This window comes from Argopecten irradians, chromosome 6 (assembly GCF_041381155.1).
Source record: "Argopecten irradians isolate NY chromosome 6, Ai_NY, whole genome shotgun sequence".
NCBI lineage: Eukaryota > Metazoa > Mollusca > Bivalvia > Pectinida > Pectinidae > Argopecten > Argopecten irradians.
Genome location: NC_091139.1, coordinates 6,590,453 through 6,817,909, shown reverse-complemented (window position 1 = coordinate 6,817,909; position 227,457 = coordinate 6,590,453). Strand labels below are relative to the sequence as shown.

Below are 227,457 nucleotides of genomic sequence, written 5' to 3'. Positions count from 1 at the left end.
TTGGTTGTCTCTGTGGTCCATCATATTCTACTTTAATTGCCACTCTGGTCCATCATATTCTACTTTGGTTGTCTCTCTGGTCCATCACATTCTACTTTGGTTGTCTCTGTGGTCCATCATATTCTACTTTAATTGCCACTCTGGTCCATCATATTCTACTTTGGTTGTCTCTCTGGTCCATCACATTCTACTTTGGTTGTCTCTGTGGTCCATCATATTCTACTTTGGTTGTCTCTGTGGTCCATCACATTCTACTTTGGTTGTCTCTGTGGTCCATCACATTCTACTTTGGTTGTCTCTGTGGTCCATCACATTCTACTTTGGTTGTCTCTGTGGTCCATCATATTCTACTTTAATTGCCACTCTGGTCCATCATATTCTACTTTGGTTGTCTCTCTGGTCCATCACATTCTACTTTGGTTGTCTCTCTGGTCCATCACATTCTACTTTGGTTGTCTCTGTGGTCCATCATATTCTACTTTGGTTGTCTCTGTGGTCCATCACATTCTACTTTGGTTGTCTCTGTGGTCCATCATATTCTACTTTGGTTGTCTCTCTGGTCCATCATATTCTACTTTGGTTGTCTCTCTGGTCCATCACATTCTACTTTGGTTGTCTCTGTGGTCCATCATATTCTACTTTGGTTGTCTCTGTGGTCCATCATATTCTACTTTGGTTGTCTCTTTGGTCCATCATATTCTACTTTGGTTGTCTCTGTGGTCTATCACATTGTACTTTGGTTGTCTCTGGTCCATCATATTGTACTTGGTTGCCTCTCTGGTCCATCACATTCTATTTGTTTAAATTTCCAGCTCGTCATTATGATAGTATGTCCAAACGTATACATGTATAACACACAAATACACTAAGCTTTCATTTGCAACGCATACTATTTTTGTTTTAGTTGGAAAAGTACCAACTTTAATTTATCTATAGTGAAAAAAAAGAGCTTAGAGCCAGAATAATATAGAGTTTAGTTTGTATCACTTATGTTATATCAGTTCTTTCTGAATCTTTTGATTTAATAAAATATTTTGAAATGAAATGAAAGTACTTTCCTTCATTTATTTAACATTACTCTCATATATCATATACATTTACAAACTTAAATTAGACAAAACATCATAGACATATACATACATACACAAATATTTCTAATTTACACTCATTTTCATGCAACCTTACACACAGGAAAGGTGACAAAAACAAAGAAAGAAGAAGTTGCAGTAGGGGTGGGAGGAAAAAGAAAGGAAAACTGTCGAAGGTGGAGTTGGGGAAAAAAGAGATGAGAACGAGAAAAGCGAAGTGGAAAGGGAGGTGTGCTAGAAGCGGTAGGGGGCTTGGTTAGTAAGAAATATTTTAAAAATTATTAATTCATCAATATTATCAATTAGTTTGGAATTAATTTGTATTGATCACCGATTCTTCCAAAATTGCTATTGTCTATACTTGTAAATACAATGTCTATCTCATTAATCATTTCTGTGTTAACTGTGTGAAATTATTTATCCACGAAATAATTCAAATTATAATCGCGAATTCTTGAATTTTAAGTCTCAAATAGCATATGTGAAGTATAGTCCGAATGACCTTGCCATTCAAACGTAGATTTATCTTTTCGGTCTTTGTGCGATAAGCAGACAGATGCCTCTATATATGTGTGGCCCTGGTCAATACTAGCTGTAATATATTTCCCGGCTAGGGAGAATTTCTCTTTAGCTCGGTCGGTTGAGCGTAAGACTATTTATTCAGAGGTCCCGAGTTCTATCCATTTCGGATATAAAATCCGGCATTCTGTTACATTTGTGCCCATGTTAGAACTTGGGAATGATACTCAACGGTACCCGCGAAGGGATCATTGTGACCTCTTGAAACTCGGGGTCAAATTCTTTCCTGGAGGGGGGAGTATGTAACCCAGGCAATTGCTTGTAGCATTATACTTTTCGGCAACAAAGAATTTCTTTTTAGCTCGATCGATTGAGTGTTCGACTAGTAATCCAGAGGCCCCGAGTTCGAACCCATGGCAGAGGCAGAGATAAAAATAAAAAATCCTACACTCTGTTACATACATGGTTCGAAAGACTATAGAACGACAGAATAACTCGGCATAAAGTGTAGAATAGAATGCGTACACATAATAAACCTTTAATGTTGTACAAGTTGATTATAACTTCCAAGTAAATAGGACTCAACCGGAAGTCGTGATGGATACGTAACACACGGGCTCTTTCCCCTAAATTACATCCGGCGCTTCATGTGTCTTTTCGGATAATTCGGATATCACCGATACAGGATTAAGTACAGAGTCTGTGTACACAAGTGTCTACTGGTTTATATTTAGTAACGTTCATCACAAACATAATAGCTTTCCGACAAAATTACGCTTACAATGTAAGTTGTGGATTCAACCAGACACTACTAAATCAAAATTTCATTTAGATATTTTGGTCTAAACTACGCATTTAGGAAGTCGAATTTAAAATAATTTATTTACGAGTAGGGATGTCGTAAGATCGCGTTTGTCCGAGAATTCTAATATAATATTTTCTGTATAAGCAAACCAGATAATACCAATCATGGATTTAATTTACTTTCATGTATTGCAAGTGGCTTTCAAACTACATGTATTTAGGTTGATTTTGTTGTTATTTTGCTTAGCCACTAAGGAAGATAATGGGTTTTTTTTAGGAGAAAGTTAGTTCGTACGATCTATTCATTGTTTTTGAGATTGCAATAATCCAAACAGATATTAAAAACATTAATATTTTCTAATACTGTAAACCACTATACATTTGAAAGTTTTAAACCTAACGATCAAGTGTTCTTACTGATAATCGTCATCATCATCATCATCATCATTAAACTTTATTTCCCCCAGGTGGAGATACAATATAAATGGACATAAAAAGAGAACAAAGAGAGAAGTTCAATTAGTATAAATCAGAGAGTAATAGACAAGCTATTACTCTTGTCCGCGAATTTTTATCAAAGTCACTTTCGCGGATGGAATAAACGCGAAGCGTTCACGATGAACCGAGTCGATTTCATCAGGTATGTCTTTCTAGCAGCATCATCCTTGAAAGGGATTTCGCCTAAAAGGATTCCAGCAAATGAAATGTAATTTTTGCTTGTGATAGTGTTGAAGACACAGGGCCCAAATTCAGACATGATTTCCTGCAGAAACCTGCCATGGAGAGCTCTGGAATGATCACAGCTAGCGCAGAAATGAACTATGGCGTCGTGAAAGGGCTGAAGGCACAAAACACACACTGTAGTATCATGGGTGACTGATAATGTCAACGTGGAACACAAGGAGTAAATGACCTGAACATCCAATAATGATGTTGCTGTTTGCAACATGACGTACGGTTTGTAGGATGAATGACACAGCCGAAACATCTCAAAATCTGATTCATTTGTCATCCGGACTTTCAAGGCCGCGTTTTCACTAGATGTTATTGCGGTATTCACTATTGACTTCCATTTACATTTAGAGGGGAATGTATATGTCCTGAGGTACGTGTCAAGATATGAGAGTAGCTCGTATCTTTGAAGGACTCCAATGATATCTGGAAAGTATCCTTTGCCACAAGAAAATCCTGGTTTTACTACTTGTACATTCAATTAGGAATAAAATCGTGCGGTGAAGATTCGCTCGACTAAAAACGACTCTTCTAAGGATATTAGTTTCTGAAGGAAACGCAACTTTCTTCTGTCAATTTCGGCAGATATACGAAATAACCCAAGCATGGGCTCGATCATGTGCGATCTTGATCGCCGGTGTACACAAAGAATAAGTTTTGCCGCGTTGTGTTGGAAACGAGCTAGTTGTGAAAGATCGCTCACACTCAACTGCACCCAATGTTCGCATCCATAGAGAACAGATGGCAAAACCACTTTTTTTGTACAAATTGGTCTTGGCGAGCGGATTAATAAATTGGATAGGCCAATGTCAATGATCGAATGGATGTACGTATTATACAGTATGTAATTTGTACGTATTGTACGGTATGTAATTTAATCTGTACGTATTATATTTACATTTTCACTTCGCTCCGCCTCAATGAAACTAGTAAACTCCGATCACTTCATTTCCCAATGAAGATGCTTGGTCACGCGCTGACCTCTGACCGGCGTGAGAATACATTTTGACATTGTTTACATTTTAACCTAGTTTTACGCCGCTTCAGTTTTGAATGAACTTTCTGGGATGTGGCCTATCGCTGTACATTTAGAAACACAGACAGAAATGTTTGATAAAGTGATATTAGAAATTGTTGGTAATATGATATTACAGATATTTTACACGTATTTTGAAGAAACGATGACTTAAGTTCAAGCCCCGGAAAATGCTGAACATAGGCTACTGAGCGCAGCGATGTTCATCACTCATCGAAGTAGGCATAATCGAACGCAAATAGTTAGGATAATATGTACAATATATAGATCTATATGTGAAACGGTGACATACATGTAAGATTAGAAACGATAGATTCCATAAAAATACGCTCAAATACCAAACAGGCTGATTTCAGTGACATAAGCCTAACGAAACACGATTCTGCGAGTGTCAAAACCCACGGCATTCGAGGGTCGTTGGAAACCACCAACATTTCAAATAAATGTTTCTCTACTTACTTTATACAGAATTTTAATCCTAAAACTCCAGTTGACAGAGAAGTTATCACATTTCAAGAATAACACACAAGTCTTCCAGTGATCTGCGACTAAATCCCACATTTTAACACGTTTTATTGAGCCCCTGAAGCATGGTTCTTGGACCGCATCGCATACCATAGACACAGGGGTTGGATTTCACAACAGGTTTAGTTAATAAACATTTAACTGCCAGCTACAAACAATTACCAGACGGAAATACAACATTCAGGTACATTCCATAACAATCGCAATTGATTTTTAAAAGATTTGATTATGTTTAGATACCAACTATTCAGCATTTTCACCACAATCGTCATTTTCTTCAAAACCGGACCCCTGCTAAATCGAGCAACCGGATTACACGTTGACTGCACTGCTAGTACTGCGCAGTATTTTTTTATTTGAAGCTACATGATTATGTTTTTATGATACATAAATTTAAGCCATTAATTCCTGTACATAAAAACAATATTTCAAAATCGCCGTTTTTAATTGTAACAACGCGCAAAGAATGAAGTTATTTTCGGAACTACATTTTATGTTGCCTTGGTGACGAAAAGAACTGACTGGCGGCTGTTCCGTAGCTGTACATACATGTACGATAAACTGATTACAAATGTTGCAAATTGTATAATAATCTTATACCGAATACATATAATTTGACTTTTTTCAAAAGCGGGATATTTAAATTGGTTAACGTAAATATAAGGATTGATTATCAATTTTGTTGCTTGCATTGACTGATGAAGAAAGTTAATCTCGTGCAAATGTTACATGAACTGCTTCGCAGTTCACTTCATTTGCACGAGATTAACTTTCTTCATCAGTCAATGCAAGCAACAAAATTGACAATCAATCCTTAAATAAAATCAGTTTTTTACGTGTTATTCAGTATGTAATCCGTACGTAATGTACAGTGTGTATAGTATTAACTCCATCGAAGTATCAAACTGCTCTCAAGACAACACACAGCCACATAATCGTACAGTTCCTCAGGAAGTCACAAAACCGTTTAATTATAAGCGTGCATGACATAATCCTTACAAGAGACTGGCATTGTAGTGTTTCCATTGAAATACTTCATGACTCAGACTTTGAGAACTCCTTGGAAATACAACAACTAGTATTAATCGACATTACCTTTTGACATCTTAAAGATAATCATGACCAATTGATTATATCCTAAAGCACTATTCCCTATCGAAGATAATATCTATTTCAGTATAAAATGTCTGGGTACGCTGATCCTCGACGCATCCAGTACATGCTATCCTTAACAAAACTCTTTTAAGTAAACCACCAAATGTTGTTTGGGATATTTCCCTGTACCAACGTGATATTCGAGAAACTTCATCTACCTCGATGAGCAGAGTCCGCAACGGTAGCCGAAATGGATATTATCACAGACGCAGCTAATTGGGAGGTAAAGAATAAACCAAATATAATAATAAGTTTTTCCCCCATATATATGAAATTTTAAACAAAAGGTATGAATTATGTTGTTATGTACTATGTACGGTATTTAAAGCCCATTACGTTTTGGGGGGAAATTATCGTCAAAAAGTACCAAGATTTGCTGAATGTACGGAGGTGGACAACAAATATCCTGAATCACATTCCTATATAAATTGATCGTGTCACAAGGATAGGCGCAAGTATCTTGAAACCGGTTTTCTAACACTTATATTCAAACGCAATGGAGTCACTTGGGAACCACAAACTAGTAAGGAATTACATGGATTTTTATCCCATTGGAAAGAGTTGCTTCCCCTAAAACAGAACGAGCAAGTTTCATGATCATTGGACACCAAATGATAGAGAGAAGTCACTCATTGAAATAAGTCCACCTTCCTCCAAATGGATTATGCATGTTTGGCATTTATTGTCCGAGTTGCTTCACTTTAAACATTTTTACAGGATTGGCTATGGATTGAAAGCGAAGAAAAAAGTAGGTAAATGTTTATAGTAATCGTCTGTTTGACGATATCACTAATATAATTTCTTGGATGGAAATTTTGTGTTTTGATAGTGATCAAATCTAGTTTAATATATATAATTGTAACTTTCAGAAAAGGAATCCAAACACAAATGATTTCTTTTTACGACAGACAAAATTAAGGAGGATTCACCTGTAGAAAATAATTATCATTTGACCACTTGAAAAAATAAAAACAGACACACAAGCAATAGTATACCTTATTTATTATTTTTTTTTATATCATCTCTCTCTAGAATCAGTCTTTAACAACTTAACAAGTCCTCATGAATATCGATCATCCGAAAAGGCTTTCATCAACCGTGATACTGTTACATCAATTCTTTGTCATTTGTTACTTAAATTGACACAGTATACAGTCTATTATTGCTTGAGTCCCAGAGATGAAAATGAAACATCTTAACAAATGCTGAAATTTACTATTTTGTTGAAATTAGGCCTATATATGGAATATCTTATACCCGGTAGTTATTTTTTTAATGTCAAAAATGCTGAAATCAGCCAATCAATTTTTCATCTCTGGTTGACACTTGGTCCGCTAAACCTGCCACTATATTAGTAGGATTTTTTTTTGAGGGGAGGGGGGGTCCTAACATGAATTTTTATGCTTTAACTTACTCCTAATAAATATTTATGCTTTAACTTACTCCTAATAAATATAGGCTGGTTTATTGGACTAATTGGCACTGTCTTCCTTTTACTAACAGTATACAGTGCTGCAAAATCGCGAATTTCCACAACCCAACAGTCAGCATGTCTATAGAACAAGCTCAAGACAGAAAGTATCCTTTTTAAGATGGATGTATCAAATCCAATCTAGATACAATATGCTGCCTTCTAGATATGATTCCAAGACATCAAGACATCACAGGTTAATGCTAACACTAACATTTGATATTAAAATCCTAAGTTCCTTCAATTTCATTTTGTCGTATGAATTCAGGGAAATCCCCTGAAAAGAAGAAGAATCACCTACCTAATTTGTGTAGGTAGATACGACTTGAAGCAATGTTGATTGGCTGAATATGACGGACACTATGTTATAGTAATACCATATGTAGGTAATGATGATATGATGAAGCAAACAAAACGACTGCTTCCACTAACTTTGTACGTTAAAAGAATCCAGTACCCATCACGATGTTGCAGGGTGTGTATGATAAATATGATAAAACATACCTTATAATATCCGTGTGTTCATGTACCAAATTCAAAGCTTTGGACACACTGGCAACATATATTTTAAAATATTTACTGAATCAGATAAATTTTGTACGTTATATCACATCCTTTCATGTCACTTTCTTTCCCATCCAGTACTTTGGTTTGTCTTTAAACCCTTTACTTATCTCCCCAGCTGTACGTCGTAGTTTTTTCCTTTCCTCGTAATGCTCTTTATTGGCCTTCTGTCGTCTGCTCTCGCGTTCACTCTGTAGTGATGATAAAATATAATGATTAAAATGCAACAAATTTTACAATCTATATACAAAAGATCGAAAATGAAGGGACAATTATTTCATGATATGAAACTTTGGATGTGATTATGCCCATTTGTCATCAGGAAAAATAATTCAAACATTAAATGCTCACTACCTTTCCTAAACGGCTTTTATTTTTTTGAAATGGAAATAAAAAACGAGATTGATAATTTTTCATTTGCAAAAGTCTCACATTTACCACTACCTTCTAAACTATTAAATTAAAAGAAATATTACTTTTTATAACACAAGTCTCCTTATGTTTCCAGCTGTTGTCCTAAATACTGTGTGTTATATTTATTTATTTGAATATCACTGCGCAAGAGGGCAAAAAATGCAAAATGAATCCTCACTGTTAACATAGATTGCACACAGAATCTTGCATTTGATTGCAGTTGTAACCTCATCAAAGACCATTGATATAAATTTTAGTGTTATAATAATAATGTTTCCAAGAAACTTTCAATGTTTGTTTCGGAAATATAGTGGGCATTTAATATAGACGCAGTAAATATTATTTCAGATATTGATCTTAATTTTTACACTTTTGTCAATCAAATAGATTTTTTCTTAAAATTAATTGATATTATCATTTAACTGTTAATCTGGTAACGCTAGATAAAAAAAAACACCTTAACAAAAGTTGCTAAAACCTTTCTTTTTTCTTAAGCAAAAAAGAAATGTTTATAGCTAAGCAGAACACACCTAGTGCCCAACAAAGTCACTTTTTACAATACGTCACGATATCTACAAAAGCACATAGGGCAAAATTTTCAATGCTTTTAATTGCTAAAAGTAAAGTAAGAAAATAGTAAAAGAACATGATATTTTCATACTCTTCCACATATCGCTCCTTATTCCTCAAGGCCATAACCAGGCCATTTTTTTCAGTGTAACACTTAAAATGACAAATGATTAGGAACTTGAATTCCATTTTGAATCATATGGATTTGATAGCTCATGTATTTAGAAAGAAAAAAAATGAAATTAAAAATTTATTTTCTTTTTTTTTCTCCAGCCAAAAAATAGCTTAGCAAAAAATGCTAAAATGATTATTTTTATTTTATCGATTAGTGTCTTCCAACAGCAAAATGCCCAAAATGCTATCCATAGAGTGAGCAAAGTATTATGTATATGTGTTATCCAAACATAAACACAAAATCACAAAATAGGCACATGAACATACAGTGTACTAACAATGAGTGGACGGGGTATAAAACAGATTTCGAGCAGAGCAATCTTTAAAACTTTAATTCTGAAATATTGAAATTTCAATCAGACATAATACCTTTTTCCATCTAAATGTCATTTCCTTGTTGCCTCTGGTCCCCGACTCTTTGATGACGGATTTGTCGTGTGAACTTTCAAGTCTTTCAGCAAGGCTTTTCCTACAGTAACAATTTAAAGGAACATGACGATCAAAATACTCCACAGAAGAATTCAACCATTATCAAGACAAGTAAGTCATATGAGGTGGATAAAACATAAATAAAAAGAATAAATATCACAATACTGATGTATAATTAATACCAGGGGACAGTACCATGCAGGTGGTTAGGTCAAAAAGTAGGATGAGTATGTCGAGTCAGTTATGGATAAAAGTGTATGATCTGCAAAAATTGACGGATCGCCAGCTGTCAATCAAGTCGCACATGACTTTGCATTTTGTATTGTTTGTGCTACGATGTTTGCTCCGACATTGAATAGAAACACGTGCGTTTGCGAGCACGAGGTGTGGCTATATTACACCTGGCGATCGGTCAATTGGTGCAATTGTTCTTGATCAGTCACCACCAATACCAATAGACCTGAAGGTAGAATTGTGATTTATATATGAGTTTAAGACATATTATAAAGATTTTTTAAAAGTAGAATCTAAGCTAAATTGTAGGTCTTGGGTACCTTGCAATTTCTTGTGAAAAGACCGATGATAATCTAATCAAATTAATAGTCAAATGAAAGAGAATATTGAAGCTTTAAGTCTTATTTAGAGAACAAAAAATGAAAAAGAAAAAAAACAAATGATGCCCACAAATGGGGTGACATAATGATTTGTCCAACATCAAGTCGTCATATGACAGGTGACAAAACGACGACTCCCAGATGGTAAAATTGCCATGTCTCCCAATTTGAGTGTTGTATTATCGTACAATGCCATGTTATACCAATGCATAATAGTATGATACTAACCTTAGTTCTTTTCTCTTGTGCTTGTCCTGTCTTTTGTTAGCGTCTTGCCCCTCTTTAAGTTGGTAAAACTTTGGCTGGTTGAATTCCTTCTCCTCCAATCTGTCCTGCCGATCTTGCTCATACTGTAGACGCTTGGCTTGGTGGTAGTCACGCTTATGGTCATCTGTCCACACATGTTCGTCATCAGAACTACTGTCATCCTCACTAGCACGGCCCTCCACCTCATCTTCCTATAACGTAAAACACAGTCCTAAAGGCCAGGCAAAACTATGTTGAATGCTCTGATTCTATTTGACAAACAATCAACCACGTCTTAATTTCTCAATCATGAAAAAAATTGTTGAAAATACATATGTATTATCTAAAACTAAAACTATTATCAAATTTCATAATTTCTTGAGATGTGTCGGAAAAATACAATTCGAAATGTGTAACCATGTTAATGTGCTAGAGAAAATAAACGTATGCTACTTGGCTACAGATCATCTTTTTGTATGTGTAATCTGTGTAAAATACTAGCTGCAATATACAATGTATCACATTATGTATAAACATTGACAGAATATTGCTAATATCAGCTTGAAATTACAAATTAAATTCCAAGTTCCGCAAATATCGTACTGAAATTTGAATAAGCGATTACTGTTTTCTTAGTCTTACTTGGTAAAGCACCTTACGATGTGTGATTATGACTAAATTAAAGTTTGCTTTCGTAGATTACCCCAAGCGCACGGCAGCCATTACGTACGTACAGTACTGCCGAGATCTCGAATTTCGTCCTTTTTCAGAGTCACAAAATTACGTATTCTGGCTAATTTTTTTCGTCAGAAATTTTGCAATTTAGTTTATGACATACAAATGAGCCAGTTTATTGTTACTTTTTATCATATTTTTAAACAAAACTTTTAGTATTTTATGATTTTCGAAGTCGTGCGCAATGTGTCCTATTCGGCATTTACAGTATTACGATATGTATTCATAAATCTAAATGTAGTCTATCTAACACGTATTCGAATTATTTGAAAGTAATATCACTTTAATTTGAGACTTCACTTATTCACTTAGCAGCCCATAAAATAAAAACGACTGAAATTAAAAAATAAACTCTACAGCATTAAAACTGAACGATTTCACCATTTTATTTTTCGAGATATCGGCAGCCATACGTTTACGTAAACATGTACATTGCGTAGATCTGCATAGAAGTATAACACAGTGGTTTATAGCATTCCTTTAAAACAACATACTATACATGGTAAAGAACGAAATACATATCTTTTGCAAGTACTTATTGAGATATGTGTTGGTAATTACGTATTTATATTATTAAATTCCTAACTATGGGGTGTGGCCTGAGGTGATCTGCCAGCAAAGCCATGCACGAGCGGCCGTGGTCTGGCAATGTGGTTCATATTTCGTTATATTTAATAGTGTTGTGAACAGCTTTTTCATGTATAACAAAAACATTACACAATACAATCAATTATCTATTCATAACTTTTTCACAACATGGATTTCTACCTGTGAAGAAAAAACGGGTACTGTGACGGCTCGACACCGCTTCGCAAGCTGGCTTCAACACTCTATCTACACAAATATATTCAGCAATAAACAATTGTAAATATAAAAATATAAATGTCTGTAACCTCTGAAACAATAAGAAACAATTTCAAAATCGGAATTTGCAAGTATGAATGTGTATATATTTGTCATATTTGTCAAAGTATCGATTGTGTAGCAGGGATGTACGTATCTGTTATTGTTTTTATTAGTCGCCATACTGTGTTTGTACCTTTGAGGACCCGGATGTAAACTTTCTGTGACGTCACGCCATCTTTTCTGAAATCTCCTATAGAGAGGTATTCTCTTTATATATTTAATCAATGTAGAGGAGGTATTCTCTTTATATATATGTAATCAATGGAGAGAGGTATTCTCTTTATATATTTAATCAATGTAGAGAGGTATTCTCTTTATATATTAAATCAATGTAGAGAGGTATTCTCTTTATATATGTAATCAATGTAGAGGGGGTATTCTCTTTATATGTGTAATCAATGTAGAGAGGTATTCTCTTTATATATGTAATCAATGTAGAGAGGTATTCTCTTTATATATGTAATCAATGTAGAGGGGGTATTCTCTTTATATATGTAATCAATGTAGAGAGGTATTCTCTTTATATATGTAATCAATGTAGAGAGGTATTCTCTTTATATATGTAATCAATGTAGAGAGGTTTTCTCTTTATATATGTAATCAATGTAGAGAGGTATTCTCTTTATATATGTAATCAATGTAGAGAGGTTTTCTCTTTATATATGTAATCAATGTAGAGAGGTATTCTCTTTATATATGTAATCAATGTAGAGAGGTATTCTCTTTATATATGTAATCAATGTAGAGAGGTATTCTCTTTATATATGTAATCAATGTAGAGAGGTATTCTCTTTATATATGTAATCAATGTAGAGAGGTATTCTCTTTATATATGTAATCAATGTAGAGAGGTATTCTCTTTATATATGTAATCAATGTAGAGAGGTATTCTCTTTAAATGTGTCATTCATTTAATATGCTAGCTGTAACATCATGCCTTGCTATACAGAGATTTCTAGATGCCTTGCTATACAGAGATCTTTTTAGATGTGTGATCCATGTAATATGCTGACTTGCTATACAGAGATCTCTTTAGATGTGTGTGCCATGTAAAATATTAGCTGTAATGACATGCCTTGCTACACAGAGATCTCTTTAGATGTGTGATCCATGTAATATGCTGACCTGCTATACAGAGATCTCTTTAGATGTGTGATCCATGTAATATGCTGACCTGCTATACAGAGATCTCTTTAGATTTGTGTTCCATGTAAAATATTAGCTGTAATGACATGCCTTGCTATACAGAGATCTCTTTAGATGTATGATCCATGTACAATCCTAGTTGTAATATCCAGCCTTGCTATACAGAGATCCCTTTAGATGTGTGTTCCATGTTAAATATTAGCTGTAATGACATGCCTTGCTATACAGAGATCTCTTTAGATGTATGATCCATGTACAATCCTAATTGTAATATCCAGCCTTGCTATGAAGAGATCTCTTTAGATGTGTGTTCCATGTAAAATATTAGCTGTAATGACATGCCTTGCTATACAGAGATCTCTTTAGATGTGTGATCCATGTAATATACTGACCTGCTATACAGAGATCTCTTTAGATGTGTGATCAATGTAAACTACTCACCTCCACTTCCTCATACTGAATGGACAGCTGATTCTGCTGTTTCCGCTTCACTGCCTTATCAAGTTTGGAGATGACTGGGTTCAGGAGTCGGTACTCTTCAGTAGAAGTATCAATTTGGAAGTCGGACTTTGTAAACATTTCACTGAAGCGGTTATCCTCTAAAAGACTCACGGCTTCCTGAAAATGTGAACAACAAGGACTTTTTATGTTACTCTGTTTATGAAAAGATATTCATGTGACCTGAATTAAAATGCCATATGAACAGTATACAGGACTTGTGACAAATTTTATATGAAGGAAACATCTTTAAAGCTAAAAAACTTAAAACATGTAAAGTTGCTGCATTTAATTTAATTTAAAGTAAAAATTTGATCAAGTTTGATCATTTCTGTCACATGAAAAATATGTTACAACTATATTTCACACATTTACTTATAAAAGTGGAGAATACTAAAAGTGGAGAATGTTGAAAAATAAGCTAAGGTCACTAATTTAAAATAAGTATTTACAATGTTAAACAGCTTGAAAGCCCTTCATTTTAGCGTGTTTCTGGACCAAACAATGATTTTTGCAATAACAATAGGTCAATTAAGATGATTTTGTGTCTCAAAATGACCTGGTTTTTACTAACTTTCGCCCGTCTTTTCTTTGCTGAAGTGGTCGCCATCCCTTCTTTAGCTGTCAAGAGTTTTTCTGCCAGATCTCTATTGACTTTAGGGAGTTTCTGTGATGTATCAAAAATTATAGTTATAGATCTATGAAACAGATTTTTGTATACAGTGTATACATATACATATGAAATATTCATTTGATAATTTCACTTTTTCACATACATGTAATTATCTAATCAAATTATAAGTTCCCTAAGCATATACTATAAACAGTGACTTAATTTTGCATTTTCATGCCATACTACTTTTTTTTCAGCAATTTAATTCGTGATTTTGAGTTTTTAGGTTCTACTATTCCTATGCCTGGCGCTTTTTTGTGGCAATTCATTTACAAGATATTTCTACTTGGTCATGAAAAACCTGAAATTTAAACTCCATGCCAAAAGTAGTTGATTTACAATATCCATTGTTACCTGGTATCACTTATGTTTTTTGTATTTATGCATAAGATACATCCATAAGTTATTTTTAATGATCAAGATACATTTATAAATTATTTCTTTGATGACCAAAATTAATACATCCACAAGTTATTTTTTTAAAAATGCAATTTAAAATCAAATACAAACCTTCGAGCGTACTCTATTAGCTCGATCCTCTTCCAATTTTTCACGAATCTTTTTCTTTCGATACTCCTCATATGCAAATGGTTCTGCCATGGATTTTGCCTATTTTCAAATAACAAAAAAGTGAGATTATTGAATCTGCTCCTGTGTGAGGACATTAGTTTAAATATCTTTTTTAATTTATTGAAAATAGAAAAAAAAATTAATTTCATTTTCATAAACAAAATGTAATTATGAAATAACCATTCTCATATTTATATTATTCGTTTCCAATCTTAGACTTTTATTTCAACTGTATAATGAAAACAGGACTAGTTTTTTTTCTGTAATGAAGAATTTCTTCTGTTTTCTCACTCTATGATATAGTCTGATGTCGATGAAGAATCCATGCATGTAAGCTCTCAACATGGTTGACCCGATTAGGTGGACTAGACCCAAATCCTCAAGCTCCTTCCTTGTGATAAACTTGTAGTCATCATACACTGGTAAAAAGAAAAAAGTCTTAAATTAGCATTCTGTATTTCTTTGGCTGAACAACAAGTTAGAGACTACTGTCTACTCTTTAAAAGAGCCAAGGAATAAAAGTTTGATGCTCCACACCATACAATCAAATTTCATTTACAATAATAGGATGTCAGTTCATGTATTTAAATTTTTTCCTTGCTTCGGAGTATAGTGGAAAATAATTGTCCTTATTAGCACATGCAAAAGCACTCGTAGACACAGGAGATGTTTTTATTTCTAACGCTGAGCGTCTTAGCCTGCGGACTACCAAAATGGACATAGCAATTAAATCATAATAGTCAATAAATAAATTCAAGATAGCATAGTAGCTTCTTAGCACAATATTTTAGGGCAGCTAGAATCTCTGGCCTCATTTTAAAAAAAGAGATAGGTGAATCCTAGAGAAAGCTTCTCTATTGTCCATATTGGCTTAATTAGAACCTACCTGGTAGTCTTCATATATAAATTGATATGGAGGGATTTTTCCTAAAAACTTTGGGTACTGTTATTTGTGATAAACTGATATCTATTAAAGATAACAATACTAAGTATGTGTTATCGTATTCGACAGTACAGTTGGAAATTGTAGCGATATGCCAATATATTACCCATATCTGCGGTGTTCTCTTCCAACTCTTCCGTCATGTTGTCTAGAAATGAACACCACTTTGGCGCTGTCCCTAAAGACTGATAAATAAAGCATAACAATTGTATTTATATTACTGTAAATTTTCAAATAATGGTCCTTCATGTCGATGTAACTGAGTATGGACATGAGGCCGAGAACTGCAAAAGAAATTTGTCAATTGTTAAAGATGCTCCACCGCCGACAAAGCATAAATGATATTCATCAATTGAACAATAATTGGTGTTTGATCATGTATATATGTCTAATTAACACAAAAAATAATATGAAATAATTTATTTCGCCTTTGGTGCATGCGCAATCAATACTTCATTCCATATAGGATATAATGCCAAGGAATTTTTTCGGGATGCAAATAATTATTTTTCCTATTTTTAACTTGAAGTGAAATTAGAAGCACAAACTTTTCAATGGTGGTAATGGTGTAAAGTATGTAACTTTTGTAACTGAATAAAAATACTAAATCATCAGCTCATGTTTTTGATAGTGAAAAAATACTATTTGTCAGCGGTGGAGCATCTTTAAAAAAATGAAATTGTCCACATCGTCCTGACATTGCAATTTATTTTACAGTTTATCAAGGCCTCGGAATGTATGTTAGCTTTTAAGTGGGTAGGACTGTGTTTAACACAAAAGTGAATTCTTTCACCCCTATGTAACTTTAGTAGACTTTACCATGCATTGATGTGGACGAGTCCATTATGGCCTACAGTGGTATAAGACTTACTGGTATATAGTAACTCAGAACCTTAGGAGCCTCGTTTGCCATGAAGATCATCCCAGACTTTGGTAACAAACACAGATCATTCAAGTTGGTACCTGGTTCAATAGACGTGAAAGCTTTCCCCTACAAGCACAATTTATCACAATCTGTTAAATACATGTTATATTGTCAACACAGTATAATTAATATGAGAAAATTCATTTGTTCTCCTCTGGTACCATTTAAAGATTGAAGATGATCTTACATGATGTTAATAATGCCAAAACATTGTTAGATTTCGGTTTTCGTCCACGGATAAGTCGCACCGGTGTATAAGTTGTACTCCTGATTTTCAGGGAAAAAGTCGTGACTTTTACTCATAAAAATATGGTATATGTTACTATTGACTTTATGATCTACTGATCTGTGCATTGTATATTGTTTATTTGTTATCCATTCTGTAAATGGACCCTACCGTCTGTTGAATTGGAAATAAATCAATAAATACATGTTGTGATTAGAGGATCTAAGCTCGTAGTTGTGTTATATGAAATTTATTAAACAAATTTATTAGCCAAACAGGACATTGAGATTATTTTTTTTTAATATCAAGCAATATTTTTTTTTTAATATCTAATATTAAATGAAATCATTTCATACCGCGACCATTTAATACAAGGTATAAATGGATACAAAATGTTTATTTCAACACTTGAAGATAAACATTTTCACAACGAAATCTTACCGTATCTCGATTCCATATTTTCAGGATCTTTGTATCCATGGACAGCATCATGTCATTGGTATCATGGAACTCAATGGACTTGATTGGTAACTCATAATGGTGGTCTTTAACAAGCAGTGGTTTGTCAGACCTCAAATCGTAGAGTAATACCTGTAACCAATAATGGTGGTCCAACACTTGTTATCACATAACTGGCCCGTCCAGCCAGTCATACTGTTATGTCATAAATATCATAAGACACATGGGTAATAACACTATATTATGAAGTCACAGGTAATTTTGACATCATAATCTATATGTGACGTCGCATGATTGTCTCAGTAGACGGAAACGTCACATCCGAGCCAGATTTCTACTGTTTTATATAGAGACGAAATCTTAAGTTTTACTTATATTTCTAGTAATAAAAGTTATGTGATAAATAGAATCTTACACTTGTGACTATGTAATATGAAATTTATCAAACTCGTTAATTAATCTGATATGAAATTCGCCTAAAGGATCGTGACATGTCAAATTATTGAACTCGTTTGATAAATTTCATATCACAGAGCCACTCATGTAAGATCCTCTTTATAACCGTACAATCATTTAAGTCTTAAATTACCAGAGATTGCGTATCATTCCTGAATACAGTACTTGATATGAACATTTGTATGACCATATCCTGCACCTAATACAACACTAACTTATAGGTAAATGATCCAATAACATTGGACGGTCGATATTGAGAAACTTCTGATAGGCAATAACACGACTGAATGATGAAAAGTTCCTCGTCGGGTTATAACTCGAACTAGTAATAGGTAACAGGACTTGTATTTTTTTCTGTCATCTCATACAAGCTGTTAATCAACACTCAGTTATTCTATATCTAATACAAACATTTACATGACCTTTATTCATTCCTGCCCCAGAACCAGTCTGCAACTTAAAGCACTAGTCCGGTGACCATGACTAGTAATTTTTACGGCCGGACTAGTTCCATCTCATACAAGCTGTTAATCAACACTCAGTTATTCAAATTGGATTAGTGGCTCCCCACTCAATTAAATGAGTAAATACTATATTTACAAGAGCGGCGGTCAATTGCATTTTTCAACACAATTCGAATGCATTCTGTATGTAATTATTTCTCTCTGGATGCAAAAACGGCTGTATTTTAATCTGGACTAGCTAGTGATTAAATAGACGGACTAGTCAAATTTTGGGGTTTACTAGTCCAAATGATTAGCAGCAAAATAAATTAATGTCACAGACTGAGAACGAATCAAACATTTACATGACTAATTCTCATCCCTGTATCAGTACAATTGAAACATTTTCACGACCATGGCCCAGTTTCATTAACAGTCCTTAACTTTAAGAAATTCTTTAACTTAAAATTTACATTCCCATAAGTTTAGGAAAGTTCCTGAACTTAAGATTTTTGTAATGCTTTCCCATGGATAATTTTAGATAAGTTTCCTAAAGTTAAGGAATGTTTGTGGAACTGGCCCCATTTTTTATTTCTGTACCAGAATTATTCAAACACTTACATGACCAGTACTTGTTCCAACAGCCATATTCAGACCATCACGAAATTTCATGGCTGTCACTGCAGGGATATCTAAGGTCCTGCACATAAAAATTGTTTTAACACAAACCTTTTTTTTAACAGCAATCAACTTTTAAGCATTCAAAGATAATATTTTGCTAATTATGTCTTCAAATAAAGTGTCATTTTTGTCATCAGAAAATAGTTAGCCAATAAACCCTTCATGGCTCACAAAACTCATTCTTATTTAAAAGAAAGATGAAACATTATGTACAAAATTAAAATCTATACTTACTCAAAGTCATCAACGTGTTTACTGAGGGCTACATCAAGCACACCGACTCGGGTTCTGACTCGTGGGTCAAAACATTCCACAGTACCCTAACAAAGATCAAAAGTATCAAAGTTTTTTAAAGACATCTCTAAACAAGAGGTCCAGAGGGCCTGTATCACTCACATGGTATTGGTTTTTTTTACTAGTCATCACAAAAACTCTAACAATCAGAACTAGCAAAATTGACCCCATAATTATTTAAATTTTGAATCCCAACCATATAATGATGCTATCAATATCATATGTCTATGAGTGTTAGTTAATTGTAAGTTTCACAATTTGTATAAGAAGATATAAGATAAGACAGACACCCTGAATCCATTTTGATATAAGAAAGACAATCCCCCCTACTTCATTGTGAGGGGTAGAACTATGCTCATTGTTTAGCAAGAGATATAAGAAAGAAGAACTAGCTGTAGAAGATATAAGAAAGACAGACAACCTGAATCCAGTATACCCCTAACTTCATTGTGAGGGATAGAACTAGCTGTAAGAAGATATAAGAAAGACAGACACCCTGAATCCAGTATACCCCCTAACTTCATTGTGAGGGATAGAACTAGCTGTAAGAAGATATAAGAAAGACAGACACCCTGAATCCAGTATACCCCTAACTTCATTGTGAGGGGTAGAACTAGCTGTAAGAAGATATAAGAAAGACAGACACCCTGAATCCAGTATACCCTAACTTCATTGTGAGGGGTAGAACTAGCTGTAAGAAGATATAAGAAAGACAGACACCCTGAATCCAGTATACCCCTAACTTCATTGTGAGGGATAGAACTAGCTGTAAGAAGATATAAGAAAGACAGACACCCTGAATCCAGTATACCTCCTAACTTCATTGTGAGGGGTAGAACTAGCTGTAAGAAGATATAAGAAAGACAGACACCCTGAATCCAGTATACCTCCTAACTTCATTGTGAGGGATAGAACTAGCTGTAAGAAGATATAAGAAAGACAGACACCCTGAATCCAGTATACCACTAACTTCATTGTGAGGGATAGAACTAGCTGTAAGATGATATAAGAAAGACAGACACCCTGAATCCAGTATACCCCAAACTTCATTGTGAGGGATAGAACTAGCTGTAAGAGGATATATGAAAGACAGACACCCTGAATCCAGTATACCCCTAACTTCATTGTGAGGGGTAGAACTAGATGTAAGAAGATATAAGAAAGACAGACACCCTGAATCCAGTATACCCCTAACTTCATTGTGAGGGGTAGAACTAGCTGTAAGAAGATATAAGAAAGACAGACAACTGAATCATATCACCGCAAATAAGACCCCTCCCGCAAATAAGACCCCTACCTAAGAAAGCTTACCATGTTTGTTCCACATGCCAGAAGGTAGTTTGAGGCATTGAAGTGACAGCAGTTGACCTCCCTGTAATAGAAATTTGATGTTACATTAAAAATATCTAAACAACCAATCACATTAATTTCATTTCCATGGCAGGGCATAGCAAAAGGACATTTATCGCTCACATGGCACATTAAAGGCCCACTACCTTTCAAAATCACAAAATAAAGGTTTCTTAAACACAAAAATAACATTAAAAATGCATATTAATTTATTGATGGCCTAATTAGATGAGGTTACAACCTCAAACAAATTCAAGATTTCCTAAGTAATCTATGTAAACAGTGTAGATTCATTTCGCTGTTTTACCGTCTGATATAATGATAGCCAACTAACGCATGGTGATTGGGGCGACGGCGGGAAATATAAGACGACCAGCATTATGAAAATTAACACTTAACTTATCTTAAATAAATTGTTAAGATGGTGATGGTTTGTGTAGCATTAACAGTAAGTTAATAACTTTAGTGAATCTACAAAATTATTAATCTCGTTTGACGTTTAAGTGTTGCAGACCAAATATAATATCAAAATACTTTCATTCCTTTAGCAGGAGAAGAATTTAAGGTAATTTGCAAAATATTTCCCTATTTAACCCACTACTTTGGCTCCTGGGGTCAAGACCTTTGGTTTATATAATGTTTGTTTTTTAACTTGCTTTCAGTCAAGGATGCTGCAGACCAAATGTAGATAATAAATTGAGATATAAAATAATAATAAAAATTATAAAACTTACTCTGCATCGACTACAAGTGGATTCAGAAATCTGCCTTGCTCTAGATTGAGTCTGTAAATTTCAGAACTGTAAAAAAATGTCAAATTTTTAATTATCAATTGATATATTAATTTTTATATTGTAACTTAAATGTAATACCAAAATGTAAATATTGATAAAACAATAACTGTCATAGTCTTTTCATGATAATAGTTAGTCTGAGAAAACCCCATTTCATGTACAGTGAAATCTGTCTCAGCGATATCAACTCCGCATAAAGACCTGAGAAAAGTGGTTTCTATAGCTAGGTAGTCTTTATACAAAGGTCAAAATCATGTTATAAATGACCATTTGCGACCCCAAAAAAGTGGTCTTGATAAGCAGGTGGTCATTATACACAGGTGGTCACTAAGACAGGTTTCATTGTAACTTGTACTTACAAAAATATTTGTCATTAAATTTCATATTCAGTCTCTAAACAAAAAGCAATTTTAATGAATCATGTCATAAAACAGCAAAATCATTAAAATATATGTCCTAAGGGCTTAAATGGTCACTAACTTTTCACTGCACACATTTTACCTCTGTAACACATTCATAGCAAGCTGAAAACATTAAGAAATCAAATTTCAATGTTTTACAAAGTTTTAAGTAGCAACCAGCAAGATCGTTTAAGACAACCTTATAGTGAACCTCTAGGATAAAATGGAGAAGTTTGAAATATATTTCAAATGGTGGCCATCTTGAATTTCAGATAGAAAGCACTTGTCAGGACATTTACAGAATTATTTTAGAGTTTTAATTAAATCTGAGTCTGATTATTAGACACCCCATTGGTCGAATTAGAACAGAAGGTTGAAACATGAAAATTTATGGATGGTGAACATCACATAGTTTATGGCAGATAGAGCATAGTCACTAAAGGCCATCCTGGATTTTGGGTCACACAACTTAACAAATATAAGTCAAAATGTACTGTATCTCTTTCTGTGTTACATGTTTACATGTTTAGGCAAAGTCAGGACTATTCCAGTAAAACAGAAACCAAACATGACACCTCTAGGTATATCACAGGCAGAACATATGAAAACTCTTCATTATAAAAGTGAAATATTCATTACCTCCAATCAAATGGAACGTTCAAGACCTTCTTACCTAACACCTCCTATATACATGTCACAGCTAGCGTGATGGTAGGCGAGGTCACGGCCGTACTTTGGTATTCGTAGTCTGTAGTACCGGCCCTCCTGGGCATGGAATTCTATATATCGATCGCATTGCAGGAAGACAACCTGGAAAAATAATGCCAAAATAATTTCTTTCCAATCTGAACATTGAGCATGCCAGTACACAACTACATGTATCCGGCTTAGTACTGCTAATGACCAGATTTCTACAGCATTTGTCTTTCTACATGTACAATGTACATGAGATCATTAATCCGAGGCTACAGACAAGTGTATTAGAAACTGAAAACTAACAGCAATACATACGCAATGCATTGTCTTAGATATTGCCTCACTTTCCACTATTCTCATTGGTCAATACACTGCCATTATACTGCCATGTGGATAACACCATCTTGACCTCATCAAAGCTCCGTGATTGATAATAATTAATAGATTCTGTTTTAATTTATCAAAGATCAGCACTTTGTACTTTCTATAAACTTACTTTTGAGTAATCGTTATCCAATAATAGAAACTTAACAACATCAGAGTCTAGTCCTCGTTCAAACTTGAGTGACATCTGCGAAACATCGTAACATCTAAATCGTGGCTTGTATGTCCCTGCAATGTCAAATCAACAGGTGAAATATAAACAAAGCATATGTACCGGGTACATGTAAAACTGAATTATTGTTATTACAGTCATTATCAATTCAATTGTTTCTCTAGAAGACACTCCATCCAGTGACTATTACTTTTTTTTTAGTTTTATTAGTTTACTGTCCTTTAAACAGCCAAGGTCATGTAGGCGGAGGAAAGCCAGAGTACCAATAAAAAAACCACCGACCAGCGGTCAGTACCTGGCAACTGCCCCACATAGGATTCAAACCCGCATCCCAGAGATGAAGGGCTTATGGTAATGTCGGGACATCTTAACCACTCGGCCACCATCTATTACCCCTGTCTAGCTCCAACCTAAAACAATATTCGGTGATCTTGTATTTTTGAGGTTGAGGTGGTCGAGTAGTTAAGATTTCCCAACATATACCACAAGCCTTCCATCTCTAGAGTAGGAGTTTGAATCCCATATGGGGCAGTTGCCAGGTATTGACTGTTGGGTGGTGGTTTTTCTTCGGATACTCCTGCAGTTCTCCACCAACAAATCAGGCAGGTCTTAAACGACTTTGGTTGTTAATAGGATAAACCAAACTTTGAATGAAAGAACCCCCCAATTACTATGATTTACCTACCTTTGGTCAAAATGAATTAACAAAATATGTCGATCTGATATCTAATCCTGGAGTGTAATAAAGGATGTTGACTCCGAAGGTTAAAGATGCTCCACCGCCGACAGAACATAAATGATATTCATCATTTGAACAATAATTGGTGTTTGATTTTGTATATTTATGTCTAATTAACACAAAAAACAACATAAAATAATTTATTTTGCCATTGGTGCATGTGCAATCAGTACTTCATTTCATAAAGGATATAGTGGCACATGTTTTATCGAGATGCAATTAATTCTTTTTCATATTTTTAACTTTATGTCAAATTAGAAGCTCAAACTTTTCAATGGTGATACTGGTGTAAAGTAAGGAACTTTTTTGTAACTGAAGAAAAATACTTAATTGTCTGCTCCTGTTTTTGATAGTGAAAAAATAACATTTGTCAGCGGCTGAGCATCTTTAAGGTGTTCTAACATATGACCACTTCACCTTTGGGTTTTCAGGTTGAAAATTATGTAGAGTAGTTACGCGGTAATAAATGTATGGTTAAGAGTTTGCTTTGGGTACTCTGGCCTCCTCTTATCTCCGAAACATGCCACATCTTTAAAACGACACAGCTATTAAAGATTGTAAAAACAGAATAACCTATATAATGCAAGAACAGAACACAAGACAATTTGGAGGCTACTTTTCTGTGAGTTTCCATCATCATAGAAACTTTAGAATGATGCATGTAACACAGTACCTGTTGTACATATATATTGTCCATCTGGGGTGACTTGTACGCCATGACTAACAGTGGGCATTTCAAAATCCTGTAGGAGCTCGATCCTACGTCGTATGTCTGCAATTACAATTTATTAATTATGTAAATTTATTAATATTTACAGGAAATTTTCAGCTAATGAAAATCCTTATCCTATTATAACGAATTAAAAATCCAAAATTAAATTAATTCATAAGGGTTTATAAGGAGAATTACCGATAACCGAGTATTCATTAAGTCAATTTTTATTTTGTGCAATTTAATTTGTATCATACCCAAAAAGGGTATTTCAGTACATTTAGATTCAATAAACTGGGTTAACTAGCCAACATTTATAGCATTATTACATTTTTTCCAGATTTAGAGAACTTGATCTATACCTATATATTTCAAGGGTACATATCTGCAAATATTACAGAGTTATCTGTTCTTGAGGGTTGGTGCTAATATTCGTGTCATTTGTCAGTGTACAAAAAGTTACAGTGTTTTTCTCTGAATCTAAAAATGGTGTGGTGTTCTGTACCTTCAAGGGGAGATAACGTTTAACTGTAATTATGAAAATAAAGAATATTTTCTTCACTTAATTATCAGCCTTACCGACATCCTGCTTTAGTAATGCTCGCCTCTTCCTATCAGACAGCCACTGTAAATACACAAGGTGCATACAAAAATCATGTAATATTGAATACCATGGGTAACAGCCACATCATTTCATTTGCATGGATGTTGAATCTCCTAGCTACTACAGTAGAATTTATCAATTGTCAATTTCATTATAATGAAATGGCATTATATCACTTATTGTAAGTTTCATTATGAAAATAAGACCATCTGGTCAGATTTCTCAAAACAAAGCATACAGACTTGAGTAAAACTTAAGTCTTTCATTACGTACATTTGTATACTGTTAAAACTGATGTACATGTATATAATCAGTGATCAACTCCTTATATATTAATACAGGCCACTTTCTTAGGGTTCCAAATGGTCATTTATTAACAATAATAAAATAACTAAAACAGTTATATTCAAAGCAATGTTTTAGGTACAATTTAGTAACATATTTTTTGATATATTTATAAATAACAAATTTAATGTTCAAGGCCTCAAGCTAAGATTTTCAACTCTCTGTACTTTAATTCAGACTTCATTTTATCTAATTATATATAAGTCTATCGATTTTTAGCTATGTTTCACTTCTGACTTATTTTTCCAAGTGAAATATCTTTTCCAGAACAACCCAACAGTAGCTAGACTACCGATTTTTTTAATGACAAACACTCATCATGAATATGTTACTGATTCTCTCGATAAAGCTACAATCAGCTGACAATACATGTAGGTCTAGATGTTACATAGAAGTTTCATTAAACATATTATCAATTGCTTCCTCATTTAATCAGAATTAATTAAACATACATTATGTATACATATTCTTGATTTAATATCAAGACATGAGATTCCAAATCCAAACGAGCATTGCTCACTGCTGCCAAATTTGCAACTGGACATGTAAACTCATCACCTGTGTGAGCTGGTTCAACTCAATCGAATCTTACCTCGGGAAGCGATTTTCCAGCGCTTAGATTGTAGATGTTAACGTTATTAGGATTTGAAACCTGCATCTTTGTCGATCCTATGTCATAATGCTAATGAGAAAAGGGGAAAATAAATCCTAAAATTACAACCAATATTCCACACACGTGGGTTTGTTTTCGTGAAGAGCTTCAAACAAAGGGAGTTAACCATAAGATGACACAAAAGTACTATTTACCCTATTTACAGGATCGAAAGGAAAATGATAGGATCGAACAGGATTGTAATATATTGTGTAGCATTGACGTATTGGAAATAGTAAAACAGGCTTACTTTGTGTTATAATTCTACAGATTTGATATTTTTTTTTTAAATCATGATAGATATATCAATGAATATCTATTGCTAAATGAAGTTAAACAGAAACGCATTTTGATATAATTAGTAATCATGAAAAAGAAAGAAAACATAGACTCTATAGTGCTTGTGTCTATTCAGAAACATATGCCATGTATGTATTTATGTTTCTGGTCTATTTTCAGACGATAATTTGGATTGAAGTTTTGATGAAATTAGATCTACATATAAAACGACTTGTAGATCTTATAAATGGATTTTGGATATCTAGAATTCGAATTTTGGATATCCAAAAAGCGGAGTAAATAGTACAACGGCGCACCATAGTATGATACTCCGGATCCCGGATTTGATTATTTTAACGCCCTGTTAACAGCCAGGGTCATGTAAGGACGGCCTCCCATGTATGCAGTGTACGTGTAGCGTGCATCAACTTACGATTGGATTAAGATGGCATAAGGAATAAAAAAAGAAAATTATCCGATAAGTCATGCACTGTAATAATTAAGAACTTGAAACTGGGCACATGCCTGTACGTATACATGTGTGGATAACAATGGTAAAACAATAAAAATGAAAACTTTCTCCAATTATTTTATGAATTACAACAGAAGATTTCTTTTCCGTTGTACAGTATTTAGCTTTTCAGAAATCGCGGCCGTCGGTGCTTGGTAGTAACATATATTGTACTTGACCAAAGACGTACTTATAAATCCTTGACTTGACGTATCTATCTGTAGTCTAACACAAATTCTAGTCGTAGATTTTGTGGTGAAACATGATTTTAAAAAATCATACAAAATGCCATTTATTTTAGAAACATGTCTAAAAGAAATTCTAAATACCTGGGTCACAGGTCGGTTCAGGAACCACCTGTAATTATATATTGACTGACACGTGTGGTTATAGAGCTCGCCAGCCAATGATATTTCAGGGGAGGAGCCATACACTTCGCGTGCCTGTCAATTATACCTGACTGACTGATTGGTCAAAGGGACTACCACGGGAAGCACGCCAGTAGACAACTGTTTTTTTTTTATCGTTGCATCGAAAAACGAAATATTTATGTTGAATTTATTTAACGTCGTGATCATCCTGTTTGATAATAATTTTTAAGTTTTTAAGAGGAAATTAGCTTTAAAAATGATTGCATGTGGAACATTTGCCGTGCAAAGTCGTAAACGGGCCCGGAAGATGTTTTAGAATTATATAGAATTTTTACACATAATGTAAATATGATATACGTAATGTACATGTAACATTACTGACTAATAATATGAAATAAATGGTTTATACCAAAAAAATATGTCTGTTTAGGGTTACCCGACCGACCCTAATTTTTACCCCGACCCTAATTTTCTTTCCACTTTTCTACGATTTTTTTTTAAAGTCGGGATTTCAATCCCAGACTCCGGTTCTGGCCATCATTTTAGAGTGAAAGACACTAAAAAAAATCCTCCCGACCGACCGATCCTATAATTAACTTCCAAAAAAATCACATTTATATGTACATGTCTATAAACTGTTCGAAAAGATCCAATGTGCATAGTGCAGTATATAAAAGGAGTGTCTCAAACCCAAAACATATTTTATTATTGAAAGAACGTCATGCAAGAACTGCATAGCAATGTCTTGACCCAAAAACAAACCGAAAGCGAAAGTACGATTTAAGCCTCAATACGACGAAGATTGAATGTTGATAAGCGCTGGAAAGATGTGGATGAGTGCGGTGTCACGGTAAGAACATGTCTAAAAGACAAATAAAAAGTTTAACTATGTAATTATTCTAATGTTGTAGAATACAGTAACGTCTATCATTTATAATATAAAACAATTTTTAGAAATAATCTATCTCATTTCTATAAATATTGTAGTTGATGATGTTCGATGAAGTTATTTTGGACCGGAACAATTTCACGTTGGTGTGGTTTTTTTCAGGATCACGAAAACGTGGTGAGGGTCTGTCACGAAGTTTTGCAATACAACATCAGGCCATCTTATAATACACACGATACTTATCACAATGCCCAAGGAACGTGTATCAAAGAAATCTAGGGTACATCAAGAAATTCAGAAACAAGGTAAATATGTTTAGCTTTAATAAAGAAACTCCCAACGACTAGGGCTGTGGATTGTCTAACATGTGGCGATCCGATCCGATCCACGATTCAGGGTTGACGATTCACAGATCGGACCACGAATCACCAGTTTTAAGCAAAATATTCAATTGAAGTAAAACTGTTAGTAAAACTGTTTTTATTGATAAATCAATAATGGTCATATATATTGATAAATGTTTGATTGATAATAAAACCAATTTTAGCAGTTTTACATTCCTTATCATTAAGCAATAGAGTTACAGGTGAAGTACAGCAGGATTCAGTCACTGTAACTGTAAAAAAATCAAATCATTTGAATTTTGAAATAACGTCATCTCAAAAATACTACTGCACATCAATTACGACATGAATCAAAGTCAAACCATCTGTGAACAGGAACATATATTAGAACGGATATACGTACCCGGCCTACTATACCTTTCGGTCGGGTACGAATTGGGCCCTATGTGTCGTAGTGAAGCACTGCCTCCGAAAATCACTCGGGCATAGTTTTCTATACTTTTTTGTAGGTTTCCAATTATTTTATACGTATACATGCATTTACATAATATTTTTGTCCAAAACAAACACAACCACCATTCTTAATATCTACTGTACCGCTCACAAGACGCCAAATTCACAATTTGTGGACTTGCCGTATAAATTCCCTTCATAAAGACCTTTATATGTATTATGTAAAAAGATAATGCCTCAATGAGAATTTGATATTTTATCTGGTTCAGTTTTATTGCCTAGTAGGTAGGCGATATAAAACAAGTACGATAGAAATGCAAACAGACGTTTTATAATGGTTGGCATACTCATTTATTTGCTCCATTAGCAGTAATAGGCACCAATTGTAGCTCTAAAGACGACACCATTTTCTGTCAAAGAGTCTTTTGAGCTACAATATTGCAGCTAGTACATATATATACTTTATATAAGTTATCATGGTAAGGCATAAATCACCATATCAAAACATTTCATTGTTACTTTTATTTTGGTCAAATACAGAAAAACATTGAAATTAAGAAAAAAATATTTAAAATCTATAAGAGTAGTTACAATTTACTTTGGTTCTAGGCCTATAGTTTTTATTTTTAATCAGGTGATTTATGATTTTGACTCATAATTAGCCTACCTTTCGTTTTTGACATGGGGTTCACATCTACAGTACTCAGTTGCCTAATATAATATATTCATATTTTTACATATTTCCGACCCGTAATAAAATAGGAAATCGATAATAATCTTTTACATCTCTAGAAGTCAATAATTATGTTTTATCATTATTATTTGATGAAGAATTCACAACATTGCATCGAAGCGTGGGTACGAAAATAACATGTTGCTAGCTTTACTTCACGCAGCTCTTGTGTACTTCCGGTCTACTTCAAAGTGAAAACATCGATGATGTTCAGACTTAAGTGTACATTCCTTCACATTTTTGAGCTATGACAGCATTAAAGAAGGTATTATTTTTTGCCTTTGAAAGATAGTGATCCACAAATATCAGGAGTAACGAATATTCGTATCCGATCTTTCTCAATAATTCGTGAATACTCGAGTACTCGGATATTCGTTACAGCCCTACCAACGACTCGAATAGTCTACATTTTACTACTGACATACGTACATTTGTGTATGGTCCAGTCACAGGGCCTCGTTACTAATGATAATATATAATATGAATTTAAGGCAAAGCCTCAGAAGAGCGCAGCTACATATAAAAAATGTGAATATAGTTAGGATTATAACCTCAGATTGATCATTGATTTTTAGTAAATGCTATTCTTCAATACTTATGTCTAGCTGTCGTCATATACAGGTTAGAAAGAAATATTCAACTAGATTATTTCAATTTTTTTCGACCTTGTTTCTTTCCAATGCGGAAAACTTTGCAACATGCCATGTATCAAAAATGCGCAGGAATATGTAGCATCTTTAGCACCAAGCCTCCTGACGTCACGGCTGACAATGCTGTGCGCTTGACAACACACAGACAGTATATTATTTTGACCAGTACATTTATTGTGTCATTCTTATCCTTGTGTAATTATTTAAAACTACTTAAAGTAATTTCAAAGTGTATCCTGGTGATACATTTTGCCTACAAAAAAAAATAAAATCTCGTCGTGCTGATAACGAGACTTAAAACATGGCTGCCTGCATGGAGGCGCGAGACTTTTCCCGCGGGACACGTTTTCAAAGTCCAAGGGGTACTGGAATGTATTGGATTCTATATGCTCACACACGTGTTATGGTTAGTAGAGCTTCGCTCTACGCGGCCTTTGGCCGCTCTTATAAGATAGGCCACGTCTATTTACATACATTACACGTATGTAAATAGACGTGACCTATCTTATATATATCATCATTAGTAACGAGGCCCTGTGGTCCAGTACAGTGCAGTATACAAAAATGTAACCAGTTTGGTCCCATGGCTCAATATAACAATTTATAGCTAATGTAACAGTTCTTAAACAAAGACAAAGACTCTTAAAATCAGTTGTGAAGCAATTTAAAAATTATGACATTGTTTTTAAAACATATATGTTGTCATTTCACTGAAACCTGCATTTGGGTTTTAATTATTACTCAAATCGGTAACTGTTACTTAAATGCAGGACTGTGACTCATATACGGGGTTGTGCTCAACCTGTTAACTAATTTTAACTGTAACGTCACCGTACCCCATTTGGTACACGACCCCTTTTGGTACAAAATTAGGGTTTTCCCCTCTAAAATCCTAGTTACTGTGTTTTGTTATTTATACTATTGTGATATGAAAATACAAGTATAAAATGACAATTTAAGCTCAAATTTGACTTCGATCGTCTAGATTATATTCCTATACGCCTACATCGAAATGGGCGAAATGGCCGTAAATGTTAGCAGTGGGTGCCGTTGAGCCATTCGACGGCTATTTTATGCTACATTGTTATCCGTTTTCATCTAAAGTAAACGCATTAAATAAATCTCTATATCACTAAAATTCTTCGGATATCATTTTCATAACGATACCTCTTTTATTAGCGCAGATACGCCACTTTTCTAAGTGTAACACCGCAATTCAAAAATCCCGCTTCGCCATTTTTGTTTTTACTACCAATGCGCATGCCTCAACGTTGCTGACTAAAACGATCTACCAGGCCAGGTGCTCAGTTGGGGGTTTAATGAGATCCGGATTTATAGCAAGGATATGTATTATGTGTTGGTGTCAATTATTACTTTCTGTCTATTAATCATTAAGATTGTAAGATAACCTACATGTACACCATATGAATTTTTGTCTTAAATAAAATGAGATAATCAAACAACAGACCATTGACATTTCCCCAAGACAATGACATACAAATGTACTCAGTACAGATACATGTAACTTAATGTAAGCAGTATCTCAGTAGATTTTTTTAAAGTGGTTCCTCAAAATTATAAAATGACTTAATCCAGATTTGCAGGCAAATACTATTTCATTGTTAATAGAGTTCATTACACAAAAACAGCAATAAACTGGATCAGTGTTGAGAATCACCATGGGGATTTAATGTCACATGCAGTCATGGAAAAAATATAACATTGAACTTACATGTACATCCTAGATCTTTCATTATATAGAAGACATTGCTCACAAATATTTCATTTATTCTCTCTCTCCATCTTTTCTATTTACATTAAAAAGGTAGTTGTATTCTTGATTTAAAGTTGCAATGTTATAAAATATAATATATAGATATAAAAATTCTTAAACAGGTATGACAAATTCTGCATTTCTGAAAACTGTGTTTAGGAATCAATATTGATATACCAACCAAAATATGGTCAGTGCATAGCATCAAAACTAATATCAATGTGAGGCCATGTATACACATACATGTATAGATAATTCATATTCCAATTGCAAGTGATCCTGAATTGAACAAACGTGGATCATTTATTTTCATCTGTAACTTGTAAGAAGATATTGTAAGAATTGTAATTGTGAAACTGTACTATTGTAAGAATTGTAATTGTGAAACTGTACTACCTCCTTAGGCCCTATTGCATCCATTTTTATCCACTAATGAACTTAATATGCAATTATACAGTGTACCTGCATGTATTACCTAGTACCTACAAGTATAAATGTACATGTACCAGGTATATATTGCCTGTACCTATACTATTACCATGCATACTCTATATTGTGATTCCCAGTATTATAACTTTAAAGAAAGAACAAATTGATATATTAATGAGTGCTGTAATGTATTTACTGAAAATTAACAAGCATAATTAGGGCAATTCCAGTTATAAACTAGATCTTTTTTCTTAAAAATCATACTTAATTTCACAGTAAAACCATTTTCTGAGACATTCACGTCTTCATATAGGTTTGCATATGGCAATATGTTCCAAAATTATTGTGCTAAATGCTGAATGCTGCAGTTTTCCAATGAACAAAAGAAATTTTGTAACAGATGATAAACTCAGGAAATAAAAAAAAATATTATGGTTTCCATGCATTTAATACTGTCTGGTTTTTACATATAGAAAAGGTATGTGTAGCCTCAAGAAATTCTTCTTATATTATGGGGGTTTCCATACCTGCAACATAAACAAAATAGAAAATTAGACATGAAAAATTATACCAGGTACAGAGCTATTGCTTATAGGGTATCTTTGTTCTATAGGGAACAAAATGCACCATGTACAGGTAAAAATACAATATTATTGCATTGACATGACCATTATGAGGACTTTTCTTAACCTCTTATTTGTGGTCTTCCAGTAAAAATGGACAGGATATATTTATATATATATCATTCCCTGTATAATTTTACCATTTTACAGATAAACTCCCAGGTAAAAAATGATTTACATGTAGATAATTAATTACATATAATAAGTTAACAGAAGGAAGGATATCTAGTCATTGGTGATTTATATACCCAGTAATTGAATAGAATGGTATTTGTTTTACCATAAAAATATCTATATATGCTATAAAATAATTATACATGAATCACATGTATTTGAATCCTCTTAATAAATTAATATGGGAAAATTTAAATATGTAATGTTTTGTAATGCAAACCTTTTAAAATAAAAAATGGAAGATTATAACAAAATTGAGTTGTAAAAAATTAAAACAGAAGAGTGTAAAAATTCATTTTGTATTGTAATTTATAAAATTATTTCTAAATATCATACATACATAATACATAAAAACATTTTTAATTACCCAATATACCTACATGTATCTATCTATGATTTTTGTTTTAATTTTTCATATAAATAACATTTATTAACAAGTTCTCAACCTCATGATACAGTTGCATAACAAGATTTTCAGCAAGTATGTACTATTATGCATTAGCTGTGTATTGAGGGCTAAATGAAGTCTTATCAAATTAAATACATGCACATTATAAGGTTATATACATTTTACATACAAACAGTTCAAACAAGCTCTTTTTTCACAATATGTAATGTACACTACATGGTACAATTAATAAAATCTTATAAAACCAGATACCATATCTTATAATTATGTTCTATTTGCTTTATTTCTAATGCTTCATTTGGAGAATGGATACTGGATAGATCTATAGTATAGGCCTAGTTATAATATGGACTGTTTAGGCATGTTATTTCAAATTTTATATGCAAATGAGCAGGTGCTTGTTTCGTTTTGATAACATATTTTAAAAAGTTTTGAAAATTGGTATTTACCGGGATTATAGATTGCAGAATATTCTGAAACAGGTATGTTCTATTTTAAATCAGTTTATATGAAGAAGTGTAGTGGATATTCTCATATTTCAATTGTAACACCAAACCGTCTTTCAATTTCACTGAAAAATACGGGAAATGACTCGCCAGATTAGGTAGTGTTTTGAATGGCGGTACTTTTTAAATAATCGTCGGTAAATATCAAAGACAGTCACACAGAATGATGAATGAATACCATACCTTTCCATCAAAGTGCATAAATTAAAATTTCAGCATATAAATCGAGAATCTCAAAGCAAAACGTCCCGTGTACCAAAAGAGGTCCGCTCGCTGTATCAAAACCGGAAGTGACGTAGTGAGGAATAAAAACCGGTCTATTTTTAGCTTGCAGTTACGACGATAATTTTTTTTATTGTGGACGTACACCCCAGAGGCAGTCCTTGTCAGAAACTGACAAACATTGAATCACAAGGAATGCATATTAAAAATATCGCAAAAAATATGTCAAATTTGTACCAAATGTGGTACGGTGACGTTAGTTCTTAGTTCATGTCATCACGCTCAGCTCATGAATGATTGACGGGCATTACCGTGAATAACCCCGGGGGATGCGTTCTATATCAAAATATTGCGTCATATACTTTATCGTTCTAATATATTTCCGGAAACCGATATTTCGGTTTTCTCTCTACCTATCCTCATTATAAATATCTGTAACGCTGGCTCTGATTGGTCTTCGAAAACACACTGACCAATCAACACTGTCCTTTCTTCTTTGATGGGCTTGTTGACAATTCAATGCGCACATGTCCGGAGAGAATCGCTTCATGAACATCCCTCTGGACATTGGTCACAATATGGTGAAAATGATCAAACCGATTTCAAATTTACCTAGCTATACACAGAGCATTGCAAAACTTTCAAACAATGATGCATCCACTGGACTGAATTGTGGTAAGTTGTGTGACCGACAAAGGTCATTGTTGCCGACATCAGATGAAAACATCGTCGATTCGTTGAAGTAACGTTACAGTACTGATTACGGATTGACCTTCATCATCTCTTTTTTTCTTGATGGGCGCCGAATATCAATCCAGTTCCAGTACATTTAGATAATAGTGACCACATAAAATATAATTTACAACTGGAATGATTACATACAACGCACAGATGTCATATTTTCTTCTTTTCAACTGTTCTAATCACCTGTCATCGGTGTGTGTGTGTCGTGCCGGTAATAAGTCCAGTAAATACGTTTTTCGGGTCTTTTTACCCTCGTATTTTCGCAATACATGCACTAGCTCGTATGAGGTATTGATATTTGTCATTGCCTGATGTGTGACTCCAAGAATGAAGTTTTCTTTTTTTTGGACCAAATTCCAATCTGTAAATAGGCCTATCATTCATTAAATCATCTTGGATTTTAAGCTTCTTGTCGCTATTTTTCAGAAACCACTAGGAATGTTTTTAGGAGCGTTTTTGATGCTGTGAAACAGCATTCTTAGGTACACTCGGCGAGCCTGTGTACATCAAAACAATGAAACTACTCTGCTACGAAAATCAAAAGTTGTTTTGTTCATTTCCCCTAATATTTGATGGTATGAAAAAATAAAACCCCAATATTCAAAATCACAGACATTGAATTTGTTCATACATATACACTATGGATGCAGTGTTTTAAATGTTCAGTTGGGACTCTATGATATTTGTATTACTGTGAGAACACTGGTCTCCCGAAAATCACAAACAACGCCTTCTTCGCTGTCTTCCTCTGCGGCAGACTTTCAGTGGATTTTGAATTGTGTATGTTTATTTAAATCTTACATAATTCATGCTACTGATCGATTATTGTAATCAAATGTTAGAAAGGTAACTGCAAAAGAAAGTTCTTAACGCTTATAAAGTTTTTTGTGTTGGTTGCATTGACGAACTATATCTGAGGATATTATTGCACCCTCAACCACCTTAATATTATTTATTTTCAACCATATATTAAAAACCTTAGTGAGAACCTTGATGTATGTTTATCAAACACTTTACAGAATTTGAATCACAGATCAGAATTCAAAATGAATATACACATCATGACCATGACATGGACATGGGTGACAGGTGTTTGTAGTGTGTGACAGTGTGCAATCAACCATGGCCAGGTATCCGTTGATGATAGAGCTAAGCAATAGAAACACAGCAAAAGATGTAATTTTTCATCTTTTACTGTATTTAGTATAATGTTTGTTATAGGTACTTTTCGCACTGTTCTGCTGCAAAACTGTCCTTTTTATTATGAAATATTAGAATGAAAACAAATAAGTAGACTGTGGTTTTCTCATTCATCACCTTTGTGATAAGTGTGCATACATGTTTTCCAATATTTCTTTTCCGATATATAAAATCTTTTTGTGGTGTCTCATTGTTGTGAAAAAGAAATCTAAAACTTTTGTGTCCAAAATGTGTAGGGTTGCCATGCATGGTTCTAGGAGGGTGTCCCTGCCACAGATTTTCTGCCGATATGCTGTGTACTTGTAACATTGATAACTAGGCATTGTGGAGTGATTTTACCTGGTATTGTTGTTATGTGTGCATTTTCTATGAGGTCAATGCAGAAAAATATGTACACGGAAACCCATCCAAATAGGTAATAACCTATTAGGGTTAACATTTGTTTGCTTATGTCAAGCCATCCTTTAGATATTCTGTTTTTGAGATGGACCAACCTACCAAACTAAATCATATGGGGGTACCAGATTTGATAAATGGTGTATGATATCGATAAATAATTAAGGTCCATAAACCTCTCTATAGTGAGCAGCTAAATTTTGAAATGAAAACATTTTTGTCTGCGTACCGCTGTTTACATGTAATTCCTGTTATCTTTGTGTGTTCGGTGTTCGCTGATGCAATCATTACAATATGCTGATGTATTGATACAACATGCTGTTAATTGCCCCCTTCTTGTTCTGTAACATTTTGTATATATGTTTAAAAGAATGAATTTAAAGATAAATACATAATCTATTTAGTCATACTATTTAAAGATAAATACCCCCTCCCCCAATATGAATAAAAATGTTAGAAAGATAGATACAAAATCCATTTAATTGATTTAACGATATCTCTTCCCCCCCCTCCCATCTCCCCCCTCCGCACCCCCCCCCCCCCTACACACCTCCCACCATCACCACCACCACCAAAAAGAAAAATTAAAAATTGGTTGATGTTCTTCTTAGCTCTTTTATTAGAAACGACCCAAGATTTAGACATCTGTTCTTAGTTTGAAATGTAAATTTAGTTTTAGATATTAAATATGCACACATATGTACATGTACATGTATTAGTGTTTATGTACATAAACATTATAAATAGGTTCTGATATATTTGAATAATTAAGCAGTCTGAATTGTTAAAAGAGACAAAAGAAAGTATAGTATGAATTATTACTTTTGTCAATTTGTGTGAAATAGCTTGAGTATCTGGTGACCTAGTTCATTTAGCATAGTGTGATGTAGTCAATATTTACGGTACTAGTACAGGTATATTATTGATGCCCAGTCAATGTACTCCCTGAGGCCAACTGGTGGTAAGTGACACCTCGGGTGTAGACTTGACAGAAACAGGAAGTATAAACTGACATACTGGATAGGACCATAGCTAAGTGTGGAAAACATGAAGAGGGTAGAGGCTTTATATTTGGACACCAGGTTTTCTACATGAGGTGAGAGTGGAGATGGGTGAAAATAGGAATGATTGAATGTAGTACTTAGTTCAGTATGTTATAGTGGTCAATTTTTACCACAAACCTTATAAGACCCCAGCTTTCGTTATGTGAGATGAAAGTGTGTGTGGGTAGAAAGAGGAATGGTTAAATACAGTTAATCTAATTTGAATATTTTAGTGGGTGGATTTCACCTCATTATCCTTAGGTCTAGTATTACATATAACCAAGCTATCACATACCATGGAAATGTAAACTTAACCTACTAAACTGGAAATGGACGCTATAAGATGTAATTCAGTTCTGTAATACATACAACCATATGGTTTAGCATGATCGGTGGTAAATGTAAACTTGTGATTGTTTTCTGAAAGTATTATGTATCTACTTAAGGTAATTTCAGGCGAAAAAAAGACATTTATTTCATGATTAATACATTTGTATGACCTAGCTATTAAAATCCCATACAGATCCAGATATGCTCTATCTGGTCTGGTGTTAATGCAATAAAACAACTTGACTACTGATTGAACACTAAAACATTTAGGTGTGGTATCATACAGTAATTTGCATTCAAATAAGATGAAACTAAGGTTATTAAAAGTGGGAATAGTTTTGACCTAATTCAAATATGTAGATATAAATACTATGTATATGCATTTGTTTCCATATGTATGCTATTATGATTCATCTCCGAGATCCATTTTATATATTCATACTTAAATGTAAACTAAGATATCTTTGCATGAAAATAATGATAAATATTAATATTGTTTGTATAGATATAAAGTAAACCCATACAACTCTTAATGGGAAAAACTCGCATACCACATGATACCCGATAACAGTTTTTGCGGAATTATTGTTTCTATTGGTGATGGTATGACATTAATTAAGCATTAAAGTTTTTTTTAAACTATCTTCCTATGGCATCTATGGTTTATATAGATGCCAGAGCTATGCAGACAAAGATTACAAAGGACATTCCATCGCCACTGGAGATACTAGTACCGCACAAATGGTATCAGGTATCACTTGGTATGTGAATTAGTTCCATTGCAGTGAAAAATATGAAATTCAGATGCTGCAGAAAGTTTGTTTACATTTTACAGTATGAAGACAAGTGCAAGAGATAGTTCATTAAATCCCCCCAGCAGTGGATGTAGTTAATGAGGGGTAGACTGGAATTGGGTTGTCCGTCTGTCTGTCTGTCTGTCTGTAGACACAACTTTGTCTGGCAAACTCCTCCTAAACTACTTGACAGAGTTTTGATAAAATTTGGTACACAGAAAACTCAAATAAAGGGGAGTTCAGTAAACTACATAGGTCACATAAAGGGGAGTTCAGTGGTTCTACATGGGTTCTGCAATGTCACCTATAAAGTGCAGTGCGTGTATTAGTCGTCCACTCTGGTGAAAGTTCTAGCTGTATAATAAAGTCGAATAAAATAATAAAATAAAATTTATTTACATGAGTCCATCATACATATGAAACAGATGAACATGAAACAAAATAATGCTAGGTGTAGGTTTTCATGTATTTAAATGTAATAGCAATCAATAAAGAAAACAATGTTTTTATCTGAGCCTCCTATATGGCCTCACACCCTGCACTGTTTTGCTGTGCCAAAGATATAAAAAGCTTAAATTTGAATATGTGAAGGCTGATGTATTCATCTTAGTGTTGGTCTACAGTATTGGGCAGTTACAGGAAACTGTTTCTATTGGTAAGAACAGTAAATTACTCCACATCCATGTTAAGTTCAAATACCAATGTTCATATTGATTACTATTCTAACTTTTATATTTTCAGATAAGCATCAGATATCACCATGTTGAAAACCAACACTTCTGTCACACCTGATTTGGATTTAGTGTACAAGAAATGGGAAAAGCAGGGTCCACCTACTGGGAGTCTGCCGAAAACAAGGGAGGTAACTGGCCAGTTGACAAATCGTATACTGAATGAAGGCAGACAGCGTTGGAGAGAGAAGTTTGGTGACAGTGTAAAACCAGTGCATCACAGAAAATCCAGGGATCGAAGGAAAGCTCCACCAGTTTCCTCTGATTCAGTAAGTTGTCTTGTTTTCTCTGTTGAATATGTATTTTAGATGTACAGACAAACTTTGAGTCTTAATTTCACTCATGATCACATTCAATAGGATCATGATGACACTTTAAATCATCAGAGTACTATTTCAGTTCCAGTCAAGTTTACTAATAGGTTAGTAGGGATCAATAAAATAGTTTGAATTGAGAAGTCTTGGTGTAAGGCAAGTGCCAGGTATTGAAGTTTGACTAGGATTATATACTGGTATTATAGGATTCAGTTATTGAAGTTTGACGAGGATTTTATACTGGTATTAGAGGATTCAGTTATTGAAGTTTGACTAGGATTATATACTGGTATTAGAGGATTCAGTTATTGAAGTTTGACTAGGATTACATACTGGTATTAGAGGATTCTGTTATTGAAGTTTGACTAGGATTATATACTGGTATTAGAGGATTCAGTTATTGAAGTTTGACTAGGATTATATACTGGTATTAGAGGATTCAGTTATTGAAGTTTGACTAGGATTATATACTGGTATTAGAGGATTCAGTTATTGAAGTTTGACTAGGATTATATACTAGTATTAGAGGATTCAGTTATTGAAGTTTGACTAGGATTATATACTGGTATTAGAGGATTACTTGCTTTGTTTCTGTTAAGATCAGGACTACTGAACGCCACTTTATTTTAATGAGATACCGGTACAAATGTTCGTGTAATTTTCATGAGAGAGCTTCAACATGTTTTCAAAAGTTTCTCTAATAATTGTATGAACTTTTATACATTTGTATTTGAAAAGTTGTCAGTAAGAGCATTTGATTGTGACTTTACTACGTTTTTGCCAATTTGTAGAAATATTGAAAACTTGTAATACTTCAGGCTTAAACATAAATTGATTTACAGTAATTTTTGCCATACTTAATTGGTGTGAAGTATTTTATATCTGGCAGCTGAAAACTATTCGAAGACTATTCGATTGTTATGTAGTGATAGGTGATATCTCGATAAAGAATCAGTTAAGAGTTTATATTGAGGGTATTTTGTGTATGATCATGGGGAAGTTGCAAAAATCAACCAGATAAAACTTTCAAACAGTGATACAATAGAAACAAAAGTAATCAAATCTAAAAAGGGAAATTTAATTGACTTTAAAAGTTGTTAAATTGGGAAATGTGTAATTAGGTCATCAAAAAAATAACTTGGCTTACAATACCATGCTTTTTGTTTCTATCAATCGAAAGGATAACAAAAGAAGTATCAATATGCTTCATAACGGAGAATAAGTTATTTGATGTTGGGTTCTGTTTTCTACAGATTGCCTCCAGACTGATCGCTCAGTTTAAATCTTCACCGATTGTGACAGCAGATACACTAAGAGTTGTCCGCCCTTTCATGGGTCAGTGTTGTGCCTGTCTTCCTGATAGCAAGGTATGTATCTATCATAATAGTAATGGCATTAATCACATTTCTCACCCAATATCCCGTGACTTTGGTAATATTCTTGCTTATTTCACTAGTGATTCAAAGATGTTGTGACAAAATGACCTCCATTTAAAAGGCATTCAAATAGCATAAATACATACTGTATTCATTTTTTCTAATATGTGAATACAAGTCTCTGTTTTTCCTTGATTGTAGATTGACCTGATATCCAGCACGACATCAGGCCTAGGAATCCGGGACATCCTCAATGTGAAGACAGAACTGAGGTAAATATGATATTGGCACTCTTTTATAGTGTCAAACTGTTATGACTTTATGTTTATTATCTATAAAAAGACAGCTGTCTAATTTAGATAGGTTATTAAAGTAAGGAAGAGGTAAATACAGTTAGAAAGTGGTCTGTCTAGATTTGAGGAGTTAAAAAATCTCATTATCTTGTTTCGATTAAAAATAAAAAAAAAGATGTGGACTCAATTTATTGCAATAACTTCATAATTCAGTTTAGATATCAGAGAAAAAATGTTGCAAGAAAATGATATTGTGGTAGGGTTTACATTGAGAAGGTAATGATGGAGACTATCATTAAAGATACTCCACCGCCGACAGAGTATAAATGATATTCATCATTTGAACAATAATTGGTGTTTAATCGTGTATGTATATGTGTTATTAACACAAAAAATAATAAAAAAAAATATAATTTATTTTGCCTTTGGTGTATGCGCAATCAGTGCTTCATTCCATATGGGATATAGTGCCACAATTTTTTTTTCGGGATGCAATTAATTATTTTTTTACATTTTTAACTCAAAATAAAATTAAAAGCTCAAACTTTTCAGTGGTGGTAATGGTGTAAAGCAAGTAACTTTTATAACTGAAGAAAAATACTAAATCGTCTGCTCCTGTTTTTGATAGTGAAATAATACCAGTTGTTAGTGTTTGAGCATCTTTAACATTCAGAATGGAGTGATACCTATTATATTATTGATATGGTATTATTTACTATGTACATCGTTGTAGATCTGGCGGCCTTTTGGAGATGACGTTTGATCAGTTAGTGTACAGCCTGAGAAGGAAGACCATACACAAATATCCTGATGTATCACTAGCTGTTCTCACCTGTAACAGGTAGGTGTCAAGTCCCTTAATTAAAGAAAAGTCTGGTATATTAATGTCTAATTTTAAAGACAAATTAGTCAGTTGATAGGCTTACAATGTATATTAATAGCCACAGTCCTGAAGGTAATGCTGATAGGCTTACAATGTATATTAATAGCCACAGTCCTGAAGGTAATGCTGATAGGCTTACAATGTATATTAATAGCCACAGTCCTGAAGGTAATGCTGATAGGCTTACAATGTATATTAATAGCCACAGTCCTGAAGGTAATGCTGATAGGCTTACAATGTATATTAATAGCCACAGTCCTGAAGGTAATGCTGATAGGCTTACAATGTATATTAATAGCCACAGTCCTGAAGGTAATGCTGATAGGCTTACAATGTATATTAATAGCCACAGTCCTGAAGGTAATGCTGATAGGCTTACAATGTATATTAATAGCCACAGTCCTGAAGGTAATGCTGAAAGCACTGGATTACTGTAAACATGGAAATTTACAATAGGAGAAAATTTATGCTAATTAATATACACAAAAGAAGTTTTATTACGAAAATTTATTTTCTCTGTGCATCATGTTTGATCATCAGAATGTTTGCATCTTTCAGAGTAAAAGAAGCAGTACAGCAGCAGTCTGATGAAGGTATGTATCACCTCCAATGCTGGTTCTCAAACCTTGGATATGTTCTGGTGATTTTGTTTTCTTGTTGTACCATTTAATTTCAGTATTAATTGCCATTGTTTCACTCATATGTATCGAGTATAAAAAACAAATCATTATTTCTACACATGCACAAATTCAATACACTACATAACCTTATAATCTAAATACTGTACATGTATTTTCAAGTACAGGATAAGAAATACTCTAATGTATTATTTATTGATTTTTCGAAATTTTACATTGAATTGATATTATATTCAATTTATCCCTATAATTGATTTTTCAAATTCTAAAATTATGGGTCTTTTGCTCATTAAAAAAGGTTCTCTTTCCATTTGTTTGGCCTATTTCATGTTTTGGTAGTATGATAAAAGTCCCTTCTAATTCTCCATATTGTTTTGGTTAAGTGATCCAAAAATTTCTAGTTTGGTGCATGGTCTAAGATTTATTTGTTTAACCATTTTGGCACTGAATGTACTTTTAACAAAGTGACGTTTTGTTACTAGGGGTTTCTACAGGCAGGACAAAACCAGGAGATGTCGTTGCCAAGGACTTACTCCGTGAAATGCAGGCCAAGATTTCCAACAGGCTTCTACGGTAAGCGTCATATAATGTACCTAGATATTAAATCAAGCTTTAGTTTGAAATTTCACTGAAAAGGACAGATAGCAGCTTGTGAAGAAACAAACAATTTCTAGATTTTAATATAATGATTAATCTCGTAAAAGATAGAGGATCATAAATGAGTATTCATTGCATATGTGATTTTATGAAACGAATGTAAGAAGTGTTTATTTTTGCGAGCATTTGCAAGCAGAAATTAAAACATTGAGACAAAATTCACTGGATATCAGGCAGATTATGTGATAAATATGTTACAGTAAAACATGTTTATAACAACATGCTTACAACGAATTCATGGTTATAACACAGTAATTGTCATTCCCTGTCAAGTTTATTTTGGATGTCTTGCTTAATGTATAACAAACTACTCTTATAACAAAGTGATATCATTGGCCCCCAGAAATTTGTTATAACAAAGTGATATCATTGGTCCCCAGAAATTTGTTATAAGGAAGTGATTTCATTGGTTCCCAGAAATTTGTAATTGTCATTTCCTGTCAAGGTTATTTTGGATGTCTTGCTTAATGTATAACAAACTACTCTTATAACAAAGTGATAGCATTGGTCCCCAGAAAATTTGTTATAACGAAGTGATTTCATTGGTTCCCAGAAATTTGTTATAACCAAATGATTTCATTGGTCCCAAGAGGTTCGTTATAACGAAGTGATTTCATTGGTTCCCAGTGGTTCGTTATAACGAAGTGATTTCATTGGTCCCCAGAAATTTGTTATAATGAAGTGATTTCATTGGTCCCAAGAGGTTCGTTTTAACAAAGTGATATCATTGGTCCCCAGAGGTTCGTTTTAACAAAGTGATTTCTGGTCCCCATGGTTTGTTATAACAAAGTGATTTCATTGGTCCCAAGAGGTTCGTTATAACGAAGTGATTTCATTGGTCCTTAGTGGTTCGTTTTAACAAAGTGATTTCATTGGTCCCGTTATAACAAAGTGATATCATGGTCCCCAAGGTTTGTTATAACAAAGTGATTTATTGGTCCCCAGAGGTGATTTCATTGGTCCCCAGATGTTTGTTATAACAAAATGATTTAATTGGTCCCCAGATGTTTGTTATAACGAAGTGTTTAATTGGTCCCCATATGTTTGTTATAACGAAGTGATTTCATTGGTCCCTAAAGGTTTGTTATAATGAAGTGATTTCATTGGTCCCCAGAAGTTTGTTATTACCATGTTTTACTGTGTTATTCTATATATACTCTCAGATAAATTGATTGTTATAATGTTCTAATTGATCTAATTGATTACTGTCCTTGCTTATTGGTAATTATTTTATGTTCCTCTAATAAAATGGGTTCTTTGTTTCTGTATGTCGATGAAAACTGGATACCAAGTTTCTTTGGCCTACTACAAACAATCATAATGATATTATAAAAACGGTATAAAGCTAGTATATTGATAATCTGAAATAAAAGGCCAAAATAAATTCAAAGTAAAATCGTAAATGATTTCTATGGAATATATATTCAGCCACAATAGGGCCTACTTCAGTCCAAAAAACACCAACACCATACTACAAACAAAATGGCTGACAAGTGTTCCTAGAGTTGGTCTGTGTTAGCTTTCCGAGGAATACTGATCTAAGTGTTTGTATTTGTCTACAGACTGGCGGGCTGGTTCCTACTCAAGTTCTTGTCCTACTTCCTGCACAGCGTCCAAATACACAAGGGACAGCTAGAGATGGTCGAGAAAGCTGTTGAGGTACAATACATTTTTCTTCTTTATGAAAATTCTAAATTGAAAAAAATATCATGTACTTGATAAAGGAGTTCTAAATATTGTGAATCTGTTGATATAAATTATAATAAAATATGTTTTTACTGCTTTACAAAACTTTTAAAATAAAAAAATCATGTACTGAGTGAAGGAATGTCATGAATCAGTCTGTTGATGTAAATTATGATAAAGCAGTGGTAACCTTTAATACTATGGTACATGTGGTCAGTGATGTCATTGAATCTTTGTAATTAACAAGGACCTTTGTAATAATAAAAAAATATAAAATTGTTCATCTGGGATCCAACTGTACATAATGAAGCATATATGGTAATGTTACTCTGTGCTAACTGTTGAGGGACGTAAGCAACAACGTTACTGTAAGATTGTTTTGCTGACTAACTGTTAAACGAAAGAAATGTTGGTAATGGCATAGATTTTTTTCCAACTAGACCTTTAACTACACTGTTTTAAAATGCATTTTCCGTATACCATTTTTATCTTATATTTTTCGAAACTTTTTAGTGTTAGGTTTTTTATCCCATTTTTCGAAACTAGATATGAACTAATATGAACTTCTATATTTATTTATAAATGGCAACACAGGGTATTACTGTATTTTGAAATTCACACAGTGTTTACTATGTTTCCTATATGTTCTCGCTATTTCATATTGACACTACACCATGCAGTACCCTACTTTCCATATTGGTGTTTTGTGCTTATTATGGGATGGCACTAAAAATGTTGTATAAAGCTGGTTTTTATAAAAATTTTCAGTGACAACCTTTCAAGTCCTCCTATCGTAACAAATTGAGGTATTGCCATATTCACATTTAAGTATTTTTTCTCCGGAAAGCATAAACAAAGTCTCGTTCTTTTTAAAGGAACTATACGACTTGTCAATGGCGGAACGAAGTTTGAGGGTCGTGTAGAAATCTTCCATGACGGTCAGTGGGGAACGGTTTGTGATGATGACTGGGACAACAGAGATGCTACGGTTGTTTGTAGACAACTCGGATATAAGTAAGGAATTTAAATATTTCAAACAAAGATGTTTTTAAAGAAAGTGTAGTGCTCAAAGAGGCGCCTATCTAGGTGGTCACTGCGCTTTATATTCAACATTGGCTGCAAACCATTTTTCCCTTTTTAATAACTTTAAACATTTTCATCAAACGTTGAAAGAACCATCATAGACTGTTAAGTGTGTGTTAATTTTCAATATGTTGGAAAGAGGTAGTATCAATTTGTATTAAAAAGAAAGCGTGTTTATAGTTAAAAGAAATCAAAAGCAGTTTATTATAGCAACTAGATATTCCAATCAGTTCATAACCTCGATGATTCATAAGTCAAAAAGGCTACCATTTGTGTTACTGCCTTGCCTTCGCCGATCAGAAGTACGAAAACCCTTTTTGATGGTATTAAATTTTTTCTACAATTTGGAGATATTTAAAGGTAAAATCTAGTGTTTTTGCCCAATTGAAAAGCGAAACGAAGTTTTCTTTCGGGCAATGGCTTTCTCGATGACTTGTAATTTTGACTAAATTCTTGGTCATTGATAAACAAGATGATCTTCAGGTCGAATTCTTTACCTTAATTTAGGTCAATTTCAGGTCATGTTTACCTTACATTGACGTGAAAAAAATTTGCATATGAAATTCAGGTCAATTTCAGGTCAAGGTTGTGACCGGAATTAACGTATTTGCTCTTTTCAGGTTAATTTGACCTAAAACATTTTACCTGAAATTGTCCTGAATTTAACTGAAGCCATTATGCATGTCTCGTGAATTGAATTGTAGGCTTGTGTACAGTGACACAGTGACTGTTGAATAGGGGTATAACATGAGGCTGTATAGAGGTAGGCTAGACGGAAAAAAACGCGGTAGATAAATACAAGTACACTTTTATATAATAATATATGGTTTTGAATGAACTATACATTACCAACAATACATTACCCAACTGAATCTATTTGCAATATGCATATTTATATTGAAGAGTTATCTACCCTTGCTGGTAGGTTTTGGTTGACACTTTATCGGTTTATGAGTGTAACGTCACTTTTTTCGCAATCAGTACCGTGGTTTTCTCCGAAATTATGACGTTAGGCTCGCAAACACATGACTTCACATTTAATACCGACCTGCAAGGACAGATAACTCTGTAATATGCAGAATCGCATCGTTTAAACATCATGTTTAAAAAAAAACAGTGGCGGCAGTAGCACACGGGAATCATCCTTCGGTGCCGGATCCGATCCAACATGGATGGACAATGTAGAATGTTCCGGAGTTGAGGTAACACTGTCAGATTGTACCTTTCCAGGATGGGGGAATGAGAACTGTGGTCACAGCGAGGACGCTGGCGTAGTGTGTATAGCACCAACAGAAGGTAAAAATCAAACAATATGTTTGTTGGTGATACTTTGGTAAAAAAAAACATGCATTTCTTATTACGGTAACCCAACTCTCTTACGTGTGGGAATTATTTTCGCGAATTTCGCGATCATGGTAAGTGTTTTTCCGAAAATTCATGCACATTTAGTTTAAAAGATATCTCTATTCAATTTTGATTCCGTGAAATTTAATCTCCTCGAAAATATTTTAAAGCAGAATTTGGTAGCCGGGAAGGAAAGTTGTTATACAATAAATATTCAAACATTTTACAAGCTTATCAGAAGTAGTTATTATTATATCCTACATGCCACACGTGATGTAAATATCTGAATGGTTACTCTTCATATTTTCGATGAATGTTTGTACATAAATACTGCAAAATATAACACACAAAATGTGCGCAATGCTACCACATGCAGGAATAAATATTCTCACTGTTTTGTTGTTAAATGTCGTTCACAATTTTCTCTTTGAAACTTATTTGCGAGAGAAGTGTTCACGCAGAATCTATGTTCAACATTAAAAAGCTGGACAGGAGATCTTTGATGTCACTCTTTCCGTTTTGTTCGTGGGTATTTAAATTCAAGGACAAATAAATTGACCGCGACTATGCCAAAAATAAATTCCACCTGAACAAAAGAAATAATTAAATATTTTTGATCATCAGATGTTCTAATGTAACATATCTGCTATATCATGTTTTCAACGGCTAATCTTATATATATTTTGATAACTGCTTTATCAGTTCTATGTTGTTTTATTATAACGCTTTTAGGCAAAATACGACTAGCAGATGGCGCAACTCAATACGAGGGTCGTGTAGAAATCTACCACGACGGTCTGTGGGGAACAGTTTGTGATGATGACTGGGATGAGTTAGACGCCAAAATTGTTTGTAAACAGCTCGGATTAGTGTAAGTAATTTGTAAATCTCAAATCGAATGCGATGATAGATATAGTCGTTACACAATGAGTGGTTGATGGATATGATATATTTATTTCACACGAGTGAGTTATTTTTTTTTAAGTTAAATAACACATGAGCTTTACTGGAATATAAAATATAGATATTCAATGGAAATATTAAAAATACAATAAAATTTAACATATACATTATATGATGACGAGGACACAACTACTAGTGTACTTTTCAATATAATTAAAATTTGAATATTATTTTATCATTATCTACTCCATCAACTCTGTACAAACATATTGCGCCCCCCCCCCCCCCCCAAAAAAAAAAAAAAAAAAAAAAAAAAACATTAAAAAAACAAAAAAACACACACACAAAGAAAAAACGAAAAATCCGTCCTAACGAAAAAACAAACTTCTGGAAATGCGAAAAATACTTTAAACGAAAAAAAAGTAAATAAATAAATAATAAATAAAAATCAGAAATGAAACGAAGAAAACGATGGAATGGATTTTCGCATTTTTTTTTTTTTTTTTTTTTTTTTTTTTTTGCTTTTTTGTATTTTCACTTTGCATTTTGTCGCTTTTTCCCGTTGTAAAACGTGCAAAAAAGTTAAAAAGTAACGTTGGATTTTCGCGGTTTTTCTAACGCATAATAGCTGAAATGGCTCAAATTAGCCATTGTAGAACAACGAATTTCAATTCCAATTTTGTACTTATACACAGTTCTAGATGATAATTAATGATGTTGTTTTTCTTTATCGAAAAAAAATATTTCGTTTTATCGAAATGTCTATCATGTAAATCAATGATAAAACTAATTACTATTTATTTAAGACAAATTATATATTTTCGTTAAAACAAAATAAAATTTCGTTAAAACGAAATAGTTTTTCGATTAAGCGAAAATAAATTTTCGATAAAACGAAATTTAATTTATTTCGTTAAAACGAATTACTATGTCGATAACACCAAATAGTAATACAAATGATATTTCAGTTTTTAACATTTTATCAATAATAAGAAAAAATGTATAATTTCGTTGTAATGTATTTTCAAAAGTACATTTTTTTAAAGATTTTTTTCGATAGTAAGATTAAAATTGTCAGAATTATGTTCTGCCAATGACTCCGAAGTAGCTTTTAAATTGTTGAAGAGGAAACCATTATCAGAAATTGCTTTTGAGTTAAGCATTAAATTGCCTTCTGAGGGGATTTATGGTCCTATAATTCTTCCAGGATTGCAGGCAAATTGAATAACGCGTATTTTTAGGCCATCCTGTAATGTACACTGTAATCGCTATTACCAAATCAAATTCTCCACTGCCCTCGTCAGTGGAGCATCTTCTTGTGACGTCATAAGTACCTCCAACGTCATAATAACTCCCGACGTCATTCGCGGTAAAAAAATAAGTCCATGGAAATAAACTTAAAACATGAGTTCACTTCCAACATTTTGATCAATAAGTTTCATCTTTAGGATATTCATCATTTTAAAATCATAATTACAGATATTGTTGCGAAAAACATAGAACAATTCGGATTTTCATTACGGTAGCACGCAAGTACGCACAAAAATGCGCATTGCATCATTATGTCATGACGTCATTCAGAACGACGTCGCAATACATGTTGAACATATCACTACACCGACGGGATTTATACGAGAATTAGGATCTCATAAATTCCCTTTTTGGTTGGTAAGATTATATAGAGTCAGTCCCGAGCAAATAGAAATATGAAGTTTTAAGACATATAAACAAAGGATATATATATTTATATGGGATAAAATACATAATACTGTATTTAAATGATTTATCTTCACAATGTTTAAATATCAAATGTAATATTACTATTGTTTCGGTCGTAAAAACTTATATCACGTTTAACAAACAGTGGCAGCAGTACCACACTGGAATCATCCGATAAAAATATATATATCTTTGTTGTATAAACAGTGGAGGGGTGTCCACACGGGAAGCCTCTTTTGGTGAGGGATCGGAGCCAACATGGATGGACAATGTGGCATGTGCCGGAATTGAATCTACACTGGCAGATTGTACCTTTTCAGGATGGGGGACTGAGAACTGTGGTCACAGCGAGGACGCTGGCGTAGTGTGTATAGCACCAACAGAAGGTACATCTACATGGAAAAATATCGGAATTATAAATTATTACAGGACAGTATTATATGGTTTGGATAATTAGTTTAGTTACCATTCAGTGTCATTTAAGAATATGCCACGTTAATAGGTCGAAGAAATCCGGAGAAAAGCATTCGATTAGCCGTCAGTGTCTGGAAACTGCCTCGCATTCAAACTCGTGCACCTTGTCTGGACATGTTTACCTCTAAGTAACCCCGACCCGTATTATTATTTAAGCATTGATATCACTATTTTTTATTTTCATCCGGGTATGAAAGAAATTTTGTTGGTTCTCAGAAAAGTTTGCAAAAAAATTCATTTCATAAACCCGTTGTAATGAATAATTGTACCATCAATGCTCATACTTAATTTCTCAGACTACTTGATAATATAAGATATGATTCCATTATTATTCCACTGAATTATTTTTCTAAATCAATACGCAACGTCGACGTCTCTATTGTGACGTCACGATAACTTTACGTTTTCGAGCCATTCTTGGATTTTATCTGCATAGTTTATAAAGAAAATAATCTGCAAATCAGAAAGTCGGATTTAGTATGAAAACAAATAAAAATTATACATTGTATTATATTATTTTCAGTAGTACGAAAGCCTGGGGGATTTACGATTTTCATAAGTATAATGCATAAATGTTTTTCTGGTACGTTTACAGTAGCAGTATTAACTAAATGTTATTTATCACATAATCCGCCTGATATCCAGTGATATCGGCCGTGTAATAATTTTGCATATGTCACTTTTGTAATATGGTCTGGAGCTATTTTCATCTGCTGAGAATTCATTGTGACGTCAGACAGAAACAATAAACTGACGTCAAGAAAATTGACGTGACGTCAGGACTACAAGGACGGCAGGACAAAATGGCGGTCCCTGACGTCACCTCATTTTTTCCTGACGTCATCTTATTGTTTTTGTGTCACGTCACAATAAAATTCCAGCCATTGAAAATCGTTGCAGGTCATATAACACTAGTGACATACGCAAAAATGTTACACGGACGAAATCACAGGATATCAGGGGAATCATGTGATGAAATGAAATATATTTACGGTGATAATTTCTAAATACATACGGATAAATAAAAAAAATGAGCTGAGTAATGTTATTTTGATGAAGATAAACTCAAGAACGCCCATACAAAAATGTATCAGATTTGCTTTATTATTCTAATTTGTAGGATTAATTCGACTAGTAGATGGCGGGATACCGTTTGAGGGTCGTGTAGAAATCTACCATGACGGCCAGTGGGGAACGGTGTGTGATGATGACTGGGGCGACTCGGATGCCAGGGTTGTCTGTAGACAGCTAGGATATCGGTAAGTGTTTATTATTTTTGACGTAGAATGGATTGCGTGCCGTAGTCTTTAACTCACCTGGTCCGAAGGGCCGGAGAGCTTATGTAATGGCGCGGCAACCGTCGTCCATCCGTCCTTCCGTTCGTCCGTCCGTCAATATTTCCTTTAAATCACTACTAGTCATAGTGTTCTACATGGATTGTAACCAAACTTGGCAAGAAGAGTTTGTATAAATTTTGGCTCTGACCCTCCGGGTGAAGGAGGGCGGGGCCAAGTAGGGGAAATAGAGGTAAATCTTATAAACCGCTACATGTCATAGAGTTCTGCATAGAATGTAACCACATTTGGTCATAAACATCTTTGGGGAAGGAATATGTTTAAATATTGGCTCTGACCCCCAGGGGCAGGAGGGTCGGGGCTGATAGGAATTTGAATATTTACCTCTATTTCCCCTTAGAACAGAAACAATGAACCTGTATTCAGAACATAACTTGGCATTACAAACCAGATGTAGTAATTATCAGCAAGGAAGCCTAGTGGAGAGAATTGGTACAATGGCAGGTAATCCGGTCTACTTCTTAGGTCATCTGACTAAAAAATTGTCATCTGGCTCGTCCGTCGTCGTGCGCTTTGCGTAATTTTTTCTCATTCTCAACTTATATCGGTACCATTTAGTTGAAAATTAGTTGAAATGATCCTGATATGGTCCCGACAAAGTGTTTTTATTTTTTTAAGTTGATCTGAATTCCAAGATGGCCGCCACAACCGCTATCAAACACATTTTGAATTTCTTCTTAAGTTCTACTGGTGCGATTTTGCTTAACCTTGCCTAAAATGGTCCCGACAAAGTATTGTTACATCTTTGGTTGATCCTCAATCGAAGATGGCTACTGTGACACCATGTCTAATTAATTTTCGACACAACTATTGCCAAGGTAGTCAGATGACCGTTAAGGCCATTAGGCCTCTTGTTGACGTAACCCATTATGCTTTGGGGTTACAAATAATGAACTTTTAACCAAAGAATGTATATGCTGCTGACCTATAATATGCATACTCCATAACATGTATTATTTGTGGGTACTTTCTTTCGTATTTTTAAGTCCGGCATTTCGTGAATAGGAATATGCATGATTACCCGAGGCAACAAAGATAATATTTTTAGGGTTTGTGTTTTATTAGTTTAAGATCCTATTAACAGCTGGGATCATGCAAAGACGTGCGCCAGATTTGTTGGCAGAGGAAAGCCGGAGTGCCCGGAGAAAAACCACTGTATAAATCATTAGTTGTTTTTAGATTGGTAATTCCTTACTAACCGCGAAAACGATGAACGAAAATTTCTATGCTATATTGGTATGATCGATTTTGTGTTATATCGCCATAACATAAAAAAATATTCAAGTTAATCCTAAACTTTCTACAGGATCTCAAATGAATGTTCATTTCATATGAGATTTTATGAAACAAGTCTAAGAAGTTTTTATTTTTGCGAGCCTTAGCGAGATAGAAATAAAATATGAAATGAAAAACATTTGAAGATACTTTTTATCACAAATCTACAACTACCTACATTTCCAAGAATCGCACGTCAAAATGTATTGCGAAAATGCAGCGGAAAACGCCATTTTGTCCCGCCGTCCTCGAAATCCTGACGTCATTTTGTTGTTTCTGTCTTGACATCGCAATGAATTTCCAGCCAATGAAAATCGTTCCAGGTCATATTACATTAGTGACATATGCAAAAATATAACACGGAAATCTCTGGATATCGGGTGGATTATGTAATAAAATAATATACACCCTTTTGTAAACAGTGGAGGGGTGTCCACACGGGAAGCCTCCTTTGGTGAGGGATCAGAGCCAACATGGATGGATAATGTGGAATGTTCCGGAAATGAACCCAGACTGGCAGATTGTACCTTTCCAGGATGGGGAACTGAGAACTGTGGTCGCAGCGAGGACGCTGGCGTGATCTGTATACCACTGGGAGATGCCGGTAAGTGGTAATACGCTGTTGATGGGTTTTCTGATAATAAAATAGTTTTTATAATTATAAACCCACACATAACAATAACATCAACAACAACACAATTGATTGCAAATAAATAATTGAAATTAATTTAATGTTTTGTGTTAAAACTAATCTGACGCACAAGCTGATGAAGGGAAACCGATTTTGTGATTGACATACCAAAGCGTTGATGGAATCACTTAAAAGGCCCACTACCTTTCCGAAACGTCTTTTGATCTTTAAAATAAGAATGTAAAACGATTGTTTATTTCGAAAAGCCGAAAAAGTTTTCAGTTAATACTACACTTATCATCTCCTCTGAATAATTAAAATTAAAAGGAATTAATTGTTATCTTATCACGGCGACAGACGGACAAATAGTTGATCTTCCCCAGTAGCCTAAATAACGAAGGAAATCTGGCATTTTTTTGGTGTTATACTATCATCTTATCAAAATAATGATATATTTCCTGATGATGTTATTGTTTTTACGAGACTTTTACTTTTACTTTTTGTTTCAAATTTGAGTAAACATCGTAAAATTTTGGTTACTCACAAAAACAGAGAAATTAAATATTGTTATCATTTCAAACATAAAATAACATTATCAGTTTCTTACTGAGATCGCTGGAGCCGAACTTATCTGGTCCGCAGAGTTTGAAGTGCGAACTTAACTTGTATGTAAATCGGTTATAGTACTAGAAACAACTTATTTTTGCATAATTCAAAAATGGTTTTTGGTGTTCATTTGTATCAGTTATGATAGTGGAAATGTTTTAGATTGATGCGGATAGTACTTAGTGGTGTATTTTTCTTGAATACCATATAACTGGTTATCTTTCGCGTGGATGATATTTTCGGGGACATTACTAGGATCGCGAAAATTGATCTGCAAAATATTGAGAAATGGTTCAATGACATCTACTCTTAAATCCATATCGCAAAAAATTAAAATCACTAACAATTGATTTTCTCGTTTTTGCACCGTCCGTCTTTTCATTCAAAATCTTCTCTATAACCGAAAGGCCCAGGGTACTCATAATTGGGCCTACAGCATGCTAGCATAAAGGGCTACCAAATTTGTTCAAATGAATAACCTTGACCTTCATTCAAGGTCACATGGGTAAAATTGGCTAAAATCCCTAAACGACTTCTTCACAAGAACCAAAAGGTCCAGGGTACTCATATGCGGCCTGCGGAATGCTGGGATGAAGGGTTACAAAGTTTGTTCAAATAAATGATCTTGAGCTTCATACAAGGTCACAGTCGTCAAATAGGCTTAAATCTGTTAGCGATTTCTTGTGAAAAACTAAGAGGCCTAGAGACCTGATATTGGGCCTGTGGCATGCTGGGATGAAGGGCTATCAAGTTCGTTTAAGTGGAGGCCTAGAGACTGGATATTGGACTAATTCATCAAATATATCAGAACCTGAACTTCTTCTATTAAAAGAGTTCTTTTGCATTGCCTTAATTGTTTGCCACTACTATATTCTTTGAGGTGTTGTATTGTGCCTATAGTCAGATGACCGTTTAGGCCCATGGGCATTTGTTGTTTTAAAAGAAAAATATCATAATTTTTTCTTGATACATATAGTTCACTTGTTACGAACATTTTCATTGGATCGGTTATTAAAAATTCATAAACGTAAAATTTTGCAACACTGCCTTTGATTGGCTGATATAAATGAACGATTCCATGGGAATATATTTTATATCAATTCAATTCAATTATTTTATTGACTTTGGGTCAATTACCAATCAGTACGAATGATTCCATTTGTATACTCCTACTCCAATTCCGTCTTTTATATTAAAGTGTTGCCTCCCTTTGGGATAGGTATCGATTGATAATTATTTCGTAAGCGAAATTCACGTCGTTTCCTCTGAAACATATAACGTAACACTCGAAAACAGATGACGTCAAAAGCAATACCCATCCACAATGGTAGATAACACAGATTATCAGAAACCGCTTTGCAGTTTTTAAGAAATGTTAATTTATATACAGAATATCAGAAACCGCTTCGCAGCTTTGAAGAAAAGTCAATTCATACGTTACGGCTCCATAACATTAAGATTCTATTCAAGCTAGTTCAACCTTTTTACTGTCTACATTAAATGATAATTCCAGGGTCTTTACGTCTTGTCAATGGCGGGACACAATTTGAGGGTCGTGTAGAAATCTACCATGCTGGTCAGTGGGGAACAGTTTGTGATGATGGCTGGGACAACAAAGATGCTAGTGTTGTTTGTAGACAACTCGGATACATGTAAGTGGTTAAATTGAACTTATACAGCGAATCCTCTTTCAATCCTTAATTCAATAACATATTGTAACGTTTCTTTTATCATTTATTATCAAGTTTCTCGATAGTGGTGTAGAAAAGTCTGTCCAGCCTAGACTTCGCCGACAAAGGGTGTCCAGATGTCTTGCTGAAGGGTAGCGCATGAGACCCGTTACATAAATAATGTGGGCCTGTGAGGTGAATAGTTGCTGATAGAATGAAAACACAACACGCTGATATAAAGTTCAACCTGTATTAATCCAACGGCATATATCAGTACAATAGTTACAGATCGAATGGTTACACACACTCTAGCACATTTACTGTTTCTCTGTTTCGACTGGCTCCCTGAGTAGACTAAGGCGCCCTATTTATACTAACACGGGGGCTCCCTAAACTTGCCGGGTCTGTGTCCAGGCTCCCTGTACCTAGGAGGATCTGTACTCTGGGCTCCCTGTACTACCAGGGTCTGTACTCTGGGCTCCCTGTACTACCAGGGTCTGTACCCGGGGCTACCTGTACTATCAGGGCGTATACTCGGGGCTCCCTGTACTATCAGGGTGTATACCCGGGGCTCCCTGTACTATCAGGGTGTATACCCGGGGCTCCATGTACTATCGGGGCGTATACCCGGGGCTCCCTGTACTATCAGGGTGTATACCCGGGGCTCCCTGTACTATCAGGGTGTATACCCGGGGCTCCCTGTACTACCAGGGTCTGTACCCAGGGCTCCCTGTACTATCATGGTGTATACCCGGGGCTCCCTGTACTATCAGGGTGTATACCCGGGGCTCCCTGTACTATCAGGGTGTATACCCGGGGCTCCCTGTACTATCAGGGTGTATACCCGGGGCTCCCTGCACTATCAGGGTGTATACCCGGGGCTCCCTGTACTACCAGGGTGTATACCCGGGGCTCCCTGTACTACCAGGGTGTATACCCGGGGCTCCCTGTTCTATCAGGGTGTATACCCGGGGCTCCCTGTAGAGGAGACATGCCCTTAAGGGATATCTGATAATTACTAGACCACTACGTAACCACAATATACTTAACTGTATAATAAAATCACCGATATGAAACATTTTGCATAACAACCTAATTATTAACATGAAATGAAAATAAAAGATATAGTGATGATAAAATAATTGTTACACTGCCCCCCCCCCCTCTCTTTTGAAATATGAACCTTCACTGTTCATTAACACTTTCATATCTCTTTTTTTTTTATAATTCTTTTATTTTTAAATCATATTGGTATTACAATTAATCATCTATATTTAATATAATTTAATTCAATATGTTTTTTTATGCGATCACTTTTTCACACATACCTTTGTATATCTACACATACACGATCATACATATACATATACCCTTACATACACACACAGATACACATACATATACATACACACACACCTACATATATACACACATGTATACATACAAACATACATAAACACACAATCAATCACACCCTTACATACATTATATATACCCAAACATATATGTACAAGGTAAATGCATAATTTACATTTTAATATAGTTTTACATACATTTATAAGAGGCATCACTCCATAGGCACATACACACACACATACACACACAAACACCCTCACACATAAAACTTTTAGAGTAAATACTTGTGTTTCCATGCATAAACATACTCATACACACAGCCTAGCACACTTACAGTTATAATAATTCTCTTGACAAAACAATGAAAATAAATTTTTAATTCTAGAAAATTTAGAAAAAGAAGAAGAAGGAAAAAGAAAAAAAAAAGAAAATAAGAAAGTAAAAGGATGAGGAAAATGAGAGGTAGAGAAAATAGAGGAAAGGTGCAGAGGAAAGTGGTTAGAAATGTATTTGTTTGAGATGTGGCTAGTAACATCACAGTTGCTTCGGATATAAAATTATAAAGGAACTGTCAGATAGCTTTGACAATCATATGTCAAGGTGGATAAGATTTATCCACTTACTCCAGGTATTGGCGAATTTTGTTTTTAAAGTGTCATTCTGTCCATTTGATATATATTTTAGTATGTTGTAATACTCTTTTATATTGTTTACCAATGCATGAACATTTAAAGATTTATTAAAACATCTGGTCCTATAAATATATTGTTTAATAATAAGAATTATAACATTATCAACAGTAGCATTTATACCATTGTTCGTAAGTCCAAAGATAAAAGACGGCTTATTTACTGTAAACGGAATGTAAAGTACATCTAAAAGAGTCTCAAATTTTTGTAACATATTTTGCACCTCTTGGCACTCCCACATTAAATGTATTATTGTTTCTCTTTCGGAGTTACAAAGTGTGCACATAGGACTGGGCACAGCACCATATTTAAATAAACTAGAGTTTGTAGTAAGAATATAGTGGGATAGACGATATTGGAGCCATTGAAGTTTCGTATTTTTAGTTATTTTGTACGGAATATTGAAAATTTTGCTCCATTCTCCGTCAGGAAATTCAAATTGTTCTTGCCATTTGAGTTTACCTGTGGCTACAGTGGTTGTTTTATTAAAAACATTATAAAAGAGTTTAGAGTCCTTAAAACTTTGGAGTACAGGTACTATGTTTGGAGGTAAAAATGGACGAACAACTGATGGAGTATTAAGGGGCAATGGATTTGGCAAACATTTCCGAACTGCTGATATTAATCCTTGAACTTGGAGGAAGTTTGTACGGAGTGAATATAGTTGTGAAAGCTCTTCTAATGTATAAAAGGAAAATATATCAGAATTCTTTACAAGATCTGCGACAGAATGAATTCCTGATTTATACCAAGTTTTGTAAAAAATGGGCTTACCTGCTATAGTTATATCCTTATTATGCCAAATGCATTTAGTTAAAAATGAATTTTTCTGCAACTCTAGCATTTCCTTAGCATTATTAAATTTATACCAGGTATTCAAAACATCTTTCCAAAAACTGTTCTTGCATAAATTACTACACTGCAATATATATTCACCACCAATATTTAGTAATATATCAATATCAATATTTTCTTTCAAAATCAATTTCCATTTCCCTTCCTTCTTGTACAGTCTTCTAATCCATCCTAATTTTAAAGAATTTATGAAAGCATGTAAATTAATCATTTTTAACCCCCCGTTACAATAATCTTGGACAACAATATTTCTTTTTACTTTGTCAGTTTTACTATCCCATAGAAATTCAAATAGAAGTGTGTTTATTTCCTTTATCACCTTTTCACTTGGATTTGGAAGAGATATAAACAAATGGTTAAATTGAGATAACATTAATGATTTGATAATGTGAACCTTACCAAAAGGTGTTAGTTTCCTTTTCTTCCATATATTAATTAAACTTTTTAATTTCACAATTTTCTTATCAAAATTCATCTTAGGCATGTTATCTAGATTTACATCAAAGTCAATCCCAAGTAATGTGAATTTAGTGTTTCCCCAATTGAGATGGAACTCTGGGAGCATAGTCTCGTTACTGTACTTCATACTTCCTATCCATATTATTTCAGTTTTATCTACATTAATTTTTAAACCTGATATATGTTTGAAGGAAATTAATTCTGTTAAACTCTCACTAAGTGACTTTTCTGATCCGTCTAATGTAAGAAATGTATCATCTGCATATTGGGATGTAAGAATATCAGTGTCATTTGTTTTAATTCCTTTTATATTAATGTTTTTCCTTAAACGAATTGCCAAAACTTCGGCACATAGTATAAAAATGTATGGGGCTATTGGATCGCCTTGACGACAAGATCTTTTGACTTCAAAAAAAGAAGATAAATTCCCACCTTGATTAATTGTAGATGTGACATTATTGTGTAAAGTATTAAACCATCTTAGAATGTCATTGCCAAATCCAAAAAAATTCAAGACTTTTCTAATATAATTCCAAGATACAGAGTCAAAGGCTTTTTCGAAGTCTACCATCAGGATCATCCCAGGAATATCATTATCTTCTGTAAATTTCATAGTATCATAAAGTAAACGTGTGTTCTCGCCAATATACCTCCCTGATAAAAAACCTGTCTGATCATGATTTATAAGTTTATTTAAAACACTTTTCATTCTGTATGATATTACACCAGAAGCAATTTTATAAGTTATGTTCAGTAATGAGATTGGACGCCAATTCTTCAAAAAATGTCGAGGCTTATCACCTTTTGGTATACAAGTAATTACACCCTGACGCTGGGTAACTGATAATTCTTCTTTTGAGAAACCAAAATTCAAAGAACGTACTACAAATTTACCAATATTCATCCAGAAAAATTTAAAAAACTCAACCGTAAAGCCATCAGACCCTGGGCTTTTGTTATTTTTCATACTTTTTAGGAAGCTACTAGCTTCTTTATAAGTAATTTCACCTTCTAGAGACTGAGACTCTGTAACAGTAAGTTTGGGTATATCGTTAAAATTCAAGTATGTATTAAGATCGATGTCATGTAAATGTATGTTCTCTTTATACAAGTCTTCATAAAAATGTCTGATGTTTTCCAAAATATCTTCTTGTTTCTCTATTATGGTTCCATCGTCTCTTTGAATTTTGGGAATAATTTTGGAGGTAAAGTTTCGATTCTCTAGACCAAAAAAATAACTGGTAGGTTTTTCTCCATCTTTTTCCCATTGCGCTCTAGACCTTATTATACTTCCTCGTAATTTATGTAATCGAATGGCTTCTAATTCTTTTTTTTCCCTCTCAATTTCTGTAATATTAATAATTTCACTGTTTTCCAAATTGTGTATGGACTTAATCAATTCATTTTCCTTCAAGTTTCTTTGTTTTTTCTTATAAGAGGCATAAGATATTGTTTTACCTCTAATGTTCATTAACAGAGTTTCAAGGAATAACTGATCATCAATGTTAAACTGTAAAACCATCTCGTCAATGTTATCAATATTGTTAAGATTATATATAGGTAGACAGTATTCTTTTTTTGTGTCTGTAATGACATCTTTAATTAATTTAGCATATTCTGTATCATAAAGAAGAGAATTATTGAATTTCCATAGACCCCTTCCTTTTTTAAAAGTATTAAATTTTAAAACTAGTGTAGTGATAGAGTGATCTGACCTATAGCTCGGTTCAATATTGGAAGAGCTAACATTAGGTAATAAACAATCACTTATTAGAAAAAAATCTAACCTAGATTGCTTAAGAGGATTTATTTTTCTCCACGAGTATCTTTTAAGATTTGGATGGTATTCTCTAAAAATGTCTATCAGATTATACTCATCTATCATGTTAAGCACCTTCTCCCTGGCATGTGGATTATTTATGTGTTTGTAAGACCTATCATAATCAATTTGTGGGTTAAGAACCAGGTTAAAATCACCACAAATAATAGACTTTTCATTTCCAAATTCCTCTATTGTTTTAGATATAATATTGAAGAAATCAGGCTCATCTTTATTGGGACCATATATTGTTATTAAATTCAAATTTACAGACTCAATTTCAATCTCTAAAGCTAAAAAATTGCCTGAATTATCTTTCTTAATCTTCTTAAATTTAAACTCAAAATTGTTATTGAACAAGATTGCTACTCCTCTAGCATTTGATTTGTACGAGTTGAAAAAGCATTCAAAGCCCCATTCTGTCCTTATTTGATTTTCTAATTCTACAGTAAAATGTGTGTCTTGCAAACAATATATGTTGTGTTTCTTATTCTTTAAATATGAAAATACATCTTTTCTTTTACTAAAATCCCCTAAGCCCTGACAGTTGACAGAAAAATAGTGATGTCACTATCCATTATCGAGGATAAATGAAAAGGTCTTACACATCTCACATATACAAAGCAGAAACAGGAAAGATAAGGTAGAAATGGGGCGAAAATAGTCTAGTAAATAACGACTGTACTGATTCACAGCTGAAAAGGAGAAAAGGGAGAAAGACAGATAAAAGAAGAAACATAACGTAAAACAAAACATGGGTGGTTACAAAAAACTTTCATATCATTTTTAGCAACCTGACATCATAAGCAAAATTATATGACATATAGTCCTTATACTAATGCTTCAGCCTCATATTTACATTACTTGTTATGGCATTGAAGTATAGAGATCTACAGTTTAGATTGTCTACTAGCCATATAAGGCAATCAAATCTCATCATAGTAAACAAATAAGGAAGTACCTTATGCTTGGAAAAATAATGAACAATCAATGTTTCATCATCATAACAAAACACTATTTACTAGCTTCAAAAATGAAACTCAAAATTTAGTATATATACAAATCTCTCTTCCGCGTGAACACCAAAACCCATATTTAACTGTGGATTTTGATGTCTGCTGATAAAATAATACAGTTTACGCATATATGCCTACAGTGATTTTCCGCTTTATCACCAAAACCATTATTTACTGAGGAATTTTGGTATCTGCTGATCAACACAGTAGACTATGTATATATTACAGTATGTTTCTCCGCATAATTACCAAAACCCTTATTTATTTAGGATTTTTGAGATCTGCTGATGAAACAACAAAATGTGAATGTTAACCTACATGCACATGTATATATATACACTAAAATTAAACATAAATACATTGTTGACTACTATAGGAGTCTATCAAGTTATTCAACATCAACAAACAGTAATTATAAACAACCGGCGTAAAAGAACTTAACACATATAATTATAATAACATGCAAACAGATCAACACAGTTCTGTCATTGTATAATCAATAACTCTCACTCCGTGTCTTCTGGATACACTGTCCTCTCATGTTGAGACACAGCATGTTCACGGATCTTTTTGCACAAATGTAAAATAGTTCGCCCAGTCTATTTCTCTTGGATCATGTGGCTGTGAAGTCGAAAACACCTGTTCTCTCCTTTCGTGAACCACTCCATTTACCACAGACCTGGTGGTAACCAGGGAAATAGAAATTATGTCTACTTCGATATATGAGGAAACATCCGGCAATGGTTCCTTCGGACCCAACTCCTCCCCACTTGCACATGCCGGATCACCAGGTGAGCCCTCAGAGTCCTTTAAAGTGTTGTAGTGTATTGTCTCTTGTTCTCCTGTTCTCCGTCCGAAATGTCTTCGTATTTAAAGAGTTGCACATCTTCCGTATCATTATCCATCAGGAAATGTAATAACTCATACGGATCATAATTCATTTCCAGATAGGAACCAGTACATACGTCTAATGATAAAAAATCCACATCGACAGGATGTACATGTACGTCACAAATGTCATCAATATTGTCCTGGTTGGTAGGCCTAATAAGCGTGTCACTCGTGATTTCGGTAGGCCTAGACGAAGAAGTGTCACTAACAGTACTAGTGCTTTTCATGCTCATTTCTCCACTTGGCTTGCGTTGGCGTGCGGCCCTTCTCATCTCTAGCAATTCTGATCTTTCCATAGTTTGAAACCCCGTTTCACCAGCAATTTTTCTTGATTCATCCATAGAGACGTTGTGAATTCTGTTTAAATGAACTTTTAGATATTCTGTTCTGAAATACGTGCTCTGGCAGCCCTTCATTGGACAAACTTTGTTTTGGCTGTGTGCTTTTTATTCTCATGGGGTTCAAATTCCTCCTACTGGAATAACAAACATCATAGAGTTTGCGCGAGAATTTGTCGTCCTGTCCTTTTTGCATGTTACATAAGTTGATAATGTAATCTTTTAATTTGACAAGCTTGTTAACTGTTCTAACTCCACGTGTTGTTGTTTGTTGACGTTTTGGTTTGGCGCGATCGGTGTAAACATCCGGGTCAAGGGCCCGCCTACAAACAGAGCCGGTACCCGGGTCCCGATCCGGATCCCTATTATTGTCTCCCTGACAACACTCCCGGGCCCGGGCCCGCCTGTGCTCCTTGAGTCTCCCTGCCACTCTTGTCACTCGAATAATTTTTTATGGTCACTTCTCTCTTGATCAGTTTTGAAATCGGTGTTTTCCGGAAATTTGATGTTTTCTGACAGTTTTACATGCTGTGTTTTCGGTTGAAACCATTTGATGGTTTTAGATACACGGTACGTCTTCACATTGTCCCCGTGAACTGTTACAGGCTTAGATTTTTGTGAGTGTTGAACAGAGAATATAACATCGCTGAATTTATCCACTATTACCCACGGTCCTGTTCAGTGTCTTGTAATTTTCGATTTTCTACCGGGAACATTCTGTCGTTGGTACCGCCAAACCAGCTGTCCGATGTTGTACACATTTTCATGAACGCCGTTGTCATAGTAATGTTTTTGACGTTTAGCTTCACATAACAAGTGTTTTCTAACAAAATCATGAGCACTTTCAATATTTTGTCTTAACTTTTGTACATAGTCAGCTTCTAATTCAGGTTCTGGCTCCTGATCTCTGGGAAACTCTGTCATTAAGTCTAATGGCATTCTCATTTCTTCGCCAAACACCATTCGATGTGGTGATATAACCGTAATCATATGCGGCGTATTGTTGTAGGTTGTTTTTCTCCTCGCAAAGTTCACATGATCTTACGTAATCATTCACAGACTGATACATATTCTTCCAATAGTTAGGCATTGTTTGGCGTTCTCCCATGTCTTCCCTACTCCGATGTGACCTGCAGTCCGAGCATCATATAAATACCATAGTACACAGGGTATGACTGACTCCGGTGCACATATTCTGTACCTCGTATCAACACTTGATTCCTTCCACAAAATGCATAACACTCCATTTTGTATTTCCAGTAGCTCCTATCGTGATAACCAATATTTGACATGAGGACTCTTTTCTGAGTATGGTTTCTTTATACCAGACTCCTTCATCTTGTAGATTTCTCCTATGACAGGGTCTGTTTTCTGTTTCTCGGCGATAGTTTCCAGTGTAAGATCAATGTCAGGTACATGTTTCCTTTTTTTGCGGGTGGTGGTTTGTTTGCCTTCCTCCCCCTTTTTATTTTAATTCCTCCCGGAATATGTTGATGATTATGGTTTGTCGTTTCGGGACGATCCTCACCATTTGTTCCCTCGTTGTCATCACTGATATCATCCAAATTGCCTATTGACGCAAGATTTCCCTTTCCATTCGATTGTCCTAGATGTGCCGTAAATAATTTGTGTATTATACCGACTGTTTCCAGATTGGTATCGACAAAATGCACCTCTTGCAAGCTTGAAGCTTTTGATTTCGATGTACTGTATGCTGTCAATGCCTTGGTATACTCTATTGCACACAGGTCCTTCGGTTCTCCAAAAAGACCTGAACTAATGGCTGGAATAACGAGGGAAGATAGGTTGTGATTATCTGCCTCTCGCAAACAGTTATACACCGCCTTGTTAAAATATCAAGACACTGTTGTTTGCTTTTTTGATTGTAATCACACCATCTGGATCCTACTGCATGAATAACTCCCTTAAAGTTTAATTTCCCAGCTGTGGTAAAACATACTTCTCCGGCAGACAATGGACCATTCTTGCTGATAAAAGATTGACATTCATCGTCAAATCTACTTCCAGCCGCTTTAGCTATAGCTTTAGCTTTTCCTCCTCCATTTTTAAGTGTCCATTTGCAGCATTTACTATACCATCAACTTTAGCCTGCAAGATGTGTTCCTTGTAAACTTTTACTAAGAGTTTTCCACCGTGAGAAAGTTATTTTCTATGATTCTCTCCAATGATGCTGTTCTCTCCTTTTCTACGATTTCCTCACAATTATTCCTAACTTCTGTTTCCAAGGGGCCTTCATAGGCATATCCCCATGGCATTTCACACTGCTTACATATACTGCCGGATGGTCTATCGATTCTAGATAACGCATCAGCATTCCCATGTTTATTTCCAGGCCGATGGATAATGTTCATGTGGAACTGACTAAGTTGTTGTATCCACCTGTGGACTTGCCCATCTGCTTTCCGAAATTTTTGTGGCCAGGTCAGGGATCGGTGGTCAGTTCTGAGGATAAACTTCCTACCTAATGCTTGAAGTACTTTATAAAGTATATCACCGCCAGCATTTCTCTCCTTGTTACACAATATTTGTGTTCTGCCTTGGTTAAACTCCCATAAGCGATTACTCTTTCGTTTCCATTCTGAACCTGAACTCCTCCCATTGCAAAGGCACTTGCATCGGTATCCAGTATGAATTCGTGTCCATCCACCTCAGGATTAGCTAGAATGGGTGAACTGGTTAGGCGTTTCGTTCAATTCTTGAAATGAGTCTTCGCAAGCAATAGACCACTTGAACCTTACATTCTTCTTGGTCAGATCAAAAAGCGGATACTGGAATATCCCTTAATAAATCGTCGATAATAAGAAGTATGGCCTAGAAAACTTCTCACTCCGGTTACGGTTGTTCGCCTGGGCATACTCTCCACTGCAGTTATCTTCTCTGGGTCAGTACGGACCCCCTCCTTTGAGACAATGTGTCCCAAAAATTTCGTCTCTCTTTGGAAAAATGTGCACTTTTCCGGCTTTAATTTCAGCCCTGCTTCTCTCAGCCTCTCCATAATCTGTTCCAGGTTCTCCAGATGTGTTCAAAAGTCTTGCCAAATACAACGATGTCATCCAAATAAAGTACAGCAATATGCCATTGTAATCCTGACAGTGCCCACTCCTTTAGTCTTTGGAAAATCCCGGGCGCATTACATAATCCAAAAGGCATTGTTACAAACTGATACAGTCCGCCCCTTGGAGTTGAAAATACGGTCTTTTCCTTGTCTTCTGCTGCCATTGGGACCTGGTGGTAAGCCATGTCTAAGTCGAGGGAGGTAAACCAGTCAGCTTGCGTCCAAGTTTTCATCTATCCTGGTAATTGGATTAATTGGATATGCATCCTTAATAGTCTTTTCATTTAGTTTGCGATAGTCTATGCACATACGCCAACTTCCATCTTTCTTCTGCACCATTACCACTTGCGATGACCATGGGCTGATTGATTTCTCTATGAGTCCCTTCTCCAGGCTTTTGATCTCATCTTCCAGAGGCTTCCGTTTGTAAATCGGAATACGCCGTGGAGTTTCTCTCACTGGTGTCTCCTCTTTCAATTTAATCCTGTGAGTACTGAGATCTGTTCTCCCAACCTCTCCCGATTTGGCAAAGCTTGCTTGATGTTTACAGATGAATTTTCTAAACTTCTGATTTTGGTCTTCATTTAATCCTTCACAACTTCTCTGGTAAGTGGCTTCCAAATAGTTAGGAATATCCATACTACAGGTCGTAATTGTGTCCAGTGAATATGGTCTTGGATTTTGAAGATCAAAACTTCCACCAATCCTGCTCACCGGAGTAAACAGAGCCATATAAGTATGTCGATACACCCAGACATCAGGGTCACCGGGATTAAAAACTCGGGTATACACTACTGCTCCTGAGTGTTCTTAAGAGCTATGGCTAAAAGGTACTTTTCAATGAACTGACGCTCTGGTGTCAATATTCCAAGCGTTCGTTCTTTTCCTGTATTTGTACTGTTATTTATGAAAGCAGCCTTAATAATTACCTCGTTTCCTGCTGGTACTAATATAGTCTCTCAGGCAATAACTCTCCTTGCTCGACATTGCTGATCGCCCTCTAGGGGTAATCTGGATCCTTTTATAATGAAGCTTCCCTCGTCATGATTCCACTCATATCTACATCAAATGCCTCCCCTAAACATTTGATCAGGTGTCCATCAGCCGCTGCAAAATTTACAGTGACAGGTTTCAGCACAGGTTTATCTGGAATAATGCTAAATGTTTACTCCGAAATGACCGTTCTCCTCGCTCCAGTGTCAATTTTCCAGGTTACAGGACTCGCTTCAACATGCCCTTATATCATCATTCGTTGAAACCCTGGTACCTGTACCGCTCCAGGTTGTTTATGTTCCGGATTTTCCTGCTTATTCCGACAACATGCTTCTTCAATGTCTGTTGATTCTGATGTATTCAAAGCTCGGTTATCCTTACCGAACTCAGAATTCTCTCCTGATCTATGGATGTCTCCCTCTCCATTGTTCAATTCCCCTTTTAATCGCCGTCTTTTCCTACTGTGTGACCTCCTACTGCCTTTTTCACGTTTCGTTTTAGCAGGCCCAAAATCTAATCCGGTCGGAACGTGGCCCCTAGTTCCAACCTTTCCTAGTTTAAAGACTTCCGTTGGTGCTGTCCTGTACTAGTCTTACCGGAATTCTGCCTACACAAGTTTCGTTCATTCCTTCCTCTTTCCTGGTAATGAGGGCCTCTTTGGAATTTCCCACTACAACTGCCTTTGGCAGGGTTACGAAAGGTCCGAGGTTTAGTACAGTCTTTCTTCTTCTTCTGAACATCCATCCCCGCTGAAACATTTGGCAGTATATCAACCTCAAACTCATGGTCCATGTCCATAACTGGCCTAACGGCGGTCTTATGATCCCGTCGAAGATGCCTCTCTCCAATTCGCAGACAATCTTCCTGCATGGCATTGATTATGGCTTCTTGCAGGGTTCGAGGTTTGGTACGCTTTACAGCGAGTCCAAATTCTTCAGATTCCCCACACTTATCCAAAAACGCCTGGATAGCATGTTCTTCGACTAGACCCGGCTTATCCGCATAGGCCCTTCTATAGAGGTTCTCCATAGCTTGACCAAAGTCCCGTAAAGATTCGTTTGGCTGCTTTCGTCGTGACTTGGCATCAACGACGTATCTCTCCTTTAAATCAGAATAACCGAACCTCTCCTCCATTTTCGATTTGATAAGGTTATAATTCCTTTGAAACAAAAGAGGGATTCCATAAGCATAAGACTCAGTCTGATTTCTCAATGTACTCAGCAATATCCTTCTAGATTTTTCTTTACTCCAGGAGTTTAACTCGGAGATATTTTCGAAATATCTAAGAAATTCTGGCCATACCTCTGTGTTATTTACGCTGAACGTCCTTCTAACCGGGTACTCATTTTGGCGAGCAGGTCCCGAGGTCATATCAGCCAAGGGGAACTCTTCCTCCGGTCTATACGGTTCTTGAGAAATACATTCGGCATCCATCGACACTGGTGATGGAATCTGTTCAGTGTTTTTCAGGCTTAGTGGACTGTGATTCCCATCCATCCTGTTTGGTGTTATACATGTCTCACAGCTTGGAGTAATATCCGTATATCCATTATTCCCATTTAGAATGCATGGTCTAGTAACTGGATTTTGTATTCTGGATCTTTCTCAGGGCATACTGCGCATACTTGATAACATCCACATCATTACCTTAATGGTTAACACGAGAATAAGAAATCCAGGAATACTCCATATTGCGACAGTTTTTGTAGAATTCGTAAACACTGTCAGGTTCGGAAGTTCTGGTAAATACATCAATATTGATGCGACTAGACCGACGACTAATAACACAAGTAGAATAGATAAACACCATAACTTTTTCTTGTTGTGTGTCGGGCCTTGGAAGACATGGTACTGAGACTCATTATCCGAATACCTCATTTTATCTCCATATAGGTCTGGATGTGAGTACTTTCCAGCTACCACATTGGTGCTTAAAACTTTTGGCATACTCGTCAAAAATTAAGGTTCCTCGATTAATGAGGGCGAGTCAATACCAGAGTCTCCCTGCAGTAGGCGAACCCGTCTTAATTAAGAATCAGCTCTAGATCTGCGTGGTGTAATAATTTTCCCCATTGGTGTATCCATGTTAGAAGTAGTTCACTCACAGAATATTCCTTGATACTCACAGCATCCCACCGCTGCCACCAATTGTAACGTTTCTTTTATCATTTATTATCAAGTTTCTCGATAGTGGTGTAGAAAAGTCTGTCCAGCCTAGACATCGCCGTCAAAGGGTGTCCAGATGCCTCACTGAAGGGTAGCGCATGAGACCTGTCACATAAATAAATGTGGGCCTGTGAGGTGGATAGTTCCTGATTGAATGAAAAACACAACACGCTGATATAAAGCATATATCAGTACAATAGTTACAAATCAAATGGTTACACACACTCTAGCACATTTACTGTTTCTCTGCTTCGACTAGCTCCCTGATTAGACTAAGGCCACCTCTTTATACTAACACAGGGGCTCCCTCAACTTGCCGGGTCTGTGTCCAGGCTTCCTGTACCTAGGAGGATCTGTACTCGGGGCTCCCTGTACTACCAGGGTCTGTAAATGGGACTCCCTGTACTATCATGGTGTATGTACCCGGGGCTCCCTGTACTATCAGGGTGTAACCCGGGGCTCCCTGTACTATCAGGGTGTATACCCAGGGCTCCCTATACTATCAGGGTGTATATCCGGGGCTCCCTGTACTACCAGGGTCTGTACCCGGGGCTCCCTGTACTATCAGGGTGTATACCAGGGGCTTACTGTACTATCAGGGTGTATACCCGGGGCTCCCTGTACTATTAGGGTGTATACCCGGGGCTCCCTGCACTACCAGGGTCTGTACCCAGGGCTCCCTGTACTATCATGGTGTATACCCGGGGCTCCCTGTTCTATCAGGGTGTATACCCGGGGCTCCCTGTACTATCAGGGTGTATACCCGGGGCTCCCTGTACTATCAGGGTGTATACCCGGGGCTCCCTGTACTATCAGGGTGTATACCCGGGGCTCCCTGTACTACCAGGGTCTGTACCCAGGGCTCCCTGTACTATCATGGTGTATACCCGGGGCTCCCTGTACTATCAGGGTGTATACCCGGGGCTCCCTGTACTATCAGAGTGTATACCCGGGGCTCCCTGCACTATCAGGGTGTATACCCGGGGCTCCCTGTACTACCAGGGTCTGTACCCAGGGCTCCCTGTACTATCATGGTGTATACCCGGGGCTCCCTGTACTATCAGGATGTATACCCGGGGCTCCCTGTACTATCAGGGTGTATACCCGGGGCTCCCTGCACTATCAGGGTGTATACCCGGGGCTTCCTGTACTACCAGGGTCTGTACCCAGGGCTCCCTGTACTATCATGGTGTATACCCAGGGCTCCCTGTACTATCATGGTGTATACCCGGGGCTCCCTGTACTATCAGGGTGTATACCCGTGGCTCCCTGCACTTTCAGGGTGTATACCCGGGGCTCCCTGTACTATCAGGGTGTATACCCAGGGCTCCCTGTACTATCATGGTGTATACCCGGGGCTCCCTGTTCTATCAGGGTGTATACACGGTGCTCCCTGTAGAGGAGACATGCCCTTAAGGGATATCTGATAATTACTAGACCACTACGTTACCACAATATACTTAACTGTATAATAAAACCACCGATATGAAACATTTTGCATAACAACCTAATTATTAATATGAAATGAGAATAAAAGATATATTGATGACAAAATAATTGTTACACTATATATAATCATCAATATTAATGACATGAACTATTCTGTACTTTAACAATAATTTTAATAATAAAAGTTGCTCGAGAGGGCAAATTACATTTACAATTCGTGAAGTTTTACCGTCTTTGCATAAAGCAAAAACAGAGTTATCCACCTTTCGGGCAAGGATCGATTGTGAGGTAACATTACGTCATTTTATTTGAAATATTTAATGTTACACTCATGAAAACAACGTATCAATCGGTACCTACTCACAAGGGCAGATTACTCTGTAGTATACAAATACAATGTACAGAAAAATATCGGACTAATCTTTCTCAACGTTATATCCAGTGGAGGGGTAGCCACACAGGAAGCCTCCTTCGGTCCGGGATCAGAACCAACATGGATGGACAATGTAGAATGTTCCGGGGACGAGGTTAGACTGGCAAATTGTAGTTTTTCTGGTTGGAAGATAGAAAACTGTGGTCATGGTGAAGATGCTGGAGTAGTGTGTGAAGCACTTACAGAAGGTAATATACTCCACATTATATTGTATATTCCACTGCTGGTAACATGGTTTATTCGTTAATTCTTAATTTTGTAATCTACCTGTGTAAACATTTCGCGGTATTGTTACTTTCGCGATAAACACACCTGTTCATGTTTTGGTTGTATATATACCAAATATTACGCGAGATTAGTAATCAAACTCTGAATTGGCTTACTTATTAAACTGGAACAGATTTTGACAGCTTCCTATCCTAACCTACTTTGATAATCATAAAGAGAGCCATGCCACCCAATTCCAATTCACGATTATGCATTATCAAAAGTGGTTAAAATATAGGGCCCGGCTGATCAAAAGTAAAAAATGATTAGCTTAAGGATCTACTGCGGCGTGCTTTTAGTCTCGTTGAAGTCTCGTTTTAACATTAAAAATATTTTTTTGTGTTTTCATGAGATTTTGAAAAGGTGCTTTTTTTACACTTTGCAGAGAGGTGAAATTTCACATTTTTTTAACATCTATATTTTCAATGAGCTAATGAAAGCATTTTCAGCTACATCAAGTTAATTTTTGCTGGTGAGCATTCAAGTTTGGAATCGTAACCTATTGGTTTAAATTTTTTACATTTTAGTGAAGATTAAGTGATTTGAATGTTAAGCAAAAACGGCTAAAACAAGCTTACAGTAAGTGTTGCAAGTAACACACGTTCCCTGTCGTCAATTACATCTTTTGAAATCTATGGCCAGTTATTATTGCTATCATTGTATGAAGTGCGCACAAATTCTGTTTCAAGTTATCTTCCGGAAACGAAAATTTGTGGAACAAACTATTTTTAGTAACCCCAAATTCAATCCCAAGCTATGTTTTCTTCTATGTTACCTTTGTATGAAGTTTGAACAAATTCCGTTGATGTGTTCTCAAGTTATCATTCGGAAACTAAAATTTTTGAAACAATCAATTTTATGTAACAGTTACTTTTAGCAGTTGACCTTTTGACCCCAATTCAATCCCAAGCTGTAATTTCTCATATGCTACAATTGTGTGAAATTCGTTGAAAATCCGTTGATGTTTTCTCAGGTTATCGTCTGGAAACGGTAATTTTTCAAACAATCTATTTTCATTGACAGTGAGCTTTGTAGTTGACCTTTTGACCCCAAATTCAATCTTCAGCTGTATTTTCTCATATGCTTCCATTGTGTGAATTGATGTTTTCTCAAGTTAGCGTCTGGAAACTTATATTTTGTTTAACAATACTATTTGTAGTAACAGTGACCTTTGTAGTTGACCTTTTGACATCAAATTCAATCCCAAATGTATTTTCTCATATGCTACCATATGAAGCTTGTGTGAAGCTTGAATAAAATCCGTAAATATTTTCTCAAAATATCGTCTGGAGACGAAAATAAGATTGTTTAAACAATCTATTTTTAGTAACAGTGACCATTGTAGTTGACCTTTGGATCCTAAATTCAATACCAAGCTGTGCTTTCCCATATTTTGCCATTGTGTAAAGTTTGAGAATAATGCATTGATTTATTTTCAAGTTATCATATGGAAACTTATATTTTGTGAAACAATCTATTTTTAGTATATGTAGCAGTGACGTATATAGTTGACTTTTTGACCCAAATCCAATCCCAAGCTATGTTATCCAAATTGACCCCAAATCCAATCCATAACTGTATTTTCTCATATGCTACCATTGTGTTTGATCAAAATAAGTTGACTTTGTTTTTAGAAGTTATGGTCTGAAAACTTATATTTTGTGAACAAATCTATTTTTTCTAAGCTATGTTTTCCTGTATGTTACCATTGTATGAAGTTTGAACAAATACCGTTGATGTATTCTCAATTTATAACCGGAAACTAAAATTTGTGAAACAATATATTTGTAGTAACAGTGACCTTTGTAGGTGACCTCTTGACCCAAAATTTAATCCCACACTGTATTTTGTCATATGCTACCATGTGAAATTTGATCAAAATCCTTTGATCTTTTTCAAGTTATTGTCTGGAAACTTATAATTTGTGAAAAAATATATTTTTGCTAAATGACCTTTATAGTTGACCTCTTGACCCAAAATTCAACCCGAAGCTGTGTTTTCTCATCACCATTGTGTGGAGTTTCATCAAAATCCGTTAATTTTTTCTGAAGTTATCGTCTGGAAACAAAATTTATTAGCAATTTATATATAGTAATAGTTTCTAGTTGACCTTTTGACCCGACATTCTTTACAAAGCTGTACTATTTCATATGCTACCTATAGTGTGAAGTTTGATTGAAATACGTTGATGTTTTCTCAGGTTATTATCTTGAAACTAATATTTTGTGAAAAAATCTATTTTGAGTATACAGAGATCTTTGTAGTTGACCATTTGACCCCAAATTCGATCTCAAGCTTTATTTTCCTATATATGCTACAATTGCTTGAAACTTCTTTGAATTATAAGCGGCTTTTTATTAGGTGTTTCCAAAAAATTAAGAACCACCCTATTGTTTTATTTATAATTTTTTGATTTTTCAAAATTTAAGCAAACGAAGTATTTTTTAGCAGAACACCAATGCTGTTAATCTTTTTTCGTGTCAGTACTAAAGGCATGAATATAATCTTAACTCGATTTTATCAATTTAAGGACATGTACGACTTGTAAATGGCGAGACACCGTTTGAGGGTCGTGTAGAAATATACCATGACGGCCAGTGGGGAACGGTGTGTGACGATCAATGGGGCGACTTGGATGCAAGAGTTGTGTGCAGACAACTCGGATATCTGTAAGTGCCATTCTTCAGAATGGACAAGTATGTAGTAGGGACACTGATCCATTGGTTTCCGTTCAGTAAAGATACTCCATTTTATCTGGCACTGTAGGCAAACGACCAATCGGAAACCTTCGGCATTTTCCGTAAACGCGAAGGTATCTTCTCGTAAGTAATTTATCGTTTACAGAAAGTGCTGAAGGCAAACAACTTCTACTGAAAAAAGTTTCCTTTTAAACTTTAAATCACGATAATTTAAGAATAGGAAGACAGTTTGAAAAATGCAATAATACTGTCCTCATATAACATAATTAATATATTCATTTCACAGAACTATATACCATTCTGTCGATATACAGATGCATTGTCTAGTCCTACGAGCGGCCCAATAGACGAAACCAGAATGGTAATTATTAGATGAAATTTACTCCCTACTTATTTAGAGTACGAAGTTTCGTTATGAAGACAACTGAAATAAACCAAGGCACCAATATACGTGTAAAAAACGTTTTACATTTAAGCGGGGGCACTTTCACACTTGAAGCGTCTTTCGGTGCTGGTTCCGGACCAACATGGATGGACGATGTGGAATGTTCTGGGGACGAGGCTACACTGGCGGAATGTTCCTTTCCAGGATGGGGAACAGAAAACTGTGGTCATAATGAGGATGCTGGCGTAGTGTGTGTAGCACCAAGTACAACAACTACTTCTACGTCATCCATTCTCCAAGGTAGGCAAGTTCACATGTTCAGTTAGTACTTCCTTCAATATTGGATCACCGATCAAGATATTTTTTTCGGGTTACAGTTAATGATTTTCATTTCTTTGATTTTGAAGATACATTTTTACATGGGGAACTTCTTTTGCAAAAATATAGTAAAATTACCTAATCTCTGAGTAAGAAAGAAAATGGGAAATGTGGGCTAGTCAGAGCTGAATATCATTACTAAATTAACAACCGTAGTGCCATCTAGTGCCTGAGTGTTCTCCAGGGTGATTTCAGAGGTCAAAGATCAAAGGGAAACATTCACATTTTCATTGTTTAAGTCCTTGTCAATTAACTATAAGAATAGAAATAATATTTTTAATATAACATTCACCAGCAAACGTTACCAACATTATGAGACTTGCAATACATTTGTACTTACAATGCATTGGTTTTATTTTTAAAAGTGCAAATGAGAGCTCAAAATGAGTTTTGGCAATACTGCCAAAATATTTATACTTACGTATACTGTGCAGTAAAAGAAATACATACAGTTTTACCATGAAGCCAAATTTTGGTCTACAGTTTCATTTCACATGTTGTCAGTAACCGTTAAGTGCTTTCTGTTGACATAATTCCATCTAAACATACATAAGAAAAGAAATAACGTAGAATAAAAAAAAAAGACTGAAAATTACGTTTTTGTTTGTGCTTTTGTTGTTGAGCTTATGACAATTGAAGGCTATATAGAAAATTCTAATTATTAAAAAAGAAATCTCAAAAAAAAAAATAGTATCTAGAAGTAATCAAAGTTTGACATTTCTGTGGAGTTTTTTGGATTTTCGTTTTTGAACGACATGTACCGGTATCCTGTTTTTCTCATTCTCCATAAAAGAGTACTCACATTTTAACAACAGTAAATTGTATAATTATTATTGCCTTCAAACCCCCCAAAAATGTACCAGAATATTGAACTCATATTTTAACACATTAAATGATATATTAGTATCGCCTTTAAAACCCATGTTGTGCTGTTATTACAGGATCAGTACGGCTCGTCAGTGGTGGGACCGAGTACCAGGGTCGTGTAGAAATTTATCATGCCGGTCAGTGGGGAACGGTTTGTGACGATAGCTGGGACAACAGAGATGCTAGTGTTGTTTGTAGACAACTTGGATACCTGTAAGTAACATGAGTATAATTTTCTTATTAATCATAATGAATGGTCGTCATGTGATATTGGCACGTGTGAATTCCAGATTCTGGTTTATATCAATTCGGGACTATATAAAGGGTCCATTCTGTCTAAGAAAACACTAACATTTGTACATATATCGGAAACAAACCAGTTGTAATGCAAATTAAATTAGTTGGTTTGAGTGTGATATACTAGAAAGGCTCATGGTGGTGAAATGTGTGTGAAACACTTACATACTGTGGTCGGACGTTTTGTATGCCAAACCCTGACCCTAGCTGTTGGAGTAATGCAACTTTTGTCTAGAACTACTCAAATCACTCTTACAGTAGTATGCTCATCTTATTAGGTAAATTGCATTGCCTAAAAATAATTTCATCAACTCCTCAGTGGTTATATTTTTCATTTCTTTAACGTACGTGACATTGACTCGGTTATAGGCACAACCTACATATTTTATTTTCTTAATCGTATTGCTATACCATTTGGTAATTCAACGGTACCAATTAAAAAAAATAATTATCATGTGACATATGTCAATAGTTTGAGTTATATGTTTCATATGGAATGTAGAACAATGCATTTATGTCATATTTTGCTTCGTGGTTATGTAAGGAATTAGACTGAATTTTCCCCTAAAATTCACCTTACTATATTGAATCGTTCTTTTAACTGAAAAAAATGATGCAGTCTTGATAACCTATTTTTATAATAGTTATATGTATATTCGTTTAAAAAATGTTGTTTTTTATTTTGTGTGAATCAATTTATTTAGGAGGGGATCAGGTATTTTCAAATATTAAGCATTCTGTTTTATAACTCAGTATATACGTATTTTTCACGATAATGTAGTATAGTCATCTTTCGTGTATATGTTACCCCTATGTGTATCTATGATTCGTAGTGGAGGAAATTTCACGCGCGAAGCATCCTTTGGTGCAGGATCAGAGCCAACATGGATGGACGAAGTACAATGTTCTGGGAACGAGGCCAGACTTGCAGATTGTGACTTTGGAGGATGGCAGAATGAAAATTGTAACCATAACGAGGACGCGGGCGTTGAGTGTGTTCCACCAGTAGAAGGTACAGGGATATAAATTCAATTTTGATTATGGTAAAAGGTTAAATTAGGGGTAACAACAACATTATTAAAACCTGGAAGGTCTAATTTAACATTCCATGGCGATTTAATTTCGCGGTTTCAAGTCAAAAGATTCTGCTTTACCTATGCCTAGCACTATACCGCGGGAATTTATTATCGCGATTTTTGCTTATTTGCGAAATACACGGCATTAAATAGGACACAAAATGTAGTTGGCTTGCATTATCAGTCATATTTACTATGGTTTTCAGGATCAATTAGGCTCGTCAATGGTGGGACCGAGTACCAGGGACGTGTAGAAATCTACCACGACGGTCGGTGGGGAACGGTTTGTGACGATATCTGGGGCAACAGACATGCTAATGTTGTTTGTAGACAACTCGGCTACAGGTATACCACTTTGTTTTTTCACCTGGCCCTAAGGGCTGGTCAGCTTATGTCATGGTGCAGTGTTCGCCGTCCAGCGTCCGTCGCCCGTTATCCGGCAACTTATATAGCAAATATTTCAAAAACCTTCTTCTTCGGTAGGAATGGAGGGATTTAGATCTGCTTTGGTCTGAAGCTTCCTTAGGTGATGCGGAACCAATTTTGTATGAACAGTGGGTCTAGTCACCTAGGGTCTCAGGGGCGATATCCAGTAGGAAAAATATATTATTTTTTAAATCCTTCTACTTCTGGTTAGAATGAAGGGACATTATTTTATTAGAGCTGAAGCTTCCTTGGATGAAGGGGAACACATTTTGAATAAACCGTTGGTCAGGTTACAGGGGCCTGGGGGACTGGACCAATTATGGGAAACGTTTCTAATTCTTTAAAATCCTTCTATAGAAATAAATAGATTTAGTTAAAATATAAAGCCTTCTAGTTTGTAGCTTGTGTTATTGGCCTGGAACAGGTGAGCGATAAAGGCCCATTGGATTTCTCATTAAGTTGTTTTTATAACACAACCTGGGGTCTTTATTCTAAAGATATATCTTTATAAACCATATGGTAATCGATAATATAATTTCAATATCCATATCATCAAATTTTGAATTACATCTTTTTAGTCTGATTCGAACCAAATCTCTAAAAGTGTAAGCGTATTAAAGATCTGGTTTTAATTAGATTGCGTACTTTTGCAGAGATAAAAAAAATATATTTTTTGATAAATTATGCTCCTAGACAAATGCATTTTATCTTTATTTTAATGAAATGTCGAAAACCTATCGATATAATTTAAGTCTAAATGCATGTGTTTTAACTTTATCAGTGGAGGAAGTTTCACCCGGGAAGCTTCATTTGGTGCTGGATCAGACCCGACCTGGATGGACGATGTGGAATGTTCTGGGGACGAATCCAGACTGGCAGATTGTTCCTTTCCAGGATGGGGGACTGAAAATTGTGGTCACAGCGAGGACGCTGGCGTAGTGTGCACACCAATGTCTACAACTACAACGCGAACGTCAACCGAGATGTCATCTTCAATTTCTTCCCCATCGACATCTTTATCAACTACCACGACACCGACAACTACCACGACACCTACAACTACCACGACACCTACGACACCTACAACTACCACGACACCTACAACTACCACGACACCTACAGCATCCACTAGGACTATTGCTAGGCACACAACCTCGACATTGCGACCACAAGGTACTAAGCTTTTAAGATTTAAAACAACCGTTTAAACTTATGATATTTTAGATGTCTTTATATCCCTTCTTAGGTGTACTTGAACATAACTAGATTAATGAAAAGTGCGTATGTATCGGGTCTAACCTTAAGTGTTACTGTTGACTCGTAGATTGTTGTGTTCTTTGTTGTGCGTTTCATACACATTGCATCCTTTTTGACATTGTCATTCAAATTGCGGTTTTATACCAATACTCATATTCAATGCTAAATTCATCTGAACAGAGTTGCATGTTTTGCTCCAAATACAGCGATTGAACATCTTTTCTCAAAACTAGTATTCGTTTGATATTCACTGTTCCTAAACGTATATGATATGAGTATTTGAATTATTGAAATGCCTTCCTGTATGTCATATCTGCATGATATAATTTACACAAACCATTGGCATGACAAGGAAAAAAGAACTTCTGTAAAGTCGAATCCGCACAAACAGGCGCACCTTGCACATCCTATGGACTACAGTAAACATAGTTTTTGTGTACAGGATCAGTACGGCTTGTCAATGGTGGGACCGAGTACCAGGGTCGTGTAGAAATCTACCACGACGGTCAGTGGGGAACGGTTTGTGACGATAGCTGGGACAACAGAGATGCTAGTGTTGTTTGTAGACAACTCGGATATCGGTGAGCATAGTAATAATGTGAAAATGAATATAAGTTCTACGTATTCTCCTCAGACAACAATTTAACAGAGAATTCGGCATACTAAATAACGTACTTTATCAGAATGCAGGAAAACATTTGCTGTCCACGTTTCACTATTCTCCTCGACAGGATCTATTGTGTTGTTCAAGAAATGGTCCCTGATTTATTTCAACCTAGTATTATAGCGTCAGTGGCAATTTTAGGTCCCTATCGGCCTGCCCATTTGTGGTTGATCTCCAGTCATTTACTTCCGTTTATGTTGATGTAAAGAGCAATTGTCATCGTATATATGTAGATCCCTTTGTTAGAAGTGCATGCATATTTACAATTGGGTTTCTGGTTCAACTTAATTTTTTGATGTTATAGTTCTGATAAATTTGGAATTATATATATTTTATATCATAGTTATACAACATGTATATGGCATCACAAGCCAATGTTTGGCTGTTTATACATATGTATTCATGTTAAACATCTAGTGGTGGCAATAGTACCCGCGAAGCGTCTTTCGGTGCTGGATCAGGACCCACTTGGATGGACGATGTGGAATGTTCTGGAGATGAAATTCTGCTGAAAAATTGTCAGTTTCCAGGATGGGGAACAGAAAACTGTGACCATAGTGAGGATGCGGGTGTACAGTGCTTATCACCAGAAGAAGGTTAAGGCTAAATCCCCTAATTTTCGATTCTTATTTTTTCATCATCATCATCATCATCGTCATCATCATAGTCTTCTTCTGTTCCTATTTATCTTCTTCTTCTTCTTGGTTCTTCTTCTTCTTCTTGGTTCATCTTCTTCTTCTCGGTTCTTCTTCTTTGGTTCATCTTCTTCTTCTTCTCGGTTCTTCTTCTTCTTCTTTTTCTCGGTTCTTCTTCTTCTCTGTTCTTCTTCTTTGGTTCATCTTCTTCTTCTCGGTTCTTCTTCTTCTTTGGGTCATCTTCTTCTAATTCTCGTTTCTTCTTCTTCTTTAGTTCCTCTTTTTCTTCTTGTTTTTTCTCTTTTCTTCTCTGGTTCATCTTTTTCTTCTTCTTTTTCTTTTGTACCTCTTTTTCTTCTTCTTCGTCTTCTTTTTTTTCTCAAACTACTCCATGAATTTTCACTTGAATATTCGGTAGGGCTTGTAGATGCGCTTATCGTTCGATCTGGATTTTTTCTCTTATATATTACTACTAGTTATCAAACGTCATGAAACGTTTTTGGTCGAATTATTCGAAGTAAATGAGACAGCCCCTGTATTGCTATGGTAACAGAGGAGAAACTTTCATTTTGTTTAATTAGCCCACCATCATCAGATGATGGGCTATTCAAATCGTTTTTTGTCCGTGGTCCGTCCTTCTGTCCGTCCGTCCGTCCGTTAACAATTCTTGTTATCACTATTTCTCAGAAAGTACTGAAGGGATCTGTCTCATATTTCATATGTAGGTTTCCCTAGGGCATTTGTTGTGCATATTGCATTTCGGGACCAATCGGTCAATAAGATGGCCGCCAGGCAACCATCTTGAATTTTGATAGTTAAAGTTTGTTATCGCTTTTTCTCAGAAAGTACTGAAGGGATCTTTCTCAAATTTAATATGTAGGTTTCCCTAGGGCCCTAGTTGTGCATATAGCATTTTGGGACCAATCGGTCAATAAAATGGCCGCCATGCAGCCATCTTGGATTTTGATAGTTAAAGTTTGTTATCGCTATTTCTCAGAAAGCACTGAATGGATCTTACTCAAATTTCAAATGTAGGTTTCCCTAGGGCCCTAGTTTTGCATATTGCGTTTTGGAACCAATCGGTCAACAAGATGGCCGCCAGGCAGCCTGAAGGGATCTTTCTCATATTTCATATGTAGATTGCCCGTAGAGCTCTAGTTGTGCATATAGAGTTTTTTGACCGATCGGTCAACAAAATGGCCGCCAGGCAGAATCTTGGATTTTGATAGTTAAAGTTTGTTATCGTTATTTCTCACTAAGTACTAATGGGATATGTCTCAAATTTCATGTGTAGGTTCCCATAGGGCTCTAGTTGTGCGTAATGCATTTTGGGATCGATAGGTCAACAAGATGGCCGCCAGGCAGCAATCTTGAATTTTGATAGTTGAAGTTTGTTACTGCTATTTCTCAGAAAGTAATGAAGCGATCTGTCTCAAAATTTATATGTAGTATGTTTGAAAAAGTTTGAAAAGAGAGAAAAGATCCCTCTTTCCATTGTCAGACATAGATCATTCTTTGGTGGGCGCCAAGATCCCTCTGGGATCTCTTGTATTTTTTAATAATCCCCGATTTCGATTAAAGGTTCGATACATGGGACTTTCGTTATGGTTCATCATTACAATTTTCACCTTTCCTTTTTATCGCAAAAAGGTTTTAACGATAATATTAGGTATATACATGTACATTATATGCATTTCAACACATTCAATTCAGTTAACACATTAATATGTATTATATTTCATATAGATGTTAGTTGCCTATAATTGATGTTTTTACCCATTCAAGGAAGTATACGACTATCAGATGGCGGAACACAGTTTGAGGGTCGTGTAGAAATCTACCATGACGGTCGGTGGGGAACAATATGTGACGACGACTGGGACGACTCGGATGCGGGAGTTGTTTGTAGACAACTCGGATACCTGTGAGTGGTTAAAGATATCTTAATTTAAGCGAGTGGCATCAGTCATTCTCCTTCGATAGTTATGAATGTTTATATTCTCTCATCGCACATTATGCAAATACAGAATAATCACACGTATAATAAATTATGTAATGTTGATTTGATGTAAAGTGGAGGCACATACAAACGATCGTCACAATATGGGGCTGGGTCAGAACCAACATGGATGGACAATGTAAGATGTTCCGGGGACGAGGCTAGACTGACAGCTTGTACCTTTCCAGGATGGGGAATAGAAAACTGTGATCACAGCAAAGATGCTGGAGTGGTGTGTATGCCACCGATGTCGACTTTGTCAAATGCTATCACTACGTCTGTTCCTTTAAATGGTTTAAATGGTAATATATTAAACTTCTTTGAGTTTTAATTCGTTCAAATGACTTCGTCACACGCTCGAATTCAACACCTTGATTTTAAGTTATTTCAACTTATTCCTTATCATCACTTTCGATAAAATCTTGTGTATTAAGCACGGATTTTATTAGCTTAAACAGATTTTTATGTTATGGAGATATAACACAAAAATCTGAGTGTACTTTAAATAAACCGCGTTTATGATAAGAGTACACTAAGACTTTTTTGTTTTATATCTCCATAACATAAAATATATTCAAATTAGTTTTTATAATTAAATTTAGATAATCTCTTCAATATTCAAAATTCATGTTGAGACTATTTTGTCTATGAAATCATTACGCCGTCATCTTAGCCAATCAGAAGCGACGCCATGTTTTCTTTTATGGGCTGATTAAGTCAAAATTTAAGCCAATAAAAATGCTCGTAACAAGCACAATTGAATGATTGAACAATAAAGAAATCGATATTACATACCTGTTTGTAGTATTTATACACATACCTCACTTGTTTGTTGTAAGGTATGCATTGTAGTATGTAGCGTCTTCATGCAATTGCTGGTTGAAATACCAAAACGAAATTAATTTCATATTTAATTTCGTTTTGTATATACCTTTATTGTGGATTGTTTTGATCCATAACAAAGTTTTGGAAAATATCTAAACGTTGTATATAAAAATTTAAAATGAAGTTCGTTTTTTATCTCATTACATAATCGAACAAATATTTGGGTGCCAAATATAAATGTTGCATATGAAGAAAGATGCTACAACGACACCAGGACTCAAACTAAGAACCCATACAATTTTTGCTTCAAGTTCACCAGCAGTTGTTACCTTATTTAATTCTATTCCGCTATTCCATTTATGCATATAACACAGTTACTTTTTTGAGGGAAGGTATGCATTGTGACGTCATTTTTCCTGAAAAGTATGACGTTACGCTCGCAAACAAATGGCGCCTTAATCCATACCTATAACTGTGTCATATGCAAAAAAATAGATTTTGTACAATAATGATAGCATCATAACAATGACAATCGACAGTGATATTAAACTTATTCCTACAGGGTGTCCGCATGGATATTCCGGACGAGACTGTCAAGAAGAATGTCCAGAAAAATGTAGAAATAGCACATGTGAGAGGAGAACTGGAGAATGTTTTGGTACTTATATGATTGGTTCATTATCGGTTTTTTCTTCAACTCAAAGTAGTAGACTTATATTTTTACTAACAATCAGTGGCGGATCCAAAAGGATCTTAGGGCTTCAAGAAACCCCTCCTCAGATTTCATCTAGAAAATTTAAACATGGCTCATTAATCATAGTTAGTATTAAATAATTCATAAATAATTCACACAAAATTGTTTGTAATATGGTCGAGATATCATGTTTATTAACCAGTACATGAGAAGATAAATATTTATTTTAAAATGTGTAATACAGAAAACGCTTGATTTGTAATGCCTGTTCAATATTTATAAAACTTGATTTCTATGTATTCTTGTGTTAACAGAATGTGTACCTGGTTTCTATGGACCAAAATGCCAAACCCGATGTCCGAGTGGCTGTGGGGACAACGCCTGTGTGAAGGCAACTGGCAGATGTTTTCGTATGTATTAGATGTTATGGTTAGGGGGTCAAACTTGACCTGCGTATTGCCCTAATATCTACACGTACATATATCCTTTTACAGACATGACGAAAAATACATTTTGTGAATATTTCTTGTCATTTGTCATAAACGAATTGATTAAATTGTCCTCCATGTTATTGTGAAGCTTTAAAGTAAGTTCCTAAGTGGATAACTGCTACATCTTTCTATTGCCATTTAAAACGTGTTCTTTGCGAAGATTGACTTTCACGGGTTTCAAAATTGCGTGAATACTCATATCAATATTAGTGAGTTAAAGAGTAAATCGTGGAGACAAACTTTCATGAATAAACTTTGATGTTGAAATTCGCGAAAAAAAATCGCACGCGAAATGCAATTGGTTTACAAGTATATAACATTTAATATCGAAATATATTATGACTGACTCAATAGCAATATGTCCTTGTCAAGTGATATTGTTTGTTTGCAAAATAAACGTGTTTATACACGAAGAAATATGGAAATACATCACTGAGTTTCAATACCCCTTATGAAATCCGAACATACACTCATTAGCCGATGACAACCATACATTACGTACGTAACTATGGCGATTATATTTTTTCTCAGAATCTACCACAACTCAGGCCAGTACCGCCACACCGTACGCTTTGATAGTTCCAATCGTCTCAGTTGTAGGAGGTATCATGTTAGTATTATTACTGCTGGCTGTACTTTACATCGTCAAGTAAGTATTACATCTATGCATATTACAGAGTTAACTCCCTTACGGGTAGGAATCTATTGTGAAGTCATTGCTTTGTGAGCGCAATTCACATTGTTTTCTTCCAAAAGTATCACGTTACGTTTGCAAACACATAACGTCACAATCCTACACACAAGGACAGATACCTCTTAATATGCAAATACAGAAAAATCCCATTTACTATGTGCATTCTATTTCTTATAATTTTGCTTTTCTGTTTTATCATTATTTGTAAAGAATTCAGTATTTACAATTGGATATGTATATATTGCAACGTCGTGGGTTTGCAAGCGCAACGTCATACTTAGAAAATTACGTGAGTTTCGTTCACAAAACAATGACAACACATTACTTACCAAAAAGGTAACGAACAAAGGATTCCAGTGAATTTTATGTGAATACTTTTACAAGAATTTTCTTTAAAATTAATATTTCATATGAAAGAAAACACAATGCATTCAATATGTCGATGTTCACCATGTGTGTTCGTACTATGACCCACAAACAAATCAAACAAATTGTCTTGTAAAGAAATACAAAGCTCCGTATTTGAAAAGAAGTTCCCCTACCAAAAATATGATTTCACCTGATTGATTGAAATGGAAATTAAGAAGATTTGTTATCGATGTTTGTTTATTAAGAGTGGAAACATATTATAAGACTCTTTTATATGTAGAAATGAAGAATAGGGATACTCGGGTAGAATATCCCTATCTACCCGAGGATAGAATATCCCTATCCTTCATATTGACGTATAGATATCTCATATCTTGACGTTTCGTTGCAATTTTACTACTATAATTTCCGCCATTTTGAAAGAAATTAAAAAAAACACGACTGCAAGTCAATGCTCTATACATGAAAATATGCGTGATATTTTCATCGCAAATACCGTTGTTTGTATCTTTTAAAGTAAATACAGCCTACTTTATGGGAAAAAAATGTTAAAATTGCTCCAAGAAAATAGTAATTTTGTTGACGCTGTGACGTCACAAGGCTTTATTGCATGGGTAGCCATGCGATATACTTCAGGCGACATGATTGTATTGCCCTGGACCAGAAGGTATTTCACGTGTAGGTATGAGAGAAATATGAATATAATATTCCTTTCAAATTAACAAAATACACTGCTCTAGTATCGCATTTCCCATGACTTCATACCACCAACTCCAACGCATGGTATAGTAGTTTGCTTTGTGTGCACTTTCTGTAAGAAATAAAAACACGAATTTATTTCAAAAATATGAAAGTCTTGAGATGCTTTTTACATTCCCTTTAAAATAAACAAACCTTTTATCACATACTCTGCCTGATATCCAGTGAGTTCGCCCGGGTAATATTTTTGTCACTAATTAGTGTTATATGACCTGGAGCGATTTTCATTGGCTGGAAATTCATTTAGACGTCAGACAGTAACAATAAAATGACGTCAGGAAAAAAGGACGGCGGGACAAAACGGCGACCTCTGCTGGATTTTCAAAATATATTTTGACATGAAATTCTTTGTTATATACGTATTTGTAGTTCTGTGATAAAAAGTATCTTAAAATTTGTGTTCATTTCATATGAGATTTTATGAAACGAGTCTAAGAAGTTTTTACTTTTGCGAAGATAATGCGTTTCATAACTCGTTTCATAAAATCTCATATGAAATGAACACTCATGTAAGATCCTATATTTCTTGGTCTAACAAATAACAATATCAACGCATCAAGTGATAATGTTATCATTTAATCATTAAACTGTATATCTATAAAGCAATATGTTTTCTTAAAACATCAAATATCAACGTATTGGCAAAAATATATAAGAATAAATATACATAGATAAAAATCAAACTGTCAAATTCCGTTAAAAGTTATACTTATGAGTATTAAGTTAAATGGGCCAAGTGTGATAAATTATGAAACAAAAATCATCTCAATAACCTCAATGACCTGCTTATGTATTATTAGGATGACTACTACATGGTATGTGGCAGGGGGCAATGCTAACAGCCTAAGTTTCCACGAAATACTCGTATATCTGAATGGGCGCAAATTAAAGTGACACATGTCATTTATTATTATACCTCACCGATGAATCTCAGTCGCTAATTGGTCGAGAGACGTCACGTGTGAGGGCGACAAGACATCGTGTTTCCCTCGGAACGTAATGTTAAAAAGCCATGTTTTCCCAATGCGGAGCTCCTCAGAGTTCATTTAAAATATTTAACATACTGTTTTATACCGGAATATTTGAGTGCAAATATAATATACATTCTTGGAAATTGTTCAACACAATTTGACGAAATCTATTGTAATTCAATTTGTCTGATTCATTTTAAAAAATAATTTGTATTTCGTTGTTGAACCACATTTCAAATATTTTGCACAAAGAACAAGTAAAAACCGGATTTAATATTTTTTTAGTGAAAGTACATAGAACTAAAGTTAAAGTTAACTTGTACATCTGTATAGAGTTTATACATATGTAACTGCTTAGAAACGGGGTGAGGGGACCATGTAATTCAGATCAATTCATAATGATAATGCGTGCGTTTTTGTTATGTATAGGTTGAGAAGGAAACCTACTGTAATCCGCTCAGAAGAAGCAGACAATGACCAAGGTAAGGAGAAGTAGAACTAGTTAGTTATATTAGGATCAAAGAATTGGTATTGCCGGCATACCTAATATGTTCTGGGTAACACGCATCCTCGATACTCCAGGGGTTCCTATCATTTACGATCTCTACACCCCTGGACTATCTCATAGTGAAATTGAAGGCAGCTCAGCGGAAAACATTTGACCAATCGAGGGCCAGCAAAGATTCCCTTTGAAGACTACAGAGAGGGCGACGCATAATATCAAAGCCATATAGTCAACAACAATGTACCGTTATACGGCTCTTTTGATGAACATCAAACGACTAACTTACCTGTTCTATTCTGTTGACTTCAGTTTTACTATGAGATAGTCCAGGGGTGTAGAGATCGTAAGTGATAGGAACCCCTGGAATATCGAGGATGGGTAACACGGAGCCTTTACAAACGTGCAGTGTATATTTGTAGGATACGAATACTATATAACTAACCACTTATGAAAACAAACCTACATGTAGCTTGAGCTTTGGCAGATGCTAATGCTTATCGCAGAACAGCTTATAATTTGAACTAAACGGGTTAATGTTATTTTCTTTGTCTAATTAACAATCCATTTTTACATATTTCTATTTAGTATAGATTAGATTCTCTGAACGATATGTTTGATTAGTGTAACAGATTTATTTGAAATATCTTAGGATTTTAATTCACATAATAATATTATTGTTCCCCAGAGGATGGGTATGCCGACCTAAACACTTTGGAGTTACACACTGTGCGGCAATCTAACATATACGAAGAGCTGGCACTGGAAACTTTGGATGCAGAAACATCCGACTCGAGTGATTGCCATAATACCAAAAAGCTGATGTGATTTTTTCTTTCAGTTCAAAATGTAATATACTGCAAACCAACATTTTTTCGTGACTATTAAATTTCGCGGATTCAATTTCGAATCAAGTTCGTGGACATTAATTTTCGCGCATTCAATAGTATTAAAAAGAGCGAAAGTGAATCACACTCGAATAATTGTTGGTTTACAGAGTGTGTACTGGCCATCATAGTGCTAAAAAGCGTACCGTATTCGACCCAATTAGCGCCCATGTCCCTATAAACGCCCCTCCCACTTTTTGAGGCCTCGATTTCAATTGCCCACGCATAAATAAAGACCAAAACTACACAAAACTGTCTAGTTTGCAATAATTATGTCTTATTAGCACCTTTTCAATTTTTTAAACGCCCTGGGCGCTTTCTGGGTCGAATACGGTATATAGTTTAGAGTACATATACTACAGCTATATAATTATATGTAGGCTGTAGAAATGTGTTCATAATGTTGTTATGACTAACGATATTGCAAAATATCAAGGAGTTGATATAGTTCAAGTTCTGACTAGCTAGAGTTGAACTGATTTATTACTATTTTTTCTGATTTGTTTGTTTCTTTTTATTAGTATTATTTGTTTATTGTTGTGGTGTTATGGTGTACAGTTATTGTTGAGAAGAGGTATATGACTGTAATCTACTTCATATAAACAACTTATTAACCATTTGCTTTCTTTATAACTGTGTTACATGTAATATGTATTGATGCTCCATCGCCGACAGAACATGAACATATGATTTGGACAATAATTAGTGTTTAATGGTGTATATACAAGTGTCTAATTAATACAAAATTACATATTAAAATAATCTGTTTTGCCTTTATTGCCAGCACAATTAGTATTTCATTCCATATAGGGCATAGTGCCATAGAATTTTGTCCAGGATCCAATTAATGATTTTAAATATTTTATTCTAAAGTAAAATACGATGCTCATACTTAATAATAATGGTTTTAGCGTTAAGTAAATTGTAGATAACTTTTGTTACTGAAAAAATGCTAATCCGTCTGCTCCTGATTTTAATAGATAAAAAATTCCATTCGTCGGCGGTGTTGTACTTTTGGTATCATGTTGGGGGACAGAATACCCTGTTTGTAAACTGTATGAATGCGTTTATCATAGATATGAATATGGGATTAATCTATTTTCACAAACAGTGAAATTAGGAAAAGTATATCGTTACACCCAGATTGGATGGAAATTCTCATAGAATTAAGTCTAGAATCCGAAGTGTCACTTATCATAAAAAACGAAAATGTTTTGATGTTAAATCAGCTTTACATAACCTTTGTTTATGAGTAGAAATTTCCTGGGTGAGGGGCGAGCTGATACTTTGTCTCGACGTCCAGATAAGTTCGATTTGGAGTCAGTAAGGGTCATGTGCGGAAGTTTCCTGGGTGAGGGGCGAGTTGACACTTTGTCTCGTCGTCTAGAAAAGTTCGATTTGGAGTCAGTAAGGGTCATGAGTAGAAGTTTCCTTGGTGAGGGGCGAGCTGACACTTTGTCTCGTCGTTCAGAGAAGTTCGATTTGGAGTCAGTAAAGGTCATGTGTGGAAATTTCCTGTTGAGGGACGAGCTGACAATTTTTCTCGTCGTTCAGAGAATTTCGTTTGGAGTCAGTAAGCGTCATGAGTGGACGTTTCCTGGGTGAAGGGCGAGCTGTCACTTTGTCCACAGGGCCTCGTTACTATTGATGATAAATATGTCACTTTGTCTATAAAGATAAAGATTCGTCAGCTGGTTTTATTTATGGTATAACGTACTCTATGATACATGCATGAACAAGACCGTATTGTATCCTTTCACTAGTCAAGGAAAGATTTATGTGGCCTGGAATTACCAGGGATGTGGAGGACAATACTAAGAAAACTTCATATCAACCTTAAGGACTGCTCAACCTTTTGAATTAGTGCTGATTTTCTTACTCTGGAAATACCAAAAGGAGGTTATCAACATCTACTGATTCTGACTCATCATTTTATGTGTTATGCCCAACCAGGCCCATGTAACTAGGAGCGTGACAGCCATTCACAACAACTGAACTTAAGAACTGTTCAACAACTTCTTCCTGCATTATGGATTTCCTGTCAAGCTCCATTCAGACCAGGAACCAAACTTTGATGGGAAGATGATCCATGTGCTGATTGCAAATTGGTTGGTATAACCGGTTGAACAGAACTGTCCAATTGGAAACAGCATGTAGAAGTGTTGGTACAAGCCAACAATCGCATCATGAACATACTGGCTATTTTTTTTTTTTTTTTTTTTTTTGGGGGGGGGGGGGGGGGGGGGGGGGGGGCAGGGGCCCCAATTACCGGTTGATCTAGTTCGAACTATCAGTGATGAACGTCGGTCAGCTTTTAAGGATGCCAAAAAGAGTGCGGACAAAGCTAAGTTCAATTGACGAGTTAGCGGCTCTAGCGTGTTGCGTCACTTGTTCGTGAGCGTAACGCCATACTTATTAGATTTTTCAAAGCTGTTTGATGCCCTCAAATGACAAGGACCAAATTTTATCAACATTCATTAAGTTATGGAATTCCATAAAAATATTCCATAGAAAAGTATGATTTAGATTTCAAGGAAAATTCTTTAAGATTTTTTATTTGACTTCTGTAATGCTTTCTAAGGAGAATAATTTGCGACGAGTTTGATATTTTAGAAGTATGCTATAAAAAAACCATTTGACTGCATATTCCTATCATTTACGCATGTATCATTTCACATAGGGAAATATTCACATTTTCACTGCAGTCCTACAATGTAACCTTACCAAGCGCGCTTCATGGAATTTACCTCTGTCAACTTGACATTCGTGTTGGCTATGGATGCCAACTGAAAGACGTTCAATGCTTTAAAACATTACTTTGTACATTTCTGTACAGTAGGTAGTAATGTTCATGTACTCGATTTTATGAATGAGACAAACAACTAAATTACCTTAAAGTATGCAAACAAGATTTATATATGGATATGAAAAAGAAACTTTGTTTGATTTTTACATGCATGTCGCTTGAATGATGACACCAATACGTTGGTTGGACCCCTCATCAGGCGAAGAACAACATAATTTGTACATATTTGGTGTGAAATAACATTATTGTTACCAGGTATACAATATACATTGTACATCTGTAGTTAGTAATGTAGACTTACATGTACGTGATTGTATGAATGGGAAATGGCAAAAATGTATACATTTTTGTAATGGAAATGGCTTGGTCAGTAATGTACATGACTATGAAAAGTATGGTATACATTTCTGTATGAATTTCTGTACAACAAAGCAAATAATGTACATTTGTATGAACAGGAAACAAAATAAATATACATTTATGTACAGGAAAACGTATGGATTGAAAACAACACACTTTTTACATGTGTTAATCGAAACAACAATAGTATATATAGTAATTATGTATGTATATACATGTTTATTTGAGTTAATGTAACTTTAAAGACAACTGACAATGGCACTGTGGGAATATCTGGCATGCAAATTAAGATAAATAAGTATTGTTACATTCAGTTATGAAAATGGCTATAAAATGACAGCTGTCTTTGGCTTATATGTATTTTTATCATTCTTTCTCATATAATTGATTTTTGTTTGTTTTCATACTAAATACGACTTTCTGATTGGCAGATCCTTTTTCTTCATTTAAGCATTGATTTAATGCCAATGATTAATTCTTCAGACTATTTGATAACATAAGATACGTTTAAACGTTCGATTCCATTGATTTTCCAATGGAAACGTCGATGTCTCTAATGTGACGTCATGATAACGTCGAGTTTTCGCGCCGTTCTCGCACTTTTTCTTCATAGTATATGAAGAAAAATAATCTGCCAATTAGAAAGTCGGACATAGTATGAAAACAAATAAAAATTAATTGTACTGCTATGAAGAAAAAATCAGAGAATGGCGCTAAAACCCGACGTTATCATGACGTCACAATAAAGAGATGTCGTCACAATATAGAGATGTCGACGTTGCTATTGATGTGCAACAAAAATTGTCCATTGGAACATATTTTCAGTTTGTAAATTGGAACATATTTTCAGTTTGTAAACAAAAATTCTTTCAAAACTTGATGAAGAATAAAATTAGTGACATCAATATTTAAGTAAAAACATCTTACATTTTAAGACTATACACGAGTGTACAGGAAACACTATATATGCGTAATTGACCTAATATACAATATTTCAACATTTTAAAAGAGAAATTTTGTTGTTATGGGTGAATACTCTATCGATTTTATGGGTGAAAACAGTACTCTACCTACCAAATATCAAGTACCACAAAAGGTTTTGCCATGGCTGAATATTATATTTACCTAGTACCACATAAAGTGTTGTTATAGGGTATTTATTCTACCTATCTAGTACCACATAAGGTGTTGCTATGGGTGAATATTCTATCTACCTAGTACCACAAAAGGTGTTGCCATGGGTGAATATTCTATCTACCTAGTACCACATAAGGTGTTGCTATGGGTGAATATTCTATCTATCTAGTACCACATAAGGTGTTGCTATGGGTGAATATTCTATCTACCTAGTACCACATAAGGTGTTGCTATGGGTGAATATTCTATCTACCTAGTACCACATAAGGTGTTGTTATGGGTGAATATTCTATCTATCTAGTACCACATAAGGTGTTGCTATGGGTGAATATTCTATCTACCTAGTACCAAAAAGGTGTTGTTATGGGTGAATATTCTATCTACCTAGTACCACATAAGGTGTTGTTATGGGTGAATATTCTATCTACTATATAAGTAGTACTTCATATAGTACAAAAGTTTGCTTATGGGTGAATATTCTATCTATCTACCTATCTTGTACAATATAGTGTTGTTTGTATGAGTGAATATTCTATCTACCTAGTACCACATAAGGTGTTGTTATGGGTGAATATTCTATCTACCTAGTACCACATAAGGTGTTGTTATGGGTGAATATTCATACTAGTACATATAAGGTGTTGTATGGGTGAATATTCTATCTATCTTGTACAATATAAGGTGTTGTAATGAGTGAATATTCTATCTACCTAGTACCAAATAAGGTGTTGTTATAGGGTGAATATTCTACCTATCTTGTACAATATAACGTGTTGTAATGAGTGAATATTCTATCTACCTAGTACCACATAAGGTGTTGTTATGGGTGAATATTCTATCTACCTAGTACCACATAAGGTGTTGCCATGGGTTAATATTCTATTTAAATAGTACTTCATAAGTTGTTCTTATAGGGTGAATATTCTACCTATCTTGTACAATATAAGGTGTTGTAATGAGTGGATATTCTATCTATCTAGTACCACAAAAAGTGTTGCTATTGGGTGAATATTCTATCTACCTAGTACCACATAATGTGTTGCTATGGGTGAATATAACCGTATTGTCTAGCCGATTATTTTCCAGGCCAAAAATTTCGCGATTTATTAAAAAAAAACAAGTAAATCATTTGCTAGCAATTCTACAATTTTGCTATATGGATTTCAGGGTAAATTAATCATTCAACCATATTCAATATCCCGGGAAACCGCGAAAATAAGCGGCTAAAAGGTAACTCTTTAGACCGATTACAAACCTCAGTCTTGTTACAGTATAAAAAGCAGCCAAGAGGCATAAGTAGCCTCGATAAAGATATTAATGGTCCCGAGGTTATTATCACTGAAGATATTATACATCTATCATAATCTTAATTACAACAAAATGAAAGGAATGTTATCCATATCTTATAAGAAACTATATATAAATGTCAGTTTATTCATCCAAAAAACAGTAAAGTTATTATAACACACTTTTATCACCCATGATTGTGATTCATTATATTTATAACTACAATAATGAAATGTTAAAATGCATGTTTTTTCCATATTTTCTCTGCAAATGATGTTATATTTTGCCTGTCATGCATCCATTCTGTTAAAAATGTCTGACATCTTGTTATACAATATTTTGTGTGTTTGAGTGAACAAATAAAGTCTTGAAATCTAAATCTATCCTAGATTATTTCAGTTAAACTGAGGACATTTCAAATCTTACCAAAAGAGGCCTACAGGAAGCAATGAACAATTTCAAAACCATATAGTGTACCGTTAATCAATTCTTTTGATGTACATTAAATTACCAAACTATCTGTCTCATCTCTTGTCACACATAGAGCCTTCAGTTTTGCTATGAAATAATCAAGGGGTGGATACTACAACATTGAGAGTAACCATTAAAGCATCAAGATCTTGTGGTATTGAAAACAATACAACTTTTTTTTCAATGCAACAAGCATTGGTTAGAATCGTAATAGGCAAATTTGAATTAAATCTACTAGTTAGCAACCATCGTTGATTGTAGACCTACTTAAAACAATAAAACAATCTGATTGATTTCTGTCATCATTATTCCTAAGCCTAATTGCACAATTTTTTGTGGAAATGAAAAAAAGGTTAAAATGAAATTTGCAAGATGTTCTCATTGACAGCAACCTTGGAATTTTGATTAACCTAGAAATACAATATGAACATCTTAGTCAAGACCCTCTCAGGAGAATTTAAGGAAAGTATTTGTTGAACCTGACAAACTTAAAATCATTGAAAAGTGAAGATCCTTTAAAGATGCTCCACCGCCGACAGAGTATAAACAGTACTCATCATTTCAAAAATAATTGGTGTTTAATCTTTTATATACATGTCTAACAAACACAAAAATATAATATGAAATAATTTGTTGTGCTTTTGGTGCATGCTAAATCAGTACTTCATTGCAATTAGTATAAATTGCCACAGAATTTTTTTCAGGATACAATTAATTCTTTTTTTTTAATATTTTTATCTTGAAGTAAAATTAGAAGCTCAAACTTTTCAATGGTGGTAATGGTGTAAGTAAATTTTGTAACTCAAGAAAAAGACTAATTCGTCTGTTTTTTATTGAGAAAAAATACTATTTGTCAGCGGTGGAGCATCCTTAATAATTGATAAACATAACGAATATTGAAGCACAATGAAAGATCTTTGTGTGATGTGACCTGAGATGGAATTTAATTACACGTATGAGACACTAACTTCAACCAAAAAAGTGGAACGAAAATGCACTGCAAACCAACTTTTTTTCTTGTTATTTCATAAGCGTTTAAAAATCGCGAAATTGAAAAACGCAAAATTATTTGAAAACATTGAAGTTGATTTACAGGAACTGTTGCAATCTAAAACTCATCACCTACATATGAAATTAACCATAATAAATGATACACTGTATTTTTATACATGAGTACCGTATACCCCGTAATATAAGCGCCCCTCCCTTCTCCTGGAGGTCAGGAGGAGTTAAGGTTATATAAAAGGTCCGTATCCTATGGAATATTGGTGTTTTACAATCGTGTGATACTTATAACAGCATTATATCCTATATTAGATTAACAAGTATTTAATATGTGAATCATGACTTACTAATGTGCCTAAAGGGAAAAAAGGCATATGAATATTTTCTTTGAGTGATTAATGTGCTAGGAGTACTGAAAGAGTTAAAAACTGGCTGACTTTTTAGAGGTTTTTCGTCCACAACTTACATTTTGGTGCCTCCCCACCCCCAACTCTATATCCCATCCCACCCCACATCTGCCCCCTTCCCCTTTCGATTGTTTTTGCATTTGCATCACTCAGCAGCCTTTCTTCAAATAAAGCTTTTTAGTAAGCATTGATGTAAAGCATGGCATCTGTTTGACACCAATAGTGGTCCCTTCTCCTTTTCCTGTGGAGAAATTGAAGGCCATATTTCTGTTGACTTTTGTAAGAACTTCTAGGAAGTCATCATTTTCCTCCATATCGGACATAGCTTCAGACAAACGCTGTATGAATGGTGATCCTGTCTGTGTGTTTCGAATCGAGGTCCTTCCTGTAAAAAATATTTGCCGTTTTGTTGAGATGAAAAGGTGGCATTTCATACAGAAATTATACTAGTTAAGTGTACATTTGATGTTGAAACATGCATCGCTATACACATTTTTATATATAGTCTGAATTAGGCAACAGAACTAAAATGAAAGCCAAAGAATGTGCTAACAAAATAAAAGCAAGCCTGTCCATAATGACCTCTTTTCTGTCTCCCCTTCAGTGGTCGTTATAGACAGGTTTGATTTTACATTTTAATAGCCAGGGGCATGTAAGGATGTGCCATGTTTGTTGGTGGAGGAAAGCCTGGGTACCATCAACAAGCGGTCAGTACCTGGCAACTACCCCGCATGGTATTCTAGCTCACGTTCCAGAGGTGGAGGGCTTGTGGTAATATGTCGGGAAATCTTAACCACTTGCACACATTTTCATAGAAAAACTACTGGATATACAATTGATCACTACCAACAACAGCAAATAAAAGACAAAATACTGACCATGTATGTATAAGTGTCCGTAACACCAGTAGGTGGACATGCTAAATGACCATCCCTGTGTGTATAAGTGTCCGTAACACCAGTAGGTGGACATGCTAAATGACCATCCCTGTGTGTATAAGTGTCCGTAACACCAGTAGGTGGACATGCTAAATGACCATCCCTGTATGTATAAGTGTCCGTAACACCAGTAGGTGGACATGCTAAATGACCATCCCTGTATGTATAAGTGTCCGTAACACCAGTAGGTGGACATGCTAAATGACCATCCCTGTATGTATAAGTGTCCATAACACCAGTAGGTGGACATGCTAAATGACCATCCCTGTTTGTACAAGTTTTCATAACACCAGTAAGTGGACATGCTAAACGACCATCCCTGTATGTATAAGTGTCCGTAACACCCGTAGCTGGACATGCTAAATGACCATCCCTGATTGTAGCATTTTTGACATCAGTAGGTAGGTAAGTTACAATGTCAGTGATTACAATGGTCATCCTTATTCAGCAGGTATTGATAGAAAACATCTACTTTAGGTTAAGTTTTGTGCAACCTTTTTAAATAAAAAAGTTGGAGTGTAATGATTTACCAAAATACCATATAAACCATGAATACTGTAGCTATAATGCCATATTTAACCCTATAAGCACTTTTATCTCTTATGTCAAAACCCTCACAGTACAAATAAGTTTAATTTTAGGCATGTGCATGGTATGATTACACACCTTTACACAATTTATAATGTGGCAGGTATATTCAAACCGCCTGCATCAATTAAGATATATGACGAACAGAGTTCTTCAACTTTATGATCATTTGAGTTCTACATTGATCAATTCACATTTAAATTTAAGTTGAGTAGCCTTAAATTTAGTTGAAATAAACAGGGTTTAAACTATCAATTCACCACTGACTGTAAATAATTGATTTCATTTGCAAATAGATTTAAAACAATTTTCAATTACTTTGTGAACGGCTAGTCCAAATTTCGTCCTATAAAACGCCCCCTCCAAAAAGTCATCAATTTAGCACCCTGTGTGTTTATTGGGTAAAATAAGGTAAATCTTGATTACTGGTGGTCTGTCGTTGTCAGTTATCTATGTTAATCAGCCTTCGCAGCATAGTGGAGTTTAGACACTGGGTTTCCGATGGTGGTGGTCTGCCTATATTACCTGGACTGGTCGCTTGAACAAGAAGAAAATCCACGTCGCTGGGAAGGCGGATAGTCTGAAAGGTTTTCTCTTGCTGTGCTAAGTGAGCCTTGTATTCTTCCGAATCTCCTGAAGCGTCAGACTTCACCCTGTCGGCGATCCCAACGACAACTCCTTGATCAGATTGATGACCACGACAAGCCTGTAGATACAGTCAGCCTTAATCAATCACATATCATAAACCAATTTATTCTCATGTTCGATTAAATTTCGTGTATTTCATAAGAAATAATAAGAAATTACGAAAATAATCTTCGTGAAAATGTTTATAGCACAGGTAAAGTAGAACCATATAACTCTAAATCGCAAATGAAGTAATCTATGAAAACATTCTTAGACATGAAAACACAAAATTTAATCGGCATGAAAATTAGTTAGTTAATACTATCTGAATGAACATGGTTGGTCAAAGAAGTAGCATCAACAGTTATTGCAGATAACGCTGGTTCCTTACAAACATTTGCAGGATACAGATGACTTGAAATGAAAAAAATACGAGGCAAAAAGAAGTATCAGTTATTCCTATCATGTGGAGAAAAAGATAACTTCACAGTGTTGTTTATTCCTTCCTATACCAAATATCAGTGATATCTTGACTCTATTATGCGTAAAAGGAGATTGTAATTTCATCTTAATAAATCATACTAATGGTTAATTCCCTTAAAGCTAACTGCAGAATGTGAGCAGGTTTGTAATAGAGGTTTCTTTTCTGGCTTTAAGTTGATTGCCCAGAGATATGTAAGGTAGCAGGATTCCTAATATAGGTGGTTTTGTTATATTCAAGACAGAATAACAGATTTGCAAAATTTAATACTAAAACACTTTTTAACTGGCATGAAATATGTTTTGCTCTTTGAATTTATCATTTTTTTTTATATGAAAATGATCTCATCAATATCACTTCACAATTCACATTCATCTCATGTAATAAAATCATTATATCCCTGAAAAAACAATTATCATATTACTAATTAGTCTTTATTCTTTGCTTTCGATGTAACTTGGTCTGATGTAATTTTTGAGTTTTTTCAGATTCCACATTTTATTCATCTGGAATAAAAAGTCTCCCAATATACTTTTACTGAAGTGTACCAAGGATAGGCGTCAGACGCTGATAGTTATAAAAGCCTATAAGAACATTAACCAGATGAGATGTACAACTGTTTGTGTGGAGACTCAAATGAAGTATAAGAATCCAATATGAAGGCTGTAAAATCCACTCGTGCTATCAAAGAGAGATTTGAAAACAACATCTTTGACAGTGTTTTGTCCTAGGAAACCACGTGTTTTGGTGAGATCATTCTTGCTGATAAGTAATTAACCATCGGTGGGTTACCAATTTCTTTCTTTGGGCAAAACAAAGAAGTTTTGATTACAAATACGATTCAAATTATCAGATTTATTTGCTGGCAAACATGTGATATTCTGGCTTTGGGGTCAATAAATACCGGCTACCATTTTGGACCCTTAGCATTAAAGAATAAAGTGTGATAGGTACAAGTAATGTAATCAAGGGCAACATGTTGCTGTTTTCACTAAATTCTCCAAATGAATTCACAGATATCTTAATACACTATTCCCTATTGAAGAGGAATTGTACTGGATAAAGTGTTCCTATGAATAATATAAATTTGTTGCTTGCATTGACTGATGATGAAAGTTAATCTCGTGCAAATGAAGTGAACATAACAGCATAAGGTAGTTGGAATGGTGGTGTTATAACACTCAAAGAAGAAGCAAAAATCAGAATTGTCTAAGGTCTTATAACGTAGATGTTAATAAAAAAAATATTATATACGAGTACATAGTATATAGTACCATGTAGGGTATGATTTTTATCGTTTTTTAATCTAGACCTCTAAAACGTCTAAAAATATGGTCTTAGGGCACTCTGGTGGGTCCATGATGATATAATCTGTAACTAACTCTCAGATCCCTGTGATTTACAAGGACACACTGATGATGCATAATCTCTAGTGTTCTTTCCGATATCAAAATGTAAAACAAAAAAAGTTACTTTTTTTTTATAAAAATTGCTATCTGTTTCAGAAATATTTTCTCTGTGTGTTTTTTTTCAATCAACTGTAAAATTGAAAATAGAAGGTTTGTCTTTCTCCGCCAAGTTGTGTTTGTCAGTGTTCTGTTTCTTTCTTCTAGATTTTCACCAAACTTGACATTTTCCCAGAGTATTTAACCAACCTGGACAGGTTCGAAGATTCAGGTTTTCATGTCATGGTTAGATAGGTTTATCCAACAATGTTAGAGATTAACATAATACACGGTGAGACACGTTTGAACATTACGTTGTGTTGCTATCTAACCCCGTGCAATCTGGGTGGAATAAGGCATTATACTGTTGTGTGATTGAGAGGTTGGTAAATACTGTATTGGGGAAACTCGCTGCATTTTCGTCTAATAAACGATAACACGTCTTTCTTGTTCCAAGTCTATCTTTATTCTCTCAACACGTAGAGATTCAGCAAAGGGGAATAACCCATATACAGTAAGGGTTATGATTATCTCCCATAGACCGTACAGAGTGTAATCTAGTTACACCCATATTACCATATTCACAACATCCCCGCCCACAAAATAAAATTGGGCTTACACAATTTTACCATGTGTGTAGTAGATTACAATAGAAAATGAAGTGGTATTTAGAAATACTGAACTTAACATTTTACACTGTCATAAAACTTATAATAGAGAATTTGTTAGTTTTTGTTGTAGTACAAAATCATTTTCATACAATGCAATTCTATATATCAAACACTCACGCTTACACTTTCCATTGAGCTCAAGATGGATCATACATACACCACACAGATAAAATAGCAAGGATGGAAGAGATTTAAGAAACACAGAAGATATAGTCAACCAAAATATCTAGTTAAACCAGAGAGACGTTTTATCGAGCTCAGAATTTTAAAGACATCAATAGCAAAGGTAGTACATATTTATTATTAAATGGCATCCATTTCGTTTGTTCTGGCAATACTCAACTAACTGTTTTTATAACAGTATCAACATGTTGGTCATATGACCATGTGATTGTAAAGTTATAGAGTAAATGACCATAATAAAACTTACAATATATCAACAACACACAATATTATTAACCTGCCAGCTTTATATCTATACCTATCAGCCTGACCGTAGCTTTATATACGCACTGAAAAATATCTCAGCATGGCCTTATGGTTCCTCAAAATCATACAATTCCTTAATATATCACAAAGTCACAAATTACAATAATGAAATCACATTACAATCCGTGTTAACAATTATTGAATACTACAACCCCATCCATTCATCAACTCGAAAAGTTGGTATGATGAATTATATGCTTATCTCTGGAAATGTTTACCAAATATGACATGTTATTCACAGTAATATCAGCAGAGATTTCGCTCTTAATTAACATAGTATATTTCTGATATATTTATCTGAGATAACAGACATTTGCATTCAGAAAACATTTATGCTGTGCAATATAATCAATTAATGGCAGAAGGGCAATTATATACATATGAAAAAAAATCATGAGCTAGATAAAAGGTGCAAATTTATGAATATTCAATAACTTTCAATACAATAAAGTTCAGATATATCTATTATTCAAATGTCGAAATCAAGAGTTCGTTTTCTTTTCATTTCGGCGACAGTTCAAATTTCTGTAGATCTAGAGTAGTGGGCGGATTTTAAAATGTTAGACTGGACCGTTCAACTTAAAAAAAAATCAACAACGAACAAAACTTCAAAGTTCTCCCTGAACACAGCGGACGACGACATCGTTGTCTACGACCTGGGCCGGGTTCATACATTGGCAACTCCTCCATTTTTACGATCGGCAGATGTACCGCTGTATCACTGGTAGTCCGCTAAACCTGCCTATATTATTAGGCTTTTTTAAATTTTTTTTTTTTTTTTTTTTTGCCTAATATATAGTCTATATATTAGGCCAAAAAAAAATTAAAAAAGCCTAATAATATAGGCAGGTTTAGCGGACTATATATATATGTGTGCTTAGGGTTTTAGATAAACTCTTAAAGTTACTAAATCATTAGATTTACATAGATTTCTTAGAGTTTTTGACTTCCTACAAACGTTCTTATACCTGAAATTAGAAAGTTTTCAAAATTACAACATTTAATTTGAACTATTGGCAATGTTTATCAACGTTAAAATATCGCCAAACACAACAAGAAATTGTATCTGTCGGCATTGAATGTTTACAACGGAAAGAACCGAGTGCATCTTTGAGTTCGGAATCGAGGTCGCTGAAAATCTCATCCGGCTAATGGATATAGATGTAATAACACCACTAAGAGGCAACTTATATTTTATCGGTTACATTGGCCTGATTAAGCGTAATAGCCGATACAAAGAAACGTAATGGGGGGGGGGGGGGGGGGGGGCAAAGGTCCTCAATATTTGGACCCCCCTCCTCGCCCCGCACCCACAGGAGGAGATTGATTCTTTAATTCAACACACAACCATGTATACTTTATAAACTTTTTTCATATATCGTCGAGTAGAATCCTTGTACACATTTATAGACAGTGGCGTCGATAAACGGAAACTAATGAATACGCAAATTGCCATGCTAGCGCCAAAGGTGCGATATTTTGGTGTTTGGGGGGGGGGGGGGGTGTTCGACAATCTCCTACGAGAAAAAAATATTACGATTTAGAATGGCTACGATGAGTTTAACGATGCATTTTGATGAATTTGCGAGCGCCGAAACCGCGAGAATTTGGTGTTTGAGGGGTCCAGGGGGTCTCCCCCGGGAAATACATTACGATTTAGAATTTTACGATGCATTTTGATGAATGTGGGAGCGCCTGAAGGCGCGAGATTTGGGTGTTTGAGGAGGTCCGAGGGTCTCCCCCCCCCCCCCCCCGTAAAAATATTAGATTTAGAATGGTTGTGATGAGTTTTACAATATATCTTAAAGATTTTAAAGCATTCTTAACATAATACTTTTTGTTTTATTTAAAGTTACCTGCATTAATAATTGGTAATTGTGAATGCCGTCATATCTATGCAACTCGATCTGAACATACTGGCTTCACACCATCGGTACATTGTTGTTACTTTAACACAAAATAATAATGAATTAATTGTTTTGCTAAGTCATATAAACAGATGAATCTTTTAAGAGACATTTTTTAAAATAGTACGTAGAACCCTCTGATTGACATTTTAAGTCTAGTTCACGAAAATGTGCAGGAGGACCATTTTTTCTTTCAAATGTGCAATTTTAGAACATTTCAGTCGGCGAAAACAAGAAATATTTGCCCTCGTCCTGGGAAACGGGGAGGCGATTGCCCCCCCCCCCCCCCCCGACCCCCTCCAACCCCGCCCCCACCTCCCACAACCGCTTCCTACGCCCCTGTATCTACATTGTCAAGTAAAACAGCATAGTTCTATGAAGCTTTAGAGTATTTGATGGAAATATGACAAGAAGTGAGAGGTATTTTCACCCGTTAATTATGTATATATTATACATGAATACAGGTGTACATGTACATTATTAAGCAAACATATATGTACATAGGTCTACAATGTATATGTAAGGTATATTTTTGCTTTGAATACATAAAAGTACACATAAAATTTAGATATATAGTTAGGCTGATTTTTTTTAAAGTAAATCAGATGTAAAAAAGTTATATAACTAGTGACATATAGTGGAATGTCCATTAGACGGATAGAGACTATAACTAGGTATATATAGGGAATGTCCATTAGACGGATATACACTATAACTAAGGATATGTAGGGAATTTCCATTAGAAGGATATATATTATAGCTAGGGCTATATAAGGAAAGTCCATTAGACGGACAAAGACTATAACTAGAGATATATAGGGAATGCCCATTAGACGGATAGACATTATAACTAAGGATATACAATGTATACGGAATATCAAATATTGATATAATGATAAAAGAAATACACGTACTTACTTAGTCCGCTAAACATGCCTATATTATTAGTTTTTCGTCATTTTTTCCTTATTATAAAGTCTATATATTAGGCCATTTTTTTAAAAGCCTAATAATATTGGTAGGTTTAGCGGAATAGTACATAATATCATGACAAATGAAAATAAAATAATGGCAGAAGCAAGTATAAAACCATATAATATAATGAAAACCCTTCTTTATGGCTACAAAAACCTGTACAGTATAGGATTATTTACACTTAGAAACTCTTCACAAAACTTTTGCATACGTTTCAACGTTTATTAGATTAACACAGTAATCAGGAACCTGTAGTCGATAAATTTGTGTTTTCAGTCGATAGTAGATATGTCCATTAGACAGATGAGATTTCCTTCGATCAGATGTTTGGAATGTTCACGCGTCGCGCATGCACATAGGGGTTGTTTACACTCGCCGAAAGATAATAATATGAAATAGTGACTAGGTCGGTCCTATTTATTTTCAGTTTTTCTCCATTTTGAACAAAATTGTTATACAAACTTTTAAATATTGTTATTACCACAAAGTACACAACTTTTACAATTAATTTTAGTCCTATAATTCTTTTTATCTTTTATTACATGATTTTTTAGCGATTTAGTCCCTTTAAATAGTTAAATATAGCAGAATAACTTTGATATGTTGTAAATGTTCAGTAATTTTCAGATGGTTTGAGTACGATTTTAGATAGAAAAAATACTATTTTAACTTATTTATTAATAAAACAAAACACACTTCCGGTTTTGAATGCCCGATTTTCGAAAAACCAGGTAAAATTGCTTATTTTCATGCTTTCAAAAATCATATTAAATATCATCAATCGGGAAAACTGATCACATCAAACCATGATATAATGTTTAAACTTTGTGTTGATGCTAAAATAACATGTTTAAAAGAATACACTTAAAAGTAATTAGCCAAGGCAAAATGCATATAAAACTGGAGGTCCCTACCATTGTTTCGCCCGAAAAGACGAGAATTAAGAACCTTAATTTCGTCTTTTCGTCTCGTTTTCGCCCGAAAAGACGAAATTAAAACTTAATTTCGTCTTTTCGCTCCCGAAAAGACGAAATTTAACAACTTTAAAATTTCGTCTTTTCGCCGCGAAAAGACGAAAAGACGAAAAGTCAAACACGAAAAGACGAAAGTGATACACGCTAATTAGCGACTTTGATTCTCGTCTTTTCGCCTTCAAAATTCTCGTCTTTTCGTCTTTTTCGTCTTTTCGCCCCGAAAAGACGAAATTTAACAAACTTTAATTTTCGTCTTTTCGTCTTTTTTCGCCTTCCGGTCTGGTGTGGAAGTCATTTTGAAATCTTTTTATCTTAATATTGACTTAATTGTTCAATATAGAAGCATCAAAGTAGTTTATGATAACAATCGATTTATTAAATTGATAGTATTACAAGTATCTTCATCAATAACTAAGATTAGTCTAAGTTTTAAGACAGAAGTCAACATGTTTGTTTACAGCAGTTACGTAGATTTCTCACACGTGGCATATGCCACGTGCCACTAACAGATTCATCATTCCGCAAATCCTTTAGCGTGATTGATACATTTTTTAAAAATTCATTAATATCTTATTTTTTGTGTTCTAATCGCCCTCTTTAGCAATTACGCTTATCAAAACATTGCCGTGTATATGTAAGGACCATAATGAACTTAAGATGCTAAACATAGCACTTACAGGAGTTGCCTCCCCTACACAACTTGAAAAAAAAAGTTGTCGGCGGGTATTATTTGAAAGCGTTTGAACCACGGATAAACTTGTTAACAAAATAATTTATGAAAGACAACTCGTGAAGACTTTGACTTTAAAGGAAGGACTTGTACCAAGAAATTGCTCAAATACAGTTAATTATAACAGTCAATCAGTAGGTACAATGTACTGTGTATTATTTGAAAAGACATTTTGACTACATACTGTACATGACATGGTCTTCATCATAATTGTACATTAGAAATTACATTATAATCTCCGTCGTATATGATAGATGACTAAGTATATCTGTAATTTGTATTTTTTCGGGGCGAAAAGGCGAAAAGACGAAAAGACGAAAAAATTAAGGTTTGTTAATTTTCGTCTTTTCGCCCCGAAAAGACGAAATTTTAGGTTGGTTAATTTTCGTCTTTTCGGGGCGAAAAGACGAAAAGACGAAATTTAAGGTTTGTTAATTTTCGTCTTTTCGGGGCGAAAAGACGAAAAGACGAAATTTAAGGTTTGTAATTTTCGTCTTTTCGCAAAAGACGAGATTTTTGAAGGCGAAAAGACGAAAATTAAAGGCACTAATTAGCGTGCTTCACTTTCGTCTTTTCGTGTTTGACTTTTCGTCTTTTCGCCGCGAAAAGACGAAATTTAAATTTGTTAATTTTCGTCTTTTCGGGGCGAAAAGACGAAAAGACGAGAATTAGGATATTTAATTTTCGTCTTTTCGGGGCGAAAAGACGAAAAGACGAAATGGCATAAATCAGCCACCGTAGGTCCCTCTGCCTGTCAACAAAGACAAAGTATATGTTTCTGATACAAAGTAGCAATTATTCCTGCATGGGATGGGCTGATAGTATCCGGGCCGGGCTCGCTGGCTAGACAGTTAAAAGATCGGACAATAACAGATTTATGAACAAACACGAAGATGGAATTCCTTTCCTTGGAAAACTAAGTCATCACAAGCTGATCATCGGTGACGTCATCGACGAGGAAAAATCCACACATCAGAGTAGAATCAGAAACATATATAGGGATTGGCAACTTCGCCATTTTTACGATAGGCAGATGTACCTCTGTATGTCCCTAGGGGCTTTTAGATAAACTCTTAAATAGTTAAATACAGAAGAATGACTTTGATGTGTTATAAGAGTTAAGTAATTTTCAGATGGTTTGAGTACGATTTTGGAAAGTAAAAATAATATTTTAACTTACATAGGATTAATAAAACAAAATGCACTTCCGGTTTTGAATACCTGATTTACGAAAAAAACGGTAAAATTGCTCATTTTCATACTTTCAAAAATCATTGGGAAAACTGATCACATCAAACCATGATATAATGTTTAAACTTTGTGTTGATGCAAAAATATCATGTTTAAAAGAATACACTTAAAAGTAGTTAGCCAAGGGAAAATGCATATAAACTGGAGGGTCCCTCTGCCTGTCAACATAGACCAAGAAGGAGTTTCCAATCTCTATGTATATATGTTTTATATATGTGTATATAAGGTTACATACTGTTGTTTGTAGTCACTCCGAATTAGGATTCTCCACCATGTTGGGTGATTGAGAGGTTGGTGAATACTGTATTGGGGAAACTCGCTACATTTTCTTCAAATAAACGATAACACGTCTTTCTTGTTCCAAGTCGATTCAGCAAAGGGGAATAACCCATATACAGTAAGGGTTATGATTATCTCCCATAGAACATACAGTGTAATCTAGTTACACCCATATTACCATATACACAACAATACACCACGGTCCCTGTGTCATACACGTGTAGCCACCGGGGCCTGGCACGAAATTTTTTAACCAATAGTATATATTATAGTATCAAGGGTATGAACTCGGCGTTCGAGAAAAACGGACCTATTTTTTTTTTAAACCGTGATTATTTTAATAAATAGATTCTTTACAACATTGACGGATATCTTACCTTAAAGAGAAATAATTTATCTTTCCATTGGGTGCTTGATGAACAAAATTGGCCAAGTATTGACGAAGTTATGGCTTGATGAATCGGGAAATTTACGAAAAATATGCTAGGTAGACATTTCCCTGTCCGGTCGAAATGTCGTCTCGGCTCTAATGGGCACCTCAAAAGCCAAGCCAAAATCACAAAATCTACGCTTGTGGTGGTAAATAGTACCCATAACTGAGTTCATCCACAATCTCCTTTGGAGGTGTCATGACCCGTACTTTGTAGAAACTCCATTTAAACATCGTGTTGCTCACTTACTTTAACCGTCACCGCCATGTTCATTTGTTCTTCGGAACGCTTCTAGCTATAGGAGTTGCATGGTTAATGTCACTGTTAATTATATTTTTGGGGAAAAAGGTCACTGTTACTTTAATAAAATCAAAGTCATCCCTCTTTATGTCTTAATTTCTTTATGGATTTCGTAATATATATTGAATCAAAATATCTAACCACTAAGCTTCTTCCGTCTTTGCATATTAGAGTTAGCTCCCTTGCTGTTAGGTATCCATTGTGACGTCATTATTTTGTGAGCGCAATTCACGTCATTTCTCCAAAAGTTATGACGTTATGATACCTACCTGCAAGTGCAGATAACTCTGTAATATGCAAATGCAGAATTAACTGACGTGCATATAACGTCAGTAATTGTAACCTCTGGAATATCTAGAATGTAATTAACCCCTGGAATATTGAGGATGATTTTTATCAACATTAAAAAATAATAAACTTAAACAAAAGCTTTTAAGTTGCCAGGTATACACGTAGGTCTCTTTTATTTATAAAAAGAACTTGCTTGCTTCCCTTAAAAATGTATCATACAGATGATATCAATGAATGCCTTGGTGCATGGACACATACATGAAAAAAAATATACCCAGCTAAACACCAGGAATTTTAATAAACTATATGTAAAACTTAATGGCAATGAAATGACCATAGTGAGTATATACCATCCATATCTGACTGTGTATATGATACAGAAATTAACATACTACACCAAATCTACTTCTATTGGATATGATTTTAATATCAACATTATTGTAATTGTAAAACTGCAATTTGACTACTCTTCCCTGCATAAATAGTAACATAACTTCAGTGTATTTTTCACTTGATAGAAGTAGTAATTTGAAGTGGCAAGTATCAAGTCTTTTGTTTACATTTAAAATATCTCAAAATACTTTTAATTTTTGCTTTAAGGTTGTCAATCTATATATACACTAAGTCAAAGAATGTAAAGTTAACAACAAGGTATTCTGCTTTTGGTATATTGTATCCATGTTCCTTCTTTATCTTGGTGATCTTTCAGTTTGTTTTAAAATAAATTAAAAAAAAAAAAGTAAAAAAGAAAACAGTTGTGAAAATTATCTTTTTCTATTTGCTGCAAGCACACAGATGTCGCCGAAGTAATTGTCATGCTCCTGTACGGGAATATCTCCTTCCTCAAACTCTTCAAGCTGCCCACCACAGCAGAAACACTCACACAGATCTCCTACCCCTATAACAAACAACGGAATAAAGAATTACAAACAACAGAATAACAATTACAAACGATGAAATAATAATTACAAACAACGGAATAAGAATTACTAACAACGGAATATGAATTACAAAGAACGTAATAGGAATTACAAAAAAAAAGACTAAAGAATTACAAGGAACAGAATAGAGAATTACAAACAACAGAATAAAGAATTACAAAAAACATAATAAGAATAAGAAAACAATTAACAGGATAAGAATTAATTAATGGAATATATATATCACTTTTAAAGTATCAGAGGATTTCTAAAGGGGAATATAGAGCTATAGTAAAATAATATTTTAGTCCAAATGGAGTGCAGAAATATAAGAAAAAAACAATAACAACGAAATTCTGATCATTATTGATAAGCCATCATAACATGGCAAAATGCTCTCGAAAGAATGTTGTTGTTATTATTTTAGTTAACTTTAAAATCATGGCGTAGTTTTTACTTTCACGTTTGATTATGTACCGGTATATAATGCCATGGCAGTCACCATATATATATAAGGTACTGTTAAAGACACATATTACTCTTTAAAACAATTTGGTTGCATGAATAATTTATAATTGAATATTAACACTACCTGCATAAAAAAGTCCAGCTTTTGCTAATTCTTCTATTTTCATCGGATGATTTGCTGGCCAATTGGGGTTATCAAACGTCCGGAGTCTGTCTTTGTACAAAGCGTAGTATTTATGTCTTGGACATTTCTCATTTTGAGACAAGTCCAAGTTTTGTATCTTTTTCAGTAACTCTGAATCAATTTCTCCATCAACTGATGCCGCTGGACCATCAGTCTGTGTCTCACTCATACATGTCCTAACATGTCCAAATAAAGCAGCCTCTGTTTTATTGTCGGTGTCATCAAATGTTTGACAGGTTGGGAAGTGTTTGTAATGTATGATATGTACGTTGTCATTTTCATCAAAGCTGTGAAGCACACCACCACAATAAGCACACTGAACTCGGTCTTTTTCTCCTAGGTAAAAAAACCCATCATAAATTAATTCTTTTTTCAATTTCTCCGACTTTGGCCAGCCTTTATAAGATCTCGTCCTTGTGTCTTCGTCACGGAGGTGTCTGTACCGTTCTATTGGAGGTGGTGGTGCAATATCCCTTCCTGGAGCTTCAAGCATGCCTGATGAAACCTGATGAAACAATAATGTTAAGTTTATACATGTATGGTTTGGGTTATTATATGTACCACAAGTATACATTATTCAAATGGATTTGTCCAAACAAATATATAATTCTGAAAAAACAAACAAAATTACAAAATCAGCAAGAATGACTCATACTGAAAGGATGCAGCCTTTTTATTTTATGCAAGTTTAATTAATTATATAAGCAAACACAGGGTTCTCGCCAGCGGTCGCCAATGTCGCATTTTGCGAATAAAATATTTCATTGGCAATAAAATTATGACTTTGGCGATTTCTTTGGCGACAGAAAAATCGCCCATTCAAAAATTGAAGCCATGTGTTCATCCATAATATCATATAAGTTGTACAGGAAGAAATTGATCTTATCCAGGTAAATCACAGTTGTTTATTAATTAGTGTCATGACTTGGTAGGCTTAGCACAACACTGTTACTCTACCGGTGATCGTCTACTGAATAAAAACTTGAAAAAAACTTGAAAACTTGATCGTCTAGTCGTTAATTCTTCAAGCTTGTTACAGCTTGGTAAGTCCTGTTGTTTAACAGTTTATAAATAATCTTTGCTGACCCTGTAGTTTGTTTGATTGAATATAGCCTTACCTATACTACAAATTTTGACCAAAATGTATTTAATAAATTGTTGAAACAGAAACATATATTGACTTGAAACGAGTTCAGATCCTGGATTCTACATAATGAGTATAATTTCCTTTTTTTCTTATTGTCATGATGAGTGTAAGAAACCAGAGATTTAGATACAGTGCATCTAAACATCTGAAGTATCAATATTATAACAAACATCTTATGAAAGTTACATTTATATGGAAACCATTAAAGACTCCAAAATATGCTAAATGTTTTTTTTTGATAATATCATAATCTAAATTTTGGAAACCACACTCACAATGATAAGTTAATGGCATGATCAGTAGACCTTACATGTACATGTATATAATATATTATAGTGTGCAGATCCATGTAATTTACATATACAATGTAGTCTATTGAAATTCCAAATAATGAAAACAGAAAATTTTAATTAGTGTCTAAAATCACTACACATTAAACATTTCATATTTTTTTCAAGATAAATAAAATTAATTAGGATACCTCGTCACTAATGGCTAATGCATTTAGTGGCCATTCGCTCAAAAAGAAAGAAGATAGTTAATTAATGAAAGAAACTAAGGAATTTCTGGGAATCTCTTCATCTATTTTTAACTAAGTGAAATTTGCAGGGAATTCCCCTTTATATCCCATGATACATCGCGACTGGACGAGTATGGGGAATCCCCTCTAACGTCTCGATGACATTTAAAAATGGATTTATGATAAAATTCACAATTGAAATGAAAATAAGAAATGGTGAAAGACCCATAATTAAGTTTCTAAAACACTTAACCATAAATATGCTACCCCTAACTCAACGAATATTCGCCTGAACTTGTCCTGATGATCACCATGCAAACGGATTCAGGTACACTAATCAATCGTCAAAACAAAACCTTCATTTCCCATTCAAACCAAAATAGAAACTATTTCCAACGATTCACAACACTCAACATATACTTACAGTTTATGAAAAAGAAAGATATGTGGGGTGATCTCAGTATGTTAAAACCACCACTCCCTTATTGTATGATTGTGTCATGAACTATGATGAAGTCAAAGTGGGCGAAGTTATATAGACTAAGGGAGACAACCTGCAATATAGCGGAAATTTAACTTCATCGAATTAAAAACAATTAGAAAATTAAAGTTAGTACCGGTTCTACGAAAAAATGTGACTGTGTGAACTAGGTAACTCATTACCACGGCAGCTGACAGGTGCTTGAATTTCTGTGTTTTAGTACTGTTCAAAATTTCTGATTTTACTGACCTCGTTTAGGATTTAGTTTCACCAGAAACATATATACATATACATATGTATATATGTTTCTGGTTTCACTATATCTACATACCTTATTACAAGAAACACAAAGTCCGTTAGAACCACACATGATACACTTGTACACGTACAGGACACTACACACACCGTACACTCCCGGTACACGTTCTTGTACACACTCAAACAGTCAAAATCCTTACTCTGGTTTTCACACAGAGGCTATTTATAGAAATTACGTATAGCCCTATATAATGATCTCGAATATGCCGGAAATTTCGTCAGGATGCGCGCATGCGAGGTCGAGGATCTTCCTCTTGAAAGTAATTTGTAGAGATCGAATCTTCCTGTTTCCGTGTTTCGATGACGTAGTGAGAGGAAGCAATCGCCATGTAGACCTACTTAAAAGATATGACTGTTCTGTAGCTAGACTGGCTACCAGTCTCTAGAATATTAAACAAATCACTAAAAAATGGCTTGATTATTTCTGTCTCTACTACATGCCTGATTCTAGAGTTAACCCTAACCCTAACCCTAAGTTTTAAACTAGAGGGAGATAATCTAGTAAAGAACTCTGCTGAGAAAGTCTTATCAGCAACTTAGGGTCTGGTGGCCAGTCTATTCTGTAGCATGTGGTTTCCATTTTCCGTCATATATATATACTGTATGTCGAGACATCTTACCACTCCGCAACGCGGGTCCTTTAAATCAACGAAAAATAAATGGCTTGAAAACCCACAATAGTACCCTACGTACAAGAAATAAATCCCGAGTTGCAAAGATAGGAATACCAAGTCCATTATATAATCAAGTAGACGATAACGCACAGCTTGTGTTTCGATACCATTGAAACATACCCCATCCAGCATAATACTACCTGTACATTTACTACCCATACTCGAAATCCCAGGGGTTGCTATCACTGTCGTCATATCCACCCCTCGAGGTCATAGCACAACTGGAGGCTCTGTGGTTTACAACAAATGAGCAGGTAGTTTGGTCCTTGATGTGCAAACGAATAAAATACTGATACACTGTGGTTGACTGTGTTGCTTTGAAGGCGTCTGTCTCCCTGCAATCTTCAAAGGAAATCTCTGTCGGGCAGGTGATTGGTCAGTTTTTTTCTCTTGAACTGCCTTCAGTTTATAACGATAGTGAATGTAACCCCTGATGTATCGGGGATGCATTGTTACTTGACAGGGACAATCTCGTCTGATCTCTACAAATATTTTTTAAATTGTGATTATGGGTGGTCATTATGGTGACAAAATGGATTGTATGCACTGTACCCATTTCTGTCTCCGTTTTTTTTTTTTTTTTTTTTTTTTATAAGATAGTTAATGCTCCAAAATATCCCGAAGTCGACTTTATTATGCTACAATACACAGGGACCTGGCACGAATTTTTTTAACAAAAACTATACATATATATGATATTATAATATATGTATGTATACTGTTGGTTAAAAATTTTCGTGCCAGGTCCCTGTGCTACAATACTGTGGTCTTGCTAATGTATAAGTTACCAGGTATAGCTACGTATACACCAGTTGTCAATAAGATTGTTAATTTTTACTCACCTTTTCGAAATAGTTCTTGCTATGCTGTCAGTAAATCCAATCTTACTATATGTGAACATGCATACGTACATATGCTGATATTGTGCTCCACATTTATACTACAAAATAGGAAATACTTTGATATCAAAATAGTCAGAACAGATTATCCAGTAGATGTGGGAAATCTTCCTGTTTCTATGACGCAACAAGTTCCTCCGACACTGTAGTTTAAATTTAGCCTGTATGTATATCGAGGGATTTCCCCGCAATGCATACACGTACTGAGGGCCGTTTTCGATTATACGGTTTAGCTGGTTGGACCTAGTTGTTCGTTTATTAATTAAAGACGGACCTGTTGATTTTACATTGTTTTCAGACGAGCCTTGGCAAAGCCCTCACAGGCCTGTATCAAAAACTGCAGGGCCGTCAGGATTTATACTTGAAATAATTACTTTAACCAACGGTCGAACCGGTTGTTCCGAATAAACGAAAACGGCCCAACTTAGATATTATTGGCTGAAAAATTGCAGTTTCCTTTTTAAAACGGGTTTATACTAAATAGACCGCCTTCTAATTGAAGCAGTCTAGTTTAGCTAAATAAATTGACAGTACTGCGTTTGGACAAAAAAGTATTACATACGTGTACGTATGGGTCAATGAAGTAATATCAACAGTTATTTTGCATATAACACTGGATTCTTATAGACATATGTCTAAAGTAGTAAATATAGGCCAAAGAAGTAATTCTAACAGTGTGGACAAAAGATTGTAGAATTTTCGAGGCGATCTGACCCTTTGTCAAGACAAAAGAACAAATAAAATTACATGTTAAGGACGGTCACGGACGTATGTATACATGTACATATGCTCATAAAAGGCCAACTTTTTTTTCTATAAAAAAATCTTTGATTGACAATAACTCGCAAGTTTTCTTTTATTTTACACTATTAGTATGGTGGTAATTGATGTAAAACACAAGTTGGGTTCTTTACTAACTTGAGTCTTCTTCCATGTACTCATCAGTTGGACAGAAATGCAAAAGATGCTCCACCGCTGACAAATGGTATTTTTTCACTATAAAAACGGGAGCAGACAATTTAGTCTATTTTTCTTCAGTTACAAGGGGCCGCGGTGGCCGAGTGGTTAAGATGTACCGACATATTACCACACCTAGGGGTCGCGAGTTCGAATCCCATGTGGGGCAGTTGCCAGGTACTGACCGCTGGTTTTTCTCCGGGTACTCCTGCTTTCCTCCACCAACAAACCCGGCACGTCCTTAAATGACCCTGGCTGTTAATAGGACGTTAAACTAATCAATCAAACTTCAGTTACAAAAGTTACTTCCTTACAACATTGAGCTACTAATTTTACTTCATGCTAAAAATATGAAAAATAATTAATTGCATCCCGAAAAAATTTCGTAGCACTATATCCTATATGGAATGAAGTAATGATTGCGCATGCACCAAAGGCAAAATAGATTGTTTCGTTTTATTTTTTGTGTTAATTAGGCATATATGTTCAAATGATGAATATCATTTATGCTCTGTCGGCGGTGGAGCATCTTTAACGTAATAAAATACTTTAATTATAAATTGAATGGTAAACGTTGAATAGTGTTCAGGTACATTATGTGACTTCCTCATACCAGAGATTTAAATCTCTGCTCATACCAAGGACGTACAATGTATATCTCATTTATAAATGCTTGCTCATTTTTAAAATCAGTATAAGTTTCGATGTTATTTCATTAAAGATTATTATTATTATCGAGTGATTTTAATAGAACACAGCAGAAACACATATATATACATAGTATGTTTCTGAGTACAGTAGGCCGATACAAAAAATATATTTTAACGAAATTCTCGAGTGTGTCAGTCTGGTGTCATATCAAGGGTAAAACTATGAAAATGACCAGAGACAATGCTGTGTAAATAATTTACAGATGGTGTTTTTTGTGACGTGAAATAATTCATCGGCGTCTTTAAGAATAAGATGACATTTAAACACTGTTATCACTAGATTCATCACTCATAGATTAGAAAATATTATATATTAATCTTGTACGCAAAGCTAACTATACTTGCTTTTAAGATAGTCGTCCCAGAAGTTTGAGGATGCGGATATTAAATAGATTGATTCGTGAATGGTTAAAGTTTCATTTGTTACACAAGGCCAACATAGATATTTAAAGAAAATACATATTTGTTTTATTGATGCTAAAATATGCATTTTGGTCGAATGCTTGTCGAATTTCTGGCTGCCTGACTGCAAGAAATCCCCTAAATTGTAATCACGTTTCTTGAACGTGATGTCGCGAGACTTGGAAACAGCTATGGCGGACCCACACAGGGAGGGCCTTGTGTCCGTCTCGCCAGTTGAAGATTACAACCCATTGCAGGATGATTTGTAAGTAAATCTTCGTCTACATATACATCAAACAATAGTCTTTACAATGTACTTGGAACGATTGTGCATTCGGCATGCATTTTTAAGTATGCATACGATTATCGTCGGTACCCGTCTGCAAAATTTGCTAGGCCTGTCCTTGGGCAGTTGCAGAGGAGTAGGCCTAGCTAGGCCCAGAGCGTATAGGCATTCGATCGTCTGCAGGAAGTGTGCACTGCTTCTTCGCTTCAGTTAGCGTGACTTGCTCATGTTTCTCATTTGTTATCTTGGAATGTATTGTGGGAAATGAACTTTGAAAGCGCTTTCTTTTATACGAGATTTTCTTTATCGCTTTTTATTGACAAAACTTCCACAGTGCGCTTTACATAGGCCTAACTCTATATGTTTCTATTGCTCCTTAGTTATTTATCTTAATTGTATTTGCTTCGTTGCTCAACTGCTTATATAGAATGATTAGAAATTTTTCTAGTCAAGTGGTGATTAGATTGCATAAATAAAAGTTTTGTGATTAGTAATTAGACGTAATAAAATACACCAAAACTACACTCTGCTAAACCATACAACGTGTACAGTCCAGCAAATACTTAGGCATAACTCTACAACACGGCCTTTGCTGGGACAAACACATAAATCACTAGGCTTCCTCAAATGCAATTTAAAAGTAAACTCACCACACATCAAAGAACAGTCGCATACATGTGTACAACTACAAGGCACTTACACAACCCAAACTGGAATACTGCTCTTCCGTATGGAACCCCTACCATGCCAACCAGATCACACAAATCGGGAAAAAGATACAGCGCAGAGCAGCATGATACATCCAAAATATTAAGATACCACAGCACAAGCTCAGTTACAGACATGATACACAAACTCAAACTACCATCACTATTCACTACAAACATGCAGACTACAGGCAAGACAAACACTTTTCTTGAAAATCATACACAAACAAGTCATAGTCAACACACCATTCCTTATAAAAACAGACTGTAGAATTAGTCATGTACACCCACACACATACCATTACATATCTGCTACCAATTCAATGACACATACAAATACTCCTTTTTTCCACATACAATCACACAACGGAACCTCTCACCGGTAGTAGTAGTACAAAGCACAACACTTGAAGACTTCAAGGCATACATTTCATACACAGTCCTTGAAGCCTTCTTCAGCTTTTGAACAAACATTTGTAGGTTCAGTAGAAAAGGGTTTGAAACAAGCGAAGAAATGAAAGCTATGCGGTGATATTTTTCAATACATACTTTTTTGTCACACTATTGGATTTCAAAGGCCGCATACCGTTAAAACCAATTTTTAAAATATTTGACGATTGTATACATTGTTTACATTCATAGCCTGATATTGTCCATTTGATTTAACATAAAAGTATAAGAATGGAAATATACATTATTGTATTGTATTGTATTCTGTTGAGTGCCACATCCAGGAATCGAACCCAGATCTGCCGGTGTGAAAAACTACGGCTCTACCGACTGAGCCAAAGAAGCATGCTTGGTCAGCTGAGTGACAGAGACCGTAATTCACACTATGTATAAATCACACCGTTCCCGGTCCTTTTACAATAAATTACCTGTATGTAGTGTACGATATGTTTATGATTGTATAAAACTTTATTTCCATCAAGAATTAAAGTTGTCAATATTCCAGTGAATCTCAATATCATTCGAATTCCGGAACTGTAAATACATGTAACAGTGATAATCACCTTTCTTTTCTTGCTTTGGGATTTTGATATTAAGATTTGACCCAATAATTACCCAGGGTGATTAAAACTAAAAAGTGAGAAAATTGAGATAATGATTTTGGATCTCTCCAAATTCATTGCTCAAAGTAAGCTGCTGATCAGCTGTAGCTATAGAATAGCAAAAGAAATAAGAAAAATAGACTATACAGTGATCAATCTTTATAAGTTTAGTCTGCATTTTGATTAGGGTTAATAAACTTAAAGTCTAAAAAAGATGGAGGGGGCACTTGAGGAATGAGTTCTTATTCAAAATATTGGATTGAAGACACTGTGTACATTTTATCAACCAATGCCAATGCAACTATTTCTTTATCTTATTTACAAGTCCTGTAATGTTTTGAAGGCATAAATGAATGTTCTACAAACTAAACATAATGTTTCCTTATGAATTTTTCTTACATATTTTTGATGAAATCTAAACAGTTTTGACAAAAATGCATATTTGAAATATATATATTTATAAGTTCCCTCAACGGAGTGGGGAACTTATTGTGTTTGCTTCATTTCTTCTTCTTTTGGTTCTTCTTTTTCCGCTGCGACTTTGTCCATCATTTTCTTGAAAACTATCAGTCGGATCACCATGAAATTTTGATATTATTTCTGGTGACCAGCAGATGTGTCGACTGGTTTCATTTTTTATGGAGGTGTGTATACACCTTCCATTATAAAATCACTCAGGTTTCTCAATATAACCGGAACACTATACCTTGGTAATCCTATCGGCAATCTCCGTAACTACGGGAGATAACTTTTACACTGTGTATTGTAACGTTGTGTATTGCACAGAGGTCAAGAACTGTCAGGGATTGCCTGTTCTCGCATGCTTCACATTTGCTACACATACTTTTTTGATTTGGTTTATCTAGTTTTATGTATCAACAGGATCATCAATTTATTTTCCCCCAATATTCATGTTACCCACGTTTGAGTACATACATTTGTATGATCGATCTCTGATGAAGTACGTATACGGTAATGATTATCGATTGATTAGACTAACTAAAACTGTCTGTAAATTTAATAGAAATAAATAACAAATAACACTCACAATGATGTGAATATCTTGAGTAAAAATGGATTTGATCATGTTGCTGTTTGTTGTTTACTCTGCCATTACGTAAGCCTACTTGTGTGTAAACAAACATGGCGGCCGTACGAATCCACGCTTACTCTCGTTCGTATGTCAGTAAGCCGGTTAAAATACAGTCTTCATTATGAATAGGATTGTATTGTATCACTATTTTGATATAGTTTGTGTATCAAACATATGGTTGTGTAATAGTTTAATGTATTATCAAGATTAGCATCGTAACCTAAATTTGACTTCGTTTAGAGTGAAGGCGTAGGCCTATCGCATTATGCATTACCGTAGCCTTATTTTTGCAAACTTCGGGATATGACCTCGTGGTGTTTGTCACTGCAGAGGTCGATTAAATGATTTTTATACGACTGTGTGATGTCTATATTGTCGATATTATATTTAATATTACACGTTATTTCCGTTTATAAAGTTGATTGGAGTATTTCATTAAAATCACGGGGACAGAATTCTGGGAAAGACACATGTGTCATACATTTGCAAGTTCGAATTCATGCTTACTCTCGCTAACATTTCAATACGCCGGTTTAAGATACTGTCTTCAGTTCGCATAGAAGTGTATTATATCTTTATTTTGATATATCATGTGTATAAAATATGTCTTTGTGTAAAGAGTTACTGTATTATCGACTTTGTTTAGAGTGTAAGCTGATCCATAATGCAATACCCAAGCTTTTATTTTTGTAAACTTCCGGATATGACCTCGTGGGGTTTGACTGCAGAGATCGATTAAAAGATGTTTTTTACGACAGTGGGATGCTTATAAAATTGATATTATGTTCTATATTACATGTTATTTACATGTATAACTTGATTGCTGATTATTTCATTGATATCACAACGACAGGATTCCGGGAAATACACCTGTTGACATATAACTGTGTAAGACGTGTGCAAGTTAGCAGTCATTCAGAAGACCATTTTCTTGGTTTCTGCGAACATTTCTTGTCCAAACATAATATTTAAATAATATATTAAACCTTTAATTTGATATTTGATCATTTTTGATGTTTAAATATTATTATCTCGATAACAAACCCACAGAAAATCGATAGTGAGTTCAGTCCGCCATTGTGTTGTGATAGTAAACAACCACGCTTCAGTTGGCCGATTTTCCGTGAATTAAACAATTGTACGATTGAACATGCATTTGGTACGTAATTATTGTCATCTTTATTATATTTTCATTACATATTATATCTTTTAAACAACTTTTACGGCGATTTTTTTATGATGTATAACTTTACTAAAGCGCCGAGTAAAACTTACGATTTTCACGTGTGGATCATCAGAAAATAATTCAAAAAACATCGTCAGATTTTGGTTTTCGTCACAGATAAGTCTCACTGGTGTATAGGTAGCGATCCCGAATTTAAGGGGGAAAGTCGCAACCCTTATTCAACGGGAAATACGGTATTATATAAATATTTGACTTCTGACTTATAACAGTGAACGGCCAGTGTAAGTACAAGCGTAGTGCTAGACTACAGTTATGTTTGTAACAGTTATAGTCAAAGTTTACATCACGTAGCTTAACATTACGGTAACTGTTATATCAGGTTGATTTTTATATTTCAGCTATCGATATGAAGTTGATTTTAATATAACTTATGATGCAGTAAATTGCGATTACAAAGTAAACATTTATATGATAGTAATGTGCACGTATAGTCATAGCTTATTGTTAATGTTCGATTTAGCTTCATAAAGAAGTACAATATGATTTTATTGAATGAGTAACTAATACATAACATGGGTTGATAGCTTAATCAGTAAATTTTTTTTTACATATGATGTTTTTGATTGTAAAGATGTTATAAAACTTTATTTGAGGGAGTGATCATTGCAGGCCTTTGTAAATTTTTGATTTGTAGATGTGACCTAGTCAAATGGCCAATGAAAAAATATTTTGAAATCTTCATCGGTTTGTTTGAAATAACAATTTATGGCCGTTTAACATGTGGTAAACGCAGTCAGTTGTGCCAATCAATTAAATGTTTTATGTACGCTGATTAAATGTTATTTTTAGGCTAAATGTTATAGATGATACGATCGAAATATGAATTGATATCAACCAATGCTTGGCTTCATGAAAGTTTGACTGTCAATATTTATCCCTCAATTCCACCATATGATTAATTATATTTGTACTTCACGTTAGTGAGTGACTAAACCTTCTAGATTCCACCAGCTTATCTGATTGCGTAAAATGAAACATAGTTTACATTTATTAGGCCATGTTTACATCAGATATTTAAGGGATGGGTTTAATGGACACGATTCTTTTACATGTGTCCCGAGGTCAAATTTCAATATATTACATCCCAAAAATACGTTTGTCAAGCAGAACATGACAATTGCAAATAAGCCATGAATTTAAATCACTGTTCAAATTATTCAATTACGCTTAGTATAAAAAATATTTCTTATCATGAAAAAGATGTTACGATCATATATTTGACTTTGTGTTGATTTTGATATTAAACATAATGATATCAACGTTACCAAAGCAATTTAGCCAATCATAATTGAAATTGACTGTCAAGTTGTATATGTATTTTATCTATGGGGACATAAAAACTTTTAAAATAAATTTTTAAACGCTTTAAAAAAATTTTAAAATGAAAATAAAATATTTTACGGGTTGAAAAATATTTTTTGTAATCAATTCTTCCATGTATGTCAATATTATAGCTTTGATGGGAATTAAAATTTGAAATGAACCTAAAATAAAGTTTAAAAAAGATAACATGGTTTTAGGATGTTTTTGAATATTTTTTGACGGAAAATGAACAGGAAAATCATGGGATACAATGGTAGTTAAAATGATAAAAATTAGAACAATTCTATTTTTGGACACAATAACGAAATTGGTCGCAGAAATTTTGAACAATATTAAACGATACGAATATTAAGATTGATATATTAAGTCATTGTTAATATTTTTCAAATATGATGGAGTAATTAATGCAATATTAGTATTTAACTAACATTTGTATTTAGCGTAAATCTTGATTTATTTGATATTTAACAATAATTAATTGAATAAACTTTACTAAATAACAAGTTGTTCTGTCATGAATCAACATAATAAACCAAATACTTTTCAACTGACGACTCTTGTCATTAGTGCAGATTGATCTTATACATTAATAGAACTGGCAAAATTTAATACAAATAATGGGGGCTTTAAAGTATGTCCGTCCGAAATTGAAATCAATTGCAATTTGACCTTATTTCAAAGTCACGGGGTTCCAAATAAGCTATTTGTAACAACTTCCTGTCAATATTTATAGCTAAGAGGACTGATATTAAAACCTGTTTATGTGTGTATTTCAAAGTGAATCCAAATTTGTCCTTATATGTGACCTTGTATGAATTTTAGAAGAAAAAAAAAACTAGTACATGTATTTTTTTTATATTTATGACCTTTTATACAGTATATTGACATTGTCCTTTGGATATTATACTTAGATGATAGCATTAATAGATCGAAAATACCAGGTAGCAAGTGACCAATGCGTTCTATTGAACCATTGTATTTTCTTTCAATCACAATGAATCTTTGTAATGTATATATAAAAATAACAAAGGTATAGAAACATCCAAGGAGTTTAACGAAAGACTTAAAGGGCATGGTTATAAGGACAGATGGCAGAAAAGGTCAGTCTATATGTCTGGTGAAGTATTTCAAGTATAAAACAAACCGACGGGAAAGCATTTAGTGCAGTATTATAAATTAAAAAGGCAACTGTTTGCTGATGGTTATTATTTTGTTAATGAAATTTATTTCACAATTCACATTATTTTTTTTAATATGAAAATGATCTCATTTATATAAATTCACATGAATTTTTTAATACGACTTAAATTTTTTTTGTATGAGCCATATATATATTACCTGAATTATAAAGATTTTTGGTTTTCCAATAAGACTTTTACAATTCCTTGAGTTCATCGTAGCCATTAGATCTTCTGTTTTCAGAACTGGTGACTCGTCTGTGGCCCATATCCCATCTTGATCTCCATGTGATAAAATGACACATGCAAAACAGCTGAACAAGCTGTGGTCTTCACATGCCGCTGAAAACAAGAAAGCTGCGACCTGTAGTATTCCGTCTTTGCATATTACTGAGTTATCTCCCTTGTGGGTAGGTATTGATTGTTTATGAAGCTTTCTCTTAAAAAAAAAATTGCATAAAAATGACTGCCTTACATCAAGGGTAGATAACTCTGTGATATGCAAATAAAGAATAACAATTCAAATTCAGGAAAAACTACTGGTATACAACATACAGAGCACTTTATATCGAAAATTATGTCTTGCATATATAGACCTGATGTTTCAGATGAATTCATGAAAATTACTCTTAACCAATTTTCCTCTGTAGATTTTATTATCCAAATAAATTTACAAAAGTTTAAATATCCTACAAATTAATATTTAGTACATTAGTTATGTTTGAATCTAAATAGCATTTTCCATTCAGTTTCTAAATACAAGAATATTAATCGTCGTGAACTTGTTTTCATATTGAACTTTAATAGCTGCGAAAGGAAGTTGGACCACAGTATACATAAACAATATGTCAAACAAGGGCAGACAAGTCTATGACATCATATTTCTGGTAATTATGAAAGGATTACTATACTGTACCATTCTTCAGCTTTTCCATCATGTCATCATGTGTACAGTCGTTAAACAATTGAGGTTCAAATCCCAAATCTGAGAATCTCTGGTACATTGTTGAAGCATCCTGATCACTTCCGATGCGATCAGACATTCCATTTTTGAAGTTGATATTGTTGAAGATGAGAACTTTGCCCTTCTGTGGAAATCGTGGTGAGTCTATTTCATATGCATCCCGCGTCATATCAGATAATGGCATCCGTACACTGTCTCCTTCAACAGGCCCAGACTGATCACTGTGGTAAGTGTAGAGGGGATATATTTTAAAATAGAACATACAATTCAGTAGATACAGTTCTTAGTGTATTTCTATATATACCCATCTACATATATTTCACATTATATGTAGACATCTACAAATAATTCACATTTATGATTATGCTATATTTTAAACATGTACAATTTAAAGGACTTGAGTAGTTATTTATAAACCTATTTTGATATGTACAGTGCCATATTTGAAAGTTTTATCTGTAAAGTAATGTGTACATCATTTCATAAAAATGATGATATTGAGTTTAAAGGCACACTTCCTTTCTGTAACGGCTTTTAATTTTTAAAAAGGGAATGTAAAAAAAAAGATCGATAATTTTGTAGTCGCAAAAATTGTTAACTTACTGTTAATACTTGATTAAAATAAATAAAATGTTTATTTTCATAACGCAGGTCGTATTATGTTTCCCGTCATCGTCCTAAATACCACGCGGTAGTTGACTATCACTGCGCCAGACGGCAAAACAGCGAATTGACTCTCCACTGTTTTCATATATTACGCAGGAAATCTTGCGTATGTTTGGTGTTTTTACCTTATTTTAGGTCATCCGTATGCATTTTCTGATGTTATTAATGTTTTTTAAGAAACCTTTATATTTTGCTCCGGAAAGGTAATGGGCCTTTAAATTTGGTTTCATTTGATTAGCTCTTAACAGCCAGAGTCACTAAAGGACATATATCAAGTTTAAACAGTGGAGTACCAGAACAAGAGGCCCATGGACCTTAACGGTCATCTGACTATTTTCACAAAACAACACTGTCATAGTATGTTATACAATAGTGACTAACAATTCAGGTAATACAAGGAACTCTTTAGTGGAAGCTGTAAAATTCCAAAATATTTGATAAATTTGACCTTAAAAGATTTGGACAATTTGACTCCTGTGACCTTGAATATCGATTAAGGTCATTCATTAGAACAAACTTGGTAACCCTTCATTCAAGTATGCTACAGGCTACAGTTATTGAGATGAAGTCGTTTGAATGAAACGTTTAGGCACCGAGTGAAATTTTATGACATCGATAGATTGACCTGAAAGGCAACTAAATTTGGGATCTCATCTTATTCTTTTCTATTTTTCCTAACTGACTTTCTTTTTCCTAACGTTTCCCTTGACATTGCCTAACTGTTTACCATCTGTTGCACTGCTGTCCCTGTGAGGTAGGTTTGGGCTCTGTCCCCTGGCTGGGACATACCACAGTCTATAACAATGGCAGTTTCTGATCCTGCATATAACGATCAGCACAAAGGAAGTGGACTAACTGGTTAGATGGTGGGCTATTCAAATTGCATTTTGTCCGTTCGGACAACAAGATGGCCGACAGGCCGCCATCTTGGATTTTGATAGATGAGGTTTGTTACCGCTATTTATCAGAACATACTGGAGGGATCTGTCTGAAATTTCATATGGAGGTTTCCCCTAGGGCTCTAGTGGTGCATATTATACTTTGGGAAAGATAGTTTCAACAAAATAGCCATTCGGCCGCCATCTTTGACTTTAGTAATAGTTAAAGAATGTTCCCGCTCTTTCTTTAATGTATTTCATTTGTAGGTTCCCCTAGGGCCCGAGTTGTGGATATTGCATTTTGGGACCGATTGTGTCAACAAGATAGCCAACAGGCCACCATCTTGGATTTTAAAAGCAGAGAAAAGATCTCTTTCATTTGTCAGACATGGATCATTCTTTGGTGGGTGTCAAGATCCCTCTAGGATCTCTTGTTAATATCCTCGAATGCCTGAACTGGAAAAGGACAAATTCAACATTAAGCGCTAGCATGCTTCATATTGAATTTGCAATTGTTCAATTGACATTCATCTTCACCTAATTTGCCAACTGAAAACACTTCAATGCTTAAATAAGCCATGTAAATCTATATAAAAATACCCATAGAAGCAGTGCTTTATTTACCCTTGACCAATCCCTGATGAGGCAGGCTGGTTTGGCATCGTCCCTCGGGCATCAGTCTGGTTTGAACAAGTCGTTTTTTGTTCTGTGATAAAAATAGAATATGTCAATATATCATTCACTCCGAGGCAAAAATAATGGTGATCAATATATATGTTATTGACGAAGATGCATTGTACATGTAATAAATTGCACAATAAATGCTGGGAATTTATTTGTTTAATCAATGCAACACTGTGAATCCTACTTAAACTACTGCGCAGGCTGGAATCTTGATTTGTACAAACCAACTCTTGTTAAAATTAAGTTAGAGACTTGCATATATGTAACATTCTGCTCCAATACAAGTATTGGAGCACAGGGCCATGTATAGTCTATATATGAAAAAATAGCCAGAAAAACATATAAATATTTATATGTATTTCTGGCTATTTTTTCATATAGAGACTATATCTACATGGCCCTGTGATTGGAGCCTATATTGGAGCATATCGGAGTGCATTATAGTGGAGCGAAGATACAAGTCTAAATATAGTTGAGTCTACTAGGTTCTCTTGAAAAGCCTCTGTAGATTCAGGAGTCCCTCAGCGAACAGTACTCGGACCGCTATTGTTTCTCTGTCAGTGTCATATCAATGATCTACCTGATTGTGTTAGTTCAAAAGTACAACTCTTTGCAGATGACTGTCTCCTATACTGAGAAATCAACAAATACCAAGACCATCAATTATTACAGGATGATCTACAAAATTTGGAACAATGGGCAAACAATTGGGGAATGAAATTTAATGCAAAAAAGTGCTACATCATGAACATAAAAGGAAAAGGTCACAAATTCTACACCTCAAACGGACATATCCTGAAGCAAGTAAAAAACAATCCATATCTTGGTCTTACAGTTTCGGACGATTTGAAATGGGACACCCATATAACAAAAATAGCAAAAAAAGCTAGCTCCACATTAGGCTTTCTAAAACGGAACCTGAAACACTGCCCAACTACGTGCAAAAAAATAGCATTATTTCACTGGTGCGCTCCATCCTTGAGTATGGTGCAATATATCAAAAAAGACATTGACAAACTTGAAAGAATACAAAGACTAGCAGCCAGATTCATTTCCAACGACTACAAGACCAGGGAGGAAGGATATGTTACAAGAATGCTAGAGGATCTGAAACTACCATCACTTCAGATCAGACGTGAACAACAGAGACTGACCTTCCTATATAAAGTGGTGGAGGGGATGCTACCATCAATACCCCCAGATGAGTACTTAACAAAACAACGACCCAAAAGAAACATCAAAGCTAAGTATTACGAAAATCACATCACCACAAATATTGTTGAAAAAAACGTCACCAGAAATTCAAAACCGCTCATGGTACCGACACACAACTGTGAGCAATACAGGAATTCCTTCTTTGTGCGTACAGTTATTGACTGGAACCACTTAGAGGATAAGGTAGTATACATGTGCCCAAACACTGGAGGCTTTTAAACATGCCCTGTAAGATCCTTTCTCTACCTTTGTGTTAAAACCGGAAACGGGTTCTACAAAGTATCATATATAGATAGATACTAGGATCTAATTGTGAAAGTGTTTTTCTTAGTTCTGTATTACAACGGTTTTTATACATTTTGTGACCTCGTGTTCTGCCATTATTGTGACACTCTCATCAAAAAGGATGATTAAAGTGAATTATGCTTGGAAATACCTGATACAATCTATTATGTTTTCCAACTTACCTCGAGCTCTTTGCTTATTAGACATTTTAAAGGCAAAAACGACGCCAGATCATCCAACGATCAAAACGAAAGTAGAATACACAACAACTGGGGAATCCCCTTGAAAACCCCAGTCTGTGACGTATGTGCTAGGCAGTCAGTGTACCGTAAACGTTTAGCTGTCGTCGGGAAGTGAATAAGATATCGGCAGAGTACGTAGTCCCCCTTGCTTGAGTAGGGGTTGTCATATATCTCTATATGATTTAAAAAGGACAGAACCAAAGGAAAAACGCAAACATGCAATGTAAGTTACGGTACGCTTATAACCCATATCGCTTTCATATCAGTGATCGTTGACTTCATGTCATCTTTGTCGGGAGACATGACAGTTATTTGTAAAATGAAAACGAAAGTAGAAAATGAGTTTTTCGTTAAAAATAATAATTTTGATAGAAGAAATGTAAATTATGTAGTTTTAAAGTTGATGTACATACTTTGTCTATTTCACAATCCACCTTGCTCCATTAATTTTAATATAACTCGCTCCACTTCAACCCAAGTTTAATTTAAAAGGATTAAGTGTGGGCTATTCAAAAATAACAATAATGAAATAATATTTTTTGGATGTTCAACGACAGCAAGTTCTGTTTACTGATCAGAGAAATAGTACAAATAATCATACCCTGTGTCCTTCGCTCCGACAAATACACATACTAGCAGGCAACCAGCTTTCGCCGAATACCAATTCTCGCAATTGCATGTGTGCTTAAATGTTCACAGACAAATTCAGGCAATTTTTTTTTGGAAATTAGCATGGTAGTATGTAGATGGCTTTATTGGCGTAAAGATGTGATGGCGAGAATTGGTACTCGATGAGAACAGCGTGGTCGTCTGCCAGTATGTATACACAGTTATCAGAAAACATGATGTAAACATATTTGATGGAATAATTACTGTATTTGTAGAAATTTTTGTGGGTGGTTAATTTCGGGATTTCCTTCAGTAAACTATACATGTGGGGGTTATTTTCGCGATGGATCAAATGACAATCGTAATAAAAATCTGTTAGTTGCCTCCCATGATTCATGTTTGACCTTAGATTCTTACAGTCGGTGTACTGTATGAATGTAAAAGCTGGATACATTTATATACATACATACAATTCAGGTCACCATTTATTAATGTCAATACGCCGATTCCGGGATACAACATTCAGTCAGTTTAGTCATGTGACTTTCATCACCACGTGACTTAATTTAGGGCACATTTGAAACAAAATGGCGGCATATGTCATAATTGTACACGGGTGGAAAATTACATATGAGGAGAAAACATTTAACATTAATTATCAGAACAAATTGTATTAAATTAAATCTAAATATGCACGAAAATTGAATTTGGACACTTGATAAGGAAATGACATGTAAATTACAGCATCAAATGGAGCTATTGCCTAGCAGTTGGAAATCAACGGTAGCTGACGTCTCACTCACATATATTTTATAACTTACCTTGGTGCATTTTTCCAAAAATCAATAACAAATAAGAAACACAAAACATAACAGTTTATCTTAGTTCCGTTATCGAGCAAGTGTTACCGACTATGACCTTTACCCGGACATTGATATTCTCTACCTATAAGTGTCACCGCCATGACGGAAAAATGTGCCCTAAATTTTTCGCGGTCACATGACCAAATCAACGTTTTTTACCTCCTACAAAGAAGAGTTCCTTGTATCCATTGAATCGGCGTATTGGCCCTATAGTCTGTCACGTATATTTCCACGTTAACAGTGTATCTAAATTATTGGCTGATCTTTTGGATATTTTGCAACACATTTTATAACTGGGTGTTTTTTATGAGTAAAGGTCAGTAAATGTGTGACCTTTAATTTACTCATTAAAGAGTAATGATGATGTCGCCACCTTAATTAACACAAACAATAATAATACTGACCAAATGTCTAGAGTCTCTAGAATTACTTATACTCCATAAGAATTATATCCTATTTGACGAGGCTGCGTAATGATTTCGACATAATTGACCCCTTTAACCTTGAATACCTTTACTGCTTTGACCCTGTGACCTTTACTGCTGTGACCTTTACTGCTTTCTGTGACCTTTACTGCTGTGACCTTTACTGCTGCGACCTTTACTGGGTAGAAGCTAGGTACAAGTGAGTTATACAGATCGATTCTGATCTATCAGAGTTATTTCCCTTTGTTAGATAGATCGGAGTATGCAGATCCTCGAGGCCAATGTATAGATTTTGTTTAATTCAATACTTTCAGGTATCTGAACATTTTCGTAGAATAATAGTGATATAACCTTGTACACCGTTTTTCAAGGTAATGGGAGATTCATTGTTAGCCTAGCCTTATTCTTTGTATTTATAAAGGTACGGATGCTGACCCTTTTGGGCCAAATGAAGGTCCTCCTCTGCCAGATAATGGGCCAAATCAAGATCCCCCTGTGCCAAATAATGGGTGAGTAATAATTCCCCAGCCTTAATTGATGCATCCTGGATATTCCAGTGATTACTATCACTGTCATCATATCCACCATGAACTACATCATCGGTAATACCCACGTAATCATGGACTTTTAATATAAATCAAAGGACCAATATTTAGTTCTTTTAATATAAATCAAAGGACCAATATTTAGTTCTTTTAATATAAATCAAAGGACCAATATTTAGTTCTTTTAATATAAATCAAAGGACCAATATTTAGTTCTTTTAATATAAATCAAAGGACCAATATTTAGTTCTTTTAATATAAATCAAAGGACCAATATTTAGTTCTTTTAATATAAATCAAAGGACCAATATTTAGTTCTTTTAATATAAATCAAAGGACCAATATTTAGTTCTTTTAATATAAATCAAAGGACCAATATTTAGTTCTTTTAATATAAATCAAAGGACCAATATTTAGTTCTTTTAATATAAATCAAAGGACCAATATTTAATATAAAGAAAAGGACCAATATTTAGTTGTTTTAGTATAAAGAAAAGGACCAATATTTAGTTCTTTTAGTATAAAGAAAAGGACCAATATTTGGTTCTTTTAGTATAAAGAAAAGGACCAATATTTAGTATAAAGAAAAGGACCAATATTTAGTTCTTTAGTTAAAGAAAAGACCAATATTTAGTTCTTTATATAAAGAAAAGGACCAATATTTAGTTGTTTTAGTATAAAGAAAAGGACCAATATTTAGTTCTTTTAGTATAAAGAAAAGGACCAATATTTGGTTCTTTTAGTATAAAGAAAAGGACCAATATTTAGTTCTTTTAATGTACATAAAAGGACCAATATTTAGTTCTTTTAATATGAATCAAAGGACCAATATTTAGTTCTTTGAATATAAATCAAAGGACCAATATTTAGTTCTTTTAATATAAATCAAAGGACCAATATTTAGTTCTTTTAATATAAATCAAAGGACCAATATTTAGTTCTTTTAATATAAATCAAAGGACCAATATTTAGTTCTTTTAATATAAATCAAAGGACCAATATTTAGTTCTTTTAATATAAATCAAAGGATCAATATTTAGTTCTTTTAATATAAATCAAAGGACCCAATATTTAGTATAAAGAAAAGGACCAATATTTAGTTCTTTTAGTATAAAGAAAAGGACCAATATTTAGTTCTTTTAGTATAAAGAAAAGGACCAATATTTAGTATAAAGAAAAGGACCAATATTTAGTTAAAAAGGACTTTTAGTATAAAGAAAAGGACCAATATTTAGTTCTTTTAATGTGCATCAACGGACCAATATTTAGTTCTTTTAATATAAATCAAAGGACCAATATTTAGTTCTTTTAATATAAATCAAAGGACCAATATTTAGTTCTTTTAATATAAATCAAAGGATCAATATTTAGTTCTTTTAATATATATCAAAGGACCAATATTTAGTATAAAGAAAAGGACCAAAGAAAAGGACCAATATTTAGTTCTTTTAGTATAAAGAAAAGGACCAATATTTAGTTCTTTTAATGTATGCCACAGAACCAAACTAGTACTTGTCTCATCTTTATTGTCGCACACAGAGCTTTCACTTTTGCTATGGCAGAGACCAGGGGTGTATAATTCTAAGGACAGTGATAGTAATCCCTGGTGTATGGAGGATGCATGTGGTGGATAATACTGCATCCTCGATACTCCACTTACGATCTCTACACCCCTGGACTATCTCATTAATGTAGTGAAATTGAAGGCAGCTCAGCGGAAAACATTTGACCAATCACAGGCTAGCAAAGATTTCCTTTGAAGACTACAGAGAGAGCGACGCCTAATATCAAAGCCACACAGTCAACCACAGTGTACCGTTATACGGCTCTTTTGATGTACATCAAATGACTAAATTACCTGTTCTATTCTGTTGCGACCAGTTTTATTATGAGATAGTCCAGGGGTGTAGAGATCATAAGTGATCGGAACCCATGGAATATCGAGGATGATGATACTGTAAACCAACTTGTTTTCGCGTTCAGAAAAAAGACAGGCCGCTTAACACTCGTATAACTGAAAAATCACCTATTAGGCAAAAAAAAATGTCTGTTTAGTGTTACATTGGCAAAAACATAGGGTCGGTAGGTCGTGATTTTTGGGTTTTTTTTTAGTGTCTTTCACTCCAAAGTTATCGCTGGAACCAGAGTCTGAGATAAATACAAACTTTTGATTATTATTTTCGTAGAAAAGTGGGGGGAAAAATTGGGATCGTGGGTAAAAAGTTAGGGTCAGTCGGGTAACCCTAAATAGACATATTTATTTGGCCTTCCATTTAATTGTCTTATATTGTTATACCAGTGCAATATTTACCACTGTATAGTATACCTATATGTATGCTAATTTCCAATATTAGCATTGGCAATTAGGCTCTAGCATACTAAAAATTTCATTAGATTTCAAGAGGTCACTAAAAGACTGGGTTTATGTGCTATCGAGCACCATTGGATATACTAGAACATATCCAATGTATGTTACATATCAATGCAAGGCAAAAATATGACAACCAATGTTTAGTTAGCTGAAACAATTCTAACAAAGTCCTTGATATGTCACTTGCTTATCGCTACTACATAATATTGTACTTGTGTAATTATGCAGAAAACAGCATTGCAGTCGTTATGTCATCAATATATGAGTACATTTACATACACGGTATAGTCTGAATCATATAAGTATTATAGTCTGTTTCATAATAATGCCTTACATTACAGTCTGAATCATATAAGTATTATAGTTTGTTTCATTTAATACAAAATTTAAGGTGGCTGCCATGTTCTTTAACGCTCTTCCAAAACCACTGTCAGCTGTTTATCTAAAATTCAAGATGAGTGCCAAAGCCACCATCTTGAAAAAATATATTTAATTCTTTTCCTATTCAATTGATTAGGTTTCTGATGACCGTTTCGGACCTTGAGCCTCTTATTTTCTAATACAATTTAGTTTGTATACACTTACTGACTTTTCTGGAGTTGTATTGTACCAATAGTCAGATGAATGGGATATGAGCCTGATTGTGTGAGAATACTCTTTTCTATTCATGTTTTATTTCTTCATGGTTTGTTATCAAACTTCACATGTCAATAAAGATTCAAAATACATATTGGACAAGTTTGGGTTCAAAGTTATCAGATCAAGGCCAAGGTCAAGGTCAAGGCCAATTTCTTGAAAACAGCTGTCAGCATTTCTTAGTAAAAGAGACAATATGAATATACGATATGTGTATTCATGTATGTATTATGCAATCCAGGAATTCAAATAATCCTAATTTACAATTTCTCCAGTGATCATGTCAGCATATTGAACCGACTATCACTTTGTCATTGAAATGTCCTTTTTTGGGGACGTGGATGTGGCAAAGTCCAGGTAACAGACGCAGGTATGTTTGGCAAGGCGATTTGGTGTCGTAGATTGTGAGTTCGAGGCCCGGATAGGGCACGAGTAATTATCAATAAATTGCCATCCTTTATTAAATTGTGTTTCTTTGATATGTTTATATAGATTTTAGTTCTTTTGAATTCAGGTGACCATTTAGACCCATGAGCCTCTTGTTTGAATATATTTCAGAAATCAAAACAATCAGCAACAAGATCCAGAGCTTCAATCTACAGATCTCTACTCTTCAGAATACAAGTCATATCCTGAGTCTGGTTATGCTATAGTAATCAACAACAAAACATTCCTAGACCGTGATTTGGAAGATCGAGTTGGAACTGACAGAGATGCGTCTAATTTGTTGAATAGATTTTCAGAGTTTGGCTATCATACAGAACATATTTTAGAAAAGGACAAACGTGATCTACTGGAAGAATTGCAACGGAGTAAGTATGAAAAAATTGTTTTAGGTGAATATGTTAGCCAATCCTTTTGCAGTTTTGTAGATGAACTTGAATCGGTCATTTACTGGACCATATAGGTCTTACAATACACTGTATATATATATGTGGTTTTTTTTTTAATATTGCTGGTGTAAAATTTCTCGACTATCTGTTTGGAGCTTATTTGCAGTTTCACATATTATGTGTAGCCTTTTAGATAGACAATTGAAATACAAGATCTCTTAAAATTACTACCGCTAATTTTAAAACCCAAGATATATTTACAGGATAAATTTACTTACTAAATAAGATTAACATTTTGTGTCTCTGGTATATATATATATATATTTTTTTATAAATATCTAGTTGCAAGTATGGACCATTCGCAACACACTGCTCTCTTTTGTGCTATTTTGACGCACGGCAACCAAAACGGTTTATGGGCAAAGGATAGAATAATGCGTTTAAGTGAATTGACAGAAATCTTTGATGCAGAAAACTGTCCAACCCTTATAAATAAGCCAAAGGTCTTTATTATACAGGTAAGCATTTTTTTTACATGAACTCTTATAATATATCTAAGCAGTAGATCCTAATTCCACCTCTTCAGAAACCTTGCGCAAAGAAATCAAGAAATCTTCATCAATAGTCCTCAGTAAAATGTAGCACGATATTGCACTTTGGTCATGAGGACAAGTTCACAAGAGATGTATATATTCTGTGTACAGTGTATCTATATAGATGTATGTATAAATTTTATCACGGCCTCTGCTAGATGTCAAATCTAGGGACTAATTGTTTTCTAGTTTAACGCTAAACTAATCAAGCTAAAGAGAAGTTTAATGCAGCTACAAGAGGTGTAATGCAGCTAATGATAATAGATGTATACAGGGATTTAATCTGAATCTGCATTATAGATGTGATAATTTGTGTACTTAACATAGGCCTGTAGAGGAGATGAGGAGGGCAGACCCACTGTGATACGTGTAGTTGCATCTGACAGACCAGAAGCCGATGCTTCAACTGACCAAGAGGATATGGAGATACCAGGGGAGGAAGCTGGAGCGGGAGCCGGACAGGAAGCTAGGTCAATTGACATCCTTACCATACCGGCTATCATGGACTTCCTCATAGTCCATGCGACAGTGGAAGGTATAAATCCTCTCTTAAAGGACACCCTCATGGGTTAATGTGGTGTGACATGTAAATGATTCTAGTACCAAGAAAGCCCTGTACCCCATACTCTCTAGCTGTGTACCCCATACCCTCTAGCCCTGTACCCCATACCCTCTAGCTGTGTACCCCATACCCTCTAGCTGTGAACTCCATATCCTCTCGCCCTGTACCCCATACCCTCTAGCCGTGTACCCTGTACCGTCTAGCTCTGCACCCTGTACCCAATACCCTCTAGCTGTGTACCCCATACTCTCTAGCTATGTACTCCATATCCTCTAGTCCTGTACTGCATACCCTCTAGCCCTGTACCGCATACCCTCTAGCCCTGTACCCTGTACAATCTAGCTCTGCACCCTGGACCCCGTACCCTCTAGCTGTGTACCCCATACCCTCTAGCTGTGTACTCCATATCCTCTAGCCCTGTACCGCATACCCTCTAGCCCTGTACCCCATACCCTCTAGCCCTGTACCCTGTACAATCTAGCTCTGCACCCTGGACCCCGTACCCTCTAGCTGTGTACCCCATACCCTCTAGCTGTGTACTCCATATCCTCTAGCCCTGTACCGCATACCCTCTAGCCCTGTACCCCATACCCTCTAGCCCTGTACCCTGTACAATCTAGCTCTGCACCCTGGACCCCGTACCCTCTAGCTGTGTACACCATACCCTCTAGCTGTGTACTCCATATCCTCTAACCCTGTACCCCATACCCTCTAGCCGTGTACCCTCTACCATCTAGCCCTGTACCCCATACCATCTAGCCCTGTACCCAATACACTCTAGCTGTGTACTCCATATCCTCTAGCCCTGTTCCCCATACCCTCTAGCCATGTACCCTGTTCTGTCTAGCCCTGTACCCTTTACCCCATACCCTCTAGCCGTGTACCCCATACTCTCTAGCCCTGTACTTCAAACCCTCTAGCTGTGTACCCTGTACCGTTTAGCCCTGTACCCAATACCCTCTAGCAATGTAACCTGTACCATATAGCCCTGTACCCCATAGCCCTCACTCTGTACCCTAAACCTTCTAGCCATTTACTCTTCAGCCATACACTCTCTAGCCCTCACTCTGTAGCCTGTACTCTATACCCTAAACCCTCTTGTCCTGTACCCCATACCCTCTAGCCCTGTACCCCTCCCTTCTAACCATGTACCCTTTATCTTGCACCCTCTAGCCCTGTCTCTGTAGCCAGTGCCTTGGTACTATCTAGCCCTGTATCATGTACCCTGTAGCCCTGTACCCCATACCCTCTAGCAATGTAACCTGTACCATCTAGCCCTGTACCCCAGACCCTGTAGCCCCGTACCCCATACCCTCTAGCAATGTAACTTGTACCATCTAGCCCTGTACCCCATACCCTGTAGCCCTGTACCCCATTCCCTCTAGCAATGTAACTTGTACCATCTAGCCCTGTACCCCATACCATCTAGCCCTGTACCCCATACCCTGTAGCCCTGTACCCCATACCCTGTAGCCCTGTACCCCAATCTCTGTAGCCCTGTACCCTAACAATTTTGATAAGCAATGACTTCACAAGGTTGTATTACATTGATAGCCATGCAGTATGATTACATTACATCAGATTAACCAGAATTACACCAAATGTATGAAAGATTTATCATATTTCTGAGTACTCCAAAACTCAAAAGTATTTAAGATTATCTTAAACGCACCTCATTAGTGATTCACCTCTTGTTTATAACAGGTACAAAAGCCTGGAGGAACACACAAATGGGTACACCTTTCATCACAAACTTCTGTGAAGAGATGGAAACTCTTCGTCAAACTCCTGGTCAAGAGGAAGACATCTACACTCTGCTGAACCGTGTAAATCTTGCTGTTGCTGTGAAATTCCAGGCTCTATCAGGCGGCAAACAGATGCCATGCTTTGTTTCCACATTGACCAAAACATTCAAACTGAAGTCCCCAGAGTAAGAGTGAGATCATTAAACTGAATGCCCCAGAACAAGACTATGATTATAATTAAGCTCCTGAAGCAATCAATGATTGCTCTACTACTAGCGAGTTCATCAAATATGTCAATATGCAAAATTCATCACAATTAGTTTTAAAGGCCCGCTACCTTTCCGAAACGGCTTTCAGGCTTTAAAATGGGAATGTAAAACAAGATCAATCATTTTGTAGAGTCGCAAAAGTTAATACTATACTCATGGTCATCTTCTGAAAAAAATGATAAAATAAATTAAATGTTAATTTTCATAACGCGGGTCGTCTTAATGAATCTCTACAGTTATCATATATTACACCAAAAATCTTCCATATTTTTGGTGTTGTTATTAATGTTTTTAACAAACCTGTAAATTCTGCTCAGAAAGGTAGTGGGACTTAAAATGAGGCAGCTGGTCAAGTGGTCTTAGGTCATCAGTATATATTTTCTTATGTTATTAATGTTTTCAAGCAATCTTTAAATTTTGCTCTGGAAAGGTAGTGGGCTTTGAAATGAGGCAGCTGGTCAAGTGGCTAATGTATTGAACATTTTACCACGGTCCAAATACCCCAGTCCATATAGTGCCTGCTTCACCCTTTCCAATGCCTCAGTAAGAGTACTGGAACATAGATTAAGAGTGTAAGACCAAAATAAAAAGTATTTCTGTTCAGGGTACGTTACCCTAATTTTTTTCCACTTTACCCTAATTTTTTTCCACTTTTCTACAAAAAAAAAATATTAAAAGTCGGAATTTCGATCTTAGACTCTCGTTCCGGCCATTACTTCAGAGCGAAAGAAACTAAAAAATAATAACATCCAAACCTACCAACCCAATTTTGTTACCCCGACCCTAATTTTTTTCCACTTTTCTACAAAAAAAAAAAATATATTAAAAGTCGGAATTTCGATCTTAGACTCTGGTTCCGGCCATTACTTTAGAGCGAAAGAAACTAAAAAATAATAACATCCCAACCTACCAACCCAATTTTTTTACCCCGACCCTAATTTTTTTCCACTTTTCTACAAAAAAAAATATTAAAAGTCGGAATTTCGATCTTTGACTCCGGTTCCGGCCATTACTTTAGAGCGAAAGAAACTAAAAAATAATAATAACATCCCAACCTACTGACCCTATTTTTTTTACCCCGACCCTAATTTTTTCCCACTTCTCTACAAAAAAAAATATATTAAAAAGTCGGAATTTCGATCTTTGACTCCGGTTCCGGCCATTACTTTAGAGCGAAAGAAACTAAAAAATAATAATAACATCCCAACCTACTGACCCTATTTTTTTTTTCTTAACCAAATATCTGGTCTTAATCAGATTGGCAAATTCTTAATCCATATGGGATAGTTGCCATAGATACAGACCTACAGAAGTGTTTTTTCTGCAGGTACTCCGGATTTCCTTTACCTCCTAAACAAAGAACAGTCAAATCTGTCTTAAGCACACACTCAAGGGAAATCGGTGTAGCTTAGGTAAAGGAGAGTAATCAGTTCATCACATTTAGTAATAATGTAAAACATACGATGTCATTCAATGAATTTAGCACTGAAATGTGAAAAAGTGGATGAATAAATCCCTGTTCTAAAGAAACAAAATAAAGACAATTTACAATAAGATTAATACAGTAAAACGTGGTAATAACAAACCTCTAGGGACCAACAAAATCACCTCGTGATATGAATAGTTTGTTATTCACATACATAGTATCAACATTAAAAGAACTTTGAGGGAAATAAAAATTACTATGTTATAAGCATGATTCCTTGTAATCATGTTCATTACAAACGTGTATATTGTATATATAACTATGTTGTTATTTACTGAAAATTCTTCTACCCTTTGCTGTGATAAAATAACAAATTGCACAAGTTATATAATGCTGGGCCCATCCTGAGCATTGCTAATTAGGTTGGAGCATTGCAGACCAAGAATTTGTTATATTTTATCTCAATTTTGAGATCAGAAGGTTGATTACATGTTTTAATGTACATTTTTTATGAATATGTAATCTTACCATATTATTGATTTATTCATTGTTTTTATTGTGCATCTTTTTTGCAATATAATTGCTATGTAAAAAGATTTATAATTTGGATTATAATATGAAATATTTTCAGAAAAATAGATTAAAAAGAAAAACAACATTTACTAAGTTACAGGTTTAGCACAACGAGACACTTTTTAAACATTACAACATGTCTAATGATGTCGACATTGCCCTTAGAACGAATATACGTACCCAGTCTAATTTACATTTCAGCCGGGGACGAAATGGTGTCAATGTGTCGTAGTGGAGCACTACCGTAGAAAATCACTAGGGCACAATTTTCTATACTTGTTTGTAGGTTTTCAATTATTTTAAGCGTATACATGCATTTATATATTACCGGTATTTTTGTCCAAAACACGCATAACATACATTCTTAAAATCTACTTTACGAGCTAAAAAGCACGATAAAATGCATGCAGATGTTTTAATAATGGTTTATACAATCATTTTGCTCCATTAGCAGTAATAGGTTCTAAAGACGACACCATTATGTATCTAAAAGTCTCTTGAGCTACAAGAGCTACAATTTTGCAGCTAGTTGCCCCTCAGAAGTTTCTCAGCATTGTGCATCCAATATGATTGGATTACGATTAAAAAGGAATTTTTATCAAAACTTTTTTTATATCATACTGAAAGTTTAATTCAATCAATGATTTGGTAGTGTTTTTTAATCATTGCATACAAGAGAATTGTGTTTTGACGGTTTTCTTAAAACCTTTTATGTATGATGTTACAAATATGAAAATCAAAAAAGTTTAAAACATATATGCTGTCCCACCTTCATAAGAAATCGGGACACATTTATAATTGAATGAGACCAATATATGTAACATTTAAAGATATGTTTGGCTGTTTCAATGCAGGCACTCTTTCAAAAATGTAGAGATTACAGCAAATGAAAAAAAATCAAACATTATGTCTTTTAACTATTACTGGAACGAATGTTGCCCGGTTAATCATACCATCTGATTGTGCATGTTATCTTCTATATACATTTGTATGTGATTGTTTACTTCTTAATTGTAATTTAATATATTGTTAATAAATATATTCATACAAATGCTTTTAGTTACTCTCCTAGTAAGTACTGAGGTGGTCTTTCTCCAAGTAAGTACTGAAGTGGTCTTTCTCCAAGTAAGTTCTGAAGTGGCCTTTCTCTCAGTAAGTACTGAAGTGGTCTGTCTCCCAGTAAGTTCTGAAGTGGCCTTTCTCCCAATAAGTTCTGAAGTGGTCTTTCTCCAAATAAGTACTGAAGTGGTATTTCTCCCAGTAAGTTCTGAAATGGTCTGTTTCCCAGTAAGTTCTGAAGTGGTCTTTCTCCAAGTAAGTTCTAGAGTGGTCTTTCTCCCACTAAGTTCTGAAATGGTCTGTCTCCCAGTAAGTTCTAAAGTAGTCTTTCTCGAAGTAAGTTCTAAAGTGGTCTTTCTCTCAGTAAGTACTGAAGTGGTCTTTCTCCCACTAAGTACTGAAGTGGTCTTTCTTCCAGTAAGTAATGGAAGTTATGTAAGTAATACAAGAGTGGGAATCACAACAAAGTGGAGAACTACCGTCCAATAAGTCTGACTTCAATCCCAGGCAAAATTCTCCAAAGAATCATTAGGGACAAGCTCGTAGATCATATGGACAGGAATCATCTCTTCACAGAACATCAATATGGCTTTAGATCTGGTAAATCCTGTACTACCAATCTATTGGAGGTCCTTGAACACTGGGCAGAAGCTATAGACAAAGGGAGTAATGTCGATTCGATTTATATAGACTTCAGTAAAGCTTTCGACAAAGTCCCTCACAAACATCTACTTAAAAAACTAAAGGGTTACGGTATCACTGGAAAAGTACTGAAGTGGATAGAAGACTTCTTATCCAACCTACAACAACGAGTTGTTATTCATGGTGAAACTTCTGGACTTGTAGATGTGACTAGTGGTGTACCACAAGGTAGTGTCTTAGGTCCTTTTCTGTTTCTGATATATATCAATGACCTACCCGAAGTAGTCCAACATAGCACAATAAAATTATTTGCTGACGACTCTAAAAATTTTAGAAACAACAATAACCCTACTGAGTCTCAAGAACTTCAAGCAGACATAGACAGTGTAGTCACTTGGACTAGAGACTGGAAAATGGCCTTGAACACTAAAAAATGCAAACACCTCAATATAGGTAATCTAGAACAAGATACGCATTATTCCTTCCCACAAAATGAACAAATAGAGAAGGTACAGTGTGAAAAAGATTTAGGTGTACTTTTCGACAACAAACTTAAAAATTTAGTCAGCATGTTAGTCAAGCAGTTAACAAAGGAAATCCCATACTGGGGCTAATATTCAGGACATATTGTCTATAGATATAACTATGTTCTTAACCCTGTACAAAAGCCTTATTAGACCTAACTTAGAATATGCAACCCAGGTATGGTCTCCACTGCTAAAAAAAAAGATCAGATCGCTCTTGAAAACGTCCAACGAAGAGCTACTAAAAGAGTTCACTCTATTGAAGATCTACCATACCATTCAAGACTTAAAAAGTTGGGACTTCCCACCTTAGAATATAGACGTAAAAAGGAACGATGTGATCGAAGTCTATAAAATTCTGAATGGAATAGATAAACTAGATAAAGACAAGCTATTTACAATGTCTTCAGCTAGTACTAGAGGTAATAGTTTAAAACTCTTTAAGAAACAGAGCAGGACTAAAGTCACACAAAGTATATTTAGTCGGCGAGTGGTAGATTCGTGGAACTCCCTTCCAAACTTCGTAGTAGAAGCCCCTACTCTGAACTCGTTTAAAAACCGACTAAACACTCACTGGAATTAATTCAGTACCATGTAAATTTTACCCCAGTTTTTATATGGCACAACAGGACAATAACTTAGTAAATGAACAAAACGCGCCACAACTAGCTGGAACCAGCTAACTACGGTGTCTAAGAAGAGGTAACAGGTAACAGGTAATGAAGTGGTCTTTCTCTCAGTAAGTACTGAAGTGGTCTTTCACCCAGTAAGTACTGAAGTGGTCTTTCTCTCAGTTAGTTCTGAAGTGGTCTGTCTCCCAGTTAGTACTGAAGTGGTCTTTCTCCCAGTAAGTACTGAAGTAGCTTTCTCCCAGTAAGTACTGAAGTGGTCTTTCTCTCAGTAAGTACTGAAGTGGTCTTTCTCTCAGTAAGTACTGAAGTGGTCTTTCTCTCAGTAAGTGGGTCATTCTAAAGAAATTGCTCTATTCTTGTCTGCTGTGATCCATGTAGAAAGGGACCAGCTAGATCAATGCAATTTGATCTTAATAACAGCAGATCATATCCTTCTTCAATGGTAAATCAAGACATATATGATTTTGTTGAAATTTTTCATTTTACAGCAATTTTAACACCTATAAATGACCAATTCCTAATGTCCGTATTGCTATATAACTTTTTAAAGCTTTAAAAAAAAGTATTTATAAGACAATCTACAAATAGGTAACACATTTGAATAAAATGCAGTGATGTAGGGATTTTAATAAAATATAAAAGATATTGACAAGAATTTTTCAATATATATATTTTTTTCTGTATTTATATCTGTCCGCAATATTGCAGTCATTCCTGTTACTGTTCTTTAATTGTCCATAACAGAAAAGTTCCCCTCCCCTAGAACTGTTATATGCTAGTACTGAGTAGTGTATGCACTCCCTCTCTAGAAAATAAGCTTTAGATGTAGATGAAAGTGCTTTGAAAGGAGAATTTTGATTTGATAATGTCAGATAAGGAAAGAATCACTTTTATATGTCAGTCCTGTTACTATGGGCATCTCATAAGTATATGTACCTAAACTATGAAATTTGCCATTATCATTTTCAGAGTTGGTTATATTTTCAAGAAATATAACTTAATTTGATATGACATGTGAAGGTTATATTAGAATGAGTGAAAACGTCAAGATTCAGTCATTCCTGTTACTGTCATGCCTGTTACCATTGAAAAGGAAACGGGAATTACACAATGTGGTAACAGGAATTTGTATGCGATTGTTTACTTCTTAATTGTAATATATTGTTAATAAATATATTCATACAAATGCTTTTAGTTACTCTCCTAGTAAGTACTGAAATGGTCTTTCTCCCAATAAGTACTGAAGTGGTCATTCTCTCAGTAAGTAATGAAGTGGTCTTTCTCCCAGTAAGTACTGAAGTGGTCTTTCTCCCAGTAAGTACTGAAGTAGTCCGATTTCTTTTTGCGTAATTTGCAGGCATTTAGTAAATATTGTTTGCTTAAAAGATCCATCTACTATTACAAGATATAATACTGGTCTATCTGATACAACACTCTCATGTCGCCCTAGGCTGTATTACATGGCTACTCATGCAAATAAAATTTCATGACGTCACTGTGTAAACAAAATTTATACTATTTTCACAGTTAATTTAAACGTTATTTTCAAAAACTACGCTGGTTTTTAGAATAAAGAATGCAAGTAATAGGATTTGCGTTAAAAACATCACACAATTTAAATGTTGAATTGTACCTGTGATTTTCTTTGAACTTAGTTCTCAAAATGGTGGGCTATTTTATTTTAAAACTAATAAAACGTAATTAATGGTGATACCAATACTTTACAAATATGATACATATTTTGAGCTCAAGTAAAAGATAAGGGACTGCACAAATGATATAGACATGTTAATACTACTTTCATTTTTACTCATCTGATATATGTATATATATATACCGTATTTTCCGGACAATAAGTCGCACCTGTGTACAAGCCGCAGAGGCCTTTTTTACGATTTTTTCAGGTTTTGTACACGCATAAGACGCACCGTTACATAAGCCGCAACCAAAAGTTAGGCCCATGCACCCACACAACCCTCTGTGTATACGATCGATCTCTAATGAAGTACGGTAATGCTTATCAATCGATTAGAATCACGAAAACTGTCTGTAAACTTGTTCTGTAAATGTATAACAAATAAAACTCACACTGATGTAAATATCTTTAGCAAAATTGATTTGGTCATGTTTCTATTCGTTGTTTACTCTGCCATTACGTAAGACTTCTTGTGTGTAAACAAACATGGCGGCCGTACAAATTCACGCTTACTCTCTCATATTTCAACATGCCGGTTAAAATACTTTCTTCAGTATGCATACGATTTTATTTTATATCTATTTTGATATATTTCGCGTATTAATTATATTGATGTGTAAAGGATTACTGTATTATCAAGACTTGCATCATTAACCTAAAATTGACTTCGTTTAGAGTGTTCTCTGTCAACTTGCCATCCCATGATGCAATTCACCGAAGCCTTATTTTTGTAAACTTCCGGATATGATTTCGTGGTGTTTGCCAATATAGAGATCGATTAAATGATTTTAATATCACTGTGCGGTATGTTGTATTCTACATAACTTCAAAAAACCTGATCATATAGGTGTACTAGATATCTATAATCGTCTTTACCTTATTACTGTTTTATTTAATTGACTAAAACATTGTACTTGATGATATATATATATATATATAAATTAATTGTCTTTGCTGAAATAATGCCTTGTATGTAGTGTCTTGTTATCAGCAATTTTATTTCATGATTTCTAATTTGCAAAAGAATGTATTATGTAATGTCTTATGTTTGTATTGTTGATGTACATGTGTTTACAATGAAAACCAATAAAAATTAAATGATAAAAATAAAAATAAAACGTAGAGGTATGAGAGAAAAGTACTCTTTTATATGTGGGTATGGTTAGGGATACATGTATTCTACCCTGGTGATCACAAAAAGTTTTACTACACGAGTCCCACGGGTAGAATATCCCTATCCTTCATATCCACATTTGAAAGAGTCTTATATTACATGACAATCGTGAAATTAAATGTTGGTCATGAAATGCAAAAATATCTTTGTTTACATTACGCACAAATATTACATATTAATAGTTACTGGATGTCCGGTGAATTATGAAAATTTATATCTTTACATAGCACACTAAAGACCAACTTAGTTTAAAAAGCATACAAATAAAATAATAATGAATTTAGTCTTCTGAATAATCAATAATATAATTCAATTGGCACCTAGTTCTGCCTAGGCTAATTATTGATTCAAATAACAAATCAAATGATATTCAGGACTTTTTTTAATGAATATAATATGTCACTTTTCATACAATAAAATTGTTATGTACATGATTAAAATGTCTTGTGAATGGTAAAACTTGAATTTTTTCGACAAATAAAATATTCTGCTTTGCTTTGTTACTTCACAATCAAACATTGAGGTCACGTAATGGTCCTGCACTCTTCCGCCGTTCATCAAATAATATGGAGCGCCTCTTCATTTTCCCTTTTCCTGGTATTATCTGCACCAAAAGAACATAATGTTACTGCTATTCAAATGAAGCACACACTGGCTCAATTTTAGTGTTTTTCTAGAAGATTTAATTGCGTTTAGAGCTTTCTTTAGGAAAACTACACCTGTTGCCCTGAAACGAAGGTCTGAGGTGGTCACCCTCTCTTACGTGGCCTTGGCATGGGTGGGCAGAAAGTGGTGATCATAGGTCTTATCATATTTTGAGACGTATTCTTAACCAATGATTAGTATTGTGGGTTGTTTTCCCCATGAACTTAAACATTAATGCACATGTAGGCTACTACAGAAAGAAAATGGGGAAAAATCATCTCTACTTTATTCTGCGAATTTGCAGACATAGAATGACTTTTCCCCTAAAGAGAATAAAAATGCATACGTGTGGACTGTTCTCTAAGTCGGATGAGCTGAAGTCGTGGTTGTCGTTTTCTTTGTCAGTATCTGGGCTGTACATCATCTGCTGGGCAAATTTCTTCTTGAGCGCTTGAGCAATGAGAGCAGCCGGGTCTGACCGACTGTACTCACGATCTGGCTGCCTCACTTTCAAAGGCGTGCCACCTGGGGATCTTAAAAAATAGTTTACCATCAGACGATTTACAGTTGTTTCATGCCCTATCAGTCACAATTAAATTTTTTTCTTCATGACGTCTACAATTAAGAGCATGCAAAAGTTCCTGGTCGGTCAACAGTCAAACTATTGACTGGTCAATAGTTTGTGAGGATTTGTAGTCTTGTAATGATTTTCAAGTAATTTCATGTGAAAATAGTTGAATTTACATTATCTACATTTATATATAGGGTCAGGTAACAATACTACCTATTGCAGTAGAGATTAGAATAGTTAAAACAGGTATGATTTCTTTGTCTGTAATCATTGTAATTTTGAAAAAAAAAAATGCTTCATATTTATTGCAGTTATGGATGGCAGTTATCTGAGAGAAACAAATGCAGATAAACCAAACTTTTAAGATAGTAAATGATAAAATTAGCATCCATTCATTTGGTTTGTTCTATGTCCTATAAATAACCAAGGTTGATGAAGGTCGTGACAAATTTAAGAGTAATGCTTTAGTATATAGGGGACAATTATATATTTATCACAAAAATCTGCCTGATATCCAGTGATTTTGCCCGTGTAAGATTTTTACATATATATGTTACTAGTGTTATATGACCTTGAGCAATTTTCATTGGCTAGAAATTCATTTGTGATGTCATGACAGAAGAAATAAATTGAAATCAGGATTTTGAGGATGAACAAGATGGCGGTCTCCTATAAATGTTTGCCATGCATTTTGACATGTGATTCTGTAATAAAAAGCATCTTTTTAATTTATGTTCAATTTGTATGAGATTTTATGAAATGTCTTGATGTTTTAATTTCTGTTCACTAATTATGAGGATCACAAAAATAAAAACTTCTTCTACTCGTTTCATAAAATCTCATATGAAATAAACACTCATTTAAGATTCTATATATAATAAAGTACATGTACCAGTAAATGAGTGCATGAATGATAAACTGTTACAGCCTGCATGAACATAGACGTACCTTTGGACAGAGCGTAGTTTGACAGAACCTAGTCCTTTAAGAACATCTGTAAGGGACCCTGTACCAGAGTTCTTGGTCTCCCTATTCTTCTCTGGCTGTTAAAACACATTGCAGAAAAAAAATTATTTTCATAAAATTTGTCCAAAAACATTTTTTTCCCTATGGGTACTTAGAATATACCGGTGCAAACAACATCCATTTACATTTTGTATAGGATTACTTTCACTTACATTTTGTATAGGATTACTATCACTTACATTTTGTAAAGGATTACTATCACTTACATTACTATCACTTACATTTTGTATAGGATTACTATCACTGACATTACTATCACTTACATTTTGTATAGGATTACTATCACTTACATTTTGTATAGGATTACTATCACCTATATTTTGTATAGGATTACTATCAATTACATTTTGTAAAGGATTACTATCACTTTCATTTTGTATAGGATTACTATCACTTACATTTTGTATAGGATTACTATCACTTACATTTTGTATAGGATTACTATCACTTACATTTTGTATAGGATTACTATCACTTTCATTTTGTATAGGATTACTATCACTTACATTTTGTATAGGATTACTATCACTTACATTTTGTATAGGATTACTATCACTTACATTTTGTATAGGATTACTATCACTTACATTTTGTATAGGATTACTATCACTTTCATTTTGTATAGGATTACTATCACTTACATTTTGTATAGGATTACTATCACTTACATGTTGTATAGGATTGCTATCACTTACATTTTGTATAGGATTACTATCACTTACATTCATCTTGTCTGCCAGAACTGTTGGCTGAATTGGTGTTGAGATGGCCTGGGGGCTGTGACATCTTGGTGTGACAGGAGCCACTGGTGGGGGAGGGGGCACAGGTACTCTACAGTTAGCAGGGGGAGGGGGAAGGCATTCGATGAGGGAGTCTGGAGGCAGGAGCTCATACTGTGGTGGGGGAGGGGGAAGGGGTGGGGTAAACATATGTTCTCCTGTAGGTGTGGAGACAGGTGTAGCACTATTTTCTGTTGGTGTGGCACAAACGCTAGTAGACACAGCTGGAATCAAAACAGAGATATTGTATTTGTGTAATGTTGATAATCAAGTATCAAGTTTTCTATTCACATAAAAAGTTTAGAACAAATTCTTTCCAAACATTTAATCTTAGTACAAAAATACTTGTGCTCTTGAGTTTAATTAAGTATACTACTCAGTGTCAAAGTTTTTCATGACAGCATGCTATAAACCCAATATCACATCTCTGGGCTTCTTCATTAGTAACAGAAAAGTCCTTATAATGTTTATCATATTTAAACATTTTCAATCCTTTTGACCTTTATTGAAGGTCAAGGTTAATTATTTGAAGAAGATTTGTAGCCTTTCAACCTAGCATGCTAACTAATACCTAAGAAGTTGAAGTAAATAAGTTCTTCAGGATAGATGATGCACAGTGTCAGACAAATAACTGTCAATATCCAATGGATTGCCTTATTTCAGAACTGGCTAATAAACATAGCGTGGTATGATTTCAAATCATATTTAGTGACATTTCTCAGTATTTGAGACAAATTAATGCCATTCATAGACGCTACATCTTAACCAGTGAGTGATATAAGAATAAGGTTTTTCAACTTTGTAAATTTGTACCAAAACTTAGGTAAACATAATCACTTGTTGAGAAGCAACAGAGCATGCCATTGGTGATGATCTTTTGATATCTACCCTGAGACTTATAGAATTGCTCCTGATTTTTGATATCTACCCTGAGACTTCTTGACTTGCTCCTGACTTTTGATATCTACCCTGAGACTTCTTGACTTGCTCCTGACTTTTGATATCTACCCTGAGACTTCTTGACTTGCTCCTGACATTTGATATCTACCCTGAGACTTCTTGACTTGCTCCTGACTTTTGATATCTACCCTGAGACTTATTGACTTGCTCCTGACTTTTGATATCTACCCTGAGACTTCTTGACTTGCTCCTGACTTTTGATATCTACCCTGAGACTTCTTGACTTGCTCCTGACTTTTGATATCTACCCTGAGACTTCTTGACTTGCTCCTGACTTTTGATATCTACTTATTTATTTGCTCCTGACTTTTGATATCTACCCTGAGACTTATTGACTTGCTCCTGACTTTTGATATCTACCCTGAGACTTATTGACTTGCTCCTGACTTTTGATATCTACCCTGAGACTTATTGACTTGCTCCTGACTTTTGATATCTACCCTGAGACTTATTGAATTGCTCCTGACTTTTGATATCTACCCTGAGACTTCTGACTCTCCTGACTTTTGATATCTACCCTGAGACTTATTGACTTGCTCCTGACTTTTGATATCTACCCTGAGACTTCTGACTTGCTCCTGACTTTTGATATCTACCCTGAGACTTCTTGACTTGCTCCTGACTTTTGATATCTACCCTGAGACTTCTTGACTTGCTCCTGACATTTGATATCTACCCTGAGACTTATTGACTTGCTCCTGACTTTTGATATCTACCCTGAGACTTCTTGACTTGCTCCTGACTTTTGATATCTACCGAGACTTTTGACTTGCTCCTGACCTACCCTGAGACTTTTGACTTGCTCCTGACTTTTGATATCTACCCTGAGACTTCTTGACTTGCTCCTGACTTTTTGATATCTACCCTGAGACTTCTTGACTTGCTCCTGACTTTTTGATATCTACCCTGAGACTTATTGACTGCTCTGACTTGCTCCTGACTTTTGATATCTACCCTGAGACTTATTGACTTGCTCCTGACTTTTGATATCTACCCTGAGACTTCTTGACTTGCTCCTGACTTTTGATATCTAACTTGAGACTTATTGACTTGCTCCTAACTTTTGATATCTACCTTGAGACTTATTAACTTGCTCCTGCATGAGCACTAGCATAGCCATCTGGTTCCTCAGAGCTGTTAACTCATCCTCCATGGCGGTGATCTTCTGGATGGCAGCGGGATCACAGGACGATACCATGGACACGGAGCTGATCATGGTAGAGTTCATGGGTGAGCGAACACCCTCGGTACGTAACATGAAGTCGTTATCAAAGTCATCTGAAGTATCACAGTCATCAACATCATCTTTCTTTTGTGCCCTTGAAACAAAATATTGTGGCACTTTATTGACATGATTGACCAATTAATTTTGTTTCAGACCACATTTTTATCAAGTTTTATCAGATAGTTTAGAATAAAATAAAATGCCCTGTAATAATTCAAATAAAATGGGGACAATTTGCAAATAGTGAGGTAAATAAGGAGGTTTGAAAAAAAAAAAAAAGCCATAGTAGGAATGAAATTGGGCCTGAGCACCATTATCAAACTTATACAGTTTTCCCCTAAACCCTCCTCCCCAGGTCCTCTGAATTCTTAACCTACCTCACCCTTATATAGTTGTCCCCTAAACCCTCCTCCCCTGGTCCTCTGAATTCTTAACCTACCTCACCCTTATACAGTTGTCCCTAAACCCTCCTCCCCTGGTCCTCTGAATTCTTTACCTACCTCACCCTTATACAGTTGTCCCCTAAACCCTCCTCCCCTGGTCCTCTGAATTCTTTACCTACCTCACCCTTATACAGTTGTCCCCTAAACCCTCCTCCCCTGGTCCTCTGAATTCTTTACCTACCTCACCCTTATATAGTTGTCCCCTAAACCCTCCTCCCCTGGTCCTCTGAATTCTTTACCTACCTCACCCTTATACAGTTGTCCCCTAAACCCTCCTCCCCTGGTCCTCTGAATTCTTTACCTACCTCACCCTTATACAGTTGTCCCCTAAACCCTCCTCCCCTGGTCCTCTGAATTCTTTACCTACCTCACCCTTATACAGTTGTCCCCTAAACCCGCCTCCTCCCCTGGTCCTCTGAATTCTTTACCTACCTCACCCTTATACAGTTGTCCCCTAAACCCTCCTCCCCTGGTCCTCTGAATTCTTTACCTACCTCACCCTTATACAGTTGTCCCCTAAACCCTCCTCCCCTGGTCCTCTGAGTTCTTTACCTACCTCACCCTTATACAGTTGTCCCCTAAACCCTCCTCCCCTGGTCCTCTGAGTTCTTTACCTACCTCACCCTTATATAGTTGTCCCCTAAACCCTCCTCCCCTGGTCCTCTGAGTTCTTTACCTACCTCACCCTTATACAGTTGTCCCCTAAACCCTCCTCCCCTGGTCCTCTGATTTCTTTACCTACCTCACCCTTATACAGTTGTCCCCTAAACCCTCCTCCCCTGGTCCTCTGAATTCTTTACCTACCTCACCCTTATACAGTTGTCCCCTAAACCCTCCTCCCCTGGTCCTCTGATTCTTTACCTACCTCACCCTTAAGTTGTCCCCTAAACCCTCCTCCCCTGGTCCTCTGAATTCTTTACCTACCTCACCCTTATACAGTTGTCCCCTAAACCCTCCTCCCCTGGTCCTCTGAATTCTTTACCTACCTCACCCTTATACAGTTGTCCCCTAAACCCTCCTCCCCTGGTCCTCTGAATTCTTTACCTACCTCACCCTTATACAGTTGTCCCCTAAACCCTCCTCCCCTGGTCCTCTGAATTCTTTACCTACCTCACCCTTATACAGTTGTCCCCTAAACCCTCCTCCCCTGGTCCTCTGAATTCTTTACCTACCTCACCCTTATATAGTTGTCCCCTAAACCCTCCTCCCCTGGTCCTCTGAATTCTTTACCTACCTCACCCTTATACAGTTGTCCCTAAACCCTCCTCCCCTGGTCCTCTGAATTCTTTACCTACCTCACCCTTATACAGTTGTCCCCTAAACCCTCCTCCCCTGGTCCTCTGAATTCTTTACCTACCTCACCCTTATACAGTTGTCCCCTAAACCCTCCTCCCCTGGTCCTCTGAATTCTTTACCTACCTCACCCTTATACAGTTGTCCCCCTAAACCCTCCTCCCCTGGTCCTCTGAGTCCTCTGAATTCTTTACCTACCTCACCCTTATACAGTTGTCCCCTAAACCCTCCTCCCCTGGTCCTCTGAATTCTTTACCTACCTCACCCTTATAAGTTGTCCCCTAAACCCTCCTCCCCTGGTCCTCTGATTCTTTACCTACCTCACCCTTATACAGTTGTCCCCTAAACCCTCCTCCCCTGGTCCTCTGAATTCTTTACCTACCTCACCCTTATACAGTTGTCACCTAAACCCTCCTCCCCTGGTCCTCTGAATTCTTTACCTACCTCACCCTTATATAGTTGTCCCCTAAACCCTCCTCCCCTGGTCCTCTGAATTCTTTACCTACCTCACCCTTATACAGTTGTCCCCTAAACCCTCCTCCCCTGGTCCTCTGAATTCTTTACCTACCTCACCCTTATACAGTTGTCCCCTAAACCCTCCTCCCCACATCCTCTCACTTTGTGACCTACCTCACCCTTATATAGTTGTCCCCTAAAACCCCTCCTCCCCTGGTCCTCTGAATTCTTTACCTACCTCACCCTTATATAGTTGTCACCTAAACCCTCCTCCCCTGGTCCTCTGAATTCTTTACCTACCTCACCCTTATATAGTTGTCACCTAAACCCTCCTCCCCTGGTCCTCTGAATTCTTTACCTACCTCACCCTTATATAGTTGTCCCCTAAACCCTCCTCCCCTGGTCCTCTGAATTCTTTACCTACCTCACCCTTATACAGTTGTCCCCTAAACCCTCCTCCCCTGGTCCTCTGAATTCTTTACCTACCTCACCCTTATACAGTTGTCCCCTAAACCCTCCTCCCCTGGTCCTCTGAGTTCTTTACCTACCTCACCCTTATACAGTTGTCCCCTAAACCCTCCTCCCCTGGTCCTCTGAATTCTTTACCTACCTCACCCTTATACAGTTGTCCCCTAAACCCTCCTCCCCTGGTCCTCTGAATTCTTTACCTACCTCACCCTTATACAGTTGTCCCCTAAACCCTCCTCCCCTGGTCCTCTGAATTCTTTACCTACCTCACCCTTATACAGTTGTCCCCTAAACCCTCCTCCCCTGGTCCTCTGAATTCTTTACCTACCTCACCCTTATACAGTTGTCCCCTAAACCCTCCTCCCCAGGTCCTCTGAATTCTTTACTTCTTATATAGTTGTCCCCTAAACCTCCTCCCCTGTCCTCTGAATTCTTTACCTACCTCACCCTTATACAGTTGTCCCCTAAACCCTCCTCCCCTGGTCCTCTGAATTCTTTACCTACCTCACCCTTATACAGTTGTCCCCTAAACCCTCCTCCCCAGGTCCTCTGAATTCTTTACCTACCTCACCCTTATACAGTTGTCCCCTAAACCCTCCTCCCCTGGTCCTCTGAATTCTTTACCTACCTCACCCTTATACAGTTGTCCCCTAAACCCTCCTCCCCTGGTCCTCTGAATTCTTTACCTACCTCACCCTTATATAGTTGTCCCCTAAACCCTCCTCCCCTGGTCCTCTGAATTCTTTACCTACCTCACCCTTATATAGTTGTCACCTAAACCCTCCTCCCCTGGTCCTCTGAATTCTTTACCTACCTCACCCTTATACAGTTGTCCCCTAAACCCTCCTCCCCTGGTCCTCTGAGTTCTTTACCTACCTCACCCTTATATAGTTGTCACCTAAACCCTCCTCCCCTGGTCCTCTGAATTCTTTACCTACCTCACCTACCTCACCCTTATATAGTTGTCCCCTAAACCCTCCTCCCCTGGTCCTCTCATCTTTATACAGTTGTCCCCTAAACCATCCTCTCCTGGTCCTCTGAATTCTTTACCTACCTCACCCTTATACAGTTGTCCCCTAAATCCTCTTCTACCCACATCAGATCACTTTGTGAAGAAGACACAGTACTTGTCATGGAGAAAAGGGATATATCACTATCACAGCTGTCATTGCGCCTTCGATGCCTCAACAGATGACTCTGAAATAAACAAAAGCAAATTGCATGGTCTCACAATTCTACATATTAAAGAGTTTTTTTACTGATTGAGCCTGAACAGTGCCATTAAACTTTATTAGTTTTAGACTATTATGTTTTCATTTTCATATTTTAAGGCCATTGTCTTACATATGAATATGGTGTATTTTAGTAAAACATCTATTCTACCTTTGAGTAATCTAGGCATTCTTAAGGGGTAACACTCATGTGACTTATACATTTTTGTGTCCAATATGCCTTAAATTCAACATTGATAATTATCATTCATCCACAAATACCACCTCAAAGTAGACTTGAAAGGAGTGGGCCCTTATTGACTCACAGATCAATCAATTTTCAACTTAGTGTTACAAAATTAGGATTTTGAATTTGAAATATTAAGTACATCCTCGATTCATCTATGGTAGTAGTTTTCTATCATTACTACCCCAGTTGCCATGATAATCATCCAAAATATGCACAAATCAATCTTGAATAAAATTTTGTACATTTCTGGCCTATTTTTTGATAGATTTTTCTCAATAACATTTTTTCTCTATAAAAAAAAAAGTGCAATCTTGAAAATTTACTGAGAATACATAGACACTAAGATATATAGTTATTAGAAATATAAAGGTTGTTCAAGGATGCACTGAATGATTTAAAGATTAAAAAAAAAAAAAAAAAAAGTCCAAAATTATTTACAAATTTGTTATGTTGATGTATATTTTGGATGATTACCATTGCAGGAACACTGCAATGATATATGACTTTCATACCAATTGATTCAGAGATGTACTCGATATTTGAAATTCAACATTAAATAACAGGTTTGAAATTTGTCAGATTTAAGGGCCAAAAACGGGTCAGACCATACATACATTAGTCCTTTAATATTACTATAACAATTAAGAAAAATCCATTTGTCAAATTTCTATAAAATTCTCTTGTTCCTAAATAATCTCCACTATTGACATCTTCATATGCATTTACCCCAAAAGCTTTTTAACTTTTAGAACAAATAAGTCTGGCAACCAATTTTTCTGATATTTTGCTCAGATTATATGAACCAGATTAGCCTAACAGGTTGTCTGGTGAAAATATCCATTTTGGATATTGTGGAAGGTCTTTTCCTCACTTGTATCTTCAGCCGTTTAGCTGGGCGTAGTGGTAAACAGGTTCCAATAATCCTGACTAGACTGCGGTGTCGTATATCTGATCTCCAGTGACTCCATCTCCCAGACATCCGAACGCGTGGCTCTGTAATGGACCTCTGCCATCTACTCACAATCAACCTGTTCATGTTAACAACTGCCCGTCTTGACCGGGTATTGAGGGAGCCAAGGAATTCTGACTGAAATAGAAAAGAAATATACATTTCACAAACAAAGGAGCAACAAATATGTTTGAATATCTTTTGGAAGTACTATTGCAAAAATCGCATCTTCAATAGTACTTATGTCTAAAGCACTGTGAGCACATATTGTATTTTTTGTTTAATAAAGTGTCTGATATTCTGTCTTTGCATATTACAGAGTTATGTACCCTTGCGAGTAGGTATCAAATGCTACCTCATTAAAGCCAATAATTTACTCTTCTTCACTCGTGCCCCGAAACGTTATATATAGCATCACGGCACATAAAACTCTTCACTTCTACTTCTTCTTCTTCTTCTAAAACATGTTTTTTTATGCTCACAGAAACTTGACTCAACGATAGATATATTATACCTATCTGCAAGGGCAGATCACTCTGTAAGGATAGATACAAACACAGAATAGACCACTACTTACGATATCATCCATGTCAAGTCCTACATAGTCCAAAACAACTCGCAGGATTTCAACAAAATCTTCAATCACATCCATCTTTTATCCAGTTGAAAATCTAAAAGAGATAAAAAAAATATTTTTCAATATTTTTTTCTTCTTATTACTTAACAATAACTAACTATTCTGCTTATTAAAGAATTATCTGCCGTTGTAGGTAAGTATTCATCACGATGTCATCACATGCTGATCATGAGTGAAAAACTATGTCATTTTCTTGGATAAAAGTGATGTATTATACCGGTACATATTTTGGCTACAAAAACATGACATAAAAATCAATACCTACATACAAGGGCAGATAACTCTCCAAAACCATGATCATAAGTAATATTATTGTCACTTCATAGAACGGCAAATATGTTGTACATTTATATAATCATAAGATAAAGTACTGGCAATGATAGTATTGTTTGTAATTTTTACCTATAGACTTGAAATAGAAATTTTGCTGAGATTATTTACTCACAACTTACCTATTTTTAAATGTCATCAACAATCGTATATTCATAGTCCCTCCTGCTGCTTTATCCTACTGTGCTGCATAGATAAAATAATCTTAAATACTTTCACGAGTCATCAGTATTAACAGCCTAACAAACTGTCTGGGCAACAGGTTAGCAGTTGATGAAAAAAAATATCTAGCTGGCATTTGCTCAAGATATTGCTCAAACTACATGTCAAAGCTAACAAAACTACTACACTGAAAACATAATACTAGATCATTCAGTGCTGTCATTTTGGAAACTTCGCGGTGGCATGACGTACATTTGCATGCATTATAAATATTAAAGTACATGTATGCATGAGCTACCGTATTCAACCCAGTAAGTGCCCATGTCCCTATAAGCGCCCCTCACCCTTTTTGAGGCCTTGATTTCAATTGGCATTTGCCAATGCATAAATAAACACCAAAACTACACAAAACTGTACAGATTTGCAATCATTTTGACTCATCATGATCAGCATCTTTTCATCTTTTCTTCAAATTTTTAAATGGTGTGGGCGCTTATTGGATTAAATACGGTATTCATTTTTGAACAAGGCCCATAGGGTATTATCATTTCAAGAAGACCATTGACTTTATACAGAGTTATGTGGGATGTGTAATTCTTGAAAAGAAAATTAATATTTTTTTCATCAGTAATATACACCATTGCTATGAAGACTGATTTTGTCAATAAAACTAGGTGATGTATATATGGTACAGTGTAGAGTTAGATTTTGACAGATCTTTGGAATCTTATAAATGGTTTTTGTGGCTAACCGTCCAGGGGCTAACCGACTTCAGGGCAAATACCGATATCAAATGTTAGCTACATTAGATATCGATTTTATCTATCATCAGTTTATTTCATTTGTGTGATTTGTATATGAATTGATCATTGATGAACAGACACATTCGGTGCAAGTGTTCAGAGGTCTTGAGGTTTGAACCCTGGTCTGGCTTGCAGGTTTCCTCCCATTACAGAATTGACGGTTAACTAATATTAAAAACCCATGGTGTAGATGGATATATAGCCTATTTAAGGTCTTGTACTTGTACCAGAGTTTAAGTATCAATGGGACTAATTCATGTGCCAAGTTATAGCTGATAACGTTTGTGAAGGACTATATGCTTTGCTTCTATTGGTGATGTAATGTACTATAAGATGATATCACATGCTAATGTCGTTTCAGCATGAAGATAACAAAAATTTACAGTCCAAATGCGTCACCATAGGCCATACTATTACGTCCCACACAAATGTTATCTGGTATCATGTGGTACATCAGTTAGCATATATTATCTCAACGGAATGGATCAGTAAGGTTTGTACAGTGTTAAATATGGTTTCCGTTTGCTGGAATCCAGCTGACAGAGCATGATCCTTCGGCTCAGCTAGTAGAGCCGAAGTTTTTCACAATGGAGACCCAGGTTTGATTCCTGTTTGAACAGGAATGTGTATTCAACTCAGTGACATATCAACTAAAATGAATTTCATTGGATGGATTTGGCACATTATTTTGGACATTATGACAATGGGGCAGACTGACTAATGTCATAGGTTGGGGTTGCATAAGGGGGAGAAAATAATGTGGTATATGCGACAATGGAACATCGGTACTAATGATTGGATCACGCCACTGACATCGAGCACAGGGTCTTGTTCCTAATGATGAGATATAAGTAAGATAGGTCTAGTCTATCATATATACATGGAACCTTTATATTATTTTACTTATCTCATCTTTATAATTAGGAACGAGGCCCTATATAGTTATGCACTGGTGGTATCAGGCCGTTTCGGTATCATTTCTGGAGTTATGTACAGTATAGTATATATTCGTGAAACATTATAATACTTGTTCGTTCATACATTTTGGTCATATGCCAAATAAAAAGGGAGAATATTGTCTCATACTTCTAGTTATATCTAGGAATCATACCGTCCCATGTAGACACATCTAATGTAACACAGCCGCCATTCGTTTAAAAGTACTTCCGTTTCCCAGCATTCCACACACACTATCCAATCGAAAGGCAGATTACAAAATATTAACCAATCAAAGTCAGGATAGATTGGTGGTAAATTCAACCTGTATTTCCGGTCACCATTTAGCTGTGCATAAATATTTTCTTTAAAAGGGACAGGTAAAGTAAAAAATAATGCATTCGCTACAACAGAAAATGCAAAATATACAGTAGATACGATTCAATATATATCCAATGATGTAACTAATTCGATAAAGACATCATACATATATCGTCCTTGTGCCCGTGCAGAGATTGATTCCATTGCACCACAAATGAAATCATAAATGTATTTTTACTTTTGTAAAACTATAGTCTAATTGTATGTGCAACTGCACATGTATATGATAATTAGGGTATGATCTAATATTATGTCAATGAACTATAGAGGCCTGAGGAAACAGTCAATGACCTCCCTACCCTATCAGATACCACAAAAATTGCTAAGAAGCTTCATTATTTTATTTTTTTTTTAAAGTTTCACTTTCTGTGTTTGTAGTTCTAGAGAGAAGATGGCATCACTGGAAACAATCACAGCTCTTAAGGGGATGGCCTCGGATCCAAAGAAAAGGAGTTTTCTTCTCAAGGTTTCATATCCTGGGAGCATATATATTGTTACCATTGTTTTAGTGATTTAAAGTGTACACAGAATGGTTTGGTATATAAGGCTTGATAAATGCGCCCTTGGATAAAATTTAGAATGGAGAAAGTACGAGTTTCATAGCGATTACGGTATTAGAGATAACACAACTTTTCGCTAGAACACACCTGAAGCCCCAAGCCATTGACCCCGATTCGGGACCCCTGACCTGTGACATCACGAGGACAACGGGACCTATTCTACTCGCATAAGATAGAGAGGCGATTTTTGGTGTCTGCCATCCAATTTAAAATATCTGTTTGTAAATATCGATTTTGAAGACACAAATACCTGTGTTCATGTCCGATACCTATTTGATATTATCCTTAATCACAAATATGAGTTTGAAAAACGTTTGAAAACAGGGATTTTTACCACGCATACATGTATATTGATGTACAAAATGTACCTGTCTTAGATAAATGAACATCTCTACGCAATTACTGCATAATTGTACACAATAAAATGTTAATAATAATCCACGAACGTTCTATATCTGCGGTGGCTGGAACCACCTATATGTGAATATTATATTAAGGATCCTTGATTATGTTATCCAAAGCCCGACTCGGGTCGTTGTAATGTCAACTGGTCAAACCCGTTTAACAAATTTCTGACTTTTTTTTTTATAAAACCTGCCCATACGACTAAGTTATGATTCCAAACAGAATTTTTTGCATATATGTAAATGCATCAACTAATTGCGTTATATCTGAAATCGATCTATTTGTTTTTTTGACGAAATACATTCAGCTTACATTAATACAGTACACTCGACGACTTGTTGATATTTCGCTCAAGTTCATTCATTAGTTTCTTTAATTGAAAAATAGATCATGCACGGGTCAGATGAAAACAATGGGACTGAAGATGTCTATGTGACAAGTCTAATCCAACTAGCAGATATCAAGTACAGAACAAAAACAGAACTGTCATTCCGAAGAGCCAATGTCGTGCTGCGTTAATCTCTATACACACATTTCGAAAATCTTTATTTTATATCTATACCTGTATACTGCAGTAACTAAACCGCGTGGTCAACCGAGACTAATGAGGGTTACGTAAGAAAGGTATTTAGTGACCTGTCACGCTTTGTTGATTAGCTCGCGTCAGGTGTCAAAAGTAAGGTCACAGGTAAGTTAGCGATGGACCATCATGTAATTGTTGTATATTGAAATATTTTGTTTACACTTAAAAATCCCTGGTTTACAGTAAAATATACCATCCCAAACATAACATATAACAAGTGTATCAATTACTAGATGTATATATTTAAGAAAGAATCATTATACATTTGTCTTGTTTATATGTTCTGGTTACACGTAAAAGTATTTTTATAACAAAAACTATTTACAATTTACAAATGGCATGTCGAGAAAGAACAATGCAAATATAATGCTCAATGTCAGAATTTTGATATTTCTGATAGTTGCTGTAGATTTCGGGTATCCATTTTTTTTACTCCCCTCCTGATTTATGTCTATGATATCTACGTGTATTGAACTATGAAATACATTTAAAACATTTTCTTTTCGTTATGTTGGTTCTTGAAATCAGAAACATATATACATATATATTTCTGTTGAAATCCAAAGGCATAGAGAGAATTTTTATTTATACAGAAACATATTCAAATGAATAATTATAAAACCATCATTTTTCTAATTCGTCTCTTTTTAGATCACATTATGAAAATGGAATATTCCCGAGGTTTGATAATTTAGAAAGTTGTTAAAACAGAGATAAGATCTCTAGTTAAATGTACCAGAAACATAAATAACGTATACATGTTTCCGCTAATCTACATATGTATTTAGCCTAATTTCGGTCGTAATATTTCCTATTATATATATAATTAAATCGACAACATAACTGTATACTGTATATATATTTGTAAAATTCTCGTAACCCCATTTTAGAAATACATATATGTCCCCCGTTGTGCTATAACCCCACTACCAAACACCTCACTGCCGTTGTCCTCGTGACGTTGCATCCTGTTATTCCCCAAATCAGCGTGAGCGGCCGATTCCCTGATTAGCAGTCGATATACAGGTAAAAATCAAGCACTTCGGAGGGCTGTATCTCGGTACTGAAGCTGCCGATTTTGATTCGGTTTGCAACATTCTTGTCAGGAGATCAAACAGAATAACATATCTAAATATTTTTTTCCGTTCCGTGTACACTTTAATTAAATCAGTCCCTACTGAGAGGCTTGAGTTTAAACTGATAATCATTTCCTTTCTAATGAAACAATTGGACACATACTATGTTGTATCCGATAACGTTTCTGTGGGACTATTGTTTCTATTGGTGATGGAATGACATCAAATGACGTTATCGCAGGATAACGTCATTTCAGCGGGAAGATTACTAAGAGTTACGTTCCATCACCACTGGAGATACTAGTCCCGCACAAAACGTTATGGGGTAATCACGTGGTACGTGAATTTTGTCCCATTATTTAACATTAAAACAGTATTTTTATCTTATAATTCATATTTCATTTCTTCCTTTTTAAGACCACGGATAAGATATTTTGCTGAGATGATGTAAAATATTTAAATTTGAAAGCTTGATACATTGTATATACTTAACAAACTATAATTGTATAAACTTTATCAGGAAAGTATTTCCAATTAATGTCCTAATTTGAATACATAATCAAAATATACATTTCATTTTTTATAATACTAGTTTTGATGGTCCCTTGTTTGGACACCAGTAAGCCTGCAACATTAACTACTTCTTGTCTTACAGTGTCAGATTATGACATAATTTACATACTTGCCTAAATTACTGTTCAGTGTTGATTTAAGTAAAATACTTCTAGCACAAGTACATATTTTATGAGTAAAAAAGTTAAAACAAATAAATGTAAACCATTGCAATGTATACCTTTTTGTTCTTAGCCGAAAAACAGATGTTGACTCGTACATCCTTGATAGTCCAGGAGTTGCTATCACTGTCATTATATCTACCTCTTATATCATGACATAGCAAAACGGAAGGCTCAGTGTGCAACAACAGATGAGCAGCCAGCTATAACTTTGTCCTTGGATGTATATCAAAATAATCTAATAATAGTACATTGTGGTTGACTATGTAGCTTTGCAGTTGGGAGTTACTCTCTCTATTAATTTTCAAAGAAGTCTCTGCAGGGCTGTGATTGGTCAGTTTTTTTCTCCTGAGCTGTCTCCAATTTATTATATTAGGAGATAGTCCACGGATGGATATAATTAGTGATAATAACCCGTAGAATATCGAGGATGATGTCAACTCCTACAAGAAATTTGATTTTCTAACAGAATTGTCTTATAGTACTATATATGTTTATGATTTTATTTTCTTAGGATGTGACTTGTATCGGAGGTTTAGTCATGGTGTTGTCTAATCCAGATGTCAAGGTGGTAACAGCTGCATTGGAGGTATGGTAATTGGTTACATGATACAAGTATAATGTACCAATACAAGTGTTTTTCCTGAGTATTTTCAGAAATTGCCACCTGTATTTTTGAGCGATAAATTAGCCACCTGGTGCAAATTGTGGGAAATTTTGGCGAAAAGTATTCAGGAAGTAAACAAGGCAATTTTTAATTAAGTGTTATAAAATATGACTATTTTGTGTTTTGTAAAAAAATGGTCCGATCACTGATTTGGGAAATTTAGACATAGATTTGGGAAAAAATAACAAGAAATACATTGGGAATGGGGCAACTATATAGGCAGGAAAAACACTGAATACATATATATCTTTATATTCATTTATGTATACCATTATATCATTAAAATGTAGGAGTGTTGGTAATATACCAATAAATGTATACCAGGTAACCATATATAGAATAACAGTAAAGCGTGGAGTTGGTGAATATGCTAAACTTCCTAGAACCTGTATTTCCTGACACAAAGTTGAGGGAAATTGGCATGGACCTTGGCTATGAAAAATAAACTTGTTTTATTCTTAATCTGACTACTATGATAGATTACATGTATAGAACTTTTATATATGTGTCACATTTCACAATACAAACGTAGATGCTACTTTTCAAATGATATTTTGCTGACAACATGTTTACACAATCTAAGTTTTTTAATTCAATATTATTCTTTTTCCTTATTGCTCATGCTGACATCATTCATGGGGTTTTTTCTTGTGTGTTTTGAAAGATTTTGCGTTTTTCCTTAAATGAATGCATGATACTGTTTACATTTGAAAAAGTAAAAATTTTCATACAGCACTGATAATTGTTGTTTTTAGACGCTGCTTTTGCTGGCTGATAGATCGGACCACAGAGCAACATTAAGAGACTTTATTGGAATGACAGACCAACTAGAGACCATTCTCAGAAGGTACAGTCTGAGCAGGGCAGGGCATGAAAATTTAGTCACTGATGTCCATCCCTTCTGGTCTTATTTCAGAAGAAGTCGTCGTTTGAGTCCTAAAAATCTTATTCTGAATGTCTCCTTCAGATTTACTATGAGATTCTGCACAGATTCAGGTGGCTCTAAATGTTTCTCAGTTATGATTATACATAATTTGAAGAAGAAGAAAAAAGATCACCCAAAAGTGGTGATACTAGCCTAACTGAGTGGTGATGATGATAATTAATTATAATTTGCTACTGTTGGATATGATGATTACTGAATGATGATGTATATTAAGTGGGTATACATATGATGATGATGATGAATGGGTGAATGAAGATGATGATCTTTGGAGAATATCATAAAAATAAAGATCACCCAACAACTTCATACCATTTTTCAGTACCACGACACTTCATATAAATATTAAGCATGTGTTGAAAGTTAGTCAGATGACTGTTTTGGCCTTTTTCTAGTTTGTACCTGCAGCTACTAAAGTACTGATATTTCGAAAGATAATAGACCCAAAAGGATATTGGCAATCACTGTCCACTGACCTGACACATGTTTGAATCATTTTCTAACAGGCTTTTTATTCATAAATATGCAAGTGTTTTTCGTTAAAACCATTAGTGTAGCGTCATAACACTTGTCATCTGTCTATCAATCCCATTCCCAAATGAAGGAGATGGATAATTTCATAGTCCTGTGAATTATGTGAGAGAGAAAATCAATATTTGTTTTGTAGGTCGTCGTATGACAGAAAAGCATCAAGTTTAGCTGAAAAGCTGTATGTAACACTGACACAAGTAGATCTCCAAACTCCCCTCAAAGATACACTAAACCAATCCTCAATGACGGGGCAGTCCAGGTTAGTACTAGTAAAATCTTCATCTAAGGAAATAGTAATCAAGTAAATTCTGAAGTTCTATATTTCAATTATGTGCCCTCGCGTTTAGGTACTGATTGTCACATGATGTTAAGTATGTTATTATTGCTTTGAATGCTTACAAGGTCATGACATCAACATCAATACCTACCTAAGCAAAGGGAGAGAACTCTCTATTAATAATTATTAAATGATGAAATAATAGATTTTCGTTCATAGTACATGTATGTAAAAAGTTCATTTAAAAAAATGTGTGGTACCGGTAATGTATTGATACTTTGGTAGCAAGATGACCTCCAGGCCCTGATGACATTGTTTGATTGACACAGGATTTTACTAGTTAGTCTATACCAGCCAAATGATCTTATCTTTATTTATGACTCTTATCATTTATAGATAGGACATGTACATAGAACATTTTACTGCACGAAATTAAATTAGTCTGAATAAATATGTTTCCTGTATCAAGTAAGTGGTACATGGAGGAAAACTTTCAATATTTTAATTTCAGTATTTTTGAAAATTTTCTCCATGTTCACTGTATGTATCTAGTATGTAAAAACATCTATTATAGTATTTCTAAGCCTCTTGCACTTTCACCTATGCAAGTCTTGTAACTATAGCCAAATTACATCTAATTTCAGTAAGAAAAACAGCACTTCCAAGAACAACAGAAGTGTACTGAATGGCAAGTCAAAACACATTGTCCTTCAAATCCGAGGCCTCATTGACAAGGTGAGAGGAGCAGATGTTTTTTATTCTATCTAGGCATATTACAGAGTTAGCTCCCTTGGGGGCGGGTATCGATTGTTACATCATTAATTTGTGAGTGCAATTTACATCATTTTCTCTAAAAAAAATATGATATTACACGCGCAAACATATGACGTCACAATCAATACCTACCCACAAAAGCAGATAACTTTGTGATATGAAAAATTTATACAGAACTGTCTATTTAATGTACTTCCATAATGATAATTTTAAACTTATTCAATAATGGGTGTGAATATTTGGAGAATATCTACTTCTCAGCAACCAGTTCTTGCCTAGTACCAATTCTCTCCATTACATTTGTATCTGTACGACCACATCAATTTATGTCAATTAAGTCATCTTCTGATAGAAGACACTACCATCTGATTTCCACGAAAAATTGTGTAAAAAATTGTGTACACACGCGATGTTGAGAACTGGTTGCCTGCCAGTATACATACCATATTTTCTGGCTGATAAGTCGCACCTGTGTACTTACACTCTGGAAAGTATGGAACAATTAATGACTATTGTCTCTAATCATAAGTGTATATTCATTGTACAAAATTCTTTCCTCGTCAGTGATTTGTACAACAATACTTTTAAGTTCTTACACTCATTTGAACTTTGATTGGAAGGCTGATAGAGAACTAGTGATGCGTCTCCTCCTACAAGTCAAAGGCGTGGTCAGCATAACATTCGACCTCAACAAGAAGAGGTGCATTCTCAGAACAAAACAAGACATCAAACCAGAGGTAAGACAGACTTTTTAGCACACCTGGGCTGAAGGGTCACGGGTATACAAACCAGAGGTAGGTCTGTCTTTTTAGCACACCTGGGCTGAAGGGTCACGGGTATACAGACAGTCTTTTTAGCAAACCTGGGCTGAAGGGTCACGGGTATACAAACCAGAGGCAGGGCTGTCTTTTTAGCACACCTGGGCTAAAGGGTCACGGGTATACAAACCAGAGGTAAGACAGTCTTTTTATCACACCTGGGCTGAAGGGTCACAGGTATACAAACCAGAGGCAGGGCTGTCTTTTTAGCACAGGGAGAGAGAGAGTTGATATCGAACAGCGGCAATCACATCATCGCCCGACATTCGACATGTAAAACAATATTCTCGTATGTTAGGAGCTGTCTAGCAGATACATAGAAAGAAATTATTGAACTGAATTGCCGTTGTTTGCCATAACCATCCCTTTCCTAACACCATTTTCTGACTGCTATATATTGTGACCACTTTGCTTGATCTAGAATATAAAAGCACATACACTTTAATGAAATGCACAGATCTTCTGTTTTCATGAAATTTTGAATACGAACATACAAATTACGCATGAAATTTTCCTTGTGAAGTTGTTCTTTTGGTAGTTGCTGTGGAACCATGATTAAAAAAAAAAAAGATTGTATGGTATCATTGACATAAATATCTCTACCCACGAAAACATGTTATAAATTCCAAACCACGAAACTAAATTACATGCAAATATTTTGTGTCACACACAGCATGCAGTTTTTCAACCAGTCAAATTGTAGAAGTAGATTGTTACATGTACGTGTCACAGATTATCTTGTATTTTGATAGAACGGACAATGATATAGTTTCATGTAACACTGATCGAGCTAAAGGTAAACTTTGAAATAAATTACAAGTATTAAAGACCAGTACAGAGCATAGTCTTATGCACATGTATCTTTTTATGTAACATCATTGGCAGCCTTAAACTTGTGACATGACGTCAATGTTCATGACATGATGCTTTCACGTCGCTAATTATGATCATTACAGGCCTCAAAGTAGCACTTGGGAATGACTAGCCAATTGGCGAGTGACCTCTAAATTTTACTCGCCAAATGTTGTCAAGAGAAATTTATAAGATTCACATATTGATTTGATGTGTTAAGAGCTTTATTGAGACACCTTACACTATAGAGCAAGCAGATACACATGTACAAGTATTAAAAACATGAAAAACATAATTTTGTGTTGGTCAAAACTCTTTTTATTCAACAACTGCAATGTCCCACTAAACAGCCTCTGTACTTCAGCTTCCTTTTTGTTTTAAACCATTTTTCAATCTGTTTAAATTTTATATACGGTAATATAAGTAATTTTATATATAAATGTATAGTAATTATCAATATATCTCAAATTTATTCAGTTACTAATTCATATCGCGCCGATTAGGGTTATTATATTTTATTTAAAATTGAATAAATTGGGCCTAATATCTCAGGCAGTAATGTACAAGCTTCCAAGAGTCCGTTTTTCGTTGCATATGTCTACCAGCGGCTTGGAATTTAGTTGTGGCTTGGCGATTCTATACATGTATGCATTGACGAACTTTATGTGCATATCTTGCAATGTTTTTGCAACACATTGTTTGCGTTGTTTGAAAGTTGTGTCCGACTGTACTTTCGTTTGAACTTGAAGCGATAACAATATCATGAATGTCTTACTGTCTTTCTGTGTCACACAAGCGTCTGTCTCTTTCGTAACAATCAGTAGTTGGACACAAAGTCTGTTTTGCCGGCCATTGATCAATTAATAACCTGTTTACACATCTTTCAGAACATCGTACATTCGTCATGTCTTGGCCACAACATTCGTTCAGCCATGTCGAAGCGTTTGCTTCCTGTTGATGTATTGGCTTCAGTCCCTTTTTTCACATGAATCCAGAGTCAAAACTGCCATTGTTCTCTGTTTGTTTTGACTTTTTAAAGCCAAAACAAGTCAGGGGGATTTGCCCCGGCCTTTTTGCCGCCATATTGCTACTGATACATGAGGTAGGGTCATCAAGACGCTTTACAGCAGGCAGTGATTATGCTTTTAAGCGCTTTTCTTACACAGATTAGATATGTGTAACTATTAAAAGAACCGAACACATAAAATAAATCCGGAAATATTAAGGAATTTTTTACTCGCCGTTTGGCGATACATTGTTAATTTTAACTCGCCTTTGGGAATATTTACTCGCATATGCGAGTAAATTTCTCTCAACTTTGAGGCCTGCATTAAAGAATGTACATGTTGCCTCATTCAAAGTTGCATATCTCTTAAATGCTTTATCCTACAGCTTTGATAGTTTGTAAACGTGATCTACACACCATAAAGTAAATAAAAAATGTAAAAAAAAAAAATGAAAAAATGTGGATTTTTCCGCATCTGGGCCCATTTTGTCAGTCGCTGTCACATATATGTACACAATAGTATGTAACATGATGCCTAGATCTTCTAGAATCCATGTTACAATCCTCTGTCCTGTTTGCTTTATACATAATTTGTCTCTTTCAGACATTGGTTCAGGCTATTGCTAAGTCCCAAACCATGACAGCCCAACAAGTCATTAAAGATGACAATGGTGAAGAGGTAAGAACACAAGGCCTGTAATACTTTATATCATTTCATGATAAGCTGGCACCAGATTATGACATGAAAAGTATGGGAGAATAATAATGAGATAGGGATATCTTAACACTGAGATATTTTGGCCGGTCAGCACTCGGAGAGCCTTGTGGTTAGATGGCAGAATCTTTCTCTTGTATTGTAGTTATCCTTGTCCATTTGAACCCAAGTAAGATTCTATTATACATTCATATATTGTCTGTCAGAGGAAAAACCATTTCCTGGTCTGAAAGTTTTATAATATGTTGATAAAGTTTTTGTACCAAATTTAGGTCAATTTAACCCACACAAAATAAAAGTTTAGGAAAGCTCTCTTTGGCTATAAAAATGTGTCACAATGATGAAGGCTGTGATTTTTGTCCTTTTGCCATTGCATTTAACAAAATTCTTCAGTGAGTTAGGCTAAGTTATCGGAATAGTTCCTAATTTCAAAAGGAGACAATACAAAAACTCTGCAATCTTCCATAAGGCACTCGTAGCAACCATATGCATTACACATGACACATTCAGGGGAGACTGTCAAATTGAATTTACAGTTGATGGTATATTAAACAAAATTGATGTGTTTTCAAAATACATATCTTCGTTGCTTTTGTACTTGTGTTAGTATTGAACTATCTATTTGTCATGTTGTTTACAGATATTGTTATCGTTTGGATCAAATCACCAGGACATGGATAAGGAGAATACCACTTTACCAGACTATCTACCCGATGAAGTGGACAGCCCCACACAGGATGGCAAGACGATGGCTCGCGTGGGCAACGATGGAGACAAAAAATCCTCTGGCTGGCTCAGTACGGCAGCCAGCTTCCTCACCAACTCATTTTACTGGTGAAACCCTGACACATTCCAACTTTGTGCCAATTCTAAGTGCTACTTTGTGCGGGTGTTTCTGTATAGTAGTCAATGTTGTGTACCGTCTTGTATTGTCCTGATGCCAACCTTGTACACATGAACAGAACGATAACATTTGGTGTACTTATTGTACTGATATGATAAATATTACACCTGTCGGATGGCTGCTGTATTCTGTGCTGGTGCCAAGGATTTCCCAGTTGTAGGCCAACAGACACTATTCAGAAATGTTATGATTTAAACTACAAAACTTTGTGAAATTTGTGAGTGTTCAGTTTAAACAGACCGCGTAATCTGCTGACATAAGTCAATAGTATTAGATGTTGAACACCCTTTGAAGATACTCCTGGTGTTGAATTGACGTATTGAATCCTTGTTTACTAGAAAAGTGTTATAATATGATACATAAAGCTGATATTACAACAGAAGTATATTGTTTCTAGAACCATATATCAATCTGTTGATGTCTCAGTGATGTACCTTTTGAATTCCTAGCTTTTTAATCTATGATAGATTTTATTCAAATTTTGTAACAATTATATTTTTATATATACCTAGACAGATACATTTTCTGTTCCAAACAGAGAATATCACAATCAATATAAGAAAAAAACACCCAGATACATATGAAACATACAAATACAGGACAAAATGGATGGACACAAAAATGACGGTAACGACATATAAGCCATCCGGAACTTCTTTGTTGATAAATAAATATTAACATCCAAAATATTTATTGATGAAAATTTCAACGGTGTTCAACATATAAAAATGTACATTTAATTATAGGTATGAAGCTGAACTTAATTGGTTTTAAAATTTATTAAATGATGTTTTAATGTTGTGAGCGTACAGTGTAGACATAAATGTGATTATGTGAAACACTAGTATGCTGATGAAGGCAGCTCACTATATTGTACATTTGTATGTATATAACATAAAACAATACATAGAGACCAGTCTGACACTTATACATATCTAATGTTAAAACCTTAAATACTTTTAAGTGTGTAAATACAAAAAAATGTACATTGTACATAGATATGCAGCAGGCAAATTTAACTACAAGAGTACAAGTATAATTCTTTGTAAAAATGAAACTATTCATGAAAGAAGACAGGTGTGTAATGACTCACTCTAATTGTAATATATGAATTTGTACAGTAAAATTTAACATACTTGTTGCATGCTTAATTTTGATTTTTGTACTTTTATTGTAAATGTTTAACTTTGATTTAGTTGTTCTGTAATCTGTCTTTTCATATGACAGAGTTAGCTCCCTTGCAGATAGGTATCCAGTATGACGTCATTATTTTGTGAGTGCAATTCATGTTGTTTTCTCCAAAAATTATAACGTTATGCTTGCAAACACATGACGTCACAATCAATACCTACCCACAAGGGCAGATAATTGTGTAAAATGCAAATACAGAATTTCATTCAAATGTGATTCAAAAAGGTGTGACTGTAATATCCAGTTTGAGCTGTTTCTTTGAAATACTTGTAATGCATGTAATACAACTTTTCCTTCTACATCTTTCTTCTGTGACCTTTCTACAGCTTTTATAAAAAAGAATTGGGCCTATTATGTTGTGCATTTCTTGTTTTTAGATACCAGTTTTTCTCAGATTTTAGTGAAAATTTGTACTGAATGCATAATTTATATGCATTTGATAGGTTTGTAGATGTCTTATAAAGAAGAATTAGAAATATGTTTAAAAAAATTTGAATAACACATCGGTAATTTTGAAAATATGTTGCTATAACATCGGAATGGAGGCATTTGATCTAGTCAACATTTAGATGATACTACTGTAAATATTATTGGGAAAATTGTTACTTATGTATACCAAACGTCACAGTTTACTGCCACCTCACCGTGGGGTCTGCATGACGCTGTATTCCAAATCTCAAACACAGCCTTCCTTTATCCTCAAATCTCCACTGATTACAAGAGTTTGTATGTATAGTAACTGAGGTAAAAGTACAAGAACATTGTATTATCTGTCTGGTTACATTTTATAAAGTAACTGATGGGGGCTAAATGTTGTTCAGAAATTGTGTAAACGAGGAGTGGGTTAACAAAACAGTTTATCCATGAATAGAAGATTTGAGATTGATGTGTTGTTTTATAGACAATGAACCACCAGTTTAATCTCCTAGCAAAGTTATCATGTTAAAAGTGTTCACGTTTTGAAATGATGACTCCAGTCAATAAATTTTGCTTTAAAACAAAATTTTTGCATACGTTTATTATCACTGTTCTGAATTGTATTTGGAGTTGGGTTGCAAGGTAGTTTTTCACTAACTCCTAATAACCATTTAATTTTTAATAAAGAAATCGCTAGAAGAGGAATTATTTTGTTCCACCTGCCTACTCAAACCATTCAGGAACAGCCTTTAGATCACTTTTTTTTTCAAACGAGTTTATCTTTTTATTAGTAACTCATCCGCAGAGAAGGGTCAAAATGACCTTTAGTCATTGTGTTACTTCCGCCGTGTCATGCGCAGTTACCATCCTCTAATCCATAAACTTTTCGTATTTCAAATTTGTTCATTTGGGTAGCAATGCCTACAAAAAACTGAGACCATTACGAAATCCCAGATGGCCGATACAGCATTCTTATTTTTTACCAGTTCCACTGGTAACATTCAGCTTAAAACTTGACTAGTGTAAAAGAAAGCGCAGACCATGAAATGTTTTACAACGTTACCATGGGAGGGACTGGGGCCAATGCAGGCAAACGGTGGTAAATCTTTTCAATCAGTAATTATGCGTGGATTGTAATTAAATTTGGCCAGAAACATCCTTAGGCAAAGGGAAACGGAGTTTGAATCTTGGCTCTGATTTCCTTGGGCAAAGGGGTCGGTCCCAATAGGGAATTTTGATATAAACCTTTAAAATCCTTGATATAAAAAACAAAGAACTTGTATTCAAAACATTATTTGGCATAACAAACCAGACTAGGTGATCGATACAGGCCTTCTGGGCCTCTTGTTTGTCATTAAGGCTGAGTGATTGTTACCGAGACCCATTGCAACGGTCGGTAAAGCTAACGTCTTTGATACGGTCGGTAAGACTAACCGTTTGGGTGTTTGCAAGGCAGCTATAGCGGTTTTGGTCAAATAACAAGTGGAGACCCTTGCAACGGGTCGGTTAAAGCTAACCGTGGCACGAACAATTTCCGTTTAGTGTCATGAACCACGTGAGTTACGCCCACAGGGACCTGGCACAAAATTGTTTGTTATTTTTCGGTCGATGATCCGAAATCCAAGATTGGCCGCCACAGCCGCCATCTTGAAAACACTTTTGAACTTCTTCACAAGATTCTACCAGTGACGATTTGTGCTGATACCATGCATGAAATGATCCTGACAAGGTCCCGACCAAGTGGTTGTTTTATTTTTCGGGTCGATCGCGAAATCCAAGATGGCCGCCACAGCCGCCATCTTGAAAACACACAACAGTTCATACTTCTTCTAAGTTTTAAAAGTAGCGGAATGGCTGATGCATAAAACTGATGCTGACATGGGTTGCTTGACAAAGCGTTGATATTTTTCGGTGCCCGATCACGAACTACGGGGTTGGCCGCCACAGGGCCATCATGCACGAACACATTATGAAATTCTTCTGAAAGATCTAACAAGTGTCTATTCTGGGCTGAAACATGCATCAATTTAATCCTGATATGTCCCGACAAAGTGTAGTTATTTTTCGGTTCGATCCGAAATCCTAAAGAATGCCGCCACAGATGCCATCTTGAAACACATTTTGAACATCTTTCTCAATTTCTACTGGTGCGATTTGGCTGAAACTTGCCAGAGAAATGATCCTGAACAAAGACCCCGACCAAAGTGTTGTTATTTTTTCGGGTCGATCCGAAATGCCAAGAAGGCGGCCACATCCGACATTTTTGAAAAACACATTTTGAACTTACTTTTACTCAAATCCCTAACTAGTTGCGATATGGCTGAAACTTGCATAAAAATGAATCCAGTACAATGGTCCCTGACAAAGTGTTTTTATTTATCGGTTATGAACCGAAATCCAAGATGGCCGCCACAGCTCCCATCTTGAAAAACACTTTTTGACCTTCTTCTCAAGTTCTACCATTGCGATTATGGCTGCAGACTTGCATTGATATGTATCCTGACAAGGTCCCAGCCAAAGTGTTGTTATTTTTGCGGGTCGATCCGAAAACCAAGGTAAGGACGACACAGCCTCATTTTGAAAAAACATATTTTGAACTTCTTCTCAAGTTCCTATAAGTGCGATTTTGGCTGATACTTTGCTATAAGGAAATGCATCCTGACATGGTCCCGACAGAAATGGTTGTTATTTTTCCGGGTCGATCCCGAAATCCAATAGGGCCGCCCAGAGGGGGCGCCACATCTTGAACAACAATTTTTGAACTTCTTCATCTCAAGTTCTACTGTTGCGATTTGGACTGATAACTTGCATGTAAATGTTCCTGAACATAGTCCCGACAAAGTGTTGTTATATTTTTCGGACTGATCCGAAATCGCAAGATGGCCGCCACAGCCGACCATTTTGAAAACACCACCATTTTGAAAAACTACTTCTACAAGTTCTACTAGGTGCTGAAAATTGGTGCTGAAACCCCATAGTTTGCATATAAATGAATCGTGCCATGGTCCCAATAGTGTTGTTATTTTTCGGGTTGATCGGGTGCGCATCTTGAAAAACATTTTGAACTTCTTCTCAAGTGTCCAGTGCGATTTGAAACTTGCATGAAATGATCTGAATGGTCCTGACAAAGTGTTGTTATTTTTCGGGTCGATCCGAATCTACAAGATTGGCTCGCCACAGACGCCATATTGAAAAAACCATTTTGATCTTCTTCATCAAGTTTCAAATGGTGCGATCTGGCTGAAACTTGCATGAATTGATCCTGGACTTAGTCTCGACAAAAGTGTTGTTATTTTTGGTCGATCCGAAATCCAAGATGTGGTGGGTGCCGCCACAGCCGCCATCTATGAAAACACATTTGACTTCTTCTCAAGGTTCTAACCGGTGCGATTGGCTGGGATTGCATGAAAGGATCCTGTCTGGTCCCGACAAAAAGTGTTTGTTACCCCCCCCCCCCCCCCCCCCCACCCCCCCTTTTTTTTTTTTTTTTTTATTTTTTTCGGGTCTATCCGAAAATCCTAGATGGCCGCCACAGCCACCGATCATTTTGGTTGATATAAACCTTTAAAATCCTTGATATAAAAAACAAAGAACTTGTATTCAAAACATTATTTGGCACAACAAACCAGACTAGGTGATCGATACAGGCCTTCTGGGCCTCTTGTTTGTCATTAAGGCTGAGTGATTGTTAAAATTTTCGTGCCAGGTCCCTGTGGTTTACCCACACAATCAACCCACACTTAGGTTGCGATGGACGAGCGTAGTGGAGTATAGTCACTGGGTTTCCGAGGTTGTAGTCACTAAGGCCGAATAGAAAAGTCACTTTAGCTCTGTTTTGGTTACTTAAGCTGAGTAATTTTGTCGGGAAAAACTCTTGTGTACTTTGTTCATTACATTTAAAAGTCGGTTTTAAGTGGTTTGATCATAAAACCAAAATGTTTGACCATTATGACTGCCAAGCCACTTTGACCATTCAGACCGCAGGCGTTTGGCTCTATAGACATTCCCTCTGTACATATGTAATACTGTGACACAGTATTACATATGTATAGAGAGAAAATGTCTAGAGCCAAACGCCTGTGTTCAGACTGTGTAATTTTTCCGCAAGCCAATTTGTTTGGCCATAAGGTTTTGCTGTTTGACCATAAAGTAGTTTTTTTACCATTAAGTTAATTTGTTTGACCATTAAAACTTAGCTTTTTGACCATAAAGCCAGTTTACTTGACCATTATAGCTTTGCTGTTTGACCATAAATTCAATTTGACCATTGAAGCGTTAATGTTTGATCATAAATCCAGTTTGCTTGACCATTAAAGTTGTGTGGTTTGACCAAAAAGTAAGTTGTTTAACCAATAAGTCAATTTGTTAGTCCGTCTAGATTGGTTTGACGATAAAGGCCAGTTTGCGAGACCATTATGGCAGTGTGGTTTGACCACAAAGTCAGTTGATTTGACCATTAAAGCCCTGTGGTTCTGTCCATAAAACATTTTTTATATTATTGTTATCTGTCCCGTTCAGCTATTTGACGTGTGGGCTAGTCTCTTAAAAATAACACTAGCCATGCATGCTACAATCCTATTAACCAATTTCCGTTCATATATATATGTATCATATCATTGCCGACTAAAGTAGTCTTTTCCATGTCGTAATTACTTCAATAATGACGCTGACTCTATCTGTTAAATGTTCAATTAAGGAAGGACGGTTTATTCGGGAATTGTACAAATCGACTGTGTGTATACGCGGTACACGGCGACCCCTGTTATCGGCACATTAAAACTTCCTTGTTCTGTGATCCAAGCCGTCCTGTCCATATATCACCAGAACTCTACAAAGGTATGTAACGTTAAGCTTTCCGAAGTTATTTTTTCACTATAGTTATTTTAGTTCAAGGTATACTCGTTTGATGTGTGTATGTAAACTTTTAGTCTAATAAAACATCTGTATGTGGTGACAGTGTAATAAAACACCAGTATGTGATAACATGAAGCTAATTTATATGATATCGTATTTCTGTATTGCATAAAAAAATAAGTCCTTGATCTGTATAGATACTGGATGGCCTAGTACTCTATTTTCATGTTATCCATTTATTATATACTTTATCAATAGGCTGGTTGAATGGTTGTATATGTACATGTTTTTAACGACGATTTACGCATTTATGACAGCTTAATTATATCAGACCCTATATGTGTTTGGTTGTGTGAGAAACACAGAATATTTGGAGAAAATCGCCGACCTGCAATCAGTGCCCAAACTAAAATATGTATGTAGAATCAGACACAAAGGATGTCAGAAACCTTATGAACAATTTGCCAACACCTCTTCCCTGTAGCATAATAGAAAAAAGTGAAATTTATTACCAGCCTATTGTGAAGTTAAGTGAGTGTAGCATTACTGAACCTATATCATCGAGAACGTAGTCTAGTTTCCGCACTTCAAATGAACTTCCTTGATAAATGTGTTTACGGTCATCTCCACAGATAATATCGTACAAACATGTAAAATAAAAATGTTTATACATACAGTACTACATCCCTACACTTTTACACAATCGGCGTGAATATGGACGACTGAGTGTTTTGATGTACCTACAGATCGAAAACATTTTATGTGGTCCGTTCTAACGAATTTAAGATTGTTTTTATATAAATTTCCGTCGACTATATATCTATATACATGTAGTTGAGATATCATGTGTATACATGTGTGAGTGATTGCAATACTAAACAACGGCGAGATAAATTAAAATAGATAAATCAACATATCGACTGCATATCAATAACCTAGTCCGCTAAACCTGCCTATATTATGAGCCTTTTTTTCTTTTTCTTTTTGGAAGAAATAAATTTAAAAACCTTATAATATAGGCAGTTTTAGCTGACTAATCAATAACCGTGATCACTATATACACAAAATATATCAAAAAGAACTGTTTTGAAGGATATTGTGTATTATATCACTTCCTCGAATTACAAATCTCCGTATCTACCTGAAAATAGGTCGATAGCTGTATATTAGTTTGCTTACCGTGAAAGACTAGCTTGGTGGGGTAGAAGTAGAAGTTTCAATTTTTTGTTTAGTTTCATTAATCCAACAATGCTGCCTTCAGTTTTACGATGAGATAGTCCAGGGGTGTAGAGATCGTAAGTGATCGTAACCCCTGGAATATCGAGGATGGTCGTGTCTAACATCAGAAGTCTCTCAATATCGACGTCTAATATTATTGGATTAGTAGTTTCATGTACTATGACATACATGTATTAATAACACTTCTCTCTTTCTTTCTATTTTCCACTAACTCTATTTGAATCCATTATGAAAAAAATGATGTACTATATATTTTTCGTGCAATAGAGATACAATATTACTCTTAAAAATACGGCATCTGCCCCTTCCACATCCGACATTTGTTTATCAACAAGGGTGCGCGCGAGTCGATGATGAAACCACAAAGTGTATGAATTATGGTAGTTGCAATATTGTAGCTCAAAAGACTTTTTATTGACAAAAGACTTTTTGGGGGAAAAATGTGTCGTCTTTGGAGTCTTTCTGAAGGGACTTTAAATTTTTATCGGTTTGATATCGCTTAAGTAAAACTGAACCACAAATTGTGAATTTGACGTCTTTCTGAAGGGATTTATACGAGCGGTACGGTAGATATTAAGAATGGTAGTTATGTTTGTTTTGGAACAAAAATAATATGTAAATGCATGTATACGCATAAAATAATTGGAAACCTACAAAAGAAGTATAAAAAAAAATATGCCCGAGTGATTTTCGGAGGCAGTGCTCCACTACGACACATAGGGACCAATTCGTACCCGGCCGAAAGGTATAGTAGGCCGGGTACGTATATTCGTTCTAGAATTATGGGTGTGTATCGATTCGATGAGATGGTCACAAATTTTAATTCTCGTGACTTCAAGTGGATTTATAATTTAGGCCGGATTTTGTTTTTCCTGATCCAGAAGTAATAGTTGTAGCATATTCCAACGTATTTTGGTAATTAAGACTATGTTTGAACTTTATCGTTTTCATTTATTTTAGGTCACACTCTATAGTCAGTACTCACTGGCGTCGACGACCGTCGGAACTTTATAATTTGCTAATTTTCCAATATGGCGAGACGACGCGTGTAAAACAATGGAGGGCACATATAGTGATGTCCACGTACGATCGTCACGCCATTCTCTGGGAGACCAGATGTGGTACTGGGGGAACATTTCCAGAGAGGAGGTGAAAGATCTAATGAGGGACCGGTGTGACGGATCGTTTCTCGTCCGGAATTCTTCAAACTCCTCGGAAAATTATACTTTGACTCTCCGAAAGGGAGGCGCCAACAAACTTATGAAGATCTATAAAAGCAGCGAAGGATTTGGTCTCGTTATGGGCGAGTCTTTCCCAACAGTTATGTCTCTCGTGGAATTTTACAGAGAAAATTCACTGTTTCATCTTAATGCTTCATTGGACATCAAGCTGTCCAACCCAGTCACTCGGAATGTATCTAATGTAAGTTTGTAAGGTATTCCAAAGTCACGAAGCTCAACGTAAGCTTTATATAAAGTATTCCAAAGACACGACGCACCATATGCAAGCCATTTACAAGGCATTCCTTATAAGGATTATGTATACGAAACTCATTATAAGATTACAAACACACGAAAATTGAAATAAGCCATTTATTTCCAAGTTATTCCAAATGCACCACGAAGCTCGATATATTGCAATTGTAAAGCATTCCAAATGAGTCTCAGAGCTTATTGGCATTGCCCGAGATTTACCATTTTGTATTATGGCTAGCTTTGAGAGATTTGGATGTCAATGAAGTACCAATGCATATGGACGTCAATATGAGTCACAGGGTTACAGTTCATATAATTATGGACCTACCAAAGTGCCCACAGACCATTTTTAGATGTTTTAGGTGGCAAACTTTTGATGACGTATAAAGTTCTCGGTTTGGATTGCAGACGTTCGATGACTTGACGCTGTCGGATTATGAAGCTGCACATGTGGAGTACATGGACCAGATGTACGAGTATAGTCTGTTACATGATCGACATTCGGCCCAGTCGGACATACTGCAGACCAAACAGCAATGCCTTGCCGTCTACAAGGCTAGCGTTGAAATATACCAGGAACAACTGACCCTTCTCCAAGAATGTGTCCGAAACGCTCCCGTTGACGAAATAACACGGTAAGTATACCAACGAGCACCCTCGGAAACCCAGTCTCTAAACTCCACTACGCTCTGTTTATACCGTAGGCAGATAAACGTGGGTAACCCACGATGGCCAACGAACATCCTCGATACTCCAGGGGTTACGATCAATGACGTTATATCCACGTCAGTGATAGTAGCCCCTGGAGTATCGAGGATGACCGACGAGTATGTTTGAAGTTACAGGTAATGTTAGTCGTAGTAGAATACTATAAAAATGACGATTGTAGTTTATTTCATTTACCCCAGAATACACATTTAGGCTCTTCTAAATCAAAGACTAGACCAGTCCATTACAAAATTTCAGGAGTGAATAAGTTAAACCGTTCGCATTGCGAACAAAAAAATGTATTCTTATAGTCTTATTACAACAGAAAAAACGAGAACAAATCTCCAAGGGAGGAGAAAAGTGATTTGTAGTTTGTTGATACATTTGTAGATGTTTTGGCCTGAAGATTTTGGCAATTCATGGGTATGATGATTTCAGTCGCATTATCCAGAGAGTTGGTACGGGGAATTTCCAACCAATGTATATAATCTTCTATAATATATATCAATTAATTCTTTATAATATATTTGTCGTTTCTTTAAAAAAAATGTCAAAAACAATCTCTAAATGTATATTAAAGTGAACAGTCGGGCAAGGATGGCTAAAGTCGGTAAAATGGTGTTAATGTATAATTTCTTATGGAATAGAAAAATAAACTTTCGCGTCAAAATCTGTCTGCGTACGTAGAAATTAATTTAAAGTATAGGAATCCTAAAACGTCCTCCCGGTTGACTATGTCCGTGGTTACATTTCCACGCAGCCTCGCTTTCAATGCTTTCAACTTTTCTTTATTTCAATGGTCAAAACTGGGAAACGTAAGCAGACCTTGACCGTCGTATTAATATGTAAGAACTTTAGGAAGGCCAATGAACGCATTTGGACTGGTTTTCTTTGCCCGACTATTCACTTTAATTACAAGAAAAGCATTGGTCAAAGAACTCCACCCTGAAGAATGCAGCGTTTCGGCAATGGAGTTCGCAAAGGGATATTAACTCGGTGTTTCTAAAAATGGAAACACCGAGTCAATATGTTATATATTGAATGTCACATGTACTAGACAATAAAATAGTGGAAAAAAATCAATGCATATCTAATATATTGACCGCTGGTTGCCAAGTCCCTATGTCGAGCGCGGACGGCTCTTTGATGGGTGACCGCTCCGTTGGTTCGAGCCTCGACCCCGGCAATTACACACATGAATTGCGATTTTGTATCATTTGTTTCAGCCTGCATACAAATTACACGATGCTCAACAACCGATTGACGAGCATGCGCGAAGAGACAATGAGTCTGGAGCAGGAAATCAGACGGATCGGCGCTGTTGTGTGGTCATACCAAGCAGACCTTGACGAAATGAAACCCATTGTCACAAAGACAAGAAACAGACGATCCAAAGCGGCCAAGGATCTTATGAAAAAGGACCCGTCCGATGATCTCAAGGAAAAAATTAATGCAATTAAAACGTACGTCAGACATTTTCCTTTTCCTTTAGCAAGGTGAAGCAAGGTAACGTAAACCTTGCTAAAATCACAGAGATCAAATATTTTGTTATAGCTTACCTGAAACTCCCGGGTTATGAAATTCACAAGTTATAAGAGTCTTTATCTGGGAATTGAGGTGATTTTTGAAAGTTTTGTCAATTTGGCCCCTTTTGACCACTCTCTTCAGGTTCATGAGGGAGGATTTGGGCCCAATCTGATTAAAATACAGATCAGCATTATACACTACGTTATACGTTTGATAAGTAGTCTTTAAGTGGATATATTAGCCATGCAATCTCGTCAACAAATATCGTAGGTTCGTTAACATACAACATATGAATGTTTCACATAGATGATTAATGTAAATGGGGTAATACTTGAAAGCAATGGATATGCGCAGAATAGTTCAAATATTTGAAAAATATATACATATGTAGGTGTATTGTTCACCCACCGCTTCGCTAGTAGCAATATCCGTTGTACGTATATTATTTAATTGTAAAGTAAGCAAAACCCAATGAGTTCTCTGTAGTGAATAATAGCAAATGGTCTTCTCAGTACTCGACTTGAAATGTTTTAGGGTCTTCTTGTTTTTTTGGGTTTTTTTTTAGAACCCCGTTTAAAATAAATGAAAATGTAAGCTGCATTATGAGGATTGTCTGTATAGCTCTTGCATCTTTATAGACCATAATATATTCCATAACAAGATTTTTTTATTTTGATTGTATTTTTACAGAAACTGTCTACTGGACAAACGTCGCTGGTATTTAGACGCCAACAGGGACGAAGCTGTCAAAATTTTAACCGATGCTGAGAACGGAACATTTCTCATTAGACCGAAGAAACCGAATCTTCGTAAATGTTTGTCGATTAAGTAAGTTCATTGTATTCTTGCCGGTTAAGCTTACATGCTGAAAAGTGGGTTTTGCTATTAGGGTATTTGGACGGCCAAGCAAGTCACGGTGAAATAATGAAAGATTTATTTCCTCGAAACATTTGAAGCACGCTGCACGAGATATATTCGCATGTAACAGTAGTTCTTAGTCAGTCTCTAAAAGTAGTTTTGCATTTAGCGGACCATATTGTCCTTGGTTTAAAAGCGTTTTCCTTTAGTTCATAAAATGCATTTTTTTTCTTACGGCATAAACATACTGTATCGCCGATCGCTTTCGGAGTGATATGTTGTACATACAGTGCAATTGGGACATTGACGTATTCATCCGTATAATAGTAATACATTCGTGCATGGTCTTATGAGCAAACTGCGATTACGATATTCAAATTAATAAGAATTTAGTTTCAAAGCAAATAACCGTCAAACTATTCAGTATAGATAGGTGTACTTATTTCACAATCGAGATAATTTAATACAGACAATTCAATTCCAAGATGTTTCCATATTGCAGGTGCCACGGGGGAATAAAACATTGCATCATTGAGGTCAACGAACAGGGGCGCTGTGGATTTGACGATACTTTTGAATTTGAAAACCTTGTCAAGTTTATAACTCATTTCAACAAGAACTCACTGGAATCGCACAACAAACAAATGAACACGTGTCTACTTTACCCTGCTCTCGACATCGAGGATTAAAATTGGAATCTGTGTCGATGTGTTTCCATGGAGACATATTGCAGTATTTGTACTAGTGACAATGACACACGACTGACATTTTCCCTTATACTTTTGTACCTCAATTATGACTGTTTTACCATAACCAAAATAAACACAAGTTCTGGTGATATCAAAATATGCAAGGTTCTGTACTATGAAATAGAAGACAGAAATTATTTATTTTCATTTATAGTTACATGTATTTTAATTATGTTGTTTAAATCAAAACATCTCGCAGACGAACCCAATAGTTCGTTTCCGTGTAAACACATTTTTGATTTGCCTATCTTCTAAATTATTCATGGACATGCAGAAAGGTGACGAGAAATTATAACGTGCCAGAAAATGATCACTAAAATAGAAATATTTCAGAAGTTTTGCCACAAAGTCTTCATATGACAGTCGATCTTCATGATCTCTCCGAATTTCCGTGTGTTTTGAGTACTTATTGCCTAGTATCATATGAGATTAGGACCATTGACCACATATATTCACCGTTAATTTTGCAGCCATGCGTATTCATGAATATTATTGGATAAAATCAACACGACTGCCATTCGACCCCCATCCTCGATACTCCAGAGGTGTTACACCAAATTTTAAAGCGACAGAGTTAACCACAATATACCATTGTTTGACCAATTTACTTGTGTTTTTGCTGCCTTTAGTTTTACCATAGGAGCTTGACGTTCTGTCAATAACATATAGCATAAATGTTATTGAGAGGACGTTAAACTCATGTGGTTTTACTATGGGATAGTCCGGGGTGGATATAACGACAGTAATAGTAACCCATGGATTATCGAGGATGTTCGACAGTAACCATTCATTCACGTAAAAAAAACTTAGTTCCGGTATTCTGAATGGTGTGAAAAAATATGCCCTATGTCCACGGGTGTAATCGTGGTACATCGGTAGTGGTACAACGGTATTTCAATTCCGTCAGAGTAAAATGGTGGCTACAAATTCCGTCAGAGAAAAGTGTGAGACATATGTGACTTTAGCTACATGTAGAAAGATTACTATTGTGAAACATGCTGCGATTATTGCGGTATGTCACAACATCACTATTTCGAACACTTTATATATAACTCCAGATAAATGCATCTTTGTAAAGAAAATGTGTCAATTAGTTGAAATTACGCTTTGGATACATAAAAGAGTTCTGAAAAGTATTTTGTTCAACAAACAATATAAGGATATGATCTTTGATCAGTATGACATATCAAACCGGCGAAAAAGAAATTTTATGGCAGTTTGCTTTGATCGAAATAAAGTATTTGGAACAATGATATATTTTCCGTTCACTACTGATACAATTTCCGTTACCTACTGATTGAGACGTGATACAATTTCCGTTCATCGTTAATTAAGATTTTTTTTTATTTCCGTTTCAATCGGGAAAATGTACATAAAGTACGTATGCGAAGCACAATAAACATCCTCACTAGATGAAATATTATTGGTATTCATCAAGAAACAAGGAATATTCTATTTATCACAAAAATGTACATTTTTTCTCGCTCTCATCTACAATCAAAGTGCCAAGGCCACTCATAGATGCTGTGATTGAAGGATCCAAACCAAATAATGAAGAAATTAGTTTTTCATTTAAATATTGAATCTAGTATACTTTAAAGGCCCACTATCTTTCCGAAACGGCTTTTAATTTTTAAATTGGGAAAGTAAAACGAGATCAATATTTTTTGTATAGTCGCTAAAGTTATTAACTTACCGTTAATACTACACGTGTCATCACATTCTGAACAATTTGATTTAAATAAATAAAATGTTAATTTTCATAACGCGGGTCGTCTTATGTTTCCCGCCGTCGTCCTAAATACCGCGCGGTACTTGACTATCACTGCGCCAGACGGCAAAACAGCGAAATAATTCTCCACTGTTATCAAACATTACGCAGGAAATCTTGCATATGTTTGGTGTTGTAACCTCATCTTAGGCCATTGGTATATATTCTGATGTTATTAATGTTTTTAAGAAACCTTTATGTTTTCCTCCGGAAAGGTAGTGGGCCTTTAAGTGTGCAGTGTTGAATTTCGGAGTTTAACAAAATATATTTACAGTATATCGTATTTATTTTATGATATTCAAAGTTTTTCAAGAATAATAAGTTAAATAACTCATTTTCCTGAAATAACTGTAATAAATTTTGTATCTAAATTATTTTTGAAATAACGATTTTCACACCAATGAAACTGTTCAGAATCTGAGTATCATTTTTTATAATTCTTTTTTAATTACTGAATTATCAATTTCATCAATGTCTCTTCAAAGACAAAAAATAATAAGTAAACATATCTGTACATACATCTTAATATGAAGAATATTTTCGGAAAATATAACATTAGAAATATCACCATTTCCGGTAGTTTTGGTTTCCTTTTTATAAAACTTACATGGGTTAACGTTGCTTTGACGACTTTTGACTAATAAATCATGGCCAGATACTTTTGCCGAATAAAAGGTACATTATTCCATTACGTATATCACTCGGATTTCTTTTAAATTCACAAGATCGCTAGCCGTTAACATCAAGAAAACTTCATGTATTGTAGGCTACCGGACTTTAGCAAGTCTTCGTAAGCCTAACAGTAACTGGCCATAGCTGGCGAGATATTTTCGTGCAGAACATTATACCGTGAGTTGTGCTTTGCCGACGTTTGACTCATAATAAAATATGGCCATATACTTTTGCCAAGTAAAAGGTACATTATTTGGTTACTTATAACACTCAAATGTCTTTTGAATTCATAACTCTAACATCAAGAAAATTCCATACAATACATCGGACTTTAGCAAGTCTTCATAAGGCTACCGTACGTTACACGGCAATATAAGTTTATTTGTCACTTTAAAATGCTCGTACATATATAGATCTATATCATCATTATATTTTGTAAGTTTATGTTGATAAATTTTGTATCTTTCCCCTTTCAATATGACGCAGTTGTCGATAAACAAAAGACACAACTCCCGGTGACAGACACATACTCATGATCAAAACTATTAACTTTTACTGCGCAATAATACAGTGTATCATCGGACATAATTCGTCAATGCAACCAACACAAAAAAAAACTTTATAAGCGTTATAAGAACTTTCTTTTGTATTAACCTTCCTAACATTTGATTACAATAATCGATAAGTAGCATGAATTACGTAAAATTTAAATAAACATACACAATCCAAAATCCACTGAAAGTCTGCCGCGGAGGAAGACAGCGAAGAAGGCGTTGTTCGTGATTTTCGGGAGACTACTATCTCGGAGTAATACCGATATCATAGAGTCCCAACTGAACACTTAAAACACTCCATCCATGGTGTATATGTATGTACAAATTCAATGTCTGTGGTTTTGAATATTGGGGTTTTATTTTTCATACCATCAAGTATTAAGTGAAATGAACAAAACAACTTTTAATTTTCATCGCGGAGTGGTTTCATTGTTTTGATGTGCACAGGCTCGCCGGGCGTACCTAAGATTGCTGTTTCACAACATCAAAAAACATCACTACTAGTTTCGCCAAAAGTTATTCCGTCATTGCATTTTAAAAGTTATTTACCTTTTCGATTATTAACTATAAACTAATGACGTAATAATCAATATGGTATTTTCACTGTCGATGCTGCATTCTTATTGGTGAAAAGCGAGTGAAAACATAACAATTGATATTTTCACTGGAGTGAAGTATATCGTTTTTATGTTCACCTTATATTTTATTGCGAAAAATCCACTTAAACGGTATAACACCTTTTAAATTAAAAGTCAATGAAAAGTATTAATATATGCTGACCAATGCAAATAATAGACATTTCTGTGCAGTTAGAAGAAGTCCAGGTGTGTCAGGATGCATTTAACACAGTGCTCTAACACAGATCATCAGAGAGGCCAAGGAAAGGAAAGGGGATCTGGCTGTTATGTGGTTAAACTTGGAAATGCGTATGGTTCACGCTGTAGATGAACCATGTGCCGGAGAAGATAAGCTATCTGCTTAAGGATTACTTTGACAGACTTCAGATGAAGTTTACAGTGCTGGATTACACAACCACCTGGTAGTGTCTAGTAGCTGGATTTGTTACAGAATGCACTGTGTCAGTGGTTTTATTCTCTATCAACCTGATGGTTAAATCTGTTGAAAAGATGAGTAGAGGGCCATGGATGAAAGCAGGTATTCGACAACTCCAGTAAAAGCTTTCATGGACGACATGCCGGTAAGCACAAAGACGGCAGTCGAAGCTATGTGGAGCATGGTATCGAAGAAAGGAAAAGTTACCAACATACATTTGAGATAGAAGAAGACACTATTCTAACCGTGTCCACGAAGCCAGTGAAATGCCTTGGTAAATAAATACTACAACGGCTCATTGAGTAACACCAAGACCGTGAGTGAAAACAAACAGCTGAAGAAGTGGATGGACACAATAGAAAGAATCGGTCTACCTGGGAAATACAAGCCCTGGATTTATCAACACGGCGTGCTACCTCAAATCATTTGGCGTCTATTAGAGTGCGAAATTAAAATGACGGCAGTCGACTGGCAGTTCAGAAAAGAGTAATAACTTCCCCTGCTATCACTAACAGAGGAGTACAAGGTCACCAAAGTCAGACAGCTACTAATGTTTAAGGACAGCAGAGATGCTAAGGTGAGAGGAGCGAAGGAGGACATCACATCTGGGAGAAAATGGTTAGCAAAGAGGACAATGAATGGAGTAGAGTCATGTTTGAGGCTTGGTGACATCATGTGAAGTGTGGCAGTGGGCAGGCAAGCACTCGATGTAATAACTAGAGCAAGATGGGGATCAGCTACGGATGAGAAGAGACAACTTATACAGAAGGAAGTCCGCCAGATGGAGGAACACACAAGAACGGTCCGGGCAACAAGCTTGACGCAGCAGGGCAGTTGGTTAAATTGGGAAGGTACTGGTCAAAAGAAGTTAACATGGAGCGATATCTGGTCTATGGACGCGCAGAAACTGCAGTTCCAGCTGAAGTCAGTGTATGGTGTTTTGCCCTCACCAACAAACTTCGTAACATTGGATATAAGAGGAACCCAATTGCAAGCCCTGGGAAAAACCAGCAAATGTAGAGCACATCCTGTCTTCATGCTCAGTAACGTTGGCGGATGGACGATATACATGACGTCACAACAAGGTTATATCTGTCCTTGCAAATGCATTAGAGAAGAACAGGAAAAAGCCAGAGAAGGGCAAAAGGGTATGAAATTTGTCACATTTGTCCGAACAGGAGAGCAGATTACGAAAGGCGGTGTGTAAGGAAATGTGCTACTTTGCGAGCAAATCTAGAATGTCGAATGCAGTTTCCACCAGAGATACTGTACATGTAACAACGACAAATCAAAGACAAGGTATTGTCATATGGTCTACCAAACAGGTTATCTTCGTGGAGTGGGAAAAACGCGTATGAAAGAAAGGGAGCCAAATACCAGGATCTAGTGGCATACTGTCATTAAGGAGAATGGAAGATGGAAGGTAGGATGCTTTCCATTGGAGATGCGAATCATTGGTGCCACCTGAGCAGAGAGGAAGAAGTTGCCCGGATGTGTGTGCCGAGAGACAGAAATGGCTTCATCATGGGTGTGGAGGAAAGTGCTACACAAACTGTAAGACCTACTGTGTATGATCATTCCTCCGAAACATACCAAATGATTGCAGCCATTGTAGATTGTCGGATAGCTGAGTGTTCCCGGGCTGGGACTTGATCGATTGTAGTGGACAGCGCTGAAACAATCGCGGAAGGAGGATCCACCTGATGACGGAATGATGTACTTAGGTAGTATTATTATCTTCGATACTCTCTGAATCAGGTTTACTTATTTGGAAATGAATATTTATAAATTTTATTATGGGGGAAAATAAGGAATATTCTAATAAAATAAGTACCATATTTGTGTTCTAGTTTTAATTACAGCATGATGTTACCGGACATTGTGAATTTAATGCATTCTAATATACAGGGTTATTCCGTGTCTCTTGGTGAATGATAGGGATGGTTCATCCACTGTGGTGGAGTTGCGAAAAAACTATTTTATTCGGTTTACTATTAATTACATTTTGCTCGCTTCCTTTCATCGGTTCCATCAAATGCAAACTCTCAATCTAACAGAGTTACTAACAATCCCTAATTGAGCTACCATTCCTTGCGGGTAGGTACCGGTTAATACGTCTTATATTTGTCATATTGAGAGACCGAAAAAAATACCTGGTAGAGATTGGGAAATAATATAATTTTCGCACACAAATTTAGGACGTGCGTAACAATCAATGCTTGCCTTCTATGGTATAAGAGTACTGAATATTTTCACAGCAAATACCGCATTCTGATCACTGAAAGGCGATTTACGATATCAACACTATGTCGTGGTAATAAAAAAAGTACATGAATTTATGTGTATATATATCTACAGAAATTTGTACATACACTTTGGGTGTAGATCATTATACGTGTATTAATGAAAAGACTTATTACAACCTATACAACCACAAAACTATTGTAATACAATGGTAAATTGTCGTGCTTGTTTTGAATTTTGTCTTTATTCCCTTCAAAACAAGAAAACTAAACCTGAAATGGTCTTCTAATGAACAAAACAGATATAATTAGCTTTGTCACAACAAAATAAAACGATTGGAATAAGAAATACAGATATATAAGCTGCAAATGTCTTCATTGGTGTAAATGGGATATCAAAAGACATGAACGGAAATTGTATCATCCTACATTTTTAACTTGACGGAAATATTGTATCATTGAATTTTACATACAGTGAAAACAATCTACAAACCATGATTTTACTTACCAAAAGGTCACCAATTACACAAATATAATGATTATCGTGATAATTACTCTGGTTATGATCTATGGACAATACGATATACATCTAAAAACACACAAAAAGGAATTTTTACCAACTTTCAAGGCAATCGTGATATAATTCCATAACTATCAATAGATATGTATTACCATAGCTAGACATTAAAAATGTATCTGTATCCATGTCTCGCAAGTAAAAAGATGGTTTTAATCACATATACTTTCTTTTTTCTGCTTCAAAGTGCCAGTGTATGACTTTTTTTCCTTGACGGAATTTGTAGCCAACATTTTGCTCTGACGGAATTGAAATACCGTTGTACCACTCTGACGGAATTGAAAAACCGATGTACCACGATTACCCCCAATGATGTCATTACAATTATTATATGTAAGTTATACATAGATTAGTCCCGTTGTCAAACAGCCCTGGTTACAAACACAAAGTTTGAAAGCCATAGAAGTATAAAATAATCTTTAAAACATTTGCGAACACTGATATTATATTTGTAAGAGGACTTAAAGGGCCACTACCTTTCCGAAACGGCTTTTAATTTTTGAAAAATAGGAATGTAAAACGAGATCAATAATTTTGTAGAGTCGCAGGATTTATTAACTATACGTTTACTAGCACACTTATCATCACCTTCAGAACTGTTTAATTAGAATAAATAAAATGTTAATTTTCATAACGCGGGTCGTTTTTATGTTTCCCGCCGTCGTCCTAAATGCCGCGCGGTAGTTGACTATAACTTCACACGCTAGACGGCAAAACAGCGAAATGAATCTACACTGTTATCGTACATTAGACAGGAAATCTTGCATATGTTTGGTGTTGTAACCTCATCTTAAGCCATCGATATATATTTTCTTTTGTTATTAATGTTTTTAAGAAACCTTTAAATTTTGCTCCGGAAAGGTAGTGGGCCTTTAAAATAACAATCCTGACATCCGCCTGTTTGATTTAACCGGTATGTGAATAAAATTTAACATTTATCATTTCTCTACTTTTTTTGTTTTCTCCAGTAAAGAAGTTGCAGTCCTATCGGCCACGTTTTTTCCCTTGTTTCAAAATGCAACAAGCATAAATAGAAACCTATGAAAAATACCCATCAACAATTTTTAAGGTGAAGACTTTCTGGCACAGTTCGTCTTTTCTACACTTTGCAAGGGTTCTCAAAATAAACAGGGCGAATAGCTCATCTGCTACTTGGTATTAGGTATGCGTCATCCGACAGGAGGTTGCTCTTTTGATTAGTATTCTTTTAAACTTTTCTCTATATGATCACAAAAGACAATCTCCTATCTTTAAAATCCTTCTAAATGGTTATTTTGATGTTGATGTATTGATAAAATAATCCATCCGGCCTATTTGATCATGAACTTAAAATGATGCCAAGGTCATTCATTTGAGAATTTTAGACTCAAAATGAAATTTCTATGCCTCTATATAGCAAAGGTCAGTTCAATGGCATATATTAGTGATGTTGTTTTAAAATTTCACCTTATTTGGTCCCAATCATCTCAACAACTTGGTATCCCCTCATTTCAGCATGCTACAGAAAAACTTGTGACAATTTTTTTCACACCACTATTGGACCTTGTGGCCTTAATTTTAACAAACTAGTAATCCTTCAACCCAGCACGATACATATATCTGTGTTTCATGGATTGAGAAGTCATAAAAAGTGATAAGATGATGAGTGGCTGAAGGAGTAGACCACTAGACGGTGGGTGGAAACTACACTATGGAACAAGCTCGTGAAAAGAGGGATCCTGGTGCCCACCAAAGAATGAGCTTTGTCTGACAAGGGAAAGAGGGATCTTTTCCCTGCTTTTCAAACTTTTTCAAACATACTACATATGGAATTGAAGACAGATTGCTTCATTACTTTCTGAGAAACAGTAGTGAAATCCATTATGGCGGCTGGTTGGCCATCTTGTTGACCGATCAGTCCCAAAGGTACTATGCACAACTAAATTTGAGACAGATTCCTTCAGTTCTTACTACGCTTAAGGGGAACCTAAACATGGAATCTGAGAGATATCCCTTTAGTAATTTTTAACAAATAGCGATAACTATCAAAATCCAAGATGGCGGTCGTTCGGCTATCTTGTTGACTGATCAGTTACAAAATGCAATATGCAAAACTATGGCCCTAGGGGAACCTACATATAAAATTTGAGACAGATCCCTTCAGTACTTTCTGAGAAATAGCGGTAAAAAAGCATTGTTAACGGACGGATGGAAGGACAACAGATCACAGACGAAAGGCGATTTGAATAGCCCACCATCTGATGATGGTGGGCTAATACAACTGATCACAACATAATCCAAGATGTGAGAATTTTTTTTTTATTTGTACTTGGACATAGGTCAAGATATCTTTGTAAAAACAGCTGTTTGTCGTCCGGTGTCCAAGTACTGTAGTGAGTGGATTTATTATGAAAGGCGTCCATAAAATGTTTCCCTCTATTAGTGTAGATATTGTACAAGTATATTTTTTGCCAATCTTCTTTCGACAGGCAGTTAAAGCATCATTGTTCATGACGTTTCCTATTACGACCGCATCTTCATTTTTATTGTCATCGTGTTTATAAAGCGCTAAAACTGGGTCAGGGTAGTTTTTGATATTCACACAACTCCAACAGATTTCATAGTATAAACAAAACCAGTGATGTCTCCACATGCTATTAATGTTGAATCTTAATTTATTCTCCTTTAGACGTCTCATCAAAATTTCCAACCAGATCTGAAAGAAAATAAAGGGACAAGTTATATACAGTTTGCCAAGATTTGTTTCCTATGCTTATGAAAGAAAAATAAATATTGTAATTTAACTGATGTGGTTTGGAATCTGTTGAAAATAGATATAAGTTGAATTGTCTGATCAATGATGTCATAGCCTAATGTTATGTATGAGGTCACAAATTCACAATATATACAAGTCGTTTCAAATGACATCACAATATCTACAGTTCAAATAAACATGTTTATAATCTGTCATTCACCTCTTCTCGGCATCAACATAGTATCTTATTGTTTGGGAAATAAAATCTAAATTTGAATCAAGCTTTATTAGATTACTCACCTGGAACTTCATCATCATCATTATCAATGTCTTCTGTGGCAGGCTTGTCTCCAGAGCCACCTGAAGTTGAAAAACGAACATATAAATTATCGGATCAGATTTTCACATATGTACAAGGATTCGAAGGAAGTGGGTGTGTCACCTGCACAGCAATTCAAAATTTATCAATTTTCAGTCAAAATTGAGACCTGGAACACTATCCAAAGCAAGCAATTTCTTTAAAGGAGTTGTACATTAATGTAAATATAATTACAGTTGAAGGGAATTTCTATTGACACTGAGCTTAACCCAAACCATAATCCCAAGCAGGTATTTTCCCACAAGAAATTTGAGCATAATCAGCCAAAAAGAAGTTTAATTGCTGCATAAAAACTTCCAGATGCCACAACTACTGACTGTACACATATTTTGGTGCATCAAATTTTAGTAATATTGATTTTGAACAGGTAATAATGCAGTGATCAGATGAAGTCGTGTATTTATAATACACTGATGTATACACTAATGACATACAGAAAATATAATTAGCAAAATCATATTATAGGTGTGGTGCGAAAATGAGTATCGGTTACTTTCCTTCCAGAGCATTATTGTATTACTGTAAGCAACAATCAGCCTTAAAATAACTTAAAGGAGGACCAAACAAAAATATTACTAGCTTAAAGGAGGATCAAACAAAAATATTACTAAGTCAAGCCATAACTAGAAGTTTACTTTAATATGCTGATGGAAGTCTTCCTTTGAAACTATTTCAAATGGTAAGAATTTGTTGACCTTTGACATTTGGACTATTAAAGACTACAACATTTGTGTTACAGATAATCTAGATTTTAATATTTTAGTGTTATTTCATCTAAGTGATATGCAAAGTTAAGTCCAATTATTGAAGTCCATCATTTACTCAGTGACTCATTACTAACTCTTGTAATAATATACCCTAATCCCTTCGACATGGAGTCACAGTTCTACTTGGTTATATAATCATGAATCGATGTGTTCTGACACCTACCTGACATGCTACCTGTGACAGAGGATGCTAGCTTTTTCAGACTACTTAAGCTTTCAGCTCCTAGTTGATTGAGAATTCCAGGCAGCATCTCAGCAATTTCTGAAATCCAAAGGAAAAGAAACTAGACAGGAAGTTCATCATTTCAATACATCTTAAAACAAAGTCATTTAGGTTTTGTCAGTTATTAAATGATAATGCACGAGCAAGAAAACTTTCGTCAATGACTGCTGCAAGAGATGTACAACCATATACCATGTGCTACTCGATAAAGTTTGTGTTGTACTTGCATCTCCAGTGGTGATGGAACATAATTCTTGATAATCTTCCTGATGTAATGATGTTAGCGGTGTATGTAGACTTTTTTTCACAGTCATTCCATCACCGGCAGAAACACTAGTCCCCCACAAATGATATCAGGTGTAAAATGTGAATTAAAACCATTTTCTTCTTCTTTAAATATTCATGACCTAGGTATATCTATAAGTTTATCGAATTATTCCCCCTTCAAAAAAGACAAGAAATTAAGAAACCAGTCAGTGTTATGGTAATATTTATCTTCTTACGTTTGTTCTCGGCCTGTCCTGTAATTGCAAATGTGTTCGCAGCAAGTGATGCTTGCACTTTAGGATTATTGAAATGGATGACCATACCATCATCCTTGATCATGTTCACCTGAAATCAAAATAGAAGTTCTTCAGTATTTACCAGAATGAGATAATGAATGCCAATATTTAAGTTTATTGTATAATCTGCGTGATATCCACGATAATGTTTTTGCAAAATATCACTAGTGTAATATTGACTTGGAGCACTTTGCTGGCTGGAAATTCATTATGATGTTGAGACAAATTTGTGACTTCCGCTTGACTTTTCACAACATATTCAATGACACTAAAATTCTACAAAATCTAGGTAACTGGTTGCTGTACTTGAGATGAAAAAGAAACTTCAATTTGTGTGCATTTGATACAAGATTTTATGAGACATGTCTTTTTTTTTTTTTTTTTTTAAATTAGGCTTTCTCACTTCAGACTTGTTTCATAAAATCTGTATGAAATTATCACGATCACTTATTTCATATGCTTTATTTACTACACAATATGCAAAACACAAAATTTTACCTCCTCAATTCCTGGGATGTTACTGACAGAAAGTTTCTTCAATGAACTTTGTAATTTTTTATCATCTGTTGTTGCTGTACGATGCACTACCTTCTTCTTCCTCCTTGCAGTACCCTGATAAAAAAAACCCATCTCAATGAGTACTCAATATTCTAATCAAAGTACTCGAAGTACTGCAAATACAACGCAACAGAAACAGAAAAATAAAATGAAATCAGATGAATTTCCAAAATCAAAAATACAAGAGGCCCATGGGCCTTAACGGTCATCTGACTATTAGTACAACATAGTCGTTTAAAGATTTTAGCCTATTTGCCGCCCGTGACCTTGAATGAAGGTCAAGGTCATTCATTTGAACAAACTTGATAGCCCTTCATCCCAGCATCCTACAGGCCAAATACCACTACCCTGGGCCTTCTGGTTCTTGAGAAGAAGTCGTTTAAAGATTTAAGCCTTTTTGACCCCTGTGACCTTGAATGAAGGTTAAGGTCATTCATTTGAACAAACTTGGTAACCCTTCATCCTAGCATCCTACAGGCCAAATACCACTACCCTGGGCCTTCTGGTTCTTGAGAAGAAGTCGTTTAAAGATTTAAGCCTTTTTGACCCCTGTGACCTTGAATGAAGGTTAAGGTCATTCATTTGAACAAACTTGGTGGCCCTTCATCCCAGCATGTCACAGGTCCAATATCAGTACCCTGAGCCTTCTGGTTCTTGAGAAGAAGTCGTTTAAAGATTTTAGCCTTTTTGATCCCTTTGACCTTGAATGAAGGTTAAGGTCATTCATTTGAACAAACTTGGTAGCCCTTCATCCAAGCATGTCACAGGTCTAATATCAGTACCCTGAGCCTTCTGGTTCTTGAGAAGAAGTCCTTTAAAGATTTTAGCCTATTTGACCCCCGTGACCTTGAATGTAGGTCAAGGTCATTTTTTTAACAAACTTGGTAGCCCTTCATCCCAGCATGCCACAGGCCTAATATCAGGTCTCTAGGCCTCTTAGTTATTCACAAGAAGTTGTTTAAAGAATTTTAGCCTATTTGACCCCTGTGACCTTGAATGAAGGTCAAGGTCATTTATTTGAACAAACTTGGTAGCCCTTCATCCCAGCATGCCACAGGCCTAATATCAGGTCTCTAGGCCTCTTAGTTATTCACAAGAAGTTGTTTAAAAGAATTTTAGCCTATTTGACCCCTGTGACCTTGAATGAAGGTCAAGGTCATTTATTCGAACAAACTTTGTAGCCCTTCATCCCAGCATGCTACAGGCCTAATATCAGGTCTCTAGGCCTCTTAGTTATTCACAAGAAGTTGTTTAAAGAATTTTAGCCTATTTGACCCCTGTGACCTTGAATGAAGGTCAAGGTCATTTATTTGAACAAACTTGGTAGCCCTTCATCCCAGCATCCTACAGGCCAAATATCAGTACCCTGGGCATTCTGGTTCTTGAGAAGAAGTCATTTAAAGATTTTGGCCTTTTTGACCCCTGTGACCTTGAATGAAGGTCAAGGTCATTCATTTGAAACAAAACTTGGTAGACTCCCTCCATCCCCAGCAACTACAAGCCAAATATCAGTACCCTGGGCATCTGGTTCTTGAGAAGAAGTCTATTTAAAGATTTTGGCCTTTTTGACACCTGTGACCTTGAATGAAGGTCAAGGTCATTCATTTGAACAAACTTGGTAGCCCTCCATCCCAGCAACCTACAGGCCAAATAATGAGTACCCTGGGCCTTCTCTGGTTATTGAGAAGGAAGTTGTTTGAATGAAAAGTTTACGCACGGCACACGGCGGACGGCGCACGGCGCACGACGACGGACGGTGCATGGATGACAATAGGTCATCCTGACCCTTCGATCAGTATGACCAAAAAAAGAACATTAGTATCGCTAACAAGAGGCCCATGGGCCTTAACGGTCATCTGACTAATAGTACAATACAACATAGTCGTTTAAAGATTTTAGCCTATTTGACCCCTATGACCTTGAATGAAGATCAAGGTCATTCATTTGAACAAAATTGGTAGCCCTTCATCCCAGCATGCGACAGGCCTAATATCAGGTCTCTAGGCCCTTAGTTATTCACAAGAACTTGTTTAAAGGATTTTAGCCTATTTGACCCCTGTGACCTTGAATGAAGGTCATAGGTCATTTATTTGAACAGACTTGGTAGCCTTCATCCCAGCATGTCACAGGCCCAATATCAGTACCCTGGGCCTTCTGGTTCTTGAGAAGAAGTCGTTTAAAGATTTTAGCCTTTTTGACCCCTTTGACCCTGAATGAAGGTCAAGGTCATTTATTTGAACAAACTTGGTAGCCCTTCATCCATGCATTCTACAGGCCCAATATCAGTACACTGGGCCTTCTGGTTCTTGAGAAGAAGTCGTTTAAAGATTTTAGCCTTTTTGACCCCTTTGACCTTGAATGAAGGTCAAGGTCATTCATTTAAACAAACTTCGTAGCCCTTCATCCCAGCATGTCACAGGCCCAATATCAGTACCCTGGGCCTTCTGGTTCTCGGAAGAAGTCGTTTAAAGATTTTAGCCTATTTGACCACTTTGACCTTGAATGAAGGTCAAGGTCATTCATTTGAACAAACTTGGTAGCCCTTTATCCCAGCATGCCACAGGCCTAATATCAGGTCTCTAGGCCTCTTAGTTATTCACAAGAAGTTGTTTAAAAGGATTTTAGCCTAGTTTGACCCCTGTGACCTTGAATGAACGTCAAGGTCATTTATTTGAACAAACTTGGTAGCGCTTCATCCCAGCATCCTACAGGCCCAATATCAGTACACTGGGCCTTCTGGTTCTTGAGAAGAAGTCGTTTAAAGATTTAAGCCTATTTGACCCCTTTGACCTTGAATGAAGGTCAAGGTCATTCATTTGAACAAACTTGGTAGCCCTTCATCCCAGCATGCCACAGGCCCAATATCAGTACCCTGGGCCTTCTGGTTCTCGAGAAGAAGTCGTTTAAAGATTTTAGCCTATTTGACCCCTTTGACCTTGAATGAAGGTCAAGGTCATTCATTTGAACAAACTTGGTAGCCCTTTATCCCAGCATGCCACAGGCCTAATATCAGGTCTCTGGGCCTCTTAGTTATTATTCACATGAAGTTGTTTAAAGGATTTTTAGCCTATTTGACCCCTGTGACCTTGAATGAAGGTCAAGGTCATTTATTTGAACAAACTTGGTAGCCCTTCATCCCAGCATCTTACAGGTCCAATATCAGTACTCTGGGCCTTGTGGTTCTTGAGAAGAAGTCGTTTACAGATTTTAGCCTTTTTGACCCCCTTTGACCTTGAATGAAGGTCAAGGTCATTCATTTGAACAAACTTGGTAGCCCTTCATCCCAGCATGCCACAGGCCTAATATCAGGTCTCTTGGCCTCTTAGTTATTCACAAGAAGTTGTTTAAAGGATTTTAGCCTATTTGACCCCTGTGACATTGAATGAAGGTCAAGGTCATTTATTTGAACAAACTTGGTAGCCCTTCATCCCAGCATCCTACAGGCCCAATATCAGTACCCTAGGCCTTCTGGTTCTTGAGAAGAAGTTGTTTAAAGGATTTTAGCCTATTTGACCCTGTGACCTTAAATGAAGGTCAAGGTCATTCATTTGAACAAACTTCGTAGCCCTTCATCCCAGCATGCCACAGGCCAAATATCAGGTCTCTAGGCCTTTTAGTTATTCACAAGAAGTTGTTTAAAGGATTTTAGACTATTTGACCCCTGTGACCTTTAATGAAGGTCAAGGTCATTTATTTGAACAAACTTGGTAGCCCTTCATCCCAGCATCCTACAGGCCCAAAATCAGTACCCTAGGCCTTCTGGTTCTTGAGAAGAAGTTGGTTTAAAGGATTTTAGCCTTTTTGACCCGCATGTGGGTATCCCATTAAGATGAAGGTCAAAGGTCAATTTATTTGACCTCACAACTTAGGTAGAACCTTCGTCCACAAGCATCCTACATGGCGTAATATCTGTTACCCTGGGGCCTTCTGGTTCTCGAGAAGAAGTCGTTTAAAGACTTTTTAGCACTATCCTTGACCCCATGTAGACCTTGAATGAAGGTCTCCATGGTTCATTCATATTGAAACATAATCTGGTTAGCCCTCTCATCCCAGCATCCTGTAATCAGCGTCCATATATGAGTACCCATCTGGGCCTTCCTCGGTTATTGAGAGAAGGTCGTATTGTAATAGAAAAGTATACGGACGTGGGCTGGACGGCGGACGGCGGACAGGGGGCGCAACGGACAGACGGACCCGGTTGCATGATTGACAATAGGTCATCCTGACCCTTTGGGTCATGATGACCTAATAAACCATATTATAAAGACTTTGATATCAATTATTTCAAGAACATTCAACTCGATCACAGAAAATACATGTTTTGTTTGACATTTTTCTTCATTAAAGTTCCTACATGAAAAATTACAAAGAAAACAAAAGTCCTTCATTAAAATGAGTTTTTATCCTCAATATACTCTTGTTTCTTATGTTGCACATACACCTATTTTGGTAAAAACCATGCACATATGAGGGCAGCCTTATACATTATTCTGCCTCTACCTCAGATCTGTGTTTAACATTCGTTTAAAAACATTATTTTAAAGTACACAAAAAGGGCATATGATTAGTTTACTTTAAAATTATTTCTCCAGAGATTATGTAAGTTGGACAGAGGAGTCACCAGCAAGCAACAGTTGACCTAGATGGGCTGTGTATTATATAACACTCTGTGTGTCTACATAATGGTCTTTTGATTCATTTCCACTCCCATTAAAACAAATTAAATTCTTCCAAACTAAAACAATGAATGGCAAGTAAAGTCAGGTCCTTAATTGGTAGGTAGAATACAAACTTAGGCTCACCTTTCCGCCTATGCGGACTTGCTGTTGCAGCTGCTTCAATTTTTCAGGATTCATTTTCAATCTACAACAACAACAAAAAAATCATCAAAATGCAGTTAACAAGTTAAATGAAATAATGCAAAAAAAAAGTTTGTTAGCTACTTCCAACTTGTATAACTCAAAGACCCAGTTTAATTTGGGAGTGATTACTTTTACCAATTAAAAGTCAACTTCAACCTAATAATTCTATTAATGTGTTTCCTTAGGTTTATGTTATTGATATAATAGTAAAATTTGTCTAATTTTGTAATTTATCTACAACCAAAATACAACTAATGATCTATCAATGACATATTACTACTTCTACATTCAGGGATCAATCTAGCTCTGATTTATTACCATTTGTGGGTAGATTTCCCCTCAAGGAATGAATTCCCCTCTGGCCTAAAATTCACTTAATGAATTAAAAATTCCCGATTTGAAGCTAAAACATTAACGTGTTTGTAACACATCCACTGTGACTTATTTTTCATTATTTTTTTAGGCTTTTGTTTGCAAATTTCTTGAAATTTGTCATACAGCTACTGCATATTTTATGATAAACTCAAATTTTTCATTATTGAGCTTAAAGTCTTGCTTTATTAAATCTAAAAATAAAATAAGTGGTTTTACAGTACTTTTCATCAAAATGAATATAATTTTGGAACAAAATAAGAAGATTCAAATTCCCCTATAATTCGTCAAACTTTTCCCCTATTTTGAAAAAGGTTAGTTTCCCCCAAAACCTAGATTGATCCCTGACATTGATCTGTAATGTCAAATTAAATGCTGCAGCAATTTGTTTTACATTTCAACATGTTTATAATGAACAACAAATTCATGGTTACAACATAGTAATTCTCATTCGACATCAAGATGTATGTAATAAATGTATAACAAATTATGCTTATAAAAAGTGATTTACTGTACTATGTAATTGCTAAGGGTAATGTCTACTATGGTACTAAGAAGACTTGCATTTTGTTCAAATTCATCTTTTATTACATATCAATCATCACAATATCAGGGGCTAGTTAAACATTGAACCAGTTCAATTGGTATAAAAATATATGGTATTATAAACAGGTTACTGGATGTCTCAGAGTTTAGCTCAAACATCATTTATCATTAAAGACTGATGTTTATATAGAACACCATTTATATTACCATTCTCTGGATTCAGTGTTTTTCCTGGGTATTTGGGAAATTGTCACCTGGTGAAAATTGGGAAATTTTGTGCGATAAAAGTAGGAAATGAAAAATGTTAACGATATTTATGGAAATTTTGGAAAAGGTAGAATAGACAATTATGCTTCTCTAAGAATCAAGTGTAAGAATGGTTACTAAAATATGACGTTCAGACTTGGGATTTCCTGAATCTTTTAGTTTCGTCGCACTAAATCTGCGTCAACTCACTGATTTGGGAAATTTAGACATGGATTTGGGAAAAAAACACCAAGAAATGCAATTGGGAATGGGTCCTTATTTCAGCCCCAAATTTATAGGCAGGAAAAACACTGTGATTATTGATCTATTATAGTCTTATGTATAATTTTGAAATTTGTATTCCAATCTTCGACTCTCCTATAGTGAAGTATGAGCTTGATTACTTGAGACTGCATAGTTAGTCACTATACCCATCTCAAAATTAAAACTTAATGTATCAAATAAATGGATCATTTTGTCTTTGTTTATTGCCCTTCTATGTCTTTATCAATATTTTTGATAGATAATGGATGCAGGCATTCAGTGAGCTTCTATACCAATATCTACATTTAAATAATTATAGAGTTGATCAATTGTTGTTATTTCCTATAATTACACTTGTCTTATATACTTATAGGGCTTTGACATTGCATCACCAGTCTTATTTCATTTTAACCGGTTACTCAATCCTTTAAAATAGACATTATTTTACAATAGAGAATCTTTAACAAATTAAAGACAATTGGCAATGATCTTGTTTCCATATAATCGGCTAACATAGTATCACATGTTCATGCACCATGTCGTTCCATTTCCTAATATGTCAAAAACCGTTTCTATGAAGTAGTTTTAGATAATTTTCAAGATAGAGTAGGTAGTCGTTACGACACAAATTAGGAAGATCTTATAAAGAAATCATCGAATTGATCAATAAGACAGACATTGTCATTGAGATATCCAAAAAGTAAATGCGTTGGATGAATACATGTCTATGCTGGAATGTCACTGTTAATTTATCTGTGAACAAACAACGCCGTGTGATCGTCAATATCAACATCGATACGGAATTCACGGATCAAGTTGTTCAGCTAGCAGACCACAAACATCTATATTTGTTGGTTATTTTCAAAATACAGTGAAACTTCATGTGTTATTTTGTATCAATATACTGTATTTACCCTGAGTTTTGATCAACAAAAATGAAGACCCACGAGGTTTTCTATGGCCGCCGCTGAAGAGGGCTACGTCATCGTTATTTGTGTAAAAGTCTATATCAAAATTTGATTATTGTTAGTTAAATTACATACCATAACAAAATATTGACGCATACATTTTGTATTTTATAAATATGCTATAGTATCGATATAAAATAACAACAATGGTTCTATAAACATGTATTACAAAATTAAATTTTTGTTTAGAGATTAATACACAAGACGAAGCGGAAGTTGAGATTGAGAGAAGGCGCGAAATTATCACGTTTTTCTTTGCTTTGCACGTATTTTGTTTGTATTGAATTATGGACAATCCGGGTCCTAGTTGGTCATCAGACAAAGACAGGTAGGTACTACGGAAGTAAGAGCATCACTTCCAGTGACGTCCTCCCTAGAAGCGACTTCAAGTCTTCACAGACGTCTTCTGAAGCCTAACGAAGTTTTGACAGATAGTAGGTCTTTCTGTGATCAGTGATCTAATGTTACTGACACTGCGAAAGTTTCGATGATGTGCTCAATCAAGGATTGCTTTAAATGATTTTTAATATGTTGGGACTACCATTTGTTGTATTAACTTACTGGACAGCATATAAATGATAGTATCGTACCATTTCATTTGCGACTTTAAAAAGCTTCATATCATTTGTTGCTACTATCACAGGATTTTGACATTCTGTCAACAACATCATTTAGTTGAGAAAAAAAGAACACCATCACCTTAAACCTAGAAAGAATGGCCAAAAAGGATAATGTTAATGTGGCTCTGTGACACGTTGATATTTAATTAGCATTATATGATAAATTAGTTTAGGAAAAATTACTGATAATAAGTATGCATGTTGTATATATTTGAATAATATTCAGGAGTAAGTAATCTTTTTGATCTCTCATTTTGTGAAAGGGAAGTATGTAACCATGATCGGCCACAGACTAAGAGATTGAATCATCTCTTTAGCTAGTCTGCTAAAACTGACCATATATATAATCATAGGCTCAAACTGCAGCTATACCTACTGCTCTACACCAGATTTGTACAACAATCCCCGGCTTTTGAAGACCAGTATTTATACGTAACTGACCATTTATGAACAGGTAGGATTCTTTGAGCCTGTGATTATGGCAAGTTTTAGCGGACTACTTTTTAGCTGTTGGATCTTTAAGCATAAGAAATACAGATGATCCAAAGTAGAGGGAGTGATTTGGATTTGTTTTAACATTTCTGAAAATCTTTTCTTTTTAGGTATACAATCTAGATTGAGAAATTGATGACCTGTCAAATTATTGTGAAATCATCTCTGGGTTTGCGTTTTGATCGAGTTATACTGGACCAATTTACCTTCACTAAAATATATATTGGATCAGAATTTAAAAAAAAAAAAAAAAAAAAGTTGTAAAAAAATGAAAAAATTTGTCTGCAAGTAGGCTTCAGCAAGAAATTTTGCAATACAACTGGTAAATTATAAAGTGGATGTCATTATAAGGAGAATTGAGTAGAGTAAACTTTCTCATTAAAGCAGTTATATGATAATTGGCCCTTACACATTTATTTTAAGACAAGGAAGGGATTTTGCTGGGGTTTTGTCTTATAGTTGTTATCTGTTATATATGCTAGCTTATCAGACTTTCATTGATAGACAGGCCAGGGTGAACTTTGACCCTGAAATGTATTTGTCAATAATCGTTTGATATTGTCAGTGTTCCCTATCACGCAGAAACATGTGTTATTGCACGCATAAATTTGACAACCTGTACGTGCATGAACACTTAAATATTTTCCATTATTTGGTGATAATCAGGGTTGGGGTCAATTACATTGCAATGAAATTAATTACAATTACATTCAAAAAGTAATTAATTACAATTACACATTACATTTTCTTAATATGTTTATTTTTAATAACTTATACACAATTGTATAGTCATATAATGAAGCATTTATACATATATATAATATGTCATTATCAGTAAATTTTGATAGAAACACATAAACCGCAAGTTACAATTGAGTATTGGTAGGGTGTATTAGTTTTACACGTACATTTTTATTGGACCTAGGTCCAATAAAAATATACATTTAAAACTTTTTCATACACTGATGATGATAAAATGCAATTCAAAAAATTTGAATTGTATTTTATCATCATCAGAGTTTGAAAATTATCATCAGTCTGTTTCTGTCTGGTCGATATACTTTGCCAGCAACACTAAACAATCTCTCTACTGGAGCTGAAGTGGCTGGTATAGCTACAAGTAACATGTAAGTATTTGCTAAGCTAAACAATAGACATAATTTGTGAATTCTGCCAAGAATTATCTTTCCAGAACTTTAACTGAGGTTGCACCTACACTTTCTCTGTGCAATATTTACACACAAATGTACCTGTGTATGATTGTCTACTTCATTGGATTTAAGACCTGAGTTTAGTGTCCTACTTAACGTGTGGGGCCTGTAGTGGGAAGTAAAACTGAAAAAAATCTTGTCTTTAATTTCTCTTGGCACGGGGGGAGAATTGAAGACTCAATTCTGAACTAACATCTATATTTATTGGCCCTTCATACTGATATAATAATTAGGTAACACACAAGGTGTTTCATATAACAAAGACCTTTGTGAGTTGTAATTCACTAGGCCGACTGTTTATCACACAACACCTCAACGACCTTGTATATGTGATGGAGGGGTAAACTACAGATAAAACAGATACAAGTGTACTTGTCTACTATGGTCACTGCCTCACATATGTTACCTGTTTAAATTTCTATCTAGCCAAATACATGTCTTACATCTTAGTATTAGTAAATATATATGTATATGTAATTGAAAAGTAATTAAAATGTAATTGTTAATTACACATTTTTAGAATGTAATTAATTACAATTACATGTAATTGAAATATTTCTTAATTACAAATTAATTACAATTACATTTTTAATTACCCCAACCCTGTTGATAATTGCTCATTTTGATTGAAGAAAAGGATACCGAAAGTATTCCTTTCAGTAAACATTAACTGCAGTGCACCAAACGGCAGATGTGTTAAACTACTTATCTGCGTTGACCTATGTTAAAATCCGAGACCATACCCATGACCATTGGTAGTCTCGGGACTGATCCTTATATCGCTCAAAGAGCATGTGTTATGGAAATCAATTTACAATGCAGATTTTAATCGTGTGCGATAATAACTAGAGTTGTGTGTGTCCAGCACTATCATAGAGTATGAAAACGATCTTCAAATCCACATGGTTCTCTGTGCAAGAAAATTGTTTGTGATACCAATCATTACCAGTACAGAAATCGGCTATAAGACAGCGATACATTTTACATGCCTTTTAGGATCGGCACATTCATGGATCGGGAGGGTAGATCTATACAAAATATTTTGAAAATTGCTTTCCAAAATGAATTTGTAAATTGATTGCAATGTAAGATGGACTTTATGCATATTGAGAACATGATTTTTAAGTGAAGAAGTAGACACAACACAGCAGACATGTAGCGTATGCCTGTTAATATTTCAATTCTTTTTCTGTTTATATTTTAATTCTTATTGAATAACTTGCAGATGAATTTAAAGTGAACATTCAGGCAAGGATGGCTAAAGTTGGTAAAAATGGTGTGAATGTATCCAGTATTATTTCTTATGAAATAGAAAAATAAAATCTCTCGTCAAAATCTGTCTGCGTACGAAGAAATTAATTTAAAGTATGGGAATTCTAAAACGTCCTCCCGGCTCACTATGTCTTTGGTTACATTTCCACGCAGCCTCGCTTTCAATGCTTTCAACTTTTCTTTACTTTAATGGTCAGAACTGGGAAACTAAGCAGAACTTGACCGTCCTATTAATATATGAGAACTTTTGGAAGGCCAATGAACGCATTTAGACTGGTTTTCTTTGCCCGACTATTCACTTTAAGAAGCAACATTGTTTAAAATAAATCAAACAAAGAGATATATATCTAAAACTGTTTTTAATTGTGGTTTTTCCCTTTGGCCAAATATATGTCGCACTTTGTCTTTATTTTCTACCAAAGAATACACATGGAAAAAATATGCAAATATAGTGTAACCTTTAAATATGGCAATGTACCCCCATTTTCCAAGCTATGGGGGTACAAAAAAAACCATTTAAAAAAAAACCCAGGAACACTGATTGTATTGATATGCTTCAAACGTCACTTGTTCAAACTGCTGTTGACAGGACATCTTGCATATGTTAGTCACACTAAACTGCACTCATTAGTAGTATTAAATGACTCTTGAATACTACTTATGAGTGTTAGTCGTACAAGATTCTTACTGATTTTGGTAAAACTATAAGGGGCTAGATTTAATTCGGTGGTTTGCTGATTATTCAACAGTTATTAGTTGACAGTCCGATGTTTGTATACAATTTGATGAAAATGAGAAGTATATATTAATGCAACTAGAAAATATAGGAAAAAAGAAGTAATATGTAGATAAAGTAATTCTATTCATTAAAGATTTATATTGTTGTATATCAATTCTTCAATTTATAATTGAATTTTAATTGGTGAAGTTTCTGCCCATGAAATTATCACTTCACCTTATTAGTATATGTGGGCATGCAAACAAGTGTACCAACTGGGGGCGATGATTGTTTTGTTATTGGTTAATAATTGTGGTGGAAATTGCACAACTTATGGTTGCAGTTTTGTTGTATACATAATTTATTTCCTATGTAAAGAAATGGCATCTTAAGTTTATAAATGTTAAATAACATAACTACAGATAACTTGTGTGAAATAAATTCCATGTCTGACAAAGACAATCTCATGTTTGATAAACCTTCTTATTAACGTAACTGTATGTCTAGATAAAGGGGCAGATCGCCTCGAAAATTTGACAATTTTGTTTTGTCCACAAGGTTGGAATAACTTCCTTGTCCCATATGTATATCTATAAAACCTTCATTGTATCTGTTTAAGAATGGAAGCTGCCATGACTGCCATTAACATGATCGCACAAGGAAAACGCAACATGGTTTGCGGAGAGATACCAACGGCAGTGAATCAGTTCCAGGAAGCCTGTAAAGTTCTGTGAGTAAACTGAGAGGATAAATTGTAGTGTGACAATCTGTATTTGATAATGATCCCCTTTATATTAAAGGCTGTGGAGACTAGCCATTTATCTTATGGTTGTGAGGTACCGAGATTGATGCCCATTTGGGACCTTAAAGGAAGTAATGTAGAAATAAGTTCTATGGAAGTCTTGATTTCAGCTAAAGAGAAAAAATGGGGTCTTGACCCTTTTATTAGGTCATATATCGGAAACATAATTTTATTGGTCTTTTAACATCTATGTAGTTATAACGTCTTTGCATATTACAGAGTTAGCTCCCTTGCGGGTAGGTATCCATTGTGACGTCATTATTTTGCGAATGCAATTTATGACGTTTTCTCAGAAAATTATGACACTGCACTCGCAAACACGGGACTTCACAATCAATACCTAGCCGCAAGTACAGATATAAAAACTCTGTGCAAATACAGAATTGAATAGATTCTGTGTATGAAACATAGAAATTGGGAGCTTCAGAACTACTAATATTAAAAGATTATTCCAGTTTAGGATTCATTATAATCCATAATGATAGCTTTCTTAATAGGGAAACATTTTTTTGCTACTCAAAATCTCTGACCTGTTCGGTGTTCAGTTGAGAGCTGATTAAATGAAAATTTTTATGTTTCAGTTCTAAATCCTATGGGGAGACAGCTAAGGAATGCGCAGAAGCTTATTATCAATATGGAAGAGCTTTACTAGACTTGGCTAGGATGGAAACTGGAGTATTGGGAAATGCTTTACAAGGAGGTAAAAAGTTATTTACTTTGTCTTGTATTTAGTTTGACAGAATTTTATAACAGAAACTAAAAAAAAAAACTAAGGAAAATAAAAATAAAAGTGTAACATAGGGTAAATCGATAGACCACTACCTGAATAAATCTCAAACACAGCCTCCTGCCTTTTGAAATTCTCTTTCTGAATCAAGAAATAAAATATGTTTATATATTGTAAATTATATGGGAATCAATTTTGTATTTGTAAATTATATGGGAATAAATTTTGTATTTGTAAATTATATGGGAATAAATTTCGTATTTCACACACAATAAGAATTCGCCAAAAATTGATTGCTAAGAACAAGTAATAACAACTAGTGCAATACATCTATTTAACTAAATATTTCACAATGAAATTTCATTGAAAATGTCGTTAGCTATGATAAGCACGACTGGTTTACTGCTTGTTTACTGTGGTAACACTTTACAATTCTTTGATGTTGCAGTTCCAGAGGATGAGGAAGGAGAGAAAAGTGCAGATGAGCAGTTTGAGAAAGGCGACATGGAAGGTAGATCTGTGCACATACATGTGGTATATTTAGCAATCTAATTAAAATTAGACTTCTAATTTTGCTCCACTATGAGAGATGACGTTATGCTCCAATACAAGATCTAACAATTCCCTGTTCGGGTTCACCTCAGCATGACCCCTGGCCTAGAATCGGAACATCTGGGCATGTACTGTTAGCCTTTTATACTTCTGAATGAATCAATCGCACCAAAGATACCGTATGCGAAATGCTGATTGGCTAACCACAGGGGTTATGGTGAGGTGACCCCGAAAAGGGAATTGTTAGACCTTGTATTTCAGCTTAAGGTGGACAGGAAATACAAGTCAAATTTTAATTAGATTGTATATTTAGTTGTATCAGTTGTAGTGAAGTCCTGTCTCAAATTTAGGTAATGCATGGTCGTGGTTGATTTTAGATTGAAAACCTATTAGTTATAGAAATGCATGTCCGCGAATGTGATAGTATTTTCTGCTGTGTTGTCTTCTTGCACATAAGTTATGATTTTGGTTTATGTATATGTCGGTATATATGGTTTAAAAAGAGACCGTTTTCCCTCTGCCATATACTGTAAAACTGGTTATTTTTGTGGGAATGTTATTTTCTCAATTTTACGCAACGTTGCTATAATCACTAAAAATTTCATCAGTGACATTGAAAAATGGTTGAATTGTACGTACTTAGCAGGGCTCCAAGTGACACCTAAAATGGTTGCTATGGCCATTTAGATTTTTAATTGACGACTTACCCATGAGCATAAGGGGGCCAGATTGGCAGCTGTCAAAATTTACTAAAACCCAGATATTTTTGTCAGTCATCCGCATTATCACTTTAGAATTTGTAATCGAACGCACCCGGTTAATAGGACCATGACCGACATGTCGGCTGGCCGAGAAGGCAGGTAAACTAACTGAGGTATGGATGCAAAACGTTCACAAGGCATGACAATTGGATCATGAATGGCAATCATTAAATAACGATTATATGTCTTATGTATTCTCACTTATTGATACTACTGCAACTTTCCAGGCTACAGACTTTTTCAGTTGGCAAGTATATTTTTTGGCCTGGGAGCCACACTGATGACTAGATAAAACATTCCACTTGGAGCCCTGCTTAGATGTCAGATCGCAAAAAACTGCTGTCATTTTGTTTTCTGTTAAAATTGCAAAACAATTGACTAGAGTAAATAAAGCGGCTGTACAGTAGTTTATATTGTGACAGTGGGTTTTGGTGCAGCATCGTGTATTGTAAACTATTTAGTTTCTCAATACCTGAATGGCACAGACAAATACATACAGTGGAACTCGGTTAATACGAACTCGAAGGGACCGAGATAAAACTTCGAGTTATCCCAGGGGTGTAAAAATTTATTTCAAACCACTAGCCCAGGGCTAGAAGACACCAAAATTTCACTAGCCCGGCCTAAATATCTACTAGCCCAGCTAAAAAAAAAAATGAAAAAATTTATAATATTGAAATTCAAATATTTTTAATTGAGTGTTTTTTTTTTATTATTTGCATCTACTCTTTTTTTTTAATTCAAATAAACATTAAGAAAATCTTTAATCTGTGTTATTTTTAGAACACAATTTTAAGATATTTTTTTAATTCTGAATCCGGATTCTGGATTCCTGACCTTTGACCCGGATATTAGAATAACCATAACAAATATGGCTGCCTGCTGCAGGCATGGCTTTGCTGCCGACTTTTTGAGGAATAGATTCCAGTTCTTTAACATCATTTTTGTAACTATTAAAATTTACTGATCTGATAGCTGAGATGACTTATTTGATGGTTTGTATATTATTTTTCTAGAACTTGTATTGCAAATTACGTCACTTTCACATGAAATGCTATGCATCACTATTCACTGTGGTGATCGGGAGGCCTACTGTACCTGTCTACAGTCGTCAATAAATTAGACAACATGACTCCAGATTAAGATTTAAAGTTAGATACGAATATTACATAGAATTGCAATGTTTTGAAGTGTTATTATGACTTGATTTTGATGTTTTTCGTTTTGAAATATCTTTGAAAAAAGTCACTAGCCCCGGGCTAGTATGACTAAAATTTCCACTAGCCCAAGCTGAAAATTTGGTAGCCCCGGGCGTCGGGCTAGTGGATTTTTACACCCCTGTATCCGAGTGTTCGAATTAAGCGAGTTAGCATGTCTAATGACGATCTCTTTTCTTGGTATATATAGACCGGTTCCATGTTGTAAAATGATGTGAACAAGAGAGATGTCAAAATCGCCGATTGTAGTTGCAAAATTATAACAATAAAACCGAGATATATATTTTGAAATGCTGTTCTACAGCAGATTTATGGGCATTTTCGGCGAACTTGTTGTCCAAAACATCTCATTTCGAGTTATAAGAACATTTTGTGTATGATTTTTGTAATTCGGACCTAAAATGTACTTCGTATTATCCGAGTTCTTCGAGTTTTCCGAATTTGAAATATCCGAGTTCTTTAAACAAAGATAAAGAGGGAATTCGGTCGGGACCGGCAAAGTACTTCGTATTAAGCCGGGTTGTCGAATTATCCAAGTTCGTATCAACCAAGTTCCACTGTATACCAATAACAGATACTGTTATGAAGGTTGAGAATGAATGACCTTGATTCCCAAGGATACAAGGGCACGGGTCAATTTCTCATCGATAGGCATGAGAAGCTGATATTTAGTCTATAGCATGCTGGAATGTATGGTATAAATACTAAATGTTTAATCGCTAATTATTAGCCTGGAGATTATATTGGGCTGGTAGGATGACGAAATGAAGGGCTATGAAGGTTGAGAATGAATGACCTTGGTTCCCAAGGATACAAGGGCAGGGTCAATTTCTCATCGATAGACATGAGAAGCTGATATTTAGTCTATAGCATGCTGGAATGTATTGTATAAATACTAATTGTTTAATCGCTAATTAATAGCCTGGAGATTATATTGGGCGGGTACGATGCTTAAATGAAGGGCTATGTAGGTTGATGAATGAATGACCTCCAGTCAAGGTCACATGAATGAATAAAATCTTGTAACCCTAAGGCCCCAAGGTTCTAATAGTGATTAATGACACGGATATTGTGCGACATTCTGCTTTATAGCGATGCCAAATTAACAAAATTGACATTGAATACCACAGATCCACAATATTAGCCTGGTACTACAGTAAAACACTGGTTAAAATGGACACGTTAACCTATGGCAAATTTTTGGTTAAAACGTAGTTTTTCATCTCTCACTAAGGCTCATTTCAGTTTGTAATATGCGTATTTTGATCCCAAAATTATCAACACATCTTCTGCAATACACGCTTACAAGATGTCTGCTGATTCACAGAAAAGTGTATCCTTCTTGCACCTAGTTTTGATATTTCAACAGATGACCATTTTGTGTTAATGCTACATGTAACTAATGCGAAATACACTATCAAATTGGATGTTGCCTTACTTTATTTGTTGGGAACACAATGCGCCAATTTTACTTTTTTCACAGTTGGCCAAATCATGTAGCACAGCGTACATCTCAAATATAAGCTACCACAGCTGACAAAGAGCATCTCGGTAATCGCAACTTAAAAGCTAACCAGCAATGATGGATATTTATTGCTTGGGCATTGACGTCTTTATTTTAATGAGACATTGCAGTAAGTGATGTTTTAACTCATTCGCCCCTGAAGACATATGAACTCGTTTGTTTCAAAGGCTAGAACAGCTGTTCATCGGCTAGAACAGCTGTTCATCGGCTAGAACAGCTGTTCATCGGCTAGAACAGCTGTTCATCATGAATTTTCAGGAGTGAACGAGTTGATTAGATTTGATAGAGCATGAATGGTGATCGTGCTCTATAAAAAAAATCCAACTTACCAATCTATTATAGCTGAAGACCGTTACAGACTTCGAGCTGAAGTTGTTGATGCAATGTCTGAAAAAGAGCTTGCATCTGAGAAAGAAAAAGAACAAAAAGGTGACAAAGATAAGGAAAAGGATGGAGATAAGGATGAGAAAAAGGAGGAGAAAAAGGAAGAAAAGAAGGATGATGAGAAAGATAAGGAAAAGGATGGAGATAAGGATGAGAAAAAGGATGAAAAAAAGGAAGAAAAGAAGGATGAAGAAGCTATGGACACTGATAATGGCACAAAAGAGGTGTCGCCAGAAATTGAGAAAAAAGACGAGGAAAAAGAGAAAAAGGATTCAGAAAAAATGAAAAAGGATTCAGAAAAAGATGAAAAGAAGGTAGACAAAGAGAAATCAAGCAAAGAAGATGAGAAAGACAAAGAGAAAGACAAGGAGAAGGATGAAGAGCTCAAAAAGAAAGAGAAGAAATCTGAAGGTAGTCTAGGGCATGTCGGTAGATCCACTTTGCTTGTTATTGCATGGCATAATTTGGTCTTGCTAGCCACTGCATGAAAGTTGGCAGTTGCTACCCTTGCACCCATGTGATGGCGTTCGGTTGGAAGTTGTTAAATCTCTTCATGTTTGTTTTTAGATCTTTCACTACTGGCACTGTATGACTTGTGTAGCACACTGTAAATGCACCCATGTTGATACTAACATAAATAGTTCAGGGGTTTCATTATCTTTAAGGAGAGGCGGTACAATTGCAATTTCAGGAGGTACTTTTCTATACCATCTGTATGCTATCTAATGTAATTTAGCCTAAATCAGGCGGTACAACAGCTACGTTTAACTGGCAAAAAGTACCGGATACAGCTTGATAATGAAACCTCTGATAGTTGGTCATGGAAAATATCTTCTATAACCTGAATTAAAAAAACAAAGAAGCTCAGATCAGTATTAGTCTGTGAAAATGCTACATTTTTGGTCAGTTGTATAAATCATGATTCAAGAATTTAAAAATTTGATTAATTCTGGAGTATTTGTTGAGCTTAGCTTAATAGATTAACCTTCAGCTCATAACTTTTTCTCATGACATGATCTGTTGTTGTAGATTTCAAATTGTTGAAATAATTCAATATGACCATACATTGATATTTTGAAAAGACTTGCAACTTGGGAGGAAATGTAGAATAATGCCACTTTTGTGCATATTTGTTCATGAAATTTCTAACAATATGAGTAATTAAGAGTAATTAACTGGTTTTAAAAACATGAGAAATGTATGTTTCCATAAAGATATCCGACTTGTAAATTTAATAACTTTGAATTGCTAGTTTTTCAGGCTTTTGTGTTTGAATGACAGCACTTATCTAACAAATGTTGCGTAATTTTGTAAAAAGGAGATTCAAGTTCAACAAAGAACAGTACAGAGGATGAGGAGGAGGGAGAAGAGGGAACAGAGGAAGAAGGTACAGAGGAAGATGAAGACGAGAGTGAAGCAGTCGAAACCGCAGAGGAAGGAGATACTTCACAAGATGAGGGGTCACAGGGGGAAAAGGAAGGAGAGGTAAGGAGATACTTCACAAGACGAGTGGTCACAAGGGGGGGTAAGGAGATACTTTACAAGAAGAGGGGTCACAGGGGGAGAAGGAAGGGGAGGTAAGGAGATACTTCACAAGACGAGGGGTCACAGGGGGAGAAGGAAGGGGAGGTAAGGTGATACTTCACAAGACGAGGGGTCACAGGGGGAGAAGGAAGGAGAGGTAAGGTGATACTTCACAAGAAGAGTGGTCACAGGGGAAGAAGGAAGGGGAGATGAGGAGATACTTCACAAGACGAGGGGTCACAGGGGGAGAAGGAAGGAGAGGTAAGGTGATACTTCACAAGAAGAGGGGTCACAGGGGGAGAAGGAAGGGGAGGTAAGGAGATACTTCACAAGACGAGGGGTCACAGGGGGAGAAGGAAGGGGAGGTAAGGTGATACTTCACAAGAAGAGGGGTCACAGGGGGAGAAGGAAGGGGAGGTAAGGAGATACTTCACAAGACGAGGGGTCACAGGGGGAAATAAGGAGATACTTCACAAGACGAGGGGTCACAGGGGGAAATAAGGAGATACTTCACAAGAAGAGTGGTCACAGGGGGAGAAGGAAGGGGAGATAAGGAGATACTTCACAAGACGAGGGGTCACAGGGGGAGAAGGAAGGGGAGGTAAGGAGATACTTCACAAGACGAGGGGTCACGGGGGGAGAAGGAAGGGGAGGTAAGGTGATACTTCACAAGAAGAGGGGTCACAGGGGGAGAAGGAAGGGGAGGTAAGGAGATACTTCACAAGAAGAGGGGTCACAGGGGGAGAAGGAAGGGGAGGTAAGGAGATACTTCACAAGACGAGGGGTCACAGGGGGAGAAGGAAGGGGAGGTAAGGAGATCTAGATACTTCACAAGACGAGGGGTCACAGGGGGAGAAGGAAGGGGAGGTAAGGAGATACTTCACAAGACGAGGGGTCACAGGGGGAGAAGGAAGGGGAGGTAAGGAGATACTTCACAAGACGAGGGGTCACAGGGGGAGAAGGAAGGAGAGGCAAGGAGATACTTCACAAGACAAGGGGTCACAGGGGGAGAAGGAAGGGGAGATAAGGAGATACTTCACAAGACGAGGGGTCACAGGGGGAGAAGGAAGGAGAGGCAAGGAGATACTTCACAAGACGAGGGGTCACGGGGGGAGAAGGAATGGAGGTAAGGTGATACTTCACAAGATGAGGGGTCACGGGGGGAGAAGGAAGGGGAGGTAAGGAGATACTTCACAAGACGAGGGGTCACAGGGGGAGAAGGAAGGGGAGGTAAGGAGATACTTCACAAGACGAGGGGTCACAAGGGGGAGAAGGAAGGGGAGATAAGGAGATACTTTACAAGACGAGTGGTCACAAGGGAGAGAAGGAAGGAGGGTTAAGGAGATACTTTACAAGACGAGTGGTCATAAGGGGAGAAGGAAGAGGAGGTAAGGAGATACTTCACAAGAGGGGTCACAAGGGGCGAGGGAAGTGGAAACAAGACATTCCTCATGGATAAAAATAAGGTTAAGCATTTCTCAGTCAAAAATAGAAGGGAGGGGAATTAAGGCATTCTTTACTTGGGGAGAAAATGGAGGGGGGGGGGGAAAGTTGTGTATGGGAGAAGTGAAGGGAGAAGTGGAGGAAAGGGAAGAGTAGGTATTCCTCAGGGGGAAAAGAGGGTAAGATATTCAAGATGAATTAGGGAGTTAAGGCTTGCCATAAGGAAGGGGAGGTAAAACCAGGTTTTCAAGGGACTAAAAAGGTTGATTGGCTTAAAGCTGATATTGAGATTTAAAAAAAACCGAGTACACTTGTATTTCAAGAATCGTTTATGAGACAACCCCTGTCGAAGTCAGCCATTTTTGTTTTTCGCTTTACTCTCACTGACCCCTACATAAAACGCATGAATCCACACGTGCACTCGGTCTATACACGTACATACACACCTAGCAGTTGTCTACTGTATAATACCTAATTCGTAAACAAAGCACTGACCTATAAAGGTATATGGAGCTTTTTTTGGCAACAAAATACGCCAACTCCTCTAAGCTGTTATTTACATGGTTGTCAAAATCAGATTTCCACACAAGTAAATAGAAATCAAAATCATAAACCGTCCACATATCTCAACGTATATTATCGTAACCGATGTACTTGACTGGCCGTGTGCACATGACACGTGGCTTCCACTTCCTTAAACTGGGGGATGACTGTGAGTTAGCCGGACCGAACAAGATTTTGTTGAACCGAACATACAAGTGAATTTTAAAAGTAAACATAACTTCCTGCTATAAGTATCCAAGAAGCTGCTTTCATGATTATTTTATGCAGTTTAAATTGTACAATGCTGTGGGGTAAAAAAAACACTATTTTATTAAATCAAATGAGCAGGCTTGCCATTTCTACTGATTTACGGTACTCCGCACCAGATTTTATATTAGGCGGTCTGCATCAATTTTTTCTGGACAAGTCCGTCAGTCCAACCAATTTCGTGATATCCGAGACTGCTTTCGTTGTGGAAAGGATTATACCAAATTTCAACATTACATATTTCCTCAATCTATGTTAGAATAATATCTGATTTATATGAACAAATCTGTTTAAAGGAGAATGCAGACGACGTCTCAAATCTACAGCTGGCCTGGGAAATGTTGGAGCTGGCTAAAGTTATATATTTAAAGTAAGTAGAATGAGTTAGATAATGACCTGTAAATGTGAGACATTTGTAACTTTAGGAGATTGTCATGGTACTGCATTTTACAAATTTCCTTTCCAAATTGAAGGTCTTGACTACTGGATAGATGGTAAATTTCACGAGTCAATTTTGTAACTTTGGAAAGTATCATTGACATGATATGATGTCGTGCAGGACTTTGATTTTTAGGTCATCTGACCCAAAGGGTCAGGATGACCTATAGTCGTCGTGTTTCGTCCGTTGTCATCCGCCGTGCGTTAATTTTTCACATTTTGAACTTCTTCTCAAGTTCTACAATTGCGATTTAGCTGAAACTTACATGAAATGATCCTGACATAGTCCCGACCAAGTGTTGTTATTTTTCGGGTTAATCCCAAATCAAAGATGGCCGCCACAGCTGCCCTAACATATTTTGAATTTTTCAAGTTCTACAATAGCGATTTAGGTGAAACTTGCATGAAATGATCCCGATATTATCTGGTTGATCCCAAATTGAAGGTGGCTACCATGACACCATATACGATTAATTTGACTATTGCCGAGGTAGTCAGATGACCGTTAAGGCCCTTGGGCCTCTTGTTGACCAATTTTGTGAGGTTTTAAATTTCACAATGCAATTTCAGGGATGAGGACAAAGCGGCGAAATTGAGGGCAGCAGATGCATATTTAAAGCTGGGAGAAGTTAGTCTCGAGACAGGTAACTAAACGACGTTTATATTGTGAAAAAAAATATACTGTAAAACTTATATTTACTAGAGCTGTAAATATGCAAATATGTCAATGTATGTATTCAAATATAATTGTTCCTTTAAGCTGTTTTAGAAACATGTTACATAATTCAGTGGACCATCAATAATCCAAAAACTTCCATCCCCAGCACAAATTGTTTGCGTTGTGAATTTTCCAGACTGCAGGATTCCATTTAAATATTCAGTATCCTTTCCCTGATATTTCCATGCATACATATTATTGTGGCTCCATTGTACATAGATTTGTTCAATATACTTATGACTTTGGTGGCCGCAGCGGTCGAGTGGTTAAGATGTCCCCACATATTACCACAAGCCCTCCACCTCTGGAATGCAGGTTCAAATCCAATGTGGGGCAGTTACCTGTTACTGACCGCTGGTTGGTGGTACTCCGGCTTTCCTCCACCAACAAACATGGCACGTCCTTACATGACCCTGGCTGTTAATAGGACGTTAAACTAATAAAGCTTATGATTAAGTCATTTGCATTTGCATGTCTGTACTTCAAAAAAAAATTTGCACATTGTAACAGTTTGTATGATGCACTTACTCTTTAATCAGCAACAAAATTTGTTTTGTTTTCAGAGCAATACACACAATCCATATCGGATTTCACAGAGTGTCTTAACATACAGAAATCTGTACTAGAACCTGATGATCGGTCACTAGCAGAAACGTATCCTTACTATAAAACATTTACGAAAGTTTTTAACAATTTTCAGGACCCTAATTTATCTGAAATTATTACAAGGCTATCGTCTATGTGACTATGACAAGTATATTTGTATTTTGGATGAATCTTTATCATTATGTTCCCACAGCAAATTTGCTCAAATTAAAAGAAAATTAAGAAGACATAATATTTTCCTCGATATGTGTTCAATAAAACTTCTCCAAGCTCAGTACCCTGGAGTCTGCGAGGATATGTTACCGTTTTTAAAAGTTGAAGCGTATGTATACACGCATCTCCTTAACGACACAAAGACATTATCAACTGGGGCTTGCATATAGTTTCAACAAAGAATACGACCAGTCTATAGACAGTTACCGAGCAGCAGTCAAAGTAATGGAAAGCAAAATAGGTATGTCGTTGTTGGACGATTTTACTTGTGAAATTTCTATAATTTGATCCTGTTCAGCCAGTTATCAGTGTGAGGATTTTCATGATTTCATTTGATATTGATCATGAAAATTTGACGGAAATATTGAAAAATATTGAGAAATGAATGGTTGAGTCCCTGAATGCAAGATCCCCATAATTGAAAAACGCTTAAAATTTCATTTCCTTTTAATTAGTTAAAATCACAAATTTTTAGTTGTGAAAATAACAAATGCACGTTACATTTTAGATACTTCATGATTATAAAATATGGTTGGACTTGATTACTTCAGATGAAATTAAAATTGAAATTTCTCTAAATTGACAAGATTTTGAACATAATTAGCAATTTTCAGTAGCTATTTCATATGAACATAACTGCATCTGTTTCTAACGATGTCCTGTCAAGAACCACTCATGTAAATCTTATGTAGTATTCTCATTATAAACAAATATCCTTACCTTACAGAATCCCTGCAGAAGAAATTAGATGAAAATAAGTTCCCAGAACCAAAAGGTAAGCTGCAAATGAACTTTCTTTTTGTCATTGTTCTGATTTGTCCCCTATTTTGTAAGTTTGAAATGGAAAGAAGAAGATTCGTATTTCATTTGAGCAACATTGATCACTTTGGGAAAAAACCAGAATGTGAAATGTCTTGAAGTATTTTAACTTTCTTTCTGCAGAAGGCAGCTTTGATGACACAAAGAAATTAACAGAACAAGAAATAAATGATCTGAAAGAGATCTTACCAGATATCCGAGGAAAGGTAAGGCCAATTAAAATGTTAATTACTGTTTTGGAAATATTTGGTGTGATAATTACAGAATAGTTTCCTAGTTTTGTTCCTGCTTAGAATTCATTTGAATGAACAGAAACAACGGTGAATATAACAGACTTAGGGGAGAGAGGAGATTGAAATGGTAAAAGTGGAAACACTGATGATTAGGGTGCAGTAATAATGAATAAGAAAAGGCAGTGATGATAGAAATAAAACAATGTTTTGACTTGTCTTTACTTTAGGTAGAGGAGGTTAAGGAGGAGCGTAGACAAATCGACGAGTTAAAGAAGATGGCTAAGGAGGGAATGTCTGTGGTAGGTGTACAGGAGCGTAGGTCTGATACTAGATATATCACCATTTTAAAAGGTCATGGTGGCAGTGCCTAAGGTGTTCAAACACAACTACAAGTTTGTCAAACTCTGGGTTAGGAGTTTGAATCCCATGTTGAACACTTGCCAAGGACTGACTGCTAGTCACTGATTTGTTTCTAGGAACCCTGGCTTTTCTCCACCCTATAAATTGGTTACATTCTTAAATGACTAGCTGTTGATTGAATGTAAACCAAAATCTAACAAAACCGGGTTTAGGTTTTATTAACAACTAGGGTCATGTAAGGACATGCCAGGTTTGTTGGTGGAAGAAAACTGGAGTATGTGGAGAAAAACCACCTACCAGCAATTTGTACCTGGTTACTGCCCCACACAGGACTCAAACTTGTGAACAAATTGTGATCAGTTTGAATTATTGTTCCATCCTCCTCTTTGTTTGTTGTTGCTGATGTCTTACCAATAAGCGTTGTATATCATAATGATCTTTGTATTGATATGACAAAGTCTTAAATTGGTGAAGACAGATCAAAATTGACCTTTAATGGTTTTTGTATTTCAATGAACAGATCACCGAAAGTCTGGGTCTCCAGAAACCAGAAGAAAAACCCAAAGATGTGAGTATAAGATGCTATAATATTAATATAACTGAGTTTAAGATGCTATAATATTTATATAACTGAGAATAAGATGCTATGATATTTATAAAGCTGTTTAATGTTTCAATAACTATGGCGTCAACACCATCCTCTTCATTGTGTAAACCTTACAATAACTTAAAAGGATAGTCAATTTTAACCATTTAAAGTGCATTTTCGATTTTAAACCATTTAAAGGGCATTTTCGATTTTAAAAAAAAACATAACATTTTTAATGCTATAGACAAACTTGAAAATTAATTGTTGTGTATCCGCCTTGATTTCAGTGCTTTGTTTTCTTTTTTACAGGAGCCTAAAAAGCCAGTCTCCGATATCAGTCATCTTATTCGCAGAAAGGTAATTAGCCTTCAGATATTAGTCTTCGATTACATCCTGGAGAAGCAGGAAATTTTACCTGTGCAAAGTGTGGTGTTGTATGGTTGGGGTCAATTTTTCTCTTCTAGTCATAACTGCCATTTGTAAAAAAATTTATTCTTCCTGCAAAAATAGTACTAAGCAAAGTGTCAATAAAGTGTCATGTTACCGATATAGTAATACCCGAGAGAAATATGCGAGTTTCTTGTTGCAGTTTTTGTCATGGCATTACTGCCATCATAAAGAAACTCATTTTTTAAGGCTTGATTGGACTATTGCTATAGAAATCTGTCAGGCATTAGTTAATTGTGCAAAAGCTGCAAACCTTTTTGAAGAGGTCTCCAGGGTCTGATTGTATAAAGCTTCTCTTTATATCTGTGTAGACAATGCATATTTTGAGTAAACGATTTCTCCCATAATTGACAGGGTTATCCTGCAAATGCTAGAGAAAAGATAACGGTCTTTAACCGGGGTAGAGAAAAGACCCCTCACATGCGCTAGACAATGATGTCATCAATACATGCGGTGACCATTTTTACACACAGCGGCATTCATGTTGACTGAATTTTCACCATATCTCGTTAAAGTATGGGAGATATAGAATCTTTCGTGGGCCATTCAGGTGGACAGGGATATCTCAACCCGAGTGAAAGCTTTTTGACCATCAACCCTCGGCAAGCCTCTGGTCGATTAGGCAAAATCTTATGCTCGGGTTAGATATCCCTGTCCACCGGACTGGCCGATGTAAGATTCTATTAGTGGTACTGAAATTATGTGAAAATCTTGGCTTTGGTATTGAAATACTGATTTAGCTCTGCCTCTGGTTATCAATGAACATATTGTTACATGTGAAGAAGGCTAAGATTTTATGGGAAAATGTTGTGTTAACTATTACAGAGGAAGCCGGATGAGGAGGAAGAGCCTGTGGAGGCCAAGAAGACACGCCAGGAGAATGGATCTGGTGATGCCCCTCCAAAGGTGAACGGTGTGGACAAAGATGCCATGGTGAGGGCTTTTACTAAAACAGATGGTATCTTCAGTGAAAGGGACAGTAATCCACAAAATCAACTGATCCACTAAAGGAAATTTTTTCTAGTTTACAGACTAAAACTTATGTTCATGATTTTGGCTAAAATGGACTATTTTCATTTTGGTATCTAAACTTATTGATGGTCATAATTGCCATGAATCACTGAAAAATTAATTAATTTGAGAGTTATTTATCATGGGACAAAATTGTGCTTGAGCTGAATTGTTCTTCTAGTCTTAAGGAAAGGAATGCATTGTTTTTTCTATGCATAAGACCAGATCACGATTGGGATACAATATATACAGTCAAACCTGCCTATGCGTCACCCTGTATATTAAGTCACCCTGTCTAATGCGTCACATATAAAGTCCTCCCGCAAGATTTCCTGTATATTTCACCTTTTTAATGCGTCAACCTGTCTAACGCTTCTGCGTCATCCTTTTTTTGCACATATTCCGTACAAGACCTGTATACTGCGTCACTAAATTACCGATCCTAGTCTTGCCTACATACCAGGCAGTGGGGTACTGGCTTGATTATTAAACAAACAAAAGGGATGTGAACACTCCACTGATCCTAATTAATTAGCAGCCCGGGGCTGTATTTTCTAATTTGGCTTGGCAGTGTCAATTTTACGTGTGTAGGCCTATGTGTTTTACGGCTGATTAGGAAACAATATTCTGACCTTTCAATAAATTTTGTGATATCAGCTAGAGAGCATTACTTAAGACAAATTCTGCTTAGAACTGTAAATGATTTACTCACATTTTTAGCCCACCATCATCAGATGGTGGGCTATTAAAATCGCCCTGCGTCTGTGGTCCGCCGTCTGTCTGTAAACAATGCTTGTTATCACTATTTCTAAAAAAACTACTGCAGGGATTTTGTTCAAACTTCACATGAAAGGTCCCCTTTGTCCATATTTGTGCCATACAGATTTTGTGGCTGATCGGAAAAACAAGATGGCCACCAGGCAGTCATCTTTGATTTTGGCAGTTGAAGTTTGTTATCGATATTTCTTGAGATCTACTGAAGGGATTTTGTTCAAACTTCACATGGAGGTTACCCTTGGTCCCTTGTTGTGCCATACAGATTTTGAGGCTGATCGGAAAAATAAGAAGGCCGCCAGGCAGCCATCTTTGATTTTGGCAGTTGAAGTTTGTTATCGATATTTCTTGAGAACTGTTGAAGGGATTTTGTTCAAACTTCACATTGAGGTTACCCTTGGTCCCTAGTTGTGCCATACAGATTTTCAGGCTGATCGGATTGGATTTTGACAGTTAAGGTTTGATATCCCTATTTCTCAAAAAGTGCTGAAGGGATCTTTCTCAAATTTAATATGTAGGTTCCCCTAGGGCCCTAGTTGTGCATATTGCATTTTTGGACTAATCGGTCAACAAGATGGCCGCCAGGCAGCCATCTTGGATTTTGTTATTCAAAGTTTGTTATCGCTATTTCTCAGAAAGTACTGAAGGGATCTGTCTCAAAATTCATATGTAGGTTCCACTAGGGCCCTAGTTGTGCATATTGTGATTTTGGACCGATCGGTCAACAATATTGCTGCCAGGCAGCCATCTTGGATTTTGATATTCAAAGTTTGTTATCGCTATTTCTCAGAAAGTACTGGATGGATCTTTCTCAAATTTCACATGTAGGTTCCCCAAGGGCCCTAGTTGTGCATATTGTGATTTGGGACCGATTGATCAACAAGATGGCCGCCAAGGAGTCATCTTGGATTTTGATAGTTGAAGTTTATATCTCAAAAGGTACTGAAGCGATCTATCTCAAATTTTATGTGTAGTATGTTTGAAAAAGTTTAAAAAGTAGAGAAATGATCCATCTTTCCTTTGTCAGATATAGATCATTCTTTGGTGGGCGCCAAGATCCCTCTGTGATCTCTTGTTAATGTTTAATAGGCCTAACACTCAGGTGTAAGTCACAACCTCTGCAATAGTAATGGCCGCCATTTTGGGATATTGTAATACTAGATACGGAATGGTTTAGAATTTCCAGAGCTCACTAATAATCATGTTAGAAATAATGGAAGGGAATTAATTTTCCAAACTTTTGGTGTAAATTTAAAATGAAAAATCTAAATAAAAAATACTAGTTATAAATAACTAAATTTTAATATTTTTAATAGTAATTTATAATTAATTCAAAATTTAAATAAAACAAATTTCAAAGAAATTTACTCTTGTTTTCTCTATCTCTAAAATACATTTTGACTACTTCTGTAACAGATTAAGAATATTTTAGTACATTGTAATTAGTAAGTGCTTCTGTTGTGGTGAAAATTAGGTACATTCATAATTGTGAAACATTTAAAACTAATTTATGTAAGCCCTAATTAATGCAATATTTTTTTCCCAATATTTCATAGTATATGTTATACATAATATATGTCGCGATCCTTCAGTAACCTGTATATTAAGACACTTGTCTAATAAGACACATTTTTGTCCGTCCCTTGGGGTGTCTCATTATACAGGTTTGACTGTAAGACATCTATGTAAAAAAAAAAGTTTCTCACGTGCATATCAAAACTGAATTAGTGATCGGTAGATCATTCATCGGCTTGTAAGATTCTGTAACCTAAATTAATTTGTAGTACCAAGTTATGTTCAAATTTGAAACTGCGAGAATCAAATTGAAAGTTTTTTAAAAAAAAATTACTGTACAGCTGATTGACATATTTTCCATGGGGATTTTACTCGTGTTCTCATCTTAACTTGAGCACTGTTCTTCTTTTCAAGGATGTGGACCCAAAGAAAGCCGAAACTGATGCTGCAAAACCTACCGAAGCAGTAGCTTCATGAAGGGAGATTACAGCTATCTGTCTGGAACAGTGTTCATACCGCGGACTAGCATTAATATTCTGGACTGGAGACCAACATTCATCATGTTGAATGACGGTGTTGTGATATTAACCGCATTGTGATAATACAATGTCAGAAGCTGCATGATTATTTGTTTGACCGAGAGGTCATGTAAAATAGATTCCATTGTCGTCGTTTCTCATGGCACATTACACAGCTCATCACGTTTACACATTTCTTGTACATTTACATAGTCTGTTGTTCCATGAAACAATTGTACGTTGATTCCTATTTGTACATATTTTCTGAATGTTTTCACTGCTGGAATAATGCGTACCAGAAAACAATTTCCAAGTGCTACTTAGAACTTTGTGTTACATTACAATGTGGAAATTGAAATAATTTGACTAATTATATGGCATCCATACTAAGATTATTTATAAATTCATCAATTTTCATCTTCATATATGTGCCGACTTATAAAATTTTGAAAGCAAAATATATTTTGTTTGTTTTTGTGTATTAGACTATAAAAGTTTTGACTGCCTTTGTGTACGCAGTCATTAGTCGGTATGTATGCTAAATAAGGAGACACACTGGTACCTAAAATACAAAATGGTTTATGTCTTTAAAACTATTAACAGAAGGCTAAAGATTTATATTCTGCACTTGATATTGCACACCTAATCTTGACTGTATTTATACTGTAAATTTGGAAATTTTAGTATTTTTTTCACTACAGCTTTTAAACTTGTTCACAGTGGTATGCTGGTTTTCGTGCTATAATTCCATTATGTAATGATTTGTGTAAAATTATCACTTTGATAGGTTAATGTTTTGATATATTTGCTACGATTTAAAACAAAATGAAAAGCAGAAGTTTCCACACTGCAAATATTTCTACTTTGCGGTATTAGACGGATGGCATCACAAGGGGATTACAATGTCTCTTACAGGATGCTACCCAAAATGGAACACTTTGAAAATATGTGATACAGAATTTTTAGTTGACCATCTAAAGTAACAATAACTGCCCTGAACAATAATTAAGGGACTGAATAGTAACTAATTTTTGTATGTAATTCTCTTTCTTGTTGTTCATTAACCTATTTAAACTTAACAAGAGGCCAAGAGGGCCTGTATCGCTCACCTGGTTTGTAATGCCTAGCAATGTTCTGAATACAGGTTCATTTTTTCTTTTCTGAAGGAATTTGAATATTTACCTCTAAATCCCCTATTGGGCCCCACTCTTTCTGCTCCAGGGGGTCAAAGCCAAAATTTGTACGAATTCTGTTAACACCAAGGATGTTTCTGGGCCACGTTTGGTTAAAATCCAAGCAGAACTATATGACTATTAGCGATTTATAGTATTTACCTCTATTTCCCCTATTGGGCCCTGTTCCTCCTGCCCCAAGGGGTTAGAGCCAAAATTTATACATGTTCCATTCCCCTTTCCCCCGAGGATGTTTGTGGCCAAATTTGGTTACAATCCATGCAGAACTCAAGGACAAGTAGCGATTTATAGGATTTACCTCTAATTCCCCTATTGGGCCCCGCCCCTCTTGCCCCCAGGGGGTCAAAGCCAAAATTTATACACATTCTCTTCCCCTTTCCACAAGGATGTTTGTGGCCAAATTTGGTTACAATCCATGCAGTACTCTAGGACAAGTAGTGATTTATATGGTTACCTCAAATTCCCCTATGGGGCCCCACCGCTCCTGGTTAAAATCCAAGCAGAACTATATGACTATTAGCGATTTATAGTATTTACCTCTATTTCCCCTATTGGGCCCTGTTCCTCCTGCCCCCAGGGGTTAGAGCCAAAATTTATACAAGTTCTGTTCCCCTTCCCAAAGGGATGTTTGTGGCCAAATTTGGTCACAATCCATGCAGAACTCTAGGACAAGTAGCGATTTATAGGATTTACCTCTATTTCCCCTATTGGGCCCCGCCCCTCTTGCCCCCAGGGGGTCAGAGCCAAAATTTATACAAGTTCTGTTCCTCTTCCCCCAAGGATGTTTGTGGCCAAATTTGGGTACAATCCATGCAGAACTCGGGACAAGTAGCGATTTAAAGGAAATGTTGACGGACGGACGCCACGCCATGACATAAGCTCACTGGCCCTGTGGGCCAGGTGAGCTAAAAATTATGAAATTGTGAATTACACCGCAAGTCGTTTTAAGATGATCCCTGTGACCTTGAATGAAAGTCAAGGTCTTTCATTTTGATGAAGGAGGCCCTTCATCTTTAATAGCATGTTGCAGCCCAATATCAGGTCCCTTATCTTTCGGTAAATTAATTCAATGATTGTCTGGACATTTATTAATCAAACCATATTTAGGTAACTCAAACCTGCCGAGCCACAGGACTGGAATGGAAAAATGAGAGGGGAGAAAAATAGAAAAGCTTTTTCTTTACATAGATCATTCTAGGGTGGGTGCCAAGATCACTCTAGGATATTGTGTGCTCTTAAAAGTGGGAGGAAACCGGAGTGCCCGGAGAAAACCCACGTGATCGGGTAGGTGACCCCTTTTCAAGTGTTTGCTGGGATCAAACCACTACACCACCTGGTCAAGTGTTATGTTGAAGACCAC

The 227,457-nt window shown here is 35.6% G+C and overlaps 11 protein-coding genes and 2 long non-coding RNA genes across 22 annotated transcripts; 7 read left to right on the top strand and 6 right to left on the bottom strand.

The window, feature by feature from the left end:
- Positions 1 to 7,518: 7,518 nt before the first annotated feature.
- LOC138324830 (nucleolar protein 10-like) lies at positions 7,519 to 26,272 on the bottom strand. Its single transcript, XM_069270010.1, has 19 exons — positions 26,086 to 26,272; positions 25,124 to 25,169; positions 24,506 to 24,604; positions 23,034 to 23,149; positions 22,515 to 22,651; positions 21,381 to 21,446; positions 20,608 to 20,668; positions 19,237 to 19,322; positions 18,943 to 19,021; positions 17,405 to 17,554; positions 16,684 to 16,803; positions 15,919 to 15,997; positions 15,161 to 15,288; positions 14,810 to 14,908; positions 14,201 to 14,293; positions 13,570 to 13,746; positions 10,324 to 10,553; positions 9,422 to 9,521; positions 7,519 to 8,085 (listed from the first exon to the last, which is right to left on the bottom strand). Exons 1-19 carry the CDS (start codon positions 26,149 to 26,151, stop codon positions 7,948 to 7,950), a joined length of 2,070 nt encoding a protein of 689 aa, XP_069126111.1. The 5' UTR covers positions 26,152 to 26,272; the 3' UTR covers positions 7,519 to 7,947.
- A 6,723-nt stretch (positions 26,273 to 32,995) lies between these two features.
- Positions 32,996 to 34,767, bottom strand: LOC138324829 (uncharacterized). Its single transcript, XR_011208687.1, has 2 exons — positions 34,474 to 34,767; positions 32,996 to 33,105 (listed from the first exon to the last, which is right to left on the bottom strand). It is a non-coding gene; the product is annotated as an uncharacterized lncRNA (long non-coding RNA).
- A 233-nt stretch (positions 34,768 to 35,000) lies between these two features.
- LOC138326240 (glycerol-3-phosphate acyltransferase 1, mitochondrial-like) lies at positions 35,001 to 45,645 on the top strand. 2 transcript variants are annotated; one of them, XM_069272362.1, is made up of 8 exons: positions 35,001 to 35,187; positions 39,761 to 40,019; positions 41,318 to 41,431; positions 41,642 to 41,712; positions 42,467 to 42,574; positions 43,175 to 43,209; positions 43,737 to 43,827; positions 45,474 to 45,645. In XM_069272362.1, exons 2-8 carry the CDS (start codon positions 39,780 to 39,782, stop codon positions 45,628 to 45,630), a joined length of 816 nt encoding a protein of 271 aa, XP_069128463.1. In that variant the 5' UTR covers positions 35,001 to 35,187; positions 39,761 to 39,779; the 3' UTR covers positions 45,631 to 45,645. The 2 variants fall into 2 exon arrangements, with proteins under 2 accessions (XP_069128463.1, XP_069128464.1); XM_069272363.1 differs by lacking the exon at positions 35,001 to 35,187 and adding an exon at positions 37,794 to 37,948.
- Positions 45,646 to 46,476: 831 nt separating this feature from the next.
- On the top strand, positions 46,477 to 90,992 carry LOC138324821 (scavenger receptor cysteine-rich domain-containing protein DMBT1-like). The gene is made up of 23 exons (XM_069269996.1): positions 46,477 to 46,611; positions 47,798 to 47,976; positions 48,757 to 48,895; positions 50,854 to 51,032; positions 52,241 to 52,379; positions 54,173 to 54,354; positions 56,501 to 56,639; positions 72,207 to 72,385; positions 74,995 to 75,133; positions 75,640 to 75,848; positions 76,868 to 77,006; positions 77,924 to 78,102; positions 78,373 to 78,511; positions 79,374 to 79,765; positions 80,292 to 80,430; positions 80,931 to 81,109; positions 82,934 to 83,072; positions 83,223 to 83,449; positions 84,535 to 84,630; positions 84,981 to 85,076; positions 85,689 to 85,806; positions 88,380 to 88,432; positions 89,141 to 90,992. Exons 2-23 carry the CDS (start codon positions 47,853 to 47,855, stop codon positions 89,278 to 89,280), a joined length of 3,465 nt encoding a protein of 1,154 aa, XP_069126097.1. The 5' UTR covers positions 46,477 to 46,611; positions 47,798 to 47,852; the 3' UTR covers positions 89,281 to 90,992.
- Positions 90,993 to 93,929: 2,937 nt separating this feature from the next.
- LOC138324828 (uncharacterized) lies at positions 93,930 to 94,614 on the top strand. Its single transcript, XR_011208686.1, has 3 exons — positions 93,930 to 94,041; positions 94,198 to 94,241; positions 94,324 to 94,614. It is a non-coding gene; the product is annotated as an uncharacterized lncRNA (long non-coding RNA).
- A 138-nt stretch (positions 94,615 to 94,752) lies between these two features.
- LOC138324824 (caspase-3-like) lies at positions 94,753 to 128,780 on the bottom strand. Its single transcript, XM_069270003.1, has 6 exons — positions 128,629 to 128,780; positions 126,887 to 126,968; positions 124,671 to 124,939; positions 123,915 to 124,096; positions 98,864 to 99,044; positions 94,753 to 97,197 (listed from the first exon to the last, which is right to left on the bottom strand). Exons 1-6 carry the CDS (start codon positions 128,651 to 128,653, stop codon positions 96,962 to 96,964), a joined length of 975 nt encoding a protein of 324 aa, XP_069126104.1. The 5' UTR covers positions 128,654 to 128,780; the 3' UTR covers positions 94,753 to 96,961.
- On the bottom strand, positions 109,329 to 114,880 carry LOC138324827 (baculoviral IAP repeat-containing protein 7-B-like). Of its 3 annotated transcripts, none has more exons than XM_069270008.1 (3): positions 114,744 to 114,880; positions 110,702 to 111,266; positions 109,329 to 110,087 (listed from the first exon to the last, which is right to left on the bottom strand). In XM_069270008.1, the coding sequence occupies exons 2-3, from the start codon at positions 111,252 to 111,254 to the stop codon at positions 109,954 to 109,956; spliced, it is 687 nt and encodes a 228-aa protein (XP_069126109.1). In that variant the 5' UTR covers positions 111,255 to 111,266; positions 114,744 to 114,880; the 3' UTR covers positions 109,329 to 109,953. The 3 variants fall into 3 exon arrangements, with proteins under 3 accessions (XP_069126109.1, XP_069126107.1, XP_069126108.1); XM_069270006.1 differs by lacking the exon at positions 114,744 to 114,880 and adding an exon at positions 113,241 to 113,398; XM_069270007.1 differs by lacking the exon at positions 114,744 to 114,880 and adding an exon at positions 112,853 to 113,000.
- LOC138324825 (caspase-3-like) lies at positions 128,775 to 138,774 on the top strand. Its single transcript, XM_069270004.1, has 6 exons — positions 128,775 to 128,911; positions 131,007 to 131,094; positions 134,696 to 134,949; positions 135,313 to 135,488; positions 135,891 to 136,098; positions 137,830 to 138,774. The coding sequence occupies exons 1-6, from the start codon at positions 128,905 to 128,907 to the stop codon at positions 138,057 to 138,059; spliced, it is 963 nt and encodes a 320-aa protein (XP_069126105.1). The 5' UTR covers positions 128,775 to 128,904; the 3' UTR covers positions 138,060 to 138,774.
- Positions 138,775 to 146,229: 7,455 nt separating this feature from the next.
- LOC138324822 (mitochondrial fission regulator 2-like) lies at positions 146,230 to 159,270 on the bottom strand. 5 transcript variants are annotated; one of them, XM_069269998.1, is made up of 10 exons: positions 159,185 to 159,270; positions 157,231 to 157,294; positions 156,719 to 156,812; positions 156,064 to 156,279; positions 154,786 to 154,928; positions 150,921 to 151,165; positions 148,830 to 149,110; positions 148,030 to 148,124; positions 146,857 to 147,043; positions 146,230 to 146,469 (listed from the first exon to the last, which is right to left on the bottom strand). In XM_069269998.1, the coding sequence occupies exons 3-10, from the start codon at positions 156,791 to 156,793 to the stop codon at positions 146,377 to 146,379; spliced, it is 1,335 nt and encodes a 444-aa protein (XP_069126099.1). In that variant the 5' UTR covers positions 156,794 to 156,812; positions 157,231 to 157,294; positions 159,185 to 159,270; the 3' UTR covers positions 146,230 to 146,376. The 5 variants fall into 5 exon arrangements, with proteins under 5 accessions (XP_069126099.1, XP_069126098.1, XP_069126100.1 ...); XM_069269997.1 differs by having other exon boundaries at positions 159,160 to 159,249; XM_069269999.1 differs by having other exon boundaries at positions 157,231 to 157,289; positions 159,160 to 159,248.
- A 22-nt stretch (positions 159,271 to 159,292) lies between these two features.
- Positions 159,293 to 172,429, top strand: LOC138324826 (armadillo repeat-containing protein 1-like). The gene is made up of 9 exons (XM_069270005.1): positions 159,293 to 159,389; positions 159,769 to 159,856; positions 163,263 to 163,337; positions 164,171 to 164,262; positions 165,026 to 165,148; positions 165,811 to 165,901; positions 166,561 to 166,677; positions 169,221 to 169,295; positions 169,972 to 172,429. The coding sequence occupies exons 2-9, from the start codon at positions 159,782 to 159,784 to the stop codon at positions 170,167 to 170,169; spliced, it is 846 nt and encodes a 281-aa protein (XP_069126106.1). The 5' UTR covers positions 159,293 to 159,389; positions 159,769 to 159,781; the 3' UTR covers positions 170,170 to 172,429.
- A 4,065-nt stretch (positions 172,430 to 176,494) lies between these two features.
- On the top strand, positions 176,495 to 191,061 carry LOC138324819 (phosphatidylinositol 3-kinase regulatory subunit gamma-like). Its single transcript, XM_069269994.1, has 6 exons — positions 176,495 to 176,679; positions 178,897 to 179,358; positions 179,820 to 180,046; positions 181,346 to 181,582; positions 182,337 to 182,474; positions 183,007 to 191,061. The coding sequence occupies exons 2-6, from the start codon at positions 178,993 to 178,995 to the stop codon at positions 183,191 to 183,193; spliced, it is 1,155 nt and encodes a 384-aa protein (XP_069126095.1). The 5' UTR covers positions 176,495 to 176,679; positions 178,897 to 178,992; the 3' UTR covers positions 183,194 to 191,061.
- Positions 191,062 to 192,405: 1,344 nt separating this feature from the next.
- LOC138324820 (transcription factor BTF3 homolog 4-like) lies at positions 192,406 to 202,652 on the bottom strand. Its single transcript, XM_069269995.1, has 7 exons — positions 202,552 to 202,652; positions 200,150 to 200,210; positions 195,288 to 195,401; positions 194,730 to 194,838; positions 194,167 to 194,265; positions 193,158 to 193,217; positions 192,406 to 192,818 (listed from the first exon to the last, which is right to left on the bottom strand). The coding sequence occupies exons 2-7, from the start codon at positions 200,201 to 200,203 to the stop codon at positions 192,778 to 192,780; spliced, it is 477 nt and encodes a 158-aa protein (XP_069126096.1). The 5' UTR covers positions 200,204 to 200,210; positions 202,552 to 202,652; the 3' UTR covers positions 192,406 to 192,777.
- Positions 202,653 to 202,795: 143 nt separating this feature from the next.
- Positions 202,796 to 225,362, top strand: LOC138324818 (protein HGV2-like). 3 transcript variants are annotated; one of them, XM_069269991.1, is made up of 17 exons: positions 202,796 to 202,933; positions 207,538 to 207,648; positions 208,302 to 208,420; positions 208,896 to 208,958; positions 212,845 to 213,297; positions 214,205 to 214,371; positions 216,960 to 217,033; positions 217,672 to 217,745; positions 218,383 to 218,473; positions 218,782 to 218,879; positions 219,366 to 219,413; positions 219,581 to 219,663; positions 219,918 to 219,989; positions 220,571 to 220,618; positions 220,949 to 220,996; positions 221,912 to 222,019; positions 224,801 to 225,362. In XM_069269991.1, the coding sequence occupies exons 1-17, from the start codon at positions 202,893 to 202,895 to the stop codon at positions 224,861 to 224,863; spliced, it is 1,761 nt and encodes a 586-aa protein (XP_069126092.1). In that variant the 5' UTR covers positions 202,796 to 202,892; the 3' UTR covers positions 224,864 to 225,362. The 3 variants fall into 3 exon arrangements, with proteins under 3 accessions (XP_069126092.1, XP_069126094.1, XP_069126093.1); XM_069269992.1 differs by having other exon boundaries at positions 202,899 to 203,039; XM_069269993.1 differs by lacking the exon at positions 212,845 to 213,297.
- The last annotated feature ends 2,095 nt before the right edge of the window (positions 225,363 to 227,457 follow it).

Coding starts and splice junctions, on each gene's coding strand:
- LOC138324830 (XM_069270010.1), bottom strand. CDS start 26,151: ATGCAGGTTTCAAATCCTAATAACGTTAACATCTACAATCTAAGCGCT. Junction 19,022..19,236: donor AAACACGTTGATGACTTTGA/GTAAGTATAGAT, acceptor TTTTATGTGCAG/GACCTTAGATATCCCTGCAG. Junction 15,998..16,683: donor TTCTGAGTTACTATATACCA/GTAAGTCTTATA, acceptor TTTATTTATCAG/TCTTTAGGGACAGCGCCAAA.
- LOC138326240 (XM_069272362.1), top strand. CDS start 39,780: ATGTTGAAAACCAACACTTCTGTCACACCTGATTTGGATTTAGTGTAC. Junction 41,432..41,641: donor CCTGTCTTCCTGATAGCAAG/GTATGTATCTAT, acceptor CCTTGATTGTAG/ATTGACCTGATATCCAGCAC. Junction 43,828..45,473: donor ATTTCCAACAGGCTTCTACG/GTAAGCGTCATA, acceptor ATTTGTCTACAG/ACTGGCGGGCTGGTTCCTAC.
- LOC138324821 (XM_069269996.1), top strand. CDS start 47,853: ATGGACAATGTAGAATGTTCCGGAGTTGAGGTAACACTGTCAGATTGT. Junction 47,977..48,756: donor GTGTATAGCACCAACAGAAG/GTAAAAATCAAA, acceptor TAACGCTTTTAG/GCAAAATACGACTAGCAGAT. Junction 85,077..85,688: donor GGCAACTGGCAGATGTTTTC/GTATGTATTAGA, acceptor ATTTTTTCTCAG/AATCTACCACAACTCAGGCC.
- LOC138324827 (XM_069270006.1), bottom strand. CDS start 113,279: ATGTGTGGTTCTAACGGACTTTGTGTTTCTTGTAATAAG. Junction 111,267..113,240: donor TTTGTGTTTCTTGTAATAAG/GTATGTAGATAT, acceptor TTGTTTCATCAG/GTTTCATCAGGCATGCTTGA. Junction 110,088..110,701: donor AGCTGGACTTTTTTATGCAG/GTAGTGTTAATA, acceptor TGTTTGTTATAG/GGGTAGGAGATCTGTGTGAG.
- LOC138324824 (XM_069270003.1), bottom strand. CDS start 128,653: ATGTCTAATAAGCAAAGAGCTCGAG. Junction 126,969..128,628: donor TAATAAGCAAAGAGCTCGAG/GTAAGTTGGAAA, acceptor TTTTTATCACAG/AACAAAAAACGACTTGTTCA. Junction 124,097..124,670: donor GATGGAAAAGCTGAAGAATG/GTACAGTATAGT, acceptor TCTTGTTTTCAG/CGGCATGTGAAGACCACAGC.
- LOC138324825 (XM_069270004.1), top strand. Junction 135,489..135,890: donor CAAAGGTCTTTATTATACAG/GTAAGCATTTTT, acceptor TACTTAACATAG/GCCTGTAGAGGAGATGAGGA. Junction 136,099..137,829: donor AGTCCATGCGACAGTGGAAG/GTATAAATCCTC, acceptor TGTTTATAACAG/GTACAAAAGCCTGGAGGAAC.
- LOC138324822 (XM_069269998.1), bottom strand. CDS start 156,793: ATGGATGTGATTGAAGATTTTGTTGAAATCCTGCGAGTTGTTTTGGAC. Junction 151,166..154,785: donor GACAACTGTATAAGGGTGAG/GTAGGTAAAGAA, acceptor TTTTGTTTCAAG/GGCACAAAAGAAAGATGATG. Junction 147,044..148,029: donor AAACTACGCTCTGTCCAAAG/GTACGTCTATGT, acceptor CTATTTTTTAAG/ATCCCCAGGTGGCACGCCTT.
- LOC138324826 (XM_069270005.1), top strand. CDS start 159,782: ATGGCATCACTGGAAACAATCACAGCTCTTAAGGGGATGGCCTCGGAT. Junction 163,338..164,170: donor TGGTAACAGCTGCATTGGAG/GTATGGTAATTG, acceptor TGTTGTTTTTAG/ACGCTGCTTTTGCTGGCTGA. Junction 165,902..166,560: donor TCCGAGGCCTCATTGACAAG/GTGAGAGGAGCA, acceptor TTTGATTGGAAG/GCTGATAGAGAACTAGTGAT.
- LOC138324819 (XM_069269994.1), top strand. CDS start 178,993: ATGGAGGGCACATATAGTGATGTCCACGTACGATCGTCACGCCATTCT. Junction 179,359..179,819: donor TCACTCGGAATGTATCTAAT/GTAAGTTTGTAA, acceptor TTTGGATTGCAG/ACGTTCGATGACTTGACGCT. Junction 181,583..182,336: donor AAAATTAATGCAATTAAAAC/GTACGTCAGACA, acceptor GTATTTTTACAG/AAACTGTCTACTGGACAAAC.
- LOC138324820 (XM_069269995.1), bottom strand. CDS start 200,203: ATGAATCCTGAAAAATTGAAGCAGCTGCAACAGCAAGTCCGCATAGGC. Junction 193,218..194,166: donor TGTCACAGGTAGCATGTCAG/GTAGGTGTCAGA, acceptor TTTCAACTTCAG/GTGGCTCTGGAGACAAGCCT. Junction 192,819..193,157: donor TGATGATGATGAAGTTCCAG/GTGAGTAATCTA, acceptor ATTTTCTTTCAG/ATCTGGTTGGAAATTTTGAT.
- LOC138324818 (XM_069269991.1), top strand. CDS start 202,893: ATGGACAATCCGGGTCCTAGTTGGTCATCAGACAAAGACAG. Junction 217,034..217,671: donor GCTAAAGTTATATATTTAAA/GTAAGTAGAATG, acceptor ATGCAATTTCAG/GGATGAGGACAAAGCGGCGA. Junction 217,746..218,382: donor AGAAGTTAGTCTCGAGACAG/GTAACTAAACGA, acceptor TTTTGTTTTCAG/AGCAATACACACAATCCATA.